This window comes from Budorcas taxicolor, chromosome 10 (genome assembly GCF_023091745.1).
Source record: "Budorcas taxicolor isolate Tak-1 chromosome 10, Takin1.1, whole genome shotgun sequence".
NCBI lineage: Eukaryota > Metazoa > Chordata > Mammalia > Artiodactyla > Bovidae > Budorcas > Budorcas taxicolor.
The window spans coordinates 83,940,471-84,193,070 of record NC_068919.1 but is presented as its reverse complement, the minus strand read 5'-3'; the positions used below and the strand labels follow the sequence as shown (position 1 = coordinate 84,193,070).

Genomic DNA, 252,600 nt, shown 5'->3' with positions numbered 1-252,600 from the left:
ATTCAATAATGTACCTCCAGGAAGACTGTGAAAGACAGACGTTCCAAAGAGTATTTACTGTAAAATTGACTTTACAGATTGTTCAAAAATAGGCAAAATTAAATCATAATGTTGAAGTGAATGTTTCCTTCTTCTCTTCTTTGGGGAGAAGGAAAATGTTAGTGACTGGGATGGGTCACAAGTAGAGTTTTCTGTTTTGTATTTAATATTTGCTTATTTATTTGGCTGTATCTGGTTTTAGGGTCAGCAGGTGGGATCTTCTTTGCTGCATGCAGAATCTTTTTGTTGCAGTATGTGGGCTTCTCCAGTTGCAGGGTGACTTGTGGGATCTTGTTCCCCAACCAGGGATCAAACCCATGTCCCCTGCATTGGAAGCATTGGAAGGTAACCACTGGACTGCCAGGGAAGTCCCATAGATAAGGCTTTAAAGGGCTAAGAATGTTCTGATTCTTGAACCAAGTGGTAATTATGCAAATGTTTCCTTGTTAAAACTTACTGAGCTGTAAATTTATCCTTTGCCGCTTTCTGATTGTGTGTTTTATACCTCACAGTTTTTAAGTTTTTAAAAGAATGGGAAGGAGTAGAAAAGTGATGATAGTGGTAAACTGAGAAAGATGAGATTAGATGGCGAAAGGTGGAAACCTTTCTCTTGGCCTTTTGCTTTCCTACCTGGCATGGTAGGTTCTTGCTGTCAGGCCATCTATCCAGAACCCCTCCCTCAACAGGGGTCTTTCATCTCTTCCACAAGGGGAAACCGCACTGATGTTTAAAACAGGTCCTTCCACATTTACTTCATTGTTTTGAGATAAATTTCAGCATTGTTCTAGATGCTAAAGGAAATCTTATCCCCTACATTCTTACTCTAGGGGAACTAACGTATAGTTGGCCATTCCAGTCTTGTAGCTTGCACAATTAATTTTCAGAAGTCACAGCAATCTTCATTATACAGAACCCCTGTCTCCTGAAAATTCTTTAAAGGAAGCCTCGTTGTTTGTGTGATACTCTTCTCATGATGTTTTAATAACATTGATTTCACATTATATGACCTACCTCAAGCCCATTTTTTAGAGACTAGTTTTACTAATCTAAAATGCAAAGAGTAAAGAACAAAAATGTGGTGGTGGTGGTGGTTTAGTTGCTAGGTCATGTCTAACTCTTATGACCCCATGGGCTGTAGCCCGCCAGACTCCTCTGTCCATGGAATTTTTCAGGCAAGAATGTTGGAGTAGGTTGCTCTTTCCTTCTCCAGGGTATCTTCCTGACCCAGAGATTGACCCCTGGCCTCCTGCAATCCAACCCCAAGCCCATTTTTTAGAGACTAATTTTTCTAATCTAGAATGCAAAACCTAAAGACCCATATTGCCAACATCTGCTGGATCATTGAAAAAGCAAGAGAATTCCAGAAAAACATCTATTTCTGCTTTATTGACTATGCCAAAGCCTTTGACTGTGTGGATCAAAATAAATTGTGGAAAATTCTGAAAGAGATGGGAATACCAGACCACCTGACCTGCCTCTTGAGAAACCTATATGCAGATCAGAAAGCAACAGTTAGAACTGGACATGGAACAACAGACTGGTTCCAAATGAGTACGTCAAGGCTGTATATTGTCACCCTGCTTATTTAGCTTATATGCAGAGTACATCATGAGAAACACTGGGCTGGAAGAAGCACAAGCTGGAATCAAGATTGCTGGGAGAAATATCAATAACCTCAGATATGCAGATGACACCACCCTTATGGCAGGAAGTGAAGAAGAACTAAAGAGCCTCTTGATGAGAGTGAAAGAGGAGAGTGAAAAAGTTGGCTTAAAGCTCAACATTCAGAAAACTAAGATCGTGGCATCCAGTCCCATCACTTCATGGGAAATAGATGGGGAAACAGTGGAAACAGTGGCTGACTTTATTTTTTGGGACTCCAAAATCACTGCAGATGGTGATTGCAGCCATGAAATTAAAAGACACTTACTCCTTGGAAGGAAAGTTATGACCAACCTAGATAGCATATTCAAAAGCAGAGACATTACTTTGCCAACAAAGGTCTGTCTAGTCAAGGCTATGGTTTTTCCAGTAGTCATGTATGGATGTGAGAGTTGGACTATAAAGAAAGCTGAGCACCGAAGAATTGATGCTTTTGAACTGTGGTGTTGGAGAAGACTCTTGAGAGCCCCTTGGGCTACAAGGAGATCCAACCAGTCCATCCTAAAGGAGATCAGTCCTGGGTGTTCTTTGGAAGGACTGATGTTGAAGCTGAAACTCCAGTACTTTGGCCACCTGATGCGAAGAGCTGACTCATTTGAAAAGACCCTGATGCTGGGAAAGATTGAGGGCAGGAGGAGAAGGGGACGACAGAGGATGAGATGGTTGAATGGCATCCCCGACTCAATGGACATGGGTTTGGGTAGACTCCGGGAGTTGGTGGTGGACAGGGAGTTCTGGTGTGCAGCGGTTCATGGGGTCACAAAGAGTCGGACATGACTGAGCAATTGAGCTGAACTGAAAAGAACCATAAAAACATAATCTTATTCAAAATGAAGTAAGGGATGAATTAAAGCACAAATCACATGGAAGGTTCTGTGTGGGAAACTCTAGAGGAAGTCAGCTGTTAATTGCCAAGGCTGTCAAAATCAACACATGAGTCTTCTCTGGATTAGGTTTATAATCCAGCTGCACTTCTCTCCTTATGTGTTTCATTCTTGCTGTTACTAGGGAGTCTTGGGTGAGGGCTGGGATGAGGAGATAACATTCGATTGGTTAGTGGTTTGCAGCTGTATTCTGACTGGCTAGTGACTTGCATCTTATTTTGTGGAATAGAAATCCCTGCTACCCTTCTTGCAGTTTGTACCATTCTAAACAACAGGATCTAAAGGCAAATTATCTGCCATTGGATCTATGCACCCTTAAGATTTGGGAAGGATAGTGTGTATACTCAGGTTAACCTGGTCATACATAACCTTGCCAATTTGAGTACTTCTTTCCCTTCTTATAACCCTGATGTTACGCTTTCACTGTATTCTAAAAAAAACCCCATAGGTGTTCATGTGTGTGTGCTTCAGTCATGTCTGACTCTCCTGCCAGGGTCCTCTGTCCGTGGGATTCTCCAGGCAAGAATACTGGAGTGGGCTGCCAGGCCCTCCTCCAGGGGATCTTCCCAACCCAGGGATCGAACCCCTGTCTCTTATGTCTCCTACCTTGACAGGCAGGTTCTTTACCACCAGTGCCACCTGGCAAGCCCCATAAGTGTTCATAAATAGTCTCTATTGCATGTGGTCAGTCCTCCATTTCCAATAGATCTGCACAGTTTAGGAGAGCCTGTAACCTGTATCTGATACAGTTCTTTGGATGTTGTCCATAACAGCAGCTAAAACTTTAAAAGAAATGTGTTTGGAAAGATATTGTAGAAGGCACAGAATAGACAAGATGGCCATTACAACTAGGCCTAGGAGCAAAAAGCCAGGCCAGGAGCTATCCAACTATTAAAGCGCTGGATACTGTACAAAACAAGGTTAAGCTCTTTTTTTCCCCCCTTCAGCTACTTAATGCCTTCTCAGATCTATGGGGTGGTGAAAGGAAGGATCTGGAAGAAGGAGCCTCCGGTTCTCTCTTTAGCCTCTGTGGTGAAAAAATTGGTCATTCTGATATAAATCCTAATACAACTGCACACAATTTGGGAAAGTGTTAACACCCCAAGAAAAAAAGTCTAGGTACAGTCAGGAGGAGTGGATATGAGCAAACAAAAGCAAGAAATACCCACTCCCCTGGGGGAAGGGCCTCCATTTTCAGGCAAATGGACTCAAAGTCCAGGCAAAAAAAAGGATATTAGCATTATCAATCAAATGCAAAAAGAACACCACCAAAAAGATCTTCAGAGAGAAGAAACTCAAGCTTTCTGAGCAAGGGTAAACCAGGAATGATTTTTAAATATGTATAATATCAATATATTAATTAAGAAGTAGTCTAAACTCCTGTAGCAATGAGAAACTGAAGTACCGTAGGTTAAACCAAAGTTCATTTTCACTCATAGAACAGTTCAGAGGTAAGCAGTCCATAGTTGTCATCGTCAGCATAAAGCGTCCATCTCTGGGTTCAAAGTGGCTGCTCTGGCTCCTGCCAGCAAATCTGCCTCTAGTCCCTGGGGAGGTAGAATGGGTTAGGGGTGCATACCTTTTAAGGAGCTTGCCTTTTAAGGTCATAATCCAGAAGAGATACTTAGACCTAGTGTCACTCCCTCAGCATTAGTTAGTTCTTGATCACTTCTTATCCCAGGACTTTGCCATCTTGCTCCTCTTGTGGCAAGTGTATCCCTGCTTGTGTTTATGTACGATTTCTAATCTTGCCATAGCTGTTCAACTCTCTATGTCTTGAGATCTAAGTTCCCCAACTTAGTCTCATGAACCGCCTGCCAATCTCTATGTTAGATGTTTGTGGGTAAGATGCCCTACCCTCTACTCAATTAATAGTAGTTGAGTTTTATAATTATTGTCGTGGTCGATGTGTGGGTTGGAAGAGAATTTCCAGACACCAGACAGAGTGAGAGGAGAATAAAGTTTATTAGAGTGGGAGAGCCAAACCCTCTTGCAGGCTAGCAGCCAAGTTTTATAGCCTCAAGACAGAGAAAATTCTTACTGGAATGGGGGCATTAGGTGATTAGTTAGGATGCTATAAGGTGGATAATAGGGTGGGTATTTTACACAGTATGGGACCAGGAAATGGACTGGTTTAGATCCAAAGGATCATGGCAATAGTTGGTATGGGGCTTGGTCTGTTCCAGAGATTTTTATTGTGTGACCTTGGTACAGGGCTCCACACCTGTGACCTTGGTGTAGAGCTCCAGCATCATGAAGTACCAATTTGGCAATTAATACTGAAGGTGATTGCTCTGTAGGTGTACTATTCATGCTAGCTTTCTGTTCAATACACAGATGGATGACCCACTGAACAATTTAGGCTCAAAGTTCTTTTACCATGTCAGTCTCAAAATCTTTATCACAATTGGTACCCATTGGTATCTTTGCTGGAATAGTTCCACTTCTACTATCCTATATTCCAATGACCTATCTCAATCTTTTATTTATGTAGCCCTCTCACTTCCTAATTTTTAATGTATCTGTACACCAACCATCTTGAGCCTCCTGTCCCTTGGCTGATTCCCCTTTTCCCAGTCAACATTCTTCTCACAGTTTCACTTTCCTGTTAATTCTTTTTTGTTTATTTATTTATTTTAATTTATTTAGCTTTGCCTGTGTTGGGTCTTCGCTGCTGTGCACGGGCCTTCCCTAGCTGCAGTGAGTGAGGGCTGCTTCTCCGGTGCCGATGCTTAGGCCTCTCATTGCAGTGGCTTCTCCTGTTGCCAAGCACAGGCTCTAGGAGGTGTAGGCTTCAGTAGCTGCAGCATGTGGGCGCAGCACAGGCTCAACAGTTGTGGGGGACTGACTTAAATGCTTAGCCGCATGTGGGGTCCTCCCTGACCAGGGATCGAACCCATGTCTCCCTCACTGGCAGGCAGACTTTACCACAGCCCCCAGGGAAGCCCCCTGTCAGTTCTGGAACCTGTGTTATACCTATTCAACCTCTCTTGCATGCTTCCTCAACTCTTTTTTCTACTGTCATGCTTGCCCTGTAAACTCTCAAGCGTAGTTCATTCCACCCATCCAGAAGGATTTTGTTAAATACGTCTGTGGAAACTGCATAACACACAGTTGGCACCACTGCTAATTCAGGTTCTGCAGTTCTGCCTGGGTATTCAACATTACTTTGTCATTTATGTCATTGGCATCTCTCATTCACCGCATGGCTATTTCAATCCTTCGCCACTACCCCAAGCTTTGTCCCTCAATAAGTGGCCTTGTTTTCAACATCACAGAGTTGAGATCAGCATGATCCACATGTGATGTTTTCAACATCACAAAGTGGAGGAAGTTGAGATCAGTAGGCACAAACTCCTACTTCTTCTCACACACACTAATTTTTCCTGCCTCCTAGCCTCCAGTTTCAGAGTGGCTCTTCTGTCCCAAGTTAATCCTGGCCTTCATGCTCTAGATCTCATCTCTTGACCCTACTTTGTCAATTATCTTTTTCTCTCTACTATATTTTTCACTTACTTTTTTCACCAAATTTTTTATTTTCAAAAATGCCAACCCTGTGGAAAAGTTGTCAGAATAAGTAAATACAGTAACTCTCTGGTGATCCAGTGGTTAGCACTCCACACTTCCACTGCAAGGTCACAAGTTCGATCCATGGCCAGGGAACTAAGAGCCTGCAAGCTGCGAGGTACAGCCAAAAAAAAAAAAAAAAAAAACCAGCACCCTATACCCTTCATCTAGGCATAACATTTGTTGATGTTTCACTGCATTCTCTCCCTCTTTTATTTATCTATCTGCTTTTCCCCAAATCATTAAACAGTTACTTGAAGATATTGTGACACTTCACAGCTAAACGTTCAGCGTATTTCCTAGGAAGGAGGCTATCCTCCTTACGTGCAATTACCACAGGGCTTCCCTGGTGGCTCAGACAGGAAAGAATCCACCTGCAATGCAGGGACGTGTGTTCGATCCTTGGATTGGGAAGATCACATGGAGAAGAGATAAGCTACCCACTCCAGTATTCTTGCCTGGAGAATTCCCTGGACAGAGGAGCTCGGTGGGCTACAGTTCATGGGGTTGCAAAGAGTCACGACTTAGTAACTAAGCACTCACGAAATTCTACAGCCAAGAATACTGGAGAGGGTTGCCATTCCCTTCTCTAGGGTATCTTCCTGACCCAGGGATCAAACCCACATCTCTTGCATCTCCTGCACTGGCAGGTGGGTTCTTTACCACTAGTGCCACCTGGGAAGCCCCAATATAATATTCATGCTAAACAAATTTAACATAAATACAACTACATTATCTAACAATCAGCCCATTATTTAAATTTCCTTAATTGTCCCAATAATATCCTTTACAATTTCTTCTTATTAAATTCAGAGTATAATCAAGGATCACACACTGCATTTAGTTTTCATGCCTACTTAGTCCCTTTAATATAAAACAGTTCTCTAGCCCTTTTTTTCTCTTTCACGACACTGACATTTTTTAAGACTCCAAGCCAACTGTTTGGCAGAATGTACCTCAATTTTGGGTTTCATGGTTTCCTCACAGTTAGATTTCCTTTTTTTTTAAACTTTGGGTGTGGAAATACACATAATTAATGTATCCTTTTGTACCTCACATCATGATGTACATTATGTCAATTTGTCCCATCAGTAATGATATCAAGTTTGATCATTTGGGTAAAGAAGTGTTTGTCAAATTTCTCTGTTGTTACCTATAATAATCCTATGGGGTAATACTTTGAAGATCTGAAAATACCTTGTTCCCTACAGTTTTTCATCAGTGGTTCTGGCATCCACTGATGATTCTTGCCTGAATCAGTTATAATAGTGGTGATTATAAATGATTTTATATTTCTATCATCCCTTCTACATTTGTTAGTTGTAAAATTCCTATACAAAAAAACTCTATCTTTTCCATTTTTCTTTATTTATTCTAATGTCTTATGGACATGTGGTTTCCTTATTAACAAATCAATGTATCATACACCTTACACTTATACAATGTTATACATCAAATATATATCAATAAAATTAAAAATAGTCATGATAATCCACTACTATCATTATTAATTTTGATCCTTAAATTGTCTTGAATTTGGCCAACATCAGCCTTTTCAAGCTGGTTCCTGTTTCTTTTGGCAAGTCCCCATTAATTTTTGAGTATTTCCTTGCATTTTTCTATAATTAAAAAATTTCCTTATTATAAAGAGGGACAAAGAGAGTGACAGAAGGCTCCTGAACTTCCTTCCTCCCTTGGACACACAGAATGTACAACCACACACAGAGCAATTCCCTCTGAGAAAAATCCAGAAACTAGCCCAGTGACTTCTGCACACTAAGTACATAATACCTCAAAATGAGTAGGAAAGGCTGGGATACACTCTCACCATAAATCTCACTCTCAGCCCAGTGCCATACAGTTGGGAGGGAGCCCCCAACTCCCAGCTTCTGCCTGAGGAGTGAAGGGTTTGGACCCACATCTGGTACCCCAACTTTTAAGCAATCCCCTGGGATGAGTCCCTAAAACACCTAGCTCTGAAGGCCAGCAGAGCTTTTGTCCATGAGTCCCACAGGACCGTAGCAAACAAAGAAACAATTCTTAATGGGCATGTGACTTCATTTGATCCTTAAACTTTCATTTCTCACTGAGCATTGCTTTGATCTTGTGATGAGGTGGTGTTTTTTGTTTTTTGTTTATTGTAAAAGGTGTATCACATTACATTTGCCATCTTTATAATTTTTAAGTGGCTATTTCAGTTGCTTCCACTTCTTGGTTATTGTGAGTAATGCTGCAGTGAACACAGGTGTGCACATATCTCTCTGGGATTCTGCTTTGAATTCTATCACACACACACAGAAGATTGCCAAATCATACGGTAATTCTGTAATTTAGCTTTTTGGGAAAAACTACTATTTCCCATAGCAGCTGTACCATTTTACATTTCTAGTGCAGAGTGTTTCAGTTAATAAGATGTTGGCCATATCCTCACCGTTTGTTCATTTTCTGTTCTTTTGACAGTGACTATCCTAATGGGATGTGTAATACCTCATTGTGGTTTTGATTTGCATTTCTCTCATGATTAATGACGTCAAGCATCCTTTTCATGTGCTTGTTGGCTATTTGTGTATCTTCAGAGAATTGTCTGTTCAAATCTTTTATCCATTTTTAAAATCAGGTTGGTTTTTATTGTTGTTGAGCAATGAAATTTCCTTATAAATTCTGGATATTAATCCCTAACAAGATATATGATTTCCACATATTTTCTCCATTTCCATAGATTGCTTTTCATTCTCTTCATCGTTTCGATACACAAAAACTTTTTTAAGTTTGGTGTAGCCCCATTTGTCTAGTTTTGCCTTTGCTGTTTACGCTTTTGGCGTCACATCCAATAAATCATTGTTAAATCCCATTTTCTGAAGTTTTCTCCCTACGTCTTCTTCTAGTTTTATAGTGTAGATCTTCAATCCACTTTGAGTTAATTTTTGTGTCGAGCATAAGGTAAGAGCCTAACTTCATTCTTTTCCATGTGGTTATTCAGTTTTTTGAATCTGTTGAAGAGACTGTCCTCTTCCCGTGTGTGGTCTTGGTACCCTTGTAGAGAATCACCTGGCAATATGGTCAGCCCTCCACATCTGAAGGTATTCCTCCTATAGATTCAAACAATTGGGGATAAAAATATTTGGGAGAAAAAAGTTCCAGAAAATTTCAAAAAGTGAAATTTGAGTTTTCCAAGCACTGACAATTCTGATGGACAGAGAAGCCTCGTGTGCTGCAGTCCATGGAGTCACAAGAGTCAGACATGACTGAGCGACTGAACTGAACTGACAACTATTTACATAGCACTTACGCTGCATTAGGTATTGTAAGTAATCTAGAGATGATTTGAAGTATACAGGAGGATGTGCATAGGTTATACACAGATCACCCGTTTATATAAGGGACTTGAGCATCCACAGATTTTGGCATCTGAAGGGTCCTGGAACTAATCCCCTGCTAATACGGAGGGATGGCTGCATGTGTGTGGATTTATTTCTGGGCTCTTTATTGCTCCATTGGTCTATATATCTGTCTTTATGTCAGTACAACACTGTCTTGATTACTTCTTGGCTTTGTAGTATGTTTTGAAATCAGTAAGCCTGAGGTCTCCAAGTTTGTTCTCCATTTCCAAGATTGTTTTGGCGGTTTGGTATCCCTTGAGATTCCATATCAGTTTTAGCATTTTTTCCCTTTCTGTTTCTGCCAACAAATGTCATTGGGATTTTTTTAAGATTGCACTGAATTGCTCTGGGTGGTATGGACATTTTATTGCTATTGAGTCTTCCCATTCCTTTGTATCTTCTCTGATTTCTTTTAGCAATATTTTGTAATTCTCAGTGTACAAGCCTTTCACCTCTTTAGTTAGGTTTACTCCTAGGTATTTTATCCTTTTTGATGCTATAGCAAATTGGATTGTTTCCTTAGTTTCATTCTTTCTTTGATTCTTTTCTTCTTTTTTTTTGGATTGGTCTTTGTTAGTATACTGAAATGCAACTCATTTTTCCATGTTGATTTTGTATCCTGAAATTTTGCTGAAATCATTAATTAGTTGTTAACACATTTTACAAATGGTTTCCTTAGGGTTTTCTACCAATAAGATCATGTCGTGTAAAGTGAGATAATTTTACTTCTTCTTTTCCAATTTGAATGCCTTTTATTTCTTTTTCTTTTCCAACTGTTCTAACCCAGACTTTTCAACATGTGCTTTATCAGTTAGTATAGGCTAAGTTATGCTGGAGTAAAAAACAAACAAACAAAAAACCAACCCAAATCTCAGTGGCTAAAAGAACAAATGTTTATTTATCATTTACCCTAGTGTTCCCATCATTTGGTTGAGATGTTCTGTGGGACTCAGGCAAAGCAAGGTTGCATCTCTATGTTTTTGTGACTGTCAAGGCAGGCCAAAGGGAGCACAGCTCAACACATAGTGATCTTTTAAAAAAAATGTTATTTTCTAGTATGAGCCTCTGATCACACATGAGGCTTCAATAGTTTATGTTTTTACTGTACTGGCTTTCTGTTGCTGTGCGGGCTCTCCTCTCTTTGCAGCAAGAGGGGTCTTCTCTCTAGTTGCCTGTGGGCTTCTCATTGTGGTGGCTTCTCTTGTTACTGAGCTTGGGCTCTAGGGTGTGTGGGCTTTAGTAGCTGTGGCTCGAGGGCTCAGTAGTTGTGGTTCCTGGGCTCTAGAGCACAGGTTCAATGGCTGTGGTGCAGGGGCTTAGTTGCTGTGAGGCATGTGGGATCTTCCTGTGTCTCCAGCACTGGCAGGGAGGATTCTCCAGCACTGAGCCACTGGGGAAGCCCCACATAATGACTTTTAAAACTTCTACCTAAATGACACATGTCATCTTCACTCACTTTGCCACACTTCACTTCAAAGGTGGTGGAGAAAAGCCTTCCTACCCTAGGTTCATAAATAGCAGAAAGCCAGAAATATTCGGTGAACAGCACAAACAGCCGCTACACTCTGCCCTTCTAGTTACCAAATGTTGATCTCACTTTCTCTTCCACAAGTCAGGTATACACCATACAACCCCCTCCCCGACACAGACACTCTCACAGTCCTGTCCAATCACAACGTCATGTTCAAAGCCCAGGGTATCGAGGTGTGTGTGGCACAGTAGTCTCTACAGTAAGGAGTGCATGCAGTAGTAACAGAATTGGGAGCTGTGGCTTGTTTTGATCAAGAGATTTCTGTACCCAGAAGGCATATTATCTGCCTCCATACACCAAATATGGGCTTCCCCGATGGCTCAGGTGATAAAGAATCCACCTGCAATGCGGGAGACCTGGGTTCAATCCCAAGATTGGGAAGTTCCCCTGGAGGAGGGCATGGCAACCCACTCCAGTATTCTTGCCTAGAGAATCCCCATGGACAGAGGAGCCTGGCAGGTTATAGTCCATGGGGTCGCAAAGAGTTGAATATGACTGAGTGACTGAGCACATATACCAAATACACAGTTGGTGAAATACTAACAGGACAACCACAGTGAACACTCCTATTCAGAAAAGGAAACCAAACAAAACACACAGAAGTGACTGCTGCTAACTCGCTTCAGTCGTGTCCAACTCTGTGCAACCCCAGAGATGGCAGCCCACCAGGCTCCCCCGTCCCTAGGATTCTCCAGGCAAGAACACTGGAGTGGGGTGCCATTTAGTCTCTAGCAGTTCTGACTACAAGATGAACCATGCAAGGGCACTTTTAGCTTTTTTGGAAAAGCTAAACATAGAAAGACAGGCAAAAGTATATGACATATAAAATAAAAAGTTTTAAAACAATAAAATACAAAAATTTAAAGTATATAAGGCAAATGCATTACAAAAAAGAAAAAGAAAGCAAAAATCCTGTTCTTATTAATATTAGAAAGAATAGAATTCTGGCTAAAGAGCATTAAATGAAACTAAAAGGTTACACTATAATGCTAAATGCTACAATTCACAAAAAAAGTATATTAGTAATGAGGATACAAGCACAAAACAACACAGTAGCAATTTCCAACAAGCGGAAACTAAGAAGCACAAGGAGAAATAGACGAAATATATTAATATTAGAAAACTTTTTATCTCAGTGTGAGACAGGTCAAAGAGTTAAAAACAAATATACAGAAGATGAAAACAATCAGGTTGATTTTATGGGTAAATATCAAACCTTTTTACCCTGATAATACCAGGTAATACAGAATACATCTCATTTTCAGGTGTACATGGAATTTTCATGAAATTGACCACATTAGGCTACAAAGAAAACCTTATTATTTTCCATATTGTATATTTAAGCAGCATATTGTTTTTGCATAACTTTTCCCATCTTTTAATTTACTGAGGTGTAATTTACAAACACCATTTGTAATTTACAAATGCAATTCCTGCTGATGGTGACTGTAGCCATGAAACTAAAGGACACTTGCTCCTTGGAAGGAAAGCTATGACAAACCTCAGTTCAGTTCAGTTCAGTCGCTCAGTCGTGTCCAGCTCTTTGCGACCCCATGAATCACAGCACGCCAGGCCTCCTGTCCATCACCAACTCCCAGAGTTTACTCAAACTCACATCCATCGAGTCAGTGATGCCATCCAGCCATCTCATCCTCTGTCATCCCCTTCTCCTTCTGCCCCCAATCCCTCCAAGCATCAGAGTCTTTTCCAATGAGTCAACTCTTGGCATAAGGTGGCCAAGGTACTGGAGTTTCAGCTTCAACATCAGTCCTTCCAAAGAACACCCAGAACTGATCTCCTTTAGAATGGACTGGTTGGATCTCCATGCAGTCCAAGGGACTCTCAAGTCTTCTCCAACACCACAGTTCAACAGCATCAATTCTTCAGCGCTCAGCTTTCTTCACAGTCCAACTCTCACATCTATAAATGACTACTGGAAAAACCATAGCCTTGACTAGACGGACCTTAGTCGGCAGGGTAATGTCTCTGCTTTTGAATATGCTATCTAGGTTGGTCATAACTTTCCTTACAAGGAGTAAGCGTCTTTTAATTTCATGGCTGCAATCACCATCTACAGTGATTTTGGAGCCCCCAAAAATAAAGTCTGACACTGTTTCCACTGTTTCCCCATCTATTTCCCATGAAGTGATGGGACCAGATGCCATGATCTTTGTTTTCTGAATGTTGAGCTTTAAGCCAACTTTTTCACTCTCCAGTTTCACTTTCATCAAGAGGCTTTTTAGTTCCTCTTCACTTTCTGCCCTAAGGGTGGTGTCATCTGCATATCTGAGGTTATTGATATTTCTCCTGGTATTTTTTATTCCAGCTTGTGCTTCTTCCAGCAGCCCAGCGTTTCTCATGATGTACTCTACATAGAAGTTAAATAAGCAGGGTAACAATATACAGCCTTGACGTACTCATTTGGAACCAGTCTGTTGTTCCATGTCCAGTTCTAACTGTTGCTTTCTGACCTGCATATATGTTTCTCAAGAGGCAGGTCAGGTAGTCTAGTATTCCCATCTCTTTCAGAATTTTCCACAACTTATTTTGATCCACACAAAGGCTTTGGCATAGTCAATAAAGCAGAAACAGATGTTTTTCTGAAACTCTCTTGCTTTTTTCATGATCCAGCGGATGTTGGCAATTTGATCTCTGGTTCCTCTGCCTTTTCTAAAACCAGCTTGAACATCTGGAAGTTCATGGTTCACGTATTGCTGAAGTCTAGCTGGGAGAGAATTTTGACAAACCTAGACGGTGTGTTAAAAAGCAAAGACGTCACTCTGCCAACAAAGGTCCATTTAGTCCTAGGAATGGAGTTATTGGGTTGTGTGCAAAGTGTATTTTCTAATTATTTCCAACAATTTTGTGTCATTCTGATTTAGGCACATCTTGTAAATACCATATAGCCACAAGATTTTAAAAACATCCAATCTGAGTATTTGTCTTTAATAAGGGAACTTTAGTCACATTCACCATGGGTACTGGATTCCTTCCTACCAACTTACTTTTGTTTTCTATTTACTGTTATTTCTTCTTCTCTGATTCTCCATTTCTTTTCCTTTTAAAACTTACATATAGTGAAATATACAGATCTCCAGTGGTGTATTCTTTTTTTTCCATCTATTTATTTGGCTGAGTCGAATGTTAGTTGTGGCACATGGGATTTTAGTGCCCTGACCAGGGATGAAACCTTTATCCCCTACATTGCAAGGTGTAGGGGACCACTAGGGAAGTGCCAGAATTTCCTTCCTTTTTAAAGCTGCATACTTTCCATTGGGTGTATATACCACATTTTGGTTATTCATTCATCTGTTGAGGATGCTGGCATTGCTTTGTCCTCTTGACTACTGTGAATAGTGATGCTAGTGAACATGGGTATACAAATATCTCTTTCAGATCCTGCTTTCAATTTTTTTGTATATATAACCCAAAGTGGAATTGCTGGATTATATGGTAGTTCTATATAAAATTTTTAAAGAACTGTACTATTTTTCATAGCAACTGTACCATTTTACATTTCCATCAACAGTACACAATAGTTTCAGTTTCTCCATATCCTTGTCAATACTTGTTATTTAGTTATTCTTAACCACAGCCATCCTAATAGGTATGAGGTGGTAACTTACTGTGATTTTGATTTGCAATTCCCTAATGATTAGGGATATAGAACATCTTTTCATGTGCTTTTCGGCCATCTGTATGTCTTCTCCAGAGAACTGTCTATTCAAGTCCTTTGTCTTACTTTTAAATCTATCTCGTTGTTTTTAAGTGCTTATGACATTCCATGGTATAGATGTAACATAGTTAAAACTTTTAGATGGATATTTACATTCTTTTCAATTTTTCTGTTATAGTGGTACAGTAAACCTCTTTCTATACACTTCCTTGTACACATGTGAAATTTACACACTTATCACGCATTCATCTCATACTGATGATATATTTTAAAGGAAATCACCTATATGATACCTATAAACCAAAAGAATTAGGCTCACAGGACATCTGTAATTTTTATTTTAATGGATCCTAGTGAAGTGAAAGTCACTCTGTTATGTCCAACTCTTTGCGACCCCACGGACTATACAGTCCATACAATTCTCTAAGCCAGAATACTGGAGTGGGTAGCCTTTCCCTTCTCCAGGGGATCTTCCCAACTCAGGGATCGAATCCAGGTCTCCCACATTGCAGGTGGATTCTTCACCAGCTGAGCCACAAGGGAAGCCCAAGAACACTGGAGTGGGCAGCCTATCCCTTCTCCAGGGAATCTTCCCGATTCAGGAATTGAACCAGGGTCTTCTGCATTACAGGTAGATTCTTTACCAACTGAACTATCAGGGAAGCCCAAAGGATCCTAACTGCTGTCCAAAATGGTTTTACTTACTTGCCTTCTTGTCAGCACTACAGGACTACCCATGTCCTTACACACTTATCATATACATTGGAAAATTTTGTCAGTCATTTGTCTTAATTTTGGGGGAAGTCTTTTGCAGATAAACCTAATTTTAATGCATCCACACTTATTTTTCCTTTCATGGCTTTTACATTCTTCAAGAATTTTGCTGCTGAGTCACTTCAGTGACACGACTTCAAACAGTCATGTCCGACTCTGCAACCCCATGGACTGTAGCCTGTCAAGCTCTTCTGTCCATAGGATTCTCCAGGCAAGAATACTGGAGTGGACTGCCATGCTCTCCTCCAGGGGATCTTCCGAATCCAGGGATTGAACCTGCGTCTCTTAAGTCTCCTGCATTGGCAGGCAAGTTCTTTATCACTAGTGCCACCAGGAAGCCCTCTTTAAGAAGTCTACTCAGAGCTTATATACATCTTCCTTTTTCTTTTCCTAATACTTCCATGTTGGATGGTATCATCGACTTGACAGACATGAGTCTGAGCAAGCTCTGGGAGTCGGTGATGGACAGGGAAGCCTGGAGTACTGCAGTCCATGGGGTCGCAAAGAGTCGGACAAGACTGAGTGAACTGAGTTGAATACTTCCATGGCTTAAAAAATATTTAGACTTTGATCCACCTGAAGGCTATCAGGATCTCATGAAGGATAAGAGGCAGAAATATAAACCTTTTTTCAAGTGGATAGTCAACTTGTTATTATAATACAATCATCACTATCATTTACTGAATAACACTTCTATCAGGTACTGTTCAATTCAATACTATCTTATTGGGGTTGTTTTGAGGATTAAATAAAATATTTTAATTTTTTTTCTATTTTTTGGCTATCTCTGGCATACAAGATCTTAGTTCCTCAACCAGGGATTGAACCCAGGCCCCCTACAGTGAGTGCAATGTCTTAGCTACTGGACTGCCAAACAAGTCGCTAAATAAAACATTTTAAAGGGAAGCAAGGAAAGCATCAAATGCTTATGTAATTTGCCCAATTCATACAGATATTAACTGCTGAAATCAGGAGCCTAACCCTAGTGGGAAAAACCCACAATATTTGGCCTTCTAATGCAATTTCCTTTTCTCATAGATTTTTAAATTTTTTAATACCAGCTTTATAACATACTAAATTACCATAAATACATAGGTCTATTTCTGGACTTTCTAGTCTGTTTCAATGATCTATGTGTTCATTCTTAGACTGTCTTGTGATCATGTAAAACATCTAATCTGATCATGTTATCCATCCTAATTAAAAATTTAATGACTCCCTGTTGACCTCAGGATTAAGTCCAAACCCTTCAGCTTGTCATGTAAAGCCCCCTCCCTCCCACCTGCTACCTCTGGAGTCTCAGATGTGAGGACACACTCCTCCCCTCTGTGTTCTAGCTCTCTTTCAAGATTAACTCAAACATAACTGCCTTCAGTCCTCCTCCTCTCCCTATCCCAACCAAGGAGAAAGAAACCATTCTTTCTACCTGTTTGTCTACTCCCTCATACTTTCATCCTAGCATCACTATTTTACTGTATTTTTTCATCTACATGTCTTTCTTTTACCATAATATGACTATCTTGAGGATAAGACCACTTGTTATTAAATGCCTAGCATAACCTTAATAAATATTTGAGTAAATCAATATAATATGACCATCATATCATGTGAGCAATTTTCTGATTTATAAAAAGATGCAGCAAATTTTAAAATGACACAAAATATAATTTTAAAAACAACATTGAAAAGTGAATATATTTAACTATACTCAGCTCATTATAGAGCAAGTGGGTGAGTGCAATAGTAATTCACACTATAGCATGTTTAATGAACTTGCAAAAGAGAAAATGGGTCAAAGGAAGGTGGAGAAATTTTTTCTTCTCATTAGAACCGAGGGGCTCCGTAATCATCTGGCATCCGCTCAATGTTGTACCTGATCAGGACAAAAAAATTAACACTGGTTAGAAACCTGTGTCCAGAACTCGCGTGAAAGCCCATCCTTTACTGATTATATCATTCTCACCTCCTGCTGTGAATCCTTTTTGTCAGTGGGAACATTTTAAAGGTCTATCATAATGAATGATTTACAGCAAAATGCTGACTATATTATTTTTATTCTTCAAAATGAGAAAGTTAACAAGTTGGAGAGCCAGGTATGGAGTCCAGGTGTGCCCAAGCCCCTCACCTATATTCTTCCCATTTTGCTGTATTTGTCCCAGGATAAAAAGTTGGCCAATAATAGTCTGAGGACTGACACAGGAATATCAAAGAAGGATAAAAAGCAGCTTTGTTTTCTTTTTTTCTTTAATAAACTTTCAGTTTCTCAAATAAGATGCTAATCACCTGCACTAGGTTTAAAAAAAAAAAAAAAGTATTTCTAGCTGAAGATAAGTTACTGCTTTGTATCAATATTTAAGGCCACCCATTTCCCTATTCCTGCTAGTGATCTTACCGCAACAATGTGAATGTATGCCTCATTCCTAAATCCTAGCTTTATCTTTTGTCTGTGTTCTTGTCATTAACACTTAGTCTCATTTATTCAAATAGAACTATGTAAATATTTGACACATCAATTTTTTTTCCCCCAAATCCTTCTATATCTTGACATCAACTATATACAGTTAATGACTCCTCTAAGAGAAACTTCTCACCTATGGTTAGAAATGTACATGATGGGAACTCCAGGGATCTTCCGGATTCTTCGTTTAAGGTCCCGGTCAACTGTGGCCACAATGTAACACTTGTGCTAGAAAAGACAGGATTGGGTGTTAGTACAGAGCTCACTAAATGATACTGGATACAATCACTGGTTAGTCTGAAGAATCACTCATTTTTACAGTGAACAGGAAAGGAAAGGCTAAAACAAATTGGTGAGTAGTTTCTAGATCAAGGAGCTCATATTTATCACATAAAACATAACAAGTTGCTTGGGCTGACTATAGCTCTAAGAATCTTGAGGGGGAGAAGATAGAAAAACTAGTTAAAAGCTGCAAATTGTTTTTTGTCTCGTAAGTGGAAGGGATTTTCATATCTAGGGCAGACAATTCCTTGGTTTTCAGAAAACACTCTCAGAAAGACAATGCAAAGGCAGAGTTACAGCCTTAGATCCGAAGGCACAGCTTTTGCCTTTAGAAGGATCTCCGGGGCTGGTCCTACTCTGGAGGCCTCCTTTGATGGAGGTAGGCTATCTCCTGGGTTCTGAAGCCAGAACAGGAAGATCTCCAGGACAAGGCGGAGTCAAACAGCTCTGAATGCACTAAAATTTAGCAACCCGTCTGGAACTAATTTGTATTATATTGATACTTTACTTCCATCCTACCCAAATCTCTTGCTGAGTTTTATAAAGAGTTATAGGCTGGGGCCAGCCATGCTATGGGGAATTAAGGGAAATGCTGGCTCCACCCAAGGGATGAAGTGGCTCAAGGGATGGCAGTGTGGTCACTACATAGAGATGATTCTTTTCAGCAGGGACAGGCTTTTTAAGGTCAATCAGCAACAGAAGTTCTTGCAGTGTTTGACAAGGAAGAACAGACGAATTAAAAACCTACTTATTCTAGGGTATGTGTGAAACAGCACTCTGGGAGACTCAGATGTAACAGAATTCCTACATAGGGAGTAAATGGAACTTTACTTGATTATTTTTTGGCCACACTGCGTGGCATATGGGATCTTAGTTCCTCCATCAGGGATCAAACCTGTGCCCCCTGCATTGGAAGTGCATAGTCAACCACTAGACCATCAGGCAAGTCCCTGGAACCTTCTTTTAGATTCGCAGGGAGACGGAACCTGATATATTAGTATGTCTGCACTCACCCGCTTAAACCATATTATAGAGGAGATATGTGGAATAAAGAATCAATAAATGCTCCAAATTACACCTCCAATAAATGCAGATGCCAAGATCTGAAACCATGTCTCCTCCCCAAACCCATGATCTTTCCATTACGGTTACAGTATACATTTCCATTCCACTCTCTCAAGTAAATGAGGACACTGATACTTCCCATGAAGGGATTCTGTATAATTGTTTTTTAATCATTTATATTCCTAGATACTTTACATGAACATTCAGGAAATAATAGCTATCTTGGTTTTAGTAGAACAGAGTAAATATTAAAAAATGATGATACCTGAGTTACTCTTTGTACTAAGCAGTCATCTGCATAGGTTCCTTTGTGTGTACATGGTAATCGTTCAAATCTTGGATCCTTGGCAATCCTATATGGATTATAGGATTATAAAAGTGGATTAATAAAGCCATTCAAGCAACTGAGTAACTTTACAACTTTCAATCAGTGAAATAAGAGTAATGTGATCTATGTGGAGATTTCAAGACACCGTTCTCCCCTTGAAGCTTATTTTCTATAATAATTGGAAAGGCAATTTATAGAAAAGGGAATTAAAGCTTACTGACTGAGAGCTGCCAAGCCTTACATCATGTACTTGTTACAGAAATCTGACTTATTCTATTTCCGTTTTACAGATAAAGTAGAAACTTCAGAGAGTCTGACTAATTTGTTCAAAGCTACACAGCTGGGAAAAGCCAGGATTCAAAACTACATCAAATTAAACCTAACCATTTTGCTTTTAGGAAGTTGTCTTACACAAATACACAAGAATACAGGTGCAAGGATGGTCACTACAAAACGGTTTATACAGTGGAAAACTGGAGATAATTTGAATATCCATCAGCAAGGTAAAAGTTAAATACACTTTTGTCCTTCTAGCCTATTTTAAAAAATGAGGTAGAGCTGTATGTACCAATGTGGGAGGACACAATAAACAAAGCAGACACACACACACACACGTATATAACATTAAAAAAACCGACATTCATCAATGTTTTCACTGGTCTCAATAGACGGGTCCTTAGCATTGGGAATGTGATTAGCTTATGATTTTCCCTAACTCAGTGTCTGTCAGTTGTTCTTCACATGAAAATGGTATTTCATGAAAAAGCAGCTCATTCAGCTCAGCTCACAAATGCTTCTCCTTGAGACAACGTTCATCCTTTGCTCTGTTTTCCTTCTCCTTCCAGTTTTTCTGAGATGGAAGCGACGTTCAGCCCTGTGTGAGCTGAAGGTCCACAGCATGGTGACTTGGTTCACACGTATTATGAAATGAGCGCCGTAGAAAGGTTAAGGTGCACCCACCAGCAGAAATGCTTTGTGTGTGCTTCTCACTGCACCACAAGGAACACTGATGTGTATTCCAGGGCTGAGATTTAACACTGTTAATGAATTGTACTGCTCTATTAAGGATATTCTCAAGTGACTGTGGTATTTAAAAAAAAACTGCCAGTGAAGAAAAAAACTACTAGCATTATTTGGGCCCAATGTCTTGATTTGTACTGAGGTAATGCCATTTTTTTGCATTCAGTGCAAATGTCAGCACAGTGACAAAGGCAACACCCTCGTATTATTAAGAAAATAGTTTTGCAAACTCCCTGCAAAGGTCTCTGGGACTCCGGTGGTGGAGGAGGGTTGCCACACCTTGGGAACCACTAAACTGAAAGGCACTTTCTAGAGTAAACTCAAAACTTCTTGTAAGTAAACTGAAGACTGTTTAAGTGTGAGATTCTGAAGAAGATAACCAGATAACAAACTAATAGAAAGACGCTTTCTAAGTGAAAATCCAGAGGAACATACGAGGAGGCCCAGGAGACCTGTGTGACTAAGGAAGTTTAGTTCAAAAAGCTTCAGCTGGAAAACTCTAACCTTCAAATGTCTGCTTTCTAAGTCATGAATAGTTAACTAATTTTGTATGCTTTTTATTTAAACTAACCAGACAAGAAATCTTTGGAGAGCAAACAGAAGAAGGAGGGTCAAAATAATCTTCAGTGCACCAATCTAAAACATATCTAGATCAGCTCCGTCCTACCTTAAAGCCACTCTATACTTCTGCCCCAATTTCTCAATTTCAGCCATTACACAGTCAGTTATACAAGGGATACCTGTCAGGAAAAATAAAATTAGTAACAAACTTGTAAAGGAACCGATTTTACTCTCTGAATTATATCCTGTTGAGAGTCTTACCACTGGACCATCAAGAAATTCCCTGAATTATATACTTTAAATGAGTGACTTATATGGTATGTGGATTGAATCTTAAAGCTGTTAAATAGCATGAAGATAAAAAAGTAAATAATGCATGATCTATTCTTATTCATGAACAAAAATAACCTCACAGAATGAAGTTTATTATGAACAAAAATACCCCATAGAAACTGTATATAACTTTTTAAAACTGCCCCTTTCTGAGGAAAGGCATAACAGGGAACTTTCATTTTCTTTATGCTAGATTATTATTTTTTTTTCACAAGTACACTAACACTCTTGAGAACAAAGTTAAGATATCTTAAACTAAAATACAATGCGCAGAAGAAAAAGCAGTTGGAAAATGGAGGGAAGAAGATAGGAGGAGCAGATAATCATGGGATTAGAGGGCAATACATCCCTTAAAAGGGTCAATTTCAGGGCCACGCAGCACTGAAGCAAGAGCTTGCGTCTGGAGCAGGGAAATGGGTTCAGGAAGATCACTACAAAAAGGACTCTCAGTAGAAAAGAAAGCCCATGGGTAGCTAGCCATCCTCCTCTGTTGGAGTGTCAAACAGAAATGGAAGGGACCAAGAGCTATGAAAAGGTCAAAGGGGCATCTCCAAGCCAAAAGGAAGATAAAGGACTTCTTTCATGAATAAAGGCAAGTAAAGAAAAATTAAATAAGCAGAGCTTAAAACAGTTAAGGAATCTCCTAGGTAACTGAACTTGTAATGCACCTGAATGTTTCTTCAGCCTTTGCTCTGAGATATTATGTCACACAGAAAAGTGGCATTTTCCTTAGTAAGTTTTTTCTTTCAGAAAAGGCACTGTGAGAGCAATTAGCTGTATGCACTATAGCTGTACTCTGTGGTATCCACAACTGGAGAAAGACCTAACTATAATGCCAATGCTATCCCAAACAATCATCTTTTTTTTGGCCATGCCACGCGGCTTATAGGATTTTAGTTCTTCAACCAGGGATTGAATCTGCATCCTTGGCAGCGAAAGTGCCAAGTCCTAACCACTAGACCACCATGGACTTCCCCTGAACCATTTAGATAATAATAGTGGAGCTGGAGAACCAGGGAAGCAATGCAACTCCAAGGGGCCATGCTTAAACCCTCCATCCACTTCGTTCATAAATAGGTCACAGCATTCCTGGAGCAGCAGCTAAGACAACTATAAAACACCATGGGAATGGAAGAAGTCCACCAAAAGTAGTTTCTTCCCTCATACAGGCCACCCTAGTCCACTTTTAGGCATGGTCGTGCTCTAGCTTCAGACTACTCTTTATTATTCCCAAGAGACTTAAGAAATTTTTAAGTATTACATGTACATAGCTTTAAAAAAATACAAAAAGGCCTATATGAAAAAATAATGATCCCTTGATCTTTTCCCACTCCACCAATTCTGACAGTTGGACTATAAAGGAGGCTGAGCACTGAAGAATTGATGCTTTCAAATTGTGGTGCTAGAGAAGATTCTTGAGAGTTGTCTGGACAGCAAGGAGATTAAACCAGTCAATCCTAAAGGAATCAACCCTGAGTATCATTGGAAGAACTGATGCTGAAACTGAAGCTCCAAAACTTTGGTCACATGGTAGAAGCGCCAACTCATTGGAAAAGACCCTGATGGGAAAGGCTGAGGGTAGGAGAAGGGGGAGATAGAGGATGAGATGGTTGGATGGCATCACTGACTCAATGGACATGAGTTTGAGCAAACTCTGGGAAATAGTGAAGGACACGAAAGCCTGGTGTGTGGCAGTATGTGGGGTAGCAAAGAGTCAGACATGACTGAGTGACTGAACAAATTCTGATCCTTAGAGATGACTATTTTAATTTCACTGGCTGTTTTTCTCACTTGGTGGTTACATGCATAACTTGATATAATAAACTTATGCAGTTAATTTTTATATTAATTTTAGACATTTAAAGAATTGACCTCTCTTACCCATCACACATCCCTTATCCCATCTTGCTAATTTTAATAAATCAATAAACAGCATTCACATTACTATCACTCTGTAAATGTTCACTATGTAGTATCTTTTATATATATTAAAGAAGGTATGAAGTTTTTCCTTTGATTCCAATAATTTATTCTTTATGGCAAAGTGTAAGTTTAATTTTCATTTGTACCTTTAACTAGATTTTTTTTGCACCTTTGTTTCATTTGTACCTTTAACTGGAAAATGTATGAATATAAACCCACCACAAAATACAACAGATCTCACTATTAGGAAGTTATTCCCCTGTACTTGTCCTAAACTATCTTTTTCCTCCTCATGATAGGAAAAGAAGACCATCTGAAGGAGGAGACACCCAAATACACAAGGGAAATCTATTAATGGTAAACTACATATCTAGGTGTAAATAAACTACCTCAGATCCTTTGTGGTACAAATAAACACCAGACTGAATAAACTTAGGAATAGTTGACCATAATCATTTCTAGTTCTGCGATTGTAAATGGCAAAATGTCCTATTTAGCTTTTCCACACTGAAGTGGATAGGAGAATGTTTCCTACTTAATGTAAATAATATACATAGTGAGAAATGAAATAAATTTTCATTTATCCAGAATTTTAAAATCCAAAATCCTAAAACAGAAAATTCCCCACCTATTTTCTAAGTTGATGTCTGTAACGATGGTCAAAACAAACTAAGTGTTTTCTCAATTGTGAAAGTTTAATTATTCTCAGTCAAGTTTGCATTATATTTCAATTCATTGAAAAGGGTCCTCGCTATGGTGAGCAAATTAAATGGCCAGCAATTTAGTAAACTAGAACCCCATTTCCCTCTTTTCATGTATTTGGGTAAGTATGATTATTCTTTACAAATGTCAAAGAAATGGAAAAGTCTGATACTCACACTTGGCATACAGACAGTCCATCATTGACTGCACTAAGTCCAGTTTGGCCTTAATGGAAAAGTTGATAAAGTTGGTATCGACCAGGATGTGGTAAGGTGGGCCCAGCTGTGTGTTATATTGGAAAAATAAGCAGGAAGGGTGTTGGGGGCTGGAAGAAAAAGAAAAAAAACACGAAGTAATGTCTACACTGATATTCTGGTATAAACAAACAAACCCCCCCCCCCGCCCCGGTTCATTGAAAGTAAATCCTGTGATGATATATCCATCACCAATCTAGGGCAAAATGAGAAAAATAAGAAAAATGTGATGAGGTTTCCTAAAGTTAAATGTATTTACTTAAAAGGAATAACCTTTATCCTCAAACTATGCCCTTGTTACTTTTTGGTGATATGCTGTCTCTTTCTTTTGAAAGTTTCTTGGCAAAGAAAAAAAAAAAGATATTAGATTTAATTACTAGGATTTTAGGGAAACTTTTACTGCTCCATGAAGTCCAAAAACCTTTGAACCGTTAGAATTGGTTTATGCTCATCAGTATCACTTCATTTGCACAGCTGTGCCAGACTTACAAATGACTGAGCAAATCAGTTCAGGGGATGCCTAAATTTCTCAGAGGTCTATAGGTTTAGAATCTTACTTCTAGTTTTAAAGGAAAACTTGAAATTTTTGATTACTCACACTTCTCTTTCCTTGAGTGCACTAGGATCTTTCTTTTCTTTCTTTTTTGGTTTTAATCTATCCTTTTCTTTACTAGAAAAAAAAAAGAAAGAAAATTCAATGTAGGAGAGAAAAAAATCCACAGCAGTGATTATTATTAAAAGTTTCTCCTTTTTTGTCTACAAAGGAAATCCTATTTTGTGAGATCACCATATTAAAATCAGCATAGGCTTCTTGTGCACAAATAACTGTGTAGGAAGTAGCTTGGAATTAACACAGTTAATCAGTAAAACCTAATTAAATTTTAAAATCATTAGCTAATAATCCATATAAATTATTAGTGGTTAAGTAAATGTTGGTTATATTGTTTCTTTCCTTGTCAGCAGCTCTCATATCAAGGATAAAAATCCACTTCCAAGCAGTGGGTAAACAGGCTGACATTTATCCTCTGAAGACTCAGATGCTTCAACAGCAGGAAGAAAAGGGTTCTCCCACATGTCTCTTATAAAGGGCTAAAATGTGACAATATATATACAGAATTTAACCTTAACTAGAAACAAAATATTATTAGTGGGTCAAATTTCCTTAAAATTACATAATAAATACATACTAAAAGTCAAGAATACAGTTTAACCACAATGAAGGCTCTAAGGACTACTCCTTTGTACTGAGACTCTTAAACACAATGAAGCCCAGTCTTTATTTAATAATGCCATCCATTCTTAACCAAGCTGACAAGCTGTTCAGTTCCTTATACTAGGGAGTATCATTCTACTCTCTTCCTCCAGTCATAAATCTTGTAAGATTTATCAAATGGAGATGCCTAGGTGTTTTCCCATTGTTTCTTTCAAAAATACTTGACTTATCAGGTGCTGGTACACAAGACAATGATAATCTCTGTCTTTCAAAAATTATAACAAACCTTTCTTCCCCCCCTGGGGAATGTAGCAGTGTAATGACAAAAACCTAAAGAAAACTCTACCTACCTCACAGAACAGTCAGGAGGCTTAAAAGTGATATGGCACATACAGTATATAGAAATGGTGATACAAATTGAACACTTATGAGATGCTGAATTCCCAACCCATTTCACCAGTGTACCTGCTCAGCAGCTTAGCCATTGTTGTACTTTATTACCCTATAATAATCCAAGACATAGTAACACCAAAAGTAAACAGAACAACAAAAATAACAACAGAAACTTTTACTACTTATCCCCTCGTGATTTCTATAGCTCTGGGCAGTCTAGGAAGCCAGGTGATTCTAGACACTCACAGCCTCTCATCTCTGAGACTAAGCATTCGCTTCATGGTCGCATACTTCCGTGTTTTCTTTTGCTTCCCCTTGAAACAAAAATTTTAGTTAAAAGGAGTTGGAAACACACCGCATGTTCCTGAGTTCCTTTTCTTTTGTCCACACCCTTCTTCCCTCAAATACCCAAGTCCTCCTATCTGCCTCAGCCAGACTTTATTTTCTTGGGCTCCAAAATCACTGCAGATGGTGACTGCAAACATGAAATTAAAAGACTTGCTCCTTGAAGAAAAGTTATGACCAACCTAGACAGCATATTAAAAAGCAGAAACATTACTTTGCCATCAAAGGTTCCTCTAGTCAAAACTATGGTTTTTCCAGTAGTCACGTATGGCTGTGAGAGTTGGACTAGCGCGGAAGAATTGATGCTTTTGAACTGTGGTGTTGGAGAAGACTCTTGAGAGTCCCCTGGACTGCAAGGAGACCCAAACAGTCCATGCTTAAGGAAATCAATCCTGAATATTCATTGGAAGGACTGATGCTGAAGCTGAAACTCCAATACTTTGGCCACCTGATGCGAAGAACTGACTCATTTGAAAAGACCCTGATGCTGGGAAAGATTGAAGGCAGGAGGAGAAGGGGACGATAGAGGATGAGATGGTTGGATGGCATCACTGACTCGATGGACGTGAGTTTGAGTGAACTCTGGGAGCTGGTGATGGACAAGGAGGCCTGGCGTGCTGCAGTCCATGGGGTCGCAGAGCCGTACACGACTGAGCGACTGAACTGAACTGCCTCAACCTATACTCCCAACTCGCTAAAACATAGAAGCACTACTCCCGCAGTTTAAAAGGTGAGATCGGAATGAAAATAACCAAGGAGACTTTCGTGGAAGTTTGGCCAAAAGCCACTCCCTCAATCTCCTCCCAGACGTGGTCTGACAATGCCCGTTCTCGGACTCCCCGGGGCCTCACCATGTTCACGCCGCGCTCTTGTTTCTTCCGGAATCACCGGCGGCGCGGCTCGTTTGCATCATCCGTACGCCACTTCCGGCAAAGGCTAGCCCGGAAGCGGAAGCCGTTTTGGGAACCGGAAAAGCCCAACAGCGGGTTCCTAGCCGCCGGGCTGGGGAATCTGTACTGGGTTCTCTTGAGTGGGAGGGTCTAGGGCCGTATTTTCTGCTGGTGCTGCCACCGCCTCCCAGGATAGCAGAGCTGTGACTTCGCCGTGCTGCACACCCAGTTTGGGTAATGTTTCCCTCTTGCATCACTCCGGCACGAGGCAGAGGACCTGCCTGCATTATATAGAGTTCTAGAGAGAGGGAGGACCAGGGTAGAGGGGACGACATTCTGGATTGCCCTTTATGTTTGGGGAAAACACGTTCTCCTCACCCTTCAGCGGCGGGCATCAGGTCTTTATCGTGCTCCGCGGAGGCTCTGGTTCCTCCTTGGTTCTCCCAACCGGCATTGTGCTTGGGGTAGCCGAGTGGACGATTCTCGTGATTTCCTCCGAGTGCATACAGTGTATTCGTCTTGGTGAAGCCATGAGGGATAAGGGAAGGAGGGATGAGGGATGGAGCAGCATTTGAGGGCTTTGAGGGCTTTCTTTGGACTGTCTCTAGAAAAATCGAGACAGACTTGCCGGTGTTACTAGTTACCAAGCCAGTAAAACGTTGGGAAATAATTAGCATTGTATTCTGAAGCCTTGGTGTGTTATCTTTCATGGGAAAGATGAGAGCTTTTGAGAACAAGAAGAGTAAGATAACTTCCTTTTTTTTTTTTTTAGTACCTTTTTAGGTACTCTGGTGGTTCTTGACCTTTCGAAGATCCAGGGACAGTTCTTTTATAAATGGGTACACGTTTCAACATTTGGCACACGATTATGAGACTGGTGGCCTCAAAGCCTATCTGTGAACCCTCTAGGTCTCTGCGCTTGACGTTAAGAACCCCGATCCTGTATATTGTATTAGGCATTTTAACTATATTACCTCATTTGACCTTCACAGTGACTTCAGTACCCCCATTTTACATAATGGGAAGCTGAAGCCTAGACTTTGTTCAGGGGTTTGTTTGGATCTAATTCCACAGTCTGTACTTATTTCACAAAGCTGTCCTGATGTTTGAAATCCAAAAAGGTTATGAGGTTAAAGAAAAAAAAGCTGACCATAGCAGCATAAGCTTTATTATGAAACATAGTGTATTAACATGGACTTTGGAGTCTGACTGATGGGATTTTAAAAATCCCTGTTCTGCCCTCTAATTACTTTTATGTTATTGGGTGATTTTATCTGTGCTTCAGTATATTTGTAAAATGAATAGTATCTATTTTACAGAAATGTCTGTCAGTAATCAGGACTAAGTGAGTTAAAGCATGAAGTCCCTAGAAGAGTGTTCACCACGAGTAAACCTTATTAAAGTATTTTCTGTTATCATTGTGTGTCTTCTGTCAAAGTATGCCAATGGTATTTTAATATAGTTGCTCAGTTTTGGAACTTGAGTGTGTTATAACTTCAAGAACTTTATTACATTTTCAGTTCTTGAGAAGCTCATTTGCAGAGTGATTTCTTGAGTTGATTGGAGTACACAGTTTTCTTCCTAGTGTCCCTTTTAGGCATGCATGCATGTAGATAGCTTTGTAGGGCACGTATTTGACCTTTTAGGCTCTGAATTTTTGACATTGAAATAATTTTGTTATGGAAGCATCTACAGATACCGTGTATGCCTCCTGCTTTACCCCATTTGTGGTTTACCAGAAGTTCCTAATCTTTAGGGAACAGCCTTTCTGCCAAGCTGTCATGGTGACATGATAGCCACAACTTTTTTGATGCATTAGAACCTCATGGTGATTAGGCAATAAGCTTTTAAGTAAACATGATCCGTGTGTTTATTTTGAACATTTGGAGACTGATTAGTATTATATATAGGTTTAGAGAGAAAATTGCATATAATTAAATAGTAATTTGCATTTAAATTCAGGCATCGACAGAAAAACACTCTCTTGGTAATGTGTACCCTGAATTTTGAATTCCATGAACAATAACAAGTTAAAAAAAAACAAGCAGTGTGTAATATCTATTCTGAGACTTTTCTGATTTCCTTGATTGTTAAAGCTTGGTAGGGAGCTAAATTAGTGTGGGAACACTATGGAGGATGAGAACATACTTAGGAAAATATGGTTTTGTGTGTTTTTTTTTTTTTTTGCTTTGTAATTTTGTTCCAATCCAAGATTCTTATGTTCTAAGATTATAAAGTACCAGGATATCCTATAGCATATTTTGGAGTGATGGGAGGGACAGATGGTGTTGCTTTGTTTTGGGTGGGAGCAGAAAGTAATTGATTTTGATTACATACTTGTGAGAAAAATAAGTGATTTTAGTCCTTCTCAGCAGTCAAGAGGGTTGTTTGGATCTTTTTTGCAGTCTTGAAGAGAAAGAATTGCTCAAGGCATTCGACCCACAGTTTGAACACATAATTGGGCTTGGACTTCATTCCATTCACTAATTGGCCTAACTTACTAATGTAAGTTGTTAACAAGTTGCTTTTAAAAATTTTGGGTGATGAATCTTGTATGTCAGTGTTAGAAAGTTCGATGTGTATTCACTTTGTGGCCATTAAGAAAAAAAAAATCACATATATTTTCTTCCGTTTCAAGTTGGTTTTTACATTTTTTTTTAAAGAAGATGTATCTGTTTCTTTACTTATTTGACTGCATCAGGTCTTAGTTGTGGCATTCAGGGTCTTCGTCATGTCATGTGAGATCTTTTGTTGCTGTGAACAGACTTTCTAGTTGAGCTTCGAGGGCTTAGTTGCTCCAAAGCATGTGGGGTTTTAGTTCCCTGACCAAGGATTGAACCTGGGTCCCATGTGTTGCAAGGTGGATTCTTAGCCATTGGACCACCAGGAAAGTCCCTTTATACTAACTTTTATGTCTCGTGTGATAGGAGTTTTTTCCCCAACAAGCATTAGTTGCTGTCGTTATTTTTCAGTTAGCTTGACTGCATCTACATGTGGTAGCATGGTATATGTACAGCAGTCCCTGTTTGTAAGATACCGATATTGAACTGGTTTGTCAGGATACCTGAGAAGTACGTTACTGCTGCATGTTCATTCATTCAGAGGCATTTATTGGAGGGGGTGTTCTGCTGCAGGCAGTGTGCTGGTTATTCTTCAAGAACTCAGGCCTGTATTAGAGAAAGAGTTGTGAACAGACAAATTATGGTAGCTGGTTGAACCAAGGTGTGCAAATTGAAATATTTTATTTTTTTAAACTAAAAAACTTTTTATTAAAATTTTTTTTTAAATTTTGTATTGGGGGTAGCGAATTGAAATATTTTAGAGAATTTATTCTACCTGTTCTTCTTTCTGGAAATGGACCAGGTCAGAGTACTGTTGTGTAATATTTATTTAGTGCTATAACATATAACAGATTGGATTTTATGACCATAATGGATTCTAGTATATCAGTTAATCTTTTAAATGACTTTAGTCATTAAATAGTTTAGATGTAAATTTCAGTTCTCTTTCGTTTCTTTGTTTACGCTTCACTAATGTTCTTTTGCATAGTAGTTTCCAAAGTTCTGAGGTTGTTTAACCTTATTGTGGCGAGTGTGTATATGTGAGCACGCCTGAGGCTTGGTGCGGTGTTATGCCTCCATGACATTTTCCTGATGGGACTCTTGAAGCCTGTCCTACAAAATGTGTTTTAACAGAAGGAGATAAGTATTTGTCTAGTTATTAGAAACCAAACAGTTATGGTAGGTATATGGCTTGCTGTTTACCCTGAATTGGAACAGTATCATATGATTTTAATATGTATTTTTGTTACCTTGAGAAGTTGAGGAATTTGTACCATGTTTTTCAGAGCTTTTAGCTGAAGCATTCATTTCACTGCAGTTTGCATTTTGGTGTTGAGGTGCTAATTGTCAACATCTGTTCGTTGTATTTTTTAAAATACTGACAGAGTACATTTTATTAAAAGGTTAAATGGTCTAGTGTATTCACTCGACTAATGGTTTTGAGATTCCTTCTCACTTAGGTACTTTTAAGATCTTTTACAGTGTGTGATTTCTAGGAGAAGGCAATGGCACCCCACTCCAGTACTCTTGCCTGGAAAATCCATGGACGGAGGAGCCTGGTAGGCTGCAGTCCACAGGGTCGCTCAGAGTCGGACATGACTGAAGCGACTTAGCAGCAGCAGCAGCAGCAGCAGTGTGCTTTCTACCTTCTCTTCCCAATGCATATCCATCTATTTTTATCTTTTAACAAATGGTAGTCCTTTTTGGACTAGCCTTAAAAACAGAATGAAATAAAACCCTTTAAAAAGCATTTAAAGTATATTTCTACCTTGAAAAATTGGGATTGGCTTAACTAAATGACTTGTCTCTATGCTTCTGTATGTCTTCAAGGCCATCTGATTCCACCTGAACCATACAAGGAACCTGAATTTGGTGGCCCACATATCCTACCCACCAGACACAAAGCCCACTACTCTTAGATATCTACTAGCCATACTTCTGGGTTTTTTCTTTTCTTTCTTTCGGTTTTTTTTTTTTTTTTTTGCACTTGTATAAGCTCCCTTGTCCACCCCAAGAACTTTGACAAAGCAAGAGAAAATACACATGCTAGCAAAAGTAACTGCATTGTGAAAATTGCTTTTACATTTAAAATTCCTCAGTTGCTAGCGTACTGTGGTTATAAAGTGCAGAGGATTCTTTTTGTTGATTTCTCCACCTCCCTACACCTAGCATCCATTTCCTCCCAGCAGATTTTCTTCCATGTATTCTCTGTCCTCCCTTGCAGCCATGTGCTTTAGGGGAAGCCAACCACATCTTCATGCCAAAGAATGGGCCTGGTTGACTAAGCATAATTCCATCCATCTTTACCAGTCTCTAATTTAGGAGAAGAAATGCAATTCAGTTTTGGTCAATGAGAGATTTAAGTTTGCTCTTGGCTTCCTTAAAAGTCCTTCCTCATGCTTTCATTGTGTTTTCTATTAATTATTCTTTTTGGTCAGAGATTAGGTAAAGATAACTTAATAAAACACATTTACTATTGTGTCCCTCCCTTTGTTTTTATCCAGAGATCTAGCCCAGGTTATTTAAAACCCCTGGCTTAGGAAAGTTTAACTCCAAGGATTGTTGTTGTTGTTGAGTTGCTAAGTCATGTCTGACTCCTTGCGACCCCATGGACTACAGCACACCAGGCTTCTCTGTCCTTCAGTGTCTCTTGGAGTTTGCTCAAACTCATGGCCATTGAGTCAGTGCTGCTATCTAACCATCTCATCCTCTGCTGCCCTCTTCTCCTTTTGCCTTCAGTCTTTCACAGTATCAGTCTTTTCCAGTGAGTTGGCCCTTTGCATCAGGTGGCCAAGGTATTGGAGTTTCAGCTTCAGCATCAGCATCAGTCCTTCCAATGAATATTCAGGGTTGATTTCTTTTAGGATTGACTTTGTTTGCTCTCCTTGCTGTCCAAGGGACTCTTAAAAGTCTTTTCCAACACGTAATTTGAGAGCATCAATTCTTCAGAACTTAGCCTTCTTCGTGGTCCAACTCACATCTGCACATGACTGCTTGAAAAACCATAGCTTTCACTCTAAGGACCTTTGTCGTCACAGTGATGTCTCTTTGCTTTTTAATACGCTGTCTGGGTTTGTCATAACTTTGCTCCCAAGGAGCTAGTGTCTTTTAATTTCATGGCTGCAGTCACCATCCTCAGTGATTTTGGAGCCCGAGAAAAGAAAATTTGTCACTGCTTCTACTTTTTCCTCTTCTAATTGCCATGAAGTGATGGGACCAGATGCCATGATCTTAGTTTTTTTAATGTTGAGCTTCAAGCCAGCTTTTTCACTCTCCTCTTTCACCCTCATCAAAGGCTCTTTAGTTCTTCTTCACTTTATGCCATTAGAGTGGTATCACCTGCATATCTGAGGTTGTTGATATTTCTCCCGACAATCTGATTCCAGCCGGTGATTCATCCAGCACAGCATTTTGCATGATGTACTCTGCATATAAGTTAAATAAACAGGGTGACAGCATGCAGCCTTGTCTTCTGTCCCAGTTTTGAACCAGACAGTCGTTCCACGTAAGTTCTGTCTGTTGCTTCTTGACCTGCATACAGATTTCTCAGGAGGCAGGTAAGGTGGTCTGGTATTACCATCTCTTTAAGGATTTTCCACAGCTTGTGATCCACACAGTCAAAGGCTTTAGTGTAGCCAGTGAAGCAGAAGTAGATGTTTTTCTGGAATTCTGTTGCTTTCTCTGTGATCCAGAGAATTTGTTGTTAGTTTGATCTCTGGTTCCTCTGCCTTCTCTAAACCCAGCTTGTACATCTGGAAGTTCTCAGTTCATGCACTGCTGAAGCCTAGCCTGCAGGATTAGCTCCAAGGATACCCCTTGGTGTATGGGGTAGAACTGTTAGGAAAACAGTTAAAATCTTCCAAGTGTGATTTGGTTTTTCATTTCCTGGTGAAGAAGGAAACCTGGCTGGGCTACATAAATGGTTTATAGAAAACCATTTAAACAGATAAGGTTTTGAAAAACGTTTTAAGCAAGCATTACCTGAATTGGAGCAATGACTTGGGAGGCATGATCAGAATCCTAAGGAAGAGTGTGAATGGAAAGTGGGGAACCATATGTACTTTTTTTAAACCCAGATTTTATTTTGGAATCATTTTAGGTTTATAGAAAAGAAGCAGAATAGTACAAGGAGTTTCTGTTGTACTTTTTACCCAAATCTCTCCCTAATGTTAATGTCTTACATAATCGTGGTAACATTTTGTCACATCTAAGAAGTTAACATTGGTATGAATTGAACTGCAGACTTTATTTGGATTTCACAAAACTTTTCCACCAATATCCTTTTTCAGTTCCAGAATACCACACTGCATTTAGATCATGTATGATTTTGATAAATAGATTGGGGTTTTCAGTGAGCTTTTTCTGTGCCATGTATGTGGTCCAGTAATCCTCTCTGACCAGTGCTGAGGAAAGTCATTGACCTTGAGAATAAACAGTACCACATAGGTGGTTTTTGTAGCCTTTGATGCTCAAAGCACTGTTAAGCCAGTGGAAGAGTTGGCTTTGCTCCCAGGAGGGTGGTGTGACGTTTCCTGAGAAGCTTAAGAGCTGATCCTGATTGTGGGTCCCTTCTTAGCTTCTACTAAAACTGTGTGTTTACCTCGTAGATTTTACTACATGGAACTATCCCCAATTATTTCTTGTCTTCCTCTTTACTAAACTGTGTGTCTCCAAGGCGTCAGGGACTGTCTTACTTATTTTGGAATCTAGGAGGCCTGGCTTGCTGCAGTCCATGGGATTGCAAAGAGTCAGACACGACTTGGCAACTGAACAACAACAACAACCATCCAGCATATTGCTTGGCATGTAGTAGGTTCTTAATACACATTTGAAACTAGTAAGTCCTCATTTGGTAACATTGATTAGTTATTAGGTCAACAGAAGTTTTGTTTTGAATGCCACATGTGTTGAGTTTCTCCTTCAAACTGAGCCCTCTTAAGTGGCCATTTCTGTGGCTAGTTGAGTTTTTCTTCCCAGAATCTTAATCAGAGAAGTATAAAATACTCATTTAAGGTTGCTCTTTCTTCTGATTATATAAACAATTTATTTCCCTTAAAAAATAAGAGTCGAAAGTAATAGTGGTGTGTGTGTGTGTGTGTATGTGTGTGTGCGTGCACATGCATGCAGGTGCTAAGTCACTCTGTGTCTGACTCTTTGTGACCCCACGGACTGTAGCCCACCAGGCCCCTCTGTCTGTTGGATTTCCCAGGCAAGAAGACCGGAGTGGGTTGCCTTTCCTTCTCCAGGGGATCTTCCCGACCCAGGGATCAAACCCACGTCTCTTGGTCTCCTGCATTGCCAGGTGGATTCTTCACCACCGCGCCACCCGGGAGGCCCAACAGATGGTAGTAGAGGTAGAAACTGTTAGTTTTTGAGTATATGTGTGATAGTTGCAGTTTCACCCCACTGGGCTGTAGATCTGGCTGTTTGCCTGCCATTTCATGCACAGTTAATGAAATAAAAACTTCCTAGATTTATTGAGGGAGACGGCTTGTCAGATTCAGAGAATTAGTTTAAAATTTTTCCTGTTACAACCAAGATTCGGTGGCCCAGGGTCACCTAAGCATAAAAGCTGCCATGGTATGGGAACACAGGGGCCTGTTCTAAATCTGTGGATCGGGTACAGTAGATCAGCTTGGTAAATAGAAAAAAAAAAAAAATCAGGGCAAGAGGGAGTTGTAAATCAGAGCTGCTGTTTTCTTTGTTTAAAGTCTGTGACAGGGGCCTAGATGAGCCAGTTTTCTATTTTGTTTCTCTCCAGACATCCTGTGAAGTTAGGAAATGAGCAATGATAACTTCTCATTTCATTTCTCCCTGTTTTAGTCACATTAGCTTTATATACTATTTCCTCCTTTCTATGAACTATATTTTATTCCAAGGGGCATAGAATAGAAATTCGTATACCCTGTTCATTTAATTTTGAGTCTGAAGAACTCTGGCTTATTTTAAAGAGACTGATATAATGGAATCCAAGTTGAATTAAGAAATGTAAAGTTAGCTTTTAAGAACCAATGTCAGGGGTCCAGAAGTTTTATGTCAATTTGAAGAGACCCGAGGGACTAAAATCTTGCCTACATTTAGAAATGCCATTTATTAGATTGAAGAAGGGGAACATCTGTTAAAAGATAAAAATCTTTCCAATTTTGAAATAGACTGTAACTTCAATAGCGCTTGGTAATGTGGGAAGTTGATTTTAAAAGAAACAAAGGGATAATAAAATTGTGTGACTAATTATGAGATAAATGGAATGCAGGCGTTTTAAAGAAAAATCTTGTTAAAAACTTTGACGAGATTTTCTTAGATGAAGCTTTTAGATAAAATTTTTAGAAGAAAATCTTTGTGACCTTGAGTTAGGCAAAGATTTTTAAAGAAATCTTTAAGATACAAGAAAGGACAAATTATAGAAGGAAGAAAAAATTTATAAGTTAGATTTCATCAAGTTAGGAAAGTTAGGAACTTTTACTCATTAAACAGCCGTGTTAAGAAAATGAAAACGCAAGTCACAGAAGATATTTGCCGAATGTGCATCTAATAAAGGACTTGTATTCATAACTTAAAAGAACTCTTACAACTTGATAGTAAGAAAACAGCTCAGTTTTTAAAAATGACAGAAGATTTGGATACCAGAGAAGCTTTATAAATAGCCAACAGGCCCAGGAAAAGATGCTCAGTATTGTTAATTCTTGGGGACATTAAAACCACAGTGAGATACTGCTTCACACCTATTAAAATGAGTAAAATTTAAAAGATTGATAATACCAAACATAGGTCGATACAGTAACTGGAGCTCTCATACATTGCTGGTGGAAATGCAAGGTAGTACAGCCACTTTGGAAAATAGTTTGGCAGTTTTCTGATAAATTAAATGTATACTTATTACATGACCTGGCAGTCCCACTTTTAGCTGTTTATCCAAGAAAAATGAAAACATATGTCCACATTACACTTGTATTTGAATGTTTACCCGTAATAGCCCCAACCTGGATAGAATCCAAATGTCCTTTCCTGGGGAATGGATAAACAAACTATGCCCACATAATGGGTGACTACTACAAAGGGGAATGAACTACCGATACAAATAATAGCATGTATGGAGCTCAAAAGTGTTACATCACGCTTGAAAGACTATATTTTCTATGTGATGTCATTTATAGGCATTTTGCAAAAGGCAAAACTGTAGCAAAGTAAAGTACATCAGTGGTTGTGCAGGAAGGTGGAGGAGGGGGGCTGACTGCAAAGGGTCTTGAGGAACTTTGGGGGATTATGAAATGCTCTGGACCATGATTGTATTTTATATCATTACCTTATACAGTTGTCAAAACTCTTAATTGTATGCTTTAAATTGGTGACTTACTACATATAAAGGACACTTTAGGGAAACTGATTTTGACAAGAGATTTGACAGAGTTGTTTTTTTGTTTTGTTTTTTTTACTAGTGTAATTATATAGGATTAGAGAATGGGTTTAAAGTTTGGATCTGAATTCGTTATAAACATTAAAATAATTTTGAAATAATAGTATCACTGAACTGAGTAGCAAAGAGCTTACTAGTTATGTGTTGGGTCAAGTTTAAATTAATATTATTCGTAAAAATAGATGGAGATAAAATATAAATTTTACATGAAGAAGTCGTTGAATCAGAGAATGAGAGTTCCAAATAACTAAGGAAAAAAATGTGAGGGCTGATTTTGAATTCCCCCTTCTGGCCTAAATCTTTACTTGGTCTAGTACAATTTACCATCACTTTCTAGGAATAGTCACTTTCTTTTGCCTCCAATAAATTACTTTAAAATTTTTTCTCCTCCGAGTTTCTTCTCATTTTGATTGCTGGCTCCTCTGAGGAGGCAAGGGCAGGATATATCTAAAGTTGGTCCCCTCTAGCAGTCTTTCCCCATTTCCCATGTCTTTTGACTGCCCTCCGGATCCTGGTATTTCTAGCTTCAGATGCTGATTTCCACTCGCCTTGTGGATTTTCTCATCTGGATACGTTCTGTTACGTGCCTGCTCAGTTGCTCAATCGTGTCCGACCCTGGGACCCCATGGACTAAAGGCCGCCAGACTCCTCTGTCCATGGGATTCTTCAGGCAAGAATACTGGAGTGGGTTGTCATTTCCTCCTCCAGGGGATCTTCCCGACCCAGGGATCAAGCCCACATCTCCTACATTGACAGGGGATATCCTGTAGACACTTTAAACTTAAGTTCACTTCTGCACTCATTACCTTCCCTCCATATCTGCTCTGTGTCCTTAATTCTCTGTCATTATTCATCCAGGCTCCCAAGCATAGAAAATCCTGACTTGTCCTTGGCTTCTTGCTCCCCTTGGGCTTTTCTGTCTCGAAGATCACTGATCCTGTTGCTTCTAACAGAAACAGAGCACACTCTAGTCTCTTTCTATGTCATGACCAGTGCCTAGAAGCTTCCTTGGACAGTATCCTCTTGTCTCTCAGCCGTTGATCTTTCTCTTCAGAGCCTCTTTCACATTGCCCCCAGAGTTACTTCTCTTTAAATGTGTGATCCTGTTACTCCCTTAGTTAAAGAACTTCTCTTGTGGCTTTGTTGCTGTTGCTTAGAGTCTAATCAAATGAAGTCATATTCCTTTAAAATTCCAAATTAAATACTTCTGAGCTCTCATTCTTCCTATCCCAAGAATGTCTCTCCCTCCCACCCATTTTGGAGGTTCTTGATGCATCAGTATTCCTGGATAAGAAGGTAGGCTCTGGGATCACATTGCCTGGTTCCTTCAGTTGTCAACTTAGTGACCACAGACACATTATTTTAGCTGTCTGTACCTCCGTTCCCTAATCTATAAAATAGGCATCATAATACGGTTACCGTATACGGTTGCTGACAGTTAAATGAGATGACCCATGAAATACTTCAAACAGCGCTGGCATGTAGTAAGTTCTCAGTAGAGGTGGATTCTTGTTTTTATCATCATACTGGAAAAAGAATTCAGAAAACTTAGTGTTTTGGATTGTTGCTGTCATTGGTTCAAAATGAGATTTCTCTGGATCTCTCCATCTTTCCTGATGAGGAGAGAATAGAAATGAAAGCTGTGTAACTTGGCTGAACCAAATTCCCTCAGGTACACTCAGTGCTATCTTCCTTATTTATTTGGGTTGGGTGGCTTGGGCACAAAATGCCATCATAACCTGGCAGGCCCGAAGCCTGGGTAGCACATCTAGCCATATCCCCTGGGGCTCTCCTGTGGTGCCAAGTCACCTGGGCCTAGTTTCCAGTCTCAACAGGTCTTCCCTTCCCTTATATTCCAAGTCTTGCTCCCTAAGGGCAGCTGAATTCCTTCCTTTTCTCAGTGCATCTCCATGTTATACCCGAGGCAACAGAAGAGAAGCTAAATAGCTTGTTCAGGATCCCTTAATTGTAAAATACATGCTCTTGACCACTGCACTGTGCTGTACTTAGTATCAGGCACCCTGGTTTAGCCCCATGGTTTTCCAAACACTTTGCTTTCATAATGCTTTTCATCGCTCTGTCTTGACTCAGTACTTGTACTTAGGCTGTTCCCTCTACCTAGGATCCTGGTGGTGGTTGTTTCTTCCCTGCCTTGCAATCAGCCTACTCATTGTTAGGTAACAGCCCCATTACCACTCCTGTGAAGACCTCGACTCAGGCAAGATAACCTCTCTCCTTCCTTTGCCTTCCACACATTGTTTTTTTCCTGTTTTGTACCCTTTCTACATTGTATTATCTGACTCCCACACTGGACAGGGTTAATGGAGGTTAAGAAAAGACTTTGTCTTACTTATCCTTGTGACCTTAGCTTTTAGCACACAGTCTTTTAAAAAAAATGAAATGAATGAAGAATGAATGATACAGAAGAAACTAAAGATGTTACTTTGCCAACAAAGGCCCGGCTAGTGAAGGCTATGGTTTTTCCAGTAGTCATGTATGGGTGTGAGAGTTGGACTGTAAAGAAAGCTGAGTGCCAAAAAATTGATGCTTTTGAACTGTGGTGTTGGAGAAGACTCTTGAGAATCCCTTGGACTGCAAGGAAATCCAACCAGTCCATCCTAAAGGAGATCAGTCCAGGTTGTTCATTGGAAGGACTGATGTTGAAGCTGAAACTCCAATACTTTGGCCACATGATGCAAAGAGCTGACTCATTTGAAAAGACCCTGATGCTGGGAAAGATTGAGGGCAGGAGAAGGGGACAGCAGAGGATGAGATGGTTGGATGACATCACCGACTCAGTGGACATGAGTTTGGGTAAACTCCGGGAGTTGGTGTTGGACAGGGAGGCCTGGTGTGCTGCAGTCCACGGGATCTCGAAGAGTTGGATACGGCTCAGTGACTAAACTGAACTGAACTTAAAGATGTTAGTAGTGAATTTGCTAAAACTGTGTTTAAGATAAGAGAAAATACAGATGTCTAGGGATGGAGGAACATAGAAAAAATAAAATGTGAGTATATGAAATGAGTGGTAATGGGGTAGTATACCAGTAAGTTGAATGGGGGTTGTAGTGCTTTTCAGAATTTTCAGCTCAGGTACCTCTAATGGTAGAGGACAGTGGGTGTGTAACCCTCTGGGGGCTGGGAACAGAGCCTGAAGTTGCCTTTCTGCCTCAGTGACAAAAAGCATATGAATGTTTTGAACATGTCCATGTTCGTGTCCATGTTTTATCTTTAGAAATTCATGCACATTTTGCATTCTATTTTGTTATCTAAATGAGTTTGTTATAACATGAAAATACTTTTTTCTCCCCATCTACCTCACCCTCTGATAGCTGGATGCAAGTGGGAATGTGTCCATTTATCCTCTGTCTCCTACCACATTCTGGCATGCCCCAGTGCCCAGATCGAGGAAGCACGGAATGGGTGATAGTCTAATACAGCAGCATTCTAGCTTTCTGTTTGGGGGGATCGTCTGCTTGGGAGTATTATGTCATGGAACCGAGGAGGGTGAGCTCACCCTGTTCTGACTAACGAGGCTGTTCCTGGAGGGCTGCAGTCATTTGGAGGCACCTCATTACCAGATCACTGGGGAGCAGCTGGAGAGAGTTCACAGAAGACCCACAGGAATGATTAAGAGACTGGAGGGGCTGATGGATGAGGAAAGAATACAAATGAAAACTATAACTTGGCTGAACCAAGGTCGCAGGAATACACAACTGTATAAATATCTCAAGAGTATAAACTTGACGGGGGAGGGTCGTCTTTTATGGTGGGATTTAGTGGTGGGGAGAATAAACCAAGGGTGAAATTTAAGCAAAGGAAAAGGTAAACTAATAATCTCAAGTGTCTGATAGAGCACTTTATTTCTTGGAACATCCTCAGTTGGGCCACTCTAACTTGCAGGCCTTTGGCTAATTGAATGATTTGTGTTTTTTATTCGACTTCCCTGGACTTGCGGTCGGCACTTCTCTGTGTAGAGAATGCTGGAGACTAACATCTTACAAAGCACACATCTTTCTCTTGTCCTGACTCACGCTGTGGGACTCAGTGGTTATTATTTGGTACTCCTATGTGCTGCCTATCTCTTTATCCCTTTATGGACCAGAATTCTGAAGTGGACCTTCACATACTTTTTTTAAAATTAATTTTTTATTGGATTATAGTTGATTTACGATATTGTGTTAGTTTCAGGTGTACAGCAGAGTGGATCAGTTATACATGTACATCTATCCACTGTTTTAGATTTTTTTTCCCACGTAGGTCATTACTGAGTCCTGACTATAGAGTTCCCTGTGCTCTACAGGGATCACAGCTTTTTAGAACAGCACTTTAAAAGTAGCGACAGAGTCAGTATGTATGGCAGTAATTTTAGAAATACAGGTATAGTATTTGGTCCCTGAGGTACTCATTGGTTTTAGGAAATTGTAGCCTTGATGAAATCTAAGCATGATTGTATGAAGCGCATACTTTGGGAAATGGTTGTATAAAATGCCTATTTGGGGTATGGAAGGCATAAAACTTTTAAATGACAGTTGAAATTAGCCAGGAGACACATTTGCATAAAATCACCAGTTTTATAGCTGTTTTCTTAAGAGGGGACAGTAGAACTGGAAGGTGATTTTTATGCTTTTTTTTGATACATAAAAATGAGTTTATTAATACTACACATTTATGTAACTTTAAAACTAAGTCATCTATACCAGAAAACTTTTTCTGTAGACAGTCAGATAGGAAAGCTTTGTAGACCATACATCTCTGCTGCAACTACTCAACTCTGTGTTGTAGTTCAAAGGCAGTCAAAGATAGAATGTAAACGAAGGAACTTGGCTGCATTCATTCTTTCTGACAAAACTTTTTTTTTTTTTTTTTTTTAAACAAAACCCAGTGACTGTCTGGATTCGGCCTGCAGGCTGTAGTTTGCCAACTTCTCCTGCTGTAGACCCTTGCTGCTCCTGAAAGCATGGTCTGCAAACCAGCAGTGTCAGCATCACCCGTGAACCTCATAGAGAGGTGCAGAATAGTAGGTGCCTTCTCAGGCTGGCTGCTCTAGAGTCGAGGCCATACTTCCTGAAATTTAACATGCATAGGAATCACCTGGGGAACTTGTAAAAGTATGGACTCTGAGATGACTTTGAACACCATGTTAGTCACTGGGAGGCAAAGATGAGTAAGACCCAGTAAGTGTCCTCAGGGAGTCTACAGTTCGAGAGACTACTCTATAAACAAATAATTATAATACAGACTAATAAATGCTTCAGTAGAGGTATCTTCAGCATAGGAGTATCACAAAGGAGGAAGTGATTGGTTCTGCCTGGTGTGGTGAGTCCTCAGAGGGTCTTAGGAATTGGACCAGGAAAGGGGCCAGGGGCTTGAATTGAGCCTTGAAGCTCACTAGAAGCACTGAAGCATGGGGAACAGAGCTAAGTGTGGCAGTTCTTGTGGGGCACCATAAAGATGATGTAAGATCTAGGAGTTACTTGATGTAATAATCAAATAGCTGATCATAGGGTTGGAGACCCGCTGAGATCATTATGAGTAGAAATAAAAGTTCAGTACATTCTATTATGTCTAACTAGTTGTAAAATACTGTTTCCCTGCTTGAAAAGTAAAGATCTCTTGCCTGTTCTCTCCCTTTTTTAGAAAAAAAAAAAAAACAAACAACACCAGTATTTGTTCAGAAATAGAAACTTCTTATATGTTTTCCTAACATGAAGAATTTGGGGGACTTCCCTGGGAGTCCAGTGGTTAGGACTCTGCTTCCACTGCAGGGGGCACGGATTCAATCCATCCCACATGCCACATGGTGAGACCAAAAAAAAAAAGAGAGAATTTAGAAAACGCTGAAAGGTACAGTTAGGGAAAAAAAATGTCTGTAATTCCAGACACCAAGAAATGACCGCTATGAACATTTTTATGTTGCTCTTCCCAGTCTTCTTTATATAATGTAATATTTTAACAATTGGACTCATGTAAATAATTTTGTGCTTGCTTTTTCATTTAACATTTTGTGAGTGATTCACTGTGTTATTGTTCCTTAAAAGTGTCATTTTTTAAATGCTTATATTACATTCTGATGGATCTCTTATAGTTTATGTAATTCTTGTTTGTGGCTCGTTTGAACTGGTTCCAATTGCTAGCTGACACAGGTTTTGGCTGATGTACTTGGCAAGTCTGTCACCATATTTTAAAATAATAACACATGCTTATTTATTTTTCATTATAAAAGTTTGCCAACTTGTTTGATCTGGTGGCTTTCACCCATTCTGTTCTTTTGCTCTTGTTAGCATTTTTTAATTTTGTTTCTTAGTTTCCCATTATAAAAAGGCAGTAGAGTGGTCATCCAAAGCATGGCATCTGAGTCCATGTTGTCTGGGTTTGACTCGAGTCTGCTATGTACTGTGGTAATCTTGAGAAAGTTCCTTGAGAGAATGCCTCAATTTCCTAATTTGTAAAATAGAGACAGTTGTATCTATGTCTGAGGGTTGGGAGTTGGTACACGTGAAGGACTGAGAACAGCTTCTGCCATGTGGAAAGGGACTGTCTGTTTTCAGTTAGTGATCAGTAGTTTCTTGTTCTAGCAAGAACTCCTTTTCTGCTACATTTAGTTCATGGATATCTTTGGTCAGTAAAGATTGACTGTACTCAACTTCATTACTCAGTGTCTTTATCTTGAATGTTGACAGAAAACTTCCCCTCACCCGAAGTAGCAAATTTTACTAAAGTTTTAAAGATAAAGTCAGTACTAAAAGTAAAGATAAAATCAGTATTGTTTAACCCTGTCTTTGAAATGCATACATAGGCACAAAGGGAGCAAACTCTATATAGGCTGACTGATCAGGTTATTTTTTAAATTACTTTTTAGTTGGATGATTAGATTTTCAAGCTCTTGGGTGGTTTCCCCTTTCCAGCTGAGTGTTACCTTGGTTCCTTATTTATGGCTTATAAGGCCCCCTGCAACCCAGCCCCACGTATCGTCTCCTTTCATTTCTCGTCATCTTGTTCCCAGTCCCATTAAAGTGAAACTGGTTGTGTGGTTGGGAAGAGACTCACTCTTAAGTCTGTGCTCTGGTTTGCTTCTACTGAAGGGTTGGGATCAACTGAAGTGCCAGAGCTCCTTTCTGGGAAGTGACCAGCTAAGGCGGTGAGATTGCCTCTTGGCTTTTCTCGTGATTTTAATTGGGAAAAGCTTGGTCAGAGTTCACCTGCCTTTGGTTATTTTTAGTGCCACAGGGTTTCCACTGACTATTCTGTGCCTCTTCTTTGTTGTTTGCTGGGAGTTCTCTTTGAGAAATGAAAACCTATCCCACTGACTCTTTTTTTTTTCCTTTGTAGGATAGGATCCTAAGACAGCAGACCCGATGCACCCTTCTGCAGCTGACTGCACCCTGCATTAGAAAGAGGTCCAGGGATGATGTATTTGGGGATTATGTTTCTCTACCCAGGAATTCATGCAGTTCATTCCAGAAACATTGATCCTCTGCTCGTGTGACACACCCTTCCTGAAGATCTGATGGACACTTTCTGTTGACCTTGCAGCTGTTTTTTCACGTGGAAGTTGGAAGACAAGGTGAAAGTGGCCGAAAGGTACCTGCTTTGGTGAATAGACGTGCTCTCCTCGGTTCTTAGAACATGGGCCCTCGTTTAAAGGTAAGGTGATAGACTAGTTAAGGTTCACTTATTATTAGGATGGAGAATATGGACTCAGTGACCAGTTTCTGAGTTCTCTCAGCAAGGGCTAGCTAGCACTGATGTGCACAGTTGGAGTCAGAATTGACTTTACTCCCAGCAGGGCATATTCAAGTATGAAGAAATCAATTCTCCATTTCTGGGAACTGACTTTTTCACACTGGATCTTCAATGTTAGGGCTAAAATTTATTTGATACTGTAATTATAAATCTTTGTACTAAAAAAAGGCAAAGAGTTTTAGAATATGTATGTCAGTCAACTTTCTAACATTCCCCTGAGACAAATAGCTTCAAGTATTTCCCCTTTCCCTCTTTTGTAGATAATGTGAGCCAAAGTGCTGTAGTATTAAGCAGCTTGCCCGGGATCTTTTAGTAAGCAAGCGGCATTTCTGCATTAGATAATCGGTACTGCATTCCATTTTCCTTTGTAATGCTTTATTTTTATTTCAAAAGATTAAAAAGGAGGCCATAAACATTTATCTTTCTAATTTTAGCCTCGGTAAGATTGGGTAATGTTTTTCATACTTTCTTTTACCTGTTTTCTTAAATCTTTTCTCTCCCCAAATACTTCATTATCCGTATGACTCCACTCTTTTTTCATGATTCATGATTCACAGTTATATGAGGTTAAGAACATTGGGCTTCAGAGTTAGACATGGGCTTGAGTCACTTATCCTACTGGGAGATGTTCAGCAAGTCAACTTTTCCAACCCTAGCTTTTTTTTTTTCAAGTCTGTAAAATGAGAATAATAATGCTCATTTTACCAAGTTGTATTGGTGACAATTATTTAGGCTAACTTATGAAACACTTAGTACACTGTTGGCCTGTGGTAATGACTCAATAAGGGGAGTTGCAAGTTACGGGTTTACTACTGTGAGGTGGGACGGAAGGAGAGATGGAGCAGAGAGCACCCCACAGGTACAGTAAGGATAGAAACGGCCACAGAATTAGTGAATCTGGAATAAAAGTGATTTGAGGGGTCACCCTAAAAGGAAACCCTGTACCTAAAGGCATGGAGGCTTTGTGATAGCATCCAGAGGGAGAAGATGCAAAAGGCAAGTTTAGAAGGTGACCATGAGCGAAATTGAGAGCTGGGTAAAGTATTGTTGGGGTGTTTTTTGGAATGGTATTGTAGAGAAGTGGGATAGTTCATAAAGATCACATTAATGAGTAATGAATTGACAGAGCTAATTCCCCGGTCACAGGTGGCTTCATGGAGAAGAGAGTTTAGGAAAAAAAAAATGGTATGCTGAGTTTTAAATAATAGAGGAAATTGGAATAGAAAAGTAGAATTGATGTACTGGAAAAGGTGTAGGTGATCTAGATCAGTGGTGGTGATTTGGTTGAGCAATAAGTGAATGGGGAGAAGATGGACAAGGTCTTAACAAAGTCAAGTTTATTATTATCAGCCATGAGGACGGAGACTATGGCTGTTATATAATACCATTTCCCCAGTATCTGGCATATGAAGTAGGTACTCAATATTTGTTGGATGAATGATTTTAGTATGAATTTTTTTAAACTTTTGATTATAAAAATTTTCAAACATGAAGTTAGAACAGTATAAAGAATGCCAGTGTAGGCAGAGGATTTAAGTATGGTTAGGAAGGCTTAAGGAAGCCTTTCTTTTTGTAGTTCTGATGCGTTTCTCTCTGAATGAAGTGTGACCCTATAGAGGGGTTCCCTCAGTTTCTTATTGGCTCTGAAGCAAAGAAGTAGTGATGCTGCTACTATTATTGATAATAGTTATAGTAATAGTTTTAAAACTGAGAACTCACTGGCCCCGTTCTTGGTTGTTTACAAGTATTAACCCTTTACACGTATTAACCCTTTTCATCCTCACAGTACCCCAAGAAGTACACACAGATATTAGCCCCATTTGAAAGCTAAGGAAACTGGCAAATTATAGAGAGATTAAATAAGTTGTGAGTGGCAGAGAATGGATTTGAACGCAGGTAGTCTAGCTTTAGTCTAGTTATGCCCTCATTCTCTGTATTTTTCTTTTTTTTTTTGCTATACTTTTTAAGAGTCTTGAGAGTTGTGGAGAGTTTTACTGAAGTCCTATTACACTAAAGGAGATGGTACCATAGGAATTACTAAACCTCAACTCTTTACAGCATTGAGAACTCTGAAGCTTAGACAGGTCATACGATTGCAGCCTGCAACTGGTCTCTCGGCTCTGACTTACTGCTTGTCAGCTGCCTCTCACAGAAATGTTGTTGCAGTTGTCAGAGAGATAGCACATAGGAATCTCCCCAGCCCTCATGATGCGTGCCATAAATTTCGTGTTGCTTTTATTCCTCCAGGGAGTCAGAGACTTAAGACACAAGTCTGTAGCATCACCTACATACACTGCATTTTCTACTGAGTGCTGTAACTTCGCTGAGGACTAAGTGTTCGCATCCAGGATCAGATTGAATGACATCCAACTGAGAGAGCGTCTGAGACAATTAAACTGCTGGTTTTGGTTCCACCAGTTCCCCTAGTACATCCTGTAAGGCGCAGACAGATGCTTCTAGAGAGATGGTACCACCTTTTCAGCCTCGGAGATGAGATACTTGTTTGGGAAGGAGACTTGCTAGCTGTGATCTCAAGTTTTGAGTTAGTGTATCGTCTCTGTAGACCCTTTGGAGAGCAGTGTAACCCATGTGTGTTGATACCGCTAATGTTCCATATGTGGATTTCTTTTCTGGTAGGACTTGAGTTACCAGTCTCAATAGTGATTTCTAAGAAACTTGACATGGTCACTCCTCAGATTACCTGCTCCCTATGGTTTCCATTGGATATATTGTTATCAAAGGATCTAATGGCCATTTTCAGCCACTCTTTCTCTTAAATTTTCCCAGCACAATTAGACATCAAAGCACAAGCTGTTCAAAATAAAAGTGATTTGGTTCCTCTCAAATCTGAGCAAAGAAATTTTCATATGTCTTGTCTCTAAGTTATATATTAGTGGTGACGAAAGGTGCTGGCTTGAGATCACATTGATAACCTTAATATCTATTGACTTTAAAGAGTGACTTTAGTGCCCTGTGAACTGGAAAGCACGCATAGCCTGCTAAGGTCAGAACTCAGGGATGAGATAGGAATGTCAGTGTGCATTGTATTTTTCCTTGGCAGTACCTTGGATGGTTCAAATGAGTAATAAGATTGAAGTCTTACTCTGGAATAAGTCTGCTAATAGTGAAAGTTTCCCCTCAGACTCTGGCCCCTGTTTGAATTGTTCTGACCTTGGCAGACGTCACTTGGGATGAGAAGTCCAGTCCCCTTCTCTGGTTCCTCTCCTTGGCCCCTGCTGGGCTCATCTTTCACAAGGCCCATTAGTTTGTCTGATTGGTAACAGCAAAAAAAAAAAAAATCCCAGCTTCTCTTACATGCCCACTGCTTATTATTGAGATGACCCAGAGTTCATTTTAATTATATAATGCCAACATGATGATAATAATCCTTGCTTTTAAAAAAAATCCACATTTTATATAACTATTTCTACTTAGATGAATTACTTCCAGAAGGCAAATGTAAGGGGAAAGTGACTCCATTATCCTCTTTGCTTGTGTTAATTAGCACTACTTTGCTTGGGGGAGGGAAACTGTCTTGGGGCCCTGGATCCGGGAAGATGAAAGCCATGTTACTGCATTTCTTAATTAGAAGTGGCTGTTTGTGGTATTCCTAGGGTGGTCGGTAGATTGGAAATCTTTCGGGGCAATGATGCAGTCTGTTTCTCTGCAGTGTTGTAGGGCACCTGTCAAGCTAGAGAGAGAGCAGGGACAGGAAGGCCAGAGATGGTTGGCTCAAGCCACATGCTCTGCTTTGTCTCTTCCTGAGACGGCTGCAGGGAAGAATCAGGAAAAACTAAACAAGTTTTCTTTTGCAGCTGCAGCTGTGATCCTCGGCTGTCTGTTGGCACTGAAGGGACCTGATGTTTTACGTTATTGGTACGTCACGGAGAGAGCCCGCTCTCATTTTTTTGGTTAGGGTTGCTTATATCCTTTTCTGCCTCCCTCTTTGTCCTTGAAAAGAGACTCAGAAATATTTCCAATCATGCCAGAATGTACCTTCACAGAGTTAGCAGCGGAATTCATTCATTTGAGAAATATTTATTGAGTAATTATAGCCGGTGCCAGACAGTGTTTCCTGTCGAGTCAAAGCCAAATAAGGCAAAAATCTGCCTCCATGAAGTTTGTAACACAAAGAGGGAGAAACATTGAGTAGATGAATGGATGTACAGGAGTTTGAGGTAGCCTGGAAGAAGGAACCCCTAACTGTGGTAGGGACTGTGGGGGGGCTTTTGCCAAGTGGACAAGGAAGGGGAGGACTTCCAACTGGAGAGAGCAGAACACACATTCTTTTTACTACTCTTGTCAGGGCCCAGCACAGGCAGGGAGCTTGGGGGTAGGCATTGTATATGGTCCCTGGTATAGAACAAGGGTTGGCAGACTTCTTCTGTGAACGGCCAAAGAGTAAATATTTTCAGCTTCCCAGGCCATACACTCTGTGTCACCACTGCTGAACTCTGGTTTTAGGGCAAAACCAGCCCTAGACAATAGTAAATGAGTGGGTGGGGCTGTGTTTCAGTAGAATTTTATTTGCAAAAAGAGGCAGTGGGTGGAATTTGGCCCAAGGACCTTCATTTTTAACCCTGGTATGGAAGGAAGTTCCTGTCTTCACCCACAGAGGTGGTGACCCGGTAGAGTGGGTCTTTGGACTTCTCCCCTGACTGATGGCTGGCCTGTTCCATAAGGAGAAGCTGTGATGTGTAACTGGAAGGTGGTGTGTGTTTTCTCTTTCACATAGGTGGCATCACAGTGTCTGTGGTTGCATTCTTCTTCACAATTAAGTTCCTCTTTGAGCTTGCCGCACGTGTAGTCAGCTTCCTTCAGAATGAGGACCGCGAGCGCCGAGGGGACCGGACTATATATGACTACGTGCGGGGAAATTACCTGGATCCCCGGTCTTGCAAAGTCTCCTGGGATTGGAAGGACCCCTATGAGGTGGGCCACAGCATGGCCTTCCGAGTGCATGTAAGGGAATGTTTCTGTCTCTGTACGCACTGGGGTTTCTGAGTCAGTTGCCTTCCAGAGCCCAGTCTGGTCTGGTCTGGACTGTTAATATTTTCCCTTGTTTTTCAATTCCCTCCACCTCACCCCCCTACCCTCCCCAGGAACTTGGGAATTGTTAACATCTAAAGAGTCAATTTTTCTGTCATTTGGCTTTAATAGGTGCTCAGCTTAGAAGAAGTACAAAGCTTAATGTTACATTTTCACAATGAGAAAAATGTTACTGAAGAGGGTAGGTGTTGTAGATGAGGGGGTTGGCAAACCATGGCCCAAGGGTTAAATCAAGCCCACTTCCTGCTTCTATAAATACAGGCTTATTGGAACACAGTCGCACCCATTCATCTTCCTGTACTGCCTGTAGACGCTGTCACATTTGAGACGTTAATCACAGTTGAGTAACTGTATGACCTGCTAACTAACAGTATTACTCTCTGGCCTTTTGCAGAAAGTTTACTGCCTCTGCAGTGACTTCTGCACTGCAGCCTTCATCTTGGTTTCATAGTCCGAAACCCCCAGCCTTGCCTAGAGCTTTTGTTCACTCAGTGCCAGTGATACCCACTGACTTCCCTTTATGTTTGAGCTAACAGTGATAAATGTAAGAAAAAAGGGCCAGTAAGACAGGGGAGGCGGCCTCTGTGGTTCATTAAGTGTCAAGTTGAAGTGGATTCAAGGGTATATTTCACCCCTTTCCTCTGAAATGGTTAAGAATTTGTCTGTGATTTAATGGTTTTCTTCAAAGCATAGAGAGAATTTGTTTCTCCTTGTGTGAGCAGGACTGTAGGATTAGGTGGGTGTGGGGATTTACCAGCCACCCCCTCCCACCCCACACTCTCTCAAATTGCACAGCTATTGTCCCTCTGCTCACCAATGGGTGTCCCTCTTCTCCCCACCACAGTTATTCTATAAGAACGGACAGCCCTTCCCTGCACACCGGCCTGTGGGACTAAGAGTCCACATCTCTCATGTTGAGCTGGCAGTGGAAATTCCAGTGACCCAGGAGGTCCTCCAGGAGCCCAGTTCCAATGTGGTCAAGGTGGCCTTTACTGTGCGCAAAGCTGGGCGGTATGAAATCTCAGTGAAGCTTGGTGGGTTAAACGTGGCCTATAGTCCCTACTACAAGATTTTTCAGCCTGGTAGGTTTCTTGTTTCTCCCTCCCTCCATTCCTTCCTTCCTTTTTCTTTTCCTTTTTTCTCCTTTGCTTTTTAAATAGTGCCTTTATTGAAATTTAATTCACATGCTTTATAATTCATTCATTTAAAATACACAATTTAATGGTTTAAAAATGTATTGCTGGGTGGTATTATTGCCTGGCGTGAGTATACCATACTTGATTTAATCTTTCACCAGTTAAAGAACATCTTGGTTGTTTTCCAGTTTGTGGCCATTATGAATAGTGGTTTTAGTCTGCGTGTCCCTAGTGGTTAACAGTGTCGAACATCTTTTCATGTGCTTATTTGCCATCTGTGTGTCCTTTTCGATGAAATGTCTTTTGTCCATTTTCTAATGGGAGTTTTTGTTTTTTTACTACTGAGTTTTGAGAGCTCTTTTAAGTCCTTTGTTACAGATGTGGTTTGCAAATATTTTCTCTCAGTCTTTTCTTTTCTTAGCTTTTCTTTTCATCTCCTTAATGGGGTCTCTCACAAAACAAGTTTTAATTTTGATGAAGTCAATTTATTAATTTTTCATTTTATGGATCATGTTTTGGTATCTGAGAACTCTTTGAGTAGTCCTAGGTTCTGAAGATATTCTCCTGTGGGTTTTTTTTTTTTTGTAAAATCTTCCAGTTTTAGTATTTAAGATTGTAATTCATTTTTAGTTAACTTTTGTAATTTAGGTCAGTACTTTTCTTATAAATGTCCAGTTGCTCCAGCATCATTTATTGGAAAGGCTGTCTTTCCCCTATCACATTGGTTTTGCACCTTTGTCAGGGATCTGTTGGGCATGTTTGTGGTGACCTGTTTCTGAGTTCTCATTCTGTTCCTTTGGTCTGTCTATCCTCCCACCAATACCGGAGTCTTAATGATGTAGCTATGTAATAAGTCTTGAAATTGGGTAAACTGACTCTTTCCACTTTTCTGTTTTAGAATTGTTTTAGCTCTTCCAGAACTTTTGCCTTTCTATATAAATTTTATTTTATTTTATTTTTAGTTCTCAACCTGTTTAATGTGTAAAGGCGAAAAAAGAGCAAGTAGGCAGAGTTTCGGTCTGAATACATTCTCAGAATGCTGGCCATCCAGAGCATCATTCTGAACAGCTGATTATCTTCTGTGACTCGAGAGTTTCAGTTATGAAAAGACCTAATTCCATGGGATTATGGTGACTCATTTATCATAAGAATTAAATACAGAAATTTAAAGGCTCCGAGCAAACAGCAGGGGTAGGACTAATGTGACAGTAATAGATGGAGTTGATGGGGCAAGAAGCAACCAATCATAAAATTACTTTTCCTTTGTACCAAAGGGTTCACACTTTTAACATAAATTATACATTCATTATGGTTTTTAAAAACAGTCAAGCCTAAATAAATTCTTCATACCATCGAGAAAAGATACACTGAAAACCTGCTTAAGTACAGAACTTTTCGTTTGACAGCTCTTGGCCGGGGCCACGCACATTTTACAGGGAGCTTTTGCTTCTCAAGCTTAGTGAAAGTCTGCCAATCATTTTGTATAAAAATAAGACTTAAATTTAAAACCTCACCAAACTAGGAATCTGATGTAGAAAATCGGTGACCCCGGAATGGCTAAAGCCGGTAGTTCTCAGACTTCAGCCTGCGTTCCAGTGACCTTCGAGGCCCCGCCCCGCGTGTCTGAGGCCTGGGCGGGGCCAAGTCCCTGAAGGGCCAGCGGGTTCCCCCGGGGGGAGCTGCGCTGCTGCTCCAGGAACCCCAGCTCAGAACCCCTGGAAGGACGTAGCACTGTCTCCGCCTCTGCTCAGCACAGACCGTGTCCGCACTCTCCTCAGCTGTGGTTACCCTGTGGGCGACAGCCGGAGGCGGTGCTCTGGAGTGACACCACCGCCCGCTGCCTTATGGTCAGAAGAGAGAGGTCCTGGGCTTGCGGTCAGGTCACATGGAGTGTTGCTCTGCCAGCATGCCATGCGGTTTACAACTAAAGCCACAGACAGTGTGTTTGAGCGTCAGGCACTCAGTCATGTCCGACTCTTTGCGACTCCATGGACGGTGGCCCGCCAAGGCTCCTCTGTCCGTGGCGGTTCTCCAAGGCAAGAATACTGGAATGGGTTGCCATTCCCTTCTTCAGGAGATCTTCCCGATCCAGGGATTGAACCCAGGTCTCCCGCATTGCAGCTGGGTTCTTTACCATCTCAGTCACCAGGGAAGCCCCCAGTATACTTGACGTGTGTATTTAATGCTGGAAATTCACCCTACGGGACAGACAGAAGGCAATGAAAGGAAAAAGCACCATAACTAAGCCGTCCTTGGAAATGATGAGGGTTTTTTTTTTCCTTTTCTCTCTCAAATACCTTCACTTTAATGTAACTTCAAGCCCAACATTCTGGGAGGTAAACAGTCTGGTAATTACGAGGGATGAGAGATGAGAGGCAGGATGCACCCCGGGACAACAGGAGGAGCACTGGGATGTGGCTACTCCATTGACTCTACAGCAGGGCCTTGACACAAGAGCCCCGGGCAGCTGGAAGACACACGACTCCTCAGGTTCCCACATGAAAGCACTGTGCCCGTCACAAAAGGGTGCCCCTGAGAGCCTCTCTGAACCGGGCTGGGCAGAGCCACGCCAGAGTCTGGTTCAAAACGGCGGCCCAGAGAAGCAGTGCCTGGGCCTCGAGGTCACAAGGATCCCTCTCACCTAGCCCAGCACCTGATACCACACAAGACAAGACACGTGGCCAGTCTCAGAGAAAGAGGGGCTTGCCCCTGGGGTGAGAACCCTGGAAGGAGCTGACCCCAAATCCAGAACTCTCAACACTCAGGAACTTCATTTAAAATGAGTTCTTCCAAGTAAAATGCTCGGCCAAATTCTAAGCCCTGCAAGAAGCAGCCCCGGGGGGGAGGCTCCACGTTCTGCCAGTCTGCAGTCTGCCAGTCTGCCTCGCATCCACCCTCCCTGCCCTAGGAGCCGCAGTGAGCTCCCGGTGGCCGGACTGGGTGGGCTACAGGCTCCAGGTGCCACTGCCAGCCGTTGTGGGGAAGCTCAGTTTGGCCAAACTATTCACCAGATTCCTCCCTGCAAGTCCCTATGGATACCTGTCCCGCCCTTCCCCAGCCTCTTCTGCCCAGCCCAGCGCCCTCAGCCTAAAGTGCCACCTGCCTGACACTGAGGGCAGCCGTGGCAGAGCTCAGGTCATGAAGGTGAGCCGGCAGCCAGCAGGGAAGGGCTCCTCTCTGCCCATCTCACAGTCCTGTACCACTGGGAAGAAATGAAAAGGAGATTTCCCAATCTCATCATCATATGTTCCCAACTGAACACTTAAAGGCAAATCATCATCTTAAAGTACTACATTTAGGGATTCAGTTACAATATATATGTGTTTTGTTTTCCCCTTGATCCAGCTGTTGCTATTGGTTCTTCAGTTCAGTTCAGTTGCTCAGTTGTGTCCAACTCTTTGCGACCCCATGAATTTGCAGCACGCCAGGCCTCCCTGTCCATCACCAACTCCCGGAGTTCACTCAAACTCATGTCCATCGAGTCGGTGATGCCATCCAGCCATCTCATCCTCTGTCATCCCCTTCCCCTCCTGCCGCCAATCCCTCCCAGCATCAGAGTCTTTTCCAATGAGTCAGCTCTTCGCATGAGGTGGCCAAAGTGTTGGAGTTTCACCTTTAGCATCATTCCTTCCAAAGAACCCACTGATCTTCAGAATGGACTGGTTGGATCTGCTTGCAGTCCAAGGGACTCTCAAGAGTCTTCTCCAACACCACAGTTCAACAGCATCAATTCTTCGGCACTCAGCTTTCTTCACAGTCCAGCTCTCACATCCATACATGACCACTGGAAAAACCATAGCCTTGACTAGACGGACCTTTGTTGGCAAAGTAATGTCTCTGCTTTTGAATATGCTATCGAGGTTGGTCATAACTTTCCTTCCAAGGAGTAAGTGTCTTTTAATTTCACAGCTGCAATCACCATCTACAGTGATTTTGGAGCCCCAAAAAATAAAGTCTGACACTGTTTCCACTGTTTATCCATTTATTAATGGGACCTTAAAAAGAATTGATACCCTAAAAAAACAACTGGATTTGTTTAAAAAAGTGCAACAGTGTGGGGGTGGGGGGGCCGGAAAAGTGTGTCCTCTCTTCCACCCGCCCACCCCATTTCGTTTTGGCTCAGAAAGCTTTTTTTTTCCTCTTCGCTGTCCATCCGTCTGTCTGTGTTCTGTGTTCCGTGTTCCGTGTTCCGGGTGGCGGGCTTCAGGAGGCGTCCCTGGGTATCCACCCGCTCTCAGTGAGGAAGTTCAGGATCCTCTTCTTGAGGACTTTGTCCAGGTAGCTGGGCAGGCGGCTCTTGGAGGGAATGCCCTGGTGCTTCTGCAGGTGGTCCTTGATGATGATGGCCTTCACGGTCATGTAGTGTGCGGGGCTCAGGTTCAGCATGCTGCACAGCACCTTCTTGTGGTCCAGCAGGAGCTCGAAGCCTGGCAGGTGCTTGATGGCCATGAACTCGCCGTTCCAGCCGTCCTCCTTGCCGCGCTTGGCGCCTCCTGCCGCTGCCACCGCCTCGTGTTTCTCGCGCTTGTGCCAGGCCACATGGTACTTGGCCGACCCCTCTATCTTGGTGATGCCGTTGCGCCGGTAGCGCTGTGGCTCGCAGAGCTTGTCGTGCAGCATCTTCTCCTTGTGCACGTTCTCTAACAGGTCGTTGAACTCCTTGCACGACATGAACTGGTAGAGCGGCCGCAGCTCCTTCTCCTTGGTGACCTTGCGCCGCAACACCCGCTCCTTCTAGTCCTTGCCCGGGAAGGCGGGCAGCAGGTTGTAGTCGTGCGCAGTGTTTTTGCGCCGCTTCTGCTTGTGGACCTTGCGCACGTACATGTCCGTGTGCGCGCATTTCAGCTCGATCTCCATGGTGTCCTCGTCTTAGTTGACCGAGAGCCCACTGATGAGCCTCTCGGCATCCTGGTTGTACTCAATCTCTTAGTTGTCCCGCGGCAGCATGTAGCCCAGCTGCTGCTTCTCGGCCACCGAGATGTCTAGGGGTGGCAAGGGGGTGATGAGGCTGAGAGAGAGGGCCGCCCACTGGGGCAGGTGTGGTCGGTCACCCGGTTGGGGATGCAAGCCTTCCCCAGGTTTCCGTGGATGTACATGCTTACTTAATGCTCCATCACTTTCTGGGGGTTCCAGGAAGCACCGACCTGAGCTGCCACGTCCTTCTTGGCCAGGCGGTACACGCAGTACTTCTTGCCGAGCTCCACCATCTTCTGCCGCCCAGTGCTCCAGCAAAACTGCCGCAGCCACCCCCCTATATAAATTTTAGAATAATACTGTCTAAATTTATCAAAAAATCTTTCTGAGATTTTGGTAAGAACTGTGTTAAACCTCATGTGAAGGGTTGACTCATTGGAAAAGACTGCGATGCTGGGAGGGATTGGGGGCAGGAGGAGAAGGGGACGACAGAGGATGAGATGGCTGGATGGCATCACCGACTCGATGGACATGAGTTTGGGTGAACTCGGGGACTTGGTGATGGACAGGGAGGCCTGGCCTACTGCAATTCATGGGGTCGCAAAGAGTCGGACACGACTGAGCAAGTGAACTGAACTGTGTTAAACCTAGAAACAAAGAACGGTGTTAAACCTCATATCATTTGGGGAGAATTGGCATCTTTACTATGTTGAGTCTGAATTCATAAACATGGTATGCCTCTGAACTTATTTCTTTAATCAGCATTTTGTAGTTTTCAATATACAAGTTTTCCACGGGTTTTGTTAGATTTGCCCCTAAATATTTCGAATTTGTCTTACAGTTATTCACTTATTTTTAAGGCCAGTTTCACTTGTAGGTTCCCAGTGGGATTCTAGGCACTATATCTGTAACTCTCACTTGTATTTCCTCCAGTTTATTCTGTCATTGTGGTTAGTGCTTGCAGTGGTTAGGAATTTGTAAAAATGAGTTCCCAAAAGTTCATTTGAGTTAATCTCTCTTTTTTCTTTCTTTTCTCTCTGGCTCATAATGGTATTGTTTATCCCTAGGAATTGGGCGGGCACCCAGCTTTCTAGGACTCTCTGAGTCAGAGACGTTACCTTCCCTTGCCTTTATTCCAGGAATGGTGGTTCCTTCCAAGACCAAAATTGTGTGCCATTTTTCTACCCTGGTGTTGACCTGTGGGCAGCCACACACTCTTCAAATAGTGCCCCGAGATGAGTATGACAACCCTACCAACAATTCCACGTCCTTGAGAGATGAGCACAACTACAGCCTGTCCATTCACGAGGTGAGCAGGCTCCCATCTAGGTCACTTAAGTCAGTCTTCTTCTCCCTGACCATGGTGCCATCCTTCTGAGACTTAGATTAGCTCAAGGTAGGAAAGTTCTTTGTAAATTTCTGTGCAAGCAGGAAAATTATGTGTGGTTGGTGATGGCTTCGTTTTCCTCCTGTAGCTTGGTCCTCCGGAAGAGGAGAGTACCGGTGTCTCATTTGAGAAGTCAGTGACGTCCAACCGGCAGACCTGCCAGGTATTCCTGCGGCTCACCCTGCATTCTCGAGGCTGCTTCCATGCCTGCATCTCATACCAAAACCAGCCAATCAACAATGGTGAATTTGACATCATTGTCCTAAGTGGTGAGTTGAGAGGAGAGCTGTGAATTAGTCCTCTTCCCAAGCCACTTGTCCTTTGCACATCCACAGTCATCTGACCAACCCCCCCACCCCAAATATTTGGTATTTGGACCAAAACTTGGTTTAGAGACCTGTGGACTGAAGGTCTGGTGATGGGCAGTTTCTTCTCCTGTCTTGCACTTTAAACCTTATTCCTTGTTGTACTTCAGAGAACGAGAGGAATATCGTTGAACGCAACGTGTCCACCTCAGGAGTGAGCATTTACTTTGAAGCTTATCTGTATAATGCTGCCAACTGCACCAGCATGCCGTGGCACCTCCCACCCATGCACATGAGCTCTGCCCAGCGCCGGCCCTCCACAGCTCTGGAGGAAGAAGATGAAGACTCACCCTCTGAGTGTCACACCCCTGAGAAGGTGAAGAAACCGAAGAAGGTGTACTGCTACGTGTCACCCAAGGTTGGCACTCCCACTCTTGTCCCCTGCCTGAGCCTGCTCATATTTGGTAACAAAACCCACCCAACAATGGTCTGAGAATCGGTGCGAGCATCACCTTGTAGGGGTTCAGGGATACTAACGACGGCTTCCCATTGAGCAAAAGGCTGTACCACCTCTTCTGCTGCCTCTTTCTGGTTTGGACTGGATTACACCTCTGTCCAGAGAGTCTGTGCCTTGGTACTTTCAAGCATCTGGGGCGTTCTGCTGTTTGATCGCTCCTGGGAAGATTTTTCAAGGGATGGCTCTAGAGTTTTAAAGAAAGCTACTTTTAATCATTAATAATTTCTCACTAGAGTAAAATTACTGTTGGCCCTTTGTGCCATTTGGGAACAATTTGATCTTTCATGCTCTGATTTGTGAAATCACAAGAGATGTCATCATTGGGGTACAGGGCTAGAATAGAGAAATTTTGGCAGAGACAAGGGAGGTGAACTTACCAAGGCCCCTGAGCTGAGAGACGCTTTGTGTTGGGGAGTTTGTTTTTAGTGTTTGTATTTTGCTTATTTATACAGACCTCAGAAAAATGAGACTCGAACCATCCCATTACATTCCTTTAATCTCATAGCAAAAACTGAGTTCTAATTCTGTTCTACTTCAGAACACTTCACTGTGTACCATTCATCATTTAAACATCCAGCCTTCATTTGTCCTGGAGAATGGCGATGAGGGAAATGGTAAGGTAGAGATGAAGTGAGATTGGCTATGAATTGATTATTATTGAAGCTGGTGATAATTCAGTGTGCTGTTTTCTTTAGTATGTGTTTGAAATGTTCTTTAATGAAGAATTTTTTTAAAAAATCAAGAAAAAAACCTGACCTACTGTTTGTTCAGAAAACAGAGGGGTCTTTTCAGATTAAAAAGTTATTGCATTGTCTTTTCTTTTCTTTTTTTTTTTTGTAAGTGGCAAGAGACTTCTTTTTATTCTTACATATAGGGTTTTGTGAACTCTTCTGTATGCGACTCCTCCCAGCCCCCCACACCATCATCCCCAGCACATCCTTAGTGGCATTCTGATAGGGATAAAGCAGTAGACAGGGGCCACTGGTGTTCCCCACTGATTTGGAAGAAGTCTCTCTGAGAAGTATCTGGCTAAGCAGGAGGAGAGTCTGATTGTTTGTAGTGAAATGAAATGTTGATTGTGAAATGTTCTCTACTTGTAAAGTGAAAACCTGATCTCAGATATTTGGAAATGGTAGTAAGACCTGAGTATTAAGGTTATGAGACATCTTTGTGAAATTGCAGTGTGACAACAATATTTTAAATTTGCCTGTTTTAAGGTAGAATTGATGTTTTCTATTTGATTTCAGTCCTGAGTAAATTATCCTCCTTGTTTAGAGAGGAAAAGGGCTATCATGGAAAATACAGATGGGGACAGGTATTTGAAATACAATACCCAAACAGAACCTCTTAATCATTCATTTCATTTTTTGTATGTTGGTCCTCCAGCAATTCTCAGTGAAGGAGTTCTACCTGAAAATCATTCCCTGGCGCCTTTACACCTTCCGGGTATGCCCTGGAACCAAAGTAAGTTGAACCTTACATCCGGTTCGTGTAGAACAGGCTTCAGACTCCAACGTCTCAACCTTTTATTTTTTTCCCAGAAGGGTTTTTGATGTTTCTGGAAATTCTCATTGTGCACACAGGATTCATTGCCAAAAGAAGAAGCAGATGCTTCCTCCTCGTGAAGGCAATAGTTATAGGAAGACACGTGCTTACAGAAACAGTAGTTAGTAGAAGTCAAAATACTTCAACAATTCTCTCTTGCCCCTAAGACTAAGCTAATGGAGAGGGTATTAGAGCTCTTACTTGAACTTGGCTTCCTAATGTGCCCAAACTAACTGTTTCAGCACCAGTAGTCTCATCTATTAAAAAAAAAAAATTTTTTTTTTAACTTTTCTGAGCTTTTGAAATCTACTGGCAAATCATTTTCCTCCAGCCAGTTTGCCCAACCTATTCAGGTATTCATTTGCTGTTTTACATATCCTTACAGCTTTCACACTTCTTATATTTTATGTTTGAAAGTCTGTAGTATTATCTGTGACCCTTACTTACCTTACCTGTGACCCTTACAGGTGGTCTCTATGACTCAGTTTAACATAAAATCTGAATCTTAGAGCATGCTCAGTCACTCAGTCATGTCTGATTCTTTGTGACTCCATGGACTCTAGCCTATCAGGTTCCTCTGTCCATGAACTTTTCCAGGCAAGAATACTAGAGTGGATTGCCATTTCCTTCTCCAGGGGATCATCCCAGGCCAGGGATCGAGCCCACGTCTTTTGTGTCTCTTGCATTGGTAGGCGGGTTCTTTACCATTGACACAGTGGTAGAGAACAGAGCCTCAAAATGGTTCTGAGGATGAAACCCAGGCCTCATACATGCAATGCATGCACTCTACCACTGAGTTGCACCCCCCACCTGAAGTGAAAAGCAAGGAAATGTACTCCTGGTAGTTAACTTGGAGAAACTAGGCTTAACTTGTTTTTTGTTGGTTGGTGCAGAAAGGTAGGGATGTGAAGGGTTTTTGGTGGATTTGAGGGCTTCATAGAGTAACTCTTTCTTTTTTTTCCCTTTTGTTAGTTTTCATACCTTGGCCCTGACCCTGTCCATAAGCTGCTCACCCTTGTGGTCGATGATGGCATTCAGCCTCCTGTGGAGCTCAGCTGTAAGGAGAGGAACATCTTAGCAGCCACGTTTATCCGCTCGCTCCATAAGAACATAGGTGAGGTTGGACAGGGAGTCTGATGGGGAAGGCAGCGACCCCAGATACCCTGAGTGCCTGAGGGTGTAGGGGTGGCCTGCACAGGGGACTTATAAAGAGGCTGTAACCATGATGGATCCTACTGCTCCTCAGGGGGCTCCGAGACCTTTCAGGACAAGGTGAACTTTTTCCATCGAGAGCTTCGGCAGGTACATATGAAAAGACCACATTCTAAAGTCACCCTGAAGGTCAGCAGACATGCCTTGTTGGAATCGGTGAGTAAAATTTCTTTCATATTAGTAGTTGAACAGTTATCAAAATTTTCCAGCTAGAAACCTCTGTGCTATTTAATTATATCCTACAGGTTATTGTTTTTATGAAACATACATCTGTGTCTTCTTTAAACATGTTAAGCGCTGTTCTTTGTGTTTGGCTATACTGAATTTGGGGCAGATTTGTTGGAGGTATGTTAATTGAGGGGAGAGACTTCTGTAAAATCTGTTCTTGACTAGTTCGTGAACAATCTCATGGACTTCCTATGGAAGGCAGGTATTAAGTTGTTGTTATAGAAGAAAGTTCCTGTTATTGAATCCCAGGATTAAGAAGAGCTCTTACGAGATTAAAAGGAAATGATTTTTGTTGTCACTCTGGTCTGATGGAAAAGGAACACCTGATGTGTTTCTGTCTCCACTACACAGACACTGGCATAGTTCTCACATTCCTTGACAATGAGAAGGCTTTGGTCCCTGTCCAGAAAGTGTTTGTGATGTTTGGCTCTGGCAGGTGTGACTGGAAACCCCTTTTCTCAGGCACTTTCTCCTTGTGGCATGGCTCCCTGTCTGAACCTAGCCTTGTGGATTAAGATGTCTAGTGGGTAGACTGTACTTGACTGAAAACCAAGACTCCTTGGTTCTCTTGCTGACAGCTTACTGATTTGAACCATTTTTATTTCTTTTAAGAGTTTTCTCATCAATAAAATGAGGACTGTTAAAAAATAAAGTTTCAACTTTCCAGCCAGGCAATGGTATAAATATGAATTTGACTTTATTTATCTTAAATTTCTTCTGGAGATATGTGCATTTTAATTTAAGATGGTATTATTAAAGCTTATTTTTGAGTAATATATTGCCTCCAAAAACTTGTGACTATTAAATGGACAGGGGTAATGTTCTCGTGTTTTTGTCTTTAACACCCAGAGGTGCTGGCCAGTGTTCTGACAATTTCTTTTCTTTTACTGCTTTTCAGTCTCTGAAAGCCACTCGGAATTTTTCCATCTCAGATTGGAGCAAGAACTTTGAAGTGGTTTTTCAGGATGAAGAAGGTCAGTTTTGAAATTACCCACTCATCTTTTTTAACTCTCCTTCCCACTCCTCCCTATCTCCTTATAGTACATCCACAGAAACTGAAAACAACCCTCCTACACATGCTTGCCACCCCTGCTCCAGCCCTGGGAAAAAGAAGTCATGAGTCAAGTCCAAAAGGGTGGTGTTTACTGGCTAGATGGCTTGGTTGAGCTTGTAGAGCACAGACGGACAAGGATTTGGAGGGTGAGCTCTTATGAGTTTGAAGCAGAAGGGCAGAGTAACCTTTGTAGTACCAAGAGAAGCAGCAGTTCTGGGATCTCTGATCTGTGTTCCCATGCTAGAGTGCATCAGCTTAGTGATCAGAATACCTTTAATCCTATAGAATGAGGTGGGATTAAAAAAAAAATGTCCACAGTTAAGGTGGGTTGGAATATGGGACACCAAGGTGGTAGAATGGAGGGAAGAGGGATCAGAGAGTATAAAATGATGATTAAATGAACAAAAATGATAAAAGGTGATGAGCCAGCATTACTTTTTATTTTTATTATACTTTCCAGCTCTGGACTGGGGAGGGCCTCGTCGGGAATGGTTTGAATTAATCTGCAAAGCACTATTTGACACCACCAATCAACTCTTCACCCGATTCAGTGACACCAACCAAGCATTAGTGAGTCTGTGACTTCCCTGGGGGTGGGAGCAAAATGTGGATTGTGTTATGATGGAGAGACTAGTAAGAATTTGAACTAATCAGATTACCTCCCTCCTTGTTGCCTTCCTTATTTCATCTCTAAGAGAAAATGCAGACAGATGAATAAAAGCATTGTAGTGCAGTGGCTGTTCTACTCCTTAGTATTTTAATAATTAAGCCACTTTTTTCAGAACATCCCTGAAGCAATTGAACTCTGTACAAGGTATTTGATTAGGGGAGTAGGGAAGTAGACTCTGGCTGAAAGAGGTTCTGGTTTAGGGAAGAGGCATTATATCATCCACTGATTGACTTCTGTTTGTAGCCAGGGACCACAAAATCAATACAAGATTCTTCAGTTTATTGTAAGTCGATCTTTGTCCTTTATCCTCCAGTCACTTTGAATTACTCAGTGGTGGCTACCAAACAATGCCATTTGGATGGGCTCCTTGATCCTAACACTGAAATTCTTGCTCCTTTGGAATAGAGTTGTGGAGGGAGAATCTTTCCAGAACTAGGCTTGAAGAAAAACGACCCAGGACCTTTTAATCTCTCTCTTTGACAGGTGCACCCTAACCCTAATCGCCCCACTCATCTGCGCCTAAAGATGTATGAGTTTGCAGGGCGCCTGGTGGGCAAGTGTCTCTATGAGTCCTCTCTAGGAGGAGCCTACAAGCAGTTGGTCCGAGCTCGCTTCACCCGTTCTTTCTTGGCCCAAATCATAGGACTGCGTATGCATTACAAGGTAAGGTCTTGGGTATGTATTTTCTGCTAAATCCCCTGGCCATTAACTCTGGAATCTCTCCACCCTCTGTTTATTATTTTTGATGTTTGAAGGGGTAAGTGGTTCCAAGCAGTTACAAATTTTATTTCTGGGTGAGAGTGGTCATGCTGTGTTGTGTCTTTCTGTCTCCTCAGTACTTTGAAACAGATGACCCAGAGTTCTACAAATCTAAAGTTTGTTTCATCCTCAACAATGACATGAGTGAGATGGAGCTGGTCTTTGCAGAAGAGAAATATAATAAATCAGGTCAATTGGATAAGGTGAGACAGAACTGAAGCCTGTGGGTCCCATTTCTCAGCCTCCTCTGTATCAGGGCTGTCTAGTAGAGCTTTCGCAGTGATGGAAGTGTTCTCTGTTTGTACTTTTGAACGCCCAAAATGTGTCTGGTATGACCAAATACCTGAATTTCTAAATTAACTACCTATGACCAGTGAGCTGTGTTGGACAGCGTAGCTTTGGGGCAGTGTATCCCACATTGAATGGCCTTGGCCTGTTTAAATGGAGCCAGAGACACATATACCATCCTTCCCCCTAGTCCCTCCTTTCCAGTAGAAAAAGAACGAAGTAATAGTGAAGTGTCACTGCACAGGCAGTTTTGGAAGGGATGACAGTGTCTGTCTCAACATTAGGGGCAGGGAGGTAGTTGACTCCCATTTTAACACTGTGCCCGTTTATTTTTAAGGTTAAAAGAAAACGGCCAAAAGTATTTCTGATGCACACGTGATTTGTTTGCATTCTGGGGTTAAATAATATCAAATAATCATGACAAACCTGAAGTTGCAGTTATAAATAACTGAAAGCAAAATAGCAATGAGTAAAAGTTTGTGATCACTGATAGCACTGAACTGATAAACAGATACCCTTGTGAGCCCTGTGAGGGTCTTAGCTGCTGGCTGGCCTTCACACCTGTGTGGGTGGAGTCCGTTTTCTTGACCCAGCACTGCAAGGCATCTCAAGTCAATAGAAGACTGAATTAGGGTCTGCAGGCTTAGGGGAGTACTGATTTTAATTGGATTTGATATGAATATTAAATCTTAGTCATTTACTATTTAGGCTAATAGAAGTGCTTACACACGTAAAATAAAAATAACCAGAACTGTGCCCAATAATAGAAAAAGTCTTACATGTTTAGATCCATTGAGAATCTTTGCTCTGGACCAAAGTTCTGTCCCTCCCATGCCATGGTCAGGACCTTAAAATCTGATCTTGTAACTAAATGGAGGCCTTCATTCACCTGTGAAGACAATCTTGCTCGTTGTGCATAGGTTTTCAAGGGTGGCTTTAAACTGTGTTTCAGGGCTTCCTCAAAGCTCCCTTAGGAGTTGCTTATTGGAGGAGGGTGCCAGTTCTGTTTGAAAATCATACAGTTCAGCCTTTTCTTCACACACAGAAAAACCAGGAGTCCAAATAGCTAAGTGACTGAAACCCCATAGCAAGTTAGTCTCCAAGTATCAAGCCATGGCTTTTTCTATTGCCTCACGTTAGAAATAGAAGAATGTAGGGGAACATCTGTGCATGTCTTGGAATTTCTGAGATTATGCTTCTTTACTGTTTATCTGGCTTTATAGAGTCTCATTTGTCTCAGGGGTTTAAGAGAAGAGTCAGTAATGGTTTAATTTTGGATCAGAGGAATGTTAAAATGTTGCTAACAAGGAAACATACATATCTTCCTGTTGCATAGCCACTATTTGACCAGGTCAGAGAAGACTCCCTGAGACACCCGCTTCAGAAACAGTAATGAGTAGAATACAGCAATAGTGGTAGGAACCCTGAAGTTTAGTTCCTGAGTAAAACCGAGCGTGTTGAGAACCTAAATGCAGAGCAGGAACGTGTGACCGTGGTGCAGTTCAATAACGTGCTGCTTGTGGGACATGCGGGTAGCTGTCGTCTTTTAAACTCCCATCCACACACTTTTCCTGTCTTTTGCTTCTTTCAGGTTGTAGAACTTATGACAGGTGGAGCTCAAACCCCCGTCACCAACGCAAATAAAATCTTCTATTTAAATTTGCTGGCCCAGTATCGACTGGCCAGCCAAGTGAAAGAGGAGGTGGAACATTTCCTAAAAGGTGGGATTCTGTTGACTCTTGGCTTTGAGGTGTAAATACCTGTATCACATGGTGTGGATATAGCTTTAACTTGGATATTTTGTTTCAGGCCTGAATGAGTTAGTCCCTGAAAACCTCTTGGCTATTTTTGATGAGAATGAGCTTGAGGTAAGTGCTTACAATTGGAACTCCCTGTCCCTGGCTTGCTATTTTGTTACACCCCCAGGAACCAGCTTCCTGCACCTTCTGTTATGAGATGCGGTAGGAAAGCCCTGTGAGAGTTGGTTTCACTTTTGTTACTCCTCCATGCATGGACCCTTTCTCCAGCTTTTAAAAACGAATGTGGAATAACTATTGATGAATAGTAATAATGACTATTTACTCATCAAATATTATTGAAACTGGTTGAGTAGTAAAGAATGTTGGTATCTTGTACAGTCTTTTTAAATCCTGTGACCGTCTAAGTTGATTTAAGGCATTAGAAGCATTTGTTTGTTCAGAGACTATTTATATCAAGTACCTCGTATATGGCCTGTGCTTTTGAGGAACTGTGGGGTCATGGAGCCACAGTCTAGTGAAGACAATCCAAAGGATGTGAGGCCTGTCATAGCTTTGGTGGCAACACTACAGAGTTAATATATTCTTCCCTTAGATCCTGTGACAACTGGAATGCACTGTAAGATGGTAAATAGCTTGCTATAATGAGCAGACTTGAAGTTCCATTAACTTTGAGTATAGGCAAAAAGTAAAACCAGTTTGTTTTTACCTGCTGCTCACACATGATACATATAATGCAAGTTATTAGCTTCAACGTCCCATCAGTTCAATTCAGTTCAGTTCAGTTGCTCAGTCGTGTCTGACTCTTTGAGACCCCATGAATCGCAGCACGCCAGGCCTCCCTGTCCATCACCATCTCCCAGAGTTCACTCAGACTCACATCCATCCAGTCAGTGATGCCATCCAGCCATCTCATCCTCTGTCATCCCCTTCTCCTCCTGCCCCCAATCCCTCCCAGCATCAGAGTCTTTTCCAGTGAGTCAACTCTTCGCATAAGATGGCCAAAGTACTGGAGCTGCAGCTTTAGCATCATTCCTTCCAAAGAAATCCCAGGGCTGATCTCCTTCACAATGGACTGGTTGGACCTCCTTGCAGTCCAAGGGACTTTCAAGAGTCTTCTCCAACACCACAGTTCAAAAGCATCAATTCTTCGGCTCTCAGCCTTCTTCACAGTCCAACTCTCACATCCATACATGACCACAGGAAAAACCATAGCCTTGACTAGACGGACCTTTATTGGCAAAGTAATGTCTCTGCTTTTGAATATGCTATCGAGGTTGGTCATAACTTTCCTTCCAAGGAGTAAGCGTCTTTTATTTATTTTTTCTTTTTCTTTTTTTTTTTTTTTGAGTAAGCATCTTTTAATTTCATGGCTGCAGTCACCATCTGCAGTGATTTTGGAGCCCCCAAAAATAAAGTCTGACACTGTTTCCACTGTTGCCCCATCTATTTCCCATGAAGTGATGGGACCGGATGCCATGATCTTTGTTTTCTGAATGTTGAGCTTTAAGGCAAACTTTTCACTCTCCACTTTCACTTTCATCAAGAGGCTTTTTAGTTCCTCTTCACTTTCTGCCATAAGGGTGGTGTCATCTGCATATCTGAGGTTATTGGTATTTCTCCTGGCAATCTTGATTCCAGCTTGTGCTTCTTCCAGCCCAGCGTTTCTCATGATGTACTCTGCATATAAGTTAAATAAGCAGGGTGACAATATACAGCCTTGAAATACTCCTTTTCCTATTTGGAACCAGTCCCATAGCCTTTATTAAAGTTTCTGTAAACTGTTTGCTGCAGTGAGGAAGTTCTTTAAAAATGGGGAGACAGGGGACTTCCTTGGTGGTCTAGTGGTTACAACTCTGTGCTCCCAAGGCAGGCGGCATGGATTTGATCCCTGGTTGGGGATCTAAGATCCCACATGCCATGAGGTATGCCCCCTCCCCCCTCCCCCCAAAAAAACAAAACAGGAGTTTCAGGGAGTCTTGCACCTTATTAACTTATTAACTGAACTGGCTTTGAGAACAAGAATCAACGTCTTACATAATTTTCAGCACATTTTGTACCTTTAGGTATAAAATCCAAATAACGCAGTCCTGAAGTTTCCGGCAGACCTGTCACCTAGTGCCAGCATTTTCCGGGCTGAGAAACAGCCACTGGTGGATTTTATCCTGAAGCAAAACATTTGTTAACAGTTGGTAAAGTGCGTAGGAGGAAGGCACAGCCTTTCAGGATTGCTCCCCATCCTGCTGTTAGTTACTCGTTAGCAAGTTCTTTTTGAAGGAACCAAGCTTCTCAGGCTTCATTTGGGCTTCTCTTGTCTCTTGATTAGGACTGCCTTTACAGCTATTGGATGAGTACTCACAGTCTGCTAAGTAACTTGCTGGATCCTGAACCAAATTAGGACATCAACAAGATGTTTAGGGCTCTGATGTCATTAATGTTCTCATTTTTTGGCATTCTTTTTCATTTATCTGATCAAGTAGAGGTGGAGCTGAAGGCACAGTAGTAAAAGTTCAGTCCATAAAAAAAAGGGTGGATTTGGGGGAAAGGAAAGGCCACCTAACAAATTCGTAAATGGGGCTGGGGTCTTCATCAAAGGGGAAGGGCCTGCTTTCCCCCCTGGTATTCCCAGGCCACATCCAGAGCAGTCAGTAAATACTTGGTTCCCTTTTTGTCCTTTGTTTCACCAAAATAATATATGTAGCAGCAATTCTTAATGAGGGGTGCCTATCAGAAACACCTGGGAAACTTTTTCAAAGTACAAAAGCTTGTAACCTGTCCCTAGAGATTCTGATTCACTAGGTCTGGGGTAAGGCCACAGGCATCTATCTATCTCTATATATATATTAAAGCTCTGTGAGTTTTACTGCACTGGTTAGGAACCATTGACCTATTATAATTGATATTCCTAAAGTAGTATTCTTGGATTAGGACCTCACCATACATCTTTTTATTGATGTTTCTGTATTCCACACTTTGCATGTTAACATATTTTGACCTTATGATGGGACTTCACCTCTCTGACTGTCCCAGTAAACACATGACTGTCTTCTCCAGCTGCTGATGTGTGGGACTGGGGACATCAGTGTGTCTGACTTCAAAGCCCACGCAGTGGTCATTGGTGGCTCGTGGCATTTCAGAGAAAAGGTAAGTGAGCCAAAATTCTTTCAGTTGAATTTGTACCATATTATACAGAAAAAGTTTCAGAGGGAAAAAGCTGAGAAGCAGACATGTCAACTGGCAAAAGCGATACATGGTGGGGAAAGGCAGATGGTCATCCAGACAGATGGGAACCCTCGTCCTTAAGGGCTGTTCATGCTGCTTCCACTGGAGAAGGAAATGGCAGCCCACCCCAGTGTTCTTGCCTGGAGAATCCCAGGGACGGCGGAGCCTGGTGGGCTGCCGTCTATGGTGTCGCACAGAGTTGGACACGACTGAAGCGACTTAGCAGCAGCAGTGTGTGCTTAAATATATATTTATTTTTATATACAAATAGATATATAAGCGGAGAAAGCAATGGCAACCCACTCTAGTACTCTTGTCTGGAAAATCCCTTGGACGGAGGAGCCTGGTAGGTTGCAGTCCATGGAGTCGCTAAGAGTCGGACACGACTGAGCAACTTCACTTTCACTTTTCACTTTTCACTTTCATGCATTGGAGAAGGAAATGGCAACCCACTTCAGTGTTCTTGCCTGGAGAATCCCAGGGACAAGGGAGCCTGGTGGGCTGCCGTCTGTGGGGTCACACAGAGTCGGACACAACTGAAGCGACTTAGCATGCTGTATCCACAGAGGCAATAACGTTGAAAAGCCGGAGAGAGAGAACCAAGCAGTCAGGGACTGCCCTCCTGGCTGTGTCTGCATCACTCCCTTTTAGAGAGGTTGTTGATTCTAGCTGTGTGCAAGTTACCGGGGCCCCCTCCTCCCACTTCAGAGCATCCCGTTCCTTCCCCCAGGGGTCAGATCCACAGTGACACCTGGGTGTGACCCCAGCCTCGTGCTCTCCCCACAGGTCATGAGGTGGTTTTGGACTGTGGTTTCCAGTCTGACGCAGGAAGAGTTGGCTCGGCTACTGCAGTTCACCACAGGCTCCTCTCAGCTGCCACCTGGAGGCTTTGCTGCCCTCTGTCCCTCCTTCCAGATTATCGCGGCCCCGACCCACAGCACGCTACCAACTGCACACACGTGGTGGGTATCCGATGGCCCGGCGCAGGCTGTCACAGAGGGTTATCTTTGCAGCCCTCACTGGCATGGTCTGCTTGTATGAGTTAATCACTTCCCTCCCTTCGGCCTTGCAGTTTCAACCAGCTGTGCCTCCCTACGTATGACTCCTATGAAGAGGTGCACAGGATGCTACAGCTGGCCATCAGCGAGGGCTGCGAGGGCTTCGGCATGTTCTGACCACTCTCCCTGCCGTCTGCTCGGCTCCCGTGGCTTCCGGAACCTCCAGGCGGCGCGTGCCACAGACACGACTGCTGACCCTGACACAGAACCATCAGCCAGAAGCTGCCGCGTGCCGCCCCCCACCGTGTGGAGGAGTCGGTCACCCCCCAGCCTAGTCCTTCCCTCGCCCCCTCCCTTCCCGCCTTCCCCCCCACGGCCCCCTTTGGCAGCCCCCTACCCTGAGCAGCTCGCTCAGTCGCAGAGGAGGGTGGGGGCCTGCTGTGCTCGCCCTCGGTTGTCAGAGGAGCTCAGTGGCGGGAGCTGCCCCAGCCGCTGAGGGGAGGCGACACGGAGGCTCGGCCTTTCTGGGAGCGCTGGGGTCCTCGCCTTTCCCAGCCACCTCTGCCGACGCTCCGCAGGGGTTCCCTCCGTGTCCCCTTGACCTGGGGTCTGTGAGTCCTTCTCGGGGACAGGTGCCTGCGTCTGCTAGCCAGGAGGGGCACACACCCGAGGTGGCCCACAGCGACAGACAGCCTTGAGTTTTGTCTGTCTGCACAACGGCTGGTGCAGGCACGCGGCTAGCTTGCGTGGTTACTGATAGCACCAATGGGTCCTTTTTTCCTGTGGCGTCAGAACTGGAAAAGGAGCTTTTCTGTGCAAGCATTTCTGGAAATGATCGTATCATTCATAAAGAAGAACTCCCTAGTAAGCTGTTTTTTTTTTTTTTTTGAGTATAATAAACCTGTGAGACAGACCTAAGAATGTGAAAGCTTAGCCGGGCTGTGGCCTCCAGTGCTGAAGGCGATTCTCCTTTAGTGTTGTGGGGCATTTCTTGGCATGTGACTGGCTTGAAGACTACTGATGCTTGTCCTGAGTTTGTTCTTTACACTGAGATGTGGCTGGCCCTGGCTCCTTACCTCCAACTTGTGCTGTCTGCTAAGAGCTGGGCATTCTTTAGGTTTCCGCTGAAGAAAATTTTGGAGCAAGAAATTAGGACAGTTTGATAGCATGCCACTGATTCCTGGTTCTCTCTGCCTGGTGTTCCCTGGCAGCACTAAGGCAAGGGAGAAGGGATCAGTAATTGCTTCTCAGAGGTCCTTAGGGTCAGGACACAAGGGACACACATTGAGGAGCTGTGTCAGACGAGAAACGCCTTGCTGTCCCAGTGACTTCCTGTCACTCCCTCAGTTACCAGCAAGGGCACCTCAGGAGGGAGGAAGACAAGTAGGTTCACTGTGGCGAGACTGAAGAGAGCCTACAGCTGTTTCTTGGAAGATGGCGACAACCTTTTCCATTAACGATTTGAATGAAGACATTTTCGAGACTCAGAATCTCGATTTCCGAAGTTTCTGTTTCTAAGAAGGCTTTGCTGCAAGCGACCATTCCCAATGGGGCTTTCGACTCTGAGAATATTAACAAGCCATCTTTATTGCCAAAACCAGCAAGTACAAAGAGTCCAGAGATGAGGCAAGACTTGAGGCCATGCCTTGGCCTGCTTGAAGCACGTCTGAGCCCTCCTGTTCCCAGGGATCATGAGGAACAAGCCTTCCTGAGCTGCTACAGTTCCTGCCTGACCTCACTCCTTCACAGTTGTCATTTGTCCTTGGCATGGGTGCTGACCTCATTCACCCTTGGGGTCCAGGGTCCAGCATTGGGGCCCTCTGTACCCCAGGGTCCTCCACGCCGCATGGTCACTGCTCTCCTCAGGGACCAGGACAAGGTGCTGCCCCGTGGGATACATACAGGCAAGTGTCATCATCCCCCTGGGAAGCACAGTGCTGCCCTTTGGGCCCAGAGAGGGATTCCAGCTGGGGGCACGTGGGCTGGCTCTGCTGTCTTTGGCCGTTGTTCCTCTTCTAAATCCTGTGTCCCCCGTCCCCTCCCCCCCCCGCCCCTCCAGATACTGATGCTGGAGTGTGAGTTGATTTTCTTGGCTCCATCTGTCCTTTCTCAGCTCTAGTCATAGCACTTTTCAGGGCATCCTGGGTACCATGGCACCGCAGCTGCAGCCTGCGGTGGTCCTTAGCCCCAGGGTCTTTGTTTCACAAAACCCTTTGGTACTGTTGTGGTTTTGTATTCTTCCAGTGCTCTCTCTCTGTCTCCTAACTATTCAAAAGTATCTTTGCTCTTTTGCCCTTTCCTTTGACCTTCTGTTCTAATCCTGCTTTGGAATTAGCCAGTGTGGGGAGAGGTACACCATGTCGGAGAGAAGAAAGAGTGCCTGTTACTGGAAGTGTTTTCCTATTCACGTTTCTTATTTTGCTCAGTTCTTTTATTTATGCCCTTGTGGCCCAGGTACTTGGGCGGCCAGCTAACCTCCTGGCTAATGAAGGAGACCAGGCACCAAGTGAACACCAAGGAAAGTGTCGGCGTGTTTCTAGAACTCCAGCAGAGACCAAGCCCTGCTGCAAATGTCAGGCCAGACCAAAGGGCCACACAGTTGTGCAGTAGTGTAAATATTTTGTACAGTGAATAAATGAATGTTTAAAAGGACTAAGAAGCAAGTGACTGCTTTATGTGATGATTCAGGGCTTAAATTGGAGGTGGGGAAGGGAAAGAAAAATGTAGAAATGTTTTTGCATTTCACCAGTAACCCTTCAGAAGCAGTCAACTTGGGGTAGACTGGACTCCCGGAGCCCTGGCCTGGTCCAGACCTGCTTGCCTTCTCACCCTTCCCTGATTGCTGTCCGTGGTGCCACGCAAGGCCTTGGTGCCTCCTTGCACAGAGAGCTAACAGCTGGGACAAGTGCTTGTACTCAGCTCCAGAGGGAGAAACCAGTTTGGCAAAAACAGGATGTCTGTTCTCATCAGTCTTTTAAATGTTAATTCATTATTGTTTTACTACATAAGAAACTCAGGGTAGAAAATTTGGAAATTAAAAAAAAATAATACAAGAAAATAAGTTACTTGCCATCCAGAGGGAAGAACACTTTGGTGGGTGGTCTTATTTGCATATTGCACATGTATTTCTCAAAATCCTCTCAACCCTTGACTCTCCCACAAGTGCTTTAAGTATGGGGAAAGAACCCATAAAACCTGCTCCTCAAAAATTTTGGGGTAGCAGGTGGAATGAATTCTTTTTCCAACCATAGATAAGCTTGGCAGAGAAAACCAGACCTCTGATACAGGCCTTGTAGAAGTGTTCGGGACACTGGCTTTTTTGCGGAAGTGAACATGTTGTCCTTGACATTGGTTCCCATTCTGGAAAATCAAAACAGATTCCCCTTTGTAATTGTGTTTTGATGTGCTTTTGTCGTGTTTTGCTTGTTTTGTCTTTTTGGCCACACCGCATACTGTGCAGGATCTCAGTTACTCAGGCAGGGATTGAACCCAAGACCCAGCAGTGAAAGCACCAAGGCTTAACCACTGGACTGCTAGGGAATTCCCCTGTAATTGTTTTTAAAAATACAGATTTTTTCCCTTTCTGCCCCCACCTCCCAGACTCAGCAAATTGGAATCTTAACTTGAAAATTACTCCTTTAGAGTACATTCAATCCACTCCCACCTCATCAAGCTCTCCTGAGTGGTATGAGATGTCTTAAACACACAAAACAAAATTCTCTCCCTCTAGCTTTACACTTTCAGGTTATTTAACAGTCTTAAATCTTTTACACTTGCTGCTTTTGTGGCTTTGACTGGGTCACTAGGAACATTCATCACTGAGTGATTTCATCCCTTCATGAAGTTATTCATAAGGCTCAAGAGGCTGGTAGAATTGTTCTTGAATTAACACAATAAAATGCTGCCTTCAGCTTCTCATGCAGTGTTACCTCTGAGCCACAGGAGCTCAAGCTCTGAGACCTCTGCCCAGCCACAATTCTCTTAAACAGTGGAGGTTCTCCAGCAGGTGGCTTGACCAGAGGGCTCCTTACCTCTGCTTTGATTTCACTTAGACCCTCAAGCATAACAGACCAGCTCCAGGTATCCTGTAATATACTTTCATTTAAAAATTAATAATTCCTCTTTTATTTGGAGGTGAACATATATACAAAAAGGCATGCAGCATATACACTTTAACAAATAATTATAAGGGAAGTGCATATGCAACCATCATCCAGGAAGGAAAGAAAGTGCATTACAGTACTGCAGAGCAATTACCTCACCTTTCTGGAGGTAACTGTTGTCCTGACTTTAGGATACTTTTTTCACCAATTCCCTTTTCAATGAGCCTGTCCCAAAAATCACAGTGGAGAGGAGGGTGGGAAATGAGTCCATGTGGTCTCTTGATAAGATGCTGCTGCTGCTGCTGCTGCTAAGTCGCTTCAGTCGTGTCTGACTCTGTGCGACCCCATAACGGCAGCTCACCAGGCTCCGCCATCCCTGGGATTCTCCAGGCAAGATGCTAACCAAGGTAGATTTCCCCACACTTCATTTTAAAAGTCATCTGAAACCATCATTGCCCCATGAGAATCTAGTTCAGATTCCTGATGCTGAATCTGATGAATCAGTCATACTCAAAGACTATCAGTACAGTTCAGTCACTCAGTTGTGTCCAACTCTTTGCGGACCCCACGGACTGCAGCATGCCAGGCTTCCCTGTCCGTCACCAACTCCGAGAGTTTACTCAAACTTATGTCCATTGAGTCGATGATGCCATCCAACCATCTCATCCTCTGTTGTCCCCTTCTCCCGCCTTCAATCTTTCCCAGCATCAGGGTCTTTTCAAATGAGACAGTTCTTCACATCAGGTGGCCAAAGTATTGGAAAAGACCCATTTTCATTCCATCTGACCATCCAAATTTCCAGATATGATGCATCAATTCTTCAGCACTCAGCTTTCTTTATAGTCCAATTCTCACATCCATACATGACAACTGGAAAAACCATAGCTTTGACTAGACGGATCTTTGTTGGCAAAGTAATGTCTCTGCTTTCTAATATGCTGTCTAGGTTGGTCATAACTTTTCTTCCAAGGAACAAGTGTCTTTTAATTTCATGGCTGCAGTCACCATCTGCAGTGACTTTGGAGCCCCCCAAAATCAAGTCTGTCACTGTTTCCATTGTTTCCCCATCTACTTGCCGTGAAGTGATGGGACCAGATACCATGATCTTAGTTTTCTGAATGCTGAGATTTAAGCCAACTTTTTTACTCTCTCACTTTCATCAAGAGGTTCTTTAGTTCTTCGCTTTCTGCCATAAGAGTAGTGTCATCTGCATATCTGAGGTTATTGATATGTCTCCCAGCAATTTTAATCCAGCTTGTGCTTCATCCAGTCCAGCATTTCTCATGATGTATTCTGCTGCTACTGCTGCTACTGCTACGTCGCCTCAGTCGTGTCCGACTCTGCGACCCCATAGACGGCAGCCCACTAGGCTCCCCCGTCCCTGGGATTCTCCAGGCAAGAACACTGGAGTGGGTTACCATTTCCTTCTCCAATGCATGAAAGTGAAAAGTGAAAGTGAAGTCGGTCGGTCAGTCGTGTCCGACCCTTAGCGACCCCATGGACTGCAGCCTACCAGGCTCCTCCGTCCATGGGATTTTCCAGGCAAGAGTACTGGAATGGGGTGCCATTGCCTTCTCCAATGATGTATTCTGCATATAAGTTAAATAAACAGGGTGACAATATACAGCCTTGATGTATTTCTTTCCCGATTTGGAACCAGTCTGTTGTTCCATGCCCAGTTCTAACTGTTGCTTCTTGACCTGCATACAGATTTCTCAGGAGTCAGGTCAGATGGTCTGGTATTCCCATCTCATGAAGAATTTTCCACAGCTTGTGATCCACACAGTCAAAGGCTTTGGCATAGTCAGTAAAGCAGAAGTAGATGTTTTTCTGGTATTCTCTTCCTTTTTCGATGATCCAGCATATGTTGGCAATTTGATCTCTGGTTCCTCTGCCTTTTCTAAATCCAGCTTGAACATCTGGAAGTTCACAGTTCATGTACTGTTGAAGCCTGGAGTTTTGAGCATTACTTTGCTAGCATGTGAGATGAGTGCAATTGTACGGTAGTTTGAGCATTCTTTGGCATTGCCTTTCTTTGGGATTGGAATGAAAACTGACCATTTCCAGATATTTGACCATCCAAATTTCCAGAAATTTGATCATTTCAGAGACCATCAAGTCTCTGCAAAGTTTCCCCCAGATATTCTAAATTGGATAATTTATTCAGGATGAAGCCCATGTATGTGGTTGCTACTTCCTTGGAGTCCCCAGTTAGCAGGCCAGTATGGCCTTTGTGGTCTTTGATGGCCATGAATCCCTTAAACTATGTTTGGCTGGCCAAGTAGGCAAGTCTGAGTGAGCAAGGTCTTAGGACTTGATTTCTTAGGGGTGATTCTAGGAAGAAGTCAGTCTTGGACTACTCAAGGAGCTAGGCAAAGATACAAATTTCTTTTCTAAATGTTGTTGTATCCTAGACCAAGTGGCCCTTCCTGATGCTGGGAACCTACTTGTATTCCATGTTTCTGACTCCAACGCTCCTGGGCCTCCAGCCTCCCCTGTGGAAGAGGCCTCTCCTGTCATTTGGCCTTTTCTCAAAGAAGATGCCCATGAATCCTTTGGCATCAAGTGTGCAGAATGGAACCCTCAAAAGAATAGAGAGCCATGAACTGATTTAAACTCATGGTTCAACTTTGAGCAAGACAATCTTTTAACATTAGTTTTCTGACCTGCAAAATGATACTGTTAACTAAAGGAAATTGGCTAATAACTTGGAGCCCTTGGAAAACAGTTTTCCTACATAGGTGTGTGTCATACCATATTGATTATAGCTCAGTTCAGTTCAGTTGCTCAGTCACGTCCGACTCTTTGCAACCCCATGGACTGCAGCACGCCAGGCTTCCCTGTCCATCACCAACTCCCGGAGCTTGCTCAAACTCATGTCCATTGAGTTGGTGATGCCATCCAACTCATCTCATCCTCCATTGTCCCCTTTTCCTTCTGCCTTCAATCTTTCCCAGCATCAGGGTCTTTTCCATTGAGTTAGTTCTTCACATCAGGTGACCAAAATATTGGAGTTTAGCTTCAGCCTCAGTCCTTCCAATCAATATTCAGGATTGATTTCCTTTAGGATTGACTGGTTGAATCTCCTTGCCATACAAGGAACTGTCAAGCGTCTTCTCCAACACCACAGTTCAAAAGCATCAATTCTTCAGGTTTGATTATAGCTCAGGGCCCTTGTAATTGCCAGAGTAGGAGGTGATACGGATCTGGGAGCAGCAGGGGATGCTAAAGTGGACGACTGGTATGGGCTGGGGTTCTTTCCCCACCTTGCCATGTCCAGGCAGGCCAAAGAGAATGAGTGTTCAGGGACGAAGACCCTGGGTCACAAGAGACCTCCTCTCTCTCCTTCATATGAACCTCCAAAGGCCAGAGGAAGTATCTGAGGGGACTGCATCTCAAACCACGCTCTGTGGTAGGCAACCTAATCCCTTTGGCCTTCTTTAACGTGGTAGGCAACCTAATCCCTTTGGCCTTCTTTAACTCTCTGATGACTGAATCATGAAGGCAGCATCCATATTTTGAGCTCTTCCCTGACACTCGGAGCTTTAACATATCTTGTCTCATGTTGACGATGACCCTGCAAGGTAAGTTGTTTTCTCCACTCTACGTGAAGCAGTTGAGACTCAGAGAAGACAAGCAGCTGCCAGGGTTCCTTAGTAAGTGGCAGAGCGGTATTTCAACATGGGTCTTTCACGTCAAAGCCCAGACTCTTTCCACGTGGCTGGTTTGTGTCGAGCTTACACTAAGGTTAGCTTAGACTGAGAAAAAACCCAGGCAACTGGGCCACCTGTCTGTGTTCACAGATTCTGTCTCACACACTTGGTGACACTGTGTGATGGATGAACACTTTGTTTACTTGTCATTCGTTTGAGGATTTGGGATTTCTGAGGAGAAGGCCCTATTGATTCAGCAGAACTTCTAAGAGATTTAGCCATTGGCAATAGCTTTAAAATCTTTTGTGTTTGAAAATTCCATAGAATACCAACTCATGACTTGAGTGAATTGACTTCCAAGTTTAAATGAATCTTGTATAAAGTATACGTGACACTCACGAGGCTTTAACTGAAGAAGAAAAGCCTCAAATTTTAATATCCCCACTTTGGATGAAAATCCATCGATCGCATGCAAATGAAATGTTAGAATGAGGTCAGACATGGTGCACAATACCCTGATGTTTATCTCTTGGTAACAAAGTCTGCAGAAAAAGTCTCATTTAAATCTTTTGTCTCTAAACTCCCCTTACATGAAACATAGCACTGTTCAACAAAGGCCAAATCTCTGGTGGTTATCTTGCTGAGGAAGCAAACATTTTCAAGAATGCCAGAGATAAAGGGAGACACACACCTCAAACAAGACCGATTCTATTGGGACTATAAGCATAGTATCTTCTGCAGGGTGAGGGCTCCTGTACCTCTAGGGTGAGGTCACTGTTTTCAACCACCGCCACTTCATCTGCGTTAGGGATTTGCACATGGAGAAGTTTCTGAATCTTCTCATCTTTTGATCGAACAACAATGCTCGCTCTCTACTCAGAACTCCCACTCCAAAGAGTTTGCCCATAGAAGAATGTCTTGGGACAGAGTCAGGGATAGCAGTATCTGCAAGCCAGCTGGAGATCCTTTGATGGTTTTTATGTTATGTTGAAAACAAAATGTTGTGTCATTGTGTGAGAGGAAGGTTATGTGTGTTGTCATTTTGTGCTAGTTCTCATAAATCCTGGGTCTAATTCAACTCTTAAGTTGTCACTTCATTTCCTCTAAATGTGCCTCCCTTGCCGCCACTATCAAAAACAAATCTGATGTTTCTGTTCCTTCCCTGGTTTTATAGCTTTGCTTTTCCCTTCAATTCTTTGCATCTCTGCATTTCAGTAAACAGCTGTGGATCAGGCACTGGGCAGGGAGCTAGGGACACACACAACAGAATGTGATCATTGCTTCTGAACAGCTCACAGTCTCGGGGGGGAGACAGACATAGAAACAATTCATTTTCCTGAGAGTTTCCTTCCCTCAAGGCTTAAGCACCCAAAACCATCACCACCCACTCCCATAGTTTCTGTCATTCCTGTTTAAGTGGGGAGGGGGGATATTTCTGCTTATGCATTTGGAGGTCTTACTTTAAGTGTCGAATAACAGCTGTAAGTGAAATTTGTTGAGCTCTTTTTACACATACCCAAAGGGAGGGAAGTTCATCTCCCTGTTGATTTTCAAAAAAGCAAGAACGCTTGCAACATGGATTCCAAACTGTGAGCCAAGGAGCAAGCCCCTCATTGTGCCATAAACAAGCCATCGCACCTTAGCAGATCCAGGGAAAGGCTGGGAAAGGGAAGTCCATCATCTTGGGACCAGCTCCCCCTTTAACTTACTCTCCCAGACAAAGCAGACCTGAGGTGTTGACTTTGGCAGCCCGGGGCTGGCCTGCAGATCAGTGAATGAAATTAAAATCTTGAGTGAATGGGAAGAAGGATGTATCTCCAACACTAACAGCAATCAAAGGGTTCCTGCTATGGTCAGAATAATTAGGGGGTGGCAGAGGAAAGGCAGTTGTTATTTTCTAGGAACCCAGAGGCTTCATGAGTAGCCATGGAGTTGGCTGTGGCCACAACAGATGGAAACATAGCTTCACTCCGATTTCCCTTGATGCTTATCAAACCCAGGACATTGGAGTCCTTGGTCATCTCTTTGTAGTGAGCTGCAGCTGATGCTTAGTTCTTCCTGGGGATTGGGCAGCTCTTAAAGTGGATCCCCCAAGCTTCTGGGCTGGATCACAGCTAGATGGGCCATCGCCTTGAGGAAAAATTTCAGCTCCTTTCCTCAGAGGGATTTCCCTGACACCTTGTCATGATGATGTCAACCCACGTCTCCTCAAGTCAAAGCTGCCGAAAGACGCTCAGATGTTCCCCTCCAGGTCTGACACTCGCTATCCCAGTCAGGGTAGACAAATGTTGCTGGATCCTGGCAGGATCATGTGTGCCTCTCTTGGAGATGGCCAGACTGGGTGTGGATACTGCAGCCATGCATTTGCCTGCTCCATAAAGGCCTGGTTTCAACAGTTCCGACTAAGATCCCCCTCCACCTTGAAAGTTCTATTGTTTTAGCATCCAAGCTCTGTCTTCCAGACGGCCTCGCACACCTGGAAGCAGAACGAAGCTCTTGTCAGATCATATCTTGAGTCTGGGCTCCAAAAAATGTCATCCAACCATGGGAAGATGAAAAAAATAAAAATAGAGCCAAACTCCAGTCCTGACTTTTAGGGGGTCAGACTGGGCTCAGGGGCTTGGTGTGGTGGGAAAAGGGGGGCAAGAGAGTAGTTGGCACAATGTGATGGAGAACTCTGGAAGCAGAGCCAGAGACTCTGAGGATTGAGGCCCAGGAAAGTCTGGCACCAATAGATGCTGGGTATTTAACCAAGAACAGTCGTTCTATTTTTCTCAGCCTTGGCAGTAGGTCAGGGCAACAAGCAGTTCTAGCGGGGTCCACATCCTTCCTATTGTCTCCACCCCAGCCTCGCTTCTCGTCCCAGACATCTGCTTCAGATTTGGGCCCTTGCCTTCTCGCCATTCCTGTACCAAACTGCGGGTGGCAGGGCCAACGGGGCAGGTCCGCAGGTGTGGGGTGGGGCAGAAGACAAGGAGAACTCTGGGGAAAGCTGCTGAAAGGTTTTGCTTCAGGTGCCGCAGAAGGGTCTGACTTTTTTTTAGTTTGTTTAATGTGCCTATGTATCACCAAAATCTAACCAGTTAGTTGTCTTCCTCTCGGGGTAGATGGAGCAACCCAGGGTGGGAATTAGGACCAGCTGGGGAAGTCTCTGGGGATCACATGGACAGTTTTCAAAGGTAGCTCAGAGTCACTCCAGAAGGAATAAGTGATTAGTGCCCACAACGAGCTGAGCCGTGGGGAGGTGCTAACGAGGTATTAAACACTTCTCCAGCTAGCAGCAGTGGATGACAGCCCGGGAACCAGAGCAGTGGAACCAGAAGCTTAGGACTGGAGGTGGCAGAAGAGAAATGAGCCAGTGCTAGCAGCCAGCCCCAGCAGCCTCAGAATCGCACTAGAAGGGATTTCAGTTTCTCTGGTATTTGCCCTGAAATCCCAATCCATTTTAAGTGACAGAAACACCCCAAGAGAAAACGCTGGGGCGTCTAGGGGAGTAATCTCAAAACTTACTAAAAAAAATAGTAATAGCCAGCATCTAACGCTATGCCTACCCCTGCCTGCTATGCCTAAGCACTGCCTGTATTAACTCATTTAATCTTCACCTCAGTCTATAAGGTAAAGCCAATTACCATTCCCATTTTAGAGATGAGGAAACTGAGGCAAGAAAAACAACTCACCAAGGGTACATGTCCAGTGATGAGTCTAAGGTGTCAAGTGGGCCCTGATGCCTTACATCACACGAGGTCAATGAAAGTGGAGTTTGGGGGCAGGACAGTGAAATCCAGAGTGTTCTGTTCATCATGTAAACCAGAGACAGAGTGTGCGGGCCTCTGACTTCTGGGGCCACAGAGAGCCTGTCTGGCAGGTCTTCTCCAGCCAGTGCTCCGCCTCCCCCCAGTTCAGGGCCTTCTCAGGCTTCTGCTGCCCTTGGAACCTTCACTCTCCACCTCTGCCTGCAGGGCAGGTGGCACTCTTCCACCTCCAGACCCAAACCAGCTGCAGGAGTTTCCTCCCGGAGTTGCCCGGGCTCCCGGCCCCTAGTGGGGAGTAGAAGAGGAGCTACATACAGGCAAGGAGCTGGCCACCTCCCGAGGACCAGGAGGCCCATTAAACTCCAAAGCCCTGGGGTGGGCGCCAGGCCCATCGCTAGACTGGAGAGTTCAGGGCCTCACTGAAATCCAGCTCACCCTGGTAGGCCTCCGTTTTGCTTATGACAGGCCTCAGGCCTCTTCCAGCTGCTGAGCTGTCTGAGGAGGCCCACCTGACCGGGCTGGAGGCCCAAGGACAGCGGCTCTGCAGCCGTGGTAAGTGGGGTCTGACCAGGCTCAGCTCACCCTGCTAGGCCAGTGGCAGGGATAAGGTCATCCCAAGGGCCAGGCGTGGTGCAGGCAGGGGGTTCAACCAGCGCCAAAGCCCCCTGAGAACGAGAGGCTGGAGGCAGGAATGGCTGCACCAGCATTTGTAGCAGGTTCTGTGATTCACAAAATAGTGTTCACAGCCTTTGTCTCATTTGAGGTTCACACTGCCTCTGTGGGGTGCACCGTGTGTTTGTTAGAACCTATCTTTTCAAGTTAAGAGAGACTGAGCAGTTTATCCAGAATAGAAGTGGCAAGGTCAGAATTTGAACCCAGATCTTCCAAATTCAAATCTACAATAAAGCCAAAGATCTGTTTACCATTGTTAATAATAACGATGATGTTGATGCCTCACTGAATATGTGTCAGGCTGTGCTACTGCTTTTCACAGATTTTCACGAAGCCTCACATTCTCTGACACGGGCGGGTTTGAAGGACACGGACGCTGAGTGGGACGAGAAGGATGGTAGTCCTCTTGGGGCCTAGCCTGGGGATGGCTAAGTCCCTTGGTCTTTCTAGTCAGCAAAAACAAGTGTGGATTTTTTTCAGAAAAAGTTTTGATTTAAAAAATGAAGGCGGTACATAGCTGATTCATTTTGCTGTTCAACAGAAACTAACACCACATTGTAAGACAACTGTACTCCAGTAAAGATTAATTTTAAAAAACGGAGGTAAATGAAATGAAGAAAATGCAAAAGAGGAGGAGTAAGTAGACTTACTAAGAGTGATGTCTCCTGCTATGAAGTCCAAACTCAGGGGTCAAATTCACTGTGAGCCCTGACCACAGGCCTCAACCTTGCCTGGTGGATTTGGGGTTGAGAGGCAGCATAGAAAGGAGAGCCCAGAACAACAGCAAGCCAAGCTCCTTACACACACACCCACTCGGGGTGGGGCTGAAACCCACAGACTTTACAGTGTTACAAGAGTCTGGCCACCAAGGCCAGATGTCCTGAGAAGCTAATGAGGCTTATACTTAGGGCCTCTCACTTGTATGAGTCCCTTCCAAGATTATGTAATTTTTCAAGGTCATAAATTTTATAACACTTGGAAAGTAAGGTTTTTATACTGTAGTAGGTTTAGACCATTGTCTCCACCCCAGTTTCTCATCTGTCACACCTCCCTTCACGTCAGGTGAGGGGATGTAGCTGTGGCATTTGGAGGTGTGACTAAGGGAATTTGAGTTGGGACTACATCCAGTTGGGTTCACTTGCATATACTCATTGGTTATGCTGGGAAAATATCCATTTGGGTCATGTGTAATGCATTTATGTCACGTAATGTATTGCCTGCCAGTTTGGTTGGAAATGGCTTTCTTAGGGAGCTTGTCCTGCAGGCCGGCGGTTAAGACTCTGCAGGGGGCACAAATTTGATCCCTGGTCCAGGAACTAAGATACTGTATGCCGCTCGGTATGACCAAATAGAAGAAAGAAATGGCTTTTCTTGAATATTCCCATCACACACTGTGAGGACTCACCTGACGCAGTGACAGGTGCAGGGGCAGAACCTTATCACATCCGGCCCCCGAAGTGTGCAGGTGCAGGAACAAGGGTTGAGGTGGACGGGGCCAGGAGCCTGTCTGGGAGACATTCTCCCACGCGACAGATGGTCAGAGCACATTGACATTTTCTGTTGTCTGCAGCTTGTAAAATTCGAGGAGCCCACTTTAAGAAAAACAATAAAAAATTAGGTATAAAGGAGAACAGTTACGGAGACTAAGAACAAAATATCACAAGTCACAAAGTGTTAAGAAGCTAGCAAATACCACAAACATCACAACGTCCAGAAAAATAATCCAGACCAGCATCTGGGTCCGCCCCTGCCAGCACTGCGTGTAGACCTGCTGTTTCCCCTCTGATGGGATGTGAGCAGAGGGACAATAAAGCTATTTAACTTCAGCAGGACTTCCCTGGTGGTCCAGCGGCTAAGGTTCAGTGCTCCCCATGCAAGGGGGCCTGGGTTCCATCCCTGGGTTCCATCTGTTGAGCTAGATCTCACATACCACAACTAAAGATCCTGCATTCCACAGTGAAGACAGATGATCCTGTGGGCCTTAGCTGAGACCTGGTTTACCCAAATAAATTTAAAAAAAAAAAGATCTAACTTCAGCTTACCCATTTGGAGTTCCCAGGAGAGAAAGGTGGCAATAATCAAATATGGATTTTAGCCATCTTTTGGCACCCTGTGCAGGCCCCTGGGGGTGGACATAGATACTCCTGAAGCCAGCAGCTCAGACGGTTTCCTGAACTGAGAGCTAAGAGCTACAGGCACACTTCCCACGGCCCTGGCCTTTGCCGAGCTCAAACAGAGGGAGCAAAGATCTCCTCAGAGTCAGAAGGCTACTGGGACTGATCCTTAGGAACTCCAGAGGACCCCCTTGGGCCAGAGGGAGGCTCTGCAGGAAGACTGGCTCCCACAGTGCAGGGGACACCGCCTAATGTTTACTTGGCACTTGGGTGTTTACTGTACCCTGCTTCCCCAGATGCAGGCCCCACAACAAGAATTTGTGTGAAAGTGGAATTCTTCGCGATCTTCCCAGGAGTGGGGGAGGGAGATTGAGAAGAGAGAGAGGCCGAGCAAGCAGGGATGGGAGGCCAAGCAAGAGGCCACGGGAGGTGAAAGGGGAGTGGCCCAGCGTGCAGGGAGCTTGGGAGACGGAGGTGTTTGTAGCCCTCACCACAGCTAGGGGTTAGGGGCTGCCCACAGGGAATGAGGGGCTTCCCAGGTGGTAAAGAACCTGTCTGCCAATGCAGGAGACGCAAGAGACACGGGTTCGATCCTTGAGTCTGGAAGATCCCCTAGAGGAGGGCATGGCAACCCACTCCAGTATTCTTGCCTGGAGAATGCCACAGAGGAACCTGGTGGGCTACAGGCCGTGGGGTCACAAAGAGTCAGACACAACTGAAAAACCTAGCACATGGCACACAGAGACTGAGGCACTTCCCTGGCCTCGCCCAGGCAGCTGGGGACAGGTTGCAGCAGCCGGGGACAGGTGCTGACAGGGGTCCTGGAGTGACTCGGGGCCCCCAGGACCCGTGGACAAGGCACTGACCGCACACGCTGTGCCGCACCCCGTCTGCTGCTGCTAACCACTCTAGCTGCCTGGTCCTTGCCCGCGGTTTGTTATCACGACCAGTCACCATGTACTGATTATCTCAGTGACTCCTCAAAACAGCTCCATATTGCCCCCATGTCATGGGTGAAGCAACTGAAGTCAGATACCGCTGCGGTGACCTGCCCCAGGCCCTTCCTGCCCACCACCTCAGGCCTCTCCGCCCCGTCTGGTTCCTCCCCGGGCCGAGGCACTCTGGGTTGCTCACTTCTCCTACCCGCTGCCTAGCGCAGCGTGGGCACAAAATAGGCACCCAGTTCATAAAGGGTTCCAGAACCAAGGGCTCGGCCATCTCACTAAATGCCAGGCCTCAGGGGACTGCCTCCTGCTACGGCACCATGGCAATGCCCCTCAGCGCCGGCTCAGGGATGACAGGGAACCCCTGCAAAAGAAAGACAAAGTGAAGTCACTCAGTCCCCTGAGCAGAGGCTTGGAGGATGCCGGCAGGCGAGATGGGACCCAGTTGTATTCTGACAGCACCCTCATTCACATCCCGTAGGAGCGTTTGTGAAATTGCCCTCTAACCATCCCGGTCTCCTGGGATCGACAGCGGCCTATTTGGGGATGGTTTTCAACACATCCCTCCAGCTCCCACCAAACCACTCGTAGCATCAGCCAGTATGTGAGTTTTTAACATCAGGGTGGGAGCTCACGAGTGGTCTCTGTAATGTGCCCCCAGTGGTCCTGCCTGGGAGCTCAGAGGGCAGTGGACAGCCCCATAAAGGAAAATGAGGCAGCTGGCGGTGGAGCCGTAGCAATTGGATAAAGTATTTAGACGGCACACAAGCCAAAGGAGAAGCACACTGGCCTTTGGAGACTGTCTGAGGCCCTGCCGGGGTTGAGAGGAACATGTTGCTCCCAGATCTTGGGAGAGCACTGAGGAGTACCAAGCCCACCACATCTGGTCCTGCCTGCCCCTCATCTGGATCTGTGTCCTGGGTCGGGGGAGACAGCGACCCTGGCACCTGGCTTTGCCACCTCTCAACTGCTGCTGGAGTTGGGGGGTGGGGGGTCTGGGCCAGGAGGCAGAGGGATGTCACCCTGAAGGGGACCCCGAGCTGGGGAAGGGCCGCAGCCAAGCTGCACTTGCAGGCCCCCAGGGAGCTCCAGGCCGGTTGCCACCTGCCCTCCCCAACTCAGACTAAATATACAGCCCTGCGGGTAAGTGAGAAATTCTTGGCCTCAGCCTGCCCAGGCCTCCCTGGCTTCAAATCGCTTTCCTTCATGGAACAGGGGCCGCAGTCTGCCCTTGGCCTGCTCTTCCTGTCCCTCATTCCAGGGGCCCACGCTGACGGGCAGACTGGTCCAAGCAGGGAGGGTAGGGGCACTGGGGTCTTGGGAGGCAGCCAGGAAGGGGGTGGGAGGGCGAAGCAGAGACTGAGGGCAGACACGGAGTCAGAGATTGTCTGAGAGCAAGACACGGGGTAAAGCAGGCCGTGAAACGAAGACGAAGGGATGGGATGAGAGGAACAGAGAAACTGAGGCAGGCAGGTGGTGGGGGTGAGCAGAAAGAAAGAAAGACAGAGGCAGGGAGAGGGACAGAGGAGAGGTGGGGAAACAGAGACATCCCATGGGGATGCCAGAGGAGAAATGTGTGGGAAGGAGAGACAGAGGATGGGGCCCTGAGCTGAGGCTCCCATCTGAGCGCAGCCGCGCCCATCAAACCTCTGCAGGGAAAGGACCGAGCTCTCCAAGGTGGGCCTGAGGGGTGGGCACAGCGACGGCGCCACCTGCTTCCTGGCTGCACCCCGCTCATGAAGGACGTGCACCCCCCAGGCCTAGTCTCCAGAGCCATAGTCCACTCCGGACAAACCTCGGCTCTGCACTGGGAGCTGCAAATCCACGCGGATGGCCCGTGGCTCTCGAGCTGTGTGGGCTCGGGTCCCGTAGGTTCTGGCAGTGCCACTGTGGAATCAGACAAGATGGGGGAGACGGTGGAGAAGGGGAGGAGAGACAGCACCTCCCTCCCTGGCTCTGAGCTGGAGAGGACTGCGAGTCCGCGCTGAAAGGCTTTGGCAGGTGCCCCGAGACCCCTGAACCTCCCAGGGCCCAACCGCACTGTGGCCAGCTGTCCTCCCCCCATCTCGGGGAGCAATGCGTGAGAGCAGAGCCCCCAGCAGTCCAGACTGGCCAGGGCAAAGCAAGAGGCACAATGTTCTTGACAAACGACACTTATATGAGAAACAAAAAAAAAGTTTGAAAAGCTAATAAACAGGCTCTGTAAGCAAGTCCAGGCCCAAGCCCTGCGTGTCTCCCTCCCACTATTCTGCCCTGGTAGATACCCATCCTCTTGCGAGTCTCCTTTCTCTGCTTCTCCCCTCCCTGGGCCCAAGCCTCACCCTCTCTGTAGGAGTTTTTTGATCCAGTCCTACCACTGCCTCTCCTCATTGGTCTATTCATTTAGTCATTCACTCACTCATTTCACCATCCATACAATAATTCATGTATTCGGGACTTGCCTGGTGGTCCATTGGTTAAGACTCTGCTTCCAGTTCAGTGGGCCTGGGTTTGATCCCTGGTTGGGAACCCTGGTTAAGGAACTAAGATCCCACACAGCTCTCAGTACAGTCAATAAATAAATAAATACAAATAATAATTTATGTATTCAACCACTGATTTCTTCATTCAGTGTTCCTTGAACAGTCCCCTAGGTTTACAGTCCAGTTGCTGCGGACCAGATGTTTGTGTCCCTCCAGAATTCATATGTTGGAGCCCTAATCCCCAGTTTGATGCTACTTGGAGGTGGGTTTGAGAGGTAGTTATGTTTAGATGAGATCTTGGAAATGGGGTAGGGGGGAGGTCACATGATGGAATCAGTGTCCTTCTAAGAAAAAGAAGAGGCCAGAGCTCACACCCCTCTCTCTGCCATATGAGGACACAGTAAGAAATCAGGAAGGGGGCTCTCACCAGACCCTGGATCTGCTGGCCCTTGAGCCCCAACTTCGCTGCCTCCAGGCTGTGAGAAATAGATTTCCATTGCTTGAGCCACCCAGTCCATGGAATTTCATTACGGCAGCCCAAGCTGATCAAGACCCCAGTCAGTCAAAGAGGATGATAGACAGGGTGAAAGTTAACACAAGAGGGGTTAGAGGCCAGCACAGGAAAGGTTGTAGTCAAGGTATGATGAAGCAGTTTAGACAGCAAATTCCTGAGACTCTTGGAGAAGGCAGATGGAGATTTTCCCAAAGGAAGTGGAGGTTTGGATTCCCCTGGTCTGCCCTGAGGATGTAGCTTCTACGAGGACTTGAAGGCAGGAGAGCTCTGACGTTCCAGAGTCGCAGGAAGACCCCGGGACAGATCAGGTGATGGAAGAGGAGGCTTCTAGGCTGTGAGCCTCAGTGTGACTGCGGAGTTGGCCGTGGCTCTCTCAGCCCTGCCCTGCGGGCAAAACTGAAGGCTAGGAATCCAGCCAGATGCTCCAAGGAGAGGCTTGGGTGGAAGAGTTTGGGGGATGGGAGGGTCTGGGTGAGCATGAGAGAGGGGCTCCAGCTCTGGAGGGAGGTGGAGGGGAGGCTGATTACTATCCTGGGGTGGGGGTCTCCTGGGGAGGAAGCAGATGTGAGCCAGCCAGAGGTGGGAAGAAGGGTGGAGTGTGTGTGTGTGTCGGGGTGGTGGTGGCTTACACCTGGGGACGAGGCAGGAGATGAAGACATGCTCAGACCAAGAGCAGAGGCTCAGAACAGAGTCCAGCTTTCTGCTTAGGCATCAGCTTTCTCAGGACTGAAGTAAACTCAGGACTTCCTCAGTAATGAGCAGTAAAAGAGAATGTGCTGGCTGCATGCCTGAAAAGTGCAGAACAGGACAGACTTAAGGTTCATTCTCAACACCATCTGGGTTGGTTTCCCTCCACTCTTGGCTCCACCCTCAATGGCAGTGGCTTATTCTCAGGCCAAGTCCTCTGCCCCACAGCTCTTTGCTCACAGGTTCTAACCATTAGGAGCCCCAGCGCAAAAGCCTCTCTGGTGCTGAGGGGATGTATCCTGGCCTCAACTAATCCCTGTGGCTAAGGCAATATAAATAATGCTTTGATTGGCTAAGGTCTCCATCCCATGACACCACAAGGAAAATTACTTTCACCAGAAAAGCGTGAATGGTTTTGAAACACAGCTGTTCCCATCGGCCCACTACTGTCTTTAAAAAGTATTGTGATCTTTATGTTGGGCTGGACTATTTTTCTCCAGTACTCTTGCCTGGAAAATCCCATGGGCGGAGGAGCCTGGTAGGCTACAGTCTATGGGGTCGCTAAGAGTCGGACATGACTGAGTGACTTCACTTTCACTTTTCACTTTCATGCATCGGAGAGGGAAATGGCAACCCACTCCAGTGTTCTTGCCTGGAGAATCCCAGGGACGGGGGAGCCTGGTGGGCTGCCGTCTATGGGGTCGCACAGAGTCGGACACGACTGAAGTGACTTAGCAGGAGCAGCAGCAGCAGACTATTATTACTCCAGGAGAATGTAAGCTCCATGAGAACAGAGACGGGCACATTTGCTCAGTGATGGAAACCCAGCACAATAGTGCATGCTGCAATGCTCAGTGAATAACTGCTGAATGAGTTCAGCAGGCAGAGCTAATTGCTGGAAACCCCAGACTACTGGCTAGTGATTATTCACTCTTTAGTGCCGTCTATGGGGTCGCACAGAGTCTGACACGACTGAAGCGACTTAGCAGCAGCAGCAGACCATTCTAAGCAGTTTAAACATTTATTTAGCCATTATGCAATTCCATGGCAAGTTACTGTTATCGCCTGATGGGGAAATAGAGGCACAAGGAAGCTACACAGCAAGAAGCAGCCTTAGGGTTCTGATCCAGGCATCTGGCTCCAGCACATGTGTTCGTAAGCACTACCTCATACAGCTCAGCAGATGTGGAAAGTCCACATGTTGGATTTTTAGGGCAGATGAATTTCCAAGACTATAATTTCTATGGATACTGCTTCTTTTATCTTTAGGTTAAAAGTTCCTCGAGCTTTCCTCGACCCTCATAGGGGATTAGACGTAAGTGATTCTGTGCAACCTGGGAACAGCTCCTGTTGTTCCTCCCAGCTGCTTTGTGGTCACCTAAATGGAAAGGAAATCCAACAGAGAGAGGATATCAGTGTATCAGTGAATACAGCTGATTCACTTCGCAGTACAGCAGAAACTAACACAACATTGTAAAGCAACTATACTTCAATTAAAAAAATGAATTGGATATAGCTTCCTAGTTGGGGAATCGCAGAGGGCCTGAGTTTCTATACATGCACCTTTTTCATTCAGTCATTCAAAAATATTTACTGAATCAAATGAGGTGGGAACATCTCATGGTACTAGAAAAGAAGGAAGTCTTTGGGAAATGATGGGGCATGGCAGAACAAGAAGCCAACTTGTGGGAGCTTCCAGTGGGTGGAGCAATTTGAACAACAAACGAAAATAATAACATTGGATTATAACCCATAGGATAAAATAAGTAGCCATGAGTTGCAACTGAAGTCTAAAAAATACTGAAAAAAATGAGGAAGAAGGAACAGCTCTTTTTTTTTTAATGGAAGAATTCCAATAAATACAGAAGTCATGAAGGAAATACAAAATCACCATTAGGCAAAAACAATAGTAATAATCGCTGGCAAGATCCACCAGTGATGGATGCTGTAATCAGTGGGAAAAAGTTCGAGGAGAATCAGGATATTCGCATAGTTTCAAAAATTCTCCCCCTACCAATAAACTTACTAACTACAAAAGAAAGAAGAACAGTAATTTTACAGTAGTGAAACCCAGTGGAGAAACCCAGCAAACATAAGCTTAACCAAGGGAGCAAGTTTAATGTCATCAGTAATAGACATGTTCTCATATGGTGAGGAGGATCCAGGGTATTTTTACCTCAAATCCATGACCTCAATCACAGGAAAACATCAGACATCCTGAAGTTGAGAGGCAGGCTAAAAAAAGAACTGAGAGGCAATCATTGAAAGGGTCAAGGTCATGAAAAACAAGAACAAACTAAAGAACCATCACAGATTAGAGGAGCAGAAGAGACTCAACAGCTAAATGCTGCAAAAGGCCCTAGACGAGAACGACGTTAGGGGACAAACTGATGAATTTAGAAAGGGTCTGCGCTTCTGTTAATGGTCTCATAACTCTGTTAGTTTACCCATGTTACTTTGGTCATTGTGCCATAGCTACTTAAACTGTGACCATTAGGGGAAGCTGGAAAGGGCATGTGTGAATATCCTCTTATTTTTGCAACTTCTGCAACTTTTCTCTAAGTATAAGTCATTTCAAAACAAAAAGTTAAAACATATGTTTATTGAGCACCTACTTACTGCTGAGCACCAGGAATAAAAAAACTTGTTCAAAGACAGCTCTGCTGGGGATAAACCCTGTTTCCAAGGAGCAGTGTTTCTCAGACTTCGATGTGCAGTCAGATCCCTGGGGACTTTGTTAGTAAGCGCATTCTGCTCCAGTGTGTCCGTGATGAGAGTCTGCATGCCTAACGAGCTCCCAGGGGATGCTGTTGCTCCTGGTTTATGGACCACACTTAGGGTGACAACAACTGGAAGTATAACAGGAGAGCAAAACATACACACACTGGGCCACAACAAAAGCAGGAGAGTGCGCTGTGTGGTGAGACCTGGAGGGCGCACAAGACGGGAGTCGTCGGCTTCTCATGTGGGTTCCTGCTCAGAGAAGGAGCCTCCAGACCATGCGCTCCAGGCTCTTCACTCCATCTGGCCTCAGCATGTTGCTCAGAAGTGTTGGCCGCTTCTTTCCAGGCTGCCTCAGGCTGCAGCCTTTCTGGGCCTGCCCAGCCTGGAATTCAGTGAGAAGGGACAGGTGTGGCGCTACTGACGCACTCAGAAATTCCATCAGGTCTGCGAGAGCCAGGCCTGGGATTGCACACATGTTCCCATTCAGACCTCTGTTGGCCAGCATCGGCCTCACTTTCCCTGGAGCCATCCCCTTAACCTTGGCAAGGAAGCGCTGTGGGACCACCTGGGTTAAATTCCACCTCCGTGGCTGCCCCAGTCCCACCATCTCTAGGGCTTAAGTGTGACGTGTGAGCTTTTCCCTAAGGCTTCTGTAAAATCCTACAGGCTTGTAGGCCCACAGGACTTTCTGCATTCATACATGCTGGGGCAACCCTACCACAGTCATGGCAAAACAAAACCACTTTCTCAAAGCACACCAGTGGTCAGTGTGGAGATCATCATGGCGGAGGTGATGATCAGTCAGTCTGACTCAGGCCAATCCTCTGCTAAACCTCCCAGGGGAGCTATTGCCAGCCTTTCTCTCTATACTGATGCTAGATACTCCAGGAGGACCTCACAGGTTCCTGCTTGTGCTCCGAGTCCCTTCTTGAACAGTCAAGTTTTCCAAATGACACTACTTCAGAGGGGAAGCAGTCCCTTGTGTCCTAAAGATGGGGGACTTCCTGATGTCCCATTTTGGGGTCGCATGGGACTTCAGGGATCACCATCCAGCCTAAAACATGTTTCTCTCTCTTTTGAATTGAAAGTTAATTTGCAATGTTGTATTAGTTTCTGGTGTACAGTGAAGTGATCCAGTTACATATATACATACACATAGAAATATATAATATATATTCTTTTTCATATTCTTTTCCATTATAGTTTATTACAACATACTGCATATAGTTCCCTATGCTATATAGTAGGACCTTGTTATTTATTTATGTCATACATGGTAGTCTGTATCTGCCAATCCCAAACTCTTAATTTATCCCCCACCCCTTTCCCCTTTAGTACCCATAATTTTGTTTTCTAAAACATGTCTCTCTTTTGCTTTACCCATCTTGTCCTTTCTTCAGGGTCCCATAGAGCTCACAGCCTCCAGAAAACTTTCTCTGACCACCTCAGCACACAACATCTCCCATCTCTCCCCTGTAATATAGTCTTATTGTCGGATGCATCATCGGAGGTATAGGGCTTAGAGGTTTTCCAGGCAGGTTCTGAACTTAGCTGTCTGGATTCAGATCTCAGCCCTACCATCTGGGAGTTGTGTGACTTTGTTACTTAATATTTCCAGGCCTCAGTTTCATCATCTGTAAAAGGGAAATGAAAATAATTCCTATCTCATTGAGTTGTTAGGAAGATTAAAAAGATATAATGTATGTAAGCAACCCAGACTGAAGCCTGGCTGCAGTAACTACTCGGTAAACATTACTCACTGATAGCTATTGGTATCAGCTATTCAATCAGTGCGTGTGTGCATGCCAGGTCAGACTCGTGTCTGACTCTTTGCAGCCCTATGGACTGTAGCCTGCCAGGCTCCCCATCCATGGGATTCTCCAGGCAAAAATACTGGAGTAGGTTGCCATGCTCTCCTCTAGGGGATCTTCCAGACTCAAGGATCGAACCCACATCTCCTACATCTCCTGCATTGGCAGGCAGGTTCTTTACCACCTGGGAAGCCCATTCAATCAGTACCTAATTTTATATTGTTTTATATCAAGTGACTTCGGGATGTAATCACAGGAAGCATTCTCTCAATAATGATAATCACAACAACAACATATCTAATGCTGATTATGTGCCCAACACTGGGTTAAAAGCTTCACTCACAGTATCTCCAGACTTCAGGAAACATTGGTCCAATCATTAACCAATGGAATATTGCGGAAACCATAACATGTCATGAGGGTAATTTGAAATGAAGGACAAGTACAAAGGTTTCAACATATTGGCTTGTTTTTTATTCTGCTTTGTTTTGTTTTGGTCGACATAAGTTGGCACCAGAAAACAGAGAAATGAAAGGCACAGACTTGCCAAGGTTCTTCCATCCTTGCCTAGGAGGAAAAGTGTTATAATTCTTTCCTGAGCGAGAGTTACAGATGGATCACAGGAAACAGTGGGGCCACCCTGCAACCCTTCAGTGTAGAGTTTGGGTAGCTTTGTCAAACACCTCCATGAGACCTAAATGAGGCCTGTTAGCTGCGAGAGTCATGCCTACCATGTTCATCTTCTACGTTTAGGTGGTTAAGTGCAAAGTCTTGTCCGGCTCCCAGCTCTGATGCTTATAAACTGTGTAACATGGACAAGTTGCTTAACCTCTCTGAGCATCTGTTTCCATATTTGTGGAACATGGATAATAATAACTGTCTCATCGGTTGCCCTTGAGGATAAAAGAAAATAACATATATCAAGAGCATAGTATAGTGTCGGACACTTGGCACAACTGTAGCTGTCATTACTTTCCTTATCTTGGAACGTGAAAACCGCTTTATAAACTCCTCTCTCCCCAGATTCTTGGCTTTTTATATTTTAATTTTGTTCTCTTTTCAAGTTTTCTAGATAAGCTCCTTTTGAAAAATTCTAGCCATGTCTTGGCTGAACTTTGGGGAAATGAACATGTCTAGCCCTAGAACAGTGGGCGAGGGCTGCCTTTTGAGCCTGGTCAGCATGATGGCAGCTGGAAGCCTGGGGAAACTGAGGCAGGTGTCGATGGGAAGACGAGAAGCCGACTACTTGGGTTGGTGGGGGACCATTTCAGATTCTGTTCTCTTCTCTCATGGGGACATGAACCTATAGTCTTGCCTCCCTAACAGATGATAAGCCGCTTTGGTTAAAATTCTTAAGTATCCTCTGCCTCCGTTTCTCCATCTGTACAATGGATGTCAACTACTGTTATGGGGATTCAATGAGATAATACACATAAGTGCTTTACCACAAAGCCTGGCAAATAGTGTGCACTCAAAACTATTTGCTTTTCCTCTTTTACGGTGTGGTGATGCTGAGCATCACTGGGCACCCACGTCGTGGCTTCCATTCCCAGTAGCGTCTGCTCTGATTCCCTGCAATCTGCCCTAAATTCAGCCACTCACACCTCCAGCCTTGTTGATCCAGCGGGGAGGTGATGTTGAAAGCAGGTGATGCTGTCTGTTCGGGGACTCTGAACTGTTTTCTGGACCTTGTGTCAGCAGTGTTAAGGGAGCCAGGTTACAGCCACACTTAATGAGGAAAACAGGCGCTCAGTGCCTGCCAGAGGGCAACGGAGCGGAGAACACCAGCCCTTCCTCCGGGGGAGACGCTGTCTGCCTGGGCTCTTGGCTGGGGTGTGCTGTGAGGTCTGGCTTCCCTCTTTCTCTTTTCTTTTCCCAACCTCAGGCCCTTGCCAGCCACCATCCAGTCCAGCCTCTCTAGCTTGGAGATGGGGTTTAAAACTATGGCTAACTAAATGATTGCTGAGGTCTTTCCCTTGTTTTCTCATTAAGTCATTCCTACAGTCTTATGAGGTAGGTCTCACTATTATTATTTTTTTTTAATTAACTCTGCCTACTGAACACCACCTCTTGGAAGGTTCCACTAGCATGTCATAGTCTAGAAGTATTCATCCCATTTTTACAGAAGGGAAAGTGGAGTCTCAGAAAGGCGGTTGTGATTGGTTGCGACCTTTGCTGCAGATCTCACAGCTAAAACGGGGAGCAGCAAATTCTTTCACCTTCAGAACCTTCTCACCGGCTTGACCTGCTTGTCTTTTGGCCCCTTGCAGGGCTGCAGAGGGCTCGGCCATGCCTTTGTGCTTGGACCCTGCTGGAGGCTTGGGGTACTGCTGCTGTCTACAGGCTGGTGGCTGCCTTTGGCACCTGTCCCAGGAATTGCAAAGGTCAGCAAGGGTCTCAGAGAGGCCAGACTCCAGGGTTAATTAGACGAGGACCAACCAGATTGGGGCAGGAAAACCCCCACTTCGGCTCAGATCCCAGACATGCACCCCATTTCCCATCACCAGGTTCTACTTCTACTTCCTCTCAGGCCCCTCCTCCCCAACCCTTTTCTGCTTGCAGCTCTTCTTCAAGAGCCAGCTGACCGCTTTCTTATCTAGCCCATCTTCACTGGTAGCTGCCCTTCCAGCCTGGGGCAGTGACTGTACATGTCAGGAGGCGCCTCTGTTCCTCATGGCTTGGGAAAATACCCCACAGCTGACCCTGACCCCCGGGTGGAGAGGAATGTTGAGGCCGGAGCTTGATCAGGATCTGCCATCCTGGCCAGCGGCCTTCCCCTGACTGGGAATGAGTGATGGGGAGGGGTCTAGGAGGGGTAGGTCAGGCACTCTGGCAGCAAGCACAGGGGGAATCTTCTGAGAGCCCCAGGGGCAGGCAAGAGACAAGATCCCATTCTTGGAGCCCATTCCTCATGCCAGACACTGGACTGGCTCCTGAGGCTCCTTCTTGAAGCATTGAGACATGCAGTGTTCTGGGAGCCTGTCCCTAGATCACACCCGGCCAGCCTTCTCTCCAGGGAGGCTGGGATAGGTGCCCGGAGTTAAGAGAGAGGATACTAGGGGAGTGGGCGACTGTCAAGACTCAATTCTTCTCATCTGGAAATGCCAAGTAGAGCTGGATCAGTGGTTTCCAAGCTGTTTCTGATAAGCTGCGTGGTTCCTCTGAGATGCCTCGGAGGCTACAAGGCAAGGGGATGAGTATGTGTTGGGGGGTAGGAAATCAGGGGTGGGCTGCTTTTCAGCTGGAGTGGCTCCCCAGTTTCAGTGTCATCACTGAGCTGACCCATGAGGCCCTGGTGGTCCGGTGCCTACATCCCTTCATCTTCATCTGAGCTACCCTGCTTGCCTGGCTCCACCACAATGATCTTCTACAACTTCCTCCAACACAAGCGTTTTCTTGCCTCTGGGATTTTTCTTGTAATGTGCCTTGTCTGGACCATCTTCCCTCTAGCTCTTTGCTTATTTCCTACTTCTCTGGGGATGCCTTTCCCAATGTCTCTCAACTCTGTGATAGGCCACCTAGCTGTATACACCTTTTTCATAGCTTTACTTCAGTTGTAACTCATTACTGATCTACTTACCCAATTATTTGTTCAATGTCTGCCTCCCCCACTAGACTGTAAACTCAGGAGGTTTGTGAGGGTCTGGTCTGTGTCGCTATGCCATGTTCCCTAGCACAGCACCTAGCACACAGTAGCCACTCAGCAAGTTTTTGTTGAATGCTGAAATACTACACAAAGGTTCTTGCTACTTTTTGAAAAAGTTCGAGAAGCACGGACCTACAATCTCTAGGTCCTGTCCAGTTTTGCATTTATATCTTTAAAACTTAGGTGCTGTTACTTTCACCACCAAAACACAATATTTAATGGGCCCTTCCCATTAGAACCTTACCTGGCTTTTTCTTAACTTCCAGGTTACTCAGAAAGGAATGATGCAGACACTAATAGGAAAGAAAATAAAGGAATCCCAAGAAAGGCAAGGTAAGGGACCCCGCCCTCCCCTAAAACCAACACTGGTGAAGCAAGTGGGGGTGGGGAGGACTGCCAGGTACAGGACCCAGTATTGAGTCCCAGGGCACATCTGTCCCATGTTCATCAAGCTGCCTGGTGGGGTAAGGATGGGTAGCCGCTCAAGCCATAATGACCACAGCTCTCAGGCCAGCTGTTTGCTTGCCTTTGAATTGGTGGCTGACCCTGTGCTGTCCCCAGCCTGTTCCAGGCAGCTGGGGAGATTTCCAAGCATGTCTTTTGCAGGCCAGATGTGTGTCCACTGGCTGTGAATTCTCTCATGGAGAACAGGTGGGTGGTAATGATTCTAGCAGGAGAGCCGAGCGTGACTGGAAGCTAAGGAGACAATTCTATCAAGCTGTCAAGAACAGAAAAACAGCGTTCTTTCTCTGTGCTTGCTTTTATGGGGGGCAGGGTGGGGGAGAAGGAGATGGAATCCAGGGCTGGAGAAAGCCTTGGCCCCCACGGCAGATTCTGGAGTCTCCTGCAGTTTCCCATCCCCCACCCCACTCGTCTCCCTCCTCTGTAAATCGACACGCCATGTGTAGTGAGCATCTGTTGTGTGAATATGCCCAGCACTCCTTCTCCTTCCTTGGATAAAGGAAACTCAATTTTCCTTTAGGGAACTCTGCCTTGCCAATTCCAGGCATTCCTGGTGGGGCTGTCAGCCACGGGGACCCTCCCAACCATCCACCTCAAAGGGTGGGCACAGGATCCCAGACACATTCAACAAACTCTCTCCTAGGGAATCTGAATCTGGGATGGAGTCACTACTGACCACAGAAGGCAACTGGCTTAGAGCCACCCTGGCTTCTCTAGCTGTTCTGGTCCCTGGCTTCCCAGGCCTAGTTGTTGAACACCTCCTTCAGAACCCTGTCTCTTTTGAATAAATTCTTTTCCCCCTTAGGTTTACTGGAGTCGGCCCCTAGAACTTACAGTCAAAGCTGGTGTGTAGCCCATATGCTTGTATCCCCTGCTTTCGAGCTCCTCCCCTTCCTCTTGACCCACCTGCAGGCCCGTTTTCACTTTCCACACCCTGAAAACCTTAGTATTTCCAAACCATTTCTCCTATCCAGGTCTGCTCTCAGGAAAGAGTCTACACCCATCGTTACACTTCAGAGTGAATGAAAACAGTTTTGCTCTTCTAGGGTAAGATGGATTTCTAGCTCCGTGTCTAAATGTTCACTGAGTGACTTTGTCTCTTGTTTCAGGAACGAGAGGTACTCATGAAGAGGTGGGAGAGACACTTTTGGGACAGAGTGGGCCTTCCCCCAACACCCTGAAATGGGTTCTGACCACTCCCCACCCCACACTCATCACTTGCATGCAGTGGGAATGGCTTTCTCCAGCAGTTGCTTACATCTTGATAATTGTGAAGCTGCTCTGATACTTGTTAAATTTCTTTCCCACTGCAGTTACCTGCTTCAAGCTGTAAGCTCTTAATTCAGTGCAACTGAGCACTTAACAGTGTGCAAGACCCTCAACGATTCGTATCCAGGATACAAACGTGCTTAGTTGATGTTCGAGGTCTTGTTGAGCAGACTCCACCCCACCATGTCTGCTACATGAGCTGAGTGCTGGGAGAGAGTTGAGTCAATTGCCCTGGGACCACAAAGAGAGAGGGCAGCAGAGAGGAGGGTCCTGTCATCTAATCCACGCAACTTTCCTCTCTTGGTTTGTGTATAAATAGGATTCTTTGTTTGCAAGCAACAACAAGGACTCTGACTAATATATACATTAAAAAAAAAAGAATAGAGTTATCAGAAAGATTTTAGGAGTAAACAGAATAGAACTGAACAGGTAAGTATCAAAAAGGTCAGGAATCCAGGCAGCAACACGGTTCTTAGGCCCAGAAACTCCTTTGGAGTATGTCTGTTTGGGGAGCTGAGATTGAGTGTTCCAGTTATAAAGTGTGGGTCTCTGGGCCAAATCATGAGAGAATCTGATTGGCCAGTTTGGGTCATGTGACACATGGCAGGTATTGTGATTGGCTGCCCCATCAGAATGATCTATAGAACGTGGAAGGACAGTTACCTAAAGGAAAATGGATGCTGATACCAGAATAAGAGAGAAGGGATGCTGGGTAGATGAAATAACAAAGCTCTCCTTAGTCACAAGCTAGAGGGTGATTGATACCTTCTCTGCTGGATCCGCTGTTTGACTTGGATTGCTCCCATGATAACCACCGGCTGAGCAAAAGCCTATATAACCAATGAAAATCACTTTGCACAGAGAAGATGCAGTCTCTTCATGTTGCAGGTGGATAAACTGAGGTCTGGAGACAGGAGATGCCTCGACTGTAATTTGCAGCCAGTGCTGAACTAGGAGCACACAGAAAGTCAGACTGGACCCCTAGGCTTCTGCCTCTGGTAGAAGTTTTCCACGTCAGCAATGGAGTAGGGGTGAAGGTCCCTATGGATGCCACTGGGAAGGGTCCTAGGATCCTGTATGGGAAAGGCTAAGGGGGATGCTCTATGAGTATTTGTCCAACTGCCCTGACCCCACCCTGGTGTTAGGAGGAAAAGTGGGCTCCCCCACTTCTAAACTGCATGCGTGCTTAGTCGCTCAGTCGCATCTGACTCTTTGCGACCCCATGGAGTATAGCCCAGCAGGCTCCTCTATCCACGGGATTTTCCAGGCAAGAATACTGAAGTGGGTTGTCATTTCCTCCTCCAGGGGATCTTCCTGACCTAGGGATCAAACCAGCGTCTCTTGCATCCCCTGCACTGGCAGGCGGATCCTTTACCACTGAGCCACCTGGGAAGCCCATGCCCAGGGTTCAAACAAACATGCCAGCGTCGAGTCCCCCTATCCTGGATCCCTGCAAGATGGATCTGTCTGGGGCTGTGTCCAGCTTCTGGCTTTGGTGGGGCTTTCTGAGCTGGCCTTGGGGTTCCCAAAGTGACCCTCATCCAGGGCCTCTGGATGGTCCACTGCAGAGAATGCCAGGCTCAGGCCTCTGTCCTGGCCTTGCCCCTCTCTACTCAGCCTCGCCAGGTCCCTGCAGACCCAGACAAGGCTGGTCCCCCTTGGTGTTTACAGTCTGTGAATACTTGTGGCCATTTCTGCCGCCCGGGAGGACTGGGAGGACTCATCCATCCTGACTGCCCTTATTAAGTCAGTCGACCGTCAGATTTGCCTCCGTTCAGCTACAGCTGACGACCGCCCTGGGGCCTCTTCCCTCCCCAGTGTTGGCAGGGTGCCTCTGCAGCCCCTTGGCTCTCTCTCCCCCTCATGCCACTGCAGCTTGGCATCTTTCTAATCCCTTTTCCCCCAGGAGGTCTCATTTTAGCCTCTCCGATCTGCCTGCACCTCCTAAGTCCCTTCTCCTGGAAGTTCCAGGTTCCAGCTTGAGAATTCAGGGTGTGGAGAGGGGTTGGGCCCTGTGCCCACCCTGCTCGGCCCTCTCCCATCCAGCTGGCATGGGGAGGCCCTTCCCTTAGCTGGCCTTCACATGCTGGGCCATTTCCTCCTGCTTCCAGCTCATTAGCGCAGGTACGCCAGGAGCCAGACCTGTCTCCTGCCCAACCCTCGGCTTAGGGGTCTGCTCTTGCCTGGGCGGCTCCTTCCTGCTTCCCTGCCCCTGGGTTCCCACCCAGTCTGGAGCACTTGGCACTCAGTGTCCAGCCCTCTCCCCTCCCCTACCCCACAGTTTCTCTCTGGTTTTCCATGGCCTAGCTATCTTTCCAGGGTCTGGAAATGGGGAGGCCTTTCTGTGGGGATCCTATGGATCCAGCCCAGTCTTTCTCAGCCAACATGGAAGCAGTGTGAAAGTCCAGGGCCAGGTTTTGTTGGGGTGAATGTAAGAGGTCATGACTCCTAGGGCTGGATGGGACTGCCTCCAGCCATCTAGCCCTTCCATTGTCTTCTGGAAAAAACATTAAGCCATCCCAATCCCTTAGCACTTTGGGGCAGTTCTCCTTGCATTTCAGAATGAATAGACTGTGGGCTCCGGGAGGGGGCCAGGCATGTAGAAGATGCCCCACAAATATTTTCTTGGCAAATAAATCACCTCTTGAGTGTCTGTTTTGGTGAGCGGGCAGTAACAGAGCTTGCCATCTGCTCCAGGGGCTGTTAAGTAGGACTCCTTCCCCTTTGCAATGGAGTCAGAGTTCACGCAGGAGTAATGCCAGCAGCTACGGTCATGGCTGCTGGCAATGGGGGCCACGCAGAAGCTCCACACAGATTTCCAAGTCCTTTGAAAATAAGGCTCTTCCAACTTCTGGGTGCTGGCTTTTTATTTCTACATCACGGTGGCCATTCCTGGTGGGTGACTAAGAGTATCAAACAAAGCCCTGATTAAGAAAGCTTCACTCAGCTCTTCTTGAGCCCACTCATATGATGGGTTCACCTTCTCCTTCCTGTATTTTGCCTCTGGGGGTGTTGGATGAGAGTGAGGCAGAGACACAAAGGCAGCTGTGGGATTGGCCTTCTGGCACGTTTTGAAATAAGCCCTGGTCCTTTCTGGCAGTTCAGCTTATCTCCCCTGGTCTCCCGGGGTTACTCAGTTCTCTGAACTAACTTTGGTAAAACCTTCTGTTGTATCACCACTGACCTCTAAGCTCAAGGGAACTCTCAGTGGCTGAAGAACTCCTGGACAACAGCAGTTGGGTGCCTAGGGTTTCAAGAGTCAGAGCCACTTTCCAAAGTAGCTCTTCCCAAAGGTCAACTCTCAGTGTCTGAGATGAAGAGCCCAAGGCCAAAAGTGGAGAGGAGGCCTTGAGCAAAGAGAGGTAATGAAGTCTTCGGAATACCCTGGGTCTTTCAAAGACTGAAATGCTCCTTAGAAGTCTTCCTCCTGTGTAGAAATCCTTCCTAAATGCCCATCCAGCCTCTCTCTGAATACTTCCACTGTCAGAGAGCGCATCACTCAGCAATGGGATCTGTCCTGTTGTTAAACATCTCTAAAGGTTGCATTTACTGTTAAGTGGAAATCTGTTTCCTGTTTTCCACGTTCCTGTCTCTGGATCTGGAACAATACTGTGCACTCTATTACGACAGACAAGAGTTCCAACCTTCCATTTTATGTGATTTCTCAGTAGTTTTGACTGGAGTTGAACTAACCATGCTTTCCTTCTTTGAATCTTCTCTTCCCTTGGGTTCTGTATCACTTCCTCCTTCCACTTTGAATAATCCTTTGTCATTTCCCTTGTAGGATTACTCTCTTTCCCCCAACCTAAAAACTACTAAATCTTAAACTCAAAAAATAACATTATGGAGGCATATTTTGTCATCATGTAATTCACCATGTTTAAGTTTACAATTCAATTGTTTTTTAGTAAATTTACCAAATTGTACAACCATTACCATTAATCGACTTTAGAACATTTTTATCTCCCCAATAAGACCTCTTGTGCTCATTTACTGTTAATATCCTTCCGCCTACTCCACCCCATCCCTTGAATCTACTGTCTTTATAGCCTTGCCCTTTTCAGATATTTCATATAAATGCAATCATAAAATATATGGCATTGTGACCGGCTTCTTTCACTGAGCATAATGTGGTTGAAGGTTATCAATGCAATAGTTGAAGTTCATCCATATATTGGTAATTCACTTCTGTTTATAGTATTTCTTTGTATGGATATACCAAATTTTGTCTGTCCATTCACCAGTCTGTGGGCATTTAGACAATAGGTAACTTTTGGTTTTTATGAATAATGCTGTTACATCTGTTTTATTCATGTGGATGGGGGTAGGGAATGGCAACCCACTCCAGTATCTTGCCTGAAAAATTCCATGGATAGAGGAGTCTGGTGGGCTATAGTTCATGGGGTCGCAAAGAGTCAGACACGACTGAGCCACTGAGTACATTCATGTGTAAGTCTTTGTGTAAATATATTATAATTCTTAACTCTTCTCACTCCTAAGGTAGTCTCTTCCAAATCCACGATTCTAAAGCCCACACCCACAGCCTTTTTATCCTGGGCACACAGTTAGAATACATTTTCCAGCCTTCCTTGTTGTGGTAAGTTACCACCTTGTAACTGAGTTCTAGTCAATGAAATGTGAGCAGAATGATGTTTACTTCTTCCAGATACTACCTTTAGAAAACCTATGCTACCCTCTGCACTTTTCTCTCCTTTCATTTATTGGCTGAATGACAAGGAGGAAGAATCTCCACATTGGTGCTCCATGATGGAAGGATAGCCCTACATGACCGTGTGGATTAGAGCCCCACTTCACCTGAATAAAAATAAACTCACTCTTCTGGGATTGCTTGTTATTGCAGTTAACCTGTTATGACTAATGCAAACGTGCAACAACTGAATCCCTCTCTTACCTGACAATTCTGCAACAGTTGAAGGCTGCCAGACTCTTCAACAAGATTTCTCTTCTCCAGTTTCTCAACTTTTCCTTCTAGGTTATTTTTATCTTCATTCAGGTCATCTTCTCCTAGATACACTTCAGGGCTGTAATAAGCCATTTAAGACATGGCAGAAGAAGTAAGCACAAAATTGCCATTGTGTTATCATAGTTTGGAGTACACTGATACCCTTCCTGTACTGAGTCCTGGATTCTACCCAAGATGGCACTAGACCTTTTAGAAGTTTACATTGTTGGTTTATTTCAAACCAGTGGTAAACTAGAATATTCCTTTTCAATGGTCTCTGTCCACCCCCACCCGCCCCCCGCCCCCCAAATAAAGTCATTTCACATGAACTGCTACTGAAACATCTCTGTCGTTCTCTTTTTTTGGACTAAGATGTAAGACTTTTTCACTTATCTCTATTAAATCTCAACTTATTTGTATCAGTATAAATCTTGCTTCTATCCTCCAATTTTATCGTTTATTCCTCCAGTTCTATGTCATGTGATAATTTGATAAAAATGCTTTTTCTGACTTCATCCAAATTGTGAGAGGTCTTGTACAGATCCCAGGCCTGTCTCATGTGCTCCTGTAGAGCTCAAGGACCTCCCATCCATTCTTCCATGTGGGGAATTATCATTTCCCATATAACTGCCTTACTGGAGGCTTCATATTTCCCCCAACCTATCCACATTGAATAGCTCTTGAATTTCATTTGACTATCATTCAGAAATCTGGCAAAATTTCTCTGATCCGGAACCTCATTGAAAAAGGAAATGGATTAGACCCTGATGTGTTTTAATTTTTGCAAACTTGACTCTGGTAACCATCACTGTGCTTCTTTCTCACTGTCCTTTCCACCTGAGACTTGTCCTGTCTTACAGACCCTGCTCAGATAGAATCCTCTCTGGGAACTTCCCTGACCAACTGTCCCATATTTCCAGCCTGGGGTGCTTTGTCTTGTGTTCAATTGCTCTCTGAGATGATCTCAATCACAGCACTTACCATGATAGGTGTTTCTGCCTTTCCTACTACACTGGAAGCTCCTTGAGGATGGGGACTAAGCTTTATTCTTCTTGGTGATGCCGATGCCTGACAACAGATGCTCAATAAAGGATGGCCGGAATGCACAGGGCACTCCCCAGCTATCTGCTTGATATCAAACACATGTGGCTTATCTCACTTTGGGACAAAGCTATGAGGGAGGCTGCAGGGTGGATGGGCTTGGATATATAGATTATGACACAGGCATGATACAGCAACATGAGCTTGTGGGATTATAGGAGGGACCTGAGGCCACGGAAGAGTAAGACTGAGGGACAGAAGCCTAACTGGGGGGCTGAGTCTCCAGGGGCCCAGAGAAAGCAGGGAATCAGACAGTAGAGGTACCTGGTGAAAGGGTTGGCAAAAAGGGACCCAGTCAGGTTGGTGGGTCATGGCATCAGAAGGCTGAGGACCAGGCTGCACCAGTTTTATAAGGGAGGAGCCATGTGGAGGGACAGACTAATTGGAAGCAGGGCTGGGGACTGATTTTAAGCATGGCAAATTCACTGGCTTTATATTGACTGGTGATAATTTGGGATGACGCTGGAATGACTCCTTGCAATTGACCAGAAGGCATCCATTTCAGAATTCCAGATAAATATTCTGTCCCCTTCAGGGCCACCCGGTGGTTTAGATGTGGGGAACAGGTCTATCTGTCTGAGAAAAGGAGCTGACTAGAACTAGGCATGCCATTCATTGACCCCAGCCTACCCCTCCAGCTTCATCTCCTACCTTTATTTCATTCCTACCCAAACTCCAGCCACCTAAGCTACTTTTAACTCCCTTCAATAGCTCAGGTTTTGTCTTCTCTCCACGACTTTCCCTACGAAGTGCTTCTTTGGGACATGTCCCCCACTCCTACATGGTGAAATCATCCTTAGCCTTCAAGATTCAGGTCATGGGGTGGGAGGTGGGAGGAAGGTTCAGGAAGGAGGGGATATATGTATACCCACAGCTGATTCATGTTGATGTATGGCAGAAACCAACACAATATTGTAAAGCGATTATCCTTCAATTAAAAATTAATTAATTAAAAAAAAAGATTCAAGTCAAAGTCAGGGCTCTCTGAGAAATACTCCTGAGCCAACCCCAACTGCCCGGTCAGTGGTTTTTCTACAGTGTCCCCCCCAGACTGGTAATTCCCATCTCACAGGCAATGAGGATGCCTACCCACCTCCAGTGGCTAACACAGTGCCTGGCATATACTGGGTGCTCAAAAAATGTCTGTGGAATAGGTGGGGGGGCGCTCATGATGCCAACCAAATAGGCTAAGCATTAGAAAGTTGGCAGGAGCTCAGAGGCAGCTCAGGCAGCAAAAAGAATTCCAGGTCCCACCAGATAGTATGCCTGAGAATGTCAGTACACATCATTTTTGGGGTTTTTTTGAAGTATTTATTTGGCTTCACCAGATTTTAGTTGCAGCACCCAGAATCTTTTACTTGCAGCGTACAAACTCTTAGCTGTGGCATGTGGAATCTAGTTCCCGGACCAGGGATCGAACCCAGGCCCCCTGCATTGACAGCACAGAGTCTTAGCCATTGGACCACCGGAGAAGTCCCCTCAGTACACATCCTGAGACTGAAGTTGCAGGTGGCAGCATGCAGCAGCTAAATAGGGGTGTGTGTGTGTGTGTGTGTGTGTGTGTGTGTGTGTGTGTGTACGAGAGAGCAAGCAAAGAGAGGGGCAGAGAGGGAGGCAAGTCCCCTGTGGAGCAATGGCTCAATCTGAAGAGGGGACTGTTTCCCCTCACTCATCACGGACGTGTCAATGTTTCTTCCTGCCATCTGGAAGAAGGGAGATGCTGACAGATTATCTCCCATACGCCTTTCTGGCTCCCAGTCCCGTCCCTCCCCACCAGCGGCTTTGGCACGTGCACCTACCCTGTCAGAGATGTTCCCAGGCCCAGAGGCCCCGCTGCTGACATGTACAGCCATTCTTGGCTTCCCTGGCCCAGACGGCCAAAAGGCTCCCAGCTTCTTGGGGGAGTTGAAAGAGAAAGGGTTGAGAGGCCTGGGAGTCAGGAGACCCTGGGTCAAGTGCTGGCTTTGCCAGTAGCCAGTCATGTGACCTTGGACAAACACCTCTCCTGCTTCGGGTCTCAGTTTCTCCAACCATAATTGAAGGAATCAGCTGGCTGATTTCTCGGGGAGGTCCCCTCCAGGGTTCACATTCTGTGGATCCTACCGCTCTTGGATCCATGCCCATCGCTTGTCTGTCTGCTCCTCAAATCAAACTCTTAGTGTTGACAGGGAATTTGAGTTCATCCAATAAAACCCTCTCTATCATACATGAGGAAACTGAATCTGGGAAGGGCCAAGGGCAGAACAGGGAGACACTGGGGGCATATGCAGGATGAGAATCAGGGTCTGTGCTCCCTGCTGTGAGCTGACTTTATCCTTTCAGGACTGCCTTGTTCCCAGGCTGCCCAGAATGTTGATGCCAGGCACGGTAGGGCCTTGGTCTTTTTCAGGCAGTCAGCTCAGGGCCGCTGCTTTCTGAGCCTGTCCCAGAGGCCCACCACCCTGGACCAAAACCAGGTCTAGAGACCTGAGTATCGGCCCTCTCTGTGCTACTGACCCCAGGCAAGTCACTAAACCTCTTTGGCTTTATTGTTCCATGGTTATATGGACCCCTTTGGACTGTGAGCTCTCAGAAACGAGGACTTACCTGCTGTTTTAAGCCCAGGGCTTAACTTTCAAAGTCAAGTTGCTTAGTTCAGATTTTCAAGACAGAATCTTGTATGTCCAGTGTATGCATTCAAATCAGACCACAAAAGTCTTAGGTCACTGATCAGCCAATGAAAAGGCTGCCCCTGGGTCGCGTGTTTATCCCTGATCCAATCAGCTGTGGCCTGGAGGGCTGTGTTGGCGAATACAGTTGCTCTATCTAAAAGTGAAGCTGCTCGGTCATGTGCCACCCTTTGCCTTTCCGTGGACTATGGCTTATCAGGCTCCTCCCTTGTCCATGGAATTTTCCAGGCAAGAGTACTGGAATGGGTTGCCATTTCCTTCTCTAGCTGATCTTCCCAACCCGGGGATCGAACCTGGGTCTCCCACATTGCAGGTAGATGCTTTACCCTCTGAGCCATCAGGGAAGCCCAATGCCCCATCTAGGGGTGGCGCTTTAAAGGACTTCTACTCCAGTCTCCCGTTGGTGAGGAAACTGGCTCAGAGAGGCTGTCACTTTAGGCAAGGACACACAGCTGGTGAACGATGGTGCTGCGGAGTGGTACTTCAAAGCCCCATGTGTTTCCCACTGCTCCGGACCGATAGCAAAGAGGGCAGAGTGAGATCCAGGGGTTCAGCTGAGGGAGTGAGCTTTTTCTGGACTTGGCAGTGGTGTTCTGGGAAGGCTTCTTGAAAGAAGTGGGAGTTTTGAGAGGGGCGTTAAAGGACAGGCAGGCAAGGGGTGGGAAGAACATTCCAGGTGAAGAAAATGGTCTGAGCCGAGGAATTGGGGTAAAGGGATGTGGGTGGGGAAGTGAGGGAGTTCTGAGTGGGACTGTGTTGAGTACTGGCAGACAAGAGGGGGAGGGTTATGAAACCCACTTGTGTGGAGGACCCGGTAAAAAGTTTGGGCTGGATTTATGAGGTACTGGGGAGCCACTGAAGATTGCTGAGCAGATTTTTGGCCTCATCAGACCTGTGCAGCCAGAAAGAAAATACGTGTGATTAGTTGTTTACATGTCTGTTTCTCCCTCACTGTTTTTTTGGACAGAGATCGGGGGGAGTAGAGTGGAGCCCAGGAGGTTGCTGGTGGCACCCGCTATCTTCAGGCCAGGACCTGAGGAGGAGTGAGAAGACAGTGGGTGGTGGCCGGGGCTTCAGGACCGGAGGTGGAGGGTGAGGAGGAGTGGGAGGAGCTGGAGACGCCTCCCCTTCCTCCCTTGGCCATCAGCCTCCTCCGGCCTGAGGTCTGGTCTGGTGAGGCAGAGCACAGAGCATGCCTCTGCTGTCTGTGTGAGTTCCTGAGGAGTGAGATCTTTAATTTTTGTCTGCTGAGTCCCAGTGGGCGAGGGGCCAGCCTGTGTTACAACCTCCCAGAGGCCTCTGGGCCAAGGCACTCAGACCAGAGTGGACGGAAACAAGGAATGAGTCATGCAGACCGGCTGGGGCCCACTGGGATCTGGCTGCCCCTCCTCCGACCCCCCCAGCCTGGTGTCTGTACCCTGTCCTGGGGAGTTTAGGAGTCCGGGCCTGTCCCTAAGGGCTTGGGGTCCTAGAGAGAGGGTGGGGGGCACCAGGGAAAACCTCATTGAGTATCTCGATCCTCAACATATAATCCAGAGGCAAATGGGTATCTGAAGATGGTGGCAGAAGCTGTCATCCTTCTTTCTTTCTTTGTCTTGATGATGAGCAAGTGAGCTGCTATGGACTTATTCTGGGAAGGACCCCACAGCAGCCTCTGTCCTCTGTCCCCCCAAGCTCCTATCCTTTGGGGTGTGACAGATGTCACTGTGTCCCATCAGGAAACCAAGGTGGGGACAGGCTGGGAGACGCCGACAACTGCTAAGGGCAATTGCTTCCTGCTCAGCTTGCCCTCAAATTCCTGCCCACCAGTCCAGAATCCAGGGCAGGGATGCATTGTCCTTCAGCCCACAGGGATTTCTCCCTGGGGATTTGGAGAAGATAATACAGTGTGTGATCTATCCCCACCTGAACAAGCCCCTGGCCCCGAGGAGAGTAGTGAGGCCCCTGAGGTCTTACTATTGTTTTCAGTCACTAAGTCGTGTCTGACTCTTTTCAGCCTCATGGACTGCAGCATACCAGGCTTTCCTCAGAGTTTCCTCAAATTCTTGTCCATAATTCAGTGATGCCACCCAACTGTCTCATCCTCTGTCATCCCCTTTTCCTCCTGCCTTCAATCTTTCCCAGCATCAGGGTCTTTTCCAATGAGTTGGCTCTTCCTACCAGGTGGCCAAAGTGTCGGAGCTTCAGTCTCAGCATCAGTTCTTCCAGGGAATATTCAGGGTTGATTTCCTTTATGGTTGACTGGTGGTCTTACTGGGGGGGAATTAAAAGAAGGAGGATTTCCAGGCTGCTCACATCGTTTCTTGCTCAGGTCTTCAGAGACTCTGCTTGGACAGAAGTTATGCTTCAGCCTTCCAGGAGTTTTAGAGCAGGGGTCCCCAACCCCTGGACCTCAGACTGGTACAGCCCATGGCCTGTTAGGAACCGGATCACACAGCAGGAGGTGAGCAACAGATGAGTGAGTGAAGCTTCATCTGCTGCTCCCCATGGCTCCCCACTGGTCACATTACTGTCTGAACCACCCACCCCCTCCCAGTCCCTAGTCCATAGGTTGGGGACTGCTGTTCTAGAGGATTCCACTCCAGTCAGGGCTAAAGGGATTTATCCAGATAAATAGGAAATGTGGTCTGAACTTCAGCTAAATGCACAAAGCTTTCAGATCAGCCCACCCTTGTATCAGGGATTGGAAATGAAGGGAAACGGAGTGAACTCAGTTATTTTGAAGAGCTGCCCATTTCACATCATCGCAGGACATCCTGGAGCGAGTGCAGTGTGCTGTAGTGGAAACAGCACGGACTTTGGAGCCGGTCAGACTTTTTAGTTAAATCCTGGCTCGACTCCTGGCGGCATGACCTTGAGCGAGAGACTTCATCCCTCTGGGCTTGTGAAATGGGAGTTGCAATGCCTACCTCATAGGGCCACGTTGAGTCTCTGTCTGTGTCACTTCTCTTTTCTTGAGAGAAAAGCTGAGATGAGTCTTACTTGGCAATGGAGAACGACTTGATGTAGGGCAAGCTTATTTCCTTCCTTCTCCTTGGTGAGCAGGAATTGGATGTACCGAACCTCACCACAGTGACTTTTGTCTGCCCTTGACCTAAAATAGACCCCTAGTTGTAAATAGGCCTGAGAAGGGTGGGATGGGCTTGATGGGGACCAGCTCGTGACAGCGACTTCATGTGACCATCAGCCCACACCCCTGCCCCCCACCACACCACAAACAGCTGTGAATGTTTCCAGTTCCCAGAGAACTGCAGCTGGAGATGCGACTCCAGAGAACTGCTCTGCTCGAAGCTGGCATCAGTATAATATTCACCAGGAAAACCAAGAGGGACTCCTCATGTAGCCACATACTAGCGTTGTGATTCATTTTACCTCTCTGAGCCTGCATTTCCTCGTCTGTTACATGAGGAAGTAACAGTACTTATTACCAGGATTAAAGGAGAAGGACTGGAAAACACTTAGCACAGTGCCTGGTACTTTTTAAGCGTTCCAGAAATATCAGCTGGCAAAGGAAGGAACAGTAATTGACCGCCTCCCATCCCAGGGTAGATAGGGCCGGTTATCTACTTTGCCCTGAAGGTGGGGATGGCAAGAAATGCAGCATTATCTCTATTTTCAGATGGGAAAATAGAAGCCAAGCATAGCTGAGCCCTGAGCTCACCGAAGGCAGAAATGTTCACGTGCGCCCGGAGCGGGGACAGCTCTGGCAGACCAGAGCAGGGTGGTTATGAGTACTGGGGGGGTGCCAGGTCATGGTGTCTGAAGTGGCATGGCCTTGGCAGCCCCTGTGGGCCTTGGAGGCCTCACGCAGCAGAGAGCTGGAGCCTTTGCATGCAGCCTCCACCTTCCAGACTGGAGGCTGAGGCTGCACAGTGCTGGGTTCCAGCTGCCCAGTCTCTGGACAAAGGTATCCTAGCCCATGAGCTGCTCCCATCTGGAAGGCTGGGGGCCCAATCAACCTTCCTTCAGCTGTTCCACCCACTGATTAACCGGGAAATGTGTTATTTGTTCTGAGCAGGGGAACAAGCTCTCCTAGAGAAAGGAATTCAGGACTGGAGGTCTAGTCACTTCCAAGGAAGAAAAATCCCTGGAATTCTGTCGGAAGTCTGGGTCTCAGCCAAGGGAACAGAAATTCGGTCCTCGTTTTTTGTCTTTATTTACCAAATTAGTTCAGGTTCTGGTAGCTCTCTGGCTGCCAGCGTTATTCCAACAAGAAGACACAGGGAAGCAATTCAGTTGCGCCGGTGACTAGCAGACTGCCATCTCCCTTTGTGGCGCACATGTCCCAGCAAACCTCTCCCCACTGGACTCTTTTCATTGACCCCTTGGGACTCTCTCTGCAGGGCTTTCCAGTGATGATTCCTTTCCCCAGACCCAAGAGATGGGTTAGTAGCCTTAGCATCATTTTGTGCCTCTTTAGGGAGGAAGTGGGAATCAGGGATAAGGAAGCAGCACCCGGTGAGTCAGAGACCTTGCTGGAAAAAGCTCCCCTTCTCTCACTGAACAAGGACGGTAGAAGACAGAAAATTCTGCTACCTCCACATCCCCTGGGAACTGAGTGGTAGGCTAGTCAGCAGGGAAGAGGCTGGGGGGTGTGCAGTGGAGGGTTTAGGTGGGGACTGCTGCAGAAATAACTGGGAAAATTATCAATCATTTCAGTGGTCAGGAAGACTCCTGAGGCTCAAACCCAGGGAGAAGGCAAGACGGTGCTGTCTTAAAAGCTTGGACTCGGGTGGGTGATAACCAAGGTTGGAACCCTTCCTCTGCTACTTATCAGCTCTGTGATTGTGGGCAAGTCAGGTCCTATTCCCAGCCTCAGTTTCCTCCTTTGTGTACCTGGAAATGACAACACCTCCATTCTTTTCTTCAATGACTCAATTTATGTGCATGCTTAGCACATAAATTTTGGGAGCTTCAAAAAGGAAAAACAAAGAAAAAACTCAACCATTTATGGGACTGGAGATTCTGAAGAGCTGTATCCACAGATTCCAGCAGTTACAAGGAAAGGGAGTGATGGGCAGTCAGTGGGAGGCAGGACAGGGGAATGGCGCTGGGATGGGGGAGTAGGAGGTGCCAGTCTCTACAGCAGACTAGCCTGGCTGTGGGCCCCCAGGAGAACAAGGTGGGAATTTCCAAGGACCACTTGTCCTCACCAAGGAGTGGGAGGGGCGCCTAGTGGTGAGCGAAGTGTCTGCGCGAGGGTTTTGGCTGAGGCGGAGCAGCGCGAGGCTGAATGGGCGGCAGACTTCCAGAAGTGCAGACGGAGGAGACGGAGCAGTAATAATGACTTGGACACATGGGAGGAAAAAATAGCTCAGGGACGAAGGGGGATGCCAAGGTTTCTGGCCTTGGGAGGCTCACGGGGACTTGAGGTGAGCGCTGAGGGATGAAGAGGAGAGATCCTAAAGGAACTGGGCAGGTCGTGAGGTGAGGAAAGGAAGCCAGAGCTAAAGAACTGGGTGGATGATGGGGCAAGGAGAGGGAAGTGTGGCGCTGAGGCTTTCCCATAGCCACAAAGGAGCAGAGTCTCAGTGAGAGAGCAGTGCTTTCTGGGAAGTGAGATGGCATTCATCCCAACACGCAAGTGCAGAATTCAAGGAGATCCTTGGGGCCAACCCTGCAGGCAGCAAGCCCATGGACTTGGACCAGGAACCACCACCAGGAACTCAGCTATTCTCTCTGAAAATGGGTATAATGATACCAGCCTGCCCTTCTTGATGGGATTCTTCTGTGGTTCATTCAGTTAGCCATCCACTGAACACATAATTCCTGTCTGTCTATGAGAAGCAAGCACTGTTCTAGGTTCCGAGGAAACAGTAGTGAGCCAGGCAGGCAAGATATCTATTCCTTTAGAGCTATCTCTGTGGCTTGGGAAGTCAGACAAGACTTTCATAGGTTGTTGAACAGGACTTTTTTCTGTGGTCTTCAAACTTCTGCTGAAGCTGCAAAGGCTGGAAAAGTAAGATTAAATACTCTCACATGCCAAAGAGAAGTACTAGGCATCTTAGCAAAGGCAGAACCAGTTCAATAACTATCAGGACATATCCCTGGATTTGCTGTGTGCTTAGTCGCTCAGTTGTGTCCAACTCTTTGCGACCCCACGGACCTTAGCCCACAAGGCTCCTCTGTCCATGGGATTTCCCAGGCAAGAATACTGGAGTGGGTTGCCATTTCCTTCTCTACATCCTCGGATTCCAGTCTATAAATAAAAAGGGATTGAAGAAAGTCACTGAGTCAGAGAACAGTTGTGTTGGTAAGCAGGGCTGAGACTTCCCCTGAGGGTCCTCCCCAAGCTGACCAAGTGAGGAAAACCAGTCACAAAGATTGGGGGCCTCCAAAGAAGCAGAAACTAGCTTGACTCCCCATAACTCTGCCTCTACTGATGCTAGCTGAGGTGCTAGAAGTTGCAAGCACCCCAATGCACCAAAGCACAGCAAGAAAGTTCTTGGGAGAACTCAGCCTATGTCTTCAGGAATTGGGGATGCACATGAAGGAAGTATAAAGTGTGTGCATCCCTTATCTGGAGAATTCTGCCTGTGGAGCCTGGCTGCAATGGCTCTTGTAGCAGGATGAGATGCAGCCAACTCAGCACTGGTTTGTTGGCAGGGACAGGAAAGTCCCGTGGCAGGAGACACAGGGAAGTTGTCCAGAGAGTGCTTTTTCTATGGCAGTGCAGGGCAGAGATCCTGCAGAGAGCTTCCAAAGAACCCACAAATGTGCCCATGAACAAGCCAGAGAGCTGGGCACCTGCTAGCTAAGGGCACCTGTCACATAGAACTTTACCTTTTGCCTCTAATACCTCTCCCCTGACACTTGGAGGAGCCACTGCAGAAAAGGAAGGTCAGAAAATCAGACCACACCCCACACTCCCCAGTGCAGGATCTTGAGCCAGGGGACAGGCCCGTGGCAGGAGAGGAGGGGTATTAAATTGGATACAAGATTGATTAAATTGGATGAGGTTTTGATTTGGACAGGACCAGACATTTTAGTGCCTGAAAAATTGGTCTTAATTATAGAAACGAAACTGTTTTTGTGACTGGTGGGGATGGGCAGCCAAGGACTCTGCTTGAGATGTCATTAAGGGTGGAGAAGAGAAATTCACCACAGTATGAATTGTGGCAGTGAGGGGAGAAAAACAGCTGCTTCCTGCTTGTCCCTCTTCAAGTTCAGCCCATTCAATAAATCAATTATCTAGGCAAACAAATAAATAATTTCAACTAGTCTAGAGCAATGAAGGTGAAACAGGGTGACGTATGAGAAAGTGATGACTTGGGAGGTGGTTGGGAAGATACCCTGGAGAAGGAAATGGCTGCCCACTCCCATATTCTTGTCTGGAGAATTCCATGGACAGAGGAGCCTGGCGGGCTACAGTCCATGAGGCTGCAAAGAGTTGGATAGGACTAAGCGACTAACACTTCCACTTTTCACTTCACTGGGAGTGGGAAGGCTGCTGCTCTTAGGTTAGGGGGTCAGGGATGGCTGCCCCAGGAGGTGATGTTTGAGCTGAGAGGTGAAATGGTGAGGAGCTCATCCTGTAAAACATCTTGGAGATGAGTGTTTCAGGGAGAGGAAAAGTGGGCATTAACTTAGTCTGTTCAAGAAGCAGAGAGGAGACCAACATAGCTGCAGTGTGGTGAGCTCTCCAGGCCAAGGTGAGATACATCAGGGAGGGGGCCAGTCGTGCAGGGCTTTGGAGGCCAGGGTCAAGAGTTGAGGCTTATTTTCAACATTAGGTATTTACTGGGTCTGTCCTTTGTGTGGGGTGGGATGTTATAAACCAGTGTCTTCCTGCCTTATGGGTCTCTGCCTCTCAAGAAGCAGTGTGCTCAGTCGTATCTGACTTCTGGCGACCCCATGGACTATAGCCAGCCAGGCTCCTCTGTCCATGGGATTCTCCAGGCAAGAATACTGGAGTGGGTTGCCGTGCCCACCTCCAGGGCATCTTGCCAACCTAGGGATCAAACCCAGGTCTTCCTCACTTCAGGCAGATTCTTTACTATCTGAGCCACCAGGTAAAGCCCTAAGAAGCAGTAGGCTGCAGAAATGCAGCGGGTGGGAGCAGGGGTGGTTGCCAGGCCTTTAGACTTTAGGGCGGGGGACCACCGGGGTGAGTGAGGAGCTGATGGCCAAGGGGTACTAAGATGGGTGGCCGTTGGCCTTCTAGCACCCCTGCCCTCTCCCTGCGGACACAGAAGATGAGAGCACAAACACTGCATCAAGTCAGAAGCAATCCTGAGGGAGGGAGAGGTGGAATGGGAGGCTAAGAAATGGGGTCTGAACTCCAGGCTGCAGGACTGGAATTCATTCACCTCTTGCTCACACGCTGTCTCCTTAAGCGACCTTGTTCCAGATCCTCCATGTTTATTCCTCGGTGAAAAAAAGAGGACACCTCTTGCGGGATCCGCCGCCATCACCGCCTCGGACTTGTAGGCTCGACCCTGACGCAGCAGGAAGGGAATTAAGATCAAGGAGCGAGGGCGGCCGGCAGCGGCAGGTCTGGACAAGCCGCGGGACGGCCAAGGACGCGGCCAGGTCCACCAGAGGGCGCCCGCCTCCAGACGACCCTCCCGCGCGCTTCCCGCGTCCCGCCGCGGCGGAGACAGGCGAGCTGCCCCGCGCTGCCCCGGCTCCAGCCGCAGCCCCGGGCCGAAGCCCCCCAGGGGCTCGGGCGGGAAGCGAAGGGTCCGGAGCCCGTCCTTAGGGTCCGATCTCTGGCATGCCCTTCTTGGTACCTCTCCCGACCTCCTTCAGACCTTCGAGGCTGCAGCCTTAGTCTTCCAACCGTGGAGTTTGTCCTTGAGGTCAGGGGCGGGAGATCAGTTCTGGACAGGTCAGCAGTTCAGCTTGCCCAGGACAGCAGAAAGGTGGCTCGGGTGCCCCTGTCCCGACAGTTGTCATCTCGCCTGCCATCTCTCGCTCGGGTCGGCCCTGCGCCGCCCCCAGCTCCTCACGGGTTAACCCCCCTCGCCGCCCGCTCGCTTCCCGGTGCCAAAGTGGGTGTTGCTGGAATTCCTCTCTCCCTCTCCCGTAATAAGGGGGCTGAACTGTCCCTCCAAGGAGGGGGCATGGTGTGGATAAAAGAGACGAAAAATCAGGGGGAGGTTTCCAAAAATAAAACCCTCCAGTTCTCCTTCCGAAGGCTACAGCGACCGGGAGAAGGCGCGAAGGTGCAACAGCGGTGCGCGCCCAGCTGGAGACGCAGCGCGGCCTCCGGGCTCGGTGCGCGCAGCCCCCGGCCGCTCCCGCCGCCTGGCTCCGGCTCCAGGGAGAGCCTAGCCCGCAGTCTGACTCGGGGCCCCCTAGACGGGAAGACGCGGGCCACCGGCAGGGTACCGGAGCGCAGCCAGCGAGCGACGGGCGCACCTACTGTGAGCCCTGGGGGCCGTTCCCCGCGCGCGCAGCTCTCCAGGCGCCCCGGCGCCATGAAGCCCCCAACCACCGCCCGCTGCCCTGGGCGTGTCCTGCGGAACCCCTGGAGGAGCTTCTGGCCGCTCATCCTGGCTCTCTTCGTGGGCATGGGTCAGGCTCAGAGGGACCCGGTGGGAAGATACGAGTCGGCTGGAAGAGACGCGAGTCGGCTGCGGCGCCCCGGGGGCAGCCCCGTAGCGGCTACAGCCAAGGTGTACAGTCTGTTCCGGGAGCAAGACGCGCCCGTCCGGGATTCGCCGCCCGCGGAGCTGGTCCAGCCTAGCTGGGGGAGCCCCAGGAGGTCCACCGAGGCGGAAGCCAGGAGGCCGCCCCGCGTGCAGCAGCCGCGGCGAGTCCGGCCACCTGCGCGGACTTGGAGAAGCCGACCCTCGGGCCAGCAGCAGTCCGCACCCCGGGCCCGGGCCGCGCCGGCTCTCCCGCGTCTCGGGACAGTGCAGCGGCCGCCGGCTGCGCGAGGGCGCCTTACGGGGTGAGCGCTGGAAGAGGGAAGGGTGGGGGCTTGAGGGAGCGAGGGTCGGACTCCCGAACACTCGTTCGTGGAGGGATGGGATGTGTAGACGAGAGGACAGGGCGGGGGCTCTGCCTGTCTCCCTCTGTCCTCAGTACTGCGGGAAACAGACCGAGGTCCTGAAGGTGGGGCTCGATGTGACTCGCTTTCAAAGAGTAGAGAGGAAAGAGAAACACCGTCCACACCCTTTCGTACCAGCTCTCGCCCAGATCCGACGTTAAATCCTTGACCAAGGCGGCAGTGCATTCGCCCGCGCTCCTCCCGTCAGCCTTAACCAGTGCCTGCTGACGCCCGCTGCCCGCAGCGGTGCGGGGATCCGAAGGGGATCGCGGAGAGGGCATCGGAGTGGGTGTTCCAGGCGCTTGAGAATCGGGAGAAGCTGAGCGGCCTTAGTGCGCGGTGGGTGGAGGATGTCGGGGGTGGGGGTGGGGGCTCCAGAGCGCGAGGGCTGATGCATCTCCAGGAACGAGGCTTCGACGCCTGCTCGTGGGGACAAAGCTGTGCGCTGGGGCACAGGCCGGCCTGGGTCCGCGGATGGCTGGACGAGGAAGTGGGCGTGGACTCGGGGCACTTCGGGCAGGAAACCTGTCCGCGGATGTGGCTGTGACACTGTGGGTCCATGGCGGAGTGGGTCTGTGTGTGCGCCTGTGCAGCTAGGTGTCAGCACGACTTTGCAGGACTAGGTCTCCCCTCAACCCTGCCATTTAGTCCCCCCCCCCCAACCCCGCTCCCGATGCAACACCCGCTGCCTGCCGAGGGCGCCCTCGCGGCGTAGGGGACGCTCCCCAGCCATCCCCACCCCCAGATGAGGATTCTCACGGCTGCGGGGCGCTGGGCCTGGCCAGAGTGGGACAGGTGTCTACAGAATGGAGGGCGAGCGAGCCGGGGCAGTACGGGTGCCCGGTATGGGGCACCATCGGGGAGGCTGAGAAGGAACCTGGCGGCCCTTCTGGGCCTGAGGCCCGATTTGCCAGTTGGGTTCAGTCCCCCGGAGCATAGCATGAAGGGCGCTGCCCCCCAGGGCTACTCCTGAGGCTCTTCTTACTGCCTCTCCACTCCCTATTTTCTTTGGCTGCAGTGCTCTTCTCCTATATTTCAGCAGGATTCTCTCCCTTCATTCAAATCTCTGTTTAGAGAGGCCCCACCCTCTCTCTCTTCACCCTGCTTTATGTTTCTTCACAGCACTAATTCCCATCTGACATATTAGGTTTCTGCTTTCATGGTCTGGCCTCCCAGGGCGCACTAATGTCAGCGCTGGGAAAAGAGAGGCTTTGCATTCTGCATTGCTGGGTCACCAGTGCCTAGAACAGTGCTCAGGTTTAAATGCAGCTTGCTAAGTACCTGTTGAATGGGTGAAGGAATGTCTCGCTGTCCATGCAAGGCCTGGCTTAAGGCAGACGCAGAGGAGACCTGGGCACTGCCAAGTAGCTTACACAGAGGATCAGTCAGCGAGTGGTAATGGCTGTGCAAGTGAACACGTGCTTCCTAAGAGCAGATGTGCCAAGCTAGGGACAGGGGATGCAGCCCAAGACAAAGACATTGCTCCTGCCAGGAGAGCAGCTCAATTATGTCAAGTCAAATTGGAGAAATGAACACATATGCACCGGCCAACATGCTTTCTAGTACCAGAAGCTTCCTGTTAAAGCATAAAGGAAAGGATGATTGGGGCTGAGGTGCTCAAAGGAAAAAGAAGCCCTGTGAGCTCCAGCTCCTGGGGTTCATGTGGGGAAGAAGGGGGGGGTGTAGTAGGAGTAGGACCCCGAGATGTTGCACTGCCCGAGGACAGGAGCTTTTTTTTTTTTTTAACTGTGGGCAGTGGCCTAGGGGCAGGTCTGTACCTTGGTGTCGGGGAGCCACAGGGCTGAGGCTGGAGGCATAGATTTGGGCCAGATCATGGAGAGAGCTTACCCTGTCAGCATTCTAGTAGGAGTTGGGGGGAGGAGGAATAGTGGAGTGGAGGTGGGAGGGTGCACTGTTAGCAGCCATGAAAGGAGGTGGCGATGAGCAAAGCAGACTGTTGCCAGGATACGGCTGGTAGATGTGCGCAGGTGTGTAAGTGCCTGGGCTGGATGCCACTCACAAGCACCTGCCAAACACAGGTGCACACATCACCCAGCACGTGCTGGGTTTGACTCCTCCTCTAAGTTATTTTCTGTAGCTTTGATGAAGGGTGGGTTCCGCAGGCACTCCAGCTAGCCACTCCAAGGTAACCTGGGAGGGACTGAGTGGCAATCTTCCATCGACTTCTTCTCCCTAAGTCCATTCTGACTAATGGCTTATAGCCAGGCTGACCTCTCTGGCAATTGCCTTGAGAATTGCTCAGGGCCAACCAGGTAGTGCTAGAGTTAAAGAACCTGCCTGCCAATGCAGGAGGCCTCAGAGACATGGTTTTGATCCTTGGGTCGGGAAGATTCCCCTGGAGGAGGGCACCTTGGAGAATCCCAGTATTCTTGCCTGGAGAATTCCATGAACAGAGGAGCCTTGCGGGCTACAGTCAGTCCATGGGGCAGAATGGACTGAAGGGACTAAGCTTGCATGCATGCAAGGACGAAGTGCCACCTGGTGATAAATCTTGGAATTGCATCACTACTACTGGGGAGTCTTCATTCATTCAACAAATATTTGGAAGGTCTCCTGTATGCCAGGTACTCTGCTGGACTGTGGGGATACAGCAGTGGCCAAGACAGCCTCTGTCTTTGTGGAACTTGCCATGTAGTGGGGATTTATTACACACAATGAAGATTTTAAGTGTGTGCCAGGCATAGCGCTAGGTGTCTGGGATACAGAGTAACCAGAGCAGAAACAATTCCTGCATTATTGAAATTCACAGTCCACAGGGGAGTTTTTAAGCCATTGTTTCCCAGTATTCAGTGTTTATTAAGCTTAGCCTCACAGCATACCACTTTCATAATATTTTCCTCTTTTTTTTCTTGTTCTATTATTTTCTTTAAATTTATAAACTGTTAAACATAACAGGATTTTGTGTTTTATTTATTTTCAAGTGTTTTATATTATGGAGTATTATACAAGCCTATAAACCTACAAAAGGTATTGGAAATAATACAACTAACAATCCAATTTTTTCAAACTTTAATATTTTGGCATCGTTTGCTCCTGATTTTTTTAGTTGAAATATCTTCTGCAAGTTTATCTCCCCTCTCCCCGGATGTTAACCACTACCTTGAATTTACTAATGATGCCAACCTATGTTTTTATACCATTGCTACAGATGTATGCATCCATAACATACATAACATTGTTTTGCATATTTTAGATAAGTGATACCATGCTGCATTATTCTTCTACAATTTGCTTTCTCCTCATTAGATTTTTGAGATTTAACTAAGTTAGTATAATCAGCCCAGGCTTATTCATTTTAATTGTTGGATATTCTGCCATTGTCTGAATATACCACAGTTTATTTATCCATCCTTCTGTTTTTGGACAGTTAGAGGAGTTGCATATTTTGGTATTACAAACAGTGCATGACTCATTTTTCTAAATAAATAAATCCATTTGCAAGGACACTTTGTATCACTATCCTAAGTTGAAGATAGTACCACTTATCATAAAGAGAAGGTAACTGTAGGAAAATTGAAGTGAAAACAAAATGTTCTCCAAGTCTAGTCAGATACCATTATCATAGGAAGTTCAGCCCTGTGGTGAGTTCTCCCTATTGGAAAGGGAGATTGGCAAGCGTTGCGGGGAGAGGACTTGGCACAAAGACCCAACTTCGGACAGAGATTTTTCCTCACTGATCTAATCAGACTAGAAACATCGCTAAAAAGGGAATCACTTTCTCCCTGTGTGATTCAGCATTGCTGCAAGTTCTGAGTATGGAAACCTCAAATCCCCTTTTCTACCCTCGGTGTTGTTCATTCACCTTTTAGGAAACACTGGATCCAGTGAAACAAAGAGGTATTAAAGGTGCAACACATGCCAGGCCCTGTGTTAGAGTTCAGGGGCACAAAGAGGAATAAGAAAGACCCGTTAAGGTACTCGACACATATACCAGCAGCCTGAGACGATCAGCACCACGTGGTGTGGAGGCTGGAGAACAGGGAAGGCTGGGTAGACGTCAGGGGAGGGTCTACCCAAAGGAGGTGACGTTTGATCTGGAGCGTGCCAAGGATTTCAGTTGGCAAAGAAGAGAGGGAAGGCCATCTAGGCAGAGAGAGCAGCTTAAGCAAAGGCATCAAACGGTGCCCAAGTGTAGTGCGGTGGGGGGACAGCAAACTCTTGGCTTGGCTTTGGTTGTGGGTGGTCATGGAGATAAGGGAGGGGTGATGGGGGCAGTTAGACCCTACAGACAGGTGGGGTCAGGTTGGCTTTGTAGAGGCCAGTGGAGAGCCTGGCGGCGGCTGTAACAAAAGACCAGAATGACCAGATTTGTTCCAGGTGGAACAGCAGCTGTCCTAGGCTGTTAGCCAGATGCGTTCCCAGGGGTTGGGCAGTGATGCTGGATATCGAGCTAATGTTTGTGGAGCAGTGCCGCCCCAAAGGCTGGGCTTATAAAAATCTCTGAGCGGTATCTTCCAGAGAGCCAGAACCCCTGAGTCATTTGCCCCAGCTAGTCAGTCTCATTTGCTCTCTCCAGCTAACCGGAGCCCACTGAACAGTCATCCCCCATCAGGCACCTCCCGGAGCTTGCACCCAAGGTTCTGGCTAGTCTCCTGGATCTCTCTGGAAGGCCCTGTTAGCTGAGCGTGGCTCCCTTGCTTGGCAGCTTTGATCCTGACCAGTTCTCCCAGTGGCCCTGGCGGCCTTGAAGGCTCTACCCTGGGCAGGCAGGGCAGGCTGAGCCGCTGCCCTCCTACAGTCAGCTCTGTGGCCATCCTGAGGGTATCTAGGGTGACAGCAGGCTCAGGGGGCCTCCTGGAGCTGGGCTCCACGCCACGACCTCTCAGCTGGGCAGACTCCTCAGTCTGCACTCTCTGGGCTCCCGCGGATGCTAGACTTTAGAAAACTCCCAGGGCTTGCTGCCTGTTTTTCCTCTCAAAGACCTCCCAGGCCTCTCAGAGGCCTTGTCACCACCACCAGGGATAATGACTTACAAACGGGTGGGTTGTTCCCCCTCCCACCAGGGCACACAACACAGAAGCCATGGATAGGAGGACCAGCCCTTTCTGCAGAACCCAGTGACTGACTGGGGCCCTGGTGGGGAGCAGGCCTTCAGGGAACCAGTAAACTGCTGAGGGAAGCGGTCCAGGGAGGCTTCGAAGTGGCCGAGATGGCACAGCCCTCGGCCGAGAGGACATTCTGCGAGCTCCCTGGGAGGCAGCTCCCCACAGTTTTAGGCCAAAGGGCCAGAAATGGGCCTCAGCGTTTTCAAACGCCAAGGATTTATTTTGAATGTTTCGTAAGGTTTCAAAAACCACACCAGCTTTGGGGTCGACACAAACGTCAACCAAACTCTTAAGTGGGACCAGATGCCCCCATGCTGGCCACAGAGTTCACAGGAATGGCCTCCTGGTCAGCCCTTCATCCTGACTCTTGGACTCCATACCTCTGCCGCCCTGCTTACCCTGCGTTTCAGTGAGTGCTCGGTAGACAATTTCTAATGGAAACCATGGGATATGTGAGGCCAGAGCCCAGCCCAGTCTGAGCTGGGGAGGCAAGACTCCAGAGGTCTTCTCCAAGAAGAGCCCTCTGGGGAAGTCACCTGGGTCTGGACATGTGGATCTGTAGACTGACAGTCAGGGTGGGTGAAAGCTACTGGTGCTGTAGGGCTCCGCTGGAAACCAGATGGCAGAGTTTGGGTGAACTGGGCGAATGGCCCTGGTGGCAGCCGCTGGTCAGCGTCTCCTGTGAGGTCAGTGTCCTTGTGCTGGGGGAAGGGACTATCCCCCCTTCAAGTAAGTTCCATCTGCCTGCCCAAATAAAAAGTGTACTCGCCATGCAGAGCGGCTTACCCCGAGTCCCCAGCCCCATTGTCCCACCAGGCTCCCACCTCCTCAGCCCCTCTTAAAGGACATTCTGGAGCCTGCCTCTTTCCATCACTCTCCCAGTTGCTTGGTCTCACCCTGTACCAGTCTGCCTGAGGGCTGAGGCTCCTCCCAGTGTGCATTTGTTGGCAGGGGATACAGATGTAGGTCCTTAAGGCTGTTGTGTGTGTGTGTGTCTTCCAGCTTCCCTTGGATTATCAGCATTTGTTGGCAAGGGCCATGGTGATTATTTTTTGGTGAGAGGCCACGTGGACTTGGAGCATGACTTCGAGTTGGGTCAACCTAGGTTGGAGTCTGGCTCTGACTCTTCTTGTTTAGTCTTGGCAAGGGACTGAGCCACTCTCAACTAGTTTTTTGGTCGTCTTCGTGATCCCCGTGCCAGTGGAGTGCCTTCTCATGTCAGGGGCCCTATATCCCTATCTTGCTGAATCCTCCCAATAACCCCATGAGGCAGGTATTATTATCTGCCTTGTACAGATGATGAGAGTGACGCTTCCCAAGGTCATGCCACCAGTGGCAGAATCAGGATTCTGTCTTAGTGCCCACCTCTGGGCCGTGCGGCCTCCCTCGAGAAGGGGGACAGTGCTCAGCCTGGCAGAGTTCCCCCAGGCCCTGCCTATAAAGGGCAGGACCATCAGACAAGCTCTGTGAATAATTCTGCTCTGAGCATCCCACACTGACCCTGTCTTGGTGGCCCCACAGGAGGAATGTCTGCGGGGGACAGTGCTGCCCGGGATGGACAACGGCAAATAGCACCAACCACTGTATCAAACGTGAGTGCCTCCACTCCATCCACCTTCTGTCTCTCTCTCTCCACTGAGCTGGGCCGGGCGTGGCATCTCTAGAACCTGGAGCACGTGTCTTCCCCAATCTACCTCCTGAGCAGGCAGCCCCTCTCCAGCGGGAAGCAGTGGAAGGGAGAAGATGAAAAAGTGCCTCCAGGGAATTCCTCGGTAGTCCAGTAGTTAGGACTCTGTGCTTTCACTGCTGAAGGCCCGGTTTCAATCCTTGGTTGGGGAGCTAAGCTCCCACAAGCTGCATGGGAAAAAAAAAAGCCTCCCGATGACTGAACTGAAAATGACTTCTCAGATAAATCCCCACTCGTGTTTATAAAGCTTCCTGTATGCCTCTTCTGATGCCCCGCTGTGTTGGGGCTCACCCCTAGCTTGCCCTGGGGTCTGCAAAACACACCTGGCCCCAGAGCCTCTGCATCACACCTTCCGTGGGAAGAGGGCACTCACAGTGCGTGCAATGGGGATCCACCTCTGCTCTGGCCCCTGGCAGGCATTCTACCAGCATGGGCAGATGAGTCTCTGCTGCTGTGTCTGCAGCAGTCTTCCTTTGGACCTCTCCCAAGCCTGGCAGCTAGCCCAGATTAGAAAAAATACTGCCTGCCCGCCTGCACCTTTGCTACCAGCAGCACGGCTACCGTCACTACCCCCGGCACTGTTGCTCCTCCTACTGCCTCTAGTACCATCATTACAGCCACAGCTGCTGCTGCTGCTCCTACCGCTGTTACTGTACCACCACCACCACCGCTGATACTGCAACAATGACGATGACTGCTGCCAGCTAACAGCTGGGGCCTTACTGTATACCCGGCACTGTGCTAAGCTCTTAACATACATCACCTTACTTGAGTCTCTCAATCCTGCAAGAGTATTTACTGCTCATCGCAGTTACAGCCTGGGACACTGAGGCTCAGGTTGGTTAAGATACGTGCCCGAGGAGACAGTACTCTGAGTCTGGCTCAGGAGGCAGACTCTAGGCAGCCTGACCCAGAACCCCGTACTGTTACCTGTGGGGCTTTGCTTTCTCCCAATACTAACTGAGTTTAGGGCCTTCTGGACTCTGGGAGCCCCACAGGTGATGACTGGACAGTTTCAGAGAGCTTGGATCTTCCTCCGTCACACCCTGGGGCCCCTCTCGAGCCTTCATCAGCACCACACGCCCCCACTCCAGACTTTGTGGCATTATGAGGAGCTCTGCCCAGCTATTCCTCCAGGATCCAATTCTACCCTCTGCTCTAAGCCTGGCTGCAAAGCCCTAGTCTCTCCAGCACCCGTTCCCATCCAATGACAAGCCCTAGGCCCTTTCCAGTGTGAGAGTTTCACAGCTAGTGGTCCAGCGGGGTGATGAAACCTATGGTGTTCCTGTCCCTGATGGATGCCTTCATTTCTGGCCTCCTGATGCCTTCTGAGATGGGGATAGACAGGGATGCAATGGGATTGTTTCCATTCCTATGGGGCCGGCTCGCCAAGCTTCCAGTTCTGCCTCTGACCTCGTGGCCTTGACCCTCTCCCAGTCTGATGATGAAGCCTGGGCAGAATCTTCAGAGAAAGAGAAAGGATCTCCAGAGAAAGAAGACAAAATTCCAAACTCAGAAACGAACAGCAATGCAGATTTCTACCTGAAAATTCTTTCCTTTTGGGGGAACCGGAATTAGTGGGGCTTGTAGAAGCTAGGTACTCAGTGACTAGGGGCACAGTTGGGGGAGGGACCCTCCTTCATAATTTGAAAGATAAGGACTGTGTGCCTCAGATGACTTGCTCAAGGTCACACAGCTCCTTAGTAGAAGATCTGGGACCTGAAATTGGTGACTCCCCTGGGCAGAGAAGCCAAGGATGTGGGTAGCCCAGTAAGTTTACAATCAGGAGAAACTCTGGGGCTGGGGGCTGGACACTAGTATGTTATTAAAGTTCCGTAGGTGATTCTAGCCAGGGCTGAAGACTGCTAAGCAGAGTTTGGGGTCAATCATGGGAAGATCTGCTTTGGGGAGCCCTACTCAAATTTGAAGGTTCTCACGAATCCTCTGTTGCTGGTGTTCACTCGCTTACTTCTGTCTGACTCTTGGTGACCCCATGGACTGCAGCACATCAGGCTTCCCTGTCCTTCACCAACTCCCGGACCTTGCTCAAATTCATGTCCATTGAGTCGCTGGTATCATCCAACCATCTCATCCTCTGTCACCCCCTTCTCTTCCTGCCCTCAGTCTTTCCCAGCATCAGGGTCTTTTCCAATGAGTCGGTTCTTTGCACCAGGTAGCCAAAGTATTGGAGCTTCAGCTTCAGCTTCAGTCCTTCCAATGAATATTAAGAACTGGACTGATTTCCTTTAGGATTGACTGGTTTGATCTCCTTGCAGTCCAAGGGACTGTCAGGAGTCTTCTCCAGCACCACAGTTCAAAAGTATCAGTTCTTTGGCACTCAGCCTTCTTTATGGTCCAACTCTCACATCCATACATGACTACTGGAAAAACCATGGCTTTGACAGCATGGACCTTTATCAACAAAATGATGTCTCTGCTTTTTTATATGCTGTCTAGGTTTGTCATAGCTTTCCTTCCAAGGAGCAAACATCTCTTAATTTAAAGGCTGCAGTCACCATCTGCAGCAATTTTGGAGCCCAAGAAAATAAAATTTGTCACTTCTACTTTTTCCCCTTCTATTTGCCATTAAGTGATGGGGCTGGATACCATCTTAGTTTTTTTGAAAGTTGAGTTTTGAGCCAGCTTTTTCACTCTCCTCTGGGATCTTATTAAAGTGCAGACTGTGACTCAGCAGGTCTGGGGTGAGGCTGGAGAGTCTGTTTCTAACAAGTTCCTAGGGGATGCTGATGCTGCTGGTCCACGGACCACACTTTGAGTAGCAAGCCCTGGCGGGGGGCGGCCTCTGGAGGCCTGGGGAGGGATTTGGGGCTAGAGATGAGGAGGAGGGCTCGTAAGTTCTAGGGAGCTTAGCAGAGAGTGTTGCTGAGGTTTGAAGTTGAGGAGGCTGGCTTCAGAGTGGGTGGCCTTCTCCCTAGCTGCCTGAGGGTCTGGGCACGAGTCTCACTCAGGCCTGAAGGCTCTCAATTTCCTGACTTGCTCATGACTTCCCAGCATCATTTTCTGCCAATCTGGAGTTTCAACACTGGAAACTCGAGGTTGGGTGAGTCTGCTGATTGTCAGAACTGACGTGTGTGCGCACCCTTGAGCCCTGAGCAGGGGGCGGCTGCTCCGGTGTGCCGTCAGTACCCACTCCACCCTGGGGGTCCTCAGCCCTGTTATTTCTCTCCCCGGTCTTCTGCTGCCCCTCTAGGTGTCTCTGGGACTCTGGCATGCAGGCTGGCAGCGCTCTGGGAGGACTTTGCCAGTGGGTGTTAGCCTCTCCCACTGGAAGTTGACTTGCCCACTGAAGGTCTGTGTACTAATTAGCTGGGCCCAGTGCTGTTTGCTTGTTGCTATTTTGCTGCTAATGAGCCTAATGAGAACCACGTGGATGGCAGGGTGTTGGCCCTGGATGGCTGGTCCGAAGCTCTGTCAAGTATGGGCTCTTGCTACCACGCCCTGTCAGCTGGCAATGCTGCTTCCCCTGAGTGGTGTGCGTCTCCCTATCCCCTCCCCATGCTCTACTCCCCTGGCTGGAGCCAAGGCTGCCAGTACTGGGAAGTGCTCATGACTCTGGCCTAGCGGTTTCACAGATGTAGGGTGACTCTCCTGGTCTGGCAAGGTTGGGGGTGACAGGGAGGGGTGTGGGACATTCCCCCAACTTCCAAGTCTAGTCTCAGAAGGGTACAGGGAGTCAATCCATCCTCTGGTCTCTTCCAGATACCTGTGGGTCCAGCCCACTGCCCACACACAGGGAGTGATGGCCTTTGTGCCCTGGGTCTCCCCCGACCCCCAGCTTCCCTCCTGTCATGGAATCCTCGGTTGCCGTAACATACCAGCCATCTCCCTGGCAGCCTCTCTCTCTATTTCTGTCTGGTCCCTGGGCCTTGGGGAGCCACAGTGTCTGCAGGTGTCTGTTGCTGGAAGCCCAGCTGCTCTCTGCAGCCTGGCGGGGTCTGGAGCTGGGCCCTCGCCGCCTCCTCTGGTCTCGCTCTCCTCCTTCCCTTCTGTGGCTTTGCCAGCCCTGCCACACAATTTATGTGTTTATGTATTTGTGCAGGCAGCTCGCTGGGGCCTGCCGGCCCACTCGGCTAAGGCGAAGGACTACAGGGTGTGGGGAGGCTGGATCCTGTTTAGAATTAGGGCTTTTGGAAGACTGTCCAGTCTTCCCAGACTGACTCACCCCAATACACACACAGCCTTTGCGGGGACTTCTAAAGGCTCATCCTGGGGAAGAGGATTTGAAGAATTCTCTGGCTTCTCCTTTTATCTCAGCCTAGATGCACAGGGGCCGGGGCTGTTCTGGGGAAGGCAGAAGGCTCTCGGGGAAGGGGCTAGGAGGATTACTGCCCTCATGTCCCCACCAGGAATAAGGCATAGAGTGAGAAAATGTACTTTAGATTTCAGTGCCAGAATCAAGGAGTCATGGCTTTGAATCCCAGCTCTGTGTCCTCAAGCAAGTGCCTGGCCCTCTCCCAGCCCCAGAGCCTCACCCAGTGAGTATAACACCCAGTAAATGAGGATAACAGTCTCTATAGAGCTGCTTCTAATAATAGTAACACACTCAAGATCTTACCAAGGGTTGGAACTTGATTACTAATTTTTAACCCTGAAAACAACCCTCCTGTAAACCAGATTTGACCTTTATCCCCATTTACAGATGAGGTTAACTCTTTGTCCAAGTCATGCAGCTGGGAATCGGCAGAGCCTGGGTGTGAATTTAGGTAGCCTGGTCCAGAGGACAGGGCTTGACACCACGCTCCTGGGAAACGAGTGAGTGCATACAGAGAGCCTAGCATGGGGTAACTTTGGCTGTGATCTTAATCTCAATCCAGGAGGCTATGCTGCCTGCCTGGGTTTAAATGCCAGCTCCATAGCTTAGGTGCAGGACCCTGGGCAAGATGTTTAAGCTCTCTGTGCCTTAATTTCTTTTTCCATAAAATATGACTAATACTTGTCCCTGCCTCACAGAATTCTAAGGAACAAAGAGATAGCTTAGGGCAAATGTTTTGTTCAAAGCCTGGCATGTTCTGGGTGTTCTATACGTGTCTGGCCTTGATGGTGAGAGCGGGGACTGTATCTCCTGGCCCCTGGGCCTGCAGCACAGTGCAAGTGTTCATTGGATACAAGTTGCAAGGCTCACCAACAATGTGCTGAGCAACACAGGGCCTTTCCCAGGCCTGTGCAGAGAGGTCTCTTCCTGTTGCTCTGGGCTCATCAGCCTTTTCATAAAACTCCCCATGGTGATCAGGAGACCCTGGAATGGCCTGGGCACTTGTTCTTGTCCCAAGCCTCTCTACTTGTGGGGCCATTACAACAGCACTTCTGGACCACATCTCAGTGCTGTAAGGATCCCCATCCCTTCTGATCTGAGCTTCTCCTGGATTTCCCTGAAGGAGCTCTTCTGGCCCCCCCAGCCCAGCCCTGCAAATGACCCCACCCCAAAGGCCAAGACTGTGGCCAGATGGGGAAGAGCCCCAACTTTGGAGCCAGACTCTCTGAGTTCAAACTCTTGCTCCATCACTTACTTGCACGGAGATCTCAGACAAGTTGCTGGACTGCTCTAGGCCTCAGTTTGTCCATATGTCAAATGAGGGTCAGACTGGTACCAGTGGTTGTTGTGAGACTCTTTAGAGGAGATACTTGTAAAGAAATTGGCCCCAGGATCTCATAATGGTAAGCGCTGAGCAAATGTTAGGGAAAAGGGTCAGGGCACTTGTGGGATTTGCAGGTAAATTACTGATTGTTTAGGAACCAGCAGGAGCTAGAGGCTCAAGCCTACCTATGGCTCATCTCTAGGTGGATTGTCTGATGAGATTCAGTAGTTGGTGGGAGTGGTAGAAAGGAAAGTGGAAGGTGTTAAGGGGGTTATCACACAACTGCAGTGGAGACCCAGCTAACACAAATGGTACAGTCCTAGCAAGAAACATTGCCCATCTGTACCCGCTCCATGTGGGGGTATCTTAGATCTTCCTGTTGAGCAGGTGTGTGCCCTCAAGTCTTTTTGCTCAAAGGAGTATATAGGAGATGCTATTACCCAGGGCCTTCTCTGGAGGCTCAGATGGTAAAGAATATGCTTACAATGCGAGAGACACAGAAGTTGCAGGTTCGATCCCTGGGTTGGGAAGATCCCTTGGAGAAGAGAATTGCAACCCATTCCAATATTCTTGCCTGGAGAATTCCTTGGACAGAGGAGCCTGATGGGTTACAGTCCATGGGGTCACAGAGTCAGACATGACTGAGCAACTAACACACACATGCACACACACACACGCACGGATGTACACACATGCGTGCACACATACACAGAATTCTGTGGACAGAGGAGCCTGGTGGGTTACAGTCCTTGGATCACAAAGAGCTGGACACGGCTGAGGGACTAACACTTTCACTTTCATTTCCCCAGGGGGTCCTGAAGCCAGGGCTATGTCCTGTCAATGCCAGTGGGGTGCCTGCTTGGTACATGTGTATTAAAGGACTGAGTGGGTGAATTACTTGGGTGACCTGACAGTTTCCTTCTGCCATCCCCAGCTGCCTCTTCTCATTTCCTCGGCTTTGCCTTTCCTACTCAACATCTTAATGTTGGGCTACCTTTAACTTTCTCCAGATCTTCCAAATCCTCCTCCCAGAGAGGGGGGACCGTGTGGAGCAAATCCAGCATTAATGCCCCCCCCATTTATTGAGTGCCAGTAGGCACTGTGCCAGACAATTAAAACACAATAATAAGAGTGGCAGTACTCGCTCTGTGCCAGGGACCACACTAAACCCTTCAGCACCCCCGTCCTGCGAGCGGCCACCACGTTGATCTCTGCCGGCTCCTCCCATGTCCCTTGGCTGCTTCTTCTCCTCTGCCCAGCAACTAAACACTGGACTGAGTTCTGGGCCCTCTTCCTTTCTTTTTCACTGCACCGTCCTGGAGTGCTCTAATGCATTCCCACGGATGTGAGCATTGTCTCTGGGCTGATGAGGCCCAGATTTATGTGCGTCTTCAGCCAGACCTCTCCACCGACCTCCAGACTCCTTTCGTCCTGCCGCCTCCTCGACATCTTGGTGCTCTTGATGCCTCCAGACAAGCCCCCACCCCAGCTTTACCAAAGCGAACTCATGGTTTCCCTCCCTCTGAGCCAATGTCCCTGACCAGGTCTTACCCACCCTGTTAAAAGGCAACCTGTCTATCTGAATGCTCACATTGCCCTCTTGGGGACCATTTAGGACACCTTCCTCTTGCTCAGGTTTTTGTCCAGTCCTTCACTGAGCCCTGTGTGCTTCACTTCCTGAATCTCTTGGGAGCCTCTCTGGTTCTCACTCTCCCACCCCCCACCCCCTAACCAATGCTTCTGCAGTCTGTGGTCCCAGGCAATAGCACATCCTCCTAGGTGACCGCTGCAGCTGGCTGACTGCTCCTACTGTCCCCCTTACCCTCCGGTTCCATCTCGTAAATTCGATAATCACATGTGCATGTGTGTTAAGTCGCTTCAGTCTTGTCTGACTCTTCGAGACCCTATGGACACTAGTCCGCCAGACTCCTCTGTCCATGGGATTCTCCAGGCGAGAATACTGGGGTGGGTTGCCATTTCCTTCTCCAGGGCATCTTCCTGACCCAGGGATGGAACCCGCATCTCTTATGTCTCCTGCATTGGCAGGCGTGTTCTTTACCACTGGCGCCACCTGGGAAGTCCAGATATTCACACATCGCTAGTCAAACCTTCCTGCAGCAGTGTGTCCAGCCTTGTGTGTCAGCCCCTCCCTTCCCGAATCTAGTCTGGGTTCCTGGGATGTGCCACCTCCAGGCTGTTCCACGAGATTTCTCTCGTCTCTGTAGGTGGCTGCCTCCTCATCCTCCTTCCGGTCACTGTTTCCAGCTCCCCCAGCCACTCTGTGGAGAGTTGCCCCCAGCAGCCTTGTTTTTCTGGATCTCAGCCCCTCTACTGTTTCCTCCATCCTTCTTCATATCCCAACGTCACTTCCTCTGCTTGTTTATTTACTCGTTTTATGAGTCTTGCTGAGCTGGAGACTCTGTTGAAGAAAAGGACCTCTTTCTCTCTGAAAAGAAAAGGACGGTAAACTCTTGTTTACTGTCCTAGGCAAAGAGTAAATGTTGGATGCATGACTATTTTCTAGAGAAAACGATACTGGCAGAAGTGATGAAACTTGCCTGAGGTCACCAGGTTGGAATTCAAATGCAGGTCTCTCTGACTGTAAGGCTGCCCTCTCCTCCACACGTCTGCCCTGGCCTGGGCTGAGTTATAAGTGAGAATGGTGTACTCCTTCCCTCTCGACCTTCGTGGGTCCTGGGCATGGAGCTAGTGTGTCTGCAGAAGGGTTTGGAAGGCTCCATGTCGGCCACAGACCTGTCCTCCGTGTCCGAGAGTGGCTCCCCTGGAAAAGACAGGGTCCCTGGGCATGTCCCCGAGGAGGGCTGCTTCAGGATTCCATCCCATCTCCAGGGGCCCTCTTTAAATCCTTACCTCCTCTAGACAGAGCCCTCGAGGCTGTGAAGTGGGTGGACAGGTGAGCTTCTGCTTTAGGGCAGGAGTTTGCGGCGAACCCGGGCCTCAGCCCCAGGCCCCCGAGTCCTACCCAGTGGTCCCTTCCTCATGCCTGCTGGAGCTGATGGGAACTGAGGCTGCTCTCTGCCCCAGCCCCTGGCCCCCCAACTGGCCCAGCATCTCAGCATTTGTTAATGCAATTAGCAGGGCGGTCCATTCCGAGGGGCTGGGGGCCAAGGTCTGACTCACACCTCCCCTTCCTCCCCTCCGACCGCCAAACGGTAGAGGCCCACTCGGCCTGCCAGACGACGACGTCTGCAGAGCGCGCGCGAGGGGCCAAGAACGGCATCTTTCTCTCATTAGAGGCTTTTATGTGAACACAACTGCTATTTTGGAGCCGGGCGCTTGGCTGGCCCCTGAGCCCCAGGGCTGCTTCCAGCCCTCCTGAGCTGCCGACCCAGCCCAGCTGTGGTGGGAGCAGCCGAGTCCTTGAGGACCTGACTTCTCCCACAGCCTGGCAGATCGGGGCCAAGTCGGGATCTGAGGGTGGGGGGACACAGCCCCTGTGCAGAGTTTGAGTGTGGAGAGGACGAGTCCTCCATGGATTCTGAGAGTGTATGAAGGCCAGTGAGGGGTTTCCTGGACCCGGGGATGGTGGGGGGCTCTGACATCAGGGTCCCCTTTCTTTGGGAACCAGAGGTCAAGGCTGTCGAGAAACAGCTCAGGGTCATAGTTACACCCCTCCCCCAGTGAAGTGAATTCCGAAGGCAAACTGAGGCTCCAGGTAGGGGTCTAAGGTGGGGTGCGAGGGAAGCACAGTCCTGAGGATGGTAGGAGACTGTCCTGCCTGCAAAGGCCCCCAGGTATGGAACAGACAGGGCCCTGTCCTGAGGGAGGGACCGGGTACTCGGGTACTAGAGTTCCACTGAGGCAGAGTTTAGGAAAGACAGCAGTTTAATCTGAGGGGCTGCTGAAGAGCCTCAGGTGTGGGGGTGCTGGGCTCAGAGTCTAATCTGGAAGCTAGATTTATCTCCCAGACAAGACAGCGTGTGGGAGGCTTGGAGGCCTCGGAGGAGGGTGCGGGCTTAAGCCATACACCCTGAAGTCAGTGCCTCACCTAATGGATAACTGATGGAGGGAGAAGGCATCTCTAAGTCCCAGGAGAGAGAGCTGATGACAAGAGGCTTACATGATGAGGGTGGGAGGTGGGGAGGAGGCCGGCTGTGTTCAACACCTGAGAAGCAGCCCTACCACTGCACCACAGTGCGTGTTACATCTCTGTAACCAGGGCCCACGTTGTCATTGCCTTTTCCTGGGAAAAAGGTCATGGCAGGGAAATCCAGAAGCCCTCTTGCTTCCATCCCTGGGGGTGTGGGGTTTTTTTTTTTTCTTTTTTTAAAGCTTTCTTTTTATTTTTAAAAGCTTTGCAAAATGCTGTCCAATACAACTTCCTGTGGAAACTTTCTGTGGAAATGCTCTGTATCCTGCCATCTAACATGGTAGCCATGAGCCTGCTTTAGCTGTTGAACCCTTGACATATGGCTAGTGCAACTGAATTTTAAATTTTATTTAATCAGTTTCACTGTCAGTAGCCCTGTATTGCTCATGGCTACAGGCTTCCCTGGTGGCTCAGAAGGTAAAGAACCTGCCTGCAATGCAGGAGACCCAGCTTCGATCCCTGGGTTGGGAAGATCCCCTGGAGGAGGGTATGGCAATCCACTCCAGTATCCCTGCTCGGAGAATCCCCAGGGGGAGACTTGCCTGATGGGCTACAGTCCATGGGGTCGTAAGAGCCAGACGTGACTAAGCAGAGCACAGCACAGCTCATGGCTACAGCATTAGACACGGGACAGCGCAGCCTCAGAAAGTGCAGAGCACGTCCACGTCCCTGATTTCTGCTGAGGCTCACACAGCTCTTTGAGGCAGCAATTGTCAGACCCATTTGATGGACAGGACAACTGAGGCACAGGTTGAGGCATCTCAGTGAGATAAGACGTGCCCAAGGACACACAGGTGGGGTGTGGCTGAGCGAGGGGTCAAACCAGATCTTCCTGACTCAACCCAAGGTCCTTCTGCCACCAAGTCACTCTTCACGGAGGCTCTGAGCAGAGGGCAGAAGCAGCCTGCCTGGTAGGAGCTCTTTCCAGACTCTCCCTCGCCCCAAGCCTGCCCATTCTGGATTGGGTCTCCTCCCAAACGGAGGGGTTTTGTGTGGAAAATCTGAGCAAACCTCTTTTCGACTGTACTGGATCTGAGTGAAGGTGGAAGGGGGCGCAGCCAGGAGTCGGGGGAGGGGGCACGGTGGAGAGAACGATACTTTCTATTTCTTACTTTCAAAGCAGTTTCGGGAGTTTTCTTTTTATTCCCTCTCTTTTGGCATCCTGCTAACTTCACAGAGCTGAACTCCCAAAGCTGAAACTTTCCACATGTCCAATCCTCAGTGAGAAAGAGAGTGCCAGGTATGTGGACAAGCCAGGGTTCAGGAGCCTAAATTATGAATGGCTAATGGCTGGCATTGGTGAGTGGGCATGGGAATCCAGGAGCAGGATCACCTCCAGGTTCTGAGGATGCTGGTCCCTGACAGGGAGGGGCTGGATATGTCTTCGATGGCTAGATATGGGCATCGTGGCATCATGCTTGATAACCTGTCACCAATAATCAACAAAGACTCTTTAAAGCCATATACCCGCTCTGGGTTGATTTCTCAAGTAGAAGGCATGACCTCTGCTCTTGTAGGAAAATGGGAGGAATGAGGATCCAACCGTGAAACGTGAAGACGGCCCAGCCTGCTGGGAGTTTTCTCTCTTAAACTTCCCACAATGCCGCATGAAACTGCCTCTCTGGGGGTGCCGTGGCATTTCCTTTTTCGCTTTATGCAATCCCCCCTGCCATGGGCGATTCTGCAACGGCTGAGCACTAGATACTTCAGTTTTGAAATCTGTGCCCGTTTGACTTAGGAATGTTTTTCACGGTCTCCTTTAAACAAAAGGCACATGACCACTATGGCCCCCTCCTCCCCCAAGGGTTCCAAACCTTTACATTTCACGCACCAGTAAATATCCAAAAACATCTTATGTACCGAAGTACAGTAGCCAGCTTTTCATTTTGCCAAGTGAGGATATTAGAAACACCATTTGCCATCACCTTTAACCACTTCAAAGACCATTTGAACACCAGAAAAGGAGGCAAGATATAATCTTAAAATAAAAGACACTTAATTTTCTTTTTTATTGGAGTGTAGTTACTTTACAGTGTTATGTTAGTTTCTGCTGCGCAGCAAAGTGAATCAGCTATCCGTATACATCTCTCCCTGCTTTTTTGGATTTCTTTCCCATTTAGGTCACCACAGAGCGCTGAGTACATAGCTCCCTGAGCTGTATAGCAGGTTCTTACTACTTATTTATTTTATGCATAGTATCAATCATGTATATATGTCAGCCTCAATCTCCCAGTTCATCCCGCCGCCCACTTTCCCTTTTGGTATGTATATGTTTGTCCTCTGCATCTGAAAGACACTTTTTCAGTGGGGAAGAAAATAGCGTTATAAGAAACACAAGAAACTGTTTTGTTTTTATTGTTTTATTGCAGGTTGGTAAAAACTGACCTCAGACTGTTCCCCTTCATGGACAGGCACTCGGAGCCATCATTTGGGACCAATTGGGGGTGGTTTTGGGGGGAGAGAGGAGGGAGGAGAGGAGTTTATGCTCCAGTCCCATAATGCAGATGCTCAGCTCAGAGCAAAACACTGTAGTGAGGGAATCACTACCTGCTGAGACTTGAGAAGACAACGAAGAGAAGGATGCAAATGAAGTTGGTGAGACCTGGCTCACAACTTCTGCAATCATAGCACTTGTTTCAGGAGGACCTTTCTTAGCCGACCTGGCCTCTGTGCTGTTTCAGAAATGACTGGTCCAGAAAGGTTATCTTTCCAAATGGGTTTTTTCTGCCAACACATCTGGCTGGTTTGGAAGCCTTTTAGAACTTTTATCAACCACAATATTCCATGCATACATACATGCCAGTTTTATAGTTTCCCCCAGCTACCCACTTACCGTGAGCTGTTTGTTCATCACACCAACCAAAGTTTGCCAAGCCTGGTCCTCGCTGAAGATCTAACTGCCTGGTGGCAAGGGGCTTCCGTGGTTTTGAGACCACCATGGGGCCGAGCTTCCTCTACACAGAGAGCAGTCTCGTTGTCTTTGTATCCCTGGCACCCGATCTGACCCAGAGAGGGTGCTCACTAAATGTCTGTGGATGTATTGGTGAATGAGGCAGAACCAGGGACAGGTGAGTCACAGGGAAGCACAGGCTCAAACTGCAGGATGTGGGGTGTTGGATTTTTAGAGAGTGAAAGATCTTGTTGTTAAAGTCAAGGACGGGCCATCCTTGCAGCCCAGGAGGGGAAGGACAGAAGCTAGACTGGATTCGAAAGGCTCTCTTAAGGGCAAAAACCACCCATGCGGAGGTGGAATGGAACCGGAGACTGGGAAGGGCTGTGTGACCTTTCCCTCCCTGCTGCCAGGCTTGGCCAGCAGAGAGGTGTGGGTGGATCTGAGGGGCTAGGAGTAATGTAGCATCTGTGGTCCACATGGGAAACCACTCAAGCCCTCCCTTTCTACTCGATCCCCAAGATAAACCAGAGCTGACACCTGTCCTGCGCAAACCTGCTTCCGCAATGTTCGCTGGTCCTGGTTTGACACCAGGCAGCCTGTGTCTCTGGTGGTGGTGGTGATGAGGGCTTGGCGGGTGGTCAGGTTGGGGCTCGCTCCACTTGGGCAGGTGGAGGGGCAGCCAGGTGATAGGCCAAAATCCTGGTAAGGTGGCAGTTTGTGTTTGGAGACGTGCTCAGGGTTACAATTCTCTCGCACAGACTGCTTACCTGGAGGTCTGGGGCCTACCGGGAACAGATGCCCAGGCACTGAGGAAAATGCTCTTGCCTTAGGATCTAGCTCATGCTTGGGATCCTGCAGTGAGACCTGATATTCCCTTACTTGCTCCTGAGTAGGCAAGCTGCCCTTGGCTTACACTATGCCCAGTCTATTCACCCTTTGTGCCTCTGGTCAGCGTCACCACCTCCAGGAAGCCTTCCCTGACTTTCACTCCTTGCCTCAGACTGGGTTAGAGGCTCTGGTCAACACTTATCACATGCCCTATGCCCTGGCTTCCACATGAGACAGGACACTCCCTGAGAGAGGGAGCCGCTTTACCACTGGCCTCACACCTAGTGAGTGCTCGGTGAATGTTCACTGAGTGAACGCATGAGACTGGTAAACATCCTCCCTCTATCTCAGACTGACTGTGTGGGCTTTGGAGAGGGATGTCTCTGGTAGTCTGAGGTCTCTACCACCAGAGCTGACCTGGGATGCAGTGTCCCGGGCCAGGGCTCCCAAGGGTGCATTCAGTAGCTGACTTAAGGCCAACAAATCCTTTTTGTTGTTTTATCATCAGCTCAGGGCCAAGGTTCAGAGGTGGGTCAGCTCTGCTGGGAGGCAGTGGGGGTGCAGGGAGCCTGGGCTTTTCAGTCAAACGCACCTGGCTCCTCCATCCAATACAGCCTGGCTGGGTGACCTCTGCACGTCTTTTAATCTCTCTGAGCTTCAGAGGCATTATTTGTAAAATGAGAATCACAGTCCCACTTGCTGTATAGGATTGTTTCAGGCTTAAATGAGAGAGTGTATTGGAGAAGGCAATGGAAACCCACTCCAGTACTCTTGCCTGGAAAATCCCATGGATGGAGGAGCCTGGTGGGCTGCAGTCCATGGGGTTGCACAGAGTCAGACACGACTGAGTGACTTCACTTTCACTTTTCACTTTCATGCATTGGAGAAGGAAATGGCAACCCACTCCAGTGTTCTTGCCTGGAGAATCCCAGGGACAGGGGAGCCTGGTGGGCTGTCGTCTGTGGGGTCACACGGAGTTGGGCACGATTGAAGCAACTTAGCAGCAGCAGAGACAGTGTATGCAAAGCACAGTGCCTGGCATGTTGTAAGCATTGAATAGATACTGCTGCTGCTGCTAAGTCGCTTCAGTCGTGTCTGACTTTGTGTGACCCCAAGTAGCTGCCGTAATTAAAGAGCTTCCCAGGTGGCTCAGGGGGTAAAGAATCTGCCTGCAATGAAGGAGATGCAGGAATTATAGGTTCGATCCCTGGCTTGGGGAGATTCCCTGGAGGAGGGCACAGCAACCCACTCTTGCCTGGAGAGTCTCATGGACAAAGGAGCGTGGGGGACTACAGTCCATGGGCTCACAGAGAGTCAGACATGACTGAACCGACTGAGCATGCACACACACTGTAATAAAAATAATATCAATTGTGTTGTAATGAAACATATGCTAGGAGTTAAGGAGGAAAAGAGGTGTAAGGGACAGTCACTGCACCTGGGAGTAATGGTCATATTATTTAGGGATTTGCTGCTGCTCCTGCTAAGTCACTTCAATCATGTCCAACTCTGTGCGACCCCATAGATGGCAGCCCACTAGGCTTCCCCGTCCCTGGGGTTCTCCAGGCAAGAACACTGGAGTGGGTTCCCATTTCCTTCTCCAACTGGAGTTGAGACACATCCATAAAGAATCTATCACGCATGGTGGGCGGGGCTTCCCTGATGGTTCAGTGGGTAAAGAATTCGCCTGCACTGCAGGAGACACAGGAGATGTGGGCTCGATCCCTGGGCCGGGAAGATCCCCTGGAGGAGGAAATGGCAACCCTGACAGGCTACTGCCCAAAGGGTCGCAAAGAGCTGGACATAGCTGAGCATGAGCCCAGACGGACAGACTGACAGTGGCCCATCGGGCATGAGTGCTGTGCACCGTGGTTCAGAGGAGGGAGCAGTACCTGGAGGCAGGTCATCTGGGATGGGGGGCAGGGGGGCCTTGAGGGAACAGCAGGACTTAGTGGAGAGGAATGGGAGAGAGCCCCGCGGAGGGGACACAGCACACACAGAGGCCGAGAGAAGAGATGAGGAAACCATGCCCGCAGGCCAGTCCCCAGCTGGACAGACCCCACACAGGGAGCACTACGCGTGTGCAGAGCACGGTGTCGGGGGTGCGGCCGGTCACGCAGTCTTTGACAGGCGGTCTGAACACAGCCGGGCGGCCCTCACCCTCTGCCTGTCTCTGCAGCCGTGTGCCAGCCACCCTGCCAGAACCGGGGCTCCTGCAGCCGGCCCCAGCTCTGCGTGTGCCGCTCAGGCTTCCGCGGAGCCCGCTGCGAAGAGGTCATTCCGGAGGAGGAATTCGACCCCCAGAACTCCAGGCCAGCACCCCGACGCTCGGCCGAGGGACCCCCCAGCCTGCGCAGGAGCAGTGTGGCCAGAGAAAGCACCACGGCCAGAGCGCGGCCCCCAGCGCCACAGCTGCAGCGGGCCAGGTAAGTCCCCTTCCTCAGTGGGCCCTCCCTTCTTTGGGGGAGGGGGGTGTGCAGCCTCTCTGGGGGGGCTTCTGCCTTCAGCCTGTTTGGTGAAGACCTTGGTGGAGAAGGCCGGAGGGACTCTCCTCCCCTCCCCCAGCCCCACCGGAAGGGTGACAAACAGGTCTGCAGGTTTTGGGGTTGTCACAGGCTCTGGCAGACTGGACTGCATGGTGGAGGTGGGAGGGGAGCTGCTACCTTCCAGGTCCTGGGAGAAAGACGAGGAGGGCATGTGCCTGGACCCAGGCTCTCTGCTTTCAAATCCTGGTTGCCACTTCCTAGGTGGGTGACCTTGGGCAAGTTACTTACCTCTCTGATTCCTCATCAGTAAGGTGGGGACAACGACAATGATGATAACCATGGAATTGTAAGGATTAAGTTCGTTAATAAGAAGAAAGTGTTTAGAAGGGTGCCTGGCACAGAGTAAAGTCTATAAATGTTTCTCCTCCACTTCCTTCTTTTTTACCTGTGGTCCATGCGATGCGAGAAGGACTCCTCTGCCAGCAAAAGAAACCCTTCCAGGACTTCCCTGGTGGTCCAGTGGTTAAGACTCTGCTTGACTGCAGGGGGCCATGAGTTCGATCCCTGGTTGGGAAACTAAGATGTCATATGCTGTGCTGCCAAATAAAAAAAAAAATAATAAGAAAGAAAAAGTTTTTAAAAAGCCACTTCAGCTCTCTTACCACAAATGCTAACAGCCTCTCTCCTTGGAGCAGCCTGAAGGAACATGTAGGGGAAGGCAGAAGGCTAAGAAGTGGGAAGGGGGTGTTCTCGGGCAGAAGTCCCTGGCCTACTTGCCAGCCAACCTGGCCAGACATTTCCTAGCTCAGGACAGGAAGTCTGAACTTCGGTAAACTGGTCCATTCTGGGGGCTGTGTTTTCTTTTTGGTTTTCAGGTTAGTTTTTCCATTTGCTTCCTACTTAGAAGTTCTTTCTGAAATGTGTGAACCTTGTCTTGCTGAAATCAGGGAAAAAAAGGATTTGCCCTCCCGGAGGAGGCTGACAGAACCAGCAGGAGGAGGCTGACCTTGAGGCCAAGTCCCCAGAGGGAAAGCTCAGGAGAAAAACGAAAGGAGCTTGAGGTTGTCCGGCCACTCTGAAGGGGGAGAACGGGGACAGACCAGGGTCTTGGTAGGGGTGTTTTGCCACCCAAGTGAGCAGGTGGTTTTCGAGGGCAGCCAGGAGCAGAAAAAAGCAGAAGGGTAAACTTGGGTCAAGGTCTAGGGAGCATCAAAGTCAAAACCAGAACAGCCAAACTCTTTGGCCAAGGCCTTGGGATGCCAGAGCAGAGAGAGAGGCAGAGTTAAGGGCCAGGTGGACAAGGGAGGGGCACGGTGAAACGCCTGGGACTGGCTGTGACCAGCTGGGCAGGGCCTGAACCTTGTTCTAATGGGTCCCAGCTCCGGGTCCAAGATGGGCGGGCCTGGTGCGAAAGCACTTGGAGGAGCCCCAGGGGTGGCAGCTCCAGGGCTGGTCCTGGAAGCAGGGTGGAAGCAGAATCCTTCTAGCCGGGCTTCCCCCTGCCCCTCTCCCCGAAGCTTCTTTTGGCTTGTGGGATTTGTTCATGTTATAGTGCATTTATCCACGTGTTGGTGCTTGCTTGGCAGGTCATGCTGTCCTCTTGGACCTTTGAGTTGGAACTGCTTGACATCCCCTGTCCCGTCTTCCCAGCCTCTCCAGCTCCTCTTTTTCAAAGCCCAGTCCCACTTCCTCCAGAAAGCACCCCCTCCATCGTGTCCACCCAGTTCTGACCTCCTGCAGCACATGCTTGGCCCATGTCCCTGGAGTCTGTGCCCTGTGTCTGCGATCAGCCTGTGCGGCCTGAGCGCTGGAAGTCAGTGCCTGTCTCAGGCTGGATGTCCCCACAACTCCGCCTTGCAGAAATCGCTCCATCTGCGTGGCTTTCTGTCGCTTGGTCCCAACTTAAGAGTGACCTCACAAAGGGCCCACTTGGCTCTGAGCCCTCACCTTGCCCGGGAACCAAGGGCATCCCCGCCCCCACTGCCGTGGGGAGGGGGCCACGCCTCCTGGGTGCTGCACTTCTTACTTGGCCTCAGGATGGTCAGTTCATTTGCTCCCTGGACCAGGAGCTCCCCGAGGGCAGAGACCACCGTGTTCTCTTTCATGGACGTGTCCATGGTGCCTCACATCGCCCCCGGCACTCTGTAGTTAACACAAGCTGAAGGAGAACACAGATGAGGAGCGATGCTGGGGAGAGGAGGAGGCTGGGAGGGAAGGAGGATGAACTCTTTGAGGCTTTGGTCCCTGGGGAGGGTCCCCTGTGAGCAGGAGGCAGTGGAGGATGAAGGCCTGGGGTGAGGTCTCCGGCCCCACAGCAGGGCTGTCCTTTCTGAGCTTCACAGGCTCCCTGGCCAGGGACTACTGTGATGTTTTTAATGAGCTACAGCCTCCAGGCCAGCACGGTCTCTCTCTCTCTGCCCTGGCGCCTCAGTGCCATGAAATCTGGGAAAGTCCGAGCGGCCCGCTGTCGGCCCAGCTGTGTTTTGCTTTGGGAGGCCAAGTCCTGCTTGCCTGGTGGTGTCAGACATTTCCTGTGAGCCTGGCCAGCTTTCCCAAGCAGCCTCTGGCCTCTCTCCTGATGGCAACTTGGACAGGCCTTTGGTGTCCAGAAAAAGGTAGTGACATAAATGCAGTGGGCACTCTAGGAGGGCGGGGTGCAAAATGAGCAGGGAGGGGAGACACTCCAGGGGCTGGTGACGGCCGGAGGCTACCTTCAGGAGAGCACTAGGCAGAGGCCAAGAGACTCGTGTCTCAGAAGGAAGATGCGAGGGGGTGGTGGTGGGGGGTGCATAGGAGAGACTCAGGCAGCAGGCAGCATGCCCTACGAGAGCCAGACGTGGACTGATGTTGTCCAGCTGCAGCCTGGGCTGGCTGCAGAGGCCCGGAGACTCCCTCTGAGACTCAGGTTCAGACTTCTTCCCCAGGCTGGGCAGAGAGCCTGCCCCACCTGGAGAGCAGGAGCCAGGCAGCTGGGAAAGAGCCTCATGAGACCTGGGGAAGGAGGTGGTTATGACAACCTAGGACGAGCAGGCCTGTAAAACAGTGCTTCACACCCGTGCTTCTCAGCCTGCAGTGGCATGTGACTCATGCTAACTTGTTAACATGCAGCCTCTGATTTGGCAGGTCTGGGGTCAGCCTCTCTATTATGATCTCAAGTGATGCTAATGCTGTTGGTCCATGGACCCCCTCCCACCTTGATGCGTGAGGGTCTAAGACTGTACTTTGGATTCAGAGACTCCTGGAGTCCAGTTCTGGATTTACCAGCTAGCTGTGTGACATCTGCTGTGCTCAGTCACTCCGTTGTGTCCAACTCTTTGCGACCTATGGGCTGTAGCCTGCCAGGCTCCTCTGTCCATGGGATTCTCCAGGCAAGAATGCTAGAGTTGCCATGCCCTTCTCCAGGGGATCTTCCCCACCCAGGGATCAAACCTATATCTCCAGCATTTCCTACACTGCAGGCAGGTTTTTTACCCACTGAGCCACCTGGGACGCCCTGGTAGCTCAGGTGGTAAAGGAGCTGCCTGCAATGCAGGAGACCAGGGTTTGATCCCTGGGTGGGGAAGATCCCCTGGAGACAGACACAGCAACTCACTCCAGTATTCTTGCCCAGAGAATCCCCACGGACAGACCGTGGGCTCACAAAGAGTCAGACACGACTGAGTGACTAACACTTTGTGTGACATCAGACAAATATCCCAACCTCTCTGAGTCAGTATCTCCTCCTAATAGGATTGCGAAGGGGAGGAAATGAGACCATGTGAGTAGAGCATTTAGTACGGTGCCTAGTATGAGCACTTATAAGACACGGGTTAGTGTTCAGTATGTGTTAACCTTCAGTGGACAAGTTCTCTTTTCTATGGGGACTTGAGTGGCAAAAAGCAGGCCAACAACTGGGATGCCTTGTGTATGTGCACGTGCAGACCTGCTCTAGGGAGAAACCAGAGCCCAGCCCCAGCCTCAGGGGTGGTGTGATCCAGCAGTGGCATCAATAGTGGTTTCTGGCTGGCTTGGCTTCTCCACCAGGACCATTCTCACCAGCCCTATGGGGGAGTGGGGAGGGGAGGCATCATAGCATTTCTCAGAATGGGAGGGACCCCCACGGGGGTTGCTTCTTGGTCTGGCCTGAGGACCTAGAGGCAGGGCCCTGGGGACATCCTCAGTGGGCTTGGTCAGCACTGGAGCAACAAGGGACCTGGGGGACAGTGTTGAGGAGGATGGGAGGGACCAGGGGAGAAATGTTTGGGGAGCTCTGAGCCCCAAGGTGATGGCTCTCAGTAGACTGTTCCCTGAGAAGGCAGGCTTCTTTCCACTGTTCCTGCCCATCTCTCCCTCTCCTCCTCTTTGCACACCCTGCAAAGGTAGATGTTTAAAACAATGCTGCGTGTGCGATCCTTCAGTTCTATAGGTCAGCCATCTGACACGGGGCTCGCCAGACTAACGGCAAGGGGTCGGCAGGGCCGAGTTCCCACAGGCTCCGGGGCGGGGGGCCGGGTGCGGAGGGAATCTGTTTTCTTGCTCACTCAGGTTGTTTGTTGGCACAGTTCACTTCCTTGCAGTTGTAGGACTAAGGTCCTCACTTCCTTGCTGGTTGTCACTTGAGGGCCATCACATCTAGAAGCCGCCCACATTCCTTGGCTTGTTGCCACCTTCCTATCTTCAAAGCCAGCAACAGCGGGTGAACGCTTCATGTTTTAACTCTTCCCCTCTGCCTCCCTCTCCAGCTGAATCTCTCACTGACTCCTCTGCCTTCTTCTACCACTTTTAAGGGCATATATGATTACATGGGCCCCCTTGGATAAGCCAGACACCTCCCTCCTATTTTAAGGTCAGCTAATTAGCAACTGTAATTCCACCTGCAAACTCTATTTCCTTTTGCCATTTCATGTAATGTATTCAAAGGCATAACACGAGGGGACAGAGACCATGGGGGCCAGCCACACCCACACACTGCAGCCCGTTCCAGCTGGAACCCTCCACCTGCAGTGTCACAGCTCCTCTTATCAAGGGCTTGCCACAAGGGCGGCCCTATGTGAGTGATCTGGCCCCCAAACATCTCCAGCATCAGCTCTTACCACTCACTTACTCTGCTTCTGCCACACGGGCCAGTGGGTTTTCCCTGCAATATGCCAGAGATGCTCCCACCTCAGGGCCTTTGCACTTGCTGTCCCCCCATGCACTTGGTGTCCCCGCAAGGAACACCATGTTCCTTTCCTAGGGCTGCCATAAGGACCACAAACAGAGTGGCTTAAAACAACAGAAATGTATTCTCTCACAGTTCAGGAGGGAAGAGCCCAAAATTAAAGTGTTGGTAGGGTTGTTCCTTCTAGAAACTCAGGACAATCTGTCCCATGCTCTCCACCAGCAGCTGACGGCTCCCTGCAGTCCTGCAAGCCCCTCGGCTTGTAGTTGCATCACCCTAGTCTCTGCCTCTCAAAATACGTGCTGTATTTTGTATGTATGTGTTGGGGGGTGGGGATTCTTATAAGAATACCAGTCACTGGATTTAGGGTCCACCATAATCCAGTAGAATCTCATCTAACCCTAACTAATGACATCTGGAACCACTCCCCCCCATAGCCAAATAAAGTTATATTCACAGGTTGGCAGTTAGGACCTCAACATACCTTTTGTGGGGCCAGAGGAGCACCCATTTCAACCTACATCAAACCTCTTCCCAGTCACATACGCACAGGGCTCACTTCCTTTCTACTCCAAGTCTTCCCTTCTCAGTGGGACTCTTGGCCGTGTTCACCTGATTTTATTTTACTTAAAAATTTTTTTTATTGGAGTGCAGTTGCTTTACAATGCTGTGTTGGTGTCTACTGTACATCAGAATGAATCAGCTATTGTTGTCGTTCTGTCACCAAATCGTGTCTGACTCTTTGTGACCCAAAGGACTGCAACTCTCCAGGCCTCCCTGTCCCTCACCATCTCCTGGAGTTTGCCCAGGTTCACGTCCATTGAGTCGATGATGCCATCCAACCACCGCATCCTCTATCAAAAGGTTTCAGGGGTCAGAATCAGCTATATGTATACATATATCCCCTCTTTTTTGGATTTCCTTCCCATTTAGGTCACCACAGAGCACTGAGTAGAGTTCTCTGAGCAGCAGGTTCTCATTAGTTAAGGATTTCATGCTGCTGCTGCTGCTAAGTCACTTCGGTCGTGTCCGACTCTGTGCGACCCCGTAGACCGCAGCCCACCAGGCTCCCCCGTCCCTGGGATTCTCCAGGCAAGAACACTGGAGTGGGTTGCCATTTCCTTCTATGGATTTTATACATAGTAGTGTATACATGGGGCTTCCCTTGTGGCTCAGCGGTAAAGAATTTGCCTGCAATGCAGGAGACCTGGTTTGATACCTGAGTCAGAAAGATCCCCTGGAGGAGGGCATGGCAAACCACTCTAGTACCCTTGCCTAGAGAAGCCCATGGACAGAGGAGCCTGGCAGGCTGCAGTCCATGGGGGCACAAAAGAGTTGGACACGACTTAGCAACTAAACGACAACAGTGTGTAGCTGTCATTCCCAATCTCCCAGTTCATCCCAGTCCCCCTTCCCCTCTTGGTGTCCATAGGTTCATTCTCTTTGTCTGAGTCTCTGTTTCTCCTCTGATTTGAAACTGCACACCCTCAAACATTCCCTACCCCCTTCCCAACTATTCTTTTTCTTACCTCAGTAAAATGTCAGGCCCAGGAGGACGGAGGTTTTATCTCTTTTCTCTGCAATGTGTCTCCAGCACCTTGAACACGACTGGCTTAGAACAGAGTGGAGCCAGCAGGGCTGAGGGCAGCTCGACTCTCTCCCTGTCATCTTCACTTCTCACAAACCCTGCGGTGGGTTCCCAAAGTCCCCGTTCTGCTAACAAGGCTCGAGGGGTATGCTGGGCCTCTCGAGGCTCTTGTCTGTGGGGAGAGGGAGGAAGGGCAGGGGCATTGGGGCAGCTCCTGACTCAGGCCTGGCTGTGCCACTGGGCACGTGTGGCTGTGCCTGCCTGCAGGGTGGGCAGGTGTAGAGTTCGCCTCCTCAGGAGGACCCCTGGCATCCTTCAACCCCATGTCTCCACTCTGGCCCCCCGAGGACTTCCTGATGTGTGATCTTTAACCTGCTTTGGCTGAGAGCAAGCCTGCAGACTTCCTGTAGGAGGTGCTGCCTCCCCTCGCCCCCAGGCCTCCTGCAGGGGCTGTAGGGACTCTGCCCCAAGGGGTGGTCCCAGCCACCGCAGCGGGGACCCAGGCATCCTCCCTAACAGAATAACAAGGCATTTGCCCAGGAGATCAATGACTGGGAATCAAACCAGGTCCCTGGGAATAGGGCAGCAGGTACAAGGAGGCAACCCCGCTGTGTCTGTGCTGGGAAAGCACTGGGCTTTGGGGTCCGGCAGCATTTAAACCCTAGTGTCCTCGAAAACTAGTCATGCAAGTTGCTTTACCTCACTGCAACTCAAGTTCTTCGAAGTGGGAACAGTGATGCCCATCTCTTGGGGTGGCTGTGAGAATTCCTTGGAATAATGCACAGAGAGTGATTAGTGGGATGTCCAGAAAAAATCTCTTACCGTACTTGCCTACTTCCCATGTTTATGACAAATCAGTGAGATACCCCATTTGCCAGAAGGAGTTTTTCCTCCAACCCACAATCTGGGCTTACAGAAGGGGAAACTGAGGAAGGACAAAGATTGGCAGCTAGGGAGCAGTCCTGTCCTGGGGACCCAGGAGATCTTGCCTCTGGGCCAGGCGGAAGGCTTGCCAGGGTCCTCCGAGCCTGGCTCCAGCTGCAGCCACCTCCCTCCTACTGCCTTCTGCCTCTGTGGGCTCCAGCATCCTGCTACGTACTTCTGCTCCCTCCTGCAGGCAACACGATCCCCTGTTGGTCCTCTCTCCTTTTCATTTCAGTCCCCTGGACCCAAGATTAGTCTCCGATACACCTAGGACTTGATGAGAAATGGACTCATGCTAGGAAACCTTGGAAAAGCCCTTCGTCCTCCCCAAGCCTCAGTTTCCATATTTGTAAATGAGAAGCAACAAATGGATTTTCTTTGAGGTCAAGAGCTGGTGGTGTCAGACTCTGGCCAACAGCTTGGCCATTTTCTATCCCCTATAGTGAAATGTGCTTATTCCCCCTTTACCCACTCTCATGGTGGTGACAAGGATACACGTTGCCTTTCATCTGCTAAGGGCAGATCTTAGCTCTCCCTGACAGGAACCCTCCAGTCCTCCTTGGCAAGGCTGCAGTGGGTTTAATCAGCCTGCATCTTTTATCCTGCATCACCTGCTCCCTCAGGGCCATCAAGTGGCGCCTCTCTGCTCTGTTGACTCAGCCCTGCAATCCTGAGTGAGTCAAGTTTTCAGGACCTCCGGGGGTTGAACTCCTTCCTTCCTTTTCTTTTCTTTCTTTTTTTAGTGGTTTTTTTTTTTTCTGATTTGTTTTTATAACTCTGAGCCCCAAGCTTACCCCCTAGGGATTTTCTGGAATTCCCCAACCCTTAGGATCATGACTATACTATTTTGAAAAGATTTAGAAGCAGAGTATGCAATTTGACTTCCAAGCTAAGCCTCTAACTAGTCTCGGACCTTGGGCAACCCACTTAACTTCACTGAGCCTCAATGTCTCTATTTGTAAAGTGGGAGGGATCTTTCTTTCCTTTCTGGAAGGTTGCGAGGATTAACTAAAATAATGTGGGTGAAAGATGGATTTGTGAACTGTAATGTGCCTTGCAAATTTACTGATTACTGCTGTTATTTAGCAGTCCTGGCAGTGGGCTGGGTTATTTACTTATGCTTCCTATACATGCCTGAGTCACATTCAGAAGCAGGCCTCCCTGACTACCTTTGTAAAGTTTTAACCTTTTAAAATTAGCCGAAGCCACTGGCCACAGCACTTGGGGATGTGCTTCACATTATGGCCTCTGTGCCAGCTACCCCACAGTTGTGCAGGGCACAACCTGTGCCACTGTGTATGGTGACCCTGAGCCTGGCTCTTTCCCAGAAGGGAGATATCTCCTATTTTCTTACTATTTAATATTGTAACCCCCCAACGTGAGCGTCCCCTCCTGTGGTTCACTTTTTAACTTCCACATTACTTTCCATTTTCCACTTTCTAACAGAACATATAATTTACTTGTTATGTTTATTGTGTATTGTCTGTTTTTCCCCAAGTATAGTGCGAGCTGTTTTGTTCAGTGGCATACCCCCAGCTCCTGGAACAGTACCTGGCATACAATAAGCACTCAACAAACAAATAATATCTACTGAATGAACATCTCTATCACCATGTATCTTCTGCTGCTGCCTGGAGCCAAGAAAGTTGGTCTCAGGTCTCTTCCCTTCTGAGTTGACCCTCAGCCCATCCTCCGGCACGTTGTTGATCAGAAAGGGGCTCTCTCAGTCCTCCCAGCAGGTGGTACCTGCTCACCCTGTGCCCCTTGGCCTTGGGGGTCTGGAGCCAGGCAAATGGAGAGCAATGTTTCTCTCCTAAGGGTGGCTGGAGCGCAGACAGAGTAGGGCTTAGCAGACCCTTAGGAGTGCCAGGAGTCTGGTGGGTGCTGCGGCAGCTGTAAAAGGGTCTCCTCCCGGTTCCTTCTATCTGTTAGGCCTTAGAAGATTCCCATGAATGCTCTTCCCTGGGGCTGCAGGTTTGGAAGAGGGAGGGCTCAGAGGGGAGTCTGTGGGAGACGCTCACTCGTGGGCCTCCAGCCAGAACAAATGGAAAGGGTTTTATTTTCCCAAGTCTGAAGTCACAGAAGCCCTGCTGCTGCTTTTTGAAGAAAGTAGAAGAGACCTGTGTCTCAGCTGAAAGCTTCCTTCACCTCCCTGTCCCCCCCATCCCTGCTGTTTGCAGAGGGTTCTGGAAACATGGGCCACATTAAGGTTTCTGCACGGTCCTTTGGCACTCAACCCCTGCCAGCCCCACCTATCCCTGCCAGGCAGAAACTGCCTGGAGTAACAGGGTGGGTCTGAAGCGCTCTGTTTCCACTGCAGAGAGGAGGGGGCCGGGCTGTGTGTGCTGGATCTTCCAGCCCCTAGTCACACCCCAGATGTCTGTCACATCATAGTCTCTATGACAGGAACTCCAAGAATTGTGCAGTGCACAGCCTGTGCAACTGTATGTGGTGACCCAGGACCTGGCTTCTTCCCAGGAGGAAAGTGACTCCCATTTCCCCCATAAAGAGTGTTGCTTCAAGGCAGTCCTCTCCAGCTGGGTTTGGCTGCCAAGGCCACTCCTATACCTCTGCAAAAGGGAGGTGGACCTTTAGACTTTGTGGGGTCCAGACATGCACCTCCCCAACCCACACAAATACCCGAGGGCCACGGAGTTGAGGTCCATGGCTGGCGTTAGGGTACCTATGCATGAAAACAAAAGGACACAGGCTCCAGGTGGACAGTCTTGCAAGGCTTTCGCTCTAGGCCAAGGGGGGGCTGGTGTGCCTTCTCTCCAAGCAGCAGAGCCTGCATGCCTGTTCCTTCCATCATGCTGGGCCCAGGGCAGACACTTGTGGGTCGATGAAGAGGCCAGGCTCCAGCCTCTGAGTGCTCAAAGAAGAAGGGGGCCCGGGGCCTTCTAATACCTATTCATTTCCACCCAGAGCAAGTGGGTGGATTAAAGGAAAATGGTTTCTGCTTCCTGCACACTTCTCTTCCTCCCTCTCATACTGAAGCTTGAAGGCGGACATCTGACATAAGGGGGCCCCGAAATCTCTGATGAAGGCTGCCTGACCCCCTTTTCTAGGATTATCCCAGAGTCGAGGATTATCAGGACCTTCCCTAGGTTGGGTTCCAGAAAGAGTCTCCCTCCTGGCCCAGCCCTGGCCCCAGCTCTCTGCAGATCTCTGAGATAGGAGCTGTTTACCTCCTATTTGTCCCAGAGCCTGCAGCCAAGTGATGGAGAAAGCACCTTCCTCCTCTAATTCTCCTTTCATCATCACCACCAACAGGATCTACTGGCCCCTGCTCTGCTCCAGGCACTGTGTAGGTGAGCTACCTGCCTCTCTGGGTTCTCGCCACACCAAAGTCACCAGCTCAGTGACACGCGGGAAGTGGATGCTGCACAAATGTTTTTGTTGAGCCCAGCGAGGGGAGTACAGCTGGATGGGGTGCGAGGTGCACCCGTCTCAGGCGAGCTCCCAGGCACAGAGGGGCAGGGAGGCTCCCCAGTGCTCCCCACAGCCCTCATCCTAGCCTCACCCTGAGTGGGTATCTAGCTTTGTGGGTACAGTGAGGAATGTTAGGGTTCCAGTTGAGTGGGGTGGAGAGTGGTCCCCAGGGGCAAGATCTCCAGCACCTTAACCAATCCTCACAATGACCCACTGAGGAGGATACGCCCCAAGGAGGAAACACCCCAAGGAGGAAATTGACAGGAAGGTTGTGGTCGAGGTGATGTTCTAGCTCATGATGGGGTGGTGGTTAGGTTGGATCAGAGTAAGTCTTTTGTGTGGTATTAGAATGCGGTTTCAACCTTCGTTCTGTGGTTAGGGTTGGGCTAGTGTTATGCTGGAGGAGAATTTAGGACTGTGGGTTTTCTGAGCGTGGCATGGTTGCTATTTTAACCTACCATTGACGGAGCCTTATTGAGTCAGCCAGCCCTACCATGCAAAGCACTCTACAGGCACCACTTCAATTAACACCCATACGGCACAGAGGTTAAGAGCACGGGTCCTGAGTCAGACCTCATATCATCTGATTCTGTTGCTCACTAGCCATTTGATGTTGTGCGAATCTCTTCACCTCCATGAGTCGAAGTGGATAAAGTGCTGAGTCAATAACTAACTGCTCCATACATGAGAGCTGAGACTCTCGTCTGTAACAGTCAGGGTTCCAGCAGGAAACAGATGGCACACTCCAAGGGGGCAGTTTGATAAAGGGTCTGTTTGCAAAGGCAGGAACAGGTCAGAGGAAACAACAAGGGAAGCAGAGTATAGGGAAGCCCTGAGCCCTGCAGGTCTAAGGGGCAAGGGGTCAGAGGTCACTGAGTAGCCACAGGTGAGGACCACAACAGGCCTCTGGCAGAGGAATAGAGCCCCTACCCCGCAGCCCCCACCCACAGTGGTCCATCAGGAGGGAACTAGAGGGTCAATACCTCCACTCCCTCTGCCCTCTTGCTGGGGTCCCATGAGCAAGACTGGAAGACAGAGCCCTCCTATAGAAGCCTCCTATAGGAGGAGCCTCCTACAGCCCAGAGTGGGGTGGAGAGAAGTCCACAGGGGCAAGTGGGAGATACCCAGCCCCTTAGCCCATGCTCACAATGATCCTATGAGAAGGTTACTCCACAAGGAAGAACTGACAGGAAGGGGCACTCCAGCCCCACTCTGATCAAGACTGGATCTCGTGCTCATGGCCATTTTGCTAAATAACTCAAGAGCAGGTGAACTCAGGCAAGCGCAAAGCAGCCAGCTTGGTGTGGGAGCTGCTGAGGACTGGGCTTGGCAAGGCATTTTGTGTTTTTTCAGAAAATTCCAGAAAGCTGGCGAGAGAGCCTGGAGGAGATTGTTGGGGCCATTAAAACGTTTTAATATATGCAGTTTCCAGCATCTGACTTAAAAAAGTAGTAACAACAAACATTTCAAGCTTGTGGCTGTACTCATAGCATTTAACTGACCAAAGTCCTCTAGGATTTTTGTTTGAAAGGAAAGGTTAGGGAGGGATGAAGCCAGAAGGGAACTGGAAGACAGTCAGTGCTGTTTTTCACATGCCCCAGGGGAATGTCCTTCCCATCCGGTTGCTTTGTACGGAACTGTGGCTGCTCAGAGAACGTTGCCCTCTGATGTGGGTGTGTGTGTGTGTGAGAGAGAGAGAGAGAGAGAGAGAGGGAGAGACGGGGAGTGGGTGGAAAGCTGTACAGAGAGAACATGCCTCAAAAATCATAATGGAGATTTTTCAGGCTCTGTGAATTCTCCTTTTGAGCTCAAGTTTTCAAATATATATCAGATTTCACCTCTTGTCCGGGACGCAGAGGAAGTTTCTGATTTATGGGTCCAGTAGTTTTTCCAGTTATGCAATCTGTAAATCTGCCATCAGTTAATTAATTTGCCACTGTCAGAAAAGGCACTGTAAGCTACCCAGGTGGAAATCACTTTACCAAAGTACAGCGCTATTACGATAACAGCAATAAAAAAGGGACTCTGAAAATGTATACTTGTTTCCACTTGTGGAATTAACTGAATCGGTGTCTTAGCCTTCCCCCTCCAATCACTGGCATGCACACAGGTGCGTGCGCATGCATACACACACACACACCACACCCCACCTCTGGAGAGCAGCTAAGGAGGAAGATTTAAGCCTTGGAGGGCAATTTCCCAGAAAAGGATTAGAAAGGGAAAATGGGTGAAATGCAAAGTCATCCGATGACCGTGGTTGTACGACTGAAGACTTAGGACTCAGAGGGGTGTGTCTGTGCATCCGTCTGTCTGTCTGCAGATGACATAGTGAGGATTGCTAAATGATTTCCAATAACGAGATGTGAAAACACATAGTTTCTTTGTTAGCCACATAGCTGTGGTTTTGTGTCCGTGATTCATTGTGGAAGTGAGTAGCTGTGACAGGCATTTTGTGGGGTTTTTTTTTCTTCTTTTTTGTCCTAAAAAAATATTTGTGAAAGGTCTAAAATTCAAGGAAGTCCAGTGCTTTTTGGAAAAAAAAAAATCCCCATTCCTTGCAAAATGAAAATTGCAAATCAAAACCTCTGGAGCTACCATATTCCTGCTTCCAGTTGGTCGCCCTCACCATGGTTTCCTCCTGGAGCCTCAACCCCTCACTGCTACCTGACCTGTTCACCCAAGGGTGCACCCAGCCAGCAATGGGTGGGGGTTGCTTCAGAGGCCTCTGGAGGGTATCTGGTCCTCTGAGGGCTGGGGGCATCCTCTTGAGACCCCAGGCAAGCCACACTGTTGGGCACCAGGCTGATTCCACATTGCCTTCTTTTTCTGAGGTCCTTGGGTCAATGTCAGAGCCCATACAGCAGGCAATAATAGTGTGTGAGGGAGCAATCATGACATAATTTATGCCTTATAGCTAGATAAGTCTGGGTTAGACTTTTAGCTCTGACACTTAACAGTTATGCTGTCCAGAACAAGTGATTTGATCTCACAAGCCTCAGTTTTCTCATCTGTAAGATGGGGATGCCCACCACTAATAGAGTTGTCAGGAAGAGTTACTAATATGCATAAGTGAATCTGGTACCTTTAAAGTGTCCTCTGAAGGGCACTCATCTTATTTGTCCTCACACTTTGGGGTTACTGAGACTTCTGTTTATAGCAACAGGAGTAACTGGAAACTCTTGAGAATTTGCCCACACTACTTGAAGGTGTCTCTGGTCCTGAGGTTTCCCGTCATAGTCAAGGGTAAGCAGCAGGTTGGGGAATGCCATCCACCAAAGGTCCAGCACTCAGGCTTTGAGACCCCACCCCAGCCCTCCCTGCTGTTGGTGAGAGTGGGCAAATAAACCATTTCTCTCTCTGTGCCTCAGTTTTCTCTTCTGTAAAACAGAAAGTGATAGTTTTTATAACCTAGGATTGCACTAATTAAGTAGCTCTCAAGCATAAAGAGCCTAGTAAAATTTTTAAAATGAAGTGCCTCAAGCAGATGTCTCGCACATAAGCAGTTGGTAGGTTTGGGATGAGCGAAGGCTTCTTCCCAGGTCTTTTAGAAATCTGGTCTCAGGGTAGAGTTCCAGACCCTGGTAGGGCAGGCTGGTTGCAGGCTGCCAAGACTTTGTCCAGCCCCTGAGAAGTATATCCTTGACTCAGGCACCAGCTGCCTCTGTCTACAGCAAGCCTGTTTGGGCAGGTCCAGAAGTGGGTAAACTCATCTGAGGTTGCAGGCCTATGTTTGCTGTCCAATTAGGCAGGCCAGCTAAGCTGTGTGTGTGTGTGCGTGTGTGTGTGTGTGTGTGTGTGTGTGTGTGTGTGTGTGTTGGGGGTGACCCAGAGACCACAGGCTGGGAGCTCCGGATTCAGGAGGTGGGTATCTCATGGTCAATTTGGTGGTGGTGAGAGGTCCGTATACCAAGTTCCTCAAGGCTTTGGGAAGAGGTCCAAGCTCAACCTCCCCAGCCTAAAGGCCTCTCCTCCTCCTCTGATCTGTGCCCAAAGGCCCTGACTCATGTTTTCTTTCCCTTCACCTCTTTACCTCCCCAGCCTCTTCCTTTTTTCTTGCACTTCTTTGGAATTCATACAATGCCAGCTTGTGGTGAGGGTGGAGGTGCAGGGGAGGGAGGAGCATGATGAGCTTTGGAGTTCAGTAGGCCTGGTTTGGATCCTGGGTTTTGTCACCCGTGAGACCCATGAGCTGGGGGCCAGCGACTTACCGCCTCCACAGCGCATGTGCTCCACAGGTGCTGGGGAGTGAGCCCCGCTCCCAGGGCTCTGGGGACCTTTCTCAGGTGATGTTTGTTCCGTGCCTGGGACGCCGTAAGCACAGCAGTTACTTGACCCAGGTGGGTGTGTGTGGAGTCCTGTGGCTCCAAGACTTCACCACCTCACCCCCGCCACCCCTGGGGGAAACCGCAAATGCCCTGGGAGGTAGGGGTGGGGGAGGAGAGTACTCTTGGCCAGGCAGGGCGGGCTCCAGGGAGGAATCGTGCAGGACTGCCTTCCTAAGAGACCATTTTTAATCTTGTTCCTCCCGGATAAAAACACCCCCAGGCTTACCTTTTGTACATGAGATTCAAAACATAAGGCCTGGACTCTAGGCTCTAAAGCTCAGTCCCAAAGCATAGCTCTCAAGCCATGATGTAGTGTACAGGCCCCGGGTCCAGATGAGAAGCAGGTCACCTGTGTCCGATGCCCAGCTCTATTAGTTATGGGCTGTGTGACCTTAGGCAAGATACCTAGCAACTCTGCCTCACCTGTAAAAAAGGCATAATAATAACACCCACTCCCTCATATAATGATGATTATATTCATTTATAAAGTGCTTAGAAAAGTACCTGGCAGATAGGAGCGCTGTATAGCTACTTGCTATTATGTATCGTCATCCTTGGGGCTTCCCTGGTGGCTCAGCGGTAAAGAATCTGCCTGCAGTGCAGGAGATACAGGAGATGTTGGTTCAATCCCTGGGTTGGGATGATTCCCTGCAGGAGGGCATGGCAACCCACTGCAGTATTCTTTCCTGGAGAATCCCACGGACAGAGGAGCCTGGTGGGCTACAGTCCACAGGGTCACAAAGAGTCGGACTGAGTGACTTAGCACGCAAGCACAGCTGTGGGCCCAGCATTGTGAGGACTCCATGAAAGACATAAAGAGGGTACAATCCAGGCCCCTCTTCTCCCTTCTGGGGGTCTGTGTCCCTGGCCACACCACAGCCCTTTGGATGGTCCTGCTGGACCAGAAGGAGGAGAACAGGTGATTGCCTGGGAGGTCCCCACTTGGGCAAAACGACACTTGTGTAGAAACTGAGGAGCATGTCCTGGGGCCCTGGGCAGCCCCTCAGGGTGCCTTCTCCTTCCCGCTCTGCTCCCTGAAGTGCCTGAGGTGTGATCTCTGGGCCTGGTAAGCCCTCTCTGGCTTCCTGCCCAGCTGCCTGGCCCCTCCAGGAGAGGAAAAGGGTGACGCAGCCTCAAGAGTCGTGGGCTGGGCAGCTGGTGAGGCCGGCCGCCTGCTCAGCGGTAAAACGTCCACAGTTGACTGAGGCATCAGGGATCCATGGAGTGGAGTGCAGTGAGGCTCAGAGAGGTTTCTGGACCATTGGGAGACTGAGGCAGCACCCATGTAAGGCTGCTCCAGCAGTGGGAGCCAGGCCTCAGTCTCTGGGTGTGCACAGCTCCGTGCACAGCTCCGCCAGCCTCTGCCTCGTCTGTCCGCAAGGAAGCAGGGCGCTGCGTTCTCTCTCGAGCTGCACGGAGCAGAGCGGGGTGCAGTTCTGGGCAGGGAGGCTCCCCGAGTTCTGCCCCCTCCCCATCCGTCAACCTGGCAGGGGCATCCCCTGGGTGCTTGTGTGCAAGCTCCAGACCTCTCGGACCTGGGTGTAACCTCAGAGAAAACTCCAGGCGCAGACCTCAGAGCAGGGGGAGGTGACTCACAGGTGGCCACCCGGGTGGGGCTGGGTGGGGCTGGGTGGGAACCTCAGGCTGACCAGTGGGCCCAAAGGAGTCAAGTGAGTGGGCACAGCAGGACCAGCAGCAGGGAAGGTCTGGAGATATGTAGGGGGACCTTTTGGGAGGGCAGTGAGGCCTGGGGGTGCCAGTGTTGGCAAGGCAGCATCCTACGGCCAGACAGCGGGGGCGGAGAGGGCCTGGCTCCCCCCGGGATCAGCGCACTGACCACATCACCTCCCTTATCTCTCAAATGTCACGGCCCAGAGCCCCATCCTGGGCGGGAATGCCTGCTGTTTCCTCTCTGGTATGGGAGGGGGAGCTATTCGATTCCTGGGACAAGACGGTCCTGTCTCTCCAGGGACCACCATGTCACTGGGGCAACTGTGGCTTTTTAGAGCCATGTCCTTCCTCAAGCCATGCTGAAACCTGCTCCCTGTGACATGATCCTGGGACCATGTCTTCTGGAAATCCCATCTCTTTCCTGCCACATCCTCCTGCCATCTGATGATGGATAATACAGTATGGAGGCAGGAGAGTAAGGTTTAGGAGGGTGCTGATTCCCCCAGCCAGGCCCGCCAAGGAACCCAAGGGCCTGGGGACAAAGAATGCAGTGAGGGTAGCCAGGGGAAACTTTTAACCACATAGCTCCAGGCCAGAGTAGACTTTTGGGGTTCCACTCCCAACTCCTCCACTTTCTACACTGCGCTGTCCAATACAGTAGCCATGAGCCATGAAGGGACTATTTAAATTTGTTCGTGTGTGCTAAGTCACTTCAGTCGTGTCCAGCTGTATGTGACCCTATGGACTGTAGCTCACCAGGCTCCTCTCTCTGTGGGATTCTTCAGACAAGAATACTGGAGTGGGTTGCCTTTCCCTTCTCCAGGAGATCTTCCCGACCCAGGGATTGAACCCAGGTCTCTTACGTCTCCTGCACTGGAAGATGGGTTCTTTACCACTAGAGACACCTGGGAAGCTGTCTTTAAATTTAATTTAACGTCAAACTCAGTTACTCAGTCACACTAATTGCATTTCCAAGTGCTTCAAAGCCACAAGAAGCTAGTAGCTAGCATATCGGAGGGCACAGACTATAGAGCATTTCCACTGTCACAGGAAGTTCTATTGGACAGTGTGATTCCAGTTAAATGATCCTGGACAAGTCCTTAACCTCTCTGTGCCTCAGTTTCATTTTCTTTTCTTTTTTGCAGATCTCACTTCATTTATTTATTTTTTTTATTATTTTTTAATTTTTATTTTTACTTTATTTTACTTTACAATACTGTATTGGTTTTGCCATACATTGACATGAATCCACCACGGGTGTACATGTGTTCCCAAACATGAACCCCCCTCCCACCTCCCTCCCCATAACATCTCTCTGGGTCATCACCGTGCACCAGCCCCAAGCATGCTGTATCCTGCATCAGACATATACTGGCGATTCGATTCTTACATGATAGTATACATGTTTCAATGCCATTCTCCCAAATCATCCCACCCTCTCCCTCTCCCTCTGGGTCCAAAAGTCCGTTATACACATCTGTGTCTTTTTTGCTGTCTTGCATACAGGGTCGTCATTGCCATCTTTCTAAATTCCATATATATGTGTTAGTATACTGTATGGGTGTTTTTCTTTCTGGCTTACTTCACTCTGTATAATCGGCTCCAGTTTCATCCATCTCATCAGAACTAATTCAAGTGTATTCTTTTTAATGGCTGAGTAATACTCCATTGTGTATATGTACCACAGCTTTCTTATCCATTCATCTGCTGATGGACATCTAGGTTGTTTCCATGTCCTGGCTACTATAAACAGTGCTGCGATGAACATTGGGGTACATGTGTCTCTTTCAATTCTGGTTTCCTCGGTGTGTATGCCCAGCAGTGGGATTGCTGGGTCATAAGGCAGTTCTATTTGCAATTTTTTAAGGAATCTCCACACTGTTCTCCATAGTGGCTGTACTAGTTTGCATTCCCACCAACAGTGTAGGAGGGTTCCCTTTTCTCCACACCCTCTCCAGCATTTATTGCTTGCAGATTTTTGGATCGCAGACATTCTGACTGGTGTGAAGTGGTACCTCATTGTGGTTTTGATTTGCATTTCTCTAATAATGAGTGGTGTTGAGCATCTTTTCATGTGTTTGTTAGCCATCCGTATGTCTTCTTTGGAGAAATGTCTATTTAGTTCTTTGGCCCATTTTTTGATTGGGTCGTTTATTTTTCTGGAACTGAGCTGCATAAGTTGCTTGTATATTTTTGAGATTAGTTGTTTGTCAGTTGCTTCATTTGCTATTATTTTCTCCCATTCAGAAGGCTGTCTTTTCATTTTCTGAAAAATGGGTTAATAATAGTAGCTAGTCCCTAAAGTGGTTGTGAAGATTAGATGACATAATGCAAATATAACAATTAGTACACAGCACAACCAATGTTCATTATTATTGTCTAGGACAAGTGGAACAGAGTTCAAGTTCTCCCCTCCTTACCGTGACACCTGGGAGCCCACCAATTCTGGCAACTCTGATACCCAGAGGCTGGGGAGTGGCTGCTGTCTTAGCCAAGCCTAGGCCTCACCTGCTTGGCCCCCCAGACAAAACATCGCCATGGATCAGCAGGCTCCTGGCTCTGTGACAAGGCCATAGTGTCCCCTCTTCTTCACCCCCCAGAGCTGGGTATCCCCTTGTTCTCTGTGGAGGCAGGGTAGATTTGCAGCAGGGGGCTAGAGTGTGATGTCTGGAAGCACTCCCTTGGGTCTCTGGGGATTTGGCACAAGGGTCATCTGATCGTGAACTGGGTGTGAGACCTGCTTGGCCAGCGAGGAGGAGAGAGGGAGCAAAGTATTGTGAGGGTTTCCCTGCTGCCTCCCCAGGACCCAGATTCTCAGGAGACTGAGCTCCTTGGGAGGTACCAAGGCATGTTCACCTATAAGAGCTGGGCTTGCTGGGAAGGCCAGAAGCATGCCTCCAAGCAGAAGGCCACGAGTTGGAGCCACGCCCTCCTGTCTTGGTGTTCTCTCCTCTCCCCTTCTACCTCTTCAATGCCAGCGTTGTTGATTCCTAGGCCCCTCCTCTGCCTGCCTTTATTTTCTTTCACTCCCGTGTTTCTCGAAGGGTTTCCATGTCAGAGGACCTGGCAGTCATAAGCAATACCATGAATGATCAATGCAATCAATTCCATGATTAGAGCTGGGGACAGTTTTATTAGCAGAAACTATGACTGTCATCTGTGTGCGCTAAATAAAAAACTGGCTCTAGGCTCGGAGCCAGGCACGGAGCCCTGAAAAGGGCAAGCCGTCGAGTGAAGTACAATGGGCTGTTGCCACATTTTCCCATCAATATTCCTTCACTGCTTGTTCATTGGCTTTATCGTGTGCTAGCAGACAAGCAGTAGCAGATGCCAAAGTTTGGAGGCAAATTTATGGAAGCAAAACCCAACACTGAGACTCGTCTGTTCATTAACATATTTCCCTCTTTGAAACTGAGACGTGGAAGCAGACGCAATGCCTCAGTCCAGCAGCGGAACTCTGGACTGGTTTGCTATGCATACTTTCTCGGAATGATATCATCCCTGAACCCCCAGCTCTCCACTGGGACTCCCTTGACTGCGTCTGCAGCCCCAGCTCCTCTCCCGAGTGCTGCAGCCCAGGTGTTTCCATCGGCACATCCATCCTGAGACACCAGCACTCGTCAGGTCCCAAACTGAGCCACTTCTTGGCTCTCTCCTTGAGATCTTGGCTCTTGGATCGCCCTCCACCCATTCGTCTGAGCCACAGCTGGGAACTCTTTATGTATTAAATATCCTTTGAATCCATGCCTTCTTCTTGGTCCTGTCCTTGGTCCCTACTAGCCTAAACCATAGCCAAAGCCTTCCAGCTGGCCTTTCAGCCCTCCCCTCTCTGGTCTATCCACCAGCAGGCAATCTTTCATCAGAATAATAAACATTCGAAAAGCCCATCCCATCATGTCCCAGCCCTGCTCGAAGACCACTGGCATCTCAAGACTGGTATATGGCTCCCCCTGTACCCTCACACCTTTGCTGGAGTGCTGATTCCCTTGCTTAGTCTCCACTGGGGCAGAGGGCAAGACAGTCTTTGCCATCCTTGGACCTGGATGCCTGGCATGTGGCAGGCATTCAGTAAGTGCTTCTTGAATGAGTGAAAGAGGGTGGGCTGCTCCAAAATCTCTAGGGACTCCCCCTGACCCATGCAATGCAGCCCAGACACCTCCCTGATATTTCAAGCCCTTGACCATATGAACCCAAATCTATTCTCACAGCCTCAGTGAAATGGCAACGGAGAAATAAGTGGTAGGGCAGCTGGAGCATAAACTTACCTGGTTTGTTAACCTGGCTTCAGTACTCATGAGTTCTGCGATCTTCAGAACTTCCCTGCCCTCTGTTTTCTTGACTGTAAAATGGGGATAATGAGTAACTCTCAGGCTTATGGAGAGGCTTTCGTGAGATAATGCATGTGACGTGCACTGTTGGCATACAACCTGGCACGGAGCAAGCATTCATTAAACTGTAGCGCTCGTTTATTCCCCTACCACCCACTTCCCACTCCCCCCCCCACCCCCCGCCAACACACACACACACACACACACACACACACACACACATAGGAAACCACTTATTAATTCCCAGGGTATCCTTCCAAGGTTGCTTTAGGAATATGCAAATAAATTCAACATGTATCCTTATTTTCTCTATTTTTACACAAAAGTTTACATGCCCCACAGCCAGAGTCAGCAAACTTCTTCCATAAAAAGCCAGATAGTAAATATTTTAGGCTTTGTGCAACATATGGTGTCTGCAACTACTCAGCTCTGCCACTGTAGAGCAAAAGCAGTTGTAGACAATGAGTGTGGCTGGATTCCAAATTAAAATGTATTTATGGAAACTTAAATTTGAATTTCGTATCTCTTTCTCATGTCATGAAATATTATTCTCCTTTTGATTTTTTCCAACCATTAGAAATATAAAAAACAATTGTTAAGTCACAATTTGTACAAAAACAGTTGGTGGGCCAGATTTAGACTTTTTTTTCACTTTTCTATATATCTTGGAGAGCTTTTCCTATGGGTGTAGAAGAGCTGTGTCTTTCTGTTTTGAGGGCATAGGACTCCATCCCATGGATGTCTCTTAGTTTGTTTAACCAGCCTCCTACTAAGGGACACTTAAATTGTTCCTATTCTTTACAAAATATTTTGCTCTTACGAAACAGGGCTTCTGTGAATGATCTTGTTATCCATCACTGCGGACATTTACAGGTGTCTTAGGGCAGATGTCCCTAGAGGTGGAGCTGGAACATCAATTGAGGTGTGTGATTTTGCGGGGAGAGGGAAACAAAACGGAAAGGTGGACAGGGCCAAGCAAGGACTGGTTCTGGGAAAATCAAGCCGAGGCCTAATTGAGGGTGGAGCTTGGAGAGTTGTCCTGCCTTCAGGCGAAGGGGTGGGGCTTTTAAACTTCTGGTTCCGGCAGTCATTAGTTTCATGGTCATGGTGGTGGGAGGAGCCTGTGAGTTAGTGTCCTTCCGTCAAGGAGAAGCCAGTGTGGGGTGCACCCTTCACGGAGTGGAAGGGACAGGGAGGCCACAGGTGGGCCTGCAGGGGCAAAGCATCGATGCACTGGGGTGTGGATCAGTTCAGTTCAGTCGCTCAGTCGTGTCCGACTCTTTGGGACCCCATGGACTGCAGCACGCCAGGCCTCCCTGTCCATCACCAACTCCTGGAGTTCACTGAGACTCACGTCCATCGAGCCGGTGATGCCATCCAGCCATCTCATCCTCTGTCGTCCCCTTCTCCTCCTGCCCCCAATCCCTCCCAGCATCAGGGTCTTTTCCAATGAGTCAACTCTTTGCATGAAGTGGCCAAAGTACTGGAGCTTCAGCTTTAGCATCGTTCCTTCCAAAGAACAGCCAGGGCTGATCTTTAGAATGGATTGGTTGGATCTCCTTGCAGTCCAAGGGATTCTCAAGAGTCTTCTCCAACACCACAATTCAAAAGCATCAATTCTTCGGCACTCAGCTTTCTTCACAGTCCAACTCTCACATCCATACATGTATCAGGGTCTTTTCCAATGAGTCGGTTCTTCGCCTCAGGTGGCCATTAGTTAGGGTGTGGATGGGCGTTGCCAAATCGCTCTCGATATAGGCTGTATCGATGAACATTTCTACCAGCAGCATCTGAGAGTACCTGTTTCTTCAGGATCTTACCAAATTAGTCTGTTATTAAACTTTTGGATTTTTTGCTCATCTGATGGATTGAGAAGGGCTACCTGAGTTGTTTCCGTTTACACATCTCAGAATGAGAGAAGTTGAGCATATTTTCACTTATTGAAGAAATATATGGATCTTTCCCCTCTGCCATGAACTGTTCATATTCCTTTGCTGATTTTTCTTCTAGGGCTATTGGTCTGTATTTTCTGTTTCTAGGAGCTCTTTAAATCTTATGAAGATTGGTTCTTTGTCTGTGATATAAATTGCACATGTTTTTCCCATTTTGTCATTTGTCTTTTTACTTTGTTTAAAGTGGTTTTGGCCAAGCAGAGATTTTTTGATCATAGGGTTGTCTGGACAAGTAAATTATATGTTACGTAAAACAGCTAGAATGATGTCTGCTACCTGGTAGGCACTGAAAGGATGTTTTTTCCTTCCCTCTCCTCCATTCTGTGCTTTATCCAACTGTGCTCATTATCCTTCCTTAAATATGACCCGTGCTTCCTGCCTTCATGTATTTTCTTATGTGGAATGTCTTCCTCTTCATTTTGGTCTGTGAAAATCCTACTTATCTCTTAAACCCTAGCTCAAATGTCATGGTCTTTCTTACATCTGAACTCTTGTACATCTGTTAGTCATCAGAGTTCACCTTGGATCCTAGTAATATGCACACATTTATCATGCTTTTCCTGAGCCTCAATTTCCTTTTCTATAAATTGGAGTTGCTGGGGAAAAGACTGATTTGTTTTTATTACAAAATAATACATGTTTACTGTAAAATTGTAAAAACAATTTTTTTTAACTGAAAGACAGCTAAAAATATGGAAACATAAAGTTTACACATATACAGGCACTCTCATCTCCAAGAGGCCAGCCACTGTTTACAGATCCTTCCAGACCTTTCCTATCCCTTATAAACATCTGTAGGGGAGAAAGAGAATTTTTTTTTTCAAACAAAAACCTGGAAGTATACTGTCCATATTATTCTGCAACTTACTTTCTTCATTCAATAAAATAATGGGATACCCTGGTGGCTCAGATGGTAAAGCGTCTGCCTGCAATGTGGGAGACAAGGGTTTGATCCCTGGATTGGAAAGACCCCCTGGAGAAGGAAATGGCAACCCACTCCAGTTCTCTTGCCTAGAAAATTCATGGATGGAGGAAGCTTGTGGGCTACATTCTGCAACTTACTTTCTTCATTCAATAAAATAACATAAGATGATGCATTTAAAGCATCTGGCTCAGTGCTTTATCCATGGGAGCTATAACTATTCAATGCACATTGTAGTGGTGTTTTTAAGCTTTCTTTTGACAGCAGAACACTTAGCAAACAAAATAGTATATGTGTGTTAGTCACTCAGTCATGTCCAACCCTTTGTGACCCCATGCACTGTAGCTCAGAGGTTCTTCTGTCCATGGGATTTCCCAGGCAAGATAATGGAGTGAGTAGCCATTCCATTCTCCAGGGGATCTTCCTGACCCAGGGTTTGAACCCAGGTCTCCTGCATTGCAGACAGATTCTGGTCTGAGCCACCAGAGTGGAAGCCCCTTTGTAGAGTGGAGCCAAGGGTCTGGTGAAAGTGGGTCAAGTGGAGGGCACAGAACCCCTCACCCATCGCCTCCCCATCACTGTTAGGAAGCCAGTGTACTGGGTAGGATGTGAGTGTACCATGTTCACTGAATGGCATTATTTTGGGTATACAATGTCCAGGGAGTTTTCACTCAGCTCACAAGATTCCAGCCAGCTGGGACTGGAAGGTTTTCTTCCCAAATAGTTTGAAAGAGCTCGAGCGTTCTCAGGCTGGAGCAAATCTTGGTGAATTATGTAGCCCAGTGGTTCCTGCTTGGTTCCATGCTGGTCTGTGTTGGAGACCAGCATCTGTTTTTGTTGGTTCATGAAGAAATGAAAAAAAGTCAATGAGGTGAGATGTCCATGAACTTAAGCTTATTCCTTGGAGAAGGGAAAGGCGACCCACTCCAGTATTCTGGCCTAGAGAATTCCATGGCCACAAAGAGTTGGACACGACCAAGTGACTTTCAAGCTTATTCAGATATTTCTTATTGCCATTGAAATATATTTTCTTTCATAAAATTATGGTGGTAATAATTAGTAGTTGTGTGTGTGTTTTAATGTCTTACCTAAATAAAAATTTGGCCAATTTATGTTGGTCCCCTAAATTTGTTTCAAAATTTTACTGATCCATGGAATTCTGAAGTCTAGAGAGAGCTGTTTCAGTCCATCGTGGCAACTTTGCCAGGACCTCCCTAGAGCAATTCCAGACAGACAGTCTTGTGCCAGGCAAGTCTGAGAACCACTATCCTATGATGAAATTGCAGCAGCTCTTCCAGAGCTGAGAGTGCACAGAACCACACCCTGCACAGCTGAGAGTGCCCAGTCCCCCGCCCCATCCTGGGGACTGTAGTCCAAGGAAGTCCCTTTCTCAGTAACATTCTCACTTGCCTCATTGCCACCAGTCTCTGGGAGCCAGAGTTGAACTGAGAACTCAAACTTGTTGTTGTTGTTCAGTTGCTAAGTCACGTGTGACTCTTTGTGACCCCACGGACTGCAGCATGCCAGGCTTCTCTGTCCTCCACTGTCTCCTGGAGTTTGCTCAAATTCATGTCTATGGAGTCAGTGATGATGTCTAACCATCTCATCTTCTGCTGCTTCCTTCTCATTTTGCCTTCAATCTTTCCCAGCACCAGGATTTCTTTTTCCAATGAGTCAGTTGCATCAGGTGGCCAAAGTTGGAGCTTCAGCTTCAGCATCAGTCCTTCTAATGAATATTCAGGATTGATTTCCTTTAGGATTGGCAGGTTTGATATCCTTGCAGTTCAAGGGACTCTCAGGAGCCTTCTCCAGAGCGATGGTTTGAAGGAATCAATTCTTCAGCGCTCAGCCTTCTTCATGGTCCAATTCTCACATCCATACATGACTACTGGAAAAACCATAGCTTTGACTATATGGACCTTTGTCAGCAAAGTGATTTTTCTGCTTTTTAATATGCTGTCAAGGTTTGTCATAGCTTTCCTTCCAAGGAACAGGTGCCTCTGAATTTCATGGCTGCAGTCACCATCCGCAATGATTTTCGAGCCCAAGAAAAGAAAACCTGTCACTGTTTCCATTTTTTCTCTTTCTATTTGCCATGAAGTGATGGGACTGGATGCCATGATCTTAGTTTTTTGAATGTTGAATTTCAAGCCAGCTTTTTCATTCTCCTCTTTCACCTTCATCAAGAGGCTCTTTAGTTCATCTTCACTTTCTGCCATTAGAGAGGCATCATCTGCATACCTGAGGTTGTTGATATTTCTCCCAGGTCGCCTCCCTCCCTGCCCACCTCCACAGACTGGGCTGGGGCTTATGAAGGGAGATCATGGTCTCCTTCTAGGGGTGCTTTCAGCATGAGACATAGGACCTATGAAAGAACCAAGGCTTCCTCCTTGGCTGTGAGCCTCTCGGAAGTTAAGACTTTGATTTCTGTCATTTAACTCAAAGTTCCCATCACAGCAGTACATGACAATAGATTGAGCTCAGAAGGCTGTGGTTGTTAAAAATGTGTTGCCACCAGATTAGTCACTTGGCCCTTTGTATATAAGAATGCTTGGACAATGTAACAAGATATTTGGGGGTATCTTTTATTCCCCCTAGATGGAGAAGAATTATTGGTGGTTTGGGGAGAGATATTTTGTCTGAACTGTAGCTAGCACTTTTTTTTCTTGTTCATGTGAGAATTCTGACATAGTTTTCAACTTGTGACCACTTATTTATATTTGAAAAATAATCACATGGTCTCACTGTTTCTCTTGGTCCTCACCACAGCCCGGTGAGGTGGGTGTCACCCTTCTTGTTTTAGTGACCGCTTGCGTGGGAGGCGGAACTGACATATGCCTAGCCCAAATCCTATCTTCTTCTCTCCTCTGTATAGACAGGTCTTTCTACGACTGCTGCTGCTGCTAAGTCGCTTCAGTCATGTCCAACTCTGTGCGACCCCATAGACGGCAGCCCACTAGGCTCTCCCCCATCCCTGGGATTCTCCAGGCAAGAACACTGGAGTGGATTGCCATTTCCTTCTCCAATGCATGAAAGTGAAAAGTGAAAGTGAAGTCTCTCAGTCATGTCCGACTCTTAGCGACCTCATGGACTGCAGCCTACCAGGCTCCTCATCCATGGGATTTTCCAGGCAAGAGTACTCGAGTGGGGTGCCATTGCCTTCTCCGACTAGGGAATATTTTTTCCCCCTTCTCTGCAAAGTTGAACCATTGGCCCTGAAGGGATTTGAACTCAGGATTCTTGGGGTCATTAGCATTGAGTTCCAATTAGAGAAACAAGTGATGGCCACAATAACAACGGTGACCACAAACCTCCAAGAAAGGACCCTTTGAGTTTTCCACCTCGACCAGATTGGAGAGCTCTTTGTCAGCAGCGTCAAGTTCAGGAATGTCCCGGGTGGTCTGCGCAGAACCTGAACTACCGCGTCCGCTTCCCGGGATGCTCTGGGGTGCTGACATTTTGTTGAGCCATGGCACCAGCCTGGGCACTAGCCAGTCTCCCACAAGAAGGAGACTCCCGCTGACCCACCAGCCCACTTACCTCTCACTCTTTGGTGAGCTCTTATAAGCCACCAGAAGGCTTGGGTTTTCTGCTGCAGTTAATTGTGCTGACTTTCTCCTGGGAGTGAAGAGCAGGTGCCTGAGCATTGGGCTCCCAGTTCTGGCCTATGACAGCTTCCAGAGCTTCCGGGGTGGAGAACAAGCCCTCTCTCCCATCCCAGCTCTCAAACCTGGGGAGCAGGCTGAGGCCTGATTGGGGCTTTCAGCGTGAGGATGGTGGTTGGTCACCCTGAAGAAGAGCAGCACTGAAGCTCATGGGAGCCAAGTCCTGGACCAACAGGGCAGGGCGAGGGCTGGAAGGTGTCAGACTCTGAGCCCTGTCCTGGTAAGGCGTCAGCCAGGAAAGGAGGAGAGGGGGATTGCTCATGGCCTGGACCCCTGGCGCCAACACAACTGGAGTTGGGATGGTGGAGGGAGAGGGTCCCAGGACCTTATGCTGCTTGGGCAAGGAATCCAGTGGAGAGGCTAGGGGTGGGACCAGCTGGAGGAAAGAGCACCACTCCAGGCGAGTGCAGAGGCTTCTTGGCTGAGCTTCTGTTGTGGTCTGGGCTGCCTTATTGGGTAGCACAGGGGTCTAGCTGCCCTGAGTTGGAATCCTGGGGTCTGATTTACTGTTGTATAATCTGGGCAGGTAATTGCTTTCTCAGCTTCAGTGTCTACAATGCGCTCATACCTGTCGTGTATACAGTGGTTCGTATACACTGTGACAGTGACAGAGTGGTTACCACGGAGGCTGCCTTGTAGAACGGCCTGCCGAATAATAGATACGTAAAGAACACGTTCAGATATATGAGACCGACAGCTCAAATTCCTCAGATACCAAAGACACGAGCAGAAAATTTTCACAAGTGTTAAACAGATGTGTGAAAAAATTCAACCTCAGAAATCACAAAAAGGGAGCTAAGGTAACACTGAAGTGTCATTTATGATGACTATTACTGATTTATGAAAAATTAATAATATGTTATGCTGGTGAGGCTGCAGTCCAAATGGTACATGTATACATTTTGATACAGCTTTTTGGGAGCATTATCTCCAGTGTATACCTACAGCCATAAATGTTTCTAATTTTTGGAATTAATTGCATTCTAGTCTGTGGAATTAAGCCTAAAATAATAATCATTTTCAAAATATTTCTTACGAGAAATTTTCAAACATACAGAATAAAAATTAGTTTAATGAACCCCCATACTAAAAAATTTTTTTTAATATTTATTTATTTGGCTGTGCCAAGTCTTAGCTGCAGTATGTGGGATCTTCATTGCCACATGCAGTATCTAATTCCATGACCAAGGATGGAACCCAGGCCCCCCTGCATTGGGAGCAAGGAGTCTTAACCACTGGACCAACAGGAAGTCCCCTAAAAGAATATGTTAACTGAAGAAAAAAAGCCATATGAGTCAGGATGTCCACAGTCGAAAATGTAAAACAAAATAGGTAATAGAATGAATGCATTGTGATTCATCTTCATATAGACTATCATGTCGCAGTTAAGATGATAATTGTGAAAATTGTAGAACTGTATCAAGTACCACCTAATATTAATCAGAATTTCAATGATCTCTACAGATAATGACAATAGCATTTAAATGATTTCTACAGACAATGAAATAGGTGGGGAGCCTCCTTCTCCCCACCGTTGCTTCCCCGCTTCACTCTCGCAGACAATGACAATGATATCTACAGATAATGACACGATAGATAATGACAATATACTTGAGCAGAGGTTGAAAGGAAATATGCCAAAGTATTTGCTGTGTTGAGGTGGAGGGTGATGAACTCAATTCTTTCTCCTTGAATGTTGTTGTTATATTAGTTTAACAATAAAAATTAATCAGGGGGATAGTCAGGTTTTCTTCCCTGAATCAATCTGTGAACATGTATTTGCTGGGCACCTATTCCATAAGGCCAAGCATGATAGGTTGTATTAATAAGAGATAAGGGGGGACTTCCCTGGCAGTCCAGTGGTTAAGATCCTGCACTTCCACTGCAGGGAGCGCAGGTATGCTACTTGGTCGGTGAGCTAGGATCCCACATGTCGCATGGTGCGGCCAAAATAAATAAATAAAATATAACAGTTTATGTGTCAAGGTACATCGCTCGTCACTCTTAAAAAAAGATGCAGCAAGGGACAGGCGCTGGACTCGGTTTTAGGGCGGGGGCTAGTCCATAAGATTCTCAAACTCTACAAATGTCAGAGCTACATGAGACCAGTCTAACACCTTCATTTAGCAGTCAAGGGCCTTGAGGCCCAGGGAGGCTAAGTGACTTGCCCAGAATACCCAGCCAAAGCCTGGCAGTCCCACACAAAGGTGGGCACTCCCACTAAACCAGCCAGCTGGCCTGGCCCCTTTCTCCCTGTCTCAGGGCACCTCCGTTTTCCTGGAGTTGGGAAGAAGGCAGCCAAGTAGAGAACACTCTCCCAGTGTGGAGGCAGGGGCTGGATGTCCTGAACTGGAAGGGCACAGGGATGCTGCCCCCGGGATGTCAACCTCATGCCTCACTTGTCTCCCCAGGACCCTGAGTGGGCTCAGCCAGACCCACTCCTCCCAGCAGCATGTGGGGCTGTCCCAGACCGCCCGACTTTATCCAGCCCCTGCAGCGAGTGGCCAGCTGACCTCCAATGCCTTGCCCATGGGGCCAGGTCCCGAGCGGAGGGACGGTGCCCCACAGGCAGCATATCTGGACCGCCCGTCATCCTCCTGGGGTAAGGATGCCCTGTCTCCGGTTCCTCACAGACCCTCCTTCTCTCCACCACTGCTTCCCCGCTTCACTCTCTCAGAAAGGCTGAGTTGTCACCCTGTCCCTCATTCTTTCAGCCTATGAACAGTTGTCGAGCACCTGCTTTGTGCCAGGCTCCAGGGGTCCCAAGCCAGCTGTTAGAGAGACTGTGCCCCCTTGAGACACTTAGACCTTGACTTGTCCTTTTCCACCCCATCTGTCACCTGTCTTGCCTTTGCGTCCTTCGTATCCAGCTGTGAACCTCACCTCCCCGGTCCCAGTCATTCCCCTTCATCCTTTCTGCAAAGCTCGAGCCTCCTGGACCAATCTGACCAGTTGCTTCCTTAGCACCTACAGCGGGACCTCTGCTTCCCAGAGGAGAGAACCGAGCGCCCCTGAGGATTCCACCTTCACACATTCTTGATCGTTGCTCAGCAATCCTTCCTGGGGTGCCTGGACACTTTGTCTCTCTCATTCCTCAGAGCAGCCTCTCCAAGAGGCCCGCACCTTCCCCAGCCCCATCCCACGGCATGCTTCTTACTCCCCAGAGTCCTCACTTTCCTGCCCCCATATGCCCCGCCCCCCCTCACCCCGCCATGCCATGCACGTCATTCCCTTGCCTAAACCCTTGCCTGAGCTAACTGCCTTTGTTTCCCATTTTTAAAGTTGAGGGGAAATTCACATAATGTAACATTAACCATTTTAAAGGGTACACCTCCATGGTTTTCAGAAATCCACAATTTTATGCAGCCACCACCACCACTGTCTAATTACAGAACATTGCCATAACTCCAGAAAGAAGCCCCATGCCCGTTAAGCAGTCACTCTCTTCCCCCTCACCCCCACCCCTCGCTGTCCTTAAAGATTTGCCAATCGTGAGCATTTCGTGTAAACGAGATCTTTTTGTGTGGCCTTTTGTGTCTGGCTCCATCACTTGGTATAGTGTTTTCAAGGTGGAAGCATGTTGTGGACAACAGGCATGAGTGATCTTTCTTGCCGTCTTGAAAAGGAAGCACCCCTCCTCTTGTCTAAGGCATGTGCCACTGTTTCTTGACTCCTCTGGACCCCTAGGCTGTCACTTGGCCTCCCCCCACCCTAGTTCTCCTCCCCCTTTGAACTGGACCACCCTCAGCCCTTCCCCTGCAGCATATACAGTTGCTCATAAATCTCCCATTCTTTCTCTCTCTCATAAACACACACGCACACAAGGTTATTTTCCTCTGCCTTCCTTTCTGTCTCTGCTTGCTTCACAGTCAAGTCTATACAGACCTTTCATAGTTCCCTTCTCAGCCCCTCTGCCTCCTGGCTTCCCTCCCTGGCCCCCAGGATGGAATGAATACCCTTGCTTTGTACATCCGCTGTCACCACTCATGTTGAATGAAGCGCCCTCCTCTTACTCTGCCACAGTGACCTCCCAACTGCTCATCCTGCCTCCCCAATCACCTGTTCCCCCCCGGTGGAAGGACATAACACCCCCACTCCCTTTTGACCTCTCCCTGAAAACTGTCAATGATTTCCCACCACCAGCTGGATAAAGTGCCCTATGCTCGTTCTGGCCCTTAGGGCCTCCAAAACCTGACTCTCATCGTTCTTTCAGGCATTCTCTTGGAAAACTGTCTACGCTGGCAAGTCTGAGCTACATTCTGTTCTCTGCACTGGGGTTCAGAGCCCAGCTGCCTCCCTTGCTAGCTGTGTGACATGGGATACAATCTATCCCTCAGTGAGCCTCAGTTTCCTTACCTGTCAGATGGGAATGCTAACTGGGATCTAGGAACATGGCCAATATTCAACCACCTTAACCTACAAAGATGGCAATTTTCAATGGTTCTACCTAAAATAAGACTCCAGAGGGTTGAGAGTCGTTGTGCATGAAGCCCGAACTCAGCTGCTGGCCCATCGGCATCCCTCAGGAGATGTTGGACCGTGAGCTGTTACCCTGCCCCCACTATGGGACCTTACATCCAGGAGGGACTTAGCAAATGCCCTTGGGATGGATTCAAGCCAGTTCCGTGTGGGCCTTGCTAGCCAGCCTCTGGAGGTCACAGCTGTGCCTCTCAGCCCTGCCCCCTGGACCCAAGCCCTCTCTCTGCAGGGCTGAATCTCACGGAGAAAATCAGGAAGATCAAGATCGTCTTCACTCCCACCATCTGCAAGCAGACCTGTGCCCGCGGGCGCTGTGCCAACAGCTGCGAGCGTGGCGACACCACCACCCTGTACAGCCAGAGCGGTCACGGCCATGACCCCAAGTCTGGATTCCGCATCTGTGAGTCCCTTCCCAGCTCAGAAGGCTCCTGGCTGGCCCTGGGGCAGGTGTGGGGGTTTGTGTGGAGGCAGTTGGTCAGAGGGACCGGCCTGCCTTGGCCTGGAGCCCAGCTCTTCTGCAGGAAGGAAGCCCGGAGCTCTCCTACTGTGGCTCCCGTGAGCTGTCTGGGATCACACAACGCTGAGTCCTCACCCAGCTCTGTCACGTGTGACTCGGCAGGTCACACAACCTCTCTGAGTCCCGATTTCCTCATAGAGAGGTGAAGCAGTAAATAGGGCCACTTCCCTCACCATCCTCCAGGTCACCTTGGGGCTGAGGAAAGGCAAGGGCTAGTTATTATCCATCCTCCTTCACTCCCAGGCCTCCTGGAAAGTCCCTGCATTTCCGAGGGGACCGGGTTCCGGAAGCCATCAGACTTGGGGGCCTGGTCACCCCCCTCCCCCAACCCTGCCAGCCCACATAGTAGGTGCTGCTGTATGCTTCCGCCGCCAGTCACCCTGAGGTTGGTGTTGTAGATTTTTGCCAGATCCCCTGCCTGAACGGGGGCCGCTGCATCGGCAGGGACGAGTGCTGGTGCCCCGCCAACTCCACCGGGAAGTTCTGCCACCTGCCCGCCCCCAGGCTGGACCAGGAGCCTCCAGAGAGGGGCCCCCTCCACAGGGCCCCGCTGGAGAGCCCCTTGAAGCAGTCCACCTTCACACTGCCTCTCTCCAACCAGCTGGGTGAGTGTGGGCCTGGGGAACCACGTGGGGTGGGTGCTGGCATCCTGACAGAGGAGATGGGAAACTGAGTCTCCAGCACTTCCTTCTCCTCCATCCTCAGGGCCCAGTTTCATTCCTTAAAATTTTCTCTGCCTTTCCTTCTGAGTTCATCAATTTATTTATTTGTATATTTTTTGCCCTTACCCTCTACTGGGTGCTACGAGTAAGACAATAGAGTCTAAGGGTAGGTCCTGACTTTAAGGAACTCATGGGTCCTGGACAGGAGAGGGAAGATGCCTCTAATATTAGGTGCCAAATAAAGGGCAAAAAATACAGAATTTTGTAGGAGATCAGGAGAGAGACCCGAGCCCTGAGTGTTCTGGGAAGGCTGCCTGGAGGAGGTGGACTTCAGTTAAGCCTTAAACAATGGGTTGGTTTTGGTTAAGCAGAGGGGAGTGGGAGGGCTTCCAGGGCAGAGGGACTGGTCTAAACAAAGGCATGGGGTGGGGACCACGCAGGGTTGGTTGGGCTGGAGCCCAAGGGCTGTGCAGGATCGTGGGAGGAGGTGGAATCAGGAAGGTACTTTGGAAGTTGGTAACAAAGGTGTTCATAGGAAGGTGTGGAATGAAGGAGTCTGTGCTTTGTCCTGTCCTCCCTGAGAAATTCTTCTGGGGTTTGGGTAGAGAGTGAAGAAACGGAGGAGAGATTTGGGGAGACACACAGGGGCCCACCTGGCCCAGGGCTGATGCCACTCCTTAGAGGGTGGGGCCCTGTGTCCCCACCTCTGACCCCAGCCCCTCTGCTCAGCCTCGGTGAACCCCTCCTTGGTGAAAGTGCACATCCGCCACCCGCCGGAGGCCTCGGTGCAGATCCACCAGGTGGCTCGGGTGCGAGGCGAGGCCGAGGAGGCCCCGGAGGAGAACAGCGTGGAAACCAGGCCCTCGCCCCGGCTCCCCGCCCGCCCCGGCCACGGCCGCTGGGACAGCAACCGCATCCCCGCCCGGTCCGGAGAAGCTCCCCGGCTACCTCCCCCAGTGGTGCCCAGGACTCCGGCCCTGCTGGGCCGATGCTACCTGAGCACTTTAAACGGACAGGTGAGATCGTGGCTCCAGCCCCAGCCCTGGGGGCTTTGAGACTGTGACTGCTTCCTCAGTGCCGCTCCTCCTTCTCTCTCCTCCTCGTTCTTAGAGAATGTGGGAGTCTGCAGGGTCTCCCATTTCCCAGATGGGAAAACTCAGAGCATAAAATTGCCATGAATGTCGAGAGGTTGGGCAAGCCAACCCGGGCTCCACTGGGTACATGTCAGTGCCAGGCAGATAGAAGAGGACCCAAGAGAGGCCCCCTCTGCAGGGGCATCGGCGTCCTCGAGTCCCAGCAAATCCTGAGCTCTGCTGGAGCTGAGTATAGGACCCCCGGCGCGTGGATAGAGGGGCTGTTAGATCTGGCAAGGAGTTTGGAGAGTTGAGTAACAGAGATGTAAAATCAGCAAATGCAGGTTAAATCCCAAAGCCTTGGGCATGTGAAGATAAAAGACGATCCATTCCCTTTTTCACTGATGGGATCCGCAGTCAGTGATGGGAAATCAAGTGAGCTTTTCTGAGTCCAGGCCCTTTATCTTTATAGGGGCTAAGCCAGACTCAGGATGGTTTTCCCTAGGGTTGCAGTTTGGCATTTCTGGAAACCCCTCCCAAGGTTAGGGAGCTGGAACAGGTGGGAAGTAGCTCAAGGATAGGATCCTGGGTCCCCGGAGCCTCTCAACTGCAATGTTGCTGAGCATGGGCCCTGCTTGAGGGAGGTGGTCCTGGCATTCTCTGGAGTTTGATGGAGGAAAGCCCATCCTTCGGGACCCCTGTGTCTTTGGACTCGGGGCATGGATGGGGGGCAGTTTGCAGACCTCACAGAGAAGACCTTGTCTGGGTGTGTCACTTCCACCCCGTCCCCTAAGCTTAGTGTCTGGCAGGGTGGACCTCGGGTTTCTCCACTTCCTTCTGGGACAACGCCTCCCCTCCCCTCCCTTGGGTGGGGGCATTCTCCGGCAGTATGTGAGGGGTGAACTCATGACTCAGCCTCTCCTGGGACATCTCTGTGCAGGAGAGGGAAGCAGGTGACGAGTGCCCATGGTCCTTTTTTTTCTCCAGTGTGCCAATCCCCTGCCGGAGCTGACAGCCCAAGAGGACTGCTGCGGCAGCGTGGGGGCTTTCTGGGGGGTGACCTCCTGTGCCCCATGTCCATCCAGACCAGGTGAGTGCTGGGTGCCAGGCTCCAGGGTTGTGAGCAAGGCTCTCTGGCCTCTGCAGCAGACACCCCACACACACACACCCCACCCTGCATCTCCCACCAGGGTCTCGGAGGCCAGGAAGGTAGAAAAGGCTGGTAAACTGGGCAGGCTCTCCAGGTCTGCTTCCGACTGGTGGCAGAAGCTCCTGACAGCTCAGACCCGCAGCGTGGCCTGCCTGCTCCATCTGATGGCCTTCACCAGTTGTTCTCGCTCAGATTTTAGGAATCCCATCCCAAGCTGGGCCCCCTGGTATACTCCTCAACCCCTTCCACATACCCTCTGCCCAGGTCCCAGAGGCCCCAAGGTTTTTGATTTAGTTACTCAATGTTTCCTTCATTCTCTCCTCCTCACCCCCTGCTTCCTACCTCCCAGTCTTTGAATCTGGGTTGGGCACCTGCCCCAGAATAGCCTGGCCCTTGGGGTATGTGAAACTCCGCTTCTGGCCTTCTTTCCAATGATGGAAAAGCCTAACGTATTCATTCATTCATTCAGTCAGTCAGTCAGCAAATACTCATCACGTGCCTCGTGTACTCTGAGCCCTGAGAATTCAGGAATGCTGCTCTCACAGGCATTGCTCTTAAAGTTGGGAGGTGGGTGGCAAGGCTCCTGTGCCTGAGTATGGCCCCTGCCACTCAGCCTGTCTTCCCTTCCCCGCCTCATGCAGGTCTCCCTCCTAGGTCTGGGCCCAGGCCTGGCAGGTATTTCTTTGCCTGTCAGCAGTCAACTCCGTGAGTCAGCTTTGTCGGGGGCCTGGCCCAGAGCCCGAAGGTGGGAGCGGCAGGACTGTTCCTTACTTCAGACTCGCCTGTGGAGCAGTGATCATATTTTCCAGGCTGAAAAAAATGCGGACAGTTTGACAGTGTGATAGACTCTTTGGTGAAACAGCACAGGATAGTAATTAGCTTCCAGGCCTGAGTGTCCAGCACATGATGGGTACCAGTCCCAGCTCTCACCTGCTGAGCTCTTTCTGCCTCGTCTTCGATCTGTGGAGTGGAGACAGGAACAGTGCCAGCCTCGTGGGGCCTCTGTCAAGAGTCAGGGAGAGGGTGCCTGTACCTACCATTAGGGCATTTCATGGTAGCTGTTATAATTACCCTTAGAAAGTGTCCCTCAAAAAGGGTAAAGGGACTGGCCCCAGCGCCTGGAGGGGAAGTGTATGGAACTGCTCAGCATCTCCCCCTGCAGGCCAGAGATGTTTTCACCACATTTCTTCCTCCAGGTCAGACCCACCCTTGAGACATCCTCATACCACACTCCATTCACCCAACACTGATGAAGTACCCATAGTGTGCAGCCCTGACCAAACAGTGAAGAACAGATAGAAACAGTGCCGCCCCTCTCAAGCATACAGTCTGGTGGTGGAGGGGGGTTGCAGACAGTAGAGCTGGGGCCACAGATAGCTCCTGTAGCACCTTTGTATAAATGAGTGAAAGGTGCCCCTTCCATGTGTTCAAAATAGTCTTTATAATTAGACAAATGCAGGATGCCATTGATTCTGTCAGATGTCATCCTTTTGTGCAGTGTGCAGCCTGCATATCCGTACACTGTGGGCTAGGAGGTCCTTCCTCAAACTGATGGATCAGGGAAGGCCTTTGTAGGAGGTGACATCCAGGATGAGATCTAAAGAATTATTAGAGTAAGCCAAAGAGGTGGGGAAGTGCCTAATAACCCAAGAAAATTGCATAGACCGGCGAGATCAAGCGCGTGAGAACATTTCCTGGAGCAGAACACCCCCAAGGCTGAGGCCTCACCCCCTCCCTGTACCAGGTAGTGCCTCCGAACACCACCTCCCTGACTGTGTTCAGCACATCTCAGCAAGCTGGGCACCAGGGTGCAGACCCTGGAATGTTAAGCATTCCCCATACTGAGCAAGAAATTACAAAGACAGAGCAATGTCAACATTTAAAATGTGGTAAAGTGCAGTTGGGCATAGTGGAGAGAAGGGGCAGGACGCTGGGGAACCTTGTTTGCATTGACAGGGTGCCAGACAGCTCCACGCCCGAGCCTGGGGAGCCGGGGTGAGGAGTGTTTCTTTAAGTAGGTAAGACAGGCAAACTACTGTGCAAGACTCAGGAAAAAGAAGGTGAGCACCTGGGGTGGATTTGGGAATGGTTGGCAAGACTCCTGTGTTCTAGAACGTTGTCAGCCCTGGTGGCTTTGCCCCTCTGAACCTCGACTTCTCTTCTGATAAAAACACTACTGCACCCCTCAGGGAAGGGTTTTGTTGCTCCCAACAAGGTAGTCTAATAGAATCAGGGATGAGGGAAGTAATAAAACCAGAAGCTGGGGTGGAGGAGGAGTCACGTGTGACTTCATAGCTTTCCCTAAATCACCTTTGACTCCTGAGGTTGTACAGGATGGTTGAAGAAGGTCCCTGCAGAATGCTGCTATTTGTGACATGGGAAAGGACTGCCTTGATGTCTCAGTTACATGGCTCAGACAAATCTCTTTTCTTCCAAAAAAAAAATTCCTCAATGCCTTCTTTCTCAAGGAAATAGCTCAAGGAGTCAATCGAGGCCAGCCTCTGGTCCCCCCACCCTTTCTCCCTTCACTCCGAGTGGCAGATGCAGCCGACCTGCCAGGACCTGGCCTGAGCTACATCTTCCTGACCCCTGGGCAGTTATCAAACGTCCCGGCTCAAAAGCTGCGGCCATCCCCACACCAGGGTCTGGAGAGCACACACCCCTCAAAAACCACTTTGACTGAGGCCACATTTTTGAGTTTTTACCCGAGAAAGACAGACATCTGGGTTGACTGGAAAGTTGGCCGCTGTCCCATCTGGCTTGGCACTGGCCCTGTCAACTCCGAGGCCCCTTTGCTGCAGCAGGCGGGGCTGGCACACGGCATGCAGCCCGCAGTGGTGGGCCCCAGCTGTTTGCTACAAGACCATCTCTCCATCTGCCTGGCATGGGATGAGTTCACCTCGGAACCCAAGCCCCTCCCTGTATCTCCAGGCAGAGTGGATTCTCTTGCTCTGCCCCTTCAAGGAATTCTACGACTTTCCCTCTGAAAAAACAATTATAGCTGCCAGTTAATGAATTTTTACACTATGCTGTGCTTTCACGTGCATTATCTCACTTCACTGTCACGACCACCTGCAAGCTAAGGATCTTTATCCCCATTTGTTGGGGGAGAAAAATGTAGCTCAGAGAGGGCTAAAGAGCTTGTCCAGGGTCACACAACTAGGACCAAGGAGCTATATTTCAAATCACACTGTGTCTAATGCTTAACTAATCAGGATCTCCGTAATCGGTTGAGGGGGGTGGGGGGACTAGTGAAATTCGCTCAGTCATGTCTGACTCTTTGCGACTCCATGGACCATACAGTCCATGAAATTCTCCAGGCCAGAATACTGGAGTGGGTAGCCTTTCCTTTCTCCAGGGGATCTTCCTAACCCAGGGATTGAACCCAGGTCTCCCTTAGTGCAGGCGGATTCTTTATCAGCCAAGTCACCAGGGAAGCCCAAGAATACTGTAATGGGTAGCCTATCCCTTATCCAGCAGATCTTCCCAACCCAGGAATAGAACTGGGGTCTCCTGCATTGCAGGCAAATTCTTTACCAACTGTGCTATCAGGGATCCCCTGGGACTGCCTGATCCGTAATCAGCAAGGGGTGGGGTGGGGGTATTGGGACTGCCTAAAGACAACACCAGTCAGGATACTAGACCAGGATTTCAGTCAAGAGGGTGCATCCCAGGACTGTATTCCAGGTGTACATGAAAGCCAGCATCTGGCCAGAAGACTGGATTGATCAGACAGGCAAGGCACCAGCCTGGAGCACTGGTCTGAGTTAAGGGAGATGTGTTGAAAAAACAAGGGTTGGGGGAGGAGCAGGTAGGCTTGTTCTGTGTGGTTTGGTGAGGGGGAGAAAGCAGATGTATGGAAGTTTCTATCAGGCAGAGCTCAATTGGAAGCTGAGCAGTAGGGACAACTTATTAAAAACTGCAGCTATCTAGCTTTATAGTGGTATGTTTCCAGAAGTCCTCAGCCCCCCACCACGAAGAGCGTGCCTACCAAGAACTAGCGAGTGGAAGGAGTGGGAGAAGGAACTTGATTTTCGAGGGGATGGAGGTTTATGTAGATGTCTGGAAATTGATTTGAAACTCTCAGTAGAAGGAAAGCCTTGGTTTGGGTTGGTTTTGCCATGGTCCTTGCCCACAAGGGGTGTTCCAGCAGTTGGTCTGTGATGTCAGCCCCTGAGGAGAATGCGCGTGTGAAGGTGATATTTGAGGGGGCTAGGGCAGAGAATCCTAGTGTGAGTCACGGCAGCATCGCCCTGTCATGTCCTCCGTGTGTGTGTGTGTGTGTATGTGTGTGTTAGTCGCCCAGTCGTGTCCAATTCTTTGTCCCTCCAGGCTTCTCTGTCCCTAGAATTCTCCGGGCAAGAATACTGAAGTGTGTATCCATTCCCTTCTCCAGGGAATCTTCCTGACTTAGGGATCGAACCTGGGTCTCCTGCACTGCAGGCGGATTCTTTACCATATGAGCCACCAGGGAAGCCCCACATCCTCCTTCAGTTCAGTCGCTCACTCGTGTCCGACTCTTTGCGACCCCATGAATCGCAGCACGCCAGGCCTCCCTGTCCATCACCAACTCCCGGAGTTCACTCAGACTCACGTCCATCGAGTCAGTGATGCCATCCAGCCATCTCATCCTCTGTCGTCCCCTTTTCTTCCTGGCCCCAATCCCTCCCAGCATCAGTCTTTTCCAATGAGTCAACTCTTCGCATGAGGTGGCCAAAGTACTGGAGTTTCAGCTTTACCATCATTCCTTCCAAAGAACACCCAGGGCTGATCTCCTTCAGAATGGACTGGTTGGATCTCCTTGCAGTCCAAGGGACTCTCAAGAGTCTTCTCCAACACCACAATTCAAAAGCATCAATTCTTCAGCACTCAGCTTTCTTCACAGTCTGACTCTCACATCCATACATGACCACAGGAAAAACCATAGCCTTGACTAGACAGACCTTTGTTGGCAAAGTAGTGTCTCTGCTTTTCAAGATGCTGTCTAGGTTGGTCATAACCTCCTTCTTAGATGCTCTTAATTCAGAAGGTGTGATTTGAGCCGGGCACCATGCTTGTTCTCATTTCGTTGCATGCTAACCACACCTCTAGGTGGTGTTCCTATCTTCATTTTATAGATGAAACTGGCCCTGAAGCTCCAGGTCTATGTGACCCCAGCCCCTAGTTCTAATTGCTCTGTAATCTGCTTCCCCTGCCTCTTGGCTTGGGCATTCACTGAACTAGAGGACCTGGGCCGGGGGAAGAGCTGTGCCGGGGTGTGGCTCCTGTTTCCTGCAACTCTGGGTCAGAAGCCCAGTCTCCTGCCCTAAAGAAATGAGATTTTCCGAATTGCAGTTTGTTGGGCTGAAAAAAAGTCATGACTCTTTGGCTCAGGGTTGTTCTGAGAGCTTCCAAGGGACTCAGCCTCCTGGGAAATGTGCCTCAGCTCATGTTCACACCCTTCCTACCCCCGCCATGGTGTCACTGACACGTGGCATCTCTGGCCTGGAGAGCCCCAGGGAGCGGTGGGGTCGGGGTGGCTGGTGTGGTACCCATTTGAGCCAGGTGTCTGACCAGACCCCTCCCTACCTCATGGTTCGTAGTGGCTGAGACACCCATTTTGACCTCAAGTCCACCCTGAAGAAGCAGTCAGAGCCCATCTTTGGGTGGGATTTCTGAATCACTGGTAGCAGCGAGGGTGAACCATCAGGACTTCACCACCAGAATAATGGACATTATGATAATAATCAATATGTGACAAGCCTCATGCTCAGACATTTTCTTGCTTTAGTGTTCACAATAATGCCCCGAGAAAAGAATGGTCATCTTCATTTTACTGATAAGAAACCCAAGGCTCAGAGAGTTACTTGCCCAAGTCTCTCCAGCCAGTAAGGAGCAGCCAGCCAGCTTGTTGTCCTTAAAACTGTGTTGCTGGAAGGGAGGGAGGGAGGGCAGGAGGGAGGGGAGAGGTCTAGGGGAGCATCTCCAGGGACTGTGCCAGGCCCTGAGCTAGCTTTAGTCTGATGTTGATCGTTTCAGTAAAGTTAATTCTCATAACAACTCATAAACTGAGTTTCTATTCCCACTTCTACATGGGAAAAAAATTAAGGCCTTGAGGGAGGTTAAGAAGTGTGCCCCAAGTCACACAGCTAATCAGAGTGGAGCCAGGAATTAGATGTGAGCCTGCCTGCCCCAGCACCAACACCCTTTCCGCTGCCCCCAGGGGAGTCGAAGTTTTCTTTTCAGCTTACCCGCCAGAGTTTGCAAATCAGGACTGAAGCTTCAGCCTGTACATGTGCCCGTGCGTATCGAGCTTAGCCTCATCCAGTGAGTGTGTGTGTGTGTGTGTGTGTGTGTGTGTGTTCTCTGGACCTCCACATCTCCCTGCTACAACCATCTGTCATCACAGACTGAGATCAGCGTGGCTTATAAACAGCCCTGTAGCCAGACATATGTCTCCCCCCATCTGCTCCCCAAGCTCTGTCAACAGAGTCGGGGCCAAAACTGTCTCCAGCAATTAGTTTGCCCTTGTTGAGGCCTCCTTGGCGATTCCAGCAGCTGAGGGTAAGACTCAGCAGGGCAGGGGCAGGCTTCAGCCAGTGGCCCTTCTGCTTCCTTCTGAGAGCAACGGAGGGTTGGCAGTGAGTGGACAGGGCCTGAGGCCAAGGCCAGAAGACCTGAGCTCCAGGCCCACGTGGCCCAGGTTTCCTGACCAGGAAAGTCACACATCTGCCCGACTTGCTTCCCAGGCATCTGGGGATGTTCAGACTCCTTGGAGTCCAGGTTGAGTCCAGCTGACCCCTCAGCAGCTGCTTTTGCTTCTCAGGTCAAGGTCCTGACTGCAAGGCCACTCTGCAAGAGCCTCTTTGAAACACCCATGGGAATCTCAGCCCAGCACTCTGTCTTTCCAGATCCACAAGTCCTCTGCTCTCTGACCCTGGTTTTATCTTGATCTGGCTGAGGGGCCATGGGAGGAGCAGAGGATCTTCACTGTGTCCTTTATCAATTCTATATGATTCTCCCGTTGTACACATTGTGGAGCATTTGCCAAGGATCTGATTAATTCCCCAGCATCTGATGAATTCCTCTGACCTCTTTCAGGATGACTCCGCCTTTTTTTTCTCATTCACTCTCTTGATCCCTTGTTCTTAAAGAGGAGGAGGTCCCAGGAAGAGTGATACGTCTCCTTCTGGGCAGGTATCACCCGATGGCCTCTGGACCCTAGTATTCTTGTCCTAGACTACTCCTAAGGCTTGTCATGAATTCATGAATTCATTCATTCATTTGTAGTTAGTAGAGGGATGGTTCAGAATTTGTCTTCTGGAGGCAGATTCATAATCCCAGTTCCATTCACCACCTGGGTGACCTTGGGCATGTGTCTTAACCTCTTTATGCCCCAGTTTGCTCATCTGGGAGTTGGGGATAAGATTAGTATCTCCAAGGGCTGTTATGAGGATTAAATAAGTTATTACCTGTAAAGTCTTTATAAAAGGGCCTAGCCCATAGTACAAGATATTTTGCTGTGCTGTGTCAGTCACGTCTGACTCTTTGCAACCCCATGGACTGTAGTCCACCAGGCCCTTCTGTCCATGGGGATTCTCCAGGTAAGAATCCTGGAGTGGGTTGCCATGCCCTCCTCCAGGGGATCGTCCCAACTCAAGGGTCAAACCCAGGTCTCCCGCATAGCAGGCGGTTTCTTTACCAACTGAGCCACCAGGGAAGCCCAAGATTACTAGAGTGGGCAGCCTATCCCTTCTCCACGGGATCTTCCCGACCCAGGAATTGAACCAGGGTATCCTGCATTGGAGGCAGATTCTTTACCAGCTGAGCTACCAGGGAAGCCCACGAGCCTTTTTAATGCTTGCTATTATATTATTCATTCCATTTTGATTGAGTGCCTGTATTGTTCCATGTGCTGGGCATGTTTCCAGAGACATAGCAATGACAGAGAAGGTAAGGTTCCTGTCCTTACAGAGCTTACACTTTGTCAGGGGAGCTTGACAAAGAGCTTACAGTTATCAGGGGAGATGGACAAGCAAACAGGCAGCGACAGCACATTTAATCACTATGATGAGGGAAGGCCCGTGTGCATTGGGAGCACTTGAGAGATGTGCCTGGTGATATCCGCCTTACCTCATCAATGCCAAAATCTCACCCAGAGCCGTGGATGGGTGCTGCATTCTCATCCCAAGCCAAGGTCTCTCCCTTCCACATGGTCGTCTGAACTTTGATTTTCTTTCCCTCAAAGAAATATAAGTAGATTCTTCTGGATCGGATGCTGCACTTGTCCTTACAGAAGCTGGGAAGCAGCCCCTTATAGATGACATGGCTTCTGTGAGGTGTGAGGAGAGGCGCTGAGGTTCCTGCTAAAGTGGGCATTTCACCAGGAACACTGGCTTCGGCATTTCACTATAGAGGCCTGCCCCCGCCAAGGGTTGTCCAGTCAACGGTTTCTCTTCAGGCCAGTGAGAGGGCAGAGTCCTCTCGGGAGGAAAGCGCTTTACAGGAAAAGCATGTGTTTCCAGACTCACGAAAGAGCCCAGCTGCTCTCAGTTCACAAGTTCCGCGCGTTCACAGAGTTTCCTGAGGGTGCCACGGCTGGGTCCACCCTTCCTCTGAGCCTAGCTCTCTGCCACCCCTCTCCTGTTTGTTAAAGTTTGTGACAAATATGTATACATATGTATATATGTATTACAACTTCAATTTACAATCCTTTGTTAAAGTTCTGCCTAATTTCTCCCTGCGGGCACCAGCTTACTGCCCTGGCCTCCTGGCTTCCCAGCTTCCTCCTCTCGGGGTGGTGGAAGCACCCTTCACAGCCAGCCAGAAGCTTGGTTGCAACCCTGACTCAGCCCCCTCTGAGCTTCACCGTCCTTCCTAATCTGTTAACTGGGGATAATGACCCCTGCCTCGCGGGGTTATTGTGAGAGACGGGACCATATGCGCCGAAGGGCTCCAGCCTCCGACGCGCCGTCCAGATGTTCCCGGCCCCCTGGCATCCGCCTCGCGCCATTCCTTCCCACCTTCTGCTCCTCATAAATCAGCTTGCTTTTTGAGTTTCCCCAAACAGCTTCCCCTCGTGCTTTCCCTCCTCCCTGTCCTCAGTTCTTGCCACCAGGCGCCAGGCCAGACGCTCACATTTCCCAGCCTCACCCCCATCCATCTTCTCAACGTCGGCAGCGTTTCCAGATCCCTTGCTTATCTCTGCACTGCGGCCTTTTAGGCTGTTTCCCCCCATGTGGATGACGACATGCAAAGCCTGGGGAAGACCGTTTGTGGCAAATATGTATACATATGTGTGTGTGTGTATATATATACAACTTCAACTTACAACCCTTTAACCTTAAAAAAAAAAAGAAAGAAAATGAAGTTTTACTCATTTATGGCTTCACTTGATCTCTATGTCAGGCAGTTCCAAGCATCCTCAGGCAAGAGTGGGCCTTCCAGGGAAACACAGCGCCTCCTCATGTTTGTCTTTGGTATCACAACACGGATCGCACGGCAGTGTACCGCTTGTGGGTTTTTTCAGTTAGGTGGTCGGCTGTTCGGAGAAGGCAATGGCACCCCACTCCAGTACTCTTGCCTGGAAAATCCCATGGACGGAGGAGCCTGGTGGGCTGCAGTCCATGGGGTCACTAAGAGTCGGGCACGACTGAGTGACTTCACTTTCGCTTTTCACTTTCATGCATTGGAGAAGGAAATGGCAACCCACTCCAGTACTCTTGCCTGGAGAATCCCAGGGATGGGGGAGCCTGGTGGGCTGCCGTCTATGGGGTCACACAGAGTCGGACACGACTGAAGCGACTTAGTTAACTAAAGCAACCCTCACCAAATGGAGAAGTGACTCTAAAACACTCTTGCAAAGAAACAGGATTTAAGGTAATACGAATAATTGCAATCATTTAAAAATGCAAGGCTGACGATTCTCCTCTGACAGGTCATTAGCCATATTCCAAGGTAAAAGTAACAACGGCCTCTCACATGGGACCCAAAATGGACCCCAGGACTCAGATGGTCAAGAAGGCTATACGAAAATACAGCTTATATCTAGCATCATTAATATCAAACCCTACCTTCAGTGTTTAATGTGCCCAGAGATAACAGCTAATGATGGACTAAAATCTATCTTGATTAGAAAAACATTTTAAAATACCAGGGGACTTCTCTGGAAGTCCAGTGGTTGCGACTTTGAGCTCTCAGTGCAGGGGCATGGGTTTGATCCCTGGTCAGGAAACTAAGATCCCACATACCAAAAACAAAAACAAAAGGAATACCGAGAGAGTGCACACTTTGCTGTACAATTGGATGAAGGTATCCTGGACTGCAAGGAGGTCCAACCAGTCCATCCTAAAGGAGATCAGTCCTGGGTGTTTGTTGGAAGGACTGATGCTGAAGCTGAAACTCCAATACTTTGGCCACCTCATGCGAAGAGTTGACTCATTGGAAAAGACCCTGATGCTGGGAGGGAATGGGGGCAGGAGGAGAAGAGGATGACAGAGGATGAGATGGCTGGATGGCATCACCGACTCGAAGGACATGAGTTTGAATGAACTCTGGGAGTTGGTGATGGACAGGGAGGCCTGGCGTGCTCTGATTCATGGGGTCACAAAGAGTCGGACACGACTGAGAGACTGAACTGAATAGGTATTCCTAATGCCTCTCTTGGTACTTGCAAGAATCTATTTCAACAATAAATATATGAAGAACTATCTATTGTGTAAGCCACTAAAGGCTGAATCTATATGGAAGATAGAGGACCTATATTCTCAACAGTATATGACTTCTTGAATAAAGATAACATTTACCCAATAACTCTATAAGCTCAGTTGATGTTAGGACCAGCAAGGTAATGGAGCTGAAGAAGGCTATTTGTAATGTCCCCTCACTACAACCTTCATAGGCAAGCTATTGCCACAAAGGAGTCAGAGCTAGGAGAAGATACGTTGACAAAGGAAATCATCACACTGTTCACTTTATAAAACAAGACATTAAAAGTATGATGTTATCTTTACAGAACTTCATGTTGCAATAGTATCTGTAGAATCCCTGTACCCTTCAGAATTAGTGGCTATGACTTGACAAGGAAATTATCGAACTGAAACACGAGTTCTTCTTTGTTTTTTTTTTTTTTTAACAAAAAGATAGATGCTCCACATTTGTTGCCTTTACCTTTGGTGACAGGTAGCTGTCAGCAGTATACCATCTGCTAGTGCTTTTGAAGAAAAAAAATTTTAAATTAAAACATCTTCAAAGCACTTCTTTGGAGGTTGACATGTAAATCTGTCCCTCCAAGGCAGTGGAGATGTTTTCTCTGTTTCTATTAGATGTCTTTTTTTTTTTTTTTTTTAACGCACACTTCTTTTCTCTCTCTCTTTAAAGTAAAGGGGAATGTGGTGAAATCAATATAGGCGTTATCAGCACCAAAGTACTGAGAGTTATTGCCTGGTTGGTCCATCTGGACTCAGACTGCTGCCCAGTTTTGTTCACTATAATCTTCAAGCAGGGATGCTTTCCTAGCAAGTCGTGATGGGAGAGAGCCTTTTGAAAATGGATGTTGGAAACAATCCCATCATCATGTGATTTGTTGCCATAAATCTGCTCATTTGCATCCCTGAAAAACTTGAGAATGGGTCTTCTAACTTTTTTGAATTTGTCAGTGTAACTTACTGACCTTAGGGAACATGAAACTCTACTAACCAAATGTCAACATGGTTGAGATTGCATCACACAGTTGGTGAGTGTGAATGAATGAATATCATGGTTTTATAAGCGCAACCAACAGTGAACGTCTTCCATCTCTATCTGAGATTCCTTGTCTCAGGTAATGCTGTGAATGGCAGCATTAAAATTAAACATCAAAAGAAACCGAACTTAGAACCCAGCTGTGAACTGTCATATCCAGATGTTTAAACACTAACAAAATAACTATAGTTGTGTAAGATGCAGCCATTGGGAGAAAGTGGGTGATGGGTGCACGGGACCTCTGTACTATCTTTTGCAACTTCCTGCAACTCTATAATTACTTCACAAACAGAAAGTAAAAACTGAATAAAACTTGTTCAATCACATGTTTTACAACATTGATATCATATAATATAAACTGTATCTAATATTATAACTATATACAAGATATGTAGTCACTTAGTATCATTTTTAGTCATAGCAAGGTGCGCTGAGAGTAGCCTGGTGAGAGCCAGGGAAAGGATTTTGGCCAGGAGGCACAGCTGCCCAGGATGATGGCTTAGGGCAGGGGCTGGGGCCAGGGCGGGGGGGGTGGTGGTCTGGGGCCTCATAGCTGCAGGGTGGGCTGGACATCCAGACTGTGCCCCACTTCCCAGCATGGGTGAAAGAGGAGCCCAAGGGCCCTCCACTGAGACCTGTCTTTATCTTCACTCCTTAGCCTCCCCAGTGATTGAAAATGGCCAGCTGGAGTGTCCCCAGGGGTACAAGAGACTGAACCTCACTCACTGCGAAGGTAAGGATGACCAGGCCCAGGGCTGGGCTTGGGGAGCCGAGATGACAGAGGTATGATAACGCAGAGAGACTCTCCCCCGTGATAGACATAGTGGCTGCCGCTGTCTGAGTGGTCTTTGCTGGGCCAGTAAGCCCCAGCTTGGGGCGGGGAGGGGGGGGGAGGGGTGGCTGCCAGCTCCAGGGCCTAAGGAAGTCAGAGGGTAGTGATGGTGCAAGCTGAGCAAGGGCCTGGGAGCCAAACTGTCCCCTCCGCTCCTTCTCCCCTGCCCCCCACCCAGATTTAGGGCTGTGTGGTGCGGCAACTCAGGGTGCTATCCCCACATATCCATTCCCCTCCTGAGCTGCTCTCCCTGGAACAGGAGGACTTCAGACTCCAGGGTGGGAGATCAAGTCAGTCTGCAAAGATGGGATCTCTGTGGACTTTTCCCAGCAAAGCCCCTCAGCTTCTCAGGCCTCCTTCCTGGAGTGGAGCAGGCACAGGCAGAGGTGGGGCCCGGGGGAAGGAGACCCTGAAGCACAGTCCCCAGGCCTGGCTGACCTGGCTGGCAGGCTCTGTGAAACCAGCTGAGGCCTGGATGCTCTGCATTAGAGACCCCTCCAGAGGGACAAGGCCCAGGGGCGCCTCAGGACCAAAGAATGGGAAGAGGGGCGCTCAGTCATGGCTCTGAGCAGGGAGCCCTTGTTGGCAGTGGGCCTGGCAAGAGGTATGATGTGAGCTGGGCCTGCCAGCCCCTGGGCGGCTCCTGGGGTTGAGACAGATGCCCTTTGGGGAACTGGACAAATTGCTGTCTGTATGGTTTGTTTTGGGTGAAGCCAGATTAGAGGCAGGAGATTGACTCAGATGGCCTCCTAAGTCCCCTCCCCTGGAGGCTTCTTCAGGTGAGAGGAGTCTGGGCTATCTCTGCCTGTGGGGATTTCCAGCCCATGGATAAGAACTGGTGCCTGGACCAGGCAAAAGGAGAGGCCTCTGATCTAGCCCAGCCTGGGGGATCTGCCTCCCTCAGGGGCAATGAAGCAAGGACCTCATGGCGAGTGGGTGTGCAGAGAAGTTAGTATTTTTGCCCTTAGAGAATGCAGTGGGGCTGCTCATATCTAAACCATCCCCAGTGGCCTCTCTGCCTGGCAGGTCTCCCGGTCTGCAGGATTAAAGTGATTCCCAGGATCTCAGATGGGCTGTCTACCTTTCTTCCACTGAGCTGCCGAGGGGCCCTCCCCAGGAGACCCTGCCCCTGAAACCTCCTCCTATCCAAGTCTGTGGCTGCAATCTCCCTGTCTGGGATGGGACCCCTCATCTCTGCCCCTGTAGGAACTGCCGCTATTATCTCCATCCTTGTTGCCTACTTCCGCAGGCAGTAGAGGGTATTGCTATAAGCTACATGCGTTGCAATAGGTGTTAGTTCACAGTGATGGACGAGACACAGCCGCTGTCCCAGGTGAAGGCAGATGCCTTAACAACTTCACACAATGAGAGAAGTGCTCTCGAGAGGAGGAGGCACTGGGTGCTTTGGCATCCTTTCCAGACTGGAAGATCAGGGAAGCTCCAGGTGATACCGGGCTTCCCTGATAGCTCAGTTGGTAAAGAATCTGCCTGCAGTGCAGGAGACACCGGTTTGATTCCTAGGTCAGGAAGATCCTCTGGAGAAAGGATAGGCTACCCACTCCAGTATTCTTGGGCTTCCCTCATGGCTTAGCTGGCAAAGAAACTGCCTGCAATGTGGTGATATCTGAGTAGACTTTAAAAACAAGTGTGCTCTGCTGTATGCTAAGTCACTTCAGTCGTCTCTGACTCTTTGCAACCCTGTGAACAATAGCTCGCCAGGTTTCTCTGTCCATGGGATTCTCCAGGCAAGAATACTGGAGTGGATTGCCATTTCCTCCTTCAATGGATCTGCCTGACCCAGGGATTGAACCTGCGTCTCTTGGGTCTCCTGCATTGGCAGGCAGATTCTTCACTACTAGCGTCACCTGGGAAGTACAGGGTTGGCCAACTAAAAAGGGACACGAGGATTCCAGGCTGAGGGACCAGCATGAGCCAAGAAGCAGTTTGGGCTGGCTGGAGTACCGCCAGTGTATCCACAGGGGATTACACAGGCATCCCAGGGTCTTATCAGAGCCACCGGTTCAGCCACAGGCTTTTGGAAAATGGAGAGCCTTGGATACCAGGTGAGAGTTTAGAGACTCCCTCTAGGAGGTGATGGGGAGCCCAGAAGCTTCTCAAGCAGACGGCAGGCAACTCAGATTTGTGTTTAGATGTCACTCTGTCCACAGTCTGGAGGCAAACGCAGTCTGGAGAATCAGTTCCCTTCTCATCTCTCCCTCCCCCAAAAGAACATCCAGCGAGGAGTAGCTCCCTTTGGTGCCCAAGCTGGGTCATCTTTCAGCATCCTTATTCCTGTGCCCAGTGCCTACTCCCCCAAAAGCCTGTGGGCAAGCAGGTGGCTCTGGGCTGCCAAGTGTTACCTGCAGGTCCTGGAGCTGGGTGCCCATCATAGATCTTCCAGGTCCACCATCATCAACAAAGGTGCCATCACCAGGAGGGCTTCTGACATTTTGGAGTGTGAGGGTTGGGATTTCCCCTGCCCTTCTCCCACTGCCTGCCTCCAGCCTCTCACCTCTTCTTCCTTGCTGAGGTCCCCCATCCTGCAGCTTCTCACTATGGACACAACCCTTGGATCTTGGGTCCAGCAGAGATGCTTCGGGGTCTATCCAGGAAGACTGAATAGGAGGCACTGGGTACCATTCTCTACCCTCCAAGCCACCTCTCCCCTTATTTGCTCCTTGTTACTTCCCAGGATGCCACTTACTAGCTGAGTGACTTTGGGCAAGTCACTCCTGGAGCCTCAATTTCTTCACTTATAAAATGAGGCCATGTGGACCTACTTGATAAAATTGTGAGAAGTAAATAAGATATCATATGCAAAGGCTTCCCAGGTGGCACAGTAGTAAAGAATCTGCCTGCTAATGCAGGAGATGTGGGTTTGATCCTTGGGTCAGCAAGATCCCCTGGAGTAGGAAATGGCAACCCACTGCAGTATTCTTGCCTGGAGAATCCCAGGGACAAAGGAGCCTGGTGGGCTCCAATCCATGGGGTCACAAAGAGCCAGACACAACTGATCGACTGAGCATGCGCGTGCACACACACACACACACACACACACACACACACCATATGCAAACCAGCTGGTGTGGTCCCTGGCATGCTAGGTACTCAATGAACACTAGCTCTTAACATTATGACCATAATCACCAGTTCCTGGACCCAGTGATTTGCAATGTTTATCTAATTTTATCCCCCTAATGGGACTACATGGTGGTTACTACTATTATCCCCACTTTACAAAGGAGAAATTGAGGCCCAGCGAGAGGGATCACACTGAGTAAACAGCTCTCTTATTGCTGTTCTTCTACTTGGAGAATCGTAGAAGAGCTCTGCCTGGGTTCCTCCCCTCCATCACTAGTGGGTGGGGTGGGGTGGGCCCCTGGTCATCTCCCTGCTCCCCACAGATGTCAACGAGTGCCTGACGCTGGGCCTGTGCGAGGACTCAGAGTGTGTGAACACAAGGGGCAGCTACCTTTGTACCTGCAGACCCGGCCTCCTACTGGATCCATCCAGGAGCCGCTGTGTGTGTGAGTGCAGGGAGGGGCCAGGGTGGGGGTCCTGGGGGACAAGATGGGACCCTCGGGGTCCACAGGCCAGGCTGAGAGCAAAAATGCCCCCAGACCCCAGGCTGCCTCTCCACCTAGGACTGGGCCCCAACAAACTCCCTCTGCTTCGTCCTACTGGGATGGAGACAGTCACTGCTTCTCTTTTGGCTTCAGGCATTTCTTTGAAGGCTTTGCAGTTTGGGATTTTCTACGTCCTCTGTTTCTCTCTAATCATTGCTGTCCCATCTGTTGCCTCATCTGCTTTGGGGAAATGTGCGTTGCTGTGATATCTCGCTGAGCTGCGGCTGCCTCTTCCAGCGCCTGAGCCTAGCTGCCTGGGCCCTTTGCTGCAGACTTTTCTTAAAGAGCCTGCCCATCATAGAAAGAGCCTGCCAGCCCCAGGGCCTTTCCATAAATCCCGTGGTTCGCATGTCTGGATGTGCTCTGCGTCCGTGAGCATGGACGTGTCACTAGTCATCTCAGCATCGTGTCTGTGTGTGTGCCTGTGTGTACACTCAGGCAGCTGTTTCCAGGGACCTCTGTGGTTTCCAGCTGGGAGAGGCCCAGGCTAGCAGTCACCTGCCCACGGCCCCCCCTCCACCTCCCACCCCCGTTTGCCACTCCCCATGGCAGAACTGACATCACAGCCCAGACCAGGGAGGCCTGACCAGGACTGAATAAAACCAGTCTCGACTGGACTCTGCAAAGTAGCAACCCAGCTCAGGTTGGCCACCCAAGGCTCAACAAAGCTCCCTGTGGCTGGCCAAGCCCTCAGCCTGTGAACTGCCAAGTCCTGGGTCTGGGAGACCACAAGACAAACAGACTCGAGCACTACCCTCACAAGAGGGAGCACCCTTGCAAGGGAGAGACTGGACCCAGCGTCCCCAGTGTTCCCAGAGGAGATAGTAAGAGGAGACAGCAAAGGATGAGGGGATACAGAGTCGGGAGAACATGTCAGGAAGAGTTCACGGTCACTAATGTATCAATGCTGGAAAGAGACCCTCCAGGCAGGGAGGCAGAGATGGCCCCAGCTGTTATTCTCTAAGCCCCGCGTGGCTCACATTCACTGCAGTCCACGGGATTTTGATTCATGGATCTAGCCCTCCATCCGTCCATCAGCGAGCATTGACTGAGCATCCGCGTGCACCAGATACCACCCCGGTTGCCTGGGCTGCGAAGATGGCCAAGGCAGGGCCCCTGTCCTCCAAGCTCCCCATCAGTCCGCTGGTTCTCACCTCGACTCAGCTACCCAGGGAGACCCTGTGGTCCTCAGGGCACACCGTGGGCCCCCCAGGATGGCTTTTGTCAACAGAATCTAAGACAAGCAGGCACATCCCCTTCCCTGCTCTCAGCTCTCCCACGTGAGAGTGGGCGCCCAGGCCCCTCAAACAGATAACCTGAGGAGGGGCTGAAGCATCCCTGCAGCCCTTCTTCCTCGCGTTCTGTGAGCACTTTCAGGGCTCCAACGTCCAGACCAAGACACAGGCCTGGCCGATCTGAGCCCGTGTGGCCGGCCACTGCACCATCCTCTGCCTTTCCCCTCCCGCTGGCTACCTGTCCACCCCCACCTGCCACCCATCACCTGCCCAGCCCCACCTGCTGCCATACCCAATGACCCACCCCCTCCTGCCCACCCTCACCTGCCGCTGTGCCCGTTGCAGCGGACAAGGCCGTCTCCATGCAGCAGGGGCTGTGCTACCGGCTGCTGGGGCCCGGCACCTGCGCTCTGCCTTTGGCCCAGCGGATCACCAAGCAGATATGCTGCTGCAGCCGAGTGGGCAAAGCCTGGGGCAGCCTGTGTGAGAAATGCCCCCTACCTGGCACAGGTAACCCTCTGTCCCCTTCTCGGCCCTGGCCACCGAGCTGCTTCCTCCATGCCAGTAGCCGCTGTCCCCCAACCCTGGACCTAACCTAAGGCCAGAGACCCTGAGTCCTCCTCCCTAACCAACTCCTTATCCCAACCTGGGGTCCCTCCTTCCTTGCTGCCACATTGCCTTGCCCCCCTAGGAGGGAGGGAAAGGAGGGCCCTGGATTCCCGCGGGAACAGCACCCCCTCAGCTGGTCCTCTGACCCTTGAACTCACAGAGGCCTTCAGGGAGATCTGCCCTGCGGGCCATGGCTACACCTACTCGAGCTCAGACATCCGCCTGTCCATGAGGAAAGCTGAGGAGGAGGAACTGGCCCGGCCCTCGAGGGAGCGCAGCCCGAAGCGCAACGGGACCCTGCCCGGGCCAGCAGAGAGGCAGCCACTGCGGGCGGCCACCGGCACCTGGGTGGAGGCCGAGACCGTCCCCGACAAGGGTATCTGGTTTGGGGAGGAGGTCTGAGGGCTTCTCCGCCCCCTCAGGTTACAGCACCTCAGAGAGATGTGGGGTGTTTATCCTGGGCCTGTGGCATCCCACCTCGGGGACGTTAGGAAAGGGAGTTGGAAACGCAGCCTGGCCTTGGGAATCTGCTCTTATGGCCTGGCCTGATGGAAAGGCTGCACCTGCTCCTTTGGGGTCAAGAGGTGCACGTGTCCCAGAGAGCTGCTGGTGGGGGGTCCATAGCACCACCCCCCCAACCACCGCTGCCCCTGCCTTTCCATCCCCTGCCCTGCTGCACCGCTTCTGGGGCTGGTGCTGGCCCCTGGAGGAGCTGTCAGATGCATCCTGGGAATCTTGGGGCTTCAGATCCCCACCCATGGCCTTAGAGTCAGAGCACTGGCTCCGGCTGAACTGCCTGGGGCCCAGGAGGTGTGGGGCTGGAAAGATACGGGGCTTACAGCACCCCTGGCAGGTGCCCCGGGAAACCATGCCCGGGAAACTTGGGTTACTGGTGGCATGGAGTCCAAGGACGCATTAGGACAGGGAGAGCTATGTGACGAACAAAGTGCTCCACGAACCAGGAACAGACCGACAGGGCAGTCAGGCAGAGCCCCAGTCACCATGGTAACTGGGCGCTGGCCAGGAGCAATCCCCCTCTTCCTGGAACTGTCGCATTGCTCTGGAGCCTGGAGCAGCCGTGTATGGCCCGGAGGCTTGGGAGGGAGGAGGCGGCAGCTCAAGGAGGGTTGCAGAGGACAAAAAGGGAGGACTGGCCCAGAGCGGGTGGGCCTCCTGTCGCCAGGGGTATTCAAGGAAAGCCAGAGGTGTCCTCTCGCCAACTGACCACCGTGTAGGCCCCCCAGCTCGGGGATCCTGGGACCTGGGCTGGCCAGTCCTGGAAGGGTGGCAGGGGCAGGTAAGACGAGTCAGAGCTGTCTCTGCCACCGGGCCTGCTGTGGACAAAGTAGGGAGGTCACAGAGAGAACCAGCCCTGGCCGTGGGGGGCGGGAGCAGACAGCCATACGTGGCCTCTCTGAGCTCATGCTCTCACCTTTCCTCCCCAGGCGACTCTCAGGCCGGCCAGGTAAGTGCGTCATCCCACCAAGGAGCTGGGCAAAGGTGGCAGAGACCGGGACCTGGTAGCCCTGGGGCTGCAGGGCAATGTCACATGAGGGAGGGAAGGGAGAAAGATCCAGTATACACAGGATTTTGCTTCCAGAGAAGCCAAAGTGGGAGAGTTGATCCCAAGACCCAGTTGTACCCTGAAAGAACTAATAATCGCAGCTCTGGTTTTTCCGGCAGCTACAGTGCAAGTTGTGTCATTTGAGAAGGTCGGCGGGGGGCGGGGGGGGGGCTCTTCAGAAAGAGAGCAGGAATGTGTCCTGTTAGTCCTGGCTGTTCCTCAGACTTTCATCACAGCATATGAGGTCTAGAACTGTGTGCTAAGTCACTTCAGTCATGTGACCCCATGGACTGTAGCCCACCAGGCTCCTCTGTCCATGGGATTCTCCAGGCAGTGAGATACCTTCTCCCGTTTCTGTGCAGGTGACAACCGGCGTTACCCAGCTATCCACCTGGGTCCCAGGTGAGTGCCTCCTCCTAGTGGTGCCCAGGAAACAAAGGGAAGGAAGGAAAGACTATAACTAAGAGTAGCGATAGTACACATGAGCTGATGCCAGAGGCTCGGATCAGATGAGGTTGCGGGTGATGTCAGAGGTGAACGCTTTTCCTGGGAGCTCTGTACACCTAAGGTGTTAGAAGGTCACTGAAAGACGGTGCCATGCCTTGTCAGCTGCCAAGACCTCCCCAGACGCAGCACTCGGTCTGCCCTTCGTGGTGCTGAGGCCAAAAGGAGCCAGAGAGGAATAAAAGAGACCGAAGAGGAAGAGCTGGCTGAAGCGGGGGCAGGTCAGGTCCAGAGGGCCCTGCTCCCAGGCCTGCCTTCCCTCAGGAGATGGTTGGAGCTTTGCAGAGCCCATCAGGAGATGGTTAGAGCTCCAAAGAGCCCAGCTGGCTGGCTGGTGGGACAGGACATTGTTCAGAAGTCAGCTTCAGCTTCCTCTGCTGTTAAGTGGACACGAATGCCTGCCCCGCTGCCTCTTAAGGCAGGTGAGATGTTGGTGTTTGAGGCAGAGCTCTGTAACTCTAAAGTGTTTTGCAAGCAGGAGAAAGCTGAAGTAGGCCCAGCTTTGGCTTGTCTCCAATAAGCTAGGGGCCGTGGATGAGTGGCTGTTCCCGCAAGCCTCCGCCTCCTCCCCTGCAAAGCGGAGAGTGAGTCTAGATGCGCTCTTAAGTGTCTCTGATTGTTTGGAGCCAAGTGGAGTTTGAGGAGACTAGGAGGCAGAGGGGATGACCCGCCCAGGCTCCAGCCCTTGTTCTCAGAGTCTGACGGCAGGGGGCAGGGAAGGGCACTGCCTGGCATCTTTGGAGGGCTGTCCAGGAGGTAGGAAAGTGGGCAGCCCAGGGGCCAAGGCCCACCTGCACCCCTACCCCTCTTCCCTCCACAGGAGGTGCCCTGGGAAGACCAACACCATCAGTGCCTGAACAGGGGATCCCAGAGGCCAGGGAAGAAGCACAGGTGACTGCCCCCACCGATGTGCTGGTGACCCTGGCACCCTCAGGTACGTGCAGCGGCCCCTCAAGGTGCTCCCGGCTCTCCCCCCAGATGCACAGTGCTCAGTGGACTCCTGCCGGAGTCAGCACCCCCAGCTGCATCCCACAGAGGGCACGGGGTGCCCCTAGTGGCCGGAGGAGTCCTGTCTGGGACACCAGTCAAGCAAGGCAGGAGAGAGAGAAGGGAGAGTTGGCCTTCCAGGAGAACCCTCTCCAGGGAGGGGCGCCCGTGGGGCCTCCAGGATCCTGACTCTTCCAGGCTGTTGACCCCGAGTCGGCTGAGTGCCCTGGTGGCAGGCAGCCTCCTGCCCACGGGGAGGGCCGACTTTCAGGAGGAAAAGTGGTTCTATGTCTAAAGTTGTTTGGCTGCCTGGGAGCTTGTGTCCCTGGCTCTGGCCGCTGCCGTGGTGAGGGTGTGTGGTGCGGGGGAGAGCCCTGGCATACTCACCTTGCTCTGGAATGCGCCCTCCTCAAAGCCTCCTTGTCTGGGGACTTGGTTCCAGAGAGGCAGGGCCAGTGCTGGCACAGCCAGCCGCTCCCTGCTCACGTGTGTGCTCACGTGTGTGTGTGCTCACATGTGCATATGTGCTCATGTGTGTGCTCATGTACGTGTATGTGCTCACGTGTGTGTATGTGCTCTTGTGTGTACTCGTGTGTGCTCATGTGTGTGTGCTCGTGTGTGCATGCTCGTGTGTATGTGCTCACGCGTGTGTGCTCATGTGTGTGCTCACACATGTGTGCTCACACGTGCACATGTGCTCTTGTGCGTCTGCTCACATGTGTGTGTGCTCACATATGTGTGCTCACTTGTGTACTCATATGTGTGTATGTGCTAACACGTGTGTATGTCCACGTGTATGCTCACGTGTGTACCCCCACGAGTGCCCTCGTCAGGGCCTTGCTGCTTTTAACCTCATAGATTGAAGTCACCTTGGGGTGAGGGGTATTTCCTTCAGCAGAGGGAATAGTCCAGAGAGTGATTGGGCTGGGAGTTTGGCCTTCCTCGGCCTGAACTGGGACATCCCCGCTGGCCCCCCAGGACCCCTCTTCTCTGGGCTCAGTGCACTGCTCCAGGGAGTGTCCTAGGCCCCCCACGGCTCAGCAGGCAAGATGAGCTGGGTTCAGGGACAGAGCTGGGGCGTCAGCTTTGTGGGGACACAACCCCGCACACACACAGTCCAGAACCTTTCTCCTGGTCCCTTCCCCCCCTTTCCATCCCCAGCCTTACCTCTCGGGGAGGACATGTAGCTCCTGGCTGGGGGTCCTCCTGAGCCCCCAGGCTGACACAAACTCGGAGCCAGGCCAGGGGCAGGATAGCCTCACACACAGGCCAGTGTGGGCATTCAGCTAAGTTCAGCCTAGCAAACACTGAGAAGCCCCGTTATGCGCCAACACAGGCACATCCCGGCCCATTCCCTGGGGTCTCTGGGGTTTCCTCAGTGCTGTGGGGCAGGGCAGGGAGCCTGGGTGTGTAGGCTTCAGGCTAAGACCTACCGTGAAAGCCTCTCTCATTCTTTCAGTCATCTGTTCATTCAGCATGCTTTAAGTGCCAGGTACTTTTCTAGTGTTAAGGACACAGGTTCAAACGAGGTATAATCTCTGCCTTCCATGCAGCCTCAGCCCTGAGTCCTGGTGAGTCTCAAAACTGTTTCTGAATTCAGTATCCACCTCCCACTTTCTACCCCACTACCGCCACCCAGGGCAGTCCTTGTTTAATTCATTTCAGTGGGTTTCTCGGGGCCCCTGTGCCTCCCCTCCCACTCCAATCCATCTGCCACCTTCCTGCCTTTCTGATCAAGGTGGTATATGAGAGGCGTGGTCTTCCTGAGATGGCTCTGATCATACCCCGACTCCCATGACCCCCTTTCTTACCAGCTTGTCTTAATGTGGCATTCAAGGCCCTGCTTAGCTGGCCCCAGCCCACCTCTACCCTCATCGCCTGGCAATTTTCCCAAGACCCTACTCACCAGATCTGTCTGCCTGTCTGGGAGAAACTGGGCAAGGTGTACCAGGGGAGGGAAGCCCTCGCTCTGGGTGAGAACTGACCCTGTATTCAGGGTGAGGTCAGCCTGGGGACCTCAGGGGCAGAGGCCCTTTGCTGGGACGTAGGACACAGGTTACTGGAACCCCTGGGTCTTGGTCAGAAGGATACGCTATTGCACGCTCCATCCTGGTATGGCTCAGGTCCCTGGGAAGAGGGGCCGTGCGTGGGGTCTTATACAAGGCCTCGCTGCACGTGGATGTGGGAGGGCCCAGCCAAGGCGGGGGTGAGGCTCCTGTGCTCGCGTGCCCTGCCCCACCCTCCCCCATCCCAGTCCACTGCCCTCACCCGGCCCCACGCTGCCACAGCCTCAGCTGTGCTGTCTCCCACAGGCATTGACAGATGTGCTGCTGGGGCCACCAACATCTGTGGCCCGGGCACCTGTGTGAACCTCCCGGATGGATACAGATGCGTCTGCAGCCCCGGCTACCGGCTGCACCCCAGCCAGGCCTACTGCACAGGTGTCCACGCGGGCGGCCGGGGCTCACTCGGTGGCTGGGGTGGGTGGGGGCAGGGCTGGGGGCCAGTCCAGAGGCCAAGGCAGCCGAAAGTCCAAGCAGTGCTGTGTGGTTGATGGGCAGAGGAGCCACAGTCCCCGTGGACAAAGCTAACCTTAACCTTGGGGAGGCTGGTCTCTGGAAGGACCATCTGAGGAGTCTTCAGGAGAGTGGGAAGCCACCCCTGGGCCTTGGAGCCCAGAAAAAGAACTCCTTTTACTTGGCACCCTCGGCTCTGAGATCAACCACCCCTCAGACTGGTCATCTTGCTGTCTGCATGGCAGACGGAAGCCTGACCTGCTGCCTCCACCGCGGCCATCCCTGGGGGAGAGGTTTGGAGGCACAACACAAATAATCCAGTGCGGGCCTGATCCACTCCCCCTGTATTTTATACAAGGGAGATGCATCTGCTGTGCCTTGAAGGAGAAAGGAAATGATCACAGGGCCCCAGGGAAGAGAGACACGGGGCAGAGAGGGGCCCTTGGTTCCTGAATGAGCCCGATGGACGGACTTCAAGTTTCCCAGGCTCAGAGATTTTTCGTCTCCCCAGTCTCCTCTGCTCCCTCAGCCCCTCCTTGCCCCACAGCACCATCCCCTATCCAGCCCTTAGCATGGCAAGTGGCTCAGAGGTACCCAGAGGAGGGCCTCCCTGACTGCCCTCCCCATCTCCCTCTGCTCAGATGACAATGAGTGTCTGAGGGACCCCTGCAAGGGAAGGGGACGCTGTGTCAACCGTGTGGGCTCCTACTCCTGCTTCTGCTACCCTGGCTACAAGCTGGCCGCCTCGGGGGCCACACAGGAATGCCAAGGTAAGCTGAGCCGCCCTTGCCCCTGGGAGGGGTACAGGCCCCCACAGGTGGTGTTTGGGTGGAGGAGGATCCAGGCATTTGCAGCACCTAGTCACAGTACTGCAGTGTGGGGAATGGGGGAACCGCAGGAACTGAGACCAGGGCTCAGACTTGGACCTGGGAGGAAGCAGCCTACACTGAGGCCGAGGTTGCTGAGACCAGATGGAGGGGTGTGAATCTGAAAGGCAACAAAATATTCACCAGCACTCCAAGGAACTGTGACGGAAGCCAGGAGTATGAGGGGAAACCCACGGACATGGCTAGAGATGAAGATGAGCAGCCAGGTCCCCAAATTCTGAGTGACAAGGAGTTTCTTTCCCGTTGGGTACAGAGGGTGACCTGTAAGGACACCAACTGGGACTCCGGGCAGCCTGGGGAGCAGGGACGCCTTTGCTGGGAGATGCCTACAAGCTTTAAGCTTCCCTGGGAAGCTCTGCATGGGGCCTCTGGACAAGGACGCTTCCAACAAAGGCCCTTTAATATGCAGCATTTATACCGCATGTGAAACACTCCACTTACATTTTCACTAACAAGTTTACAGAGAATAGGGTGTAGTGGTTTCCAAGCAGTGCTGTAAGACTCATAACCCAGTCGGAATCCTTCACCTGGAGAATGGCCCTGCTGTTCTCAGGACTCGCGTTTCTGGTTCTGGCCCGGGAGCCGTGTGAGCTCTAGGGGTACTGCACTGAGTAAGGCGTGGACTCTGGCACTGTGGAATGCGGACTCACTGGTTCCGTATGGAAGAAAGTGCGAAGGTTTCCCACAGGGATGTTTGAGTGGGGCCAGAATAATAACAGCTACTGTTTAATGAGCTGTTCTCATGTGCCAGCGCCATCGTGAGCCCTTTATTTTGTGACGCTCATCATCCCACCCAACCCCATGCAGTAGAAACCCTTATCCCCATTTCACAGTTTAACAAATGGAGGCTCAGAGAGGTGAATTGAAACACCCAGAGACCTCACACCTAGAGCCGTGGCTGAGCTGGAAGCAGAATCAAAATCGTCCTGGCCCCAAAGCATGGTTTGCTTCCAACACCCACACCCACACCCACACCAACACACACACACACACACACACACACACAGTGAAGGAAAAGAGGAAGCGGAGGGTATTTCAGGGGAAGGGAAGCGTTTCTGCAGAGGGCAGAGCCATGAACAAGCCTGGCGCGCTCTGGGAATAACAATAAATCCAGAGTGATGGGAGCGCCCGGTATGTGGAGGAAGTGGCGGGAACCCACGCCAGGCTGAAGTGCTTGGTTGCCGTCCCACAGACAGTGGCAGCCAGCAGAGGTCTGCGAGCAGAGGGCGGCGGTGCGGTCAGCCGGCTCTCAGGGAGGTGACTCAGGCAGCAGTACTCAGAACAGTCTGGAGTTATCGAGGGCAGAGGCCTGGGGGCTAAGGGACTTCTCTGGTGGGCTTTGCAGCCTTGGCAAGTGCTGTGGGCCGGAGGCACTGCTCCCTGCAGGCCCAGCCCAAGGTGCTGGCCCGGGACAGGCAGTGGCTGCTGCAGGGAAGGGTGTCACCAGGTCTGACCCAGACAAGGGGACCTGCCACATGCCAGCCCGGGTGTCTGGATGTCTCTGTCAGCCTGCCAGCTGGAGGAGGAGGCCGGAGGCTCAAAGTCAGCTCTCAGAGCTTCTCCAATAGGGCATGGCTGCCACCTGATGAGGCCTCATCCAATAACATCCATTTTCTAAATGTTGCTACTCTCATAAAAGAGTATCCTCCTTATTTTAAATATTTTTATTTATAAATTATTTCATTAATTTATCTAATTAACAGAAGCCACTACAATTTTGAGAACAAATTATTTGACTATTAAATATTTGAGCTTCCCCAATGGCTCAGCGGTAAAGAATCCGCCTGCAATGCAGGAGACCCAGGCAGGAAGATTCCCCCCCACCCCCCCACCCCCCACCCCCTCCGCCGCCCCAAGGAGGAAATGGCAACCTACTCCAGCATATTTGCCTGGAGAATCCCATGAACAGAGGAGCCTGGTGGGCTACAGTCCATAGGGTAACAAAGAGTCAGACATGACTGAACAATAATTATTATTAAATAATAATTAAAATTAAATATTTAAAATAACATTTGCTTTACTAGTAAATATGAGCATCTCTTCATATGTTAGCCGTTGGGTTTCCTTTCCTAGGAATTGCTTGTCATCATCTTTTGCTCAGTTCCGTGGTCATTCCTGTTTTTCCTTGTGGCTGTTTAGGAGTTCCTTATATATTCCAGATACTTGCCTGGGTTTAGATATGATAATTCTTACCTCTTGTCCTCTGCCCATTGACCTTATCCACGTATCCTTCTTTGAACAGAAATTCTTAGTTCTGGTGTATAGAAATTTACCTTTTTTGCTTTATTTTTATGCTTTGAGGGATTTATGTAAAAATTCCTTCCCCACTATAAGTCACAAATATATTCTACACCTTCCTTTATTACAGTTACAGTTTTGCCTTTCGTGACAGGTTTTATTTACTTAGTTATGTATTTTATTTGCTTATGTATTTTATTTATTTGGCTGTGCTGGGTCTTAGTTGTCCCCGATCATGGACCCAGCCCCGGCCTCTCACTTTGGGAGTGCAAAGTCTTAGCCACTGGAGCTCCAGGGAAGTCCCTCACAACATGCTTTAATCCATCTGGAGTCCATCCTTGTATGGGTGTTAAGACTGAGTCTTTTCCACTTCCATTTTTCTCCATAGAACAAGTCCATTTTCCCAGCCTTATTCATCCAGCAGTCATCCTGGCCCCAGCAGTTAGTGAGTTCTTTAGCAAGTTTCCTTTCCTCTTCCGCTGGGAATAGAGCTTCCCAAAGTGAGGACCGGTTATTTCAGAATTGCCTGGAGAGCTATTAGAATGCAGGTTCCTAGGCCCACCCCAGTACTACTGGGTCAGAACCTCTGGACGTGGGCCTCGGAGTGCACATTTTACACCTCCTACTTGTGACTCCACTCTGCACTGAAGTGTTATGAGATATTGCTCAGATGAAAACACTGTCTGAAAACAAATGCTTATAATCCCACTCATGCAATAGGTACTTTGGGGGTTCTGGGCTAGGCACTAAGGGCATGGGAATAATAAGGCACATTCTCAGAAGTCATGGGAGTTGGGGGAAGCAGTTACTCATCCCTACTCATCCCTAAGGGAACCCCGGGAAGGGCCCTGTGGGTTGGAAGGGCGAGGGCAGCCTCAGTGAGAGATGGAAAGGAGACAGCCAAGCAGGTGGGTGTGAAGCCACTCCAGGCAAGGAGGCAGAGCAGGCAGAAGCCCAGAAGCAGGTTCTGTGTGGCTGTTGAGACTAGGAGGTGTGTGGGAGGCAGGAACCACGATAAGAGAACCAGGCAGGGGCCAGGTCATGGGAGAGCTCACATGCCAGGCAGAGGGGCTTGGGTTTTATGGAATAGAATAATAATATTTTAGTGCTAGAATAATAATAATAGTAATAATTGGAGAAGGAAATGGCAACCCACTGCAGTATTCTTGCCTGGAGAATCCCATGGACAGAGGAGCCCATGGACGGGCCACAGTCCACAGGGTCGCAGAGAGTTGGACACGACTTGGAGACTGAGCACAATAATAATAATTCAGCGCTTACCTCATGCTGGGCAGGCACTGTGCTAAGCCCTTCACCTGGATGACCTTATCTCATCTGCACAGAGCCTCTGTGAAGTGTTGAACCATTGCTGGGAGTGGGGGTGGGGGGAAAAGGCGAGTCCTCTATTAATTTGACTGTGGTGGGCAGGGAATGGGGGAGTGGCCGGAGCCATCAGTTCAGTTCAGTTCAGTTCAGTTGCTCAGTGGTGTTCGACTCCCTGCGACCCCATGAATTGCAGCACGCCAGGCCTCCCTGTCTATCACCAACTCCTGGAGTTCAATCAAACTCACGTCCATCGAGTCGGTGATGCCATCCAGCCATCTCATCCTCTGTCGTCCCTTTCTCCTCTTGCCCCCAATCCCTCCCAGGATCAGAGTATTTTCCAATGAGTCAACTCTTCGCATGAGGTGGCCAAAGTACTGGAGTTTCAGCTTTAGCATCATTCCTTCCAAAGAACACCCAGGACTGATCTCCTTTAGGATGGACTGGTTGGATCTCCTTGCAGTCCAAGGGACTCTCAAGAGTCTTCTCCAACACCACAGTTCAAAAGCATCAATTCTTCAGCACTCAGCTTTCTTCACAGTCCAACTCTCATATCCATACATGACCACTGGAAAAACCATAGCCTTGACTAGACGGACCTTTGCTGGCAAAGTAATGTCTCTGCTTTTCAATATGCTATCTAGGTTGGTCATAACTTTCCTTCCAAGGAGTAAGCGTCTTTTAATTTCATGGCTGCAGTCACCATATGCAGTGATTTTGGAGCCCCCCAAAATAAAGTCTGACACTGTTTCCACTCTTTCCCCATCTATTTCCCATGAAGTGATGGGACCAGATACCATGATCTTAGTTTTCTGAATGTTGAGCTTTAAGCCAACTTCTTCACTCTCCACTTTCACTTTCATCAGGAGGCTTTTTAGTTTCTCTTCACTTTCTGCCATAAGGGTGGTGTCATCTGCATATCTGAGGTTATTGATATTTCTCCTGGCAATCTTGATTCCAGCTTGTGCTTCTTCCAGCCCAGCGTTTCTCATGATGTACTCTGCACAGAAGTTAAATAAGCAGGGTGACAATATACAGCCTTGACGTACTCCTTTTCCTATTTGGAACCAGTCTGTTGTTCCATGTCCAGTTCTAACTGTTGCTTCCCGACCTGCATATAGGTTTCTCAAGAGGCAGGTCAGGTAGTCTGGTATTCCCATCTCTTTCAGAATTGTCCACAGTTTATTGTGATCCACACAGTCAAAGGCTTTGGCATAGTCAATAAAGCAGAAATAGATGTTTTTCTGGAACTCTCTTGCTTTTTCCATGATCTAGTGGATGTTGGCAATTTGATCTCATCATGGTCAACCCAAGAGTCCAAAATGCAGTACTTGGATGCAATCTCAAAAACGACAGAATGATCTCTGTTCATTTCCAAGGCAAACCATTCAATATCACAGTAATCCAAGTCTATGCCCCAACCAGAAACGCTGAAGAAGCTGAAGTTGAATGGTTCTATGAAGACCTACAAGACCTTTTAGAACTAACACCCCAAAAAAGATGTCCTTTTCATTATAGGGGACTGGATTGCAAAAGTAGGAAGTCAAGAAACATCTGGAGTAACAGGCAAATTTGGCCTTGGAATACAGAATTAAGCAGGGCAAAGGCTAATAGAGTTTTGCCAAGAGAACGCACTGATCGTAGCAAACACCCTCTTCCAACAACACAAGAGAAGACTCTACACATGGACATCACCAGATGGTCAACACCGAAATCAGACTGATTATATTCTTTTCAGCCAAAGATGGAGAAGCTCTATACAGTCAACAAAAACAAGACCGGGAGCTGACTGTGGCTCAGATCACGAACTCCTTATTGCCAAATTCAGACTTAAATTGAAGAAAGTAGGGAAAACCACTAAACCATTCAGGTATGACCTAGATCAAATCCCTTATGATTATACAGTGGAAGTGAGAAATAGATTTAAGGGACTAGATCTGATAGATAGAGTGCCTGATGAACTATGGACGGAGGTTCGTGACATTGTATAGGAGACAGGGATCAAGACCATCCCCATGGAAAAGAAATGCAAAAAAGCAAAATGGCTGTCTGGGGAGGCCTTACAAATAGCTCTGAAAAGAAGAGAAGTGAAAAGCAAAGGAGAAAAGGAAATATGTAAGCATCTGAATGCAGAGTTCCAAAGAATAGCAAGAAGAGATAAGAAAGCCTTCCTCAGTGACCAATGCAAAGAAATAGAGGAAAACACCGGGGCTGGTGCACGGTGATGACCCAGAGAGATGTTATGGGGAGGGAGGTGGGAGGGGGGTTCATGTTTGGGAACGCATGTACACCCGTGGCAGATTCATGTCAATGTATGGCAAAACCAATACAGTATTGTAAAGTAAAATAAAGTAAAAATAAAAATTAAATAAATAAATAAATAAATTCAGCATAAAAAAAAAAAGAACATATTTAGACGTATAGAATTGCCATTTTAAATATCCCTAGCAATTATGATTATTGACAGTGTATGTTATACATCAAATAAATAAACTATAATAATTTAAAAAAAGAAATAGAGGAAAACAACAGAATGGGAAAGACTAGAGATTTCTTCAAGAATATTAGAAATACCTAGGGAACATTTCATGCAAAGATGGGCCAGAGCCATCCAGAGTTGATAAATTGAATCCATCCTTGAAATTGGAGCAAGTTTCTGCTGGCCATCAAACCAAGCAGAGGCATTTGTGTGAATGAAGGCTTAGAGGCTAGACCAGTGGGGATCGGCAAACACAGCAAGGCTGTGGTGAGGCCTTGTGAGGAAGTCTGAGCAGCAGGGAACCCTGGTGGGGCCTTAAAGAGGAAGGCATGACCAGGCTTGGGCTTTCAAGCCATCATAGGGCCAGATTATGCTTTGGGACAATAGAAGACACCACGGGAACAGATCCACAGCTGCCTAAGACACTGTCTCTCACTGGCTGCTTAATTCCCAACCTTTTTCTTTTGGCTGCTCCACACAGCTTGCAGGATCTTAGCTCCCCAACCAGGGATTGAACCTACGCCCCTGGCAGTGAAAGGACCAAGTCCTAACCACTGGATCACCAGGGAATCCCAATCCCTAACCTTGGGCTTCCCTGGTGGCTCAGACAGTAAAGCATCTGCCTGCAATGCGGGAGGCCTGGATTTAATCCCTGGGTTGGGCCGATCCCCTGGAGAAGGAAATGGCAACCGACTCCAGTACTCTTGCCTGGAAAATCCCATGGATGGAGGAGCCTGGTATGCTACAGTCCATGGGGTTGCAAAGAGTTGGACATAACTGAGCGACTTCACTAACCTTTAAGAAGGCCCCTAAGAACTCTAGGAGCAGAGCTCTGGGGGATGTATTGGGGTCAAGAGGGGGACTTTTGTCGCCTCCTCGGATAGTGGCATATCCACTGCCACCTGGCCTCAAGACCAGCCCTTGCACTGGAGTGAGGAGACAGCTGTGAGGGTCTCCAAGGGCCCCCAAAGTAGCCACCTTCCCTGGGAGAAGGGAACGCATGAGTTTGCAGGGGCCTGAGCTAGGTCAGTCTGACGTGACCTCGGAGCCCCTGCCATTCATGGCTCTGGCAAGGACGTCTTCCCTGTCTGGGCCTCATCATGCACATCCTTGACCTTGGCCTCTGAGGGGATGCCCCAGGACCCCCTGCAGGGCTGGCCCCAACTCAAGACTTTTCTCTGTGTTCACAGACATAGATGAGTGTGAGCAGCCAGGGGTGTGCAGCCGGGGTCGGTGCACCAACACGGAGGGTTCCTACCACTGTGAGTGTGACCAGGGCTACATCATGGTCAGGAAAGGACATTGCCAAGGTAAGGAATGGGCTGCCGGCCCCATCATCTCTTGGCTCCTCCCCACCATCTGCTGTCCCTCCCCATCATCTCCTGGTCCCTCCCCATCATCTCTTGGTCTCTTCCCACCATCTCCTGGTCCCTTTCCACCATCTCCTGTCCCTCTCCATCATCTCCTGGCTCCTCCCCATCATTTCCTGGCTCCTCCTCATCATCTCCTGATCCCTCCCCATCATCTCCTTGTCCCTCCCCATGCACTGCCCAGCACCAGCTCCCCTTCCAGCTTACCCCTGAGCCCACTCCTGTGCACAGAGAGACCTGTCTAGGATTCCAGGAGCCTCTCTGTTCCCTTAGTGGGATTTTGGCATCCTGTCTGCCCTGACAGCATAGGAGCCCAGTAACTTTGCATACATGAGATCCCAGGGGCTCCCCTCTGTGCACCTCTGCCCACCACTTGAGTTGCATGGTAGAGGGAAGGCTGATATCTGGGAGGTGCCTCAGGCATCAGGCTTGATCTGCTGGCTAAAGCTTGTCAGGCTGTAAGCTGGGCTGTATCCTTAGACGGCTACGTGCGGACACCTGACAAGTGTTCACGCGTTGGGCCAATACACGCTGGTTGAAAAACATGAATGAATGAGCCCTCATCCCAGCCCCCTTTCCCAGTATCACAAGTCGGCTGTGACATTGCCCACTGATGTCCTCACAGACTGGCTTGAACCTGCCACCATCATGCCAGCTCCCGGCAGCCCTGCCACTTTCACCTCCCTGCCAGGCTGGGGTGTCAAAGGCTCACAAAAGGCCTGGGTCATGTGCTCCCAACTGGCTGAGACAAGAATGGGTGAGAGTAAATCAAAGTTCTCTCTGGAAGGAAGTCCTGCCCTTGATCCAAAGATAGGTGCAGACTCCTCTCTGCCTCCTGGCTTCCCACGGCCAGGGCTTGCCTGGATTCAGAAGATCCTGGAAGTAAGAGATGAGCCTGTGTGTCTGGTGAAGGGAGTCCACCCCCGCTTCCCAATCCCACTACTACAGAAGCAGAGTCCAGGGGAGAGGTCACTAGGAGGTGCAGGACAGACAAATCCCTGTCTGAATCCCCAGCGTCTCACCTCCCCCTCTCAATGCCTCCCTCTTTAAAGTCAGGCCCACTATGATCAAAACCAGACCCCACTCCCCTTGTCCTCATGAGCTTACTGAACCACAGACAGTCTGGCATTTTCCAGGAGAAGAGAGAGTGAAGGGAGTTGGCATTTGATGGGTGCCTGTTATAAGTGCCAGGTGCTAGACTAGGGTCTCAACAGATTGCTTCATTTAAGCATCCAACATTATTCATTTGGCATGAAACCTGATTAAAAAGTAAAACCAAAGGAAATGAACTAGGAAAATCCAAGGACATCTAAAGTCTCAAATTTATACTAACCAGTCCACATTGAGGGCACAGGCTCTGGTGGAGACAGATATGGGCTTGGCCTATTGTCTCAGTGTCTGAAGATGGAAACCATAACGCCCATGGCAGGGGCTCTGGTTAACCTGCCGAACAGCCATGCGAAGGGCACAGGCAGCCCTGCAGCAAGTAGGGGAGCCCGTTCTTTCTCATGTCTTGTCTCCCCCAGTGCCCGAGCCCGTGCCTCTGGATCACCTCCTTCCCTTCCAGAGGAAAGGGCCCAGACACACACAGCTTGGCTGGGAGGTCAGGCTGGGTTCCTGGCCCAGGACAGACACTCTTGAGTCTGTTGAAAGCAAGACTGATGTAGCCTGCACGCTCCTCCAGGTTTCCACCCGTAACCACAGCCCCAGCCCATCACCCTGGGAGCCCAGTCAATTTCCCCCTCCCTCTTTCTTCTTCCTCCAACTAAGAAACCACTCTCTCTCCACTTAAACTCAGAGTCTCTGGTGAAGGGCCTGAGTGGTCTGGACAGCAGCCCGTCCAAAGTCTCCATGGCATTTCCGTCGTCTCGGGACTCTGGGTTCCCACGGAGAGGGGCTAGGTCCCCCTGCAGACTGCCAGAGCTCTGCTGCCCTCCACCTACCCCCAAGGTCACCAGCCCCTGCAGGAGCACCGTGCCCACCGTGTGCTCTCACAGTACCCTTCCATCTCCTCAAGCACAGACTGCAGCGCTGGTTAGAAGAGCTCTACCATCTGCCCGGTATACAGACAGCAGGCTGGCAAGCTGGTCCCTGGGGTGCCTGTTTCCCGGGGTCTTCTGGGGTCTTTCTCGCAGCCTCATACCAAGAGGATGTGAAGCTTTAGTGAATCACATGGTCTCATTCTTTGGTCAGCAAACATTTCTTGAGCGCCAGCTGTGTCCCAGCCATGGGCCAGGAATACAGCCATAAAAAAGACAGACAGCGCCTGTCCCCCGACAACCAGGGTAAAACCTTTACCAAAACATACCATAATCTTAGGTTAAAATTTAAACCCTAGACTAGGCAAAAAACATCTGGCTCTCATCCAGGCACCAAAAGGTTGGTGGGACATCCTCAGACTATCTGGTGACTTCAGAGCCTGTGCTTTTAACAGGGATTCATCCATGGCTTGGCTAGTGGCTCTGATATATTGGCCCCCATTTAGAAAAGGCCCGCCCTGGTTCAGGTAGAGACTAGGGGCTGCTTTGACCCTCTGTCCCCCCACCACCCCCACCTCCCAGGCATGAACATCACTGGCTGGGGCTCTGGCCTGAGGAAGGAAGCCCGTGGCAGTGTGCCAGGATAGGCCGGGTTATGCTGCAGTAACAACCAGCCTCAATCTTAGTGTCGTATAGGACATAGCAGACTTGATATCTGACCAAAGCCACATATCCATCATGGGTGTGCCGGGGGTCCTGGTCCGCATCTTCTCATCTTGAACCAGGCTAAAGGAAGAGCATCTTGAATGTGGCCACTGTCCGTGGAAGAAAGAAAGAGCACTCTGCAGGGTTGCACACAAATAAGTGTTTGGGCCCATAAATTACACACGTGATATCCACTCAAAGCTACTGGGCAGCACTAGTCCTCCTGCCCCACCCAACCACAAGGGACCAGGAGGCACAAGCCCACCACGACCCAAAAAGTGGGAGCTGGAATTCTCAGTGAAGCAGGATTTGTCCCACAGGTCTCCTAATGCCCAACATGACGCACTTCCGGCACCACCTCCGCAAGTGTGCCCAGAACACTTGGGGCAGGGCAGAGCTCAGAGCCCTTTGCTCCCACTAAGTCTAATCTTCTGATGTTGCCTGACCCTGCAGGAGAGGTCCAAAGACTCCGTTTTTCCTCGGTGTGGTCTTAGAGGAGGATACTTGCCTCCATCTCTTTCTCTTCATCCCTGAGTCTCGAATCCCTGAAGCAGACTTGCGGCTCATTCCCAATGGCTTTGCCCATCTTGCTTCCGGTATCTCAGTCAGGACTGGCAGGCGAGGCTGCTGGCCAAAGCTGGTGGCCCTAGAACCTTCATTTCTTCCACCTCCGCCTTGTTCTCTCCAGTTCTGTTTTTACAGAAGCTTCTAGAATAGTTTAGCCTGGTATCACCACAACCCAACTAGGGGTTCTTGGTTGCCCTCTTTCCTGAGATGAGCCTTATCTCAGTGTCCCTGAGATGGCCCAGGAGTTCTGGGTATCTCCTAGCACACACACCCTTGAAACACCCTGTGCTCTGTGTATGTCTTCCTCATGTGGACCCGTAGGGTGAAGTTTTGGCTGTGAGAGGTGACCACTTCCCTGGAACAGAGGGCTCTGATGGACCCAGTCTTCTGCAGACCAAACAACCTCAAAGGAGATTCATTTTCACCCTCCACTTCCGGGCCCCTGTCCTTTTGCAGGAAGCCTGTGTTCTGACCCTTGGCCCTGCCTCCTGCCTTTCTCTTCTTCTTCCTGGGTGCTGAGCAGGTCTTCCTCCTAGTCAGTAGGGCCTCTGAATCTGCATGAGTGAGCAGGTGGACTTCCTGCGGGAGGGCGACAATTACCCATGCAGGGAAGGTGAACCGTCCTGTTTCCTCTGGAGCTCAGTCAATCTGTCTGTAGTGAAGAGTGACTGGGAGCCTGCACACTGGGCCAGAGGAGCTGACCGTCTTCCTGCCGTCCTGACCCAGAGTTCAGTCCCCGGGTTCCGACCTCACCAACTCGGCCGAGGTAGCTGGGGTGCCTTGGACGCTGGACTCCCCAGCATGCCAGCTTCGCATTGGGCAGAGCCCTGTGTGCCGTTCTCGGGAGCAAGCTCGCCTTCCGCCCCGTTGTTCTCATCTCCCAGGACTGGCTCCTCTCCCTCCATGGCTCCCCCCTCCCCCTGCTTGTCTGATCGGTGCTCAGACTCATCCTTTCGGGCTGGCTTTCCTGAATCTCACCAGAGTGGGCGTGGGAGCCCTACATGGTTCTCAGCTAGAAGAAAATTCCCCTCTCCAGCAGCCTTCCTAGCCTCTGCGTCAGCCTCACTCTGCATCAGCCTCAGGGCTGGTCTTGGCCACATCAAAGATTGGGGGAGTCATCCTCTGTCCTCCTTTCTGGGTGCCAGGAAGCCTGTTTTGCCTTCATTGCCCAGCTAGGATCTATCGTGGGGTCTCTGGGGCCTTTTGTGCCAAGCACGTCCAATCCCATCATCGTCACCCCTTGTAAATGAACAAGGGAGAGACGAAGGTCCTTCCCAAGAGTCCAGCTCACGACTGCGAGCCCTCTCACCCTCCCCAAGCTACTGAGAGCACAGCCTCCTGCAGCAGGGCTTCTCCCTTCCTCTCGGTCTTCCCTCCCTCTTTCGTCCAGGACGGTGGGTGGGAGGTGGGGGTGGGAACACAAGACAACACTCACATCTTCCTGGTTTCCATCTGTACAGAAACTGACATCCCTCCTTCCCCCCGACCTAGAGCAGGGTCAAGGATGTGCTCCTTCACAGCCCACCCGCGGGCCGTGGTTCCCAGAGATGACCAAGGCAGGGGCTGTTATTTTTGCAGATATCAACGAATGCCGTCACCCTGGCACCTGCCCTGATGGGAGATGCGTCAACTCCCCCGGCTCCTACACTTGCCTGCCCTGCGAGGAAGGCTACAGGGGCCAGGGCGGGAGCTGTGTAGGTGAGGGCTGCCTGCCAAGGCATGGAGGGGGCTGTTTGGCCTGGGGACTCTGGGTTGAGCCCACACATGGTGGTGGGGGGAGGCGAGGGCAGAGGGAAATGGCTTGGAGGCTATTGCCTTCGTGACCCAGCTGGGTTTCCAGATGACATTGGGCATGAGGTGGGTGTGCTTCAGTTACTGGTGCTCTGCCCTCTGAATCAGCCAGGGTAGGAGGGCCCCTTAGGGTCCTTGGCCATATCCGTCCAGGAGCTACATACAGCCCAAGGTTCCAGAGGCTTCTGGGGCTGGATTCTGCTAGGTAGGCTGAAGGTGCCACACGTCTTTTGGAAGAGGCTGATGCCAGTGGTGTGGAGGAGGGGTCTTCTGCCCTCCTGGACCTCAAGAGCAACCTCTAACACCAACGCCTAAGAGAACAGCAGGTGGTCTTCTCTGGAGGTCGGGGTGGGGGGCGGTGCATGTCAGCCATCAGCCGTAGGAGGAATGCTCTTTCCCTCAACCCTCGCAGGAAGAAGGGCCCAGGGCTCAGGATGCCAGGAGGGACTGAGTCGTGAATAGAGACTTTGAGGCCCTGGAGAGGGCAGGCATTTCCCAGGCCCTTGAGACTGCCGCTCAACCACCCAGGCAGACTTGGCCTCGCTCTGTGTTACCCACTCGCCTGCTGAAGCTGGTGGGTGGGCTGGGAACTTGCGGTCATACCCATTTGGTTGGCGGGGAAGAGACCAGAGAGGTTCAGACTCACTCTAGGGTGAGGCAGAAGTCTTAGACACTTGCCTCCAGGTGTCCTCAGATGGGCCAAATCAGTCCCAGGGCTGGGGCGAGGGGAACCTGGCCCCCCTTTTCTAGGAACTTGCAGGGCGCTCTGTGTCACTGGATGGAGCTGAAGTCAGCTCAGGGATGGAAGTTAGTTCGGCGGGGGAAGGGTACCCAGCCAAGGTAGATGGGTCCAGGAGCAGGAATGTCCTCTGGTCCTTCCCAGGGTGCTAGGGCCCCTCGGAATGCTGGTTCCTGGCCTCTTAATGGAGACGCTCTCGGCGTGATGCTGGAGGCTGTGCAAGGGATAGGAGGCCAGCTTGGACTTCTCTCCCACAGATGTGAATGAATGTCTGACCCCTGGGGTCTGCACCCATGGAACGTGCATCAACCTGGAGGGCTCCTTTAGATGCTCCTGTGAGCAGGGTTACGAAGTTACCCCAAATGAGAAGGGCTGCCAAGGTACAAGGATCCAAAGCGCCCTTTGTCCATCCATGACATGTCCGCCTGCAGCTCCTTCCCTCTGGCTCACATCCCTGAGCTGACCCAACACAGCGCTGCTGCAGACTGTCTTTCCCCGACAACCCCCCCACCCCACCCCACCCCTCCCTGTCAACCTCTGGCTAGCCTGGCATGTCTGTCCTGCAGAGAGCCCCACACAGAGCTCAATGGCCTGTTTCAGATGTCGACGAGTGTGCCATCCGGGCCTCGTGCCCCACGGGCCTCTGTCTCAACACGGAGGGCTCCTTCAGCTGCTCAGCCTGCGAGAGTGGGTACTGGGTGAATGAGGATGGCACCGCCTGCGAAGGTAACCCTGGGGAGGGGGTTGGCCAAGGGGAACTGAGAGCACAGACCCTCGGAGCTCCCAAAGAACCCTCCGTTTGTTCCCTGGTTTGGGGTTGATGCTGAGGGTCTCCGGACCAGGCAAGAGGACCCTGTGAATGGACTTGCGCTTCTGTTTTCTCCATGAGGACAGAAGGAGAAGGGAGTCACAGTAACAAGAGGGAAAGAAGCTGATGGCTGAGCCGCCCCAGAAGCATCCCCGGGGAGAGGGTGCGGGGCTTGTCCTGTAAGAGGCCCAGAGCCAGGGCTCCCCTTCCATGGGGGCCCACAGAGTCCAACAAGCTCAGAGAGGGAACCAGAGATCTGGGGTGGTTCTGGCCTGGCCAGGTGGAGGGAGGCATCCCCAGGCCCCCTGGGTGACTGACTGGCTGATTGTCTGCCCTAGACCTAGACGAGTGCGCCTTTCCGGGAGTCTGCCCGTCCGGAGTCTGCACCAACACTGCCGGCTCCTTCTCCTGCAGGGACTGCGAGGCGGGCTACCAGCCCAGCGCCCTGGGCCACACCTGTGAAGGTGAGAGGACCCCGACGGGGAACAGGAGACTAGCCTTTCACCCTCAGAGAAGGGAGTTCGCCTCGGAGGGTGGGCCAGCTGGGGACGCCTGTTCTCGCCCTCCCTCCCTAAACAGGCGTCAGAAAGGCGACTGCAGATCTGGGTCTAGGGAGCCAATGAGCCACTGGACCAAAGCTTCAGTGCTTGTCACAAGCATGGGGAGTTGTTCGATCGAAGTGCGGCTTCCAGGCCTTGGCAGACGGGCTAAGTCTGTCTGTTGGGGGTGGGGGTCTTGAGATCTGTTATCTAACAGGCTTCTCAAGAGTTCCTTGTAAAGGTGGGTGCTGCGATATTATTCTAAAGACCCTGGCCGGTACCAGGCCATCTGTGAAAGAAAGCGAAAGTGTTAGCTGCTCAGTCGCATCCGACTCTTTGTAACCCCATGGGCTGTATGGACTATAGCCCACCAGGCTCCTCTGTCCATGGGATTCTCCAGGCAAGACTACTGGAGTGGGTTGCCATTTCCTTCTCCAGGGGATCTTCCCACTCAGGGAGCAAACCCAGTTCTCTTGCATTGGCAGGCGGGTTCTTTACCAGGGAAAAGAATCTGAGCCACCAGGGAAATCCCAGGGCAATCTGTAGGCCAATTTAAATAATCCACTTTCTGTTACCTCCTCAGGTTCTCTGTATCCGCTTCCTCCACTTATTTCTCAGTTGTTTTCCTGTTGTTTCTGTAAAATCTCAGCCACGATGAGGGCAGTAGGGTTTGGCCACCTTAGGCCAGGGTTGCTGCTAGGGGAGACCAGGTGTGCCCTGGGCAGGCACAGCGTGGGCAGCGGGAGGTCGGGGGAGTCTGTCGGGCTGGGTTGGGGCAGGATGGAGGGAGCTGCAGCCATCCTCCTCCCCAAAGGCTCCCTCGCCAGCTTCTCCCAGCTGTGCCAGTTTACAAGCGGATGGTGCTCCTATGGGTCCAGTCTCCTCGGGCAGACCCCCAGGTCCTCTGGAGACCTCCCTGTTGATCCCTGCCCTTGGGAGGTCTTCCCATCAGTTCTGCCTCCCCACCCCACCCCTCCGTACTACCGTCTCCTGGTGTGGCCCTGCAGATGTGGACGAGTGTGAAGACCCCCAGAGCAGCTGCCTGGGAGGCGAGTGCAAGAACACGGCTGGCTCCTACCAGTGCCTCTGTCCCCCGGGCTTCCAGCTGGCCAATGGCACGGTGTGTGAGGGTGAGTGGCTCAGGTCTCTCCGGCCGGGGACGGGGTGGGGCGGAGGGTTTCCCTACACCGCGCACTGCACTGCCCGGGGAACATCGCCCCCTGCCGGGGAAGACACCACCGGCTCATCTGCCCGCAGATGTGGACGAGTGTGTGGGCGAGGAGTACTGCGCACCGCGCGGCGAGTGCCTCAACAGCCACGGGTCCTTCTTCTGCCTCTGTGCCGACGGCTTCGTCAGCGCGGACGGGGGCACCAGCTGCCAAGGTGAGAAGCCGGCAGCAGGGGGCGCGAGGGGTACTCGAGGTCCACCTGGGATGGGAAGATGGGAGGCTGAGGGATGAGGGCGGGAACCAGGGGTCAGGGAGAGTCTCTGGAGCCCTCCTCCAGGGCCTGTCCACGATGCATACGGCAGGTGCCTTCACCCTCTGCCCTGCCTGGTTCCAGGGCTCCAGGGCGCCTCTGGCTTCCAGCTCTGGACTCTTGTTCAGATCTTCCAGCCCTTTTCTACTTCGAGCCATTCCCTGGCCCTCCTCTGAGCGAAACTGCCCAGGGCCCTGGGGACCCATGGCTGGCCCTGCTGACAAACGTCTCTATTCTAGATGTGGACGAGTGTGCAGTCACTGACCGGTGTCTCGGGGGCCAGTGTGTCAACACCGACGGCTCCTTCAACTGTGTGTGTGAGACTGGCTTCCAGCCCTCCCCAGAGAGTGGGGAGTGTGTGGGTAAGGGCTCCAGGGGGTAAGCAGACAGGGCTCTGCCCCATGTCGACAGACAGACACCTCCACCCTGCCAGCTCCTCCGCTCCCTGGGGCCAGGAGCCCCAGCTTCGAGCACTTTCCATAGATAAATCATCCAATGGATAATGTCTTTATTCAGCCTCTTCTGACTCGGGGATTGCCCCCAGGATGTCCTTGTGCTGTGGCAGAGCACACAGTCTAATTTTTTGAAAGCCAAATAGATGCAATAGACATTTACACCCCCTGGGTTCGATGCATTTTGTTGGGACAAATAGACAGTTATGAATCTTCTTGAAACTAAGCAAGGGAGACATATGAAGACAACTCTCCATAATACACGTTGGGAAAGGTGTTATATATAGAGAGGTGGACAGTGCTCTGCTGTGGAGGGCAGAGTGCAGGGGAAAAGGAGTGTCACAGAGGCTGAGAGCTCTCCTGGACAATCAGGCCTGCGGCTCAGGGGAAAGGGTCCTGAACTTGATGTTTTGGGGTTGAAATGAGCATAGTGGTTTGGAACCAATCAAGAACCTCAGAAGTTGAGGAGCACGACCTTGTCATGCCAGAGATATGGGGTCGGGGTAGTGACCTGGCCACTTCTGTCCCTCTCCTGGCCCTGGGGACAGACATTGACGAGTGCGAGGACCTCGGAGAACCGATGTGCGGGGCCTGGAGGTGCGAGAACAGCCCTGGCTCCTACCGCTGTGTCCTGGGCTGCCAGCCTGGCTTCCACATGGCCCCGACGGGAGACTGCATTGGTGAGTGGGGAGGGGGCGTGCGGGCTGGGAGGCCTAGGACAACATCTACTTTTCACGTACCTGGCTAGAAACGATTTTTTCAGCTGTCTGTGTGTTTTCCATGCAGCAGTGCTTACACAAAAATTGAAGAGGACTGTTTAGTTTTCTCACTCTGTGTTCAGAAGTTAGTGTTCAGAGATCTTGGTGTTAATAGGCCAGATAAATAAGTATTCCCAGCGAACAGAGAGCACACCCTACACTGTATCCCGCCCTGTCCCGCAGACATAGACGAGTGTGCCAACGACACCATGTGTGGGGCCCATGGCTTCTGCGACAACACCGACGGCTCCTTCCGCTGCCTCTGTGACCAGGGCTTCGAGACCTCGCCCTCCGGCTGGGACTGCGTTGGTGAGAAGCCTGTGGCCTAGCCAGCTCTGAACCAGGGAAGGGAAGGCTTTCGGGCCCTTGACCCCGTCTCCACAGATCTTGGCTGCCCTGCATAGAGAGGCCCTAGGGCCCTCCTCCTGAAAGGTTCAGGGTCACGTGGGCTCCACATGGATCCCTCAACACAGAGTGACAAGGAAGGGGGATTTCAGCTCCCCCAACAGAGGATGAGATGGTTGGATGGCATCCACCAACTCAACGGACATGAATTTGAATAAAACTCCAGGAGTTGGTGATGGACAGGGAGGCCTGGCATGCTGCAGTCCATGGGGTCGCAAAGAGTCGGACACGACTGAGTGATTGAACTGAACTGAACTGAACTACAGGGGCACCTTGGGCTTCCCAGGTGGCTCAGTGGTAAAGATGCCACCTGCCAATGCAGGAGATGTAGGAGACGTGCGTCCAATCCCTGGGTTGGGAAGACCCTTTGGAGTAGGAAATGGCAACCCACTCCAGTATTCTTGCCTGGAGGATTCCCATGGATAGCGGAGCATGGCGGGTTACAGTCCATGCATGGGGTCACAAAGAGTGGCACCCGATTGCGCAGTGGAGCACACACACACGCCCACTGGGGCACCGTGGCCAGGTTGATCAGGGAAGCGAGGCCCCCCTTCTACCAGCAGGGGGAGCAAGCACACTAGTGAAGGCGCCACCCTTCCCCAGAGACCCAAGGGTTCAAGAGGCACGTTTGGGGAATATGCAGAAGAAAGAACCCTTCCTCCTTGTCCATTTATGGGCCCTTTTCTGCCACCCTTTTCCTTCTCCCTCCCTTCCCATCCCCTCTGCTCACCTGGTCCTCCTTCCTGCGAAGTCATACCCACTTCCTGCTCTTCCCCAGGCCTTTAGCCTGTTTCTTTGGGGGTTGCGGGGGTGGGGCGGGGATGAGATGGGGATCTGCCTGCGGGGCTGGAGGCAGGGGCAGGGGCCTCGGCCTCTCCCTCGCCCGCGAGCCGGTCTTCCTGTCTGGCAGACGTGAACGAGTGTGAGCTCATGCTGGCGGTGTGTGGGGCGGCGCTCTGCGAGAACGTGGAGGGCTCCTTCCTGTGCCTCTGCGCCAGCGACCTGGAGGAGTACGACGCTCAGGAGGGGCGCTGCCGCCCGCGGGGGGCTGGAGGTGAGCCCTGCGCCCCATCCTCACGGTGCACCCCCCGCTGTCTGGCGTACACAGTGCTTCCACTGCTCCAGCTCTGGAGAGAGATCTCGGCGATGTGGGCAGGGGAGCATCTTAGGGCTGGAGTGCGGAGTGCGGAGCGGTGAGGAGTCTGAGTGTGGAGCAAAGTCGACTATGCCCCGGGAACCTCCAGGAGGCTGCAGGGCTTCGACGACCCTGCAGGAGGCTCGAGAAGCTCTAATGCCAACTTGGGGGCCGGGGGGAGGGCAGGGAGCTCAGACTGAGCCTTGGTTGTCATTGTTCAGTCGCCAAGTCTGGGGTCACTCTTTGTGACCCCATGGACTGCAGCACATCAGGCATCCCTGTCCCTCACCATCTGAGCCTTGGAGGGACCCTCAGTCAAACCCCAGGAACCTCTTAGGTGAGGGAGGCCCAGAAACTGAGCTAAACTCTCCCGTCCCACTCCACTCCAGAGCTGCCGGTTTCAGCCTCTCAGCCCAGGACTGGGATTCAGCTGGCCTTCTCTGACATGGGGGAAAGCAAGCAGGACCCGGAACAAGGAAGAGTGGGAGGGGCAGGGGTACAGTGTGACACAGAGGAATGGAACGGTGTACCATACCATGCCTGTATGGTGTGATATGCCGGGGACTGGGGCCACCCCACTGCAGGGGAGGAAGGCAGCATGGTATCTTGGAAAGAGTAGGGGTGTGGCACCAGAGGAACTGGGGTCACTTCCCTGCTCTGCCACTAGGTGGCTCCTGCAAGTCATCTAGCTTCTCTAAACCTCAACTGCCTCTTCTATAAAAGAAAGCTGATGATAATAAGCTCTTCATAAGGCATATCAAGTGAGATAATAAAAGTACACTGTAACGTGCCATATAAATGTTTAAAATTTAAATAAATTCAAAGGCCAGGGTGCCCCAGGGGGCCATGAACAGACATTAATAAGAGGCGTCTGTCACACACAGGTCCGAGTGTCCCTGAGGCCAGGCCAGGGGCACACCCACCAGGCCCCGTCCGCATGGAATGCTACTCTGGACAGAAGGACCAAAAGCCCTGCTCCAGCCTTCTGGGCCGGAACACCACGCAGGCCGAGTGCTGCTGCACCCAGGGCACCGGCTGGGGAGATGCCTGTGACCTGTGCCCAGATGAGGACTCAGGTAAGACCCCCAAGGGTCCCAGGTCCTCTCAGAGTCGGCTCTGCAGAGTGACACAGAAAGAAGTCGGGGGGGGGGGGGGGGGTTTGGCGTGCAGAGTCTTTCTCTCTCTGAGCTTGGATGCCTCCCTGCACAGTCGAGTTCAGCGAGATCTGCCCTAGTGGGAAAGGCTACATCCCTGTTGAAGGAGCCTGGATGTTTGGACAGACCACATACACAGGTAACCTCCCCAAGACCCTCCTCCCCAAATGCCACTCACCTCAGTGGGCCTGGCCTGGTCCCCCAGGAGGCCTCTGCATGCAGGCTTCGCCTCTCAGGTTGCTTCTAACCTTCCTGTCCCAAGGCTACAGACCTACAGATCTTTAGCTGGAAGTTCTGACCTGAACTCCTCCTGGATTGTCCCGTCAACCCCACTTTGGTTTTCTCTACTCCCCCTGAGGCTGAGCTCTCCAGGAACAAGCTATGATGCCTTGACTAACCCACTCCCAGGGCACAGGGACAGAGGCCAGAGGCAGCTGCTGATCTCCCTGGCCCCACTTACAGAGCCAGAAACTTTGAGGAACTCATCCTCAGAAAGGGTGGTTCGGGTATGGACTTATACCTGAAACTGGAAAAGGAAACAGCAGAATCAGAAATGGTTCTCCTTGAGTGCCTATTATGTGCCAAGCACTATTTTAAGCACCTCACATGTATTAACATCTCAACCCTCATAACAACTCTACAGGGTTAAGGGATAGGAGCCACATTTTCTAGGTAGGGAACTGAAGCAAGGGACAACCTAAGCAATTGGCCCAATGTCACCTGCCCCATCAAGTGGCAAGGCTGGGATTTGGCCCCAGTCAGTCTCGCTTTTGGAGAAGGCAATGGCACCCCACTCCAGTACTCTTGCCTGGAAAATCCCATGGACAGAGGAGCCTGGTAGGCTGCAGTCCATGAGGTCGCTAAGAGTCGGACACGACTGAGCGACTTCACTTTCACTTTTCACTTTCATGCATTGGAGAAGGAAATGGCAACCTACTCCAGTGTTCTTGCCTGGAGAATCCCAGGGCTGGGGGAGCCTGGTGGGCTGCCGTCTATGGGGTCGCACAGAGTCGGACACGACTGAAGCGACGCAGCAGCAGCAGCAGCAGCAGCAGCAGTCTGGCTTTGGAGCCCCTAGATCTAAGGACTGCCTCATCCCGCGTCTCGCCTTGCCCTCACTCAGCTCTGCCCTCCCACAGATGCCGACGAATGCGTGATGTTCGGGCCCGGGCTCTGCCGGAATGGCCGGTGTCTCAACACGGTGCCCGGCTACATCTGCCTGTGCAACCCTGGCTACCACTACAATGCTGCCCTCAGGAAGTGTGAGGGTGAGGACGCCCGCCACCCCTCCCCACCCTGGGGCCCACAGCTGAATGCTCCCCCACCCCCCTGCCAGGCAGCCTAGTTCTGGCTGGAAGTGTCCCCCTTCCCTAGGGAGGATGCCTGCTGCAGCAGGTGGGTCTGAGGTGGGGGGCGAGGGGACCTACTAGCAAGTCATCCTTGGGCTGGGGCTTCCCAGGCTGGGCGGGAGGTGGAGGGGCATTATCAGTTACAAGAAACCCCCCTTCCCTGAAGGCAGCGGTGGGTGGACATGGCGTGTGGGCACTGCCCCCAGCGTTCCTCCCTGTCTCCTTGCCTACCAGATCATGACGAGTGCCAGGACATGGTCTGTGAAAATGGCGAGTGTGTGAACACAGAAGGCTCCTTCCACTGCTTCTGCAGCCCGCCCCTCACTCTGGACCTCAGCCAGCAGCACTGTGTGAACAGCACCAGTGGTGTGGGTCAGTGGGGGTGGGGGGTGGGGGGGGCGCAGCAGGGGGAGCGGACCGGGGCTGGGGAGGCTCACGTGCCCTGTGCCCCCAGAGGACCTGCCTGACCACGACATCCACATGGACATCTGCTGGAAGAGAGTCACCAACTACGTGTGCAGCCATCCCCTGCACGGCCGCCGCACCACCTACACCGAGTGCTGCTGTCAGGACGGCGAGGCCTGGAGCCAGCAGTGTGCTCTGTGCCCCCCCAGGAGCTCTGGTGAGAAGGCGGGGATGCCTCAGAGCTGGGCCCCCAGGGAGGGGATGTCCTCACCTTGGAAAGGGGCAGGGGCTTCAGAAAGGAGTAGGGCAAGTCACGGGCCTGCTTTCCCTCTGTCTTGTTTGGGGATGGATGCTGTAGGGCAGAGCGGGGTTAGGGGAGAGGAACACTGCCAGGAACTCAGGGCGGTGGTCCCAGCACCTCCCTCTGTTCTTGAGTTGAGAAACAGCACCCTGGGCCTCAGCTCCCAAGAGCCCGGGCCCAGCTTCCTCTCTCCCTCCTGCTCCCTACAGAGGTCTACGCTCAGCTCTGCAACGTGGCCCGGATCGAAGCCGAGCGGGAGGCTGGGATCCACTTCCGGCCTGGCTATGAGTACGGCCCCGGGCCCGATGACCTGCACTATAGCCTCTACGGCCCAGACGGGGTCCCCTTCTACAACTACCTGGGCCCCGAGGATGCCATCCCCGAGCCACTCTTCCCCAGCATGGCCGGCCGCCCGGGGGACCGCATACCGCTCCCTGAACCTCCCCTGCAGCCCTCAGAACTCCAGCCCCACTATGTGGCCAGCCACCCAGGTCTGTGTTGCTGCAAAAACGGGGAAGAGGTGGGCTCTGAAGCGGTTTCACTTCCATCTTCTCCATCTGCTCATCACTGTCAGCAGGGTGAGGACAGGAAAGGGAAAAATCCACCTAGCCCTCTCACGGGTCACCCAAGGGACAGGCGCTAACAACCCCCTCTGATGGCCTAACTAACACAGGGGACGCTAAAACGTACAGGACACCATCCCAACCTCAAAGCTGCTTGCGGGAGCTGAGAGGGACCAGCAGCACGCTCCTCCCACGCGACGTACAGTCTGCAGAACACCCTGCTCTACAGGCTCAAACCTGTGACCCGAAGTGGGAATTGTTGTTGTTCAGTCACTAAGTCATCTCTGACTCTTTGCGACCCCATGGCTGCAGCACGCCAGGCTTCCCTGTCCTTCATTATCTCCCTGAGTTTGCTCAAACTCATGTCCATTGAGTCGGTGATGCTGTCCAACCATCTCATCCTCTGTCGTCCCCTTCTCCTCCTACCTTCAATCTTTTCCCAGCATCAGGATCTTTTTCCAGTGAGTCAAGCTCTTCGCATAAGGTGGCCAAAGTATTGGAGCTTCAGCTCCAGCATCAGTTCTTCCAATGAATATTCAGGGTTGATTTCCTGTAGGATTGACTGGTTTGACCTCCTTGCTACCCAAGGGACTGACTCTCAAGAGTCTTCTCCAGCACCACAGTTTGAAATGGGAATTAAAGATTTCTAAGCCCTTTAAAGGCCCACCGTGGTGACCTGGTTTGTAAGTGGCAATGACTCCAGCACTCAGGACTTGGATTCTAATAAGGAAGTCGGGCTTGGCATCTGTGCAATGGTGCTTGCCACGGGCACAGCCACTGTATCAGACTGATCAAAACTACAGTGAGGTTAGGAAGAGGGTCTTTTCCAGGGGAGGGGAGTTACTTAGAGAAAGAAGAGGGTTAGGCAGACCTGGGAGCAGTTTTGCTTTATGGTGAGTGAGGGTAGTCCCTTTTGCTACCAGTCCTGTCCACCCCCAAAAAGCTATGTGAAGATTTTACTGTAACATCCTGCCACTAACCACAACAAAATCAAAACTATACAGAGATACTGAAGTGCTCAGGATCCCTGGTGTTGTGAAAGCAGTGAGTCCCCACCTCCCCAGAGCCTCATTTAAGGCAAGCAGGTTTCCCCATCTAAAAATGACACACGCTTATTTTTTAGGGGTATTGCCTTTTGTTTCACCATCTTTCTGTGACAGTGTTATAACCCTCCCCACCCTACCCCAGGAGTTCATTAGGCTCCTCTGAGCAGAGGGCAAGGGCCTCAGGGTGGGGTACAAAACCTCAGCCCCCCTGGCTCTCTGACTCCCTCCTCCCAGAGCACCAGGCCGGCTTCGAAGGGCTCCAGGCAGAGGAGTGCGGCATCCTGAATGGCTGTGAGAATGGCCGCTGCGTACGTGTGCGCGAGGGCTACACCTGTGACTGCTTCGAGGGCTTCCAGCTGGACACGGCCCACATGGCCTGTGTGGGTAGGTCTGGAATCAAGAGTGCCAATGCCCAGGGGGCAGGACGGCCCTACTGGCTTCATGTGGAATAGTCAGACTGGCCCACTGCTCACTTAGGGATGCCTGACTTCGCCTAGGTGGCAGACCCACTGCTGCCCGCTGGAGGGCCTGCTGGGCACCAAGCCAGGTGGTGAGAGCTCCAAAGGTCTATCGCTATGATTAGAAAGCCCTTTCCATGGAGGTTCCTAGATAGAAGAAAGGCAGGGGCAAGACAGCATGGTCACAGTAAGGGCTCACGACCCCTGGCTTTGTGTCCGTGAGTTGCTTCCTTTGGGGCGTCCTTTGGCTGCCACACGGACGATTCCGCTGCGGGGCAGCACTCAGGGCTTACTGACCAGAGGGGCACCGGGGGCAGCAGGCCATAGGCACGTGGGCTCCCTACAGCTCTCTCCTCCCTCTCCTCCTCTTAGATGTGAATGAGTGTGATGACCTGAACGGGCCTGCTGCGCTCTGTGTCCATGGTCACTGCGAGAACACGGAGGGCTCCTACCGCTGCCACTGCCTCCCGGGTTATGTGGCTGAGGCAGGCCCCCCGCACTGCATCGCCAAGGAGTAGCAGAGACGGGTCGAGTGTGGGCAGTTACCTGGAAATGGGCCCTGGCCACAGGCGGGGCCTTGAGGAAGCTTTCCTAGCTGGGGAGATGCCGTGAAAACACCGGCCGGAGCCCCTGTGGCCCAGCTCCCAGCCAGCCTCGCCTGCTTTTCATCTCCCCCAGCTTCAGCTCTTGCTGTGTGAGCATCTGTCATGGCCTCCACACCGCCATGCCCTTGCTTGGCTCAAACACCACCAAGTGCTTTAATGCTTCAGCCACTGGCCATGAGGCCCAGTCTGCCATCTGTCCTGGCCTTGCCATGGGATGCTGATCAAAGGACGGCCCTCAACCAGCCCCTCAAGCTGTGCAAGGTCCTTCGGCCTCATGCTGCACATACCCCTCCTCTAGACATGATCCACGTATCATCCTGATGCTTATACACCTGGATCAGAGGCCACATCTGCCCTGGAATGGCCCTTCAGAATCTATCAAGCGAAAAAGGATGGGGCAGGGCGCAGGAGAGGAGTTTGGAGAGTGATCGTCACCACTCAGCCAGTCTGATTGGGCCAGATTTAGCCACATCTCCACCTTGTTGCCAGTTTTACGGCCCCGGAGAGGGGCAGAAGATGCCCTCATCTCAGAGAAGCAAGACTGATACTAGCTTGCTAGTAAGAGACGCACATGAAGGGGAGCAAGGAGCCTGAGAGAGCGGCAACAGGACAATATTTTTTTTTTAAATGGGGAGTTGATGCGAAGGGGGGCACCACAGCTTTATACAGATCTAAAGAAAATAATCAGTAGCTTCAGGTAAATAACGATTCAGTCTACCCAGCGATAGCTCCTGAGCACCACAGCAAGGGCTGCCCCGAGACAGGGTGCCTATCTCTGAAGACCTCCATTAAATACATACTGCTTCTTACAGGACACAAGTCTCTCCTGCACTCTCCTTTTGTGGACACCAGTTCGATGTGCTAAAAATAAAGAGGTCCGTTTTTGAGCTTCTGAAATACAGTGTATTCCTGTTTAGGAGAACCCAGGTTCCCTGTGTCGTTCCCTCTCTCTACTCAGAGGCGTCTGCCCTCTTTCCCCTTCATACAATGGCTGGCTGGCATCCCACTGAGTTTACAAGTAGAGACTCACTCCAGCCTGGGCTAGCAGGGAGTTTAGAACCACGGTGGAATAAAGAAATGTACATTTCTGGGCTATTCTGGTTTTGTTTTTATTTCATATTAAACCAAATTTCTTTACCACGTTGACTGAGTCTGAACGTTAGAGATGAGACTGTGCTTACCCCCTCACCAGCTCTGCCAACATGACTGGGTTCCAACAGGAGAAGGTTCTTTCCCTTTCTAAGGCAAGGCAAGATCTGACTTTGCATTTCTCTGATGAATGGCAATGTAAATGAACAAGGCTCCGTGTGTCTGAAGATGTGGAGATGAATCCTCTTTTCTTAATTGAATCTGTCCTGTCCTGCTTGCTGCTCTGATTGTCAGTCATCACATGATAACTTATTGAATGCTTGCTATGTGCCAGGCCTGTGCTGAACGCTGTACACAAATTTCATTTAATCATCCAACAATCCTTACTATTTTGATTCCCAATTTACAGATGGGGAAGTTGGACTTACAAAGCTTAAATAATCTGCTCTAGGTCACTACACTAGTTGAGATGTTTTCAGCAGACAAAAATATATAGTTCTTAAACATATGAAAATATTCTGACCTTCACTCAGAATAAAAAGAAATGCAAGTGAAAGAGACACTATATGGAGACACTTTTGTAAACTATTAGGTTGGTAAAAATTTAAACGTTTGTCAAAACGTTGAGTTGGCAAGCATCTATGGGAAAACGATACACTCACACACATAGCTGACAGGAATATATTCTGATACAACTTCTGAAGAGGATGGCAATGTCTTTCAAAATTACAAAAGCACTTATTCTTTAAATCAGTCATTCCACTTCTCGGAATTTAAATTTAACCTTCAGGTATAGTCTCACCAAATGTAAAATGACATGTGTAAGGGGTTATTTATTTTAGCATTATTTGTAATAGCAAAAGGTTAGAAACAGTGCATTTCCATGGAGCCCTAAAAAGAAACAATAAGGGGGGGTGCTCTAAATGCCTGGATAAGATATCCAAAACAGATTGAGGGAAGAAGGAAGGTTGCACAGCAAAGTGAACATATGCTGCTATTGCTATTTGTCTAGAGAGGGAGAAGAGAAGTGGGTATGTGCTAACCTCATCTCCGCCACTCCACCTCACACCTCACGTTTCCGAGAACTCACCGTCCCTCAGTATACCCTTCAGGCCGTGCATCTTAACCGCTGCACCCACGGCCCTACCTCCCAAACCCCGCACTCCTGTCACCCTTCCAGGGATGTTCCCATGCTTGTACACATATTTCCTTGTGTTAGAAACACGAATATTAATAGCACACCATGCGTGCTGTCCTGCACTTTTCTGCTTTTTTTCACGTCATACGTACTTGCACATAAAGGACTGCCTCGGTCTATTTTATAACTGTATACTTCTCCATTGAATAGACAAGTCATAATTTATTTAATCAGCCTATTAATGGGTGTTTCCATTGTTTTCTCTTTTGCTATTATAAATAATGCTACGATGAATATTCCTGTGCATATGTTATTTCACATTGTATCTATGGGGTTATATCTGTGGGGTAAAATCTTAGAAACAATGGTAGTTGATGGGAAGGGCAACAGGTGGATGCACACAGGACTGGGAGACTCTTCACTGTATCCCCATTTGTGTCTTTTCGAATTTTGTACTGTGTCTTACCTATTCAAAAATAAAATATTTTTAAATACAGCTGCTGGACATAGACTGCTTAAATGTTCCCTCTCTCTATATATTTATCTATGTTTTACAATTAAAGCCAGATGATAACTGTTTCAGCACTTCTTAAATCAAATTTCCTTTAAACATCCTGGTGGCATTTCTCTGGAGAAATGGCAAACAGGGATTTTAAAAGGCAATCATAAACATCAATGTTAGATACCTAAAAAAGTGGAGGAGTTTCCTCCTTTTGAGACACACGTGCAAGGCCATGGTGCACGGGACACTTAGACCCTGCCCACTGCAGGGTGTCAGTTCAGGCCCCTGAGTTCAGGGGAGGGCTACCCCTCCCAGCACTGATCATCAGTGCTGCCCACTTCCCTGTACAGGATGTCCCAGCCAAATTCTGACCCTTCTCTTATGCTTTACAACGAAAGACCAAAAGAATGGGGTGCAATTCTCGGAAGAAAGAGAAAGAAGAGTATCTTCTTGGACACCTGCCAGGACCCAGCACGGGAGATCCCACCCATGACAAGGTCATGCAGAGAGGCCTGATGGGGAAGGCGAGTCGGGCCTCAGGGGTTCCCCCTGGAATTTCCTGAGCATCCACCCCCCAAAACCAGCGTCTGCCTGCTTTACTGTGTTATGCTTTCCACCTACTCTTCTGACATTAACAGGGGGCTGTCCCCCCACCAACTTTTTTCTGGAAAAAGTTAATTTAGAGCTTTTAGATAATAAACCTCCTGGGCATAATAAGAGTGTTTCAATCCAAAAATCCCTCTGAGGGCTTTCTAGCCTGCCTGCCGGACTCTTACAGCTGTGCATGTGATTGTTTGCGGCCTCCCGACCACAAGAGGCACAGGAAGCTTAAAACATCCTAGGAATGTAAGGGCTTCCGAAGAGTCAAAGTCACTAGAATAGGACTGATTAAAGGTTTCATTTGTTGAGCCAATACTTGCTGCCAAATTTTCATATCTTTTACTTGTAGATATAGTTGGTATATAGAAAAAACAGGTAGTAGACCTGGTATTAGCAAGATTAGATCTTTGAGTTAAGTACTTTGTTATAACCCACTGCACCTTTGTTCTACAGGAATGTAACTTTAGTACTTTGCGGGTGATGCAGAGTAAAGAAAGAACACTTCTAGGGAAAAAGTTTTCTGGTTGATAGACATTTATCTAGGAAGAGAGCCATAAAAATGTTAACAGGCCTCTTGGCCAGAAGATAATGTAAACCACCTGAGACCTTTTGTATACGGGAAGGTATGCAAAAGGAAAGCCTGGTCTCAATGAGGGTCAGGACTGCTGCCCCTGCATAACTCTGCATATTCTATTATTTCTTTATGTACAACTTGGGGTATATAAGATGATTTTGAAAATAAAGTCTTGAGTCTTACACCGATGCTGGGCTCCCCCATGTCGTTCTTTTCTCCCCTTTTCCGGCTGAATTCCCATCTGGAGCGGGGAGGCTCACCACATCTACTTACTTGCCTTGGCTTCTAAGATCCACGTGAAAGGGAGCCTAAGGCAGAGCACCCTTCGATATTCAAGTGGGCGCCGGTGGCCTAACGTAGATGGTGCAAACTTCTTGTCTCAAAGTTTTATTGGTTTTCCCTATAAACCAAGTTATTCAGCCTCTTTTCTCCATCTAAATTTCCTACTATACTATTTCTTCCTAATCTAATCTTATATCTCTAAATAAATTTTTCCTCACCTATCCGTCTCCCCTTCGAATCACCCTGAATCCACCAGGGCTGGACCCTGGCAGACACCTGCTTCAGTAGTCCTTCCTAATCTCTTATCCCTGAATCCCCTGTAACTGGTCAACATTCCCACACAAAGAGACTAAGGGCAAGTGGGACACCTATAGTTAAGAGCCAACAACATAAAGACTCACAACGTAAAACAGAGGGAGGGTCTCATGCCTTCATTTCTTGCACAACTGTTTGGCTACAACGGTGGGGCATGCTGCCCCAGGGATCACTAGCTCATGAAGGTAAATAAAACCAATTCTGCAATAAACGGGGTCTTGATAACCTCCCCTCAAAGTAATGGGAAGGTAAAAAATCTTCCAACTGATCCCGGAAAAGTGTAACATTTACCTAAATGAACTGCACAGTGAACAAAACTTGTGAAAATGTCTGCTGGCTTTGACAGCCTGCCAGGAAGAGGGCATCTGATCAGAAAGGCCTGCAGAAGATCCTAAATCTATTTTACCATCACTGTTTATTCCAAGCCAATTGCCCACTGTCCCCTTGATGCCATTATCTCCTCATGCCGTGTTCTTAAAATTTCTACATCACCCTCCTCCAATGGAGACCTCTTGTCACCACCTCAGGCTTCCCTATGAAGCTTTCCCAGTGTGATGAACTAAGCTGATTTCTCCCAAACCCACTTTTTCTAAACACAAATTTCAATTCTTCCATTCATAGGAGGTATTTATACAGTCTTTGGAAGCGATCCTGTTCTTGCCCAACTGACCACTAGAACTTAATGGTTTATGGAATAACTAAAGCTACTATGTTTGTGCTAAGCTCATTATTATGTTTGTGCTAACCCACAAAAATATCAGAGAAGAGGTTTAACACTTAAAATGTAACAAAAGCTCTTCTCAAGGAGGATAAAAGGACTTAGTCTGTGCTGAAAACCTTATTAGGCCCAGGTATTGGCAGCTACTTTCACTGACTTAGTAAAGTTAATATACAGATGCTTCCACACAGTGCTTTCTGACTTTTTCCATGGCAATTTGCTAAGAAAAACACCTCCTCAGGTTTCTCAGTGACCTTTTGTGTCTGTATACACTGCAGACACACGATAGGTTTGTTCTAAGTCCTAGGGTTTCCCACATTGAAAATGTAAGTAAGTTTGTCTCAGATTCTGTATTTCTCTTTTTCTTACGGATGATTCTTTTATTGAATGACCTTAATTAAGTCTAGAAAAGTTTCAATCCATTCCAGAATGCAAAATTTGCTGATATGAACTTTTAGGCTCTCGAAGAAAAGAAGAGTTTAACCAGTAGCCCTTACAGAGTCATCTTGGTTGTGGTTTTCCCAACATTAGCAGTTGTTAATCATTTGTCGTGGTGGTGCTTTTTATCTTTTCCTTTAATTGTCTGTTGCCATGCAGTTCTGGCTGCCCCAACATGGTCATATACATACTACGGTTGTTTCTAGTTAAATTCATTGGAATTTGTGGCTAAAAAGCTCTTCTTACAGAGACTCTAAAGGAAGGTTATCAAATTTAACAAATAAAAATATAGGATACCCAATTAAATCAATTTCAGATAAATAATAAATAATTTTTACTATTCGCAGAGACACACTTATACTAAAAATTATTTGCTGTCTAAAATTCAAATTTAAATGGGCACCCTACATTTTATAGTCCAAACTGAAAAAAAAAAAAAACAAAAACCCAAGTATCTATTATCTATATCAACAAAGGGACAACTTCCAGCTATGCAATGAGACCAGAAACATTTTACACCATAAGATAAATAAAGCAACATATTTTAAAGATTTAGTCACTAAATGAGCAAAGAATCACGAAATGTCTTGTGCGAGTAAGGAGCTTATTTTCAAACTTATGATTCAAGTATCAGTGAGGTTTAGTTCGAAGTTTTTCTGGGTGATGGGTTATTGGTTTCGTGAATCTAACACATTCCTAAGTATGAGAAGAAAATGTATCTGCTGTAACAAATGGGAAGTGAAGAATGGGGTGCACAGAAAATAATGGTAAGTAAACTAGCACATTAAGGAAGGGTGAGATGAAAAAGATAACATTTCAACAACAAGGTCCTACTATATAGCACAGAGGAACTATATTCAATATCCTGTGATAAACCATAATGGAAGAGAAAATAAAAAGGAAAGTATATATGTATATAACTGAGTCACTTCGCTGTACAGCAGAGATTGGCACAATACTGCAAATCAACTATACTTCAATAAAAGTAAGTAAATAAATAAATAGCAAAACAAAAAGATAACATTTCATTTGGCTTTCTCATCCTCTCTGGTCTAGTAACACAGTGTTCAACCTATGCAATCTGTGATTCTGATCCACAACACAAATAAATAAGGACTTTCTTTAAAACGAAGTTTTTATACATAGCTATACACATTTGTACAAGTAGCTCTGAAGGCCAGAGAACTAACTCCTGGAACCTTGGAGGTGCTACAGATGATACTGGTTTCAACCAGTTACTAAATCTTAGGTAACAGCATCCACAGGCTTGGCCTTACAACTGTGTAGGAGAAATTAAATCAAGAGTAAAAGTTTCACATTCTGAAAATAGTGGTGAAACAACATCCTGGATTAAGGGAAAATAAAATTGAGAGAGGGTCGTGATAGGAAGGAAACTTCTAGAATTGTTCTAATCCCAGGTTCCTCAAATCAGTCAGATGATAGCAATCTCCGGGTCACTTGTCATCACATCAAAGTTTGACAGAGAAGGATGATCCACAAGAGCAACCTTGCTGCGCTTGAGGATTGTTCAACACTTGAAATGAGCTTCGGATCAGTTCTTGGCTGAAGTCCACATGGGCCCCTTTGACGAAGGCCAAGCTATCAGAGTCAACCACCACTCTTGCCCCACCCTTTTCAAACACCCTGAAAAGAAGGGAGGAAGGCATTAATGAACATCATGAACACCAGAAACATAACACCCTCTGAGCCCAGAGATGCCCATCCTGTTTTCTAAAATACGGAGGAAGCTTCCCTTATGACCTCTAACAGGTACTGATTTTCTCTGAGGCAAAAAGATCTAATGGAAAGAAAACTGGTAAATGTATAGAAATTTAGGCCTGGAAACTTTCTAGTCCAGGCTGACTCTCTACCAACGACCCTATGGACTTAGGCCAATTTTCCTCCTATGACTTAGTTATTTTGAATCAAGGCAACGAATCTTCATTGTATCCCCACTATGTGAGAAGGGTGGTGCAATGTTATCCTTAGCAGAAGTTTTAAATGTGGAATAAAAGTGCATCTTAAATTGGAGACACTTTTATCCCTCCTGCACATTCTCGGAGGACCCACCCCTTTCTCCTTGCCTGTCGTCGGGGTTGATAACTGTATCCAGTGAAAATTTGTACTGGAATCCGGAGCATCCACCTCCCTCCACCTCCAGCCTGAGGAATTCTGACCCTTCGGTGATTTCCAGAAGCCTCTGAAATGCAGGAAGGAGAGTCAAGAATGCCAGGCAAGGAGAGAAAGAAGGGTGGGCCAAAAGGAAGTCCTCCCCCTCCCCCCACCACCACCCCTGCCCCGCGACCGGTTTCTCACCTGGACGCAGCTGTCGGTGAGGTGGATCTGCCCTTCGCCAGCTTCGGGGCTAGAGGACGACACTTCCCGAAGCGCCCGGGGTCCGCGGGAGGCCGTGAGGAACCTGCTGCGCAAGGGAGGTGGATGAGATTGGGAGCAGAAGAGCACCTAGAACCCTCCACCTGGGCAGACCCACGCCAAACCTGAAGTCCCCCTCCCCGGACAGCCCCACGCCAAACCTGAAGTGCCCCAACCCGGACAGCCTCATGCCAAACCTGAAGTCCCCCTACCCGGACAGCCCCACGCCAAACCTGAAGTCCCCCCACCGGACAGCCCCACGCCAAACCTGAAGTCTCCCCACCCGGCCAGCCTCACGCCAAACCTGAAGTTCCCCCGCCTGGACAGCTCACGCCAAACCTGAAGTGCCTCCACCTGGACAGCCTCACGCCAAACCTGAAGTCCCTTCCCCTGACAGCCTCACGCCAAACCTTCACCTCCCCAGCGAGCCTTAGTTTCTCCTGAGTCTTGGAGGGGCTAACCAGGTGCTTTTTCTAGGCTTGGTTACCTGCTCCTTTGCCAGGGAGTCACCACTCTCAGGGCCACAGCTGTTAGCCCCCGGACGGCCGCCATTTTCTTCTGCAAGCTCCGCCCCCTCACAGTTCCCCAATCGCCTTCCGCGCCTGGGCCTCGGGAGGCGGGATCCACAGAAACCCCGCCCCTAAGCACATCTATTGGGAGATGTGGAAGGGGAAGGGACTTGATTGGCTAGAAATGCTCCCATTGCGGAAGTGGGGACGCACCCACAACGCCTAGGCGGAGCGCTGGCGAGAGGAGGCGAGCCGGATGAAGATGGATCCCGCTTGCCCTGCGGCGGAGCGGAGCGGATGGGCGGAGTTTGCTAGAGTCCCGGACCCCTTGTCTGGCTCCGTGGACCCGGGGGCGGGGCGCGGACAGGCCTCGGCCCCGCTGGCCAGTGACCAGCCGCCTGACTGGGCTCCTCCCCCGGCCCGGCCCGTCCCTGAAGACTTTATCTTGTGACCGAGACAGCTGGTTCTCCCTTCCTTGAGCTTGGAGCCTCAGCAGCGATGCGTTTCTTGGCCGTCTCGTTCCTGTTCCTGGCACTCAGTGCCTCCGCCCTGGCCGAGCCGGTGAAATTCAAGGACTGCGGTGAGCCCCGGGGCCAGTCCGAAGTTCCCGCGCCCTCTGCGGGAGCCCCTGACAGAATCTGATGCTAAGACTGCTGGGCTGGGTTTGGCGGGTCCTGCGAGCAGCCAGGCTCAGCCTCGGACCCTTCGTGAAGTGGGCTGAAGTCAGTTGGGGTAGGGGACAAGGTGCTGGCCTGGATAAAACGCGACCTCTCACAACTTTATCTCATCAACCCATGTTTGGGTCCCAGCACATTCCTGGAGGTGGGCTTTTTGCTGAAGTTTCCCAAAGTTTGTAGGGCAAACAGCCGAAGGTTCACTTGCCGCTTGGGGCGTCAGGGGTGCGGTGCAAAACCTCTCTTTATTTATGCCTTGTGTCTTGGATGCCCGTTCCGTCCCCACTCCTTTTGCTTTTTTTTACATTTCCCTTTTGATGACACATCAAAAGTCAATTCTCCTTTCATGAGCTATTCCTTTAGGGCTTCCTTTTGGGCTATGACACTTTTAATTCTTTCCGGTTTTCTCCTCCTATTTATAAAACTCTTGTTTCTGGTCGCAACTTGTGATGCATAACCCTCTCTTGCAGCTGTGGTTGGAGAAATACAACGGGGGTAGAAATTGAGTTCCTTCAGTCAAACCTATCCAAATTAAATGTTTGAGCAGAGCTTTTCTGAAGTGGAGAGGTGTAATGATAAGTGAAAGAGAAATGAAACTGACTTTATAAAATTTGTGAACTGGAAGGAACCTTGGAGATCCTATAATCAATCATGGGCTTTCCAGGTGGCACTAGTGGTAAAGAACTTGCCTGCCAATGCAGGAGATGCAAGAGAGGAGGTTTGATCCCTGAGTTGGGAAGATCCTCTGGAGGAGGAAATGGCAACCCATTCCAATATTCTTGGGTGGGAAATCCCATGGACAGAGGAGCCTCACGGGCTACAGTCCCTGAGGCCGCAAAGAGTCAGACATGACTGAGCACACACGCACACACATAGTCAATCACTGAGTTTCAGAGATGTTGAGTAACTCACCCAATCACACAGCATAATGACAAGCAGAATAAATGTGCTTCTTTACACCCAGTGCCCAGGTAATAGTAACTGTCCAATAAATATTTGTTGGAAAAGTAAATGAGGGAATAAATACTCTTTCCACTATATTTCCAAAATTAATGTTGAGGCAAGAGCAGAACTGGGGACTAGGACTAGGAGTGATCAAGAAATAAAAATTGCGGGCCTACTAATGCTTAACAAATGCTGCTCCACTGAACTAGGAGACTGGCATTTGAAAGACGGTATTATCCCCTCACATTACTGCCTTTCGCTCCATTAAACTTCCCTCCATTAAACTTTCATCCAACTTTGGATGAAAACACTATGTTAACTTTATCAACTCATTCAACTCTCGCAGTCTGAAACCGTCACAAAGTAACTTGCCCAAGTTCTTACAGCTCATAAGCAGTAGGAAACTAGTGGGTGTGTTATGCCCAAGTCGCGAAATCTCCCAATGACCACCAGGGAGCCGCTATCCGATGCAAAAGCAAGAGAGTTTTTATGACCAAGCTCGAGCTGGGGCTCCCACCGATACCGACACAGCAGCTATAGGGAGGAGGCCTGAACTCTGGGTTACATTGCTTATATAGGGTATTCTCACGTGAAAAATTTGAAAAACGGGAGTTTCCAGGTTGGGAGACATCTAATTGGTTACCTTCTGTGGAAGGGTTAGGTGTTGGTTTCTGATTGGTTTTCTTATTTCCATGGTAAATCATTACTTCCAAGGTAAATCACAAATTCTTGAACTTAAAGTCAGGAGGTTTAACCTAAGGGCTGATTGGCTCGTGCACAGTGGGGCAAGTTTAGGCAATATCCAAAGTCTTAGTCTGTTTGCCCGGTACCTTTGCAAAATGGAGCTCTTTTACAAGATGGAGTAGCTTAGGCTCTTCAGGTGTTTGTGAGTCAGTCTGGATTTCAACAGTAGCGTTAACATTAAAAAAAAAAAAAAAAAAAACTAAGGAAACTGAATCCTGAGATTGGTCTGCTCATGTGAAAAAACCAGGTGTACACCTATGGCAAGAACTTAAGGGAAGGAGAGTTTCAGTGATAGACTTTCAATTTACTTTTGAATTGGGAAATACAATGAAAAAACTTCAGTGCCCACATCAAAAGGTTTTTTGAGTCCTACTTTGCCTCCTTTCTCCTAAAGTGGTATTTCCTCAAGTCAGAAATGGGGCCGAGCAAACTAGTTTTGCAATTTTTGAGGGTTAGGACTGAGAAATTTGCTCTGTTGACACTGGAAATCCAAGAACCTCTTGTCAAGAAAAGGAAAAAACAAAACTGAACAAAGTAGCTAAGTACTGCCCTTCAGATCAGTAAAGGGTACTGAGGGTATTCAGTACCTCCTCGATCATGTGAGCCAGCCTTGGTAGAAACTAGAAGTTGAAAGCGTCAGCATAAGCACTGGTTTTTTAATAAGTTGTTGATTAAGGTTCTGGATTTTTTTTTTTCCTGATCCTAGAAGATAGGACAGAGTGGAAGTGAATACTTAGAGCAAAGAATCTTGTATTTATGTTTTGAGGACTTTGCCGTGATGGTGAAGCAAGTTGGGATAGGGGACAGCAAAGTATGGCTTACAGAACTAGCTGGAACAGTGTTGGTCAAAACAAGGAAACTGTTCCACCCAAGATAATGCTCTCAACCTGCCATTTTCTTTGTCTTCATACACTGTACTTTTGAGACAGTCCATTCTATTGTCTAGATCCAGAATTTCTACCCACAAAGTAAATTTGAGGTGAGAGGCTCACCTTTTGTGTCAAAGGGGAACTTGCTAACCTACCCAGGAGCAGCTGCTGTAGATTGAATTCATGGACTAAATGCCAGTATGATGGTGATGATATGTGTGTGTGTGTGTGTTTCACGCTCAGCTGTGTCCGACTCTGTGACCCCATGGACCATAGCCCACCAGGCTCCTCTGTCCATGGAATTTTCCACGCAAGAGGATTGGAATGGGTTGCCATTTCCTCCTTCAGGGGATCTTCCTGACCCAGGGATGAAACCCATGTCTCTTGTGTCTCCTTTGGCAGGTGGATTCTTTAGAACTCGAGCCACCTGGGAACTGCCCCTGTATAATGATAGTAATGGTGAATACCTGTATAGCATGACCATGTTATAAGGCTTCCTTGGTGGCTCAGAGGTTAAAGCGTCTACCCGCAATGCAGGAGACCTGGGTTCGATCCCTGGGTCGGGAAGATCCCCTGGAGAAGGAAATGGCAACCCACTCCAATATTTTTGCCTGGAGAATCCCATGGACAGAGGAGCCTGGTGGGCTACAGTCCACCGGGTCGCAAAGAGTCGGACACGACTGAGCGACTTCACTTCACTTCAAGCACTTATTAAGAGTTATAATGTATTAACTCAACTTCTCTCTGAGGTAGGTACTGTTATTAGCCCGAGGGAGGCTAAGTATCTTGCCTTAAGTTTCCACAGTACTTAACGGAGCCAGTGAGCTCACAGCCAGGTGTCGGATCCCAGAGTCTAGCGCTCAGCAATGGCATATGCGTGGCAGAGCTTAAACTCACCCAGCTGTTTACTTCTATTCTCTCCCATTCAGCTGTCTGGTTTCAGGGGTCTGGGTGAAGTAAGAAGATTCTTAAAGATTTGTGCTTAACTTTTCTTGGTCCGAGTATTTTTGTCCTTATTTAGACTGGCGGGGGATAAAAGTCACACTCCCTGCCTCCAACCACTTATTTTGAAGAACATGGGTTCCAGAGTAGATACACCTCTGCTCTGTGTATCTCAAATGTGTGCTTGAAACTGTTCTCATCGGTGGCGGTATTCAAAGCTCAGAGACCATGAGTTGGATAGCCACCAGCGCAGGATTGAAAGAGCAAGGGTGGGTGGGGGTGGGAAGGACAGTTGAGAGAACAGCCAGTCTCAAGATTACAACTGGAAAGAGTGGCCTTAGATCCCAAGTGGAAACAGTAGCTGTGTGACTTGAGTCATCACTTAAGCCATGTGTGCCACTTTCAGATCCTGTGTCAGGAAGGAGGGGTGGGGATGGTTTTCCCTGGTGGAGCCCTCCCAGCTTGTAGAGCAGGGGAGCTGGCTGTGTATGCTCGATCATTTCCTTAATTCCCCTCCACCTGTCGAATATGAGCAGTTTCTGCTGGTCCCAGTGGTCTCATTGGGAAGGCAGAGCACCTTTAGGTGCTCCCATTAGGTAGGAGACAGCCAAGGTGATTTGTTTTCCCTCCCGTCCAAACAAGTTGTTCTTCTTTTGCAGGTTCTGGGGTTGGAGTTATAAAGGAAGTGAATGTGAGCCCATGTCCCACCCAGCCCTGCAAACTGCACAAAGGACAGTCTTACAGTGTTAATGTCACATTCACCAGTAGTAAGTAAAAGTGCTTTTTACCTTCAAATTCATCTTAAAGCATGACATCAATCTAAGAATTGGAGAGAGCGTGGGAATGTGAGGAGGAGGGAATTGCAGTCAGGAATTCCTTGACCTCCCTCTCAGTGGACACCATGCTTTTACACACCCTTCTCATACTGGGTCCCGCATGCCTGTTTCTTGGAATCTGTAGTTGCCAGACTCCCTTTAAGCAAAGGGGATTTCCATGTGTTCACAGGTCAGAGAAGACAGCTTGTCTTATTGTGGTCCATATTACACAGCAGATTTCATGGGAAGGTCAACTCTTTAGCTACAGACTGCAGAGTGTTAGTACCAACCCTAACTCTGTAAACTTTAGAACTCTTCCAAAATGTTATTTCAAGCAATATATCTTCCAGTGATTAAGTCTATATTCTGCCTGAAAATATAGGAGCAATTCATACTTAGCCTCTGTAAGGTTTGGGGAACTTACTGTTGACCCAAGAAACAACCAAGAAGTCCAAGCTTTCTTCTTCAACTTGAAGAAATGTTACTGGAACTTGTTTATTTCTTCTTTATTCACCTCCTTCAGATTCCCGGGAATCTAGACAAATGTAAAAGCTCTGTTTCTAAAAAGGGCAGCTGTTCTGAATCTTCACCTCATTTTTTATCCTATGGAACTAGACAGACTAATAAAAAAAATCTCAGAGTTCCTATCATCGCTTGTTCATAAGCCTAAAGACAGCTCTAAGTCCTAGAGTTGTTATCTCTCCTGGAGAAATACCCCATCCCCTCTATTGTTCCAAATCAAAAATGTATCTTCTCAATAAAAGTAATTCCCAACTGGGCGACAGAAAGAAACAGACCCAATACTCTGGATCTCCAGAAGAATCTAATAGCTCATAATTCCAATTGCCCTTATTTTATTATGCTTATTCCTCCTGCCTTTTGATTTGGAGGGTAAACGTGAGGAGGAAATGTACCTTTCTGTTACCCAGTTTCTAAAGAGTTACTGCTTTCGCTACTGTTACAGGCCATGGCATTTCTGTGGAGACTTCTAGTCTATCTTTCTGTATTGTCTCTCCACTTTATTCTTAATTTTTATTTGAATTCTTAGGACAGGGTATTTGAGAATTCAGAGACCACACTCTTTAAGATGCACAATATACTTTGACAGAATCTGATGCATATAGTAAACAGAAAGTTGACTGCCAAAAATCAGTTAGCTTGTTCCATAAGGTTATTTATCCAGATAGCTCTGATTCTTCTAAGAAACTGAAAGGCAATGAAGAGCAAGGTGGGGTTAAGAGCAAAGAAAACAGCCCCAACTGATTATTTTTATTTTTGTATAATCCAGTAATTTTTCAAGTTTCTGAGTGATTACTCTCTGCATAGCATTCATGGAAGTACTAAGTGTAACTGCAAAGAGAAATAGACCCTAGGAATTAAGAGGTACATACTTCGGTTTGCCATCACAGCAATGCCATTGCATGAGACTATGCCTGAATTCTTTATTTAGAGTTTGGAACTAGGCTATTTCTTTCGCTATCTGATTCTCTTTTTTTTTTCCCTCTTAGATACTCAGTCTCAAAGTAGCAAGGCTGTGGTACATGGCATTGTGATGGGCATCCCAGTTCCCTTTCCCATTCCTGAGTCTGATGGTTGTAAGTCTGGGATCAGATGCCCCATCGAAAAAGATAAGACCTATAACTACGTGAACAAACTACCCGTGAAGAGTGAATACCCCTCCGTAAGTGACATTGTGGTTGAGAACACTGAAAGTCCTGTGACTAGTTTGGAAATCGGAGGAGAGGGGGCAGAAGGAAAAAATTAGAACAGGAATCCTTCATCTCTATGAGGAAGAAGCGAATGCCTAAGGGAAAGGAGCATGGGAATCGTGAGGTGCCGAGTTCTCACTGTGTCCCTTCGTTCTTTGTCTCTTGCCTAATGGTTGAAAAGTGAGAATGTTAGTTACTCAGTCATATCCAGCTCTTTCCGACCCCATGGACTGTAGCCTGCCAAGCTCCTCTGTCCATGGAATTCTCCAGGCAAGAATACTGGAGTGGGTTGCCAGTTCCTTCTCCAGGGAATCCTTCCCTCTCCAGGGCTTGAACCCATGCATCCTGTATAGGCAGGCAGATTCTTTACCACTAAGCCAACCAGGGAAGCCCTACAGAATTTTAGCTAGGTATCAGATAGTTCAAGATTTCAAGTAGTCGTCCCATTGTCACCAGAAAAACCTGGTCTCTCCGTTAATCTCTTAACAAGAGAGCAGTCATGTGTGAGGTCCATAGCAGAGTGGTAGCTTTTTCCTCTCTGCTTTCTCTCCTCCACCCCACCCCCACCCTCACCTCTGACTCACACTGCTACACCTGCCTCTTCATCTGCAGAGCAGGTGAGACAGAGCCTGCTAGAATGGACCTGTGTTAACGATTATGAATCTTGGTAAGAATGGAGGAAGTAAAGGGACTACTCTTTTCAATGAAGAGAAAGAGCTGCATTTCTTAAAAGGAGATCGAGTCAAACCAGGAGCAGTCTGGCCATTTTTTCCATAGAAATAGCCAGTAATTAAAGAACATTCTAAAAAGACTCAAATATGGGGAGTCTGTGCTTACCATGCACGTGTGCTTAGTCACTAAGCACAACCAACTCTTTGCAACCCCATGGACCGTAGCCCGCCAGGCTCTTTTGTCCATCGGATTCTCCAGGCAAGAATACTAGAGTGGGTTGCCATGCCCTCCTCCAGGGGATCTTCCCACCCCAGGGATTAAACCCAGGTCTCCTGCACTGCAGGCAGATTCTTTACCATCCGAGCCACTAGGGAAGCCCCTGTGTTTGAGAGATATCAGAGGCGCTAAAGGCCGGGGACAGATTTGCAGGTTAATTTGCAGACCAGCCATGTAATCATGGGCATATCTGAGCCTCAGTAACTTAAATTAAGTCTAGTTAGGACCCGATACAGAGTAGGCACTTAGTATATGGTAGTTATTGGTCAGTGACATTTCATTTGTTTTTTGTTTGTTTTTGTTTTGTTGCTCTGCAGAGCTTAAGTGACATTTCATTTGAAAACCAGCTCAAACTATGTTAATGTGTGCAGTAAGTGAAACAGTAGTTAATGTGTACTAGTCTTGAAAAAGTTACCAAACAAGTTTCAAAGCTGGGTATCACTGTTATCCAAATGTTGCATTCTGACGAAACATTTTGAGTACAAAAGAGAGGTTGTAACTAAAAGCAAGTAAGCTAAAGTCCGCATATGAAAGAACTGGCCAAGGTGCCAGTGATCTATTAAGAATTAGAAGGATCGCTTCTTGGCCTTTTGGCCAAGATCAAGTATAGTATCTGTTCCTATCAGTTTAATATCTGATACATTCTCTCTCCGAAGACAATATATTAAATGAATTTTTGGAGCAGGAAGTTGGAATAGGAGCTTGCTCCGTCCACTCCACGCATCAACCTGGTATTGCAGTACTTCCAGGAACAGTGCATCCCCCTCCCCCAGCCTTGGGGGAAATTTTTTAAAAAAGGAGACAGTGCCTAGTGTAACCAGTCAAGGCAGAGATCTCTATAAGGGTATAATGTCAAAAAAATGGCTTAAGGACGTTAATCAAAGCTATATTGCCACAAAAGTCATTGTCCCTGAAAGTATTCATTCAACCCTAAGCTTCTTTGGACATCCTTTGTGGTTTGACATTTCTTTTTTCAGCTAATAAGTAAGTTTCCTGAGACCTAGAAATCGAACTATTTACTCTCTGCTCTTCATAGTTGGAAGAAGCTGGATCATGTCAAAATGCATGTGAAATTGTTTGACTTTAAAATTCTTTTTTATGGGTGCCTTCATTTATGTATCATTGATCTAAGAGAAAAAAGAATGCTTTAGAAATTTTATTTAAGAAGCTAACTAAACTAGGATGTGGTACTGCCAACACTAAATCCTAGGTGTAACTTGGTTTACTCTTCTAAGCTTAAGGACACAGGCTGTGCCTGCATCCCACCCAAACAGCCTTCATGATGGCATGATTTAAGAGGAAAAGTATGAGGAATAGACAGTTTGTTACAATTTCCATCTAGGATTCATAGTTAAAATTCATAGTTAAACCCATTCTGGATTGAGGTGAGGTCCTAGTTTCATTTTTCTTGATTCTTTTTCTTTCTCCAGATAAAAGTGGTGGTGGAGTGGGAACTCACGGATGACAAAAACCAACGTTTCTTCTGCTGGCAGATCCCAATAGAGGTTGAAGCCTAGAGCTGTTCAATGCCAATATGTCCATCTGGCGGTGAGAGAGCACAGGTGGAGGGAGGGAAGGAGAAATCAAGTCTAAACTCAATCAGTGCCATAAGAGGAAAGGAATTTTCAGACTGCCGTTTTGTGCCTCTCAACCTCCAAAAGCGTCTAAGACCCTGTACCTGAGAGCTTGGCACTGTCGCCCTATATTATCCTTTGTAAAAGGGTTGGATTATCCAACTTTTCTTTCCACGAGAAAGTGAGACTGCAGGGATTGATTCAGTTGTCTTCAGGTTTCGGAGGGTTTTTGTTGGTTTTGGCGGGTTTTGTTTTTGGTTTGGATTTTGTTTGTCTTGTTGTTTTGCTTTTGGAATAAGGAGGGTGTCACCAGACAGAACCTGAATGAAGCTGCTTGGGGGCCACTGGATAACTTGCCCTAGGGCTGTCGGCCCTTGCAGCAGAGGATGGGTTCCAGACCGCGTCCGTCTACCTGGGATCACACCTGCAAGTTCCTTGTCTCCATGTGCCTCGTTGAGCTCAGTGCATCTGGCCAGTGAGCCTCCTCACCACTAGCTCCAACTGTTTCTCTGGCCGTGACTTGCTCTGCAGCGGCGTCACCAAAATTTCTCTGCGGTTAGCTCATGTCTCCTTTTCTATCTTAGGTCGTTTTCATTAATTGCAGCATTTGATTAGCAGGTGTTTTGATTTTTTTTTTTAACAATACTAACTTGTGACCTCTTTATGCATGTCTCTTTGAATAAACAAACACTTGGCAATCTTCTGCATTTGAGCTGTGGACAACTTCTTTTACCCTGTGTGTTACCCCAGATCCATAGGAGGTGAACATCCAGTCCCATGATCCCCCAATGCAGTAAAGACATGACTTTCAGAAACTGCTGTTTCTCCCTTTCCACAGGACTCACCTCTCTGTCTGACTTAAAATGACCTTGTTTACTTCACTTTGCACAATCTTATACCACCAAGGGTGCTTGAAAGAAACAGTGAAGGCAAGCATCCCCTAGTGGAATAGCAGCATCACAAGGTCAAGGGAACTGAATTTGGGGTGGGAGCTGGAAGTAAGAAGTTATAAGTTGCATAAGCATAGTAATCTTCAGGAACCTTCTGCCATGGAGAAAGTCTAGAAGCTTAAAGATGAAATGTGAAGTTGCCGCAAGTACTGGCTGATTTATTTAAATCTTGGAGTGTCCTGCTCTTGAAGTACAGGTACAATCATGGGCATATAGTTTGCTGTTTTGAGTCAATGTACTATCTGTCAGCTTTTAGCTTTTTAGCTGACAACCCCATTCACAAAGGAGTCGGGTAATGTGGCCCTTGGAAGGTCATCTCTTTTAGGCTGGAGTGCTTAGGCAGCAAATAAATCATTTAGTCTGATTCTTTTCATCCTATTTTCACTAGATTTTTTCGGCTTGTGAGTTTCCCAGGAAAACCACCAGGGGACAGCCATACATTGGGAATAAAGTTATCAGCACCCAAGATTTCCCAGTTAATTCCTAGAGCCATTCAATCATTGTACTCTAGCTAGGGTGTTTTGTGTATTCTATCACATTGTGCCTAAAGGGACAGCCCACTCGGTCTTCCTATGCTGGACCCTGGGTTTATCAGACTTAAATGGATTCCAAAGGTGCTATGGCTTCAGACTGCTGGTAGTTGGATCCTGGCTTCATCAATCAGTAGGATTACCAGTGTGTGCTTAGTCGCTCAGTTGTGTCTGACTCTGACCCCATGGACTGTAGCCTGCCAGACTCCTCTGTCCACGGAGATTCTCCAGGCAAGAATATTGGAGTGGGTTGCCATGCCCTCTTCCAGGGGATCTTCCCAATCCAGGGATCGAACCCAGGTCTCCTGCATTGCAGGTGGATTCTTTGCCATCTGAGCCACCGAGGAGCCAAGGATTACCAGTAGGATGTTAAAATCCCTTAACCTTTGTGCACTTCAGTTTCCATATGTGTTAACTATAAATAATAACAGTAAAGCTGTGAGGATTAAATGAGATGTTACATATAAAACATTAGTATGACCCTGACACATAATATACAATCAGGAAATATCAGCTGCTATTCTAAGAGACATAGACACTGTCCCTCATCTAGACAGAGATGGAAAATCAGAAGGTTCAATCTGCTGTGTGATGACACGTCCCTTCGAAGACGAGGCAATCCTCTGTACAGGAGAAAAGCTCAGTTCTCCCGTGTGTCTGCTCTCTCTCCTTCCCCAAAGACTCTCATGTCATTGGCCTCCTTTGAGGCTAACCACTCCCTGCCCTGCATTTTATACTTCTGCCCTCACGCTGAAAGAAGACAGAAGAAAAGCAGTTCCACTAGTGTATATCCTTCGGTCAGAGCAGAAGGGTCACACAACAGCTTAGAACTGTTCACTGGCCATTGTGAGGATACATGGAGCCTGCAGCAGAGAGTGGGTAGGGCTCCCGTGGGGGGATTAGTTTGAAAGGTCATCTTCCATACAGAGGGCTCATAGGCGCCCCCCTCAAAAAGGTCATGCTGTTTCCAATGATGCTCTCGCTTTTCTAGTCCATTGAGCAAGCCATGGAGGCTTAGACAGCTCCTCTTCTGCATGAATTCCAGGGCAGAGAAACCCCAGACTCCAGTGAATAAAAAAAATATGATGGGGCTTCCCTGGTGGTGCGGTGATAAAGAATCCCCTACTAATGCAGGAGACAGGAGTTGAGTCTCTGATAGGGGAAGATCCCACATGCTTTGGCGCAACTAAGCACATGAGCCAGAACTATTGTGATTCTGTTCTAGAGTCTGCGAGCCATAACTACTGAAGCCTCTGTGCCCGAGAGCCTGTGCTCCACAAGGGAACCTGCCACAGTGAGAAGCCCACACACCACAGTGAGAGAGTAGCCCCCACTCGCTGCAAGTAGAGAAAAGCCTGCACAGCAATGAAGACCCAGTGCAGTCAAAAATAAATACAATTCAGTTCAGTTCAGTCGCTCAGTCGTGTCTGACTCTTTGCAACCCCATGGACTGCAGCAGGCCGGGCCTCCCTGTCCATCACCAACTCTCGGAGTTTACTCAACTCATGTCCATTGAGTCGGTGATGCCATCCAGCCTTCTCATCCTCTGTCGTCCCCTTCTCCTCCCACCTTCAATCTTTGCAAGCATCAGGGTTTTTCCCAATGAGTCAGTTCTTTTCCAATGAGTCAGTTCTTCACATCAGGTGGCCAAAGTATTGGAGCCTCAGCATCAGTCCTTCCAATGAATATTCAGGATTGATCTCCTTTAGGATGGACTGGTTTGATCTCCTTGCAGTCCAAGGGCCTCTCAAGAGTCTTCTCCAACACCACCCTAACCCTAACCCCTAACCCTAAAAGTTCAAAAGCATCAGTTCTTTAGTGCTCAGCTTGCTTTATGGTCCAACTGTCACATCCATAGAAGACTATTATAAAAACCATAGCTTTGACTAGATGGACCTTTGTCAGCAAAGTAATGTCTCTGCTTTTTAATATGCTGTATAGGTTGATCATAGTTTTTCTTCTGAGGAGCAAGCGTCTTTTAAGTTTATGGATGCAGTCACCATCCACAGTGATTTTGGAGCCCAAGAGAATAAAAAACAAACCACGATGGGGACTCCTGCTAATGGAATAAAGGGAATTCAATACCTAGTATCCCCAGTTTGGAAGAGTATTAGGTGGGAGGCCTGGCATTTAGTCAAGTTTTCAGAGTAAAGAAAAGTAATGAGCACGGAGTAATTTCTAATCTCTTATGTTTGGTTTTGAAATTTTAGTTGACTTTTAAAAAGAAACAGATTGATCTTAATCATGTTTTGCAAAGGTTGGTAAAACAGTCTGTGCTGTAGGAACACCCACAGACATGAGAAAGTGACTCGCCATAGGTGAGGTCTGGGCTAGGGGATGATGATCTGGCTTAACCATTCCCATCAGTCAATCTGAAAAGCAAATATTGCTTAAATGACTGGGTTAGCATGAGGACAGGGTCATCGTACATAGTAAGAGTGCTGACACAGAGGAAAGGGTTATGTGTGAAAAATGTCTTGGAGGATGTCCCCAAATGTCCTTGGGAAGGAGACATAATAGGATATAGAACTTGGGGGATACTCAGTTGAAAGAGAGAGAGAGAGAGAGAGAGAGAGAGAGAGAGAGAGAGAGAGAGTGTGTGTGTGTGTGTGTGTTGGGAACTGGAGAAGCAGTCTTGTGTAACCTCCAGTAGAAAGTTGTGCTGGATCTCCATGGATGTTACCTAAAAAGTCTTTAGAAGAGTTGAATCATTTTGGGGTGGTTGTGTTTTCTTCTATGAAGAGACTCTCTGGCCTATCCCTCTGATTCTAAACTGAATCCTATTCACTTACAGCTGTCAGTTGACAGCAACTAAATGGTCTGGGTGTTGGTTGCCATGGAAACAGCTAAAAGGCCCATTGCTATGGGAACCTACCATCCTTCCCAACAAGAGGTTTGGTTCCTACAAAGGAGTGGAGGGGGGAGAGATGGGGCCCAGGAGATGAGCTGCAGAGGTGTTTTGAGGGTCCTTGGAGAAGGTGGGCAAAGTGATGAGCAAGCCTGGCTGGCTCCTTATGACTGGGGCCAAAGAGGAGCAGCGGCGTCTCCCACTTGCTGTGGGCATTCCCCGCCTGCTGTCTGTTCCTTGCCCCGTGGTGCCAGAAGAGTGCAGCTGTTGGCCATCCTAAATGGGGAGCAAAGGCATGAGACACTGGGGGCAGACCCAGCCCTGCAGCGCTGCTCCGCTCACCTGCTGGGGCCCTGAGAGGAAAAATCCTGGCCCCTCTCTGCCTGGCAGGCTGTTCTCCACACATCATGTGTCCCAGATAAGCAGCCAGCAGGTGAAAGGATGAGCTTAGCTTTGCCTGCCAGTGGGTCAAGCTGATAAGGAGCCTGGCAAACAAAATGGATGGCTGCTGGCCGTGAATATGGCAGAGATGCTGGGGGTTCCAGGTGAGGAAGCAGGACTTCTGTTCTCAGCCTTAGAGAAATGCATTACTTTGCTCTCCACCCCCTTCCCTACCCACAGGCCTCTACCACAAAAAGTAATACTGCAGGTGGAACAAAATCTTAAAAAGTGGAGTTTCACAGATGTTTTCAGGAGACGCACACAACAGTTATGAGAGTCTTTTCTGGGTTTTGCAAGCAAGGGAAATAGCTTTTAGTGTTTAGTGGTAAGCTGACCTTTTACTGAAACAGAGACAAAACATCCTAGTGGCTCTGCCATTAATTACTGTCAATGTGTAATGTAAAAATGGAAGGGATTGGGCTAGATAACCTCTAATGTCTCTGTCAGAACTAACAGCTTATGATTCATTGAGACACTGAAAGGAAGCTCAAGCACCAGTGGTCGGCAGATGCAGGCTGGTCACACCTGTGAGAGCGAGGACAATTCCTTGGAGTCCCAAGGGGCTTAGGACAGAGATTATGGCCAAAATCTTTGATTTAGAGAGCATTTCAGATAGGGCTTCCCTGGTGGCTCAGAGGGTAAAGAATCTGCCTGCAATGCAGGAGACCCGGGTTTGAGTCCCTAGGTCAGGAAGATCTGGAGAAGGAAATGGCTACCCACCCCAGTGTTCTTGCCTGGAGCGTTCCATGGACACAGAAGCCTGGTGGACTACAGTCCATGGGGTTGCAAACAGTCAGACATGACTGGACGACTAACACTTTCAGGTAGATTTGGCCCAAGGAACTTGTATCTGATTCTCCAGAATTCTGAGATGTGGTTTTGATCTTCTCATCTTGCCTGCTCCCACATGGTCTTGGTTCCTCCTAGGGAGCTTTAGAGTCCAGGAGCGCAACATCTGGGAGTGACGCCACTGCAAGCTGAACCACTCCACAGGACCACTGAGTATTTCCCTAGGGTTGGGTAGGGAGGTTTTCACTTTTGGAACACAGCAGTTTATAGGTTTTCTTTTTAAATATTTATTTGTTTGGCTGCACCAGGTCTTAGTTTTGGCATATGGGATCTGGTTCCCTGACCAGGGATCTGGGCCCCCTGCATTGGGAGCATGGAGTCTTAGCCACTGGACCACCAGGGAAGTCCTGGTTATAGATTTCTATACAGTTTAAAATTTAAAATATATCCTGGGTTTCTATCCCAGTTCCAACTCTTTCCCCAGCCAATGGCCTTGGAATGAGTTGTTTTTCTTAATTCCCTGGTGGCTGAGTTGGGAATGTGGGATGCAATGTGGGAGACCTGGATTCAATCCCTGGGTTGGGAAGATCCCTTGGAGGAGGGCATGGCAACCCACTCCAGTATTCTTGCCTGGAGAATCCCCATGGATAGAGGAGCCTGGCGGGCTATAGTCCATGGGGTTGCAAACAGTTGGACACGACTGAGTGACTAAGAACAGCACAGTACAAGGCCTCAGTTTCCTCAGCTGTAAAACAGGAGGCTAAGCAGACCCCCCTGAAGGTGGTTCTCATGAAGACCCAAGGTGGTGTGTCAGAGTGCTCATCAAAGTGCCTGGCTCTGGCTCTGACAAGGACTGGAAGATTATTATCCTCCTAGATAAGAAAGGAAGGTTGCATCCATGGAAACTGCTCAGTGGCCTAGAATCACAGGCATTTGCCATGGATTTGTCTTCCAGATTTCATTTTGGGTGCCATTCAAGACCAGTGGCCTCCTCATGGCCTCCTGTGGTTTGGCTTCATTAAGGCAGATTTTAATCCTCTTTTTATGACACTTAGCCACATTGTTTTTTACGTGTGGTTTTGTGTGTGTCAGCTTACTTTTCTACTAAACTGTAAACATCTTGAGAATTGAGACTGCTGTTTCCTCTTTAAGTAAATGCCGAAAACTCAGCACTCGGCAATTATTTAGCAATTTGTATTTATTTATTTTGCCCCTCTACATGGCTTGCAGAATCTAAGTTCCTCAGTCACGGGTTAATTTGACTTGGGTCGCTACAGTGAAAGCGCTGAGCCCTAACCACTGGACCACCAGGGAATTCCCATGTAGCAAATTGTTTTAATGTGGAAAACAAACATCCTGATTCTTTAGGTTTTGAATCTGACCGTTTAACCCTCCAGTCACCTTGGTCTCCAAAAGGTTGAAAAGAGAAAACAGTTGATTTGGTTTCATTCTCTGGAAGAAGGGCAAGGTAGTGCCCTATCCTGGGTAGGTGGCTCTAGAGCAGGACTTGGGCTCCCCTTTTGTGGAAGCCAGCTGTCATCTGTGTCTAGGGCTCACTGACAACACCGGTTTGTCTCCAGCCTGCAGGCTCCCTGGCCTTGGGCTCAGGAGGAAACGGCTCCCCACCTCCCCGCCTCCCCGCCTCCCCTCCTGGCGGTTGTCTGTCTCCATTTCTGTTCCCCCAACCTCCCAGCTGTTCTTGGCTGCTCACCCCCTGTGTGGGTCACGATGCCTGCTCTGTAGCTGCGTGTTGTATCAGGTTGCCTCTGAGAGTTCTAGAGAAAGCGGATCTAGCTTATCCAACTCTCCCCTCTCTGGTTCACTGAATCTCTGCAGCCCCTCCGCTTCCCTCCAGAGCTTGCCAGGGCTTGGCTGGATGGGAACGAGGCCCACAGAGCTATCCAGAGCATCTCCCAGCCTGTGGCTGCTAAAAAGCATCTCCTTTCAAGGTGGGTAAAGAAAGCACTGGGGAAGGGGGGGGGGGGGGCAGCAGTGGATGGATATAGGAGAAAAGAGTCTAGGAATATCGTGGGCTAGTGGAGATGACTGGCAATTCATCCTGTGGATTTTTCTGCTTCGTTTCTACTGACTTGATGAGCCGGACACACTCACAGAAAACAAGGTCTTGGATTTGATCATTCTAAGAACAAGTTTAAAATTTTGCCACCAAACCAGATGTCTAAGGCAGATGGTACTCCGGAAATATTTGCTCTTAGTCCTGAGGGTATGGATGGCTTAGGCAACTGCTCACTTTCATTACCCTGATCCCCGTGTGGAATTTATATGAGACAACACTGTCCTTCAAGCAAGGGGCACCTGTTGTGTGCCAGGCACTCTGCTGGGCCCTGGGGGGTGAAAAAGTGAGAAGGGCCAGGTCCCTGCCTCCAAGGAGCTGCAAGTCTAGTGGTAAAGGCAAGCAGTAACCCATCAGGGCCATACAGCAGGATCATGCCGTGACTGTCACAGGGGCAGCAAGCCATAGCATCCAGAGGGAAGAGCACTGAAGGCGATTTTGGCCTGAAAGAGGCAGAGCCAGGTCAGGCTTCTGCTGGGAGCATGTCTGCAAATGAAGATGGATAATGTAGTAGCAGGTCTTTATTCATCCATCATTTATCCTTCCTTCCTTCAACAAACATGTCCCTGCCCTTTGTCTTCTGAGGGTGTTTTTTGTTTTGTTTTGTTTTAATATTTATTTTAGTGAATTTACCTTCTCCTGAACTTCTGGTCTTGGTGAATTTGTTTTTAAAGTTCCCCCTCCTTTGTTTATTCTGGAACTAAATAAGCATATTTGGTTATGTCCTGACTGCGTATCCAGTGTTTATGTATGTATCTCCAGCTAAAATTAACGATTTGGATTTTACAGTTCTGGCTCCCATCTGACTCACTTCTCTTTTCTCTGACTATGCCCTGGCCACACTGGTCTCCTTTTCAGTTCCTCAAGTTGGCTGTGCACCCCTCCCCCAGCCACGGGACTCTTACACATGCTGTTCCCTCTGACTGGAATGCCCCCCTCATTTAGTTAGCTGTCTGTTTAGCTGGCTCTTGTTCATCCTCCCCATTTACGCTGGAGTGTCTCTTTCTCAAGGATGTCTTCCAGCACCACCTCATCTGGATCAGACCGAGTTCCTAGTTTGTTCTATAGTTCTTATAGCCCCTCATTTCCATCCTTCCTGGCACAGCTCACAATTACATACTGATAGGATTAGTTGATTAATGTCATCTCTCCCAGTAACTTGTAACCACGACCAGGGTAGAAAATACTTCTATTTTTCTCATCACCATATTCAGCACTTCGTCTGAGCAGCAGGTGGCCAGTACGTATTTTTTGAAAGAATTAGTTAATGAAATGATTGATGACTTTTTTTGCCACTATTTGCCTTGAGACTGAATGACTGTGTGTCCAAAACCAAAAACAATACAAAATGTAAAAACAAGGACTGGTACTGAACAGAGAGCCTCCTTTGAGAGAGGTACAGAAAGAAGGTAAAGCCAGGGGCAAGATGCCACAGAGCTAGGAGACTCTGGGCTTGTTGCAGTGGAGAGCCAAGGTAGAAAAAATGGGGGGTCTGGAGGCCCGGGCAGGGTCAGACCTAGGACGTAGGCTGGGAAGGAGGGAGAATCAATAGATAGGGATTGAGCTGTTACCCTGATTCTTGGAGGATACCTGTGTCCCTTGGGTGTAACATTATGTGCTGGGGTACAAAAGACAGGATAAGTGTCCCATTTTCCTACGGCTTCAGTTATAACTAGACCTTGAGGAATGAGGGGGAGGAAGATCATTTTATATTAAAACCAATACTGATATAGACTGGAATGTAAATTCCATGTAATTATAAAAAGTCACGAGATTTTAAAGACGTCAGTGCTATGACTATAGCGGTAGTTCAGTGAAAGAGCCTGAAAAGCATTAATACCTTAGAGCACTGTAATCCAAAGCATTTCTTATGATTGAAGTTTTATAAATGAGATAATACTAGAAATGCATGAAGAACCTGCTCTTTAGAGGCAAAATTTTTCTTTTTAATTTTTGTACCACTCACCCCTCCCTTGAAGACCTAGCACAACAGTAGGTGT

The 252,600-nt window shown here is 48.3% G+C and overlaps 5 protein-coding genes and 1 non-coding gene across 14 annotated transcripts; 4 read left to right on the top strand and 2 right to left on the bottom strand.

Moving 5' to 3' along the window:
• Positions 1-17,158: 17,158 nt before the first annotated feature.
• Positions 17,159-27,312, bottom strand: FCF1 (FCF1 rRNA-processing protein). Its single transcript, XM_052647087.1, has 8 exons — positions 27,242-27,312; positions 26,292-26,359; positions 25,038-25,109; positions 24,362-24,510; positions 21,334-21,406; positions 19,584-19,671; positions 18,105-18,199; positions 17,159-17,386 (listed from the first exon to the last, which is right to left on the bottom strand). The coding sequence occupies exons 1-8, from the start codon at positions 27,242-27,244 to the stop codon at positions 17,338-17,340; spliced, it is 597 nt and encodes a 198-aa protein (XP_052503047.1). The 5' UTR covers positions 27,245-27,312; the 3' UTR covers positions 17,159-17,337.
• Positions 27,313-27,376: 64 nt separating this feature from the next.
• Positions 27,377-72,673, top strand: AREL1 (apoptosis resistant E3 ubiquitin protein ligase 1). Of its 6 annotated transcripts, none has more exons than XM_052646608.1 (21): positions 27,377-27,514; positions 44,588-44,902; positions 47,249-47,468; positions 48,817-48,877; positions 49,737-49,963; positions 50,895-51,132; positions 57,240-57,409; positions 57,576-57,756; positions 57,963-58,210; positions 59,696-59,773; positions 60,827-60,968; positions 61,101-61,222; positions 62,193-62,268; positions 62,809-62,918; positions 63,502-63,681; positions 63,855-63,980; positions 65,657-65,786; positions 65,875-65,933; positions 68,877-68,966; positions 69,831-70,006; positions 70,117-72,673. In XM_052646608.1, exons 4-21 carry the CDS (start codon positions 48,862-48,864, stop codon positions 70,217-70,219), a joined length of 2,472 nt encoding a protein of 823 aa, XP_052502568.1. In that variant the 5' UTR covers positions 27,377-27,514; positions 44,588-44,902; positions 47,249-47,468; positions 48,817-48,861; the 3' UTR covers positions 70,220-72,673. The 6 variants fall into 6 exon arrangements, with proteins under 6 accessions (XP_052502568.1, XP_052502571.1, XP_052502569.1 ...); XM_052646611.1 differs by lacking the exon at positions 47,249-47,468 and adding an exon at positions 29,686-29,785 and having other exon boundaries at positions 44,792-44,902; XM_052646609.1 differs by lacking the exon at positions 47,249-47,468 and adding an exon at positions 29,686-29,785.
• A 43,980-nt stretch (positions 72,674-116,653) lies between these two features.
• LTBP2 (latent transforming growth factor beta binding protein 2) lies at positions 116,654-227,947 on the top strand. Its single transcript, XM_052647314.1, has 36 exons — positions 116,654-117,486; positions 124,173-124,243; positions 139,947-140,193; positions 170,612-170,802; positions 172,909-173,079; positions 173,595-173,801; positions 174,588-174,874; positions 175,919-176,021; positions 188,461-188,535; positions 192,039-192,161; positions 193,841-194,005; positions 194,265-194,480; positions 195,550-195,569; positions 196,031-196,070; positions 196,993-197,106; positions 199,472-199,600; positions 200,317-200,445; positions 207,793-207,912; positions 212,802-212,921; positions 214,011-214,133; positions 214,354-214,479; positions 214,900-215,025; positions 216,108-216,230; positions 216,358-216,483; positions 216,819-216,941; positions 217,580-217,711; positions 217,973-218,098; positions 219,105-219,248; positions 220,214-220,405; positions 220,539-220,622; positions 221,623-221,751; positions 222,067-222,204; positions 222,287-222,454; positions 222,748-223,116; positions 224,382-224,531; positions 224,978-227,947. Exons 1-36 carry the CDS (start codon positions 116,654-116,656, stop codon positions 225,121-225,123), a joined length of 5,886 nt encoding a protein of 1,961 aa, XP_052503274.1. The 3' UTR covers positions 225,124-227,947.
• A 3,747-nt stretch (positions 227,948-231,694) lies between these two features.
• ISCA2 (iron-sulfur cluster assembly 2) lies at positions 231,695-233,810 on the bottom strand. 3 transcript variants are annotated; one of them, XM_052646766.1, is made up of 4 exons: positions 233,727-233,810; positions 233,183-233,285; positions 232,951-233,066; positions 231,695-232,510 (listed from the first exon to the last, which is right to left on the bottom strand). In XM_052646766.1, exons 1-4 carry the CDS (start codon positions 233,789-233,791, stop codon positions 232,336-232,338), a joined length of 459 nt encoding a protein of 152 aa, XP_052502726.1. In that variant the 5' UTR covers positions 233,792-233,810; the 3' UTR covers positions 231,695-232,335. The 3 variants fall into 3 exon arrangements, with proteins under 3 accessions (XP_052502726.1, XP_052502725.1, XP_052502727.1); XM_052646765.1 differs by having other exon boundaries at positions 233,183-233,288; positions 233,727-233,806; XM_052646767.1 differs by having other exon boundaries at positions 232,380-232,510; positions 232,937-233,066; positions 233,183-233,288; positions 233,727-233,806.
• Positions 233,811-234,181: 371 nt separating this feature from the next.
• Positions 234,182-243,680, top strand: NPC2 (NPC intracellular cholesterol transporter 2). Of its 2 annotated transcripts, XM_052646776.1 has the most exons (5): positions 234,182-234,328; positions 238,582-238,689; positions 240,246-240,418; positions 242,825-242,942; positions 243,268-243,680. In XM_052646776.1, exons 1-4 carry the CDS (start codon positions 234,247-234,249, stop codon positions 242,909-242,911), a joined length of 450 nt encoding a protein of 149 aa, XP_052502736.1. In that variant the 5' UTR covers positions 234,182-234,246; the 3' UTR covers positions 242,912-242,942; positions 243,268-243,680. The 2 variants fall into 2 exon arrangements, with proteins under 2 accessions (XP_052502736.1, XP_052502735.1); XM_052646775.1 differs by having other exon boundaries at positions 242,825-243,680.
• Positions 241,969-242,159, top strand: LOC128054915 (U2 spliceosomal RNA). Its single transcript, XR_008200059.1, has one exon. It is a non-coding gene; the product is annotated as a U2 spliceosomal RNA (small nuclear RNA).
• Positions 243,681-252,600: the final 8,920 nt, after the last annotated feature.

What these genes read in the sequence shown, in the direction of transcription:
- NPC2 (XM_052646776.1), top strand. Translation starts at nt 234,247, where the DNA reads ATGCGTTTCTTGGCCGTCTCGTTCCTGTTCCTGGCACTCAGTGCCTCC. An exon ending in GGTGAAATTCAAGGACTGCG is followed by an intron (nt 234,329 to 238,581) that starts GTGAGCCCCGGG and finishes CTTCTTTTGCAG; the next exon opens with GTTCTGGGGTTGGAGTTATA. An exon ending in TAATGTCACATTCACCAGTA is followed by an intron (nt 238,690 to 240,245) that starts GTAAGTAAAAGT and finishes TTTCCCTCTTAG; the next exon opens with ATACTCAGTCTCAAAGTAGC.
- FCF1 (XM_052647087.1), bottom strand. An exon ending in GCACTCAAGGAAAGAGAAGT is followed by an intron (nt 24,511 to 25,037) that starts GTGAGTAATCAA and finishes TTTTTCTTCCAG; the next exon opens with CCCCCAACACCCTTCCTGCT. An exon ending in ATGTACATTTCTAACCATAG is followed by an intron (nt 17,387 to 18,104) that starts GTGAGAAGTTTC and finishes TGTCCTGATCAG; the next exon opens with GTACAACATTGAGCGGATGC.
- LTBP2 (XM_052647314.1), top strand. Translation starts at nt 116,654, where the DNA reads ATGGTGTGGATAAAAGAGACGAAAAATCAGGGGGAGGTTTCCAAAAAT. An exon ending in ATGCCCCCTACCTGGCACAG is followed by an intron (nt 194,006 to 194,264) that starts GTAACCCTCTGT and finishes TTGAACTCACAG; the next exon opens with AGGCCTTCAGGGAGATCTGC. An exon ending in CAGGAAAGGACATTGCCAAG is followed by an intron (nt 207,913 to 212,801) that starts GTAAGGAATGGG and finishes TTATTTTTGCAG; the next exon opens with ATATCAACGAATGCCGTCAC.
- AREL1 (XM_052646610.1), top strand. An exon ending in ACAGCCTGTCCATTCACGAG is followed by an intron (nt 57,410 to 57,575) that starts GTGAGCAGGCTC and finishes TTCCTCCTGTAG; the next exon opens with CTTGGTCCTCCGGAAGAGGA. An exon ending in GGGTATGCCCTGGAACCAAA is followed by an intron (nt 59,774 to 60,826) that starts GTAAGTTGAACC and finishes CCCTTTTGTTAG; the next exon opens with TTTTCATACCTTGGCCCTGA.
- ISCA2 (XM_052646765.1), bottom strand. Translation starts at nt 233,791, where the DNA reads ATGGCGGCCGTCCGGGGGCTAACAGCTGTGGCCCTGAGAGTGGTGACT. An exon ending in ACTCCCTGGCAAAGGAGCAG is followed by an intron (nt 233,289 to 233,726) that starts GTAACCAAGCCT and finishes TCCCTTGCGCAG; the next exon opens with CAGGTTCCTCACGGCCTCCC. An exon ending in GTTATCAACCCCGACGACAG is followed by an intron (nt 232,511 to 232,950) that starts GCAAGGAGAAAG and finishes CCTTCTTTTCAG; the next exon opens with GGTGTTTGAAAAGGGTGGGG.